This window comes from Oncorhynchus kisutch, linkage group LG13 (genome assembly GCF_002021735.2).
Source record: "Oncorhynchus kisutch isolate 150728-3 linkage group LG13, Okis_V2, whole genome shotgun sequence".
In the NCBI taxonomy this organism is placed as follows: Eukaryota; Metazoa; Chordata; class Actinopteri; order Salmoniformes; family Salmonidae; genus Oncorhynchus; species Oncorhynchus kisutch.
In genome coordinates this window covers 40,056,345-40,309,691 of record NC_034186.2, presented here as the reverse complement: position 1 = coordinate 40,309,691, position 253,347 = coordinate 40,056,345, and the positions used below count along the sequence as shown (strand labels likewise).

General features: G+C 42.9%; 6 protein-coding genes, 1 long non-coding RNA gene, 1 other non-coding gene and 1 pseudogene across 12 annotated transcripts; 5 read left to right on the top strand and 4 right to left on the bottom strand.

Moving 5' to 3' along the window:
* Positions 1-18,636: 18,636 nt before the first annotated feature.
* LOC109902400 (N-acetyllactosaminide beta-1,3-N-acetylglucosaminyltransferase 3 pseudogene) lies at positions 18,637-24,257 on the top strand (annotated as a pseudogene).
* Positions 24,258-42,644: 18,387 nt separating this feature from the next.
* LOC109902401 (coiled-coil domain-containing protein 124) lies at positions 42,645-53,316 on the top strand. Its single transcript, XM_020498715.2, has 5 exons — positions 42,645-42,776; positions 49,020-49,203; positions 49,396-49,603; positions 49,708-49,813; positions 51,338-53,316. Exons 2-5 carry the CDS (start codon positions 49,045-49,047, stop codon positions 51,537-51,539), a joined length of 675 nt encoding a protein of 224 aa, XP_020354304.1. The 5' UTR covers positions 42,645-42,776; positions 49,020-49,044; the 3' UTR covers positions 51,540-53,316.
* On the bottom strand, positions 43,167-43,239 carry trnaa-ugc (transfer RNA alanine (anticodon UGC)). Its single transcript has one exon. It is a non-coding gene; the product is annotated as a tRNA-Ala (tRNA).
* Positions 53,317-57,232: 3,916 nt separating the features above from the next.
* Positions 57,233-63,494, top strand: LOC109902954 (small conductance calcium-activated potassium channel protein 1-like). The gene is made up of 9 exons (XM_020499636.2): positions 57,233-57,369; positions 58,300-58,876; positions 59,018-59,113; positions 59,223-59,641; positions 59,903-60,044; positions 60,762-60,872; positions 62,593-62,720; positions 62,853-62,922; positions 63,002-63,494. Exons 1-9 carry the CDS (start codon positions 57,233-57,235, stop codon positions 63,281-63,283), a joined length of 1,962 nt encoding a protein of 653 aa, XP_020355225.1. The 3' UTR covers positions 63,284-63,494.
* An 8,948-nt stretch (positions 63,495-72,442) lies between these two features.
* atp13a3 (ATPase 13A3) lies at positions 72,443-134,933 on the bottom strand. Of its 4 annotated transcripts, none has more exons than XM_020498716.2 (32): positions 134,739-134,933; positions 112,813-112,893; positions 95,304-95,388; positions 93,954-94,127; positions 89,111-89,290; positions 88,855-88,925; positions 87,176-87,259; positions 86,652-86,721; positions 85,230-85,364; positions 84,602-84,674; positions 84,139-84,273; positions 83,756-83,932; positions 83,437-83,594; positions 83,034-83,222; positions 82,686-82,898; positions 82,330-82,449; positions 82,142-82,159; positions 81,899-82,052; positions 81,381-81,626; positions 80,366-80,538; positions 77,896-78,024; positions 77,726-77,805; positions 77,548-77,590; positions 77,328-77,437; positions 77,052-77,148; positions 76,871-76,943; positions 76,259-76,436; positions 75,758-75,936; positions 75,487-75,575; positions 75,242-75,322; positions 74,127-74,219; positions 72,443-73,318 (listed from the first exon to the last, which is right to left on the bottom strand). In XM_020498716.2, exons 3-32 carry the CDS (start codon positions 95,352-95,354, stop codon positions 73,106-73,108), a joined length of 3,786 nt encoding a protein of 1,261 aa, XP_020354305.1. In that variant the 5' UTR covers positions 95,355-95,388; positions 112,813-112,893; positions 134,739-134,933; the 3' UTR covers positions 72,443-73,105. The 4 variants fall into 4 exon arrangements, with proteins under 4 accessions (XP_020354305.1, XP_020354307.1, XP_020354308.1 ...); XM_020498718.2 differs by having other exon boundaries at positions 84,139-84,270; XM_020498719.2 differs by lacking the exon at positions 74,127-74,219.
* LOC116353077 (uncharacterized) lies at positions 132,488-138,702 on the top strand. Its single transcript, XR_004202399.1, has 3 exons — positions 132,488-132,682; positions 138,465-138,530; positions 138,666-138,702. It is a non-coding gene; the product is annotated as an uncharacterized LOC116353077 (long non-coding RNA).
* Positions 138,703-144,223: 5,521 nt separating this feature from the next.
* tmem44 (transmembrane protein 44) lies at positions 144,224-149,021 on the bottom strand. Of its 2 annotated transcripts, none has more exons than XM_031786244.1 (10): positions 148,674-149,021; positions 148,451-148,580; positions 148,265-148,352; positions 147,791-147,954; positions 147,602-147,688; positions 147,249-147,416; positions 146,985-147,125; positions 146,642-146,743; positions 146,387-146,533; positions 144,224-144,513 (listed from the first exon to the last, which is right to left on the bottom strand). In XM_031786244.1, the coding sequence occupies exons 1-10, from the start codon at positions 148,853-148,855 to the stop codon at positions 144,385-144,387; spliced, it is 1,338 nt and encodes a 445-aa protein (XP_031642104.1). In that variant the 5' UTR covers positions 148,856-149,021; the 3' UTR covers positions 144,224-144,384. The 2 variants fall into 2 exon arrangements, with proteins under 2 accessions (XP_031642104.1, XP_020354310.1); XM_020498721.2 differs by having other exon boundaries at positions 146,642-146,746; positions 148,674-149,020.
* A 991-nt stretch (positions 149,022-150,012) lies between these two features.
* On the bottom strand, positions 150,013-158,661 carry LOC109902405 (large subunit GTPase 1 homolog). The gene is made up of 14 exons (XM_020498722.2): positions 158,459-158,661; positions 156,716-156,842; positions 156,486-156,606; positions 156,251-156,337; positions 154,662-154,748; positions 154,508-154,568; positions 154,176-154,352; positions 153,658-154,053; positions 153,434-153,535; positions 153,176-153,319; positions 152,809-152,932; positions 152,598-152,677; positions 152,257-152,427; positions 150,013-152,098 (listed from the first exon to the last, which is right to left on the bottom strand). Exons 1-14 carry the CDS (start codon positions 158,549-158,551, stop codon positions 151,907-151,909), a joined length of 1,962 nt encoding a protein of 653 aa, XP_020354311.1. The 5' UTR covers positions 158,552-158,661; the 3' UTR covers positions 150,013-151,906.
* Positions 158,662-159,809: 1,148 nt separating this feature from the next.
* LOC109902406 (protein FAM43A) lies at positions 159,810-161,825 on the top strand. Its single transcript, XM_020498724.2, has one exon. It carries the CDS (start codon positions 160,051-160,053, stop codon positions 161,083-161,085), a length of 1,035 nt encoding a protein of 344 aa, XP_020354313.1. The 5' UTR covers positions 159,810-160,050; the 3' UTR covers positions 161,086-161,825.
* The last annotated feature ends 91,522 nt before the right edge of the window (positions 161,826-253,347 follow it).

Genomic DNA, 253,347 nt, shown 5'->3' with positions numbered 1-253,347 from the left:
TTCATTCCGCCCGCAGCCGTTGTTGGATAGGCCTATACTTTCACTTGCCCACTGTAATGTACTATTAGCCTACAGGTTAGGGTACTCTATCTAGTGGTCCGCTATAGGTTTATAATGGCCTTCAAAATATCGGCGTTGCAGCGAATTTGGAGATCAGCTGGACATGGGACACATACTGTACACACTCATAGCCCCCGGTCTCCAGGATCCCAAGATCATTTGTTTCATTGGACGCTCAAGTAGGCTACTAGCCTATAGTCGTTAGAAGGATCGTTGCCATGAGGGGAAAATGCTACTCTTAATAAAGCACCATGGCTTCCTGAGTGGGGCAGCGGTCTAAGGCCGCATTCGGCCGTAACCGGGAGACCCATGAGGCGGCGCACAATTGGCCCAGCGTCGTTAGGGGAGGGTTTGGCCGGGATGTCCTTATCCCATCGCGCTCTAGCGCCTCCTTGTGGCGGGCCGGGTGCATACACTCTGAACGGAGGACATTGGTGCGGCTGGCTTCCGGGTGAAGTAGGCAGTGTATCAAGAAGCAGTTCCGGTTTGGTAGGGTCGTGCTTCGGAGGACGCATGGCTCTCACCTTCGCCTCTCCGAAGTCCGTACTGGAGTTGCAGCGATGGGACAAGACTGTAACTACCAATTGGGGAGAAAAAGGAGTAAATAAAGCACCATGGATAAACTCGTTAATAGTTGCCATTATGCACACATTCATTGTTCCCCCTATTCTGATCTTCCCTTATGTCACACTTTCACTTACATGTAGATTTTTCAGCATTGATATTTCTATTAAGACCTATTTTAAATATTGATGAATAGATTCAATTAATAGATTTTTAAAAATACACTTTTCCTTTTTGCTAAATTAATTTATTACTGATAGAATACACTGGGCAGTTATGACAGCTGGCCCAGTAGCAAGGTATGTTGTCACACAATATGGGGCAAGTTGTCACAATGTTATCTGTGCTGTTAGTGCAAACAGTTGAAGCATTATGCATCACTTGATACTATTTGAAGGAAGAATGTTCTCAATAAATGCTAACTACATGATTGCAAGTATATCTTATTTCACTTCTTATTGGAGATAATTGCACTTTATTGTGGTAAATCCTTATAAATGAACTGGACACAATAAATTACAATGTCAATGTGTCTTATGCTTAAGGTGCCACGCAGATGTGCAAGATCAGGAACAAACCGCCTACGAAGCTGGGCACAGTGTGCAGTTTGACTAGTGATATTGATATTCCCTAGGGCTGCTACTGTCGTGGACGACTCAGAGTTAAAGTAAATGAAGCAATTTTTATTAACGCGCGTAGAGGTTCAAACTCAATGCAAGCCTGATGATACTCAAAAAGGGAGGTTCCCTTTCAGTCCTTTTATACTGCTACACAAACAAGTCATAGAAACATGGTTGGTTCCCTGTATGTGACTGATTTATACCACACAAGGCTTATTACCTTAACTGAGATATTCTATCACTCCTAGTTCCCAGAGCAATGTTCTGGGCGTACTGCCAAATTACTTATAAGTCATAGTGTGGTTGAATTCTTTGTGCAGTCAACCGACAAGAAAATGTCCATCAAACTACTGATATTCCCTAGGATAGTTCAGCATTCAAAATGACTTGTAGATCAATGAAAAATATAAACGCAACATGCAACATTTTAGAGGATTTTACTGAGTTACAGTTCATATAAGGAAATCAGTCAATTGAAAGAAATTCGTTTGGCCCTAATCTATGGATTTCACATGACTGGGTATATTTTTGTATTTTAAATGTATCCATTATTTTACCTGGTAAGTTGACTGAGAACACATTCTCATTTACAGCAACGACCTGGGGAATAGTTACAGGGGAGAGGAGGGGGATGAATGAGCCAAATATAGATATGCAGTTTAGTAGGGCTAATATAAGCGGGCTAGTTGTCTAGAAACCTTGCATGCTGATGTGTAATAATACATTCTTAAAGTATTTGCTTGTAAATTGACAGAAAATGTCATTGAAACCAGTAGTTAAGAGTGCAAACGATTTGGTTTCATTTGAAGTTATACATTTAAAGTGATTTCTGTTGGCGTTTACATTATAGGGAATATGCTGGCTTGCCAGGTATGATATATGATATATGATGTCAAACAAAAAAAAAATGTTTTTCCAGGCATGAATTTTTACATTTTTCAAGGAACATAAATGGAACATGGAAGGAAACCGGTTAATATTGTTATTTTACGTTCCAGGCATTGTTTCTAGTCCCACAACAAAATGTAACAAAGTGCCTATACAAAGCCCTCACTCTGTCACTCAGAAACATATTCCAGTCTGACTGCAAGCTTAAAATATTTGCTTGTACGTGTCTAGGGCAAGCATTATTTAGAAGATGTCTGTCATAAGATGCCCAGGGCACAAAGTCTCCTCCTCAAACCTCTCTAGCTCTCTCCCCAGCCGTAAAAGTGCAGTCACATCTTGCGCCATAGGCTGCACTTGTCTGTCCAACACGCATGTAAACTACTAGCATGCCTGCTCTATCCTCACTGATTGGTGAAGTAATTTAATGAGCTAAATGTAAAACAAGTTTGATTTCACAGGTTAAAAAGGGAACAGAAAGGAATGATATTAACCCGTCGTTTTTGGGGGTTCGAACTTTATTTTTCTGATCGCAACAGTGGAACGACACAAACGAAAATAGTGGTTCTGTTCGGAACAAAACGGTTGGAAAATATTTTTGGTTGTAACCCCTGGTTTTAATAAAGAATGTAATAAAGTGAGGTGTAACTTTGTATCAGGACTTTTGATGTGTTCACCTATACTAATGCAAATCCATATGTTACACTTGGTAACGTTTATGTTACCTACCCATTAAGTAGGTTGTTGACGCAAAATCAGGTCCAGTAGAGTGGTTTAAGGTGGTAGGGATTACTGAATGATTCGGTTACTGAATGATTGTCAGTGGCACCAATGACTCTTAACTGTCTATGGCTGCATTCTGCCCCTCTCTTGCCACAAACTGAAACTCAACTACAGTGTTCCCAGTTAAAATTGAATTTGAAGAGGTTTATTATACGACTGTACCATTTCCATAATTCAAGTCTGAATAAAAAAAACTCTGCCATTGACTGAGGAAGATGAAAGTTAACTGGTTCAGGATGTGGAAAGTTGTCACGAGATGAGACAACAATGCAGTGAGTGAGAGATATGGGATCTGACTGTGGCCCTGCTCAGACACAACTCCTAGCCCCTACACAAGGCACTGGAATCTGACTGTGGCCCTGTTCAGACACAAACCCTTGTCCCTATACTAGGCACTGGCCGTGTCCGAAATCTGGCTTGCTTACTACTTACTTCAACGGCATACTGTGTACTAATTGTACTATGTACTATTTAGCACTTAACTGTTTAGTAAAACGTATGCAGTATGCCAAGTCCCGAAACGTACTACTTTTGGTGCATTGACAACTGCCAAAGTTTCTGACTTGTAATTCCGAGTTGGATGACCAAACCGATTTTTCTCAGTTGGAGTAAGTCCCCCCCCCCCAGAGTTCCCTGTTTTGAATGCACCACCAGTTACGGTTTCATATGAACCGATAAGGATCCTCTGTAGCCCCACCCAGTGACTTTTCATGTTGTTGTTTTGGCTAACGCTAGCTAAGTAGCTAGCATTTGGAATAACATATTTGGATTAAACTTAAGTGTACCTTTAGGCCTACGCATTTATCAATTGAAGAGTCACCTGAAGCTCAAGTGGAATGGGAGATGCAGTACAGGAATGCAGTGCTGAGGCAGACCGCTTGTAATGAGGACGACTGGTTACTACTCAACTGTGTGTAGTGATGTTGCTTGAGGAATCACCCAAGTGGGTGCCATACATTGTGAAGGAGAAGCCCAAGCCATGGCTCCACGACTCAGGCTGGTTCCCAGAGTAGCTCTCTACAAGATCATCACCAGACTCCATCTTAATCAACCATATCCCTGGCCACCTTCCTCTGATCAAGCCATGAACAGTCCCTCTCTATCTTTGGAGGATGAATGCCCTCAGACTTGGCCTCTATTGGTTGACCTAGCCAACTATAGCTATGATTTATTGCTTGTTTGAACCCTAACCCTATCCTTAATTTAGTTCAGTAGAGCAAAAACCTCTGACAGAGGCCGACACGTAGGCCAAAACCTCCATAAAAAAGTTATACTACGAAGAGCAGTGTGGAGGTTTATTTTTTCTTTCAACTCATGTTGTTACCATGCTACAAGATAGCTCAGATGTGCGATTACATTTTTTGAAATGTTGAAAGTAACACACATGTACCGGTATCAAATAAAAAATATTTATTACAAAAATGTAACACTTTTTAAATGAGAACACAAATCCACTTTGGATTTTAAAAAAGGACTTCACAAAAAACAGTAGAAAATTAATAACTATAAATAAAATACATACAAAATACTTTCTTAATCATGGCCTCTTGTCACGCTCTCCCTAGGAGAGGTGGGTGTGGAGTCAGGTGCAGGAGAGAGTGAATTGCAAGAAAGGGCGTTTTATTTACAAGTCCAAAGAACAGGAATAGTACCACAACAGTAGCCACAAAACAACAGGAACGTAGTCCCGATAAAACACCTGTTCAACAGAACAAACCAAAACGCAACCCAAACAAATGACAGCTACACAAACAATCCCGCACAAAACCAAGAGGGTAGGGCGATTAAATACCCCACTAATAACCTAAACTATACACAGGTGAACAACAAGACAGACAAAACCAAACAAAAAAGAAAAGGGATTGGTGGCAGCTAGTAGACCGACGACAACCGAGCGCCGCCCGAACAGGGAGAGGAGCCACCTTCGGTGGTAGTCGTGACAGTACCCCCCCCCCCTTGTCGCGCGGCTCCCGCAGTGCGCCGACGCCGGCCTCGAGGACGACCCGGAGGGCGAGGCGCAGGACGATCTGGGTGGAGGCGGTGGAACTCACCCAGCAGAGATGGGTCCAAGATGTCCCCCACCGGCTCCCAGCACCTCTCCTCCGGACCGTACCCCTCCCAATCCACGAGGTACTGCAGGCCGCTCACCCGACGCCTAGAGTCCAGGATGGAACGTACAGTGTACGCCGGGCCCCCCTCGATGTGCAGAGGGGGCGGAGGGACCTCCCGCACCTCAACGTCCTGCAGTGGACCAGCTACCACCGGCCTGAGGAGAGACACATGAAACGAGAGGTTAATAAGATAATAAGGGGGAGCTGTAACCTATAACACACCTCGTTTATTCTCCTCAGGACTTTAAATGAACCCACAAACCCGCGGGCCCAGCTTCCGGCAGGGCAGGCGGAGAGGCAGGTTTCGGGTCGAGAGCAAGACCTGGTCCCCGGGTGCGAACGCGGGGGCCTCATTGCGGTGGCGGTCAGTGCTCTCCTTCTGCCTCCCACCGGCCCGTTTCAGGGATTCCTGGACGGCTCTCCAGGTCTCTTGAGCGCTGCACCCATTCCTCCACCGCAGGAGCATCGGTCTGGCTCTGATGCCACGGTTCCAGGACCGGCTGATAGTCTTCCACTCATCTCCCTCCTGGATTCGCACCAATTTATACGCGCTCCTGAGATCCAGTTTTGCGAAGAAGCGTGCTCCGTGAAATGACTCCACCGCCGTGGCGATGATAGGTAGCGGGTAACTGAACCCCACTGTGATGGAATTTAGACCTCTATAGTAAATGCATGGATGCAGACCTCCCTTCTTCTTCACAAAAAAGAAACTCGAGGAGGCGGGTGACGTGGAGGGCCGAATGTACCCCTGTCCCAGAGATTCGGTGACATATGTCTCCATAGCCACTGTCTCCTCCTGCGACAGGGGATACATGTGACTCCTGGGAAGTGCGGCGTTCACCTGGAGGTTTATCGCACAATCCCCTCGTCGATGAGGTGGTAATTGGTTCGCCCTCTTTTTACAGAAAGTGACAGCCAAATCGCCATATTCGGGGGGAATGCGCACAGTGGAGACTTGGTCTGGATTCTCCACCATCGTAGCACCGATGGAAACTCCCACACACATACCTGAGCACTCCTCTGACCAGCACTTAAGAGCCCCCTGTTTCCTCAATTTTGGGATTGTGATAAGCCAACCAGGGAATCCCCAGCACCACTGAGAATCAATGAGGAAGAGACTAATCCGCTCCTCATGACCCCCCTGCGTCACCATGTCCAGTGGAACCGTGGCCTCCCTGACCAGCCCTGACCCTAACGGTCGACTATCTAGGGTGTGCACGGGGAAGGGTTGGTCCATCTGAACCAAGGGAATCCCTAACTTAAGCGCGAACCCACGTTCCATAAAACTCCCCGCTGCGCCTGAATCTACTAGCGCCTTATGCTGGGAATGAGGGGAAAACTCAGGAAAGGAATCAACACAAACATATGACCAACAGGGAGCTCTGTGTGAGCCTGGTGCGGACTCACCTGAGGTGTCCGTGCAGTGCTCTGCCCGCCCTCTCGACTCCCAGACGAGCTCCCCCAGCACCGGTCAGAAGTGTGCCCTCTCCGACCACAACTGGTGCAGGAGGAGGCTCCTCCTCCGGTCGCCCTAGCTGCATCCCCCCTTAACTCCATGGGTGTCAGAGCAGGGGGGCTGGGAGGTGGAACGAACAGAACCCTACCTGGACGACCGTGAGCAGCCAGAAAGTTGTCCAGCCTGATGGACATGTCGATCAGTTGGTCCAGAGTGAGGGTGGTGTCTCGACAAGCTAGCTCCCTGCGGACGTCCTCTCGCAGGCTACACCTACAGTGGTCCATCAGGGCCCTGTCATTCCACTCCGCGTCCTGTGCGCTCCTCGTCTCCTGCCTTAGATGAAACAGCCCTTCACCCGCTGCTCTGCCCTCCGGTGGGTGATCGAAAACACAGCCAGGAAGCGGCGGGTGAACTCTGGGTAATGGTCCCTCGCTGAATCTGGACCCTCCCAGACCGCGTTGGCCCACTCCAGGGCTTTGCTGAAAGGCAGGAGACGAGAATGTTGACACTCTCCTCTCCCTGAACCCAACCTGAACCCAATAGAAAATCTTTGGAGGGAGCTGAAAGTCCGTATTCCCCAGCGACAGCCCCGAAACCTGAAGGGGCTGTCGTAACTCTTTGTTGTATGCTCACACTGCTATGCTTTATCTTGGCCAGGTCGCAGTTGCAAATGAGAACTTGTTCTCAACTAGCCTACCTGGTTAAATAAAGGTGAAATAAAAAATAAAATAAAAATAAAAGGTCTGTATGGAGGAGTGGGCCAAAATCCCTGCTGCAGTGTGTGCAATCCTGGTCAACATCTACAGGAAACGTATGATCTCTGTAATTGCAAACAAAGGTTTCTGTACCAAATATTAAGTTCTGCTTTTCTGATGTATCAAATACTTATGTCATGCAATAAAATGCAAATTAATTACTTAAAAATCATACAATGTGATTTTCTGGATTTTTGTTTTAGATTCGGTCTCTCACAGTTGAAGTGTACCTATGATAGAAATTACAGACCTCTACATGCTTTGTAAGTAGGAAAACCTGCAAAATCGGCAGTGTATCAAATACTTGTTCTCCCCAGTGTATGTGTTTTGTCCTGTCTAGGGTTTTTGTGTGTTCATGGGGTTGTGTCTAGTCTAGGTGTTTTTATGTCTATGGTTGCCTAGATTGGTTCTCAATCAGATGCAGCTGTTTATCCGTTGTCTCTGATTGGGGACCATATTTAGGTAGCCATATTCCAGCCCAGTACCACCAGTGCCAACACCATGCACCAGGCTTCCGGTGCGCCTCCAGAGTCCAGTACACCCTGTTCCTCTTCCCCGCACTCGCCCTGAGGTGCGTGTCCCCAGCCCGGTACCAACAGTTCCTGGACCACGCACCAGGCCTCCTGTGCACCTCCAGAGCGTCCGGCGACAGTACCTTCTCCAGAGTGTCTGGTGACAGTACCCAGTCCAGAGCGTCCGGCGACAGTTCACAGACCGGAGCGTCCGGCGACAGTTCACAGACCGGAGCGTCCGGCGACAGTTCACAGACCGGAGCGTCCGGCGACAGTTCACAGATCGGAGCGTCCGGCGACAGTTCACAGACCGGAGCGTCCGGCGACAGTTCACAGATCGGAGCGTCCGGCGACAGTTCACAGACCGGAGCGTCCGGCGACAGTTCACAGACCGGAGCGTCCGGCGACAGTTCACAGATCGGAGCGTCCGGCGACAGTTCACAGACCGGAACGTCCGGCGACGGGCCCCAGACCGGTACCTCCAACGACGGGCCCCAGACCGGAACCTCCCACGACGGGCCACAGACCGGAACCTCCCACGACGGGCCACAGACCGGAACCTCCCACGACGGGCCACAGTCCGGCACCTCCCACGACGGGCCACAGTCCGGAACCTCCCACGACGGGCCACAGTCCGGAACCTCCCACGACGGGCCACAGTCCGGATTCTCCCACGACGGGCCACAGTCTGGTCTCCAGCTACGGTCCCCAGCCCGGGGTCTCCAGCGAAGGTCTCCACCAGCCCGGGGTCTCCAGCGAAGGTCTCCACCAGCCCGGGGTCCCCATCGAGGGTCCCCAGCCCTCAAAGTAAAGAAGGGGGACGGCGTCCAGAACCTAATATTTTGGTTAGGTCAGGGTGTGACGAGGGTGATATATGTGTTTTGTCCTGTCTAGGGTTTTTGTATGTTTATGGTGGTGTGTCTAGTCTAGGTGTTTTTATGTCTATGGTTGCCTAGATTGATTGAGAACCAGAGGCAGCTGTTCATCGTTGTCTCTGATTGGGGACCATATTTAGGTAGCCATATTCCTTGGCTATTTCGTGAGTTATTGTCTATGTGTAGTTGCATGTCAGCATTCGTGTTTATAGCTTCACGTTCGTTTTGTTATTTTGTTTAAGTGTTCTTCATTTGAATAAAAGAAGAATGTATTCATCTCACGCTGCGCCTTGGTCTCCTTGTTACAACGACCGTGACACCCATATACCACCCACCACTGCGACCCGTATGCTCTCGTCGGCTTGGCCTCTACATATTCATCACCAGACCAACTGGCTCCAGGTCATCTATAAGTCTTTGCTAGGTAAAACTCTGCTTTATCTCAGCTCACTGGTCACCATAACAACACCCACCCGTAGCAGGCGCTCCAACAGGTGTATTTCCCTGGTCATCCCCAAAGCCAACACTTTCTTTGGCCACCTTTCCTTCCAGTTCTCTGCTGCCAATGACTGGAATGAATTGCAAAAATCGCTCAAGTTGGAGACTAACTTTAAGCATCAGCTATCTGAGCAGCTTACTGATCGCTGCAGCTGTACATAGCCCATCTGTAAATAGCCCATCCAACTACCTACCTCATCCCCATATTGTTTTTATTTACTTTTTTGCTCTTTTGCACACCAGCATTTCTACTTGCACACCATCATCTGCACATCTATCACTTCAGTGTTCATTTGCAAAATTGTAATTACTTTGCTACTATTGGCCTATTTATTGCTTTACCTCCTTACTCCATTTGCACACACTGTATATAGATTTTTCTATTGTGTTATTGACTGTACTTTTGTTTATTCAATGTGTAACTCTGTTTTGTTGTTGCACTGCATTGCTTTATCTTGGCCAGGTCGCAATTGTACAAGAGAACTTGTTCTCAACTGGCCTACCTGGTTAAATAAAGGTCAAATTAAAAAAGAATTATTAGTTTAAGTGTTATCTGACAAAACTATGTGGAGATATGGGATCAGAGTACGGGATCTATTTCACATCGAGGCTTGGTGGTTATCGAGGGGGAGTGTTGGAAAAAAATGTGAATTGAGAGAGGAACTGTTGGCATTCACAATGGATGTAAAAAACAGACTGCTGACTTTCTGTGTAATGATTAATAAGGTTTCCTTTCATTATGTGTTGTCGAATTCATACAAGTATTTACTGCCATTCTAAAAGGTGTGGCAATACATCCATTGTGAATGCCAACAGTTCCTCTCTCAATTCAATTTGTTTTCCAACATGCCTTCAGACTTACCTTTTCTGTATTATTTTCCTTGAAATAACAACTAGTGTGTATCGTGTGCGCTTCCCCTATTTGTAAAGTTGGTCTGCCTGCTCTTCAGTCCGAGAGAGACATTCAGAGAGGTGCTCAGATAATTAGAATGGTGGAGCAGAGCTTGATCAGGACTGCTGTAGTAACGGCAGTAAAGGAGCAAGAGAATGCTATTGATCAAAACAACAGGTCAGAGTGATGGAGATGATAATCACTCCAATGATGATGAATACCACACTCAGCCGAGCGTCATGCTTGATTTAGTCAAACAGACGTGTCAAAAGACTGGAGACGGTATTGTTTCAAGTCTATCAGCAAATGTTAGTCCATCCAAGGTAGCCGCCAACACTGTCCCAGTGTGCATGCCTCCCACTTTCAGACGTGATAGCACAGATACATGTACTGTGTAGGAGTGGGGAATTAAAGGAGAGGAAAGGAGCAGGAAATTATGAAGACTTACTTGGTAAAGAAAGGTTTCAAAATGCCAAAGCAAGGTAATGAAATCATAGAAAGAATAATGGGGAGGGCCAAGGACATAGTCAAGGTAGGAATCCGCAGCAACCCTTGTAAACATCAGCAGAGAACCTGAGGTTATTTTCAGTATTTTGAAACAGCACTCTAGTGAGGCCATCTCCACTACGCCTCTTCAAGATTTTTAAGAGACAAGACCTTGTCGGGGGGGGGGCGAGTAGCTTAGACTACTGGGTGTGGGTTAACCGAGTAGCAGATCTAGCCAATGAATGTCTACAAAGCCAGGGCAGACAGATGGATGACGTGGGTTTTGCGGTCGCCCCAAACATGAACTGTACACAGCATTCGGATGCAAGCCTAGGAAGAAATGGACAGTGGATGAAGTCCAGGAATTGATAGACTGCCATCAAAGTGGCAGGTGGAAAAAAAACATATTGACATTACAGGAAACCAGAAGAGCGCTCAGTGCCCCGTTCCTATCTCAGTGGTTCAAGGAGTTCAGAGTGGCAATGATCAGGTGACAATGACAAAACTCGCAACACTGCTAGAACAGTTTCTCAAAAACCCAAACTCTGCTCCCCCTGCCACAACAGGGTCTCGCAGAACTGCACTCCTGTCTCCCTTCCCACATGCCATATGTAAAGATGTGGCTCACTCCATTGTATTAATGACCGCCTGTGCTTCAAATGTCACAATCTTGGCCGTCAAACTGTAGACTGCCCACAAAAGCAGGAAGTTTGAAGAGAGGCGCCAGTCGATCAGCGGCCACAAAATCAAGGTCCGGCTTTAAACGAATAGTTCTGCACCTCGAGGGGGAAGTTGCAGATAAAAACAAGAGTCCTGAAACAGAACCGTCTTCATACAAAGAGAAACACCAAGGCGACACAAATGTGAAATATCAACGTACTCAGAGACTAGTAAGGATTGTTTGTTCTATGCACCAGTGACCGTGCAGGGCTCAGTAGAACTAAAAGGACTCGTCGATAGTGGTTCAAATGCCCGTGCGCTAAGTGAATCTGCCGATCATACATTGCTTCAAAGACGTCTGAACTGAAAGCCAAAAAATGTCCACTCCTGTGGTACCTCATTGGATGTGGAGGACAACCGGTTGATCTCAAATGTCAATATGAGCTCCATATCGAATTAATGAACTGTATGAAAGCTGGTGCCAGTCTTAGTTGTGCCAGGACAAACTGACGACGTGATCATTGCAACAGATGTAATGAAACGTGTCCTCCATCAACTGAAAAGTACAGAGGGATATTGGGAACAATATCACAACCAGACAATGGCCTTTCTGATGAATCAGATACACTTCTAAGGATACTGGCAAATGTTGCCCGTTGGCAAGAAAAAGTTGTGAAAGTTGCCACTGTCGTTCTTAACCTGTGTCTGGTGTAGGTTGAACATGGGGTAGGCTGAAGAGAAAAGGGCCCTTTCCATTGGCAGTACTGTAATTGTAGAGCCCACAACGTCTTGAGCAGCACAGAGGAGTGTGTAAGTGGGTTGTACCGTATGCCTGCTTGTGGGGGTGACAAATGGATCCCCATGAAGGCGGTTCATCTCCAAGACCGCCCGGTTACACTGAAGCGCAATGCAAAACTGGCATAAGTATACCCCTGTATAAGATTGGAAGATCTGGAGTTAAACAGCTGTTGTGGTCAATGTGATGATTAACAAGATGTCACGGAAGGTCATTTGAACCACACCTGAACAGGAAGAAAAATGCATATATGCGGATGTGTTGAAAGAAATGGTTCTGTTTTCTTTTTTTTATTACGGTGTCTGATTTCATCATTTTTAAAAGCAACATACCAGTTGGTCTGTACAGGCGATGTGTTTACTGTTTTACGCTCTCAGACAGTTCCTCCATTTGGTGTTTCAATCATTTCATCTCACTGTCTTCCATTGGTTCTGATAAGGAAAGGACCAAATTGACAGCATTTGTCACATTCTGACCTTAGTTCCTTTGTTATGTCTTTGTTTTAGTATGGTCAGGGCGTGAGTTGGGATGGGTAGTCAGAAAAAAAGAACAATGTTGTGTTTGTGTTTGGCCTAGTATGGTTCTCAATCAGAGGCAGGTGTCGTTCGTTGTCTCTGATTGAGAATCATACTTAGGTAGCCTTTTCACACCTGTGTTTTGCGGGTGATTATTTTCTGTTTTAGTGTTTTACGCACCTTACAGGACTGTTTCGGTTTTCGTTTATTTTCAGTTGTTATTTTGTATTTTCAGTGTTCAGTATAATAAATCATCATGGACACACACCACGCTGCGTATTGGTCTGACATTTCATACTCCTCGTCAGAGAAGGACAAAGAATTACGTTACAGAATTAGAGGTGAAGTCCTCACATTTGGCAAATCTACAGAGATTCCACAGAACTAGGCTTAATCATCATGCACTTTCCATTTGATCCCATATAAGGTCTGTCAGTAATGCCGAGCGATGAAAGTAAATGGTCATACATCTGGAGAGCAACACCATTTAACATTTGTATGGAGTTGTAAAAAAACACTTACCCACTCCTGAACATCAGTGACTCACTGCTGTACCGGGCCATCAGTCACAGACATTAGGTTCTTCAGAACTTCAAGACTCTCCTTTTCATTCAGAAGTTTTTGCTTGGTCTATGAGGACAAACAAATTAAGAAAAATAATCTGAGAAAATGTGGCATGATGTGTCATCTTGTTAGCAGACAGTATCTTAAAAATGACCATTAAACTCATTGCAAAGCTAACAAAACATTAATGTCACTAATTAGAAAGCAGTAGTCCCCAGGACATTTACAGTATTAGGCAAGACTTCCTTCTCGTCTTGTGCACCAGTGACATGGAATAGTCTACAATCCATGCTTCATCTAGATATGTTAGTGCCACTGAATGAATTTAAAATATTGTTGGGAGACTCTGTTACAGAGGAGTGTAAATGCTTTTTTTTAGGCTGGATCATGTTGTATTGTATTGTTGTATGTTTTAATTATGTAATGTATTGATTGTTGTTGCCTTCTTGGCCAGGTCTCACTTGAAAAAGAGACTCGGGGTCTCAATGAGCTTTTCCTGGTTAAATAAAGGTTAAACATTTTGATGCAAATTCACAACTGTTTGCTTAAACTATCTTTCAAGGTTACCTCACGGAATCATTTGCTCAGGGTAGCACTCACATGGGTGAAACGCCAACTGCGCTGGTCCAGTGCTCTGTTGAAGAAGTCACATTTACAGAGACGAGTGCAGTTTTCATTTAAAGCAGAACGCAAACCAGTCATTAATTGGTCATGAAATCTAGACTACGTAGCTGACACAAGTGCTAGGACAGGTTTTTTTTCAACTTTAAAATGTACACCCAGGCAAACCAGTTCCATGTATTGCGACAGCTATTTGCACCAAATATATCTTCAAGATGAAGGCATTTGCCTGTTCAACTTACTCCCCAAGTGTACAGGCTGCACTCTCCTGGTTGGCCCCTCCCCATTTATATAGCAGACCCTGCTAGGTAAAGTCCCCCCTTATCTCAGCTCGCTGGTCACCATAGCATCTCCCACCTGTAGCACACGCTCCAGCAGGTATATCTCTAGTCACCCCCAAAACCAATTCTTTCTTTGGCCGCCTCTCCTTCCAGTTCTCTGCTGCCAATGACTGGAACGAACTACAAAAATCTCTGAAACTGGAAACACTTATCTCCCTCACTAGCTTTAAGCACCAACTGTCAGAGCAGCTCACAGATTACTGCACCTGTACATAGCCCACCTATAATTTAGCCCAAACAACTACCTCTTTCCCAACTGTATTTAATTTTTATTTATTTATTTATTTTGCTCCTTTGCACCCCATTATTTTTATTTCTACTTTGCGCATTCTTCCATTGCAAAACTACCATTCCAGTGTTTTACTTGCTATATTGTATTTACTTTGCCACCATGGCCTTTTTTGCCTTTACCTCCCTTCTCACCTCATTTGCTCACATTGTATATAGACTTGTTTATACTGTATTATTGACTGTATGTTTGTTTTACTCCATGTGTAACTCTGTGTCGTTGTATCTGTCGAACTGCTTTGCTTTATCTTGGCCAGGTCGCAATTGTAAATGAGAACTTGTTCTCAACTTGCCTACCTGGTTAAATAAAGGTAAAATAAAAATAAATAAATACATTTGATATATGTATTGGGTGTATTGGGTGAGAATGAACGTGATCTTCTTACGAAGAAACAATGTACTTATGACACTGATTACAATGTACTTATGACACAATAATTCACTACTAACTAGTGGGATTGAAAAGACTTGTATAATACCTCACACTCCACGAGCTTTGGCATGAACCACAGAGAGGAAGGGCTTTATCTCTAGCAAGTTCTCCAGCTCACGGCAGGCTCTGCAGTCCTTTTGTAAATATAGTTACACACCAAATTGTTGTAAAAGAAGGTGGCCGTGTTGCCCACTTCCCTCTACAGCTACAGGGTGTACACATGTATTTCCCTCTTGAACGTGTTGGGGGAGAAGTCCGCAAGTTTTGAGCTCGATTACCTGGAGGCCTCGTTTGCTTCCGCAAATTCGGCTACACCACAGACACCATTTCCAGGGACGTTGGAACACACACACACACACACACACCTAGACATGACTCTGCATGGTCCATGTCTTCAACACTGTTATAAGCCATCAGTGTTTTATCCCTTGCTAAGCTGGCTGTTGGAGCTGAGAAAACAATACGCAGAGATATTAAAGGTATGACATGCTAGAGCAGGGGTGTTCATTCTTTTGGCCTTGGTGGGCCAAATAAATACATTCGGGAGCAAGTGAAAGCAAGTCATGTTGTGGGCCACATCTGGCACATGGGGCCCACTGAGGCCAGTCCTTTGTATTGAATAATGTAATTCTTGAAAAATCTATTGCCAACATTACACCTATTAATCTCTTACCGGTAGAAGATGATGCATGGAACGTTTGTGTGACTACTGTGCCTCTGCTGTCCATCTCTCTCCAAGGGACCCTGGAAACAGTTGCTTTTTTTGTTTTCTGTTTCTTTCTTCTTTGAAAAAAGTTTAATTCATTCATTTGGATTGTCATTTGCTGTTGCTTATGCGGCAGCTACTCTTCAAAGGGTGACACACAAAAAAGGGCCCTTACATACTTTCTTTGTTAACTGATTAATTAAAGTATTTCACAATAAAGGAAAATAAAGGTTTCTCAAAAGGGGACAAAGTCTACACATCAAACTGCATTTTTTATTTTAATCACATTACCGGTTCTGGGCTTGCCCTTGTCTCAGAAGCTCTTCCAGTTGATCCTCGTAGTCTTCCTCTAAAGACGAAGCCATACTATGTGGCTGTTGTGATAGAGGTAGACAGGCAAGTAGACAGACATATTGACAGATAAGTATGGCAAACACAGACAAAACAGGCAGGCACACAAACTTGCAACTAAGGCAGACAGACAGGTGCATACAAAGACAGGCAGGCAGGCAGACAGACAGAGAGAGACAGAGAGAGAGAACATCTTGTAAAAGAGCCTTTGAGTTGGGTGTAGAAAACCAGTGAGATACGGAGAGAGAGTAAGAGAAGATAGAGAGAGTGGGGAAAAGGAGAGAGAGAGAGAGAGCGTGGGTAAGAGTATAGAGAGAGTAAGAGAAGAGAGAGAGTGGGTAAGAGGAGAGAGAGGGAGAGTGGGTAAGAGGAGAGAGAGAGTAAGATAAGCTAGAGAGAGAGAGTGGGTAAGAGGAGAGGGAGAGAGAGAGTGGGTAAGAGGAGAGGGAGAGTAAGATAAGCTAGAGAAAGAGTGGGTAAGAGGAGAGAGAGAGAGAGAGAGAGTGGGTAAGAGGAGAGAGAGAGTAAGAGAAGCTAGAGAGAGAGAGTGGGTAAGAGGAGAGAGAGTAAGAGAAGCGAGAGAGAGAGAGAGTGTGAGTAAGAGGAGAGAGAGTGAGAGAAAGAAGGAATAGTTCTTAAAAGATTGGTTCCACAATCGCTGTGTCTTTGTGAGATGCAGAGTTGTGGAACGGATGATCTTCATGTGGTTCCCACCGTGAAGCATGGAGGAGTTTTGGAGGTGCTTTGATGGTGACACTGTCTGTGATTTATTTAGAATTCAAGGCACACATAACCAGCATGGCTACCACAGCATTCTGCAGTGATTCCATCTGGTTTGCACTTAGTGGGACTATCATTTGTTTTTCAACAGGACAATGACCCAAAACACAACTCCAAGCTGTGTAGGGATATTTGACAAAGGAGAGTGCTGCATCAGATGACCTGGCCTCCACAATCACTCGACCTCAACCCAATTGAGATGGTTTGGGATGAGTTTGACCGCAGAGTGAAGGAAAAGCAGCCAACAAGTGCTCAGCATATGTTGGAACTCCTTCAAGACTTTTGGAAAAACATTCCAGGTAAAACTGGTTGAGAGAATGCCAAGAGTGTGCAAAGATGTCATCAAGGCAAAGGGTGGCTACTTTGAAGAATCTCAAATCTCAAATATATTTTGATTTGTTTAACACTTTTTTGGTTACTACTACATATATGTTATTTCATAGTTTTGATGTCTTCACTATTATTCTACAATGTAGAAAATAGTAAAAATAAAGAAAAACCCTTGAAGTAGTAGGTGTGTCCAAACATTTGACTGATACTGTATATGTAAAGCAAAACAAGAAACGTCCTCTCACTGTCATCTGCGTTTATTTTCAGTAAACTTAACATGTGTAAATATTTGTATGAACATAACAAGATTCAACAACTGAGACATAAACTGAACAAGTTCCACAGACATGTGACTAACAAAAATGGAATAATGTGTCCCTGAACAAAGGGGGGGTCAAAATCAAAAGTAACAGTCAGTATCTGGTGTGGCCATCATCTGCATTAAGTACTGCAGTGCATCTCTTCCTCATGGACTGCACCATATTTGCCAGTTCCTGCTGTGAGATGTTACCCCACTCTTCCACCAAGGCACCTGCAAGTTCCCGGACATTTCTGGGGGGAATGTCCCTAGCCCTCACCCTCCGATCCAACAGGTCGCAGACTTGATCAATGTGATTGAGATCCGGGCTCTTCGCTGTCCTGCAGTATATCATGTACAGAACAAGCAGTATGGCTGGTGGCATTGTCATGCTGGAGGGTCGTGTCAAGATGAGCCTGCAGGAAGGGTACCACATGAGGGAGGAGGATGTCTTCCCTGTAACGCGTTGAGATTGCCTGCAAAGACAACAAGCTGCATTACAACAGGCCTACAAGGCCTCAGTCCAGCCTCTCTCAGCCTATTGCGGACAGTCTGAGCATTGATGGAGGGATTGTGCATTCCTGGTGTAACTCGGGAAGTTGTTGTTGCCATCCTGTACCTGTCCCGCAGGTGTGAGGATCGGATGTACAGATCCTGTGCAGGTGTTGTTACACGTGGTCTGCCACTGCGAGGACGATCAGCTGCCCGTCCTGTCTCCCTGTAGCAGTGTCTTAGGCTTCTCACAGTACGGACATTGCAATTTATTTATTCAAAGCATACTGGTGCAAATGTGCAATCAAGACGTAGGATGCTACATGTCCCACAATTCGTACTATATTGTACGACCACTATTAAATTGGAAGCCTAATGTACTGTAGCCTAACATAACGTGACATATCATACTAAATGGTGTGTCTCGGATTTCCGAAAATAATAATACTAAATGCTCTGAGACCAGGTTGCAACCAATCAATGAGTCTATACAGTACAGTGGCGGCTGACGAGTGGAAGACGGCTCTTAATAATGGGTGGAACAGAGCAAATGGAATGGCATCAAACACTTGGAAACCATGTGTTTGTTTGATGTATTTGCTACCATTCCACTATTCCACTCCAGCCATTACCACGAGCCCAACCTCCCCAATTAAGGTGCCACCAACCTCTTGTGATACAGTATAATTAGTTTAAAAGTTTAAAAAAGAAAAAGATGTACCAATGCATATTGCCCCTTTAATGAATACATTACATTTATCTTAGCCTGTGATTCGTGGAAGGGTTGAGGTGACGCAAGGCGCATATTCAGGAACATTAAATGTAATAGGTAAGTGTTCAGAAGGATACAACGTTTTGGAACGCTATATAAAACAAGCATGCATCACTGACATGCAGAATAAGTAATCACATCGGCTCTGTTTGTGGTATTTCTATCTGCAACGTTCTAGAATGTGTTCGTACTGAACGGTGCCCCTGGTGAATAACGCCCAGCGCTAAGAGGTAAGTGTATTTATCATTTTCAGAGTGAGCCAAGTCAACACCAGACGTTCTGTCGGAGGGGGAAAAGGTAAGAAACAAGTGCATTGTAAATATGCAGATATGCTTTTCTATGGCAATGAATTAGTTGTATAAGTTCACCATACTACAAATACATATAGGCTACTATATTGGTTTGTTTGTTGGCATAATTTATACGAATATAATCACTAAAAAGTAATGACAGATCAATTTTATTGATACGAACAAACAAATAAATTGGTTTTGGACGTTCCAATACAATTAGAATAAAGTCGTGCAGATCCGTAGGCTAAGCTACCCAGAGAGAAGTTTAGGAACTATAGGCATGAGCCACTATCAATTGTAGGCTAAGCCTTACAGTGAAATATATACCTACTAGTATAGAGGATATTTGCTTAATTACTGTGACAGAGGCACATGTGGGTATTATAAGAAATTGTTAGCCTATAAATTCACAGTTGGATTTGAAAAACGTTTTAAAACGGGCAGACGGTTTCAGATTGCACACGATTGACTGGGGGACACCACTTTCCTCTTATTGTCAATGAATTAAAGAAATTCACCTACACTACAACACTGTCACAATCACATTGGTTAGTAGCTTAATATGTATTTCTAATTTGAATTATACAAGCACTTGAACAGTGTGTGTGTGGGCATAGGGCTGTCAACAGGGGTGGACTGGGACCAGAAATCAGCTCTGGCATTTCTAACACACCGGCCCATATCTTTCCTTGAGGCCCCCATTATTAACCAGAAAAAAGTCGTAGCTGTATTGAAGTGGCATGTTTTTAGGGAATCTCGGTTGTTTTGACAGTGCCTAAGGTTGAACTGCGTTAGAGCTGTCAAATCCACAAGCGGCTCCTGGCATTAGGTCTATACCTAAAGCGGACATTGCCATTGGCTGCATGCTGCCAAATGAAGAGAAATGCCATTCAACCTTGTTTACAAGTTTGAACACTTGAATGTGAGATATAATGTAATCTACACCTTGATTAGGCTGATAGAAATCCAAATGCTTTAGTTGAATGATTTTCAATTTGACCGTTATTATTTATAGCCTCCACTTTCTCTTTCTAAACTTCTAACGTGAGTGGTATGGGTGTGGCTTTTTGTGGCCATGATAAAGAGCAGCTGCTCATCGATTTGACAGCTCCAACGCAGTTAGGTTACACACACACCTCCGACACCACCAAAACATCAGCTGTGCGAGTGTCGGCTATTGCCGGTTAACAATAGGAAACGAAAATATTTCCTCACTTGGTAACGGCCCTGGGGACTTTATGTAGCAACCACCTAGTAGACCGCATCTAGTAACTGCTAGTGGTGAAGTAGAGCAGGCTACCAAGGTAGAGGGGGAGTTTAGGTTATCCAGAAGGGCTTTGTAGATGAACCATAGAGAATGAAAGGGGCCTCTAATGGCAAAAAGGCCATTTTAGCATGAGCTGCGCCATTGAGGGCTTCAAACCATGCTTCCACCATTTTAAAGTAGTCAATTTAGTCAACTGGGTTGGGATTCTTATAGGTTGTAGCCTCAATGGCGCTACCCATGCTGTCACAGACACTATAATAGCACAGACATAAAGATGAGTCCTCTATTGATCTATATTGGATGAACCACCATTTGATACAAAGCGCAAAGGTGGGTGAGAATTTATTTAAAAAACGCGGAGATGCATGATAAACAGTCTCTTTAACACAGAAGAGGCTGCATGCAGATCCAATAAGTCGCCACAATCAATTACAGAAAGAAAAGTGTCTTGAAAAAGCTGCTTTCTAGCCTCAAACGGGAAGAAAGCCTTGATACGCAAGTAAACACCCAACTATAAGCAAATTTCTGAAATTGTGGTATGGCATTAACCTTTACTTAACAATGCTATCTATTTTTCTTGTTGGTTTTTTCCCCCCAGTTGTTTGAGAAATTGCTCATCCACTTTGCAAAACATGTCTTGATGAACGTCCAGAACTGTCGGCTTGTTCCACTTATTTTCACCAGACATGACAACATTGGATCAGTTGCCACCCTATTGCTTTGCATTTCCATTACTGCAGTCCTATGATGCAATTGAGAAAATTGAATGCATATGCCAAGAACTACCTAATACTGATTTTACACTTGATCTCATTTGAGTTGGTATTTCATTATTGTCACACCCCTGCCTAACCCCTGAAGGATGTCATTGTCCAAAGGTTGAAAGGATTTGAATCAATAGTACTCTTCTACATCATAGAGATAGATAGTTGATTATTGATTTATAATCCCCCCCCCACCCCCCAAAAAATAAAACATTTGTAGATGTATATACCTGTCACTATGCCTCACTTTTATTTATTATACTTTAAAGGGGAAATGAATGTCCATTTTGTTTAGCTGTTGATTCTCTCTTTCTTTACACGGCCTGTCTGCTGTGTTTGACCTTTTTATCTGAACACACTAGTGTAAACCACAGTGCCTCAGCAACACCCCACCACCCGCTAAGCTCAGATAGGAAACTGTTGTGGTTCACTGCAAAATAACTGTTAGACAGGGCATTCTTTGTCTTTAGGCATTCTCTGTTTGTTCTTTGTAAATGTTTTCTTGAAAATGTTCTCTTTTTAAATTCATAATCAGAGGATGAACACCTGTGTCTTTCTGTGAATCTAAGGCTGACTGCATGTTTATAGAATATAATTTTTTATGCATTCGTGTGACAATTTCTTTATTTCAAATTGAATACTATTTTCCTCTGTAATGACTGTCTCAGTCATCTTATGTTTGTCATACTGTAGGAAGCATGTTGTTTAAAAATATTCTGCAGACGTATTTTGGGCATAGAACTGCAACAAAGTTTTTTCATTTTACTAGTGAAATAGTCATTGAAATTATTAAACGTCAATGAACAATGGAGATGAATTGGGTTTTCTGCCCATGATATCGTTTGTGGTACTCCAAAGCATTTTTCCAATGTCAATTAACTTGGTTTCATAATATAATTTCTTATTTTTGTTAAATTCAGTCACCAAATTTCTCAATTTATAGTATGTCAACCAATCAGAGCTTAAGACTGTGTCATCTAAAATAGTTGTTCTTTGTACAGGGACAAGAAACACAGATGTATTTGTGGCCCATTTTAAAAGCAAGTCTTGTTTTTTCTCATTACAGAGCAACAAGGATGAGAAGGTCTTCTCGTTTGCTTGAGGTGACAGCTTTACTTGTAATAGGCATTCTGTGCCTGGTCATAATTTTTTTTAAAGCGGACATTGTCCAGATAAACAGAATGGAATTAACCTACAAAAACAGACCTCAGAAACCAACCAGTGAGAGCGCAGGTGTTTTCACCTGGGGCCATTGTCAACGGAATGAGTCTGCTGCCAATGTGTCAGGATTTTCCTCTCTGCCTGGTCACATCCAAAACTTCCTCTTCTATCGTCATTGCCGCCACTTCCCAATGCTGCTGGACGTACCTGATAAATGTGGAGGCCCTCACAATTCTGCTGACGTCTTCCTTCTGCTGGTCATAAAAAGCTCACCTGTGAATTACGACCGCCGTGAGGTACTACGGAAAACCTGGGCCAAGGAGAGACTGCAAAACAAGGTGTGGATCCGCAGGATTTTTCTCTCTGGAACCACAGGCACAGGCTTTGAGAAGCGCACGCTAAACAAGCTTTTACGACTGGAGAATCGTGAGCATAATGATATCTTGCAGTGGGACTTCAACGACTCCTTCTTCAACCTCACCCTGAAGCAAATCGTGTTCCTAGAGTGGATGGGCAAGAACTGCCGCCAGGCCAGATTTCTCTTCAACGGTGACGATGATATCTTCGCCAACACAGATAACATGGTAGGCTTCCTTCAGAGCCAGAAAAACAAAGATGGTGACAAGCACCTTTTTGCGGGCTATCTAATCCACCATGTCGGACCCATTAGAGAGTCAGGGAGCAAATACTATGTCCCAGTCCAGGTTCAAGAGTCAGACTCGTATCCCCCTTATTGTGGTGGAGGGGGCTTCCTGCTCTCTGGATACACAGCTATGGTCATTTACAAAATGTCCCATACCATTCTCATTTTGCCAATTGACGACGTCTACATGGGAATGTGTCTGGAAAAGGCTGGTCTTAGGCCAGAGTCCCATTTTGGTGTCAGGACTGCTGGACTGCAAGTCCCCTCCCAAAAAGTGGACGCTTACGACCCTTGTTATTACAGGGAAATAATTCTAGTACACAGATTTCTACCCCATCAGATATATATTATGTGGCATGGAATACATGAACCTAACTTGAAATGTGGGAATTTGCAAGGTTCACTTTAACCCTTGAAATCAGTCGCCTGCTCAGGTTTATTTTTCTAATCTTTTTTTACCAAGCAATTACTGAGGTGTGCTCTCTCAAAGCAGGTGTTATTCCTGCAGATGTTTGAACAATGCCGGATCTATTGGCATATGGCAGGTTACTGTGAAATTTGACAGCTGGCACTGTTATTCATATAAATGATTGACAACACATTGATTTATAATTCCCCCCCCCCAAAAAATGAATAGACGTGTATACCTGCCACTATGCATCACTTTTATTTATTATACTTTAAAAGGGCAATGAATGTCCATTTTGTTTAGCCGTTGATTCTCTCTTTCTTTACACGGCCTGTCTGCTGTGTTTGACCTTTTTATCTGAACACACTAGTGTAAACCACAGTGCCTCAGGAACACCCCACCACCCGCTAAGCTCAGATAGGAAACTGTTGTGTTTCACTGCAAAATAACTGTTAGACAGGGCATTCTTTGTCTTTAGGCATTCTGTTTGTTCTTTGTAAATGTTTTCTTGAAAATGTTCTCTTTTTAAATTCATAATCAGAGGATGAACACCTGTGTGCCTTTCTGTGAATCTAATGCTGACTGCATGTTTATAGAATATACTTTTTTATGCATTTGTATAACAATTGAACATAAAGGAGACATAAAATGAACAGACCAGAGGCAGTGGTTGTGGGTTCCTTTTCTTTTGTATCATTTACTAAACAGGTCTTCTTTCGCCCGACAAAATAACTCCAGTACAGGGGACATCCAACGCTGAAACACCAGCGTAACAAAACATGAACTAAGCTGTTGACCTAAAGGCTGTGGCCAAAAAGGGAAAGCAAAACAATAAACAGCTACTCCTGTCTTAGACTATCGTCTATACGTAACAGTTACAGGAGGAACGCTTCTCTCTACCTAAAACCTGCCTAGGTTAACAGAGAGACAAGGTGCCCAGTCAAAGATACTTTCTCTGAGGTAGGAAAAACCGACGCCCTCACAGGTCCCCGTCTCTACTCTCAATCCTCCCCCAGCTCCTCTCCTGGCACACCGATATAGGAGGAAGACACAAAGCAATTAGTGAGCCCAGCTGTGTACTAATTGGCTTCACACTGAGTACCTGTCTCCTGAGGAGGGTGCTGTCATTTAGTCTTCATCTGGCTGGTCGCTGAACTCTCACACAGTGTTGTTGCAAATTGCGTGTGTGATTTATTTGTCTTTAATCACACACACAAACACACACTTTTAATTGTCATTTCGGTCATTTGTGTGGTATTAAAAAAGATTTGTCTAATGTCTCCAGTCATGTAAAACTATGTACAATTGTATGACATAATTTTATATAAAGGTCTATTCTTTCCCAGACCCGCATATAATAGATGCATGCAATGCTTTATTATAAAGGGGATTTTGGGGGGGGGGGGGGGGGGTTCCAGGTTTCCACTTCATTAGTATCGCAATCTGACCATGTCAGAATCAGATCAGTGATTAAAAGAAGGAAGGGATAGTAGCACAATCATTCCATCTCATCATTGATGCTGTTTTGAAAGGACTATAATTATTCAATGCCAGTGAGTTACAACTGAACATGTATCTAACTTTAATATTTAGCCTTTTTTCATTTTCTAATTGGTTTATTTTAACGGATTAGGGACATATAGAAATTAACATTAGAAACAGGTATTCAATTAATGCATCATAGTTTAAGCAATTTTTCCATGCTACTTGTGATACAATTATCTGATTTTTCCATGACCACACGCACTTCTTTTTTTTTTAGCAAAAGTGTCATTATTTGTCTAATAAAGGGGGCCTCGAAAGAAAATGGGCCGGTGTGGGGGCTTCCAGGAAAAAAATTATCCGTTGTGTTAGAAATTCCAGGGCAGTCCGCCCCTGGGTCGGGAAGATCAGATCCCAATGCTATTTTAATCATCTACACTTGTCAAAAAATTTGGGCACTGTCAGAACATGGACAAGATCAGGACAAAGGATGCATGTTAGCACCAGGTATACATTTTAGTATTTGTATTTATTATGGATCCCCATTAGCTGCTGCCTTGGCAGCAGGCCCATACTCCATTGCCACATATCTACAACGCAAAATCCATGTGTACGTGTGTGTATAGTGCGTATGTTATCATGTGTGTATGCATGTGTCTGTGCCTATTTTTGTTACTTCACAGTCCCCGCTGTTCCATAAGGTGTATTTTTACCTGCTTTTTAAATCTGATTCTACTGCTTGCATCAGTTAGCCGGTGTGGAATAGAGTTCCATGTAGTCATGGCTCTATGTAGTACTGTGTGCCTTCCATAGTCTGTTCTGGACTTGGGGACTGTGAAGAGACCTCTGGTGGCATGTCTTGTGGGGTATGCATGGGTGTCCGAGCTGTGTGCTAGTTTTTTAAACAGTCAGTTTGGTACCTTCCACTTGTCAACTCCTCTTACAAAAACATGTAATGAGGAAGTCAATCTCTCTTCCAATTTGACCCATGAGAGATGTACATGCATGTCATTAATGTTAGCTCTCTGATTACTTTTAAGGGCCAGCCGTGCTGCCCTGTTCTGAGCCAACTGCAATTTTCCAAGTCCCTCTTTGTGGCACCTGACCAGACGACTGAACAGTAGTCTATGTGCGACAAAACCAGGGCCTGTAGGACCTGCCTTGTTGATAGTACTGTTAAGAAGGTAGAGCAGTGCTTTATTATGGACAGACTTCTCCCCATCATAGCTACTGTTGTGTCAATATGTTTTGACCATGACAGCTTACAATCCAGGGTTACTCCAAACAGTTTAGTCACCTCAACTTGCTCAATGTCCACATTATTCATTATGATATGTAGTTGAGGTTTAGGGTTTAGTAGATGATGTCTCAAATACAATGCTTTTAGTTTTGGAAATATTAAGGACTAACTTATTCCTTGCTACCCATTCTGAAACTAACTGCAGCTCTTTGTTAAGTGTTTCAGTCATTTCAGTCGCTGTAGGAACTGACGTGTATAGTGTTGAGTCATCTGCATACATACATACACACCCTGGCCTTACTCAAAGCCAGTAGCATGTCGTTAAGTAAAGATTGAAAAAAGCAAGGGGCCTAAACAACTACCCTTGGGAATTCCTGCTTCTACCTGGATGATGTTTGAGAGGCTTCCATTAAAGAACACCCTCTGTGTTCTGGTAGACAATTAACTCTTTATCCACATTATAGCAGGGGGTGTAAAGCCACAACACATACATTTTTCCAGCAGCAGACTATGATCGATAATGTCAAAAGCTGCACTGAAGTCTAACAAGACAGCCCCCACAATAATGTTATCATCAGTTCCTCTCAGCCAATCATTAGTCATTTGTGTAAGTGCCGGGCTTGTTGAGTGTCCTTCCATATAAGCGTGCTGAAAGTCTGTTGTCAATTTGTTTACTGTGAAATAGGACTGTATCTGGTCAAACACAATTTTTTCTAGAAGTTTAGTAAGGGTTGGTAACAGGCTGATTGGTCAGGCTATTTCAGCCAGTAAGGGGGGCTTTACTATTCTTGGGTGGTGGAATGACTTTAGCTTCCCTACAGGCCTGAGGGCACACACTTTCTAGTTGGTTTAAATTTAAGATATGGCAAATAGGAGTGGCAATACCGTCCGCTATTATCCTCAGTAATTTTCCATCCAGATTGTCAGACCCTTCTTCCACATTTGACTTTACGTAATTCAAAAGCACAATTCTTGTCTTTCATAATTTGGTCAGATATACTTGGATGTGTAGTGTCAGCGTTTGTGGCTGGCATGTCATCCCTAAGTTTGTTTATCTTGCCAATGAAAAAGTAATTAAAGTAGTTGGTAATATCAGTGGGTTTTGTGATAAATGAGCCATCTGATTCAATGGATGATGGAGCCGAGGGCTTTTTTCCCCAAAATTTAATTTTTGGTGCTCCAAAGCTTTTTAGTATCATTCTTTTATATAATTGATCTTTGTTTCATAATATAGTTCATTTTTATTTAGCTTAGTCAAATGATCCCTTCATTTTCAGTACGTTAGCCAATCAGTTGGGCTGCCAGGCCTTTTGCTTCATCCCTCTCAACCATACCATTTTTGAATTCCTCATCCATCCAAGGGGATTTAACAGTTCTTACAGTCATTTTCTTAATGGGTGCTTGCTTATTAGTAACTGGAATAAGCAATTTCATAAAATGTGTCAAGTGCAGCGTCTGGTTGCTCCTAATTACACACCACAGACCAACAAACATTCTTTACATCATCAACATATGAATCACTACAAAACGTATTGTATTGACCTCTTATACACTATTTTAGGCCCAGCCTTTGGGACTTTGGTTTTCCTATATACAGGGGGTACTGGTACAGAGTCAATGTGCGGGGGCACTGGTGTCGAGGTAATTGAGGTATGGCCATTTTTGTAGGGGTTGTTACATTTTTCGAAAGGGAAGTCTTTTTAAACCTCCATTATTTTATTTTATTTTGTTATTTCCTGCATTGCAGGAAAGTTCTCCTGCAACAGGGTTATTAAATTAAGATCCTACATTTGTACTTTGTCTGTTATGCAGTTGGAATTGAATAACACGTTTTATTTAATTTACTTGATATACAGTGCATTCGGAAAGTATTCAGACCCCTTCTCTTTTTCAAGATTTTGTTACGTTACAGGCTTATTCTAAAATGGATTAAATAACATTTTCCTCATCAATCTACATAAAATACCCCATAATGACAAAGCGAAAACAGGTTTTTAGATAAAAATTTTTTTTTACAAATATATTAAAAATAAAAACAGAAATACCTTATTTACATAAGTATTCAGAGAAGGTCTACTGTCGACAATTAGCCTTTTAAAGGCAATGTTCACGTGTTTTAATAAAACCACAATCACACTGAGCCAGTTGCACAAAGTAAAACTAAGTAATTTCACAATAAGCTTTGATAATGTGTTGCTTTACTACTAGGATATCGATCCAAATAAAAAAATGTTTAATTCTATAGCCTATTCCCAGGATGTTTTATGAAGAAATTCTAGCATGTCCTTTTGAATATTGGTTAATATAACTTGTTTCTTGGTTTAATACCAGAGCATGTCATCATTGGCTAGATGAAATTGACGTTTTCTTTAAGGATGAATGAAGTCAGCATGCACTGTAGGTGACGTCAAGTGTCTGCTTCCATCCGAAGCTGCAATGTTGACATATTCAAGGAAGAAGCATTTTCCAGTATAAGGAGTACCCAGCCCTTCAAGTCATTCCTGATGAGTCATAGGTTTCTGCTGCTGCCAATGTTTTCCCTGGCACTCCCCTTACACAATTTACCACCCTGTAAAGAAGTGGGTATTTATTGTTTTTAATAACTTGCCCAGGGACTGCGGTTGAAAATTAGCCGGCTGGCTAAAACCCGGCACTTTTACAGAAACCCCCCCCCAAAACAACTAAACTCAAGTGAGATGTGTGGCTTATGCACACATCCTGGTTTGGTGACATTGAAAAGTTACTACACAAGGTAATAATGTGTTGTAATCGCCTCATAAGTACACTGTCAAGTATTACATAGCCCTGAAGATCTTTAACCCTAACCCTAACAGCTATTCAAAATGTACAGACAGTGTAACTGTGCACCTCTCTAATACCGAGATAAAACAAACAAAAAATAAGTAATGTAAAATATACTGTGTCCGTCAAATATATATAGTATGTATAAGCTGGAAGGAGAAGCCTAAGTGTTAATTTCCATTAGTTTACTCCAATTAGGGGAGGGGTTGCCAAGAGTGTGCACAGCTGTCATCAAGGCAAATGGTGGCTACTTCGAAGAATCTAAAATATATTTAGATTTATAAAAAATAAAAATAAAATGGTTACTACATGATTCCATATGTGTCATTTCATAGTTTTGATGTCTTCACTATTATTCTACAATGTAGAAATTAGTAAAAAATAAAGAAAAACCCTTGAATGAGTAGGTGTGTCCAAACTTTTAACTGCTACTGTACTAAAAAAAATCTATAAAAATCTGTCAATTTAAACAGGAGCTTTTTTTTGCAGTGGATCCCCGGCATCGGTGGATGTCGCACTTCCACAACTCCGGTGAAAGGTGACAGAGCTAGAGCGGTATTTGTCAGACCATGAGACATCCTGAAAATCGGTCTTTGCACAAAATTGTCTGTAGCGTCCGAACAGTTTGGTCTACAAACTATTATTACTATTACTATGGTGTTCTCCATTTTGCCCCCCCACAAGTTCTCCGTTTTTCCCCCACAAGAGTCTTGGTACCCATCTGAAGTTGGTAGAACCGATCTGCCAACTTCTGTCTGTAGTGTCTGAACAGTTTGGGCTACACACTAATATGAAACCCCTGTGGAAAGGTGAAACTCTCACGAAAACATTGGTTTTGCTCTAGGGCCTCAAGACTAGGCTGAGTTTAAAAAATGAATGGAAGTACAGTGCATTACAGCCTTATTCTAAAATTGATTAAATTGCTTTTTTCCTCATCAATCTACACACAATATCCCATAATGACAAAGCAAAAAGAGGTAAAAATACTGAAATATCACAATTACGTAAGTATTCAAATCAAATCAAAAAATCTAAATGTATTAGTCACATGCGCTGAATACAACAGGTATATAAACCTTACAGTGAAATGCATACTTACAAGCCCCTAACCAACAATGCAGTTTAAAAAATACAAATAAGAATAAGAAATATACCAGTGATGCAACCAGGCAGGATTGGTATATCTGGTATATTTCTTATTCTTATTTGTATTTTTTAAACTGCACGAGCATCAGAGCCGGTTCTAGTACAATTCGATCTTAGTCCTGTATTTACGCTTCACCTGTTTGTTGGTTCATTCGATGGCATAGCGGGATTTCTTGTAAGCTTCAGGGTTAGAGTCCAGCTCCTTGAAAGCGGCAGCTCTAGCCTTTAGCTCAGTGTGGATGTTGCCTGTAATCCATGGCTTCTGGTTGGAGTATGTACGTACGGTCACTGTGGGGGGGACGTCATCGATACACTTATTGATGAAGCCAATGGCAGATGTGGTGTACTCCTCAATGCCATTGGAAGAATCCCGGAACATATTCCAGTCTGTGCTAGCAAAACAGTCCTGTAGCTTAGCATCTGCTTCATCTGACCACTTTTTAATTGACCGAGTCACTGGTGCTTACTGCTTTAGTTTTTTCTTGTAAGCAGGAATCAGGAGGATATAATTATGGTCAGATTTGCCAAATGGAGGGCGAGGGAGAGCTTTGAATGCGTCTCTGTGTGTGGAATAAAGGAGGTCTAGAGTTTTTTTCCCCTCTGGTTGCACATTTAACATGAAGGGGGGAACGAAGTAGAACATACGTCAACGACCAATCCTCGTCACCGAAGTCGCACTCAACGACCCAGTGGATACTGAGCCCGCCCCCGGAATCCATTCCTTCCAGTTTATAATATGGGGGTTCACATCCATTTCCTCAATTCAGTTCTGCTCTTCAGCGAGCCTAAACCCAAAAGGAGTTACAGATGCCACATTTTCCCTAATACTTACATGAGAAGCCTGAACTGTCAGAGACCCATATACTGGACCAGAACATGCTGCAACTGAAACATATCCCCACAGAATAATGCTGCCACCACCATTCTTCATCGTAGGGATGGTGTCAGTTTCCTCCAGATGTGACGCTTGGCATTCAGGACAAAGAGTTCAATCTTGGTTTCACCAGATCAGAGAATCTTGTTTCTTATGGTCTGAGAGTCCTTTTAGGTGCCTTTTTGGCAATCTCCAAGTGCGCTGTCATTTGCCTTTTACTGAGGAGTGGCTTCCTGGCCACTCTACCATAAAGGCATGATTGGTGGAGTGTTACAGTGATGATTGTCCTTCTGGAAGATTCTCCCATCTCCACAGAGGAACTCTGGAGCTCTGTCAGAGTGACCATCGGGTTCATGGTCACCTTCCTGACCAAGGCCCTTCTCCCCCGAGGCCACTGTGTTCTTGGGGACATTCAATGCTTCAGAAATGTTTTGGTACCCTTCCTCAGATTTGTGCCTCGACACAATCCTGTCTCAGCGTTCTACGGACAATTCCTTTGACCTCACTGCTTGTTTTTTTCTCTGACATACACTGTCAACTGTGGGACCTTATATAGACAAGACTGTGCGTTTCCAAATCATGTTCAATCAATTGAAAATTATTTTAAAATGATTTTAGAATAAGGCTGCAACATAACAAAATGTGTAAAAAGTCAAGGGGTCTGAATACTTTCCGAATGTACTGAATAATAGTGCATAGACAATATGGACAGTATATGAATAGAAAGGGTGTGTACAGCAGTAGTTATATAGGATGAGCATAACTAGAATACAGTATATACATATAAAGTGGATAAAACAGTGTGTAAACATTACTAAAGTGTCCAGTGTTCAATGATTATGTACTGTACATAGGGCAGCAGTCTCTAAGATGCAGGGTCGCGTATCGCGTGGTAGCCAGCTAGTAACAGTGAATAAGGTTCAGGGCAGGGTACTGGGCAGAGGCCAGCTAGTGGTGACTGTTTAAAAGTATAATGGCCTAGAGATAGAAGCTGTTTATCAGTCTCTTGGTCCCAACTTTGAACCCGAGTGGCGCAGCGGTCTAAGGCACTGCATCTCAGTGCTAGAGGTGTCACTACAGACGATTCCAGGCTGTATCACAACTGGTCGTGATTGGGAGTCCTATAGGGCGGTGCACAATTGGCCCAGCGTCGTCCGGGTTAGGGTTTGGCCGGGGTAGGCTGTCATTGTAAATAATAATTTGTTCTTAACTTACTTGCCTAGTTAAATAAATGTTAAAAATAAAAAACCTGTACTGTCTCCGTGGTGAGCAGGCCGTGGCTCGAGTGACGAGGTCCAAGATGATCTTCTTGGCCTTCCTGTGACACCTGGTTCTGGAGATGTCAAGGACGGCAGGCAGTGTTCCCCATGTGATGCGTTGGGCTTTCCGCACCACCCTCTGGAAGAGCCCTGTGTTTGTGGACGTTGCAATTGCTGTACCAGGTGTTGATATAGCCCAACAGGATGCTCTCAATGGTGTATCTGTAAAAGTTTGAGGTTCTTATGGGCTAAGCCGAAACTCTTCAGCCTCCTAAGGTTGAAGAGGCGCTGTTGTGCCGTCTTCACTGCACTGTCTGTGTAAAGGGATCACTTCAGGTCGTCAGAGATGTGCAGGCCTGGAGAACTTCTAGCTGTGGCCTTTACTGAAACTGCCAGTGAGACAGGTGAAGCTAATAGTACAGAAAGAGAGAATGAGTGGGTTACAGTGGCGACGAAAAGGGGAACAAGAGAAGGAAAGCTGTGGTGGAAAATAGGAAACCACTAGACTTGTTTTTAGTCGGGGTGAGGGTTTTGAAATCAATGCTTCTTGGGAAATTCATTTAACGTCTCGAGAAAAATCTGGAGTGTTTTGAAGGAAAGTGTGAAGTCGGCGAGAGTCACAAGAAGTGATCTTATTTAGATTTTTTGTGTGTCTGCCCGAGCAGAAGAAGTGTGTTTTAAGACTCAATAATATATCGGAGAGGAAGGTTTCTTGTATAGATTTTCGTAGCCGGGCAACTATCAAGGGGATTATTTCTGGGGTGGCACAAGAAATAAAGGCAGAGGATATTACGGAAGACACCGATGGAGTGGTTGATGCACGTTGACTGACCTGTATGGTGGATGGAGAAAATATATTAACTTCATCCATGCTACTGTTCTTTGATGAAGAGTCTCTCCCTTCTCATATAAAGTTAGGATTCATGATTTTGTGCATAAGCTAGGATTCATGCTTTTTGTGCATAAGCCCCTTCAGTGTCATAAATGTAAAAGATTTGGTCATGTGTCAAGTGTGTGCAGAAGTGAAGAGTATCATATGCCAGATGAAGTGAAATTCTGCAACTGTGGAGGTGAACATGCACCTGAATTCCTGGAGTGCCCTGTTAGGGTGAAGGAGAATGAGGTGGCAAGGGTAGGGCATGTCCAGCGTGTCTCTTATCTGGAGGCGGTGAGACGATTAGAAGGAACGAGTGGCGGGGAAGAAACAATGGTTGTAGAGCTAACATGACCAGAGTTCTTATCAACTGAGGGATAGTGAAATGATACATTTTTAAAAGGTGGACTTTGTATTATGTATTGCAATGGGCATAAACTGTACAGCACACGTGGAGAAGAAGTCTAAGGAAACTGAAATCATTGTGAATGCCACTGAACGTTTTTTGGTCTCTGTGGTTTCACAGCCGAGTCCATGCAAGAATTCCTGCCGGCGAATGTACCACCGTCACAGGCCCCTGAGCCTGTGTAGGGATGTAATTTTGGAGTGGACTGTGAATGAAGAAGTGGGACGGGTTTTCTTAGTTGGTGTTTTATTTTGTATGATGACGTTTTCCCCCTTTCCCGCAATATTGTCACCAAGATGGCATAGCAGTCAGACGTCTTTTGTCCTCGTCTTGTCGTGTCTCGTATATATATTTACAACTTTCTTCGCATACGTTTTCATATATATTTTTTTCCTTTCCATAAACTCATCTTCAAAACACTCTCCTGCAACCCGCCTCACCAATTTATATATAAAAAAAGAAAGTATTATTTCCCTCAAATCTGTAACCCTCCATAGAAGCTAGCCAGAAGCTAACCAGAAGCTAGCCTGAAGCTAACCAGAAGCTAGCCAGAAGCTAGTTAGCTTCTTTACTGGCTAATCGTTAGTATTCAGCTAACCACGGTTTGTGGTCATCAGCTATCCTTTAGCTCGAAAATCTATCGCCAGATTTGTACGGCGCGACTCGGACCGGAACATACTGGACCTATTTTTCTCTCCATGTCCCCGGATTTCAACCGCAAGCTCTGGATCTCGCAGCTAGCTAGCTGCTATCCGCGTGACTATCGGCTTTCGTCGATTCCGGAGCGAACATCAATTATTCCGAAGCAAGCCAGCTGAAGAGTTCCATCAGCCACTCCTGGGCTACAATCACCTATCCGGACCCGTTTTACTGCCAACGCGGAGCCTCACCGGGCCTTCACAACTGGACTACCGACGTTATCTGCCCGAGGGAGTTATCCAGCTGGCTCCTCCGTCGCGACGTTACCTGAACGCCCATCTGCGGTCCGCTAATCGTTAGCTGTCTTATCGGCTGCTATCTGAATAGACCTATCGGACGATTTTTTTTCTTTTTTCTTTGGCCTCTATAACTATATCTATTTTTTGGCGAATTGGATTGATCCCCTCAACCACACGGAACCCCACTAATCCTACCGACAGAAACGCACGAGGTGGCTAAAAACAGACCTCCATCCTATGCTAGCTTGCTACTGATGGCCCAGCTAGCTGTCTGAATCGCCGTGACCCCAACCAACCTCACTACTCACTGGACCCTTTTGATCACTCTACTAAGCATGCCTCTCCTTAATGTCAATATGCCTTGTCCATTACTGTTCTGGTTAGTGTTTTTTGGCTTATTTCACTGTAGCGCCTCTAGTCCTGCTCACTATACCTTATCCAACCTATTAGTTCCAGCACCCACACATGCGATGACATCTCCTGGTTTCAATGTTTCTAGAGACAATATCTCTCTCATCATCACTCAATACCTAGGTTTACCTCCACTGTATTCACATCCTACCATACCTTTGTCTGTACATTATACCTTGAAGCTATTTTATCGCCCCCAGAAACCTCCTTTTACTCTCTGTTCTAGACGACCAATTCTCATTGCTTTTAGCCGTACCCTTATCCTACTCATCCTCTTTTCCTCTGGTGATGTAGAGGTGAATCCAGGCCCTGCAGTGCCTAGCTCCACTCCTATTCACCAGGTGCTCTCTTTTGATGACATATGTAACCATAATAGCCTTGGTTTCATGCATGTTAACATTAGAAGCCTCCTCCCTAAGTTTGTTTTATTCACTGCTTTAGCACACTCTGCCAACCCGGATGTTCCAGCTGTGTCTGAATCCTGGCTTAGGAAGACCACCAAAAATTCTGACATTTTCATCCCAAACTACAACATTTTCAGACAAGATAGAACTGCCAAAGGGGGCGGTGTTGCAATCTACTGCAAAGATAGCCTGCAGAATTCTGTCCTACTATCCAGATCTGTACCCAAACAATTTGAACTTTTACTTTTAAAAATCCACCTCTCTAAAAACAAGTCTCTCACCGTTGCCGCCTGCTATAGACCACCCTCTGCCCCCAGCTGTGCTCTGGACACCATATGTGAACTGATTGCCCCCCATCTATCTTCAGAGCTCGTGCTGCTAGGCGACCTAAACTGGAACATGCTTAACACCCCAGCCACACAAATTATCAATGAACCTACCAGGTACCTCCCCAAAGCCGTAAACACGGGCACCCTCATAGATATCATCCTAACCAACTTGCCCTCTAAATACACCTCTGCTGTCTTCAACCAAGATCTCAGCGATCACTGCCTCATTGCCTGCATCCGTAATGCATCCTGAAACACTTCAGCGAGCAGGCCTTTCTAATCGGCCTGGCCGGGGTATCCTGGAAGGATATTGATCTCATCCCGTCAATAGAGGATGCCTGGTTATTTAAAAAAAATAACTTCCTAACCATCTTAAATAAGCATGCCCCATTCAAGAAATTTAGAACCAGGAACAGATATAGCCCTTGGTTCTCCCCAGACCTGACTGCCCTTAACCAACACAAAACATCCTATGGCGTTCTGCATTAGCATCGAACAGCCCCCGTGATATGCAGCTTTTCAGGGAAGCTAGAAACCATTATACACAGGCAGTTAGAAAAGCCAAGGCTAGCTTTTTCAAGCAGAAATTTGCTTCCTGCAACACAAACTCAAAAAAGTTCTGGGACACTGTAAAGTCCATGGAGAATAAGAACACCTCCTCCCAGCTGCCCCCTGCACTGAAGATAGGAAACACTGTCACCACTGATAAATCCACTATAATTGAGAATTTCAAAAAGCATTGTTCTACGGCTGGCCATGCTTTCCACCTGGCTACCCCTACCCCAGTCAACAGCACTGCACCCCCCACAGCAACTCGCCCAAGCCTTCCCCATTTCTCCTTCTCCCAAATCCAGTCAGCTGATGTTCTGAAAGAGCTGCAAAATCTGGACCCCTACAAATCAGCCGGGCTAGACAATCTGGACCCTTTCTTTCTAAAATTATCTGCCGAAATTGATGCCACCCCTATTACTAGCCTGTTCAACCTCTCTTACGTGTCGTCTGAGATTCCCAAAGATTGGAAAGCAGCTGCGGTCATCCCCCTCTTCAAAGGGGGGGACACTCTAGACCCAAACTGCTACAGACCTATATCTATCCTACCCTGCCTTCGAAAGCCAAGTCAACAAACAGATTACCGACCATTTCGAATCTCACCATACCCTCTCTGCTATGCAATCTGATTTCAGAGCTGGTCATGGGTTCACCTCAGCCACGCTCAAGGTCCTAAACGATATCTTAACCGCCATCTTAACCGCCATCGAAGAAACATTACTGTGCAGCCGTATTCATTGATCTGGCCAAGGCTTTCGACTCTGTCAATCACCACATCCTCATTGGAAGACTCGACAGCCTTGGTTTCTCAAATTATTGCCTCGCCTGGTTCACCAACTACTTCTCTGATAGAGTGTGTCAAATCGGAGGGTCTGCTGTCCGGACCTCTGGCAGTCTCTATGGCGGTGCCACAGGGTTCAATTCTTGGACTGACTCTCTTCTCTGTATACATCAATGATGTCGCTCTTGCTGCTGGTGAGTCTCTGATCCACCTCTACGCAGATTCCACCATTCTGTATTTTTATTTTTTATTTTATTTTATTTTATTTCACCTTTATTTAACCAGGTAGGCTAGTTGAGAACAAGTTCTCATTTGCAACTGCGACCTGGCCAAGATAAAGCATAGCAGTGTGAGCATACAACAAAGAGTTACACATGGAGTAAACAATTAACAAGTCAATAACACAGTAGAAAACAAAGGGGGGGTCTATATACAATGTGTGCAAAAGGCATGAGGAGGTAGGCAAATAATTACAATTTTGCAGATTAACACTGGAGTGATAAAAGATCAGATGGTCATGTACAGGTAGAGATATTGGTGTGCAGAAGAGCAGAAAAGTAAATAAATAAAAACAGTATGGGGATGAGGTAGGTGAAAAGGGTGGGCTATTTACCAATAGACTATGTACAGCTGCAGCGATCGGTTAGCTGCTCAGATAGCTGATGTTTGAAGTTGGTGAGGGAGATAAAAGTCTCCAACTTCAGCGATTTTTGCAATTCGTTCCAGTCACAGGCAGCAGAGTACTGGAACGAAAGGCGGCCAAATGAGGTGTTGGCTTTAGGGATGATCAGTGAGATACACCTGCTGGAGCGCGTGCTACGGATGGGTGTTGCCATCGTGACCAGTGAGCTGAGATAAGGCGGAGCTTTACCTAGCATAGACTTGTAGATGACCTGGACCCAGTGGGTCTGCCGACGAATATGTAGCGAGGGCCAGCCGACTAGAGCATACAAGTCGCAGTGGTGGGTGGTATAAGGTGCTTTAGTGACAAAACGGATGGCACTGTGATAGACTTCATCCAGTTTGCTGAGTAGAGTGTTGGAAGCCATTTTGTAGATGACATCGCCGAAGTCGAGGATCGGTAGGATAGTCAGTTTTACTAGGGTAAGCTTGGCGGCTTGAGTGAAGGAGGCTTTGTTGCGGAATAGAAAGCCGACTCTTGATTTGATTTTCGATTGGAGATGTTTGATATGAGTCTGGAAGGAGAGTTTGCAGTCTAGCCAGACACCTAGGTACTTATAGACGTCCACATATTCTAGGTCGGAACCATCCAGGGTGGTGATGCTAGTCGGGCATGCAGGTGCAGGCAGCGACCGGTTGAAAAGCATGCATTTGGTTTTACTAGCGTTTAAGAGCAGTTGGAGGCCACGGAAGGAGTGTTGTATGGCATTGAAGCTTGTTTGGAGGTTAGATAGCACAGTGTCCAAAGACGGGCCGAAAGTATATAGAATGGTGTCGTCTGCGTAGAGGTGGATCAGGGAATCGCCCGCAGCAAGAGCAACATCATTGATATACACAGAGAAAAGAGTCGGCCCGAGAATTGAACCCTGTGGCACCCCCATAGAGACTGCCAGAGGACCGGACAGCATGCCCTCCGATTTGACACACTGAACTCTGTCTGCAAAGTAATTGGTGAACCAGGCAAGGCAGTCATCCGAAAAACCGAGGCTACTGAGTCTGCCGATAAGAATATGGTGATTGACAGAGTCGAAAGCCTTGGCAAGGTCGATGAAGACGGCTGCACAGTACTGTCTTTTATCGATGGCGGTTATGATGTCGTTTAGTACCTTGAGTGTGGCTGAGGTGCACCCGTGACCGGCTCGGAAACCAGATTGCACAGCGGAGAAGGTACGGTGGGATTCGAGATGGTCAGTGACCTGTTTGTTGACTTGGCTTTCGAAGACCTTAGATAGGCAGGGCAGGATGGATATAGGTCTGTAACAGTTTGGGTCCAGGGTGTCTCCCCCTTTGAAGAGGGGGATGACTGCGGCAGCTTTCCAATCCTTGGGGATCTCAGACGAGATGAAAGAGAGGTTGAACAGGCTGGTAATAGGGGTTGCGACAATGGTGGCAGATAGTTTCAGAAATAGAGGGTCCAGATTGTCAAGCCCAGCTGATTTGTACGGGTCCAGGTTTTGCAGCTCTTTCAGAACATCTGCTATCTGGATTTGGGTAAAGGAGAACCTGGAGAGGCTTGGGCGAGGAGCTGCGGGGGGGGCGGAGCTGTTGGCCGAGGTTGAAGTAGCCAGGCGGAAGGCATGGCCAGCCGTTGAGAAATGCTTATTGAAGTTTTCGATAATCATGGATTTATCAGTGGTGACCGTGTTACCTAGCCTCAGTGCAGTGGGCAGCTGGGAGGAGGTGCTCTTGTTCTCCATGGACTTCACAGTGTCCCAGAACTTTTTGGAGTTGGAGCTACAGGATGCAAACTTCTGCCTGAAGAAGCTGGCCTTAGCTTTCCTGACTGACTGCGTGTATTGGTTCCGGACTTCCCTGAACAGTTGCATATCACGGGGACTATTCGATGCTATTGCAGTCCGCCACAGGATGTTTTTGTGCTGGTCGAGGGCAGTCAGGTCTGGGGTGAACCAAGGGCTGTATCTGTTCTTAGTTCTGCATTTTTTGAACGGAGCATGCTTATCTAAAATGGTGAGGAAGTTACTTTTAAAGAATGACCAGGCATCCTCAACTGACGGGATGAGGTCAATGTCCTTCCAGGATACCCGGGCCAGGTCGATTAGAAAGGCCTGCTCACAGAAGTGTTTTAGGGAGCGTTTGACAGTGATGAGGGGTGGTCGTTTGACTGCGGCTCCGTAGCGGATACAGGCAATGAGGCAGTGATCGCTGAGATCCTGGTTGAAGACAGCGGAGGTGTATTTGGAGGGCCAGTTGGTCAGGATGACGTCTATGAGGGTGCCCTTGTTTACAGAGTTAGGGTTGTACCTGGTGGGTTCCTTGATGATTTGTGTGAGATTGAGGGCATCTAGCTTAGATTGTAGGACTGGCGGGGTGTTAAGCATATCCCAGTTTAGGTCACCTAACAGAACAAACTCTGAAGCTAGATGGGGGGCGATCAATTCACAAATGGTGTCCAGGGCACAGCTGGGAGCTGAGGGGGGTCGGTAGCAGGCGGCAACCGTGAGAGACTTATTTCTGGAGAGAGTAATTTTCAAAATTAGTAGTTCGAACTGTTTGGGTATGGACCTGGAAAGTATGACATTACTTTGCAGGCTATTTCTGCAGTAAACTGCAACTCCTCCCCCTTTGGCAGTTCTATCTTGACGGAAGATGTTATAGTTGGGTATGGAAATCTCTGAATTTTTGGTGGCCTTCCTGAGCCAGGATTCAGACACAGCAAGGACATCAGGGTTAGCAGAGTGTGCTAAAGCAGTGAGTAAGACAAACTTAGGGAGGAGGCTTCTGATGTTGACATGCATGAAACCAAGGCTTTTTCGAACACAGAAGTCAACAAATGAGGGTGCCTGGGGACATGCAGGGCCTGGGTTTACCTCCACATCACCCGCGGAACAGAGAAGGAGTAGTATGAGGGTGCGGCTAAAGGCTATCAAAACTGGTCGCCTAGAGCGTTGGGGACAGAGAATAAGAGGAGCAGGTTTCTGGGCATGGTAGAATATATTCAGGGCATAATGCGCAGACAGGGGTATGGTGGGGTGCGGGTACAGCGGAGGTAAGCCCAGGCACTGGGTGATGATGAGAGAGGTTTTATCTCTGGACATGCTGGTAGTAATGGGTGAGGTCACCGCATGTGTGGGAGGTGGGACAAAGGAGTTATCAGGGGTATGAAGAGTGGAACTAGGGGCTCCATTGTGAACTAAAACAATGATAACTAACCTGAACAACAGTATACAAGGCATATTGACATTTGAGAGAGACATACAGCGAGGCATACAGTAATCACAGGTGTTGAATTGGGAAAGCTAGCTAAAACAGTAGGTGAGACAACATCTAATCAGCTAGCACAACAACAGCAGGTAAAATGGCGTAGACTAGGCAACGGGGCCAACAGATAAAACAAACAAGCAGAATGGAGTACCGTGATTTATGGACAGTCCAGCGTGCATCAGCTATGTAGCCAAGAGATCAGTGTCCAGGGGGCAGCGGTGGATGGGGAAGGGAAGCTGGACTGGCGAGTGTTATCCAGGTTAAAAAAAACGAACAATGACTAAATAGCTTGTAGCTAGTTAGCTGGTTAGCTTCTGGAGGTTCTTGAGTGTGTTCTAAAAATAAATAAAAAATAATAGCGATTCCGTATCACATTGGGTGAGGCAGGTTTCCGGAAGGTATAAACAAATTAAAAGTCAAAAGAGATAGAAAGTAAATATAGGTCCGGTGGGCGTTTGGGACGCGGCGATTCAGGCGGTTAGCAGGCCTGTGCTAACAAGCTAACAGTTTGTAGGCCCGGGCTAGACAAGGTAGCAGTTAGCGGACCGAAGCTGGACAAGCTAGCAGTTAGCAGGCCGAATTAGCAAGCAGGGAGATAGCGAGGGCTAGAGAGTTAGCCTTTGGGGGACGTCGCGATGGGGTGAGTCTGTTTATTCCTCTTCATGCGGTGACATCGATAGACCGGTCGTGGGCCTGGGTATTGTAGCTCAGGAGTATGCTACGGTGGTAGCGCAGGCCGGGCTAGCTTCAAGCTAAGTGGGTGGAAACGCTAGCCAGGGGTAATCATCCGGGGTTGCGGTTTAGCTAGATAGCTAGTTGTGAAGATCCAGCGTATTTGGAAGCTTAGGTTTAGCAAAATGTTTTTAAAGGGATAGCTATGTAAAAAACGAAAAATATGTAAAAAACGAAAAATAAACAAAATATAAACAAAATATACAGGGACACGACACGACAGGACGACTTACTGCTACGCCATCTTAGATCAACCAAGTATTCTTCTGGCCCTTCTTTGGACACTGTGTTAACAACCCTCCAGGCAAGCTTCAATGCCATACAACTCTCCTCCCGTGGCCTCCAATTGCTCTTAAATACAAGTAAAACTAAATGCATGCTCTTCAACCGATCATTACCTGCACCTGCCCGCCTGTCCAACATCACTACTCTGGACAGCTCTGACTTAGAAAACGTGGACAACTACAAATACCTAGGTGTCTGGTTAGACTGTAAACGCTCCTTCCAGACCCACATCAAACATCTCCAATCCAAAGTTAAATCTAGAATTGGCTTCCTATTTCGCAACAAAGCATCCTTCACTCATGCTGCCAAACATACCCTTGTAAAACTGACCATCCTACCAATCCTCGACTTCGGCGATGTCATTTACAAAATAGCCTCCAATACCCTACTCAACTAATTGGATGCAGTCTATCACAGTGCCATCCGTTTTGTCACCAAAGCCCCATATACTACCCACCATTGTGACCTGTACGCTCTCGTTGGCTGGCCCTCGCTTCATACTCGTCGCAAACCCGCTATCTCCATGTCATCTACAAGACCCTGCTAGGTAAAGTCCCCCTTATCTCAGCTCGCTGGTCACCATAGCATCACCCACCTGTAGCACGCGCTCCAGCAGGTATATCTCTCTGGTCACCCCCAAAACCAATTATTTCTTTGGCCGCCTCTCCTTCCAGTTCTCTGCTGCCAATGACTGGAACAAACTACAAAAATCTCTGAAACTGGAAACACTTATCTCCCTCACTAGCTTTAAGCACCAGCTGTCAGAGCAGCTCACAGATTACTGCATCTGTACATAGCCCATCTATAATTTAGCCCAAACAACTACCTCTTTCCCTACTGTATTTATTTTAATTTATTGATTTATTTAGCTCCTTTGCACCCCATTTTTTTTTATTTCTACTTTGCACATTCTTCCACTGCAAATCTACCATTCCAGTGTTTTGCTTGCTATATTGTATTTACTTTGCCACCATGGCCTTTTTTTTTGCCTTTACCTCCCTTATCTCACCTCATTTGCTCACATCGTATATAGACTTGTTTCTACTGTATTATTGACTGTATGTTTGTTTTACTCCATGTGTAACTCTGTGTTGTTGTATGTGTCGAACTGCTTTGCTTTATCTTGGCCAGGTCGCAATTGTACATGAGAACTCGTTCTCAACTTGCCTACCTGGTTAAATAAAGGTGAAATAAAATTTAAAAAATAAAAATATTTTTGTAGTTTCTTATTCAACACCCCGTCCAGCTGGTGGCGGTAATGCCCCATTAACATTGGATTCCAACTGCCGTTAACCCCCATGGAAGAAGAAGTACGTCATCGTCACGAAAGGGTGGCTGGCAGATGCCTTTTCGAAACAACAATAACCTGTTGTCGCTCAGGTACGACCCTTTTCTTTTCACAAACATATATATTTTTTTACATTGGTTAATAGTCAATTGCCACGAATTCAGACTGTGAAATCTTTAATTTGTTCATCTTTGCTAGCTAACTTTAGCTTAGTAGCTAGCTAACTTCTATAGCTAACGTTAGCTAAACAGCGCGTTATGCAAGTTGGCCAGCCGTTGTATTTATATGTTGGGTAAATACAGAACTCGTGTGACTCAGGCATCTAACGTTTGGCTTAGCTTGTTAACGTTATCATGCTATAGTTGACATGGAGAGCTTCTAGCTATATCAACTAGCCATTGGTAGCCGATGACATGTTTACATTTTAGCAGATGCTCTTATCGAGACCGACTTACAGCAATGAGTGGATCTATTTTTGTACTGGTCCCCCGTGGGACTCGAACCCACAACCCTGGCATTGCAAGTTCCATGCTCTACCAACTGAGCCACAAAGACCGTGACGTTGCAGGTGCCTAACTATGGGCGCATTCGTAAATTCACTCTGGCTATCTTCTTCGATTTCAGAGCACTCTCGTCTGTGTGCGAGAGCGTAGAATAACTGATGAATTTACGAACGCTCAACACTCGTTGAATATGGCCGGTGTCAGTAAACGTCGGCAAAAAGGTGTAATTAAATGGTTGCCAACTGCAAAGTTAATCACCAACGCTCTGAATAACATGAAAACAGCCTAATCCGCTCTACTAGGACGAGTAAAATAGTCAGTGAGGTGTTCTCTCATTTGTGGCTGGAAGTAGCAAGCAAACCTCGCCAACGTTAGCCAGTTAGCTTGGGTGCTTGACTGCGGTTGAGGTCAGAACGATCGGATCAACCCTAATCCTAGCTTGCTAGCTACTTCCAGACAAATGAGAGAACACTTCACTCTGACCATTTTACTCGCCCTAGCAGTGCTGGTTGGGCTGGTTTCGTGTTATCCAGAGCGTTGGCGACTAACTGCGCAGCTGGCAACATTTCTATTATGCCTTTTTGCCGTTTACTGACACCAGCCATAATTAACTGGTGTTGAGCGTCCGTAAATGCATGACTTATTCTGCGCTCTGGCACACCCAAATCAGTGTTCTGAAATCGGAGAAGATAGCCATATTAGCCCTATTGTTCGTAAATTCACTCTGGAGTGCCAGAGAGCGCTTGTAAACTCTGAGAGTTTCGCACTCTGAACGCTCTGGCCGAGGAGTAGGGTTGATCAGAGTGTTCTGACCTCACAACGGCAGTCAAGCACCCAAGCTAACAGGCCAAAGTGGTTAGAGCGTTGGGCCAAAATCAAATCAAACTTTATTTGCCACAAGCGCCGAATACAACAAGTGTAGACTTTACCTTGAAATGCTTACTACAAGCCCTTAACCAACAGTGCAGTTCAAGAAGAAGAAAATATTTACTAAGTCGGCTAAAATAAAAACAAGAATAATAAAAAGTAACACAATAAGAATAACGATACTATATACAGGGGGCACCGGTACCGTGTCCAAACAGTGAGTAGCAGCAAGTGTACAAAAGGGGGAGGGTCATCAATGTAATTTGTCCTGTGGCGATTTTATGAATTGTTCAGCAGTCTTATGGCTTGGGGGTAGAAGCTGTTGAGAAGCCTTTTGGTTCTAGACTTGGCGCTCCGGTACCGCTTGCCGTGCGGTAGAAGAGAAAACTGTCTATAACTTGGGTGACTGGAGTCTCTGACAATTTTATGGGTTTTCCTTTGACAATTTTATTGTGAGACAGCGTAGCCTAGTGGTTAGAGTGTTGGACTAGTAACCGAAAGGTTGCAAGATTGAATCCCCGAGCTGACAAGGTACAAATTTGTCGTCAGGGGCAGTCATTGATTATAAGAATTTGTTCTTAACTGACTTGCCTGGTAAAATAAAAAAATATATAGGTCCTGAATGGCAGGAAACTTGGCCCCAGTGATGTACTGGGTGGTTCAGAGGAAAGCCCATAAAACTATTCGCCGAGCAGTTGCAATACCAGGCGGTGACATAACCGGTCAGGATGTTCTTGATGTAGAAATCTTTGAGGATCTGGGGACCCATGCCAAATCTTTTCAGTCTCCCGAGGGGGGAAAAGGTTTTGTCGTGCCCTCTTTATGACTGTCTTGGTATGTTTGGACTAGAGGTCGACCGATTAATCGGAATGGACGATTTAATTATGGGCCGATTTCAAGTTTTCATAACAATCTGTATTTTTGAGAGCCGATTTGCCAATTTTTTTATTTATATAGTTATTTATACCTTTATTTAACAAGGCAAGTCAGTTAAGAATACATTCTTATTTTCAATGACGGCCTAGGAACGGTGGGCTAACTGCCTAGTTCAGGGGCAGAACGACAGATTTTCACCTTGTCAGCTCGGGGGATCCAATCTTGCAACCTTACATTTAACTAGTCCAACGCAATAACGACCTGCCTCTCTCTCGTTGCACTCCACAAGGAGGCTGCCTGTTACGCGAATGCAGTAAGCCAAGGTAAGTTGCTAGCTAGCATTAAACTTATCTTATAAAAAACAATCAATCAGAATCATTAGTTAACTACACATGGTTGATGATCTTATCTAGCGTGTCCTGCATTGCATATAATCTGACTGAGCATACAAGTATCTAAGTATCTGACTGAGCGGTGGTATGCAGAAGCAGGCGCGTAAACATTAACTCAAACAGCACTTTGTGCGTTTTGCCAGCAGCTCTTCGTTGTGCGTCAAGCATTGCGCTGTTTATGACTTCAAGCCTATCAACTCCTGAGATGAGGCTGGTGTAACTGAAGTGAAATGGCTAGCTAGTTAGCACGCGCTAATAGCGTTTCAAACGTCACTCGCTCTGAGCCTTCTAGTAGTTGTTCCCCTTGCTCTACATGGGTAATGCTGCTTCGATGGTGGCTGTTGTCGTTGTGTTGCTGGTTTGAGCCCAGGGTGGAGCGAGGAGAGGGACGGAAGCTATACTGTTACACTGGCAATACTAAAGTGCCTATAAGAACATCCAATAGTCAAAGCTTAATGAAATACAAATGGTATAGAGGGAAATAGTCCTATAATTCCTATAATAACTACAACCTAAAACTTCTTACCTGGGAATATTGAAGACTCATGTTAAAAGGAACCACCAGTTTTCATATGTTCTCATGTTCTGAGCAAGAAACTGAAACGTTAGCTTTCTTACATAGCACATATTGCACTTTTACTTTCTTTTCCAACACTTTGTTTTTGCATTATTTAAACCAAATTGAACATGTTTTATTATTTACTTGAGGCTAAATTGATTTTTATTATATTAAGTTAAAATAAATGTTCATTCAGTATTGTTGTAATTGCCATTATTACAAATACATTTTTAAAAAATTGTCAGATTAAATCGGAATTGGCTTAGTTGGTCCTCCAATCATTTCAAGTCCTGCCACATCTGACGAGCGTCAGAGCCGGTGTAGTAGGATTCAATTTTAATCCTGTATTGACGCTTTTCTTGATTGATGGTATGTCTGAGGGCATAGTGGGATTAGTCTCCCACTCCGGATTAGTCTCCCACTCCTTGAAAGCGGCTGCTCTAGCATTTAGCTCGATGCGGATGCTGCATGTAATCCATGGCTTCTGGTTAGAATATGTACGTACAGTCACTGTGGGGACGACGTCATCGATGCACTTATTGATTCAGCCGATGACTGAGGTGGTGTGTTCCGCAATTCCATTGGATGAATCCCGCAACACATTCCAGTCTGTGCTAGCAAAACAGTCCTGTAGTGTAGCACCCACGTCATCTGACCACTTCCGTATTGAGCGGGTTACTGGTACTTCCTGCTTTAGTTTATGCTTGTAAGCAGGAATCATGAGGATAGAATTATGGTCAGATTTGCCAAATGGAGGTCGGGGAAGAGCTTTCTATGCATCTCTGTGTGTGGAGTAAAGGTTGTCTAGGATCCCCCCCGGTTACACAAAATTTGGTCAAACTGATTTAAGTTTGCCTGCATTTAAGTCCCCAGCCACTAGGAGCGCCGCTTCTTGGTGAGTATTTTCTTCTTTGCTTATGTCCTTATAGAGTTGGGTGAGAGCGGTCTTAGTGCCAGCTTCGTTTTGTGGTGGTAAATAGACAGCTACGAATAATACAGATGAGAACTCTCTTGGTAGATAATGTGGTCTGCAGCTTATCATAAGGTACTCTACCTCAGGTGAGCAATACCTCGAGACTCCTTTAATATTAGACATCGCGCACCAGCTGTTATTGACAAAAAGACACACACCCCCATCCCGCATCTTACCAGCGGTAGCGTCTCTGTTTTGCCGGTGCATGAAAAATCCCGCTAGCTCTATGTTGTCCGTATCTTCGTTCAGCCACGTCTCGGTGAAACATAAGATGTTACAGTTTTTAATGTCCCTTTGGTAGGATAATCTTAATAATAGGTCATCAATTTCATTTTCCAATGATTGTACGTTAACAAGAAGCATGGAAGGCATTGGGAGTTTACGCGCTCGCCTCCGGATTCTCAGAAGGATCCCCGATCTGCGTCCCCTTTTCCGGCGTCTTCATGCAAAAAGTGTAGATCTGGGCCTGTTCCAATGAAAGCAGGATATCCTTCTCATCGTACCCGTTAACCTCTAGTGACACCCCATCCCGTCTATTTACCACCACAAAACGAAGTTGTCATCATCTGACACTAATTAGCATAACGCAACGGACATAAATATTACTAGAAAATATTCCTATTCATGAAAATCCCAAGTTAAATATATTGAGACACAGCTTAGCCCTTTTGTTAATCACCCTGTCATCTCAGATTTTCAAAATATGCTTTACCGCCAAAGCTAGACAAGCATTTGTGTAAGTTTATCGATAGCCTAGCATAGCATTTTGTCCAGCTAGCAGCAGGTAACTTGGTCACGGAAATCAGAAAAGCAGTCAAATTAAATCGTTTACCTTTGATGAGCTTCGGATGTTTTCACTCACGAGACTCCCAGTTAGATAGCAAATGTTCTTTTTTCCAAAAATATAATTTTTGTAGGCAAGGTTTGTTCTTCACGTTTGGCTGAGAAATCGCCCGGAAATTGCAGTCACGAAAACGGTGAAAAATATTACAAATTAGTTCCATAATATCGACAGAAACATGGCAAACGTTGTTTATAATCAATCCTCAAGATGTTTTTTAAATCTCTATTCGATAATATATCCATCGGGACAATTCGTTTTTCAGTAGGACCGATTGGAGTAATGGCTACCTCTGTATTTTACGCGAGCATCAGGTGATCACTTGCGCAATGTAGCCGCCTACGGGTATTCTTCAACATAAATGCGTAAAACTACGTCACAATGCTGTAGAGAAAGAGTAATCTGGTTGATAGCCCATTCACTGCTCAATAGGGACACATTGGTACGCAGCGCTTTCAAAACATGAGGCACTTCCAGATTGATTTATTCTCAGGCTTTTGCCTGCAACATCAGTTCTGTTATACTCACAGACAACATTTTTACAGTTTTGGAAACTTTAGAGTGTTTTCTATCCTAAGCTGTCAATATATGCATATTCTAGCATCTTGTCCTGACAAAATAACCCGTTTACTACGGGAACGTTTTTTCCCAAAAATGAAAATACTGCCCCCTAGTCACAAAAGGTTAAAGGAAAAAGTTTCTTCCAGTCCGCGGTGAGTACTCGCTTTTCTGATGTCCAGAAGTTATTTTCGGTCATAAGAGACAGTAGCAGCAACATTATGTAGACAATACTTTAAAAAGAAGTTACACAAAACAAAAAAAAGAAATAACAAAATAGCACAATTGGTTGGGAGAATGTGAAACGTCAGCCATGTTCTTCGGCGTCATTTTTCCATTTTTGGGAAAGGTTGCTGGATCGAATCCCCTAGCTGACAAGGTAAAAATATGTTGTTCTGCCCCTGAGCAAGGCAGTTAACCCACTGTTCCCCGGGCACCGAAGACGTTGATATCCATTTAAGGCATCCCCCCAGCACCTCTCTGAGGTTAAATGCAAAAGACACATTTCAGGTGAATACATTGTTGGACAACTGACTAGGTATCCCCCTTTCCTTTTCCCAAAGTTGGCTAGCTTGCTAGCTAGCTACTGGGGGTGCATTCGTAAATTCACTCTGGCTATCTATTACGATTTCAGAGCATTTTTGTCTGTGTCAATTCGACGGTGAGTCAACTTGCCACCTAGTTTGGTTTATGATAGAATGGCTCTATGTATAGTTAGGTTGTTCATCCAAAACATAATGTCAAAATAATACATTGATTCTGTCAGCTGAAGAATAGGCCTAGTCTTAGGGATGCCGAAGAAGTTCCAGGGTGAGAACTCCAAGGCAGTCACTGCCAAGGCTCGCAAGGCAGAGGCCAAAGCAGTGGAAGACGCCCGCAAGAAGAAGGAGCTGGAGGATGCACTATGGCAGGAGAACGACAAACATGTCCTGAAGAAAGAACAGAGGAAGGTGAGGCCTTTCGCACTCCGTTTCCTATTCTCACACGGGGTCAAATAGTCTGCAGTAGTATTATATTGGGCTATATCACAATCCAGTATCTGGCTATGTATGTACAGACACCACACTCTAGAATCTACTGAATGTTGAAGTGGGCCTGATCATTTAGGCTTGACTTTAAATGTCCCCTCTCTGAACCTGCAGGATGACAAGGAGAAAAAGCGCCTTGAGGCCCTGGAGCGAAAGAAGGAGAACCAGCGGCTCTTAGATGAGGAGGCTGCAAAGATTAAGGGCAAGGCCAAGGAGGCTGCTGCTGCTGCTGTGGTGGCAGGCAAAGTGACTCGGGCCCAGATTGAGGAGATGCTGCATGTCGAGCAGCAGCTACAACAGCAGGAGCAACCCAAAGAGAAAGGCAATGACCTCACCAATATACCTTCAATCATTAACCAGGCTCTCTTTCCTCTCCGGGTTCTGTTGTATTCTTATGGTCTCCCTCTCCTATGTTCGTGTCCACAGAGAAGAGCCACCTGGAGACGCCCCTGGAGGAGAACGTGAATCGCATCATTCCTGAGGAAGGTGTTGTGGAGGCTAGAACCATAGAGGATGCCATTGCCATGCTCAGGTACAGAGTACTGTATACAGGCATAACCTCTCCATGTTGCTTTTGTAGGGGGTAACAATGTTAAGATTACAGGCGAGAACCAGGGGAGCATTTCCATTGGTTACCATACCGTTATCAACCAAGTGGGTTTGGTGTGCCTTCAGAAAGTATTAACAATCCTTGGCCTTTTCACATATTGTTGTTAGTCTAAATTTAAAATGTATTGGATTTAGATTTTTTGTCACTGATCTACACACAATACCCCATCAGGTCGAAGTGGAATTGTGTTTTTAGAAATGTTAAAAAATTTATTAAAAATGAAAATCTGAAATGTCTTGAGTCAATACGTATTCAACCCTTTTGTTATGGCAAGTCTAAGTTCAGGAGTAAAAATGTGTTTAATAAGTCACAATTTGCATGGACTCACTGTATGCAATAATAGTGTTTATAATTATTTTTAAATGACAACCCAATCTCTATACCCCATACACACAATTATCTGTAAGGTCCCTCAGCCGAGCAATGAATTTCAAGCACAGATTCAACCACAAAGAACATGGAGGTTTTCCAATGTTTCGCAAAGAAGGGCACCTATTGGTAGTTGACATTTAATATCTCTTTGAGAAAGGTGATGTTATTAATTACACTTTGGATGGTGTATCAATACACCCAGTCACTACAAAGATACAGGCACCATTCCTAACTCGGTTGCCGGAGAGGAAGGATACCGCTCAGGGATTTCACCATGAGGCCAATGGTGATTTTAAAACCATTAGTTTAATGGCTGTGATGGGAGGTAATTGACGATGAATTAACATTGTAGTTACTCCACAATACTAACCCACATGAAAGCGTGAAAATACGTAAGCCTGTACAGATGACCAAATATTCCGAAACATGCATCCTGTTTGCAATAAGGCACTAAAGAAATTCACTTTTTGTCCTGAATACAAAGTGTTTTGTTTGGGGAAAATCCATATTTTTGTGGTGGCTGCATCATGGGTATACTTGTTAGTGGCAAGGGAGTTTTTCAGGATAAAAACTACTTAAAACCCAAGGCCAAATATACACTGCAGTTGCTTACCAAGACGACATTGAATGTTCTTGAGTGGCCTAGTTACAGTTTTGACTTAAATTGGCTTGGAAGTCTATGGAAAGACTTAAATGTCTGTCTAGCAATGATCAACAACCAACTTGACAGAGCTTGAACAATTTTTTAAAAGAATAATGGGCAAATGTTTTGAAATCCAGCTGTGCAAAGCTCTTAGACTTTCTTCCACTTTGACAGAGTATTTGTAGATTGTTAACAAAAAATGTAAATGGAATCCATTTTAATCCTACTTTGTAACACAACAAAATGTGGAAAAAGTCAACGGGTGTGAATACTTTCTGAAGGCATTGTATAACATCATTTACTTCTCATATTCTAGGCTATATAAAAGAAGATGAAGCAGGTATCATAAGTATGAGGGTCCATAGAGTAGCTAACGTAAGAGAAGTCGAGAGCCTAATTTCAACCCGTCCTCTTGTTTGTTTCTTTCCCAGCACGGCTGAAGAGCTCGACCGCCACCCAGAGCGCAGGGTGAAGGCAGCGTTCGCCGCGTTCGAGGATCTGAACATGCCCCTTCTTAAAAAAGAGAACCCCAACATGCGGCTGTCGCAGCTCAAGCAACAGCTGAAAAAGGAGTGGATGAAGTCGCCAGAGAACCCCCTGAACCAGCGCTTTGCCAACTACAACACAAAGTGAACCAACTCCAGCAGCAGCTAAAAAAAAACTGTTTACCTATGCACATTGGACCTTACAATGGAAGATGCCCCCAACCTATAATTATTCCCCCATTTATGAATGTGTTGCTGGAAAAGCGGCATTCATTCCCTAGGAAGGACCTCCAATGCAAGGAATCACCTTGGGACTTCCGCTTGTTTCGTTCCCGATTTGACAAGGAAAAGCAAACTCCCAACCAATGTTCCTGATGATTTTATTTTACTGTGCATGTCCACTTGTGAAGCATCTCGGCAGTTTATGGATTTTATTCCCACTGTCAGTTTTTGGCACTTATGTTGAAAAGGGATTAAAGTAATTTATTTCATTTCACAATACACTAACATATCTAATTCTTTCTGAGAATGAGACTACAGGTATGTGATCTGCACTCTTGCCTATCGTAATCGCCTCCGATGATGATAATAATAACCCACGTAAGAAAATATCATGACCAGAGCCAGTTGTTGACTTGTTATGAACTGCCATTTTGGGCACCATTGGAAATGACCACCCCTTTCCCTATGATAAAGTGTATTGTGGCACCTGTTCCCCATCCTAACAAGGCCTTATTAGGTGCACCCACTCAATACATCAATACTGTTGTTGCTAATCCTGGTATCATGCAATATTAGGTCTGAATCCTGCATCTGCTTTCAGGTTACATTGAATTGTATGGAGATTGTTATTGCTTTTTTTGTAAGTGAAATTTGAAAAGACTACAAACAAATATTTCAAATCTCAAATTCATGTAAATCTAAATACACCCCCCCCCCCCCCCCCAAAAAAAAACTGTAATGCGGGTTTACGTACCATTTTCTCACCTTCATGTTTGAGCGTTTATGTAGAAAGGCCGTCTCATTTATTGAAAGCATACAGCTCACCACATCTCTTGTCAGTCGTGTTTTAGGAGCTGCAGCTCAGAAGTGTCTCCTAACGCCCACCACTTCTGTTTCAACAGCACAATCATTTAGGGTTTTTAAAATTCACTGCATTTTGATCTACATTCATTTCGCCACTTAAATAGACTTTCAGCCGTGTGCATATGCCTTACATTAGTGCTCGTTTTCAGCCAGGTTTCCGTCTGAAGAGGATACTGAAAGTGTTTAGCTGTGTTCTGGTTCTCTGTCCTTCTCCCAAAGTGCAGACAGGCATTTACTGCACTGCTGGAGCTAGAAACAAGTCATCTGTACGCGACTAAACTCTGATTTGAAGTGCACACATGTTCACTCCCTTTCATAGATTTAAAATGAATGTGTGTAATGAGTGTAAGGAATACTTGCACAAATCTAGTGCTTTTAAACACAATGGAGTCAACAAGTGCACACTTACAGTAAAAAGGAAGGGAATTGGAATTCATCCATGTGACTCATCTTTTGTTCCCAGTGGCTCCTGAATTTGACTCTCATGCTATGCCACTGGATGACACTCAGCAGACTACACTCACATCCTCATCCATTTAGTTAATTGCTGATCTATAAGATATCTTATAAATTTTATATTTATAAGGTGGAATCGGCTGTTGGCATTTATACAAGAATACAGTATTGTTGTAGCCATGCCTTTTACTCTGCTACAATACTGTTATAGATGCCAATACCAGACAGGTGTAAGAAGTTACTGTGGAATATATATATATATATATATACTCAAAACCCTCTTATCCAAGTAAATCTGCATAGGTAGTGTTTCTTTTTAGTTCAAATGAAAGTTGTAACTGAGAGGACGACCAATAAATCTCATTACCATATTTGCTGTTAAATCAACTGTCTTTTTGTTTTTTAATTTATGCCACATTTATATTTATAATTCACTTGAACACGATATACACTGACCTTTGAAGCACGGCAAATATTTATTTGGCTTATGACAGTGTCCTGTGCTGCCTTTCTTTACAATGTTTTTTTAAAGCACAGCAACATTCAAACAGTAGCCTGCTGACCAAGCACGCAGTGGTCTTTGTAACTGCCTGCCACCAGTTTGAAAGAGCGTAACAGGAAAGAGCGTATGCAGACCATGGAAGAACTGGGACATTTTCAGCTTCCAGTAATTGTGTACAGATCGTTGCGACATGGAGCTGTGCATTATCATGCTGAAACATGAGGCGATGGTGGCAGATGACTGGCACGAAGTCTGGCCCTGATGATCTTGTCACTTTATCTCTGTGCATTCAAATTGCCATCGATAAAATGCAACTGTGTTCGTTGTCCGTAGCTTATGCCGGCCCATACCATAACCCCACCTCCACTATGGGGTACTCGGTTCACGACGTTGACATCAAACCGCTCACCCACACGATACCATACATGTGGTCTGCGGTTGTGAGGCCGGTTAGACGTACTGCCAAATTCTCTAAAACGACATTGGAGGCAGCTTATGGTAGAGAAATGAACATTAAATTCTCTTGCTACAGCTCTGGTGGACATTCCTGCAGTCAGCATGCCAATTGCACTCTCCCCCAAAACTTGAGACATTTGTGGCATTGTGTTGTGTGACAAAAGTGCACATTTTAGAGTGGTCTTTTGTTGTCCCCAGCACAATGTCATATGCCACATCTTTTAGAGAAATAAGCTTTTTGTGCATATGGAACATTACATTTTTTTTATTTCAGCTCATGAAACATGGGATCAACACTTTACATGTTGCATTTATATTTTTGTTCAGTTTATATGATTGTTCATTTAAATGTCACAACTCCACATGTTTTTGAACCTTCAGAGTCGCTCTTGGTTGGTGAGAGACAATCCCTGGTATCCAATGTGATTAAACCCTCAACTATAGTAAATAAGTACATAAAGCGTAATATAAAACGTTTATTAAGCCGATAGGTTTAATTATGTATACATAAGTAAATGGCCCAATGACCACATTAAGCACTGTGTATGTTGTCAAATGCATTATTAAATCCAATGTTTTATGATTACTTGCTATGGCGAAAGCCAATGTCACTTTTGGACAATGGGCTGATGCAAGTGCTACAATTTATGACAACTGTATATACGATAGACACTTAATAGCTGTATATAATAGCTGTATATAGGCTATTGTTCTCTAGAACAATGCCAGGCAGCGAGTGCTGGGTATGGGAACCTTTCACCACAAAAATGTAGAAGTGTCCCAAGCACCCCTTAAATGGGGAAGTTGGTTTGGAGCAGAAAGCTTGGATTGCTATTACAAACCTAAAATCTTCCCCTGTTTATGATTCAAGAATGAATGACAAACCTGTGTCAGGAGGATATATAACATACTTTGAGAACAACAAGTCAGGTGTCTAGTGTGTGACAGATTTGATGTGATGTATTATGCTCAGGTGATCTCGCTCACGTGCAGATTAAAGAAACTTTGGCCCCTGCTCAGTTTGTCTTTATGATTCCACGCATATTATTTCCGTCAACTCTTTCTCAAGCGTATTGGAGAAGAAGACCCAAGGTCATACACGAGACCTTTTTCTCCAATGCGTTTTTTAAAGGAGAGAGGATGCAAGGAAAGATGAACGAGAAAGAGGCTTTGTATGTTCCTTGTGGCGGAGGAGATAAGAGGCTCTGTGTAGGCTTTTGAACGACGAAACATCAATGACAAGTTTCTCTGACCCCTAATTGACTATTCTGCTTTGAAAGCACCGACCGACTCCCCATACAACCAACTGTTCTTTTAGCTATCTATGGGCCTGCTTTGAGTACCTTTATGTATGTGTGAAGTGTGAATTGGTCCTTATTGCTTAGATCTGATGTCACATCATGTTCTGTATCCCGCACAGACCCAATGCTTTGTCCTCCATTGCATTTGCATGGCAGGCCTTTAATAAGCCCAGCAGCTGCCCTTTCTTCAGTTTGAATCCTAATGATCACTTTCAAAGGAAAGCGGCCCCATCTCAAGTGTTGAGCACTAGGAAGTCTGCTGTCTGGCTCCCACTTCAAAAGCCTTTCGAGCGGTGCCCTGCCCCGGCACTAGCCAAGATCACCTCCAAGTTGTGCGTGGCTTTCTACAAGGAGAGTGAGAGAAACGTATCTGAAGGAATAAGGTAAGAGTCTCTGGGCTACGGGGGTCTAGTCAGTTATTTCTCATGCTTTGGGTCAATAGAGCAGAGAAAAGTAATAAATGGGAGATTTTTTCTCCCTAAAGAGTCATACATTTGTTAAGCAAGCAAAGAGAGGGTCTGGTAGTTGTTCAGTTTAAATGCACAATATTGTGAACTGCATTTAACCAGTTCCTTGTGGAGTTTGACTATTATGTAGTCGTTTGATAAATTAGGCTAGGTTTCTTGTCCCGGGTGCAAGTATCTGCGGTGCATTAGGACACTGTTAGACGGAAATGTAAAATCAATTGAAGAATATGGGATTCTAATAAGTTTCTAAAATAAATAGTACTGTGGATGTTTTACCGTCACCACATTCTGCAAGCTCAGTTGGAAAATACACAAGGCTAAATAATGACAAAGGTTAGCGTACACACAAAGGTTTTTTTATATAGTGTATTCAACATTGATAACCCAGTTATGGTTGACAATATAGGTTTATATATGTCCATAGTCCCTAAATCCGTAGCAATGGTGATATCCCTGTTTGAGGATGATTCCTATCAGAGGGGCTCATCTGGTTTTGACAGGAGCTCTCCAGTCTCACTTTGGGAGACAGTTATACACAGGTCTCCTAAAAATGTTTTATCTGTTAGAAGTTCTATGTTTGACTTGGATCTTTGTTAGCTTTTGCCATAAAATGTAGAGCATGCTGTTCACTTAAAATGATGTCTTATTGATCAGATACTTTACAGCTTTTAAGAGGGAGTAGTGTCAATGTCTTTTGTATAGTATTCCTTCATGTTTCCTCTGCTTTCTTACAGATTATTTTTGTGTGAACCCAACGCTCTTTTAGCTGGATGACTGTAATACACCATGAATATGGATGCAGCAACCTGAATAACCTGAAGAAATAGGTTATTAATAATATTATGGACTGAATCTTATTTTTTTTTCTTCAAAAAATGATCAACAATGCATTGGCTATTGCACATGGTTATACCAACATAAGCAGTTGGGTTGAAACATTTTCATTTGAACCTGGATTCCTTCCTAGCAAAGTCTTTGCAGTTCATCAATGTAAACAGTGTTACAAGTGACAAGATTTTCCCATTAAGTTCATGTTCAACTAACTTGCCAGCATCACCGTTTTTTCTAAATTCATAAAATTATTAAACAATACTTAGTTAACAAAAACTAAATGTTGATTAAAAAGACAGTTAAAAACAACAAAATATGTATAAAATATACAACATGTACAGGAAACATTAAGTTAAGCTGCCATCGGATTCTGGGGCACCCCCCAAGTCGGTGCTACACATTGGTAGTACGGAGGAGTAGCTAGCCAGCTACTTACAGAGTCCATAAGGAGAGGCTGAGGACGCCGGGGACAGCGAGCTGTGGTAAAGGCTCCGGAAAAGTCTCGGACTGACTCTGATATGACCACCGACCTCCCTTGCTGTGACCAAAATGCTCCCTCCATCCCTTCACCGCTCAGACTGTTCAACCTCCATTCCTGCCTCAACTCCCTGACTTTTTGATCTTATTGTATCTTGTTTTGTTCATTGAAATTTGGTTCCTTGTATGTGTTACTGCAATTCAGCTTTTAGCTGCCATAGTACACAGGAAATTAAATAAATAATTGTCATCATCATCATACATTATGAGGCTGGTTCTGGTCAAACCCACCAATGCAACACGTCGGCTCGATTCAACAGGAGACGCTTGCAACGACCAAGATCCGGATCACTGCAACTCTCGAGGGCAGTCTCTACCAGACAAAGCCCCTGAGGTCATGCAGTATCGCTACTCTGGAACTGCCCTCCAGCCCCAAATGTCAATACCAGAGCAGAGCAATAACAGCATTTCCACTTCCACTTCTCCGCCACAGGCTACTCCAAATGGAGTCGCTCCACCACGGAAATCTCCACCATTAAAAACTACACTGTCAAAACTGAGCAATCAAGATCTCCTGCTCTTTTGTAGCCAGGTGGGTGGTACTCTTGAACTGCAGCGTGAAAGCCCACTGTTGGCTGAGTGGCATGGGACCACGGTGGGACGTCCTGATGCGGACTGTGGCTCTGTTTGCTATTCTCCTAGTACAAAACATGGATCAGAGGTGGCCGGTTTCCAGCCACAATCAAAGCAGGGCTTCTTGAAGGACTGCCTCTCCACATTCTCCAAGAAGGGAACTCCTCCTTCTCTACAGTATACCCACTCCTATCCTCAGAACTCCCTGGTGTCATCGTCATCCCGGTTTTTCAGGCAGAAACCAAGTCAAGAGGATCCCTCAACAGGGACTGTCAATCCCGAGAAGGATCATTTCACATCCCGATGCAGAGGAGAAGACGGGCTGAAGGAGTATAATCAATGGCAGCAGCAGACCCATAATCATTTCAAGATTAAAGAGCATAACCTACCACCAGTCTCGACTACTGAAAAAACAGAGCCTTCGCTCAATATACCTCTGAATGGCAATGAGTCAAGTAAAGTTAGGCAGCTCTTGGTTTTGTCTCAATCTCAGGACCAACAGAAACTTCCCTTAGATACACAACACCAATGGATGCTAGGAAACGGTTTACCTAGCTGCTGTGCCAATGAGTGTGGAGTGCATTGTAGAGGCCAACAACCTTACTTAAACCAGCAACTACAGCAACACCCTCAAAGGCAGCATTGTTGTGACCATCTTAGCATTCTAAAATGCCATCAGTGTTCTCTCTACCCATCCAGCAGCAGCCCACGAGTGAAGAATTCATTCCCGGCTACTAGCGACAAAAGCAGTGTTCACTCCTCTTCCAGTAGCCAGCGGTGGCCGGAGAACCATCAACTAGAGGGAGAAGGGCAACGACAAGGGGAGCAACAGGTACATCCTCATACCAAAAAGGTTGGCCATGTTGGTTCAACGCCTTACCTGTCCAAGAGCAGTAGCCCACTCCCTCCCGACACAGTTGTGACAAGCGCTAAATACAATGGGGATGTTGGGAGACCCCTGAGCAGCTTAGGAGCTTCGCCACCCAACCTTTCAGAGCTGGACTCAGCAAGACAAGAGCCCCTCCAGACTCTCCACAGGTCCGTCCTGGAGGAGGTGTTCTCCAAAGGCCTCAGTGAGGACAATAGTAAGGGCAACAGCGAGGGAGGAGGAGACGCGCCACAGAAGAGGACTAAGGACATTGGCTACAGATTGGGCCAGCGTAGAGCGCTATTTGGAAAGCGCAAACAGCTGAGCGACTATGCCTTGATTTTCGGGATGTTTGGGATTGTTGTCATGGTGACGGAGACGGAACTGTCCTGGGGGGTTTACACGAAGGTAAGAAATGTCTCTATTGCAGTGGATTGACCCGTCATAATATCATGCAGAATTAGAGGTCTACCATGAATACGAGGCCTAGCGTAATGGTAAGACAAGACATTTTAAAGAGGGGATCTTAATTGTCTATCTTCTCTGCAGGAATCATCATACTCATTTGCTCTGAAATGCCTCGTCAGCCTTTCAACTGCTGTATTGCTCGGCCTCATTGTGATGTACCATGCACGGGAAATACAGGTGATATGCCACCATCACCATTAATATTACAGTTGTTCCCCTTGCTCTCTTTTCCCCCCACATCTAAATCTCCTTGTTTGCCCTCCTATCCTTACACCTACACACACAGCTCTTCATGGTGGACAATGCAGCTGACGACTGGAGGATTGCTATGACATATGAGCGGATCTTCCTGGTTGTGCTGGAGCTGCTGGTCTGTGCCATCCACCCCATCCCGGGCCAGTACATCTTCACCTGGACAGCCCGGCTGGCCTTCACCTACCCACACTCATTGACCAATGCCGACGTGGACCTCGTCCTCTCCATCCCAATGTTCCTCAGGCTCTACCTAATCGGTCGTGTCATGCTGCTGCACAGCAAGCTTTTCACGGACGCCTCGTCGCGCAGCATCGGCGCCCTCAACAAGATCAACTTCAACACGCGGTTCGTCATGAAGACCCTCATGACCATCTGCCCCGGCACGGTGCTGCTGGTCTTCAGCGTCTCTTGTTGGATCATCGCAGCGTGGACGGTGCGTGTATGTGAGAGGTACAGGCCCCAGACACAGTAGGCATTCCATCAACACTGTATCACTACTATCCAGTACATTTCTCAGTGAAGAAGATCCTTATGTAAGATTAATGCCTCTTGATTGGGGTTAGCTCAAGATGTTATGGACTTCTACTATGCCTCTTTGCTCGATATATAATGAAACAAACACAAATGTATGGAATAGAGTATAAGATGTTGTACTGTAAAAAAAAGAAATACGTGTTTATTATAATACATATATATTTCTTGTTCCTCCAGGTATCATGACACACAGGAAGTGACTAATAACTTCCTTGGGGCCATGTGGCTCATCTCTATCACCTTTCTCTCCATTGGTTATGGAGACATGGTCCCTCACACTTACTGTGGAAAGGGTGTGTGTCTGCTGACTGGAATCATGGTATGTTTCCTATGCATCCGCAAGTGTCAAAAGAGATCTATGACATTCAGGATGAGGCAGCTCTAAGGTGTTAAGTTTGAGTTTCTCAGAGTAAAAACTCAACGGACACTATGAAAACTTAACCAAGTTTAACCAAGACAAACCAAGACAAAAACCTTTTCACACAAACACTGATATTTAACCCTTCCTCCTAGGCTGAGTCTCCTCTGACACGTCTGTACAAACATTGTATCTTTACTGCTAGGCAGGGCACTAAGTGATACGGGCCATAAACTTTTCTATCTCCCTTAATGTGACCTGACCTGACCTCGACCCTCTTCATCACTAATCCATGGCTCTCTCCCCTTATCAATGCCTGCCACTTTCCCTACATTCAGTACATTCCAAGCTTAATTGCACACACCATATACCTTCCTCCTACAGATAAGCATTAACTTCTGGTGTAGACCCTCTAAACCTAAACACTCAATATGATACCTGATAGTTAACCCTATCCCAAGTTTAGGAGTTAGTACCCAGAACCAGATCAGTGTAATCCGAGAAAGGGTTTGTAGTTGGATGAACTATGGTGATAATACACTGGCAACAGCAACAAAACAAACATATTATAATAATACGTACATGTGTTATTATATTGAATAAATAATATCTAATGAGATATAAAGACAACACTTTTCCCCATGAAAAAGTATTACTGCCTTTGTCTTTTCTCCCCAGGGGGCTGGCTGCACTGCCCTGGTGGTTGCTGTAGTTGCCAGGAAGTCCGAGTTGACCAGAGCTGAGAAGCATGTTCACAACTTTATGATGGACACTCAGCTCTATAAACGAGTAAGTGGACATTAGAGGTCTTCATGGCTCCAGAATGTTGGGCCTGACCCGAACTGAACCCATGGATTTATGACCCTAACCTGATACGTATCGGATAATCAAAATGTTTTATGAAGAGACATTATAAATAAAGACAATGCCCCCCAATCAGCAACCCAGTAAGCAAAATGTTGTCGGACATTGAAGCCACTTTAGTTTTCAGTTCTAAGTGAAAGTTTAAAATATGTATTTTAAGATGAGTCTTTTTACAGATGTTGAAAAGACGACTCTGCCGGACCTCCAATTGACATCTAGTTTTAGTTGAAAAGACAACTCTGCCGGACCTCCTATTGACATCTAGTTTTAGTTGAAAAGACGTCTATTTTGGTTGTTGCTTCTACGGCAAAATATCAAAGAAAACATTATGCCAAGTTATTATGTCCCAATAAAATAGCAAAATGGGGCAAAATGGAGAATAAAGTATCAATTACTCATGATTGTTTCTGTCACTTATGTCAGACTTTTCAAAAGCTTCAGAAATGGCAGTGATCATGTTTGAAGTTTACCGACACAACCAAAATAATATTTTAACTACAACAACATTCTCAGTAACAGTTATAGCAACTGAAGCCTTGCAAAGTACACCGAGTATAATTCTAATGAGCTCTGCCCCCAAACAAGGACAGTCTTTAAAATCTGGACCAGTCATAGACTAGTATTATTGGGCAAATCAAGGCTGGTCCAGACAAGACAAAATCTGTGATGGTCACTGACTTGACAAAAGTGATCCGCTCAAACACACCCAAAGCCAGGGTGGATGGACCAAATGTCAACCAATAATAAACGTCAATAGATGTCCTGCATCAATCGGTGCTCACTGGGTTTGGCTGTAATGTCATTAGCTGTAGGCCTGGATCATAATCATGACATTTGAATTGTACGGAATTTTGTGGAAGAACATTTTTATATTTATGAAAAATAGAACACAAATATATCCTGTGTTCAAATGGCACATTGTGTTAGCTAATCCAAGTTTATCATTTTAAAAGGCTAATTGATCCTTAGAAAAGCCTTTTGCAATTATGTTAGCACAGCTAAAAACTGTAGTGTTAATTAAAGAAGCAACAGAAAAACGGTCCTTCTTTAGACTAGTTGAGTATCTGGAGCATCAGCATTTGTGGGTTCGAGTACAGGCTCAAAATGGCCAGAAACAAATAACTTTCTTCGGAAACTCATTCGTCTATTCTTGTTCTGAGAAATGAAGGCTATTCCATGCCAAGAAACTGAAGATCTGGTACAACACGGGGTACTACTCCCTTCACAGAACAGCACAAACTGGCTCAAACCAGAATAGAAAAAGGAGTGGGAGGCCCCGGTGCACAACTGAGCAAGAGGACAAGTACATTGAGAAACAGACGCTTCACAAGTCCTCAATTGGCAGCTTCATTTAATAGTACTCGCAAAACACCAGTCTCAACATCAACAGTGAAGAGGCGACTCTGGGATGCTGGCCTTCTAGGCAGAGTTGCAAAGAAAAAGACATATCTCTGACTGGCCAGTAAAAAGAAAAAAAAGATGGGCAAATAACAGACACTGGACAGAGATATGGCCTTTTCTTTAAAAGGTTTATTGCCGACAAAGCGCGATCAGCTTGAATCCCGGCCCAAGTCCCATGCTACGGGCTAGATACCATCATAGGACTGTACCAAAACATTTATGTTTTCTGGAATGTTCCCTACAGGTGAAAAACACAGCTGCCAATGTACTCAGAGAGACATGGCTTATCTACAAACACACCAAGTTAGTCAAGAAGATCGATCACGCCAGGGTACGCAAACATCAGCGCAAATTTCTGCAAGCCATTCACCAGTAAGTAGTGTGCCTTTTCAAACCATTGTTAAATAAATAGTTGATGTGCATATATCTGTGAGTATGTTATGCAGCCCAACTTACCCCTTACCTTTGCCCTCCATAACTCACTTCCACTTCACTTTCCCCTAGACTGCGCAGAGTCAAACTGGAACAGATGAAACTCACCGACCAGGCTAACACACTTGTGGATCTAGCCAAGGTGCACCTTTCATCATATTTAATTTATATATTTCTTTCTAAACACCGATCACAAGTTTGACACTGTTTTTGCGCCACAGACTCAGAACATGATGTACGACCTGGTGTCTGACCTGCAGCTGCGCAGCGAGGAGCTGGATAGGAGGATTGGTAGTTTGGATGACAAACTGGACTCCATCCTAGTCAATCTGCAGGCCCTACCCAGCCTGCTCTCCCAAGCGGTCACACAGCAGCACAAGGACTTCCTGGATGGCTTGGCCCACCGTATACGGAAAGCCTCGTCAGAATCGGAGCTTCACTGGGTTCCCGCTAGGTGCCAACGGTCCCTTTCCACTGCACCACAGACCATACCTTACAGCTGACAGCCTAGCCACATTGCCACGATTGTGACCTTAAATTGATTTATTTAATTGTGTATTTCATACTACCCCAGGGACAGGGGCATTCTATCCTCTGACAATGCATTTGAGCATGGTTATATCTCTCCAGCCCCATCCCTCAGCTGTTTACTAAAAGAAGTAGCGGGCGGCCGGTTTGTTGTTTTCAAAATCCTGGATTGCCAGTCTGTGTACCTGGGCCATTCTTGAATAACGGTGGAATTTAGGCATGGCATTTTAGAAAAAAGTTACTTTTTTGTGCAGTCCCCCCCAAAAGGGAAAAATGCTAATCTTAATAAAATCCCATTACACCATCGTGCTAGGGTGGCTAATGCTGCTCCCGTATTAGCCACCCTAACTATTTCCCGCTACGTTACCTGCGTTGGGACACCAAAGACCAGACGACAAAATTTGGCAAAACTTGGGGCTGTCTCATTAAGTTCTAAACGATGCTTCAGATTTATACCCCCTGTGACGTGTCTGGGTTTCCCCTTTTGTCTGTGGTGTAACCGCCTGCATTATAGCTGTCGAATCAGTGAGCTGCTTTTGTAGTAGTCATGAAACCACACCCGCTTTAGAAGTTTAGAACGAGAAACTGCAGGCTATATAGAAATAATGACAATTACATTTCAAATGATTTATCAGACTAAATCGGTGTACATTACATCACACATTCCAGTGTTTGAACTTATAACAGTTGCATGGAATTTCTACTCAGTTCATTCCATGGCAATGTCCGCGATAGATAACGTCAAGAGCCGCTTGTAGATTTGACATGTCTAACATTACACATCTGACACCGCCTAAACAAAAGCAATGAAAAGCCACATATGCATTTGTCAGGTAAATGTGGGTTACTGCTGACTTGATTGCATCTTGGCCTAAGAGAGTACCAAGAGTCATAATACCTAGTGGTCAAACAGGGAAATGGTTCCAATTGTTTTTTTCCACCATTACATTGTCCCCATAGTTGATTTGAGAAACACTTCAAATTAGGGTTGTGTTCCATGCAGGCTTACCCTGGCGTAACATTTTGATAACCATGTAAATCTCTCTAGGACAAGGTGACAATATATTCACCTGTATTTACCTCCCCAAAATTAAAAGCTAATTAGCTGCTAATGTGGCTATTATAAAGAACTACAAATGCCATAATGATCTGGATGAGACTGCCGAATTGAGGCAAAGGTAAGAATCTCTGGATTAACTATGTAATGTTTGCTAAATGTAGTAATGAATAAATAGGCTACATTTCTTAAAATTGACAATCTGTAAACTCTCTTGTGCAAGTTTTAAATTGGACAATACCTGCTTGCAGGGATTTGTAGTTTGCATGGGAAAAATTAATGTTGGTAAAACAATTGGAACCATTTTCCTGTTAGACCACTAGGTTTTGTGGGTATTCTGACACACTGTGGGGCTCTATTATGGCCAGGAGTCAATGCGATTGCATGTCAGAAACATACCTTTTAAAGGCGCATGTGTTCCTGCATTCACGGAACCGCATCAGAGGTATAATAAGAACATTCTGCGTTCATGGTAGATGCTGCATATGTCCGCTCAATCGCAAACTACCTGTAAATGGCACATTGTCGACAAAGCGCGATTGGATTAAATCCCGGCCTAAATTTTCCATATATTTTTTTTTTTTTACTATAAAGTAGTCACATGTTTTTTTGAAGACCACATTTATTGAAAAGACAATCAAAAGAAATTAAAGAAATTAGAAACAATCCTTAGTAAAGAAAAAATATATATAAATTACAAGCAACCTACATCTCTGCAACAAAAAACAAAAACATTTCCAGAGAAGAATCTTACTGAGGGTTGGGAGATTAGATTTTGTGGCAACAATCTACACACAAACAAAGACATAGAAAATTGTAATAAAATTTTAACCAACAGGCTTGGTTTTGCATTCAGTTAGGTATTAACTTTATTATAATTCTCTATACGTAACAAATACACACATTTCCCTGAGGAAACAATTCCACTGGAAGTTCTACAGACTCAGTGGCTGATATGTTCTAAATGCCTCAATGGTTCGTTTCAAACACTTAATAAAAAAACAGGTGATTACAGATGTCAACAACCGGTATAATGTACCTTTTAAGAGCATAGAGTTTCAGCATACGGCTATATCATAGCAATGAAGTGTATCTGGGTAAAATATCATTTATCAGAATAACAATTTGTAAGTTTTAGGGTTATCATTATTGATTCAAAGTTGAAGCATTAAGGTGCATGGTTATGACAGTTGAGAGAATCATTCCCCTAGCAGCAAAACAATCCTCTCTAGAGGAGAGGGGTTGTGATATCCACAGCAATGCACACTCTTCAGCCTGTACATTGTGATTTTACATACAGACTGTGTATAAAAACTCAAAGCATAATTTACATATTTTAGGTGCCAGGTGCTTGTGAAAACAAACATTCAACTAAAGATTGTCAGAATATTTCTGCCCAGAAACAATATGTCAAACTGAGGTGCCAATACAATGCCTTCAGAAAGTATTCACACCCATTTACTTTTTACACATTTTTGTTGGAGTGGGAGTTTTTAGTCAACGATCCACACACAATACTCTGTCAAAGTGGAAGAAAAATTATATATTTATGACAAATAGAACACAAATATTTATTGATTAGATAAGTATTCAATACATGTTAGAATCACCTTCGGCAGCAATTACAGCTGTGAGTGTTTTGGGGTAAGTCTAAGAGCTTTGCATACCTGGCTTGTACAATATTAGCCTATTATGCCATTTAAAATTCTTCAAGCTCTGTCAAATTGGTTGTTGATGACTGCTGGACAGCCATTTTCAAGTCCTGTCATAGATTTTCAAGCAGATTTAAGTCAAAACTGTAACTAGTCCAATCAGGAACATTCAATGTTGTCTTGGTAAGCAACTGCAGTGTATATTTGGCTTGGTTTTTTAGGTTATTGTTGACAGGTGAATTTGTCTCCCAGGAAAGCAAATCAGGTTTTCCTCTAGGATTTTGCCTGTGCTTAGCTCTAGTCCATTTATCTTGATCCTAATTAACTCCCCGGTCTTCACCAATGACAAGCATACCCTAACACGATGCAGCCACCACCATGCTTGAAAATATGAAGTGTGGTACTCAGTGATGTGCTGGATTTGCAAACAAAAAAAACACTTTGTATATAGGTCAAAAAGTTCTTTACCAAGTGTTTTGCAGTATTGCTTCAGTGCCTTGTTGCTCTAACAATTTTAAAAATCAGTATTGGTCTCATTGCGAAATCCCTGAGCGGTTTCCTTTCTCTCCGGCTACAGAGATAGAACACCTGCATCTTTGTAGTGACTGGGTGTATTTATACACCATCCAAAGTGTAATTAATAACTACACCACCCTCAAATATTGTCTGCTTTTTGGTTTTCTACCAATAGGTGCCCTTCTTTGCGAGGCATTGGAAAACCTCCCTGGTCTTTGTGGTTGAATCTGTGCTTGAAAATTACTTTGAGGGGACCTTCCAGATAATTGTATGTGTGGGATAGTCATTCAACAATAATGTTAACCACTATTATTGCATGCAACTTAAGCACATTTGTACTCCTGTACGTATTTAGGCTTGCCATATGAAATGGGTTGAATAGTTGACTCAAGACATTTCAGATTTTCATTTTTAATTAATTTTCTCAAATAAATTCTAAAAAACAACATTTGACATTATGGGGTATTGTGTGTAGAAGTAAAGGGGTGGGACTTTCTGAAGGCACTGGATATTATATGGAATCCCTTATTTCAATCATTAGATTAATAGTAACTGTTTTCAGAGTACTGACAAGATATATTCCTCACATGACTAGATATTGGTCGTAGGGCAAGGAGTTTCACACCTCACCAAGCAACATTCCAGGCTTTAAAAGTTTTTCCTGGTTAGGTCACAAGGTCAGAAATAACTTCTGGCCCTAGACAATCGCACCTCATCATTGGCTTAAATAATAATTATAGAAATGCCCAATAGAATCATGTCTAATTCAGAAAGATGAACACAGCGTTGCTGTTCCGGTAAAAAAGAAAATAAAGTGTACAGACAACTGATCGTGACAAAACAGTACCACAAATAGAGAGTCGAAAGCAACACTACAGCCCTTAGATGAATGAAAAATACAGACTTCAGACTTCAAGCACATCTCTAAACAATATTTAAGCAAAATTTTAACACAAATACTGTAAATGTACACATAATATTCCAGTCTAATTTGGATTTCGGCTTTTTGGACCGATCTGGAAACAGATATTACTGGTTTATAACCATTTGAACATTGATTAAAATGTTCTTTACTCTTTGGGAAAGACAAAATATGGTTTGTTTTATATAATCATTCAACAAAACTAACATTTGATTTTGAATTGAACTAAATGCCACATTTAAATAAAATAATTGGAGTCTTCTACAGATATTTAGGAAAGATCCCCTGAACAGAAGAAAATAACAATAACCAACATGAATAATTCTTCAGAAACATTTAGTAAAAATACCCTTACTAAAAGCAAAACTGGATTCAATCATAGAGTTGGTTTAGACATGTGAATTGGCACATAAGGATGTACTATTGCCCCTGGTCATATCGTCAATCAATGACCGGTATTTCTGGAAAATGCTCTTTAGTGTGCATTGTATACACCTTTATCATATTTTGTATTTATTATGGATCCCCATTAGCTGCTGCCAGCTACTCTTCCTGGGGTCCAGCAAAATTAAGGCAGTTTATACAATTTTAAAAACATTACAATACATTCAGACTGTGTGCCCTCAGCCCCCTACTCCACCCCTACCACATATATACAGTACAAAATCCATGTGTACGTGTGTATGCCCCTATGTTTGTGTTGCTTCATAGTCCCCGCTGTTCCATAAGGTGTTTTTTTAATCTGTTTTTTAAATCTAATTTGACTTCATGCATGAGTTGCTTGACGTGGAATAGAGTTCCATGTAGTCATGGCTCTATTTAGTACTGTGCGCCTTCCATAGCCTGTTCTGGACTTGGGGACTGTGACGAGACCTCGTGTCATGTCTTGTGGGGTATGCATGGGTGTCTGAGCTGTGCACCAGTAGTTCAAACAGACAGCTTGGTGCATTCAAATACAAGCATGCTCTCCTCTACTTTGAGCCAGGAGAGATTGACATGCATATTATTAATATTAGCTCTCTGTGTATATCCAAGGGCCAGCCGTGCTGCCCTGTTCTGAACCAGTTGCAATTTTCCTAAGTCCTTTTTTGTGGCACCTGACCACGACTGAGCAGTAGTCCTGGTGCGACAAAACTAGGGCCCGTAGGACCTGCCATACTACCAACACACAGGAAATCATTAACATTACAATAGAGATCTGTAAGGGTTGATCTGGTAATTATGTATAACTAGGACATTGTAAGTAACAACCGTTTGTTATTCTTGAAATTTAAATATGAATCTTAAAAAACAAACAAAAGTGATTGATGCAGAAAAAAACTGAATAAATTAACACTGCCTTAACATGTCATTCTGTCTAAAATTATTTTTGACTTGAACTAGCATTCTAGCGGTATCTCTCAGTACCGTGTTTCTGACAATTCTGAAACACATTTTGGATGAACACAAACTAGGATCTCTGACGATACCTGATCTGCTACTATGAGGAGAAAGACTGACTTATAGTACACAACTGACCGGCAGAAAATATGACATCTACAATATGGTGAACACATGAGGGTGGACAGCAATGCACACAGAACATTTTATGTTATGAAATAATGTGAACCAATTTAGCTGTTGAGAATATATGAATCGCGACAGTGTGTGTGTGTGTGTGTGTGCATGCGTGCGTGCATGTTTGTGTACTGTATCTTCGAGTATATGGACAACAATGGTGGCAGAGGTATAGGATTGGCTCATTGTAATGGAATTAGAATGAAATGGTATCAAGCACGTTCAGACTTTTTTCTCACATGTTTTAGACTGTTCTCTCTGCTACCTCACAGCAAGCAGTGCCAGTGTGCACCAAGTCTGGAACCAACAGGACCCTGTACAGCTTCTACCCCCAAGCCATAAGACTGCTAAATATTGCTGAGCAATTAAGTAAATTTTTTGTTGTTTTAAGCACCTAATTGGCTCAAGTTGGTTCAATTATTTGAATTCCATTCTGTAAAGTTTTTTTCTGTATGCTCAATGAGCACATTCTACAGTTTCTCTCGAGATAAATCAGATCCGGCCTGAACTGTGCGATGTAGTTTCCAACAGGCCAGTATTCTACATAGTTTAGTGCATATAACATGTTAATTAACTACAATGACCATAATCCATTGAGCATCTACTTGTCCGGTCTGTTTCTTTTACGCCTGCTACAGGAAGAGACAAGAATGCACGATCGTGAGGTGACAGAGCAGCTGTTGCTTCGCGAGGTATCCCTACTAGAAAATACATGCTCAAAGTGATTGATCGTTGTTATTCAGCAGTCATAAGTATTATTTACTTTGACGAGCTACAGAATAGTGATTTTGTCAGACAGCAGCTCTATAGACATGAGATGATGACATGTAATGAAATAAAGTCATCAAATAAAACAAATGTAATACATGGAAATATATTGTATATTAAAGTAATGTGAATAAATGGTTAATAAGTGATCAGCAGTAAATGGGCAGCATTTAACCCAAATAATCGCAACCTAAAACCGTGATTATTTTTTAATAATCGAACCGAAACAACCTCCAAAAAAAACACTAATCGCTTAGCACTACTGCTAAACAAGACTGGTAAATAGATAAGGAAATGGCTACCTGGACTTCCGGCATTGACCCTTTTCTGCACTAACTCTATGCATGAACTCTATGCACACACACTGGAATCTACCTACACTCACACACCCACAAACTCGGGAATACATGCATACTGATGCCACACACACTTTCACACTCACCACATACTCTGCTGCTACGGTCTTATCTATCCAGTTGCCTAGTCACTTTACACCGACTTGATGTGCATATCGACCTCAATTACCTTGTACTCCTGCACGGTACTTCCTGAACATAGCAATGTTTTGTTACCTGTTATTCGTATTTATTCCTTGTTAGTATTTCTATTGTAATTATTTTATATCTTTAACTCTGCATTGTTGGAAAAGGACCCGGAAGTAATAATTTCACTCAGTCTACACCGGTTGTTTACGAAGCATGTGACAAATGAAATGAGATTGTATTTGATTTGAGCCCGTCATCCTAGATCTCCACCCAGCAGCTTCCTCTCATGGACAATGAGTATTAGCCCTTTGATTTCTCTTTTGACTGTGCAGTGGTTATACATGCATGCTATTATGGCTATTGCGCAGTGTGTATCGGTAGTAGTGTGTGTTGCCAGTTGCACAGCTGTATGGAGAGAGCATACAGCTAGCTAATGAATTTCACAATGCCATTATCATACCTTGTTTCTTCTTCCATGGGAAGAAATGCAATACAGGATCAAAAAAAAATTCCTTCCAAAGACAGTTTTTATGAGGAGCAATGCTAGCCCATGTGTGACCAGTTTGACACGATTTTGCAAGTCTATTCGCCTGTGGATGGTTTCTACATGCGGGGGGGGGGTTGCTGCTACACATGATTCCAAGCCGTTTGCATGCTGCCTCTTCTGCGCACATTCTGTTTCATAATACAAAAAGGTTCTGGTTCAGCAATAATAAGATGACAGTACTGTTGGGTAAGCAGTAGTGTTCCAACCACCATGTAACTATGGCTATATGGAGCTGGGTTCATGCACATCCATGCTTCGAGTCTCCTGTATGATGATAACCACCTTAGTGGAGATGTCTGGTGGCTGCTTACAAACAAAAGCAATGGGAGAAGATCTTGAGCCTCTTTAGGAATCACGGCAGCAGCAACTACAACTGTAGAAATAAGAACTAAGATTGGAGTGTGTTCGGTTGCTGCATATTTCAGCACGGGGTCTGACTCTGCCACAGGACCCAGCCTGTCGACACCAAGGACTATTGGACTGCAGGTAGACCGGGTAAGGAGAAGGGGAGTGGATATAGAGTAGACCAGTGGTTCTCAACTGGTTTTGCCCCGGACACAAATTAAACCAGGTTGGCTCAGTCGCGATTTGATACACTATATATATACACAAAAGTATGTGGACACCCCTTCAGATTAGTGGATTCGGCTATTTCAGCCACACTCGTTGCTGACAGGTGTATAAAATCGAGCACACAGCCATGCAATCTCCATAGACAAACATTGGCAGTAGATTGGCCTTACTGAAGAGCTCAGTGACCTTCAACATGGCCCTGTCACAGGATGCCACCTTTCCAACTAGTCAGTTCGTCAAATTTATGCCCTGCTAGAGCTGCCCCGGTCAACTGTAAGTGCTGTTATTTTGAAGTGGAAACGTCTAGGCTCACCCGCGAAGTGGTAGGCCACACAAGCTCACAGAACGGGATCGCCGAGTACGGAAGCGCGTAAAAATCATCTGTCCTCGGTTGCAACACTCACTACCGAGATCCAAACTGCCATTGGAAGTAACGTCAGCACAAGCCGCACTCAAGCCTAAGATTGCCATGCGTCGGCTAAAGTGGTGTAAAGCTCACCGCCAATGGACTCTGAAGCAGTGGAAATGCGTTCTCTGGAGTGATTAATCACGCTTCACCATCTGGCAATCCGAAGGACAAATCTGGGTTTGGCGGATTCCAGGAGAACTCTACCTGTCCCAATGCATAGTGCCAACTGTAAAGATTGGTGGAAGAGGAATAATGGTCTGGCACTGTTTTTCATGGTTCGAGCTAGGCCCCTTAGTTCCAGTGAAGGGAAATCTTAACATTATAGCATACAATGACATTCTAGACGATTCTGTGCTTCCAACTTTGTGGCAACAGTTTGGGGAAGGTCCTTCACTGTTATAGCATGACAATGCCCCTGTGCACAAATCAAGGTCCATACAGAAATTGTTTGTCGAGATTGGTGTGGAAGAACTTGACTGGCCCGCATAGAGCCCTGACCTCAACACCATTGAGCACCTTTGTGATCCAGACTTAATTGCCCAACATCAGTGCCTGACCTCACTAATGCTTGTGTATGAATGGAGCAAATCCTCGCAGCAATGTTCCAACATCTAGTGGAAAGACTTCCCAGAAGAGTGGAGGCTGTTGTAGCAGCAAAGGGGGCACCGACTCAATATTAATGCCCATGATTTTGGAATGAGATGTTTGACAAGCAGGTGTCCACATACCTTTGGTCATATAGTGTATTTGCATGACAAAGAAAATTAGCAATGCAATCTGGAAAAATGTATGTTAATAAACTGGTTTGAGACCACAAAATCAACTAACATAGAGCTGCTAATTAGCTCTAAATTGAAAATAGTGATCGAAGAAAAATAGGTCAGATTACATAGTTAATCACTTTCTAACTGGTTTTAGTAGTTTAAGTCCAGACAACTGCGACCCATTCAAAACCACCCGTGACCCAAATTTGGGTTGAGACCCACCAGTTGAGAATCGCTGGAGTAAACTATCCTTGGGATGTATGTGTAGTAGACAAACCTTTGTAGACCAGGGGGTGGTGGCAGGTTGAGGGGTTTGGTTGGTGGGGCTTATGTAGACTAGCCAGGTTCTGAACACTGTGATGGATCTGAGCAGCAAAGAGCATGGAGAGACCAGATACCTGGACACTCCCATTTGTCCATCCCACAAACCATTTTTACCATCACCCCATCTTTCATAGTCTTTCGCCTCGTCCTTTTCATAGACAACAGTTTGTCCTTTTGGTCGTGTATGTATATCTGCTTTAGCAAGATCGGGGGCGGGGGGGTGCTAGGAATCGGCCATGATCTGGCAGGAGGAGCAGTTTTCTGGGGTGTTGCCGGGCGGCGGGGGATTGGCTTCGGTGGTGGTGGTGGGTTTGGGGGGCCAGTCGGGGTCCACGCTCAGCTCCTGGGCCAGGTGCATGTAGAGTGCCTTGGGTACCTTCCTCTGCCGGCAGCACAGCCACGACAGACACTTGGGTCCCCAGAGGTCTATGCCACCCTGGAAACCGTACGATAACAACAACAAGAGGAGGGAAAGGGCAAAGAAAACTTATTGAATATTTTTTTCCTCTGTGGATATGTTTCCTCATTCATTGTCTTCAATTGTCTTTTGTATTTTTGTGCCTTTAGAAGGTAGAATGATCTCACATGCGCTATATAACCTAAAAAGGTAGTGATGGTATTCAGATTGGTTCACTATTGCAGCATGCATACACTGTTTTATTATGGTTTTTAACTGTTGTGAAACATTCTATAATTTCAACAGAATAAGTTATTAGGTAATTCAAATCAAGTCAAGCATGGCTGGCAATACGTTTGGGGGATTGTCGTTTTTCTGCCGAGAATTACCTCAAAATAAGCAGTGCAACAGAGAAGTTACTTAGGATAATTTGTGACACCATGGGTGGGATCAAGAGTGACACCATGGGTGGGAGACATACCCTTCTCAGCTAGCCTGCAGTGGATACTGTACCTGACCTAGACCATGTGGTTTCTACTCACACTGTTAGGAGCTAACAGGGGACGCTTTGATGGCGCATGCAGCGGGAGGAGCTTACTGGAGCCAATACTGTACTACTGCTGGGGGTATTAAATACAGGAAAGAATCGTGCTCCCAGAGTAATAACACAGACAACCCACCATGGGGCGAAAGAGGGTCAGAGAACAATAAGGTCCACACATGCAAGGTTTGGGTATGTTATATAATAAGAGTGCTGGGTGATAGAGAAAGAGAAAGGAGAGAAAGAAGGGGGGTCACCAGGGGAGATTAAAAGCGACGGTGGAAGAGGAGTGTCAGATTTCCCAACCTGTGTTGTCGGGGTGGCGGGGGTGGTGCCATAGCTGCCCTGCTTGTCTCGGCTGAACACAAGCTTCCATAAGACGACGTCAAGGACGAGGGTCTATGGAATAATAGGCGCAGTGGGCGGGAAAAAAATTACAAAGAGCAGAGTGGCTACTTGATCACACAGCTTTTCTCAAGCAGATTTTGTCCATCCTCATTTGTGTTTTGTATAGTCAAACTACTGAAAGGACATTTGAGGTGATTTCAGCTCTGTGCGTTAGTCGTGAGTAGAGGCAAAAGGAGTTATTCTCAACATAAACGAAGACAATAAATACAATGAGAAAGAGGGTGTCATCATCTACAACAGGACGGTGCTTTTTAAAAGTGGATTTTGTTGTGAGACAGGGATCTGTTCCTGGTGATTATCCATTGAGCGTCATTGGTTGGTGTGTGGGAGGTTGGCAGCCTTGGAGAGACCGCCATCTTGTCTCACTGCTAAGCTGTGTGTGGCAGGCTCAAGAGCGGGGAGAGAGAACTGCTCTACTGCGCAGGGCAAGCCAGGGGCATTTTCTAATAGTAAATCACCGGTGGACCATCTCTATCATTGGGCCACACAGCTCTAGGTCATCATTTTCTGCCACTTGTCTACGCTTGGAGATTGAGAAAGAGCAGAGCCTGGGTGTGTAACCAACCACCCATTAGATTTAATGCGCTGAGTGGTTTACAGCGTGGCCGTCACTGTGGTGATGACCGGTTGTATTTAAAGAAAGGGAGGGATTGTGTGTGTCCCCCGCTCAAGTTACAAGAGGGCATTTTCAGTTAGTTACGATGCAGTTTCTGTCTTTTTCATACTGAAAAGATGGTCAAATGGTACATCACAGCTCAGCCCTCCACTTTATCCTTTAACACTCTCCGACAGTAGGTCAGAGTCAACGCACAATCGAACACCACGTGACAACCTATGCACAATCGAACACCACGTGACAACCTATGCACCTTCATCAAAACACTGATGACGACAACATTGATGACGTCAACACTGACAAAACAAAAACTGTACATGCGAAAAATACCTATGTAACATGGTGTAAAGAGAGCCCAGAATACTGCAAAATGGACAGTTTAATGTGTGTGTCTTACCTCCGCCAAGACAGACACGGCTGCATTGACTACGATGATGAAGAACAGAGCGATTCTCCATTCAAATGGAACACACACAATCTAGACGGGAGGGAGAGGAACAGATTCTCAAGAGCACATTTAAACAAGAAAAGTGAAGCAACGCCATGTTAATGCACAAAGTCATTACTGTAGGACCCAATTCAACCGAAGCTTGAGGCTAATATCTGTATGAAGCTCGTCTCTCCTGGTTGATGCCCACTCACCTCTAGGAATTCATCGATAGCAGACACAGGGTAGAACATGATGAAGAACAGAAATATGTACAAGCCAATACATGACACCACGAAGGGCCCTGCAGAGTAAGAGACGGACAGAACAACTAATCAAACATAAGTCAGTCACACAGGAAAAAAAATTGCATTTCCAACCAATCTCAACCCCTAACTTGATTTTGGATCCAACACTTAAAAAAAAAAAAAACTTTTATACTGTTAGCCGATTTTCAGGCGAATACGTGGGAACGTTGGTCCTCACAGTTTTTGTAGCTGGGCTGTCTGAAGGGCTTCCCCTTGGAGAAGACGATGGCCACGATGAGGTACTGGAAGGAGGAGACGTAGAACAGGGAGGTGTTCTCGTAGTTCTTGATGTTGTGGTCGTCCTCAGAGGAGTTGTGCTTCGGGGAGAAGTTGGCATGGGGGGACGAGTTGCAGGCACTGGGAGAGGAGAGAACAGAGATGCACACAGTCATATGTATATCGGGAAGCAGTTTTACAAGTCAAAGGTTGACTGGCGACGTCCCTACTGTTTGCAGTAATGGTATACAATAAGACATTCACGGTATATGGCTTATTGGTTTGTTTTGAGTCTGGTAGTGTCTTCTCGTTGGTCCATTGGTGTATTGTTACAGGTTATTGGTGTGTTTGCACTGGAACTGTTTTGGTGTGAATTGGTGATTTTACATTCTTACTGCTGTCCCCCCAATGGTGTGTTTTGAATAGGTCCAGTAGTTAGCTTGGGGGTTGAAATTGGACTCACTCGGACTCTGGCGTCCAGATGTCGTACCAGGCCTGGTGTCGGACCCAGAGGAAAGCGATGGTCTGGAAGCCCAGACAGATGAGGATCTGAGTCAGTACGGAGAACAGCAGAGGGCCTGAGATCAGACCTGAGGGGGGACGCCTCGACACCAGCTCCTTCCACGCTGGGTTCAGAGACACTGGACAGAGAAGGTGGGATAGACAATGACAAAGACACAGGGAAAGAAGTAAGGAACCGGAAGGTAGGATGGGTAGAGAGAGTGAAGTACAAACCCAGCGAAGCTGGTAGTAGATCAAACATTTAATTTAAAAGGACAAGTTCACTTCTTATTTCTAACAAATCTAAATTTTCTAAAATGTCACCAGGTTTATAGAAACTTGCCAACATCTAAAAGACCTGAATCACTCTACTAAGAGCTTTGCCGTTTCTAAAATAAAGTATTTGGGTGTTTGAGACTTTGATCATATTGATCCGTGACTCCCATACTGCAGAACGAACAATGAGGAAGTCTATTGCTGGTGGGGTACGTTTCTAAAAACCTAATTAAATCGCAATAAAAGTGTCAGGACACTTGTGGACAAGTGTCAAACTGGCTAGTATTGATCTACTTACTGGTGAAGACGATGAGGAGGATGATAGCGATGTCGATAAAGAGGAACTGGAAGTCTCCCAGGTTACTGAGGATCTGACATGGTTACAGAGAGATAAGGTCAGAGGTCAGCTGCTGTATACACCAGAGACTAGTAATATCCTGACAGGAGTGCAGAGACTAAGGGAGGGGTACTGTACTCACAGAGTAGAGCAGGGTGACACTGATGTACTGGATGATGCTGTAGAGGGCCATGAACTTGAACACACAGAAGGAGGTGATGAGAGCCGCTCGCCCTTCTCTGTGGATAGATATTATTATAATTAATTTTTTAGGAACAAATCGAGTGAGTCAGTATGCAAGTGCTTTTATAAGGCTCACTGATTAGTCTCTAAGCTTGGCAGTAGGCTGGTGTTAATTTGTTAGCCATGTTGAGATGATGGGTAGTGTTCTGGTGCTTGAGCCCCAGAGCAGGCCTACCTGATGAGGCTGGGCACACAGGAGATGTTGGGGGTCCTGGAGGTGAAGGGAGAGGCTACAGAGGCCTCCAGCTCAGAGAGAGAGATCCCACCATGAGCCCTCTTCAAAGCCTAGAGAGCGAGGTTGGAGGGGGGGAGAAAGTTGAAGCAATAACATAGAAGACACTATCTGCATGATCATTTGACAACAAAAAACACTTTCAAAAGAGGTCTGTACTTACACCACAATCATTTGCGCCATCTCCACACATGCCCACAAAATAGCTGCAGATGGGGAAAGATAATTTACTGTTTTTAACTGTCATTTACAAAATGTGTAATGAATGCAATTTAAACAGATCTATGAAGAGTGTGTACTGTGCTATTTGTGCCCATGGGGTCAACAGCGTCTCTACTCACTCCACACTCTGCAGTGCTTCAATGAGCTGGGTCTTCTGGTCGGGGGCCATTCGGGCAAACACTGTCCCACGCAGCACCAACTACACCACATAGGCAGACAACAATGCATTAGACACAACCAAATCACAACAGCAATAGCTATGTGTTTATTGGGGAATGGACCCCATTACCTTCTGCAGCACATCCTGAAAGTGCTCAGAGATGACAGCAAAGGACTTGCCACTCATGGCGAAGTGGTACTGGTCCTGAGACGTGGGCTCGTCAGTGTGACACACATCCTCTAGACTGATCTCTATTTCCTGTTGGGACAGGAAGGGACGGGACGGGACGGGGGGGGGGGACGGGGGAGGCAAGCAGGTACAGGTGAACAAGGGAAGAATGACATCTTGCAGATGAGTGATACAACATCGCTTATGTAGAGTAACAGTTGTAAAAGCTAGTGACTGACAACTTCAGTTTCCACCAATGTTCACTTTGGCACTCTAAGATATCATTAAGACTTGGTGTAGTTATTGTCAAAATGACGAAAACGGTGGGCCATTTTAGTCAACTAAATGCCCTTTCATTTTTAGTCACGTCACATTTGTATTGCCTCATTAACCTGTAGTAAACATACGTCACTGACTTCTATGTGCACAAACATGCATAGCGTTGTCCTACCAACATATTTGTCTGAGTAACATCCTATTCTCTTCCCAGCAGCAGAAATATGACAAACATACAGAATAATTATCTGGTCATGTAAATTCCTCACTCAGCCTACATAGATAGTGTACATTACATACAGAACAAATAGACACAGACACACACACACACACACACACAAACACACACGTGGAGAGAGCGCGAGAGAAGCATAATCACCAGATGGTGCCGCAAAGCAGGAAGGGTTGCACATCCGTCACTCGGTCACGTCATTGGCATTGTGGTCAACGTTCCACAGATGCCACAGCCACATTGGGGTCCAAAAGTAGAATGGGAGCTAATGACTGTTTCGCCCAGTGATGTAGTGGTCACAAAAACGTAGAGTCCGAATCGGTGCTCGAGTACTGGTCCAAGTGTTCAAGTCTGAGTCCCCATTAACACAAAATAAAAGTTATTTACCCAGTCAGATACAGTGTAGTGGCAAGAGGAATTGAGTCAATAAATTGACCCCTATGACTGAACAAGTTGTCGCCTAAACAAATAGTTAACGGTCCGGTCTGCAAGTAGCCTAGTTTAAGAACGAGCCACTTTATGAATGCAAAATGTGTCCAGCCAATGCACGATAGAGAGAAAAACACATAGTGCCGGTATTATGGGTCATATCATTTGAACCGTAAGGGCTAGAATCAAGCTGTTTCTCTCATGAAAAGAGGGAGAGTTGGCTACAGAACCTGCTTATTAAATGCAGTGGGGAAAGTGGGGGGGTTGAGCGAGACCACAAATTCAAAGACAGCCTACTTCTCTATACTCAAGGGAGAGAAAAACATAGCTAGACTTGTTTTACTATTAAACTCAATGCAGCTACTGTTTTTCATTTCGTAAAGCAGCTTGTGTTTCTTAACCAGGCAAAGGATAGCCAACAAGGAAGTTGGTGGTGACTGGTTATCTACGGGAAGCAAGGGAGAGTCGCTAACGTGATGTGTATAATCAGAGGCGGAGCGCCTCACCTCTTGCTCTCCCGCAGCTCACATGATGTAGGCCGGGTTTGGTGCATCCTTCCCACTGCTGAACAGAACTGTGCTGAGCATCTGTGCTGCTAATAAAGCTCTCAATCTCGCCAAAAACCTTTGTCAAGTCCACTTAGCAGTCAGATTTTAGTCAGAGGTAATTTATTCGTGTCTCATTTTGGTCAACTGAAAAGAAAGCTTTTTCGTTGAGTTTTTTTTTTCGGGGTCTATTTAGTTAAAGTCTCGTCAATTGCCACTGAAAAATATTTTTGTCACTATTTTTGTTGACGAAATTACCACTGGTTTCCATATAAACTGATGTGGAGACCTTAAAGGGCTTCATTGCCAAATCCCTATATCTACTTCCTCAGAGTCAGATGAACAAGGGATACCATTTTTATGTCTCAACGTCCAGTATGAAGGAAGTTGGAGCAAGTTTCGTGAGCCAATGCTAACTAGCTTTAGCGCAACGACGAAGTCCACAAGGACAGTTAGCATGCTAGTTGTTAGACTTCCAGTAATTGCACTAACGCTAGGTAGCAACTTCCTTCAAACTGAACACATACAGATGGTACGACAAGTTCATCTGACTGAGGAAGTAGATAAAGGGCTTCATTGCCAAAATCCCAAACTATCCCTTTAAGGTATGCCAGTAAATATACATATTCCTGATAGCATCTAGACACATTCTGACACAATGACTGGCTGCCATTGTCTAGAACCCAGAACACACCCATTCATTCATCCATTCCTGCTGCATGTGATCACTGGGCTATTTCTGAGTTCTGATGTAACCAGCTTCTCATTGAAACTGAGGGGGATCCGAGCAACTAGCTTAATCATGACTCATGCTGGCCCACAGAGGGCACTCATGTGTGACGTTTCGGTTTTCCATCTCACTCACCCAGCATCTAGTGTGTGTGTGTGTGTGTGTCTGTCTGACAGAGCTGTAATTAGCCACACCCACCGCCAGGGGTCCATCTCTCACCTCCAGGCGTGGGGCTTTGCCCACATGTTTGCTGGGTTTGTCTGCGTAGCGCCAGTTGATCTTGGCCGACTGACCATCTTTGGAGGGCAGCGCGTCGGCGATGATGACCCGGTCCTGAGGGGGGATCATGCCACAGTCCCTGGCCACTGAGATGGCCGTCAACATGTTGTCACCTGGAGGAAAGATGTTAAATGTTGCCTTTAGGCTCAGACCTACTCACAACCATTATGGAAGGGGGTGGGGAGAGAGAGACACAAAACTGATTTTTAGATCATTGCCCAAGAGGCGACTGCCTCCTATTCCCTGAGGTACAGGGGGGTATTGTCCTGGCGCTATGCTCTTTGTGAAACTCTAAACCTGGGTAGGGGTTGGGATGGGGCGGCCTGGGCATACTGGCTCTGGACCAGTGGTCCGCATGACAGGCCACGGGTTAGTGAGAGGGGTTGGCGGGCGGTGAAACCATATAATTGTGTGATTGTCACTTTCAGCACTGTAAATGTAGAGGGAGAAAAGGAGAGAGAGCGACACCGGGCAGGACTTTGGCTCTTTCTGCCAGTTAAGCTGCATGGCCCAGAACTTTAGTCTGGATTCCAGGAATACCTCCGTAAAGCGTTGAGAACCACAAGAAAAACCCAAAGATCATCACAGCCAACATCACATTCTACGTGTGTGAGGCATGGCTACAGTATGAATGGGTACTGGTGGTTGTCATTAGAGAGTGACAACTCATGTCTGATAGTGATCCTGTGTGGCTCGGTTGGTAGAGCATGGCGCTTGTAACACCAGTATTGTGGCCACCCATATGTGGAATGTATGCATGCATGATTATGTGTCGCTTTGGGGAAAAAAGCTTCTGCTAAATGGCATATACCTTGAGGTCACTCATCACTGATTCAAGACCATTGGCATCCAAGTCTACTGAATGGCTTTCACAGATCCAGTCAAGTCAGATCAGTGATGATGTTTTACTGTGTATGTTGATATGATAAACATGTTGGTGTGCCCACTTTCTCACCAGTGACCATGACGGTGCGGATGTGTGCCCTGCGGAGGTCCTCCAGTACCCCGGCGGTCTCAGCCTTCAGCTTGTTCTGCATGATGATCAGCCCCAGGAACTCCATGTTGGCCTCCATCTGGTCCCTGTTGATGTTCTGGACTTTGTGCCAGGTGAGTTTGGACTCGAGTCGGCGGTGGGCCAGGGCGATGACCCGGAAGCCCTGCTTGGTGTAGTCCTCCAGAACATCCGCAAAGTCCTCTGGAACTACACGGACAGACGGTTTCGAAAACATCTTCAAAATGAACAATTCCAGGGAGCAAAACATTTCACTGAAAATGCTCGTCTTTATCATGGCATTGGCATCATGTCAATACACCAGTCGTATTACGTGACCATGATTATCACACTTAGTTAGTCCAAGGCTATGACTGAATAGCCGAGCGTTCGTTCCTTACTATACTGGCCATAACGTCTTCTCAATAGGAGCGTCTGCAAAATGTACTGTCAAATTCAGAGTAAACAGTTAAGAGACCAACCAGTGTCTTTCTTGCAGAGGCTGGCCACCACCTCGGGCGCCCCCTTGAGGTAGGCATCCATGCGCTTCTCCCCCAGTAGACGGGCTACCACACACATCCTCTGCAGCGCTGAGGAGAAGGGGAACTGACGCACAATACCAATCTCATAGGCCAACTGTATGGGGACACAACACACATATTTACCTTTCACCTCCAAGTCAAACTAGGAGAAATATTAAAAACAAGAGCAATAGCACTACTTACCGACAAGTCATACAGCTCCTACAGTGTGACAGTGAAGTAAACAGAGTGAATGTACAATCAAACAGTGCCTTTCAAATAATATGTGACAGGTTGTGACAGGTGAATATGTGACAGAGCTTAATCTTAATCATTTACACATCAGTGGCTTGCACTCGGGTGGGGGGTGGGGGGGGGTAAACTATTCGTACCATGTCCTGTTCGGGTGACATGACGGGCTCGGGGGGCATCAGCTGCTTGGGGGGCCGCACCACGGTGGGCATGATGCGGTCGTGGAGGGAGGTCTCCTCCTCAGTGGCCTCCTCCAGGATCTGACAAGGAGAAGAGGGAGGATTAAACATGAAAGAAACACTAAGCTGCATCGAAAGTGGATATTTCAACTGTCCAACATCTCACAATGGACCCATAAGTGTGATCGGCACATCATTGAAAGTCAGGGGAAAGCGACATCGACATATACTTTCGACATATAATCGGCATGAAACACATTGGACGGATTAAGAAATAGTGAAGGACAGAGGTTAAAGGTCCAGTTTCGGTCACTCACCCAACCTGTGGCCTCAAACATCTTCAGGTCCAGAGGGTCTCCGGACAGCTGGCCATCAATCTTGGTAAGAGAGTGGCAGGTGGCCATGCAGGCTACAAACTGGGACTTGACCAGACTCTCCTTGTAAGCATTCTCCTCTGACAGGTGGAAAGAGCCATTATCCACTCTCTGGACTCCCCATAAGTCTAGTCCATCCTCTGTGAGTGTACCCGTCTGAGGAGAGAGTAACAGATGGTGAATAGGGGGAGAATAACCCTTTCGTCAAAGTAAATATAGAGGTCAGGCCATAATACAACTAGTTTCCCAAGCACAGCCTCTACTAGTGTGTGTGTCTGTGTGTGTGTCCACCTTGTCGAAGCAGACCAGGTTGAGCTGGCCACAGATGTTGATCCTCTGGGGGCTGATGCAGAAGATGCCGATGCGTTTGAGGCGGCGCTGGGCGTACACGATGCCCGCCGTCATGGCAGCGGGCAGCGCGGGGGGCACGGTGATGGTGATAATGTCCAGGGACTCGATGATGATGGTCTTGGCTGGTACCTGGGCCACAGTAGAGGAGAGGGCAAAGAAAACAAGTCCAATACAATAGGAGTTCATGTAGGAATTGAACGTGATGCTAAATAGCCAGTCTTTTTCAGTTCAACTCCATTTTCCAATGAAATGCCCTGACCACATTACCACTGACCATTACCACTGTACACCATCTAAAAAGGACTAGTCACTCTCCCTCTTCCCTGAATGTTCAGTCCAGTACCTTGTTCATGATGCTGAGGACAATGGAGTAGACAAAGCCGATACCGGCTATAGCCACCAGGCACAGCAGGAAGAGGTAGGCGTCGCGGTACAGCTTGAAGTCCGTGGGCTTGGGGTAGAGGATGGAGCGCACCAGCTGGCCCTTAGCTGTGCTGAAGCCTGGTGGGGGAGGGGGACACGGACGAGCATATTTAGATGATAGCAGAATTCAGAATGTGCCAACTGATCCTAAAAATAAATCTGAGGGTAGATCATGATCGAACAAAAATAAAATAGGTAGTGTGTGCGCGTGTTGTGACTGAGGACACACACACACTAACCTGTGCGGACCACCACTGCCTTGACCAGTTCCCCTGAGTAGAAACGGGTCTGGATGATGTGCGTGCCACAGAAGAGGGTGTGTCTCTTGTGCTCCTCCATGCTGTAGGCCCCGTCACCCTCCTTGTCCCCCTCACCTGGGTTGGGGAGGTTGGTCTTGGTGACCGGCACACTCTCACCTTGGGGGAAGAGGAGGTGGGAGAGACAGGGACAGGAGGGGGGGCGAGAAGGAGGTTGAGTCTGGGAGCTTTGATGCATAAGTATACAGCATTTACAGAGTGTAATGTTGTGTGCTGCTTTGCACAAATGTAAAATATACATTTTGTATTTGGGTAGTAAGACAGACGTTGGTCTGTCTGTCTGTGGCAGAATTTCCAGGTCACACCTGTCAGCATGCTCTCGTTGACAATGCAGGTGCCGCTGACCAGCACCGCATCGCACGGCATGATGGTCCCGTTGCTAGGGATGACCATGACATCGCCGGGCACCAGGTCAGTGGACAGGGCCTCCTCGATGTCTGCTATGATCCAACACAAAGGAGAGGAGAGAGGCAGTAGGTGTGGAGACAGGGGGGAGAGGAGGAGAGCAGAGGAAAGAGAGAAAGGAAGGGAAAGTAGAGGGAGGTAAGAGAGAGAGAGAAAAACGAGGTATTCCGTGCATCTCTCTTGTTCAGCATATCTCTCATTACTCTTGCCACTCTGGGCAGCAGGGGAAAAACGCTGAGGCATCATCATATGTGGGCCTGAGCCCACTGCCGCAGACACGCACAAAAAAAAGTGTGACCTTCTAGCGGCTAATTGAACACTCGCCAAAGTGCATAAAATCGAAATGAGGTATGTTAGACAAACCGTTGTTGGCTCTGCAGACTGAAACACGGACAATACTGTGTGCTGCCACCATGTCGTGAAGCATGACGTATTGCTGAAAAGTAGAGAATAGTTTCAGAAAACAGAAAATAATCAGAACCACACATCAGGTGCTAGAAAAACAGGCCTCTAGCTAACAGCTTCTAATTTCCCTCAGGGTTAGAGAGAAGCCTTCACCCCCCCCTCTTCTTCCACCCTTTCTCCATCCATGCCCTTCCTCTACATATCCTTCTCTTCACAAATGCAGTGTGATTCTAAAGGGGGCTTTGGGTAAACCCAGGGCACCGGCAGAAGTCGGCCACCCCTCCTCTTCCATCTCCCTACCTATGCGGTGTGATTGTAAGGGGGTGAACCCAGGGCCTCGGGGGCAGCAGACCATACAGAGATGGGCCCTTTCATGCAGGCCTGAATGGTTCTGGGATTAGAGTGGGGAGGGGGCTATTGCAGTTAACTCTGGCTTAGTCCAGCTTTGTTGAGCTCAGGCTGGATCAGCAAGGCCCCAGATTCACCTTTAACTTTGGATTATTTCATAAATGTTGTAAAAATGGAGGAAGGAAGTAAGAGGAGTTGAGAAAGACAAAGAAGGGAATGTGAGGGGGGGCAGACGTACCTTTTTAATGGTGTACAGAGAGGTAGCTATGGATATGACCGACATGAAGACGATGGCTACGGCGTAGTAGTAGTACTCGTCGGCACTCCACAGGATCACACTGAAGAGCTGGAAGATGTAGAAAGGGTTGAGGACCTGCAGGGGGAGAGACCGGGGGACAGGTAGTTCAGCCAACTTCTTCAAAACAACAAGCTGTAACAAAAGACATCAATTTGGACATACTACTAGAATAATGACTGATTAAGCCAGACTTAACCAGTCATGGTTTGGCATAAGTGTGAAGATGGTATAAATGAACGCCAAATATCCCTTTGACACATATGGTTCAATGTGTTTCTTTATACAGAGCGCACAACAGAGACAGAGAGCGAGATGGAGACTGTCGCAGAGAGAGTGAGGTCAGAAAGAGCGAGAGAGACATCAGAGAGATAGAAAGACAATAAGGAGCTGAGAGGAACTGCGGAGGTGGAAAATGCTGTTTGTACTGCCATTGTTGGCCCTGTTCACGCATTAGACTAAAGACAACCTCCCTGCAACAACTGAGAATCATTATGTCCGGTCATTTTTTTTAAACATTTTTTTTATTTTTTAAAGCCGTTGGCTTCCATTCAACAGAATGTAATCATTAGAATGCCACGCACAGCTCTTGGATATGATTCTCATTATTTGGATCACACTGTTGCAGGAGAGCTGTAAATGTAAAACTTGCAGTGTATTTGAGGTTTAAAAGTGCTTCTGACGTTTGTAATTTCCACTTTGAAATTTCAGACTTGATTTTCCCTTATGAAAAATGTAACAACCCCTACAAAAATGTCCATTAATTAAAATTCACATAATAATTCACATTTCCTGTTGCTGAAGGATTATTTTCCAGCTGTGGCAAACACGCTAAAATTAAGATCCTACATCTATATCAGGATCACAGATAAAATAGCTATTGATTTTCATATGCACCTTTGGATGTAAATTATTAGTAAGTTGTCTGTATGTCCTTTGGGTGGTGGACCATTCTTGATACACACTGAAAACTGTTGAGCGGGAAAAACCCAGCAGCGTTGCAGTTCTTAAAACACTCAGGCACTTAATTTTTTGTCTTGCCCATTCACCCTCTGAATTGCACACATACACAATCCATGTCTCAATTGTCTCAAGGCTTAAAAACCCTTCATGTTTTCTCCCCTTCATCTACACTGATTGAAGTGAATTTAACAGGTGATATCAATAAGGGAGAGTAGCTTTCACCTGGTTAGTATGTCATGGAAAGAGCAGATGTTCCTAATGTTTTGTACACTCACTGTAGGCTAATGATATCAATTACTTCTCAGAGACAATGAAAAAGGAACCATGGCAAGAACATCAAGCATTCTTTAAGTAAAGGACATGAATACCGTATTCCCATTTAAACCCCAAAACCTCTCCTACCTCTTTGATTAGCAGCTTGAAAACTGAAGGCACTTTCACTGCAATTTCATTCACTCCGAAAAACAGTCTCCTGTGGGAAAGAATGAGAGGACGGGTTCAACATTTACAGTTCAAACATTAACAGCTCATTCCACTTTATAACAAACCGTTGTAAAGGGTTGTAATAAAACCCTTGATAAGGTGCCGACACTGACAGTGCTGCATTAAGTAGGTCAGAGTCACACTCAACACACACACTAGACGCTGGGTATGTGATACACAGGGAGCATTAGGCCAGTCCTGAGCAGACTGACAGCAGGGCTATTATCAGGTGTTTTCAGGGCTTTGTTAGGTGACTGGGCTATTAGATGTCCGGTCGTCTAAGGCGACAAGAGATGCTGCTGTGGCCGGCAGTTGTGAAGTCTGGGGGATGGGGGTGGTGAATCTACCATAGGAAAGGGCAAACCTCTGGGTTATTCAATAAGCTGCAGTAGTAGCTGTAGTCCGGAGTCCAGTCGAGGGTAAAGTGCAATGAAATAGTCTACCTGTACTCCTGCTGGTTGCTGGTGAGCCCCGTGCTGTGCTCTGAGTGGATGTTGGAACAGGTCACCTCCAGGTCTTCCAAGCCCCTGTGGTGTGTGTGCAGGCATGCGTGAATGAGGGGAAACGAGAAACCTCCACTGGAACACATTTGCTTGGATACACACACATAAAAATTGAAATATCACATTTACATAAGTATTTAGACCCTTTACTCAGTCCTTTGTTGAAGCACCTTTGGCAGCGATTACAGCCTCAAGTCTTCTTGGGTATGATGCTACAAGCTTGGCACACCTGTATTTGGGGAATTTCTCCCATTATTTTCTGCGGATCCTCTCAAGCGCTGTCAGGTTGGATGGGGAGCATTGCTGCACAGTTATGTTCAGGTCTCTCCAGAGATGTTTGATTGGGTTCAATTCCGGGCTCTGGCTGGGCCACTCAAGGACATTGAGACTTTTCCCAAATCCACTCCTGTGTTGTCTTGGATGTGTGCTTAGGGTCGTTGGAAGGTGAACCTTAGGACCTCAACTTGCTCCAGAGCCCTCTGCCCCAGTCTTTCATCAAGGATCTCTCTGTACTTTGCTCCATTCATCTTTCCTTCGATCCTGACACGTCTCCCAGTCCCTGCCGCTGAAAAACATCCCCACAGCATGATGCTGCCCCCACCATGCTTCACCATAGGGATCGTGCCAGGTTTCCTCCAGACATGATGCTTTGCTTTCAGGCCAGAGTTCAATCTTGGTTTTATCAAACCAGAGAATCTTGTTTCTCATGGTCTGAGAGTTCTTTAGGGGCCTTTTGGCAAACTCCAAGTAGGCTGTCATGTGCCTTTTACTGAGGAGTGGCTTCCGTCTGGCCACTACCATAAAGGCCTGTTTGGTGGAGTGCTGCAGAGATGGGAGAACCTTCCAGAAGGGCAACCATCTCCACAGAGGAGTTCTGGAGTTCTGTCAGAGTGACCATCAGGTTCTTGGTCACCACCCTGACCAAGGTCCTTCTTCCCCGATTGTTCAGTTTGGCCGGGCGGCCAGCTCTAGGAAGAGTCTTGGTGGTTCCAAACTTCTTCCATTTAAGAATGATGAGGCCACTGTGTTCTTGGGGACCTTCAATGCTGCAGAAATGTTTTGGTTCCCTTCCCCAGATCTGTGCCTCGATACAATCCTGTCTCGGAGCTCTACGGACAATTCCTTCAAATTCATGGCTTGGTTTTTGCTCTGACATGCAGAGTCAACTGTGGGACCTTATATAGACAGGTGTGTGCCTTCCCAGATCATGTCCAATTAATCAAATTTACCACAGGTGGACTCCAATCAAGTTGTAGGAACATCTCAAGGATGATCAATGGAAACCGGATGCACCTGAGCTCAATTTCAAGTCTCATAGCAAAGGGTCTGAATACTTATGTAAATAAGGTATTTCTGTTTTGTTTTAATCTATCTTTCTATATATCTATCTTTCTATATAGTTATACATTTGTAAACATTTTCTAAAAACCTGTTTTCGCTTTGTCATCGGGTATTGTGTGTAGATTGATGAGATGTACGCATTTAATCTATTTTAGAATAAGGCTGTAACGTAACAAAATGTGGAAAAATTGGAGGCGTCTGAATCCTTTTGAATGCACTGTAACTTCAGAAAAGTTTCCAGGTCACTGAATATAATTATGGTTCGTTAAATTGCTTACGTTAACACCTCAAAATTCTGGACCTCGTCGTTCCAGTAGTACTTTGTGCTATGGAGTGTAAAATAGCGAATCTGAAATGAGAAGGGAAAAAAAAAAGAACACAATGTTATCAACAGAAGTCAGAAACTTTCTTTGGTGCACCCCCCCAATTGACCATGAAAGTTAATATTTTTGTGACTGTGTGAGAGAAAGACAGGTAAAATAAGTAAAAAGACCATCCATGTATGTTACTGTGTGTGCCATCACGTGTTATTACCTGAGTGGGCTGGTACTCTGCGTACTTCCTGTTGAACTCCTGGGTGGGGCTGTTCGAGGAGTGGGGGGAGTGTCCGTTGGCCATGGGGGGAGTGGTCTGGGTCTCCAGGCTGTCAAAGGGGTTCCTCCCGGGGGCCAGCATCACACGCACCTTGGCTAGGAACCAGCGCTTAAACTCATCCTGAGAAACACACACACACACACACCATCAGCGGTGACAGGTTGTCTTGTATTCCCGTTACTTAGTGAAGCAAAAATAAAGCCTTTGTATGTGAACAGCTTCAGATTCATTGATGGAGTCTGCTCTTGTAGAGTTTGATGCATTATCCTGGTTTTGTATTTTTCTATCCACTATGCTCATTGACGGAACATTCCAATTTACCATGATAATTATTCATCACAATAGAAATATAATCCCCGGTACAATATCAACTGCACTGCTGCACTTATAGTCTATGTCGGGCCCCTGAGTAAAATCTCATGATGACCCGCTGTCCTGTAATCCCAAACTCTTAAACTAACCCCCAAATCCTTTCAAATAAAAAGGTATATAATGAGTCAAATAAGCACTAGGTTAAAACATAGGCAACAAACGTAAGCTGGTAGACACATCAGAGAGGTGTAAACTACACCTCCACGCTTGGATGTGGTCACATCATTGCGAGCTACAAATTCTACCTCAAAATGTTATATTTTTGGGGTTTTGGTTTCAAGTTGCCCAAAGTCAATTAGCCTGTGCTATTTGTAAAAAAAAAAAAAAAAGATAAGCAAATTAATCTCTACTGACCAAAATAAATCTGCAATTCCGGAGCCCTATCTTGACACCAAAATTGTAGCAACAATAGCCTAATTGGCAACCCAAATACATGCCAATCACTGGTTTGCACGTCAAAATATATTTATCATGCATTCCTGCCTGGACATAACTACGTATTTCTTGAATCATACCATCGCAATAGCACTGAAAATGACCCTAAAACATTATTCCAAATGTTTTCTATTGCGTGACGCCGTAACAAAATCATGGGCTGGTGCCACCAACTGAAAATGTTAGTGGCCAATGTCAAAAGGGGAAAAAGTTAGTCTGAAACCATACTGTTTAAAAAAAAATACAGTACAGGTAACTGCCAAAGAAAAGGAAATACCAACATAAAAAAGTGTCTTAATAGGGCTCATTGGGGCACCACGAGCCAGAACAACTTCAATGCACCATGGCATAGATTCTACAAGTGTCTGGAACTCTATTCGAGGGATGCAACACCATTCTTCCACGAGAAATTCCATCATTTGGTGTTTTGTTGGTGGTGGTTGGAAATATCTGTCTCAGGCGCCTCTCCAGATTCTCCCATATAAGTGTTCAATTGGGTTGAGATCTGGTGATGGCCATGGCATATGGTTAACATCGTTTTCATGCTCATCAAACCATTCAGTAATCAAACCTGCCTTGTGGATGGGGACATTGTCATCCTATGAGGGAATAGCCAAGATAGCCAAAATAATGGCCTGCTCCAAATTGTTATACATGTTCCTAAGCATGACGGGATATAATTGCTTATTGAACTCAGGAACCACACCTGTGTGGAAGCACCTGATTTCAATATACTGTACATCCCTCATTTACTCAAGTGTCTCAATTGTGTTGGCAGTTGCCTATATATGGATAACATGGGTTCATTGTAGGCTAGCATTGCATGTTAAAGTGAAAGCAAGTGCCATGATCCCACAGGAAATAGGACTATGGGAGTTTGTTTTGCTCCGGTGTTGAGAATATGGGCATTATAGTCTATCCAGAGACCAAAAAGCTGAACAGATGAGTCATTCCACAAAATGAGTGCCTTTTAATATTTTAAGTACAAATTGTGCACCAATATTGAATTTTAAAAGCCTGTTACATTCAATATAGACCACACGGACAATTCAATATCTCAGATTTTTATATGAATAAAGTCTTGCTAGAGCCAAAATTCAGCATGTCCCTCATTTTAAGGTGAACCCTGTTACATGAACTGAACTCTCGTTTTAACATATTGAAACTATTGCATTTTATTTAAAAAATTGCTATAAAAAAAAAAACTTCACATCTAATAGTCAAATCATAGTGTAAAAGCAGGTGAGCTGATTCTACTACACTGCTCAAAAAAATAAAGGGAACACTAAAATAACACATCTTAGATTTGAATGAATTAAATATTCTTATTAAATACTTTTTTCTTTACATAGTTCAATGTGCTGACAACAAAATCACACAAAAATCATCAATGGAAATCAAATTTATCAACCTATGGAGGTCAGGATTTGTAGTCACACTCAAAATTTAAGTGGAAAACCACACTACAGGCTGATCCAACTTTGATGTAATGTCCTTAAAACAAGTCAAAATGAGGCTCAGTAGTGTGTGTGGCCTCCACGTGCCTGTATGACCTCCCTACAACGCCTGGGCATGCTCCTGATGAGGTGGCGGATGGTCTCCTGAGCGATCTCCTCCCAGACCTGGACTAAAGCATCCGCCAACTCTTGGACAGTCTGTGGTGCAACGTGGCGTTGGTGGATGGAGCGAGACATGATGTCCCAGATGTGCTCAATTGGATTCAGGTCTGGGGAACGGGTGGGCCAGTCCATAGCATCAATGCCTTCCTCTTGCAGGAACTGCTGACACACTCCAGCCACATGAGGTCTAGCATGGTCTTGCATTAGGAGGAAACCAGGGCCAACCACACCAGCATATGGTCTCACAAGGGGTCTGAGGATCTCATCTCGGTACCTAATGGCAGTCAGGCTACCTCTGGCGAGCACATGGAGGGCTGTGCTGCCCCCCAAAGAAATGCCAACCCACACCATGACTGACCCACCGCCATACCGGTCATGCTGGAGGATGTTGCAGGCAGCAGAACGTTCTCCACGACGTCTCCAGACTCTGTCACATGCTCGGTGTGAACCTGCTTTCATCTGTGAAGAGCACAGGGCACCAGTGGCGAATTTGCCAATCTTGGTGCCAAACGTCCTGCACGGTGTTGGGATGTAAGCACAACCCCCACCTGTGGACGTCGGGCCCTCATACCACCCTCATGGAGTCTGTTTCTGACCATTTGAGCAGACACATGCACATTTGTGGCCTGCTGGACGTCATTTTGCAGGGCTCTGGCAGTGCTCCTCCTTGCACAAAGGCGGAGGTAGCGGTCCTGCTGCTGGGTTGTTGCCCTCCTACGGCCTCCTCCACGTCTCCTGATGTACTGGCCTGTCTCCTGGTAGCGCCTCCATGCTCTGGACACTACGCTGACAGACACAGCAAACCTTCTTGCCACAGCTCGCATTGATGTGCCATCCTGGATGAGCTGCACTACCTGAGCCACTTGTGTGGGTTGTAAACTCCGTCTCATGCTACCACTAGAGTGAAAGCACCGCCAGCATTCAAAAGTGACCAAAACATCAGCCAGGATGCATAGGAACTGAGAAGTGGTCCCCACCTGCAGAACCACTCCTTTATTGGGGGTGTCTTGCTAATTGCCTATAATTTCCACCTGTTGTCTATTCCATTTGCACAACAGCATGTGAAATTTATTGTCAATCAGTGTTGCTTCCTAAGTGGACTGTTTGATTTCACAGAAGTGTGATTGACTTGTTCCCTTTATTTTTATGAGCAGTGTATTTTTGGCCATTTTCTGGTGTTTTGTAACAGAAAACTGAGTGGGTCAAGTATAACAGGTCAACCTTGTTACCCATAGATAGATTACATTTAATTGCCCCTCCCTGTTGTACACAAGTTTCCACTTGCCCTGTCACAAGGGGATTGATGCTTGTTACGGTTCAACCCTGTTACGGTCAACCCTGTTACGGTCAACCCTGTTACTTTATTTGGCACTTAAGAGGCATTCCAGAGGATGAAAACATTGTTATTTTTTTAACCTGCCCGTTTTGGAACCAATGTGTCAATGTATGTCTCGTACATGCATAATAAACCATCTATCTATTAGACCTTGTTTAATTTCGCTATCAATAGGCTCCATTTCTCTGGAAACCAAGCAGAAAATTACGTTCGCTAAACATGCCATTTTAGCAAGACAAATACATTAGAAGACAATTCTCAAACCGATCAGAAACACTATGCTCACAACCTGTATCTCAATGGTGTCACTGGTGTATTTAGTTAGTTTATTGTTCAATATATTCAACATTTCTAAGGTTTTTACCAGGCGCGATACACGACACCACACATATAGCATGCAACATACTAGTTCATACAACAAGGAATTAGCCAGCAATGTTGACTGGCAGGTGGAATGATGTCCAATGATGTTGCAAGTTTAAAAGAGTTTGTGGGGTGAGCCCAAGCACGTGCATGTCTTTGTGCACAGTTGCAGGGGCTTGACAGCAATTACGTGATAACATAGTTCACAACTTTCAGGGACCCCATTTGGCTCTTGGTTGCTGCTTTCAGAACTACTAAAACTACACAAAAATAATTAGAGCCATTATTTAACCTCGAGTTGGGGGAAAAAAACATGTTTTTTATTAAGTTGAACATGTGCTCTTTATGACAGAATCTTAAAATTACCCCCCCCAAATAAACACCATGTTACACATCTCAAAGGGCACTGAATTGGTGAAACGACTCAGATACACATTTTTTATTTGCAGGAGGGGGGAATTGCATTATCTAGAACAATTCATTTCCAATGATTTACCACATGTAAGGGTGGGGTACTGCTAGTGACTTAATGTTTGAATAAGTAAACACTTAAGGCTTAATATATTTATTTTTTAACTACAAATTGGTGGCTGAAAATAAAATAGTTACTGAAATATCCAGAATGGTTTCTGCCATAGTAACGAGGACAATGACTTACAGTGGATTGGAGCAGCACCACTTCGGCCTCTCTGACAGTGGTCCGGCTACAGGTGGCCTTCACACACCATTCTGGCATCCAGTAGAGCAGCAGCAGAAGGAAGCCCCCCGTACAGAGAACCCAAAGACCCACCACCGCCACACGCCACCGACACACACGGTACCCCTGGAGCTCCTAGAGGGGGCCATTGATGGAGAGAGGACGGTTAAAAATTGTACTTCATATTAGTGTTGCACGGTATACCTAAACTGTACTTTTTTGGTACTTCTATCAAATGTGTGCCACGTCATATACGGATTGAGAGGATCAAGTCTGTTTTGTAATTTGTCTGAATCTTCAAGGGGGCAGTAAGCTAGCCAGGCTGTGTTTTAGCCAGGCTGTGTTTGCGCGAGAGTGCGCGAGCGAGAGAGCGATGGAGAGACAGCGAGCGAGAGAGCGATGGAGAAAGCAAGAATGAGAGAGAAAGAGTAAGAGACAGAGAGGAAGCGTGTGAGTGATGGGGGAGAGGTAGCGTGTGAGCAAGAGCAACAGAGCGAGAGAGAGCAACCAAATGAGAGGGACAGAGCGAGCGAGATCGAGACGCACAGTTGGACAACTGAATTAATGATAAACTAAAATAGACTGGACCGGACAGAGTTGGAATACTCTTCAACATGCTGTCCTACTCGAGTTGGCCAAATGTAGTCCGACTGTATGACATTGGGTTTGCTTCTGCCAGTCCCTACAGGCTCAGACAGCCGGTTGACCTGAGAGCGGAGCCTGAGTGGTGTAGCTGTGACAGTGTGAGAGAGCAAGAGACACTTCAGCTCCACTATACGAGTCAAGTTACTTTGCCATAAGCGTTGCGTCAATGTGACACTACCTGCTACACAGAGTGTGCTGTTTTGACAGCAGAGGGGAAGTGTGTATTCTATTTTCCTACTGTACCATATTCATCGATTACGCTGAAGTACAATAGCTTTGGTCCAGTTTATCGCAAGTACTCATTTAAAATTTTGTTTACATTGTGAAAATAGTCAATGTAGCTAGCTAGAGTTTCTGCTAGCTAGTAGCTTCTTGGAGGCCATATGCAACCAAAATCAACTATTTGTCATTACTTTAATTAAGCCATCGAGAATTGAACCTTGGAGATTCTTGAGTTGGACGCTGCCATTGGAGGTGACGCAATGTGAGCGCAACACCGGCAGTATAGTGGCTTTCAATGATTTCAAAGGAAGCATTCCCTCAATGGCTGAAGGCAATGCCGGACGCCCGATGGCTGTAGTGTAGCAGGGCCGTGCAAGTGAGTGAAGGAAAGGGGGGGGGGGGGGGAAACAAGGTAGAAAGAGGTAATAAAATGAGGGAACACACCATCTCATCCTCCTCATCCTTGTTCACGATCTTCAGGTCTTCTTTCTCCATTCTGCAGATGAGTCACCAAGCCCACTGAGCACCGCTTAATTGAAACAAGAGCACAATGACACCACTACATGAGAACGTGAGTCTACCCCAGTACGAGGGCATGAGTATATCTCAGAGTGGGTGTCCAACTCAGTGCATACCAGAACATGACTCAACCACACTGAACCTTCAAGTGAGACCAATGAGATCAACCACACCACCTGTGCAGTGACTGAAACCAGAGCCATAAACGCAGAGTTGGACAACTGAATGAATGATTAACTAGAAGAGACTGGACATTACATTCACACGTTCAACAGCACACTGTATGCCCTCAAGCCTATACTCCACTACTACCACATACAGTGGGGAGAACAAGTATTTGATAACCTGCAAAATCAGCAGTGTTTCCTACTTACAAAGCATGTAGAGGTCTGTCATTTTTATCATAGGTACACTTCAACTGTGAAAGACGGAATCTAAAACAAAAATCCAGAAAATCACATTGTATGATTAAGTAATTAATTAGCATTTTATTGCATGACATAAGTATTTGATACATCAGAAAAGCAGAACTTAATATTTGGTACAGAAACCTTTGTTTGCAATTACAGAGATCATACGTTTCCTGTAGTTCTTGACCAGGTTTGCACACACTGCAGCAGAGATTTTGGCCCACTCCTCCATACAGACCTTCTCCAGATCCTTCAGGTTTCGGGGCTGTCGCTGGGCAATACGGACTTTCAGCTCCCTTCAAAGATGTTCTATTGGGTTCAGGTCTGGAGACTGGCTAGGCCACTCCAGGACCTTGAGATGCTTCTTACGGAGCCACTCCTCAGTTGCCCTGGCTGTGTGTTTCGGGTCGTTGTCATGCTGGAAGACCCAGCCACGACCCATCTTCAATGCTCTTACTGAGGGAAGGAGGTTGTTGGCCAAGATCTCGCGATACATGGCCCCATCCATCCTCCCCTCAATAAGGTGCAGTCGTCCTGTCCCCTTTGCAGAAAAGCATCCCCAAAGAATGATGTTTCCACCTCCATGCATAATGGTTGGGATGGTGTTCTTGGGGTTGTACTCATCCTCCTTCCTCCAAACACGGTGAATGGAGTTTAGACCAAAAAGCTAAATTTGTGTCTCATCAGACCACATGACCTTCTCCCATTCCTCCTCTGGATCATCCAGATGGTCATTGGCAAACTTCAGACAGGCCTGGACATGCGCTGGCTTGAGTAGGGCACCTGAGCACCTTGCGTGCGCTGCAGGATTTTAATCCATGACGGCCTAATGTGTTACTAATGGTTTTCTTTGAGACTGTGGTCCCAGCTTTCTTCAGGTCATTGACCAGGTCCTGCCGTGTAGTTCTGAGCTGATCACTCACCTTCCTCATGATCATTGATGCCCCACGGGGTTAGATCTTACATGGAGCCCCAGACCGAGGGTGATTGACCGTCATCTTGAACTTCTTCCATTTTCTAATAATTGCGCCAACAGTTGTTGCCTTCTCACCAAGCTGCTTGCCTATTGTCCTGTGGCTCATCAGCCTTGCTGAGTGCAGGTCTACAATTTTATCCCTGATGTCCTTACACAGCTCTCTGGTCTTGGCCATTGTGGAGAGGTTGGAGTCTGTTTGATTGAGTGTGTGGACAGGTGTCTTTTATACAGGTAACGCGTTCAAACAGGTGCAGTTAATACAGGTAATGAGTGGAGAACAGGAGGGCTTCTTAAAGAAAAACTAACAGGTCTGAGAGAGCCAGAATTCTTACTGGTTGGTAGGTGATCAAATACTTATGTCATGCAATAAAATGCTAATTAATTACTTAAAAATCATAATGTGATTTTCTGGATTTTTTTAAAGATTCAGTCTCTCACAGTTGAAGTGTACCTATGATAAAAATTACAGACCTTTACATGCTTTGTAAGTAGGAAAACCTGCAAAATCGGCAGTGTACCAAATACTTGTTCTCCCCACTGTATCTACAGTACAAAATCCATGTGTACTTGTGTGTATAGTGCGTATGTTATCGTGGGTGTGTATGCATGTGTCTGTGCCTATCTTTGTATTGGTTCACAGTTCCCGCTGTTCCATAAGGTGTATTTTTCACTTTTTTTAAATCAAATTTTCCTGCTTCATGTGGAATTGAGTTTCATGTAGTCATGGCTCTATGTAGTACTGTGCGCCTCCCATAGTCTGTGGACTGTGAAGAAACCTCGTGGCATGTCTTGTGGGTTATGCATGGGTGTCTGATTCAACATGTGCATTCAACATGTCAACACCTCTCACAAATACAAGTAGTGATGAAGTCAATCTCTTCTCCACTTTGACGTGCATATTATTAATGTTAACGGTGTACATCCAAGGGCCGGCCGTGCTGCCCTGTTTGGAGCCATTTGCAATTTTCCTATGTCCCTTTTTGTGGCACCTGACCACACTAATGGAACACTAGTCCAGGTGCGACAAAACTAGGGCCTGTAGGACCTGCCTTGTTGATAGTGCTGTGAAGAAGGTAGAGTAGCACATTATTATGGACAGACTTCTTCCCATGTTTTGACCATGACAGTTTACAATCCAGGGTTACTCTAAGCAGTTTAGTCTCCTCAACTTGCTCAATTTCCACAATATTTATTACAGAATTAGTTGAGGATTAGGGTTTAGTGAATGATTTGTCCCAAATATAATGCTTTTAGTTTGAGAAATATTTAGGACTAACATTCCAAAACTTTGGTTTTCCTAGATATGGCTACTATATTGTGATAACTACATGCAATGGATATGGATACTGCTTTCAAGCACATTTCTGCAGCATTATTAAAGATGTGATCAATACATGCTATTTATAACTACCCTGACTGATAACCAGAACAGGGTTGGAGGCACTGGTTACATTTTGAAGCTTTTGAGTGGGCAGCTGGATGAAAGCCAGTCAATATTTAAAAATCACCTCTGTTGATATCACATACATTATCAAGCATTTCACACATTATCCAGATACTGATTGTTAGCACTTGGTGGTCTATAGCAGCTTCCCTCACGAATGGGCTTTAGGTGAGGCAGATGAACCTGAAGGCATATTACGACTACAGTTTTTAAAACATGAGATCGTCTAAGATTTACAGGAATGTGGTTCTGAATATAAAACAGCAACATGTCCAATGGCATTTCTGTCTTTTATGTAAATGTTGTAACATTTTATTGATACCGCTGTATAAAAAAGGTATTATTTAAGTGAGTTTCAGAGATAGTCAGAATATGAATGTCATCGGTTATTAGCAAATTATTGATTTCATGAACCTTGTTTCTTAAGCTACATATGTTAACATGGGCAAATTTGAGCACTTGTCTCGGATGCTTGTTTTCACTGTTTTACTGGGAAGCTTAGCAGAAGTAGATATGCTCATGTTATTTATCTTAGTGCAGGGTGCAGGCACACAGTGTCTTCCTACTAGGGCACAACGCCTCAGTGCTAACAGTATAAATCTGGTTCATAGGCACATGATTGCGGCATACAATAGCTGTAGGATCAACAGATACATTAAGTTACTTGCATTGTGTCTACCAACGCACGTGGTTTAATGTACATTTGAGGAAGCATTATGACAACTCAGCGTCACAATGGTAGGGATTAACTGAGCTGGGTTTGGGTCATTGATAAGTCACTGTCTCAACGCAGCCTCATTATGCTGTGAAAGGATCCAGGAACCCAAATGATTTGGGTGGACCCCATCCTTCTTATAAACCGTGTTTTATTTCCAAAAGGTAGCGAAATTGTCAAAACCCATTGTAAGTTACATGCATTAAAGTAAGTAGCCCTACAGCATGACATTGGGTTTGCCATATGACTCTAGGTTTGCCTCTGCAGGTCCCTACAGGATCAGACAGCCGGTTGACCGGAGAACACCTGAAACAAAGCATGAGTGGTGCAGCTGTGACAACCAGTATGGAACACTCCCACAGACAGTGACAAGCTCCTTTCCCAACAGCTGGCCATCCCTGGAGGACAGCTGAGAGGGAGAGAGAAGAGTCATGGGGGGTATTGAGTAACACCCATCTGATGACTCAGGACTCAGTGGGAGTGTGTGTCTGTGTGTGTGTTCTGCAATGACCTTTTTGAGTGGAACCTGACCTCTCTGTACAAAAGAGGAAAGGGTTTGAAGGGGAATGTCAGGGTCAAGAAGGCAGTTGGAATCAACCAGTACAGCCAAAGCTGAAAGAGAATCAAAGATGCAGCAAGAGACGCTACAGAACTTCAACATGCATCTGGCTAAAAAACAAGCATCCATTCAATCAACAAATGTGTAGCGTCTACAGCAACAGTCTGTTTCAAAACAATTAGCTAAACTCCTAAGGGCCAGATTACTCTCAATGTTATGGACATAAAGTGAGAAAAGACACACCGTAATAGAATGCAATCATAACTTCCAACATCAGCACCATATCAGCCCCAAACTGAAAAACCCCAAAATAAACCATGGAATGTTATTTACTGTGTCATCGCTGCAATTTCCCAACGGGCTCGGGAGAGGCGAAGGTGGAGTCATGCGTCCTCCGAAACATGGCTTGCCCAACCTCGCTCCTTAACACCCGCAAGCTTAACCAGGAAACCAGCCGCACCAATGTGTCGGAGGAAACACCGTTCTAATGGCGACCGGGGTCAGCCCGCAGGCCTGCTAAAAGGAGTCGCTAGAGCACGATGAGCTCAACCGGCCAAACCCTCCTCTAACCCGGACGACGCTGGGCCAATTGTGTGCTGTCCTATGGGGCTCCTGGCCATGGCCGGTTGTGGCACAGCCCGGGAAATGAACCCGGTCTTTAGTAACGCCTTAGACTGCTGCGCCACACGGGAGGCCCTAACCCATGGAATGTTTTCTCATATCCTGACAACATGATAGGGACGGTCCCCAGAGTCACACTACAGAAGGCTTGGAATTCCAACCAGATTCCATGATGCCCACCAGAGCATGATGGCAGCAGGTTGAATGCCTCCACATTGAAAGGCCATTGTGCCAGGGGCACAAGGCGTCAATGAAAATAACAAATACCTTTATTAAAACATTTAAAAAATTATAGCAGGCCTGGGTGACCCGGAGGGAGGTCCATCCTCTCTTTGTACATGTGCCGGTTGTGTGGTACTGGTTTTCCAGATTTAGCTGGGCTCACTGCTGAGCTCTGGGGCTATGGTAGGAAACAGGCTGGCCCATGCATGTCTGCGATTAGAAGCAGCAGGGGGATAACACACGCGTTTAAACACCCACCCCCAACAAAAACAACAGGTTGGCTTTAGCCATCGCTGGGCTGGTGTCAGATATCATGCTGGAGAGAATCGCGATAAATTAATGTACTGTGTATCTGTAGCGCGCGGGGGGGGGGGGGGGGGGGGGGGGGGGGGCTGTGCGCACAGACAGCACTCAAGGACAAAAAGCTCTAATGCGCAGTCGCTTTTACAGGATTAGACTTGTCACTGAAAACAGAGAAGCTTTATGGCCATCAATGTTGCCAGTGGTTATTATAATCATCAAAGCCTCTCAACTTTTATTAGGTGCGTCCTCTTTACACACACCAAATATTTGACTGCAGCAACATATTTTCCCCCTCATGTAGGTCGTGCCCCATTGAAGTGCACTACAAACAGCAGGTGTCTTCTGCTTCCACATATGGAGTGGGGTATATCGCCATGGTACAGACTACAGAAACCATTCCTACCCCAACAAGGCCTCTGAGCAGACACTTTGTCTGTTCTCTCAGGGGACTGCCTGTTCTCTAGGCCCAAAGGTAGAGAAAAAAAGGATGCATGAGGGAGGCAGGCCGGCCAGCAGCGATATAGAGGGGTTTTTGGCAGGACATTGTTGTAACAACAATGGAGCGACAAGGGAAAAGAGATTGAGAGAGAGACGCAGAGAAAGAGCAGTGTGAAAGGGGAGAGAGAGAGAAAAGGGGACTCAGCAGCAGGGCTAACCCTGGCTAGCTGTCAGGGCCGGCGCTGGGTTGGGCCGCCCCGCTGCCGCGCTCCCCTGCACTATGCCACTGGCCCCCGGCCCTGATCTTATCTGCCCACAGCACTCAGCCCTTTCTTTCCCTGGCACACAGCAGGATATTTAGCTTGGGACCAAGCCCTTCCTACTATTTTACAGCAGGTCAGGAGTCCAGGGAGGGCGACGGGCCGCTGTGCAGGCCACCCTATGGTGTGTGGAAATGACATGGGCAGTGTATTAAAGACAAACAGACAGTTCATAACAGTCCCAGACAGTGTATACAGAATACCAGTGTGGGACTTTTGAGGCCATTCATTATTAAAACATTGCTGGATGGTTGGCACTGAAGTCAATGCAAAAACTGAGGTAATTTAAGGCATCATCATCCATTGATATTGTCACCATAAAAAAATATTACCAGCCATATAATGTGGGGATTATTCATGTGGATACAGAACAGATACATCCATTTCATCTATATTTTAGCACTAATAAAACAGAGGCGTGACTACGGTCTAACCAACCCAACACATTTATGGGGCAGCAGGTAGGTGGTTAGAGCTTTGGGCCAGTAACCGAAAGGTATGATCGAATCCCTGAGCTGACAAGGTAAAAATATGTTGTTCTGCCCCTGAACAAGGCAGTTAACCCACTGTTCCTAGGCTGTCATTGTAAATAAGAATTTGTTCTTAACTGACTTGCCTAGTTAAATAAAATGTCAAATAAAATCTCTGTTGTGACTAAAACATCAACACCTCACCTTTTAAGTCCAGCTAAAGAGGAATAGAGCAGTTAATGTTTCTTTGGCATGTTTGGTAAACATAGTGCCTTCAGAATGTATTCATACACTAACTTATTCCACATTTTGGTGTGCTCTGCCACACATAAAATGGTTAAAATGTTAATCCACACATAAAATGGTCAACCGAATCGTTTCTAGTCATATCTCTTCCTTCCAGGCCTTTTCTTCTCTAGACTTTATATTGCGATTGGCAACTTTCATAAATTAGGTGCATTACTGCCACTGACCTCATTTGTCTTTCAGTCACCCACTTGGGTATAACCAATGAGCAGATGGCACGTGGGTACCTGCTTCTATAAACCAATGAGGAGATGGGAGAGGCAGGACTTGCAGCGCGATCTGCGTCAGAAATAGAACTGAACTATTTTAGCCCATGGCAACGCAGACGCTAGTTGGCACGCACGAGCAGTGTGGGTACAATAATTGAACAACAGATTCCTACATTTATTTTTCAACGCTTGCGAACATGAATCGAGCGGTGTAGTCAGCCTGTTACTCTCCTGAAGTTGCCGGTAATAGGCCGAACAAGGAGTTGGCACAATTTATCTTACCATTTCTACCGATCTGTGTGCCAGTTAAATTTTTCATATGCAAATTTTTGTGAAACCGTTTTATTTAATTCATAATAACTTCTTCATATCTCAAAATCATTGTCATGTGGTTAATCAAAATTCTATCAAAATCTAAATGAAAATGATAAACCTAAAAACTATGTAAAAGGCCAACAAATAAAAACATCGCAGCCTGCAGGTTGAAAATAACCTGATCAAAATAAATATCCTAGAAATCACATTGGCTACTCGTAACATTGCAAAAAAATCTGAAACTTTCTGTCCAAAAATGATGCAGAAAAATGTATCCATGCTTTTGTCACTTCTAGGTTAGACTACTGCAATGCTCTACTTTCCGGCTACCCGGATAAAGCACTAAATAGAAATATGGCTGCTAGAATCCTGACTAGAACCAAAAAAATTGATCATATTACTCCAGTGCTAGCCTCCCTACACTGGCTTCCTGTCAAGGCAAGGGGTGATTTCAAGGTTTTACTGCTAACCTACAAAGCATTACATGGGCTTGCTCCTACCTATCTCTCTGATTTGGTCCTGCCGTACATACCTACACGTACGCTACGGTCACAAGACGCAGGCCTCCTAATTGTCCCTAGAATTTCTAAGCAAACAGCTGGAGGCAGGGCTTTCTCCTATAGAGCTCCATTTTTATGGAGTGGTCTGCCTACCCATGTGAGAGACGCAAACTTGGTCTCAACCTTTAAGTCTTTACTGAAGACTCATCTCTTCAGTGGGTCATATGATTGAGTGTAGTCTGGCCCAGGAGTGTGAAGGTGAACGGAAAGGCTCTGGAGCAACGAACCGCCCTTGCAGTCTCTGCCTGGCCTGTTCCCCTCTTTCCACTGGGATTCTCTGCCTCTAACCCTATTACAGGGGCTGAGTCACTGGCTTACTAGGGCTCTTTCATACCGTCCCTAGGAGGGGTGCGTCACTTGAGTGGGTTGAGTCACTGATGTTATCTTCCTGTCTGGGTTGGCGCCCCCCCTTGGGTTGTGCTGTGGCGGAGATCTTTGTGGGCTATACTCGGCCTTGTCTCAGGATGGTAAGTTGGCGGTTGAAGATATCCCTCTAGTGGTGTGGGGGCTGTGCTTTGGTGGGGTTATATTCTTCCTGTTTGGCCCTGTCCGGGGGTGTCCTCAGATGGGGCCACAGTGTCTCCTGACCCCTCCTGTCTCAGCCTCCAGTATTTATGCTGCAGTAGTTTGTGTGTCGGGGGGCTAGGGTCAGTTTGTTATATCTGGAGTACTTCTCCTGTCCTATCCGGTGTCCTGTGTGAATTTAAGTATGTTCTCTCTAATTCTCTTTCACTCTTTCTTTCTCTCTCTGAGGATCTGAGCCCTAGGACCATGCCTCAGGACTACCTGACATGATGACTCCTTGCTGTCCCCAGTCCACCTGGCCGTGCTGCTGCTCCAGTTTCAACTGTTCTGCCTGGGATTATTATTATTTGACCATGCTGGTCATTTATGAACATTTGAACATCTTGGCCATGTTCTGTTATAATCTCCACCCGGCACAGCTAGAAGAGGACTGGCCACCCCACATAGCCTGGTTCCTCTCTAGCTTTCTTCCTAGGTGTTGGCCTTTCTAGGGAGTTTTTCCTAGCCACCGTGCTTCTACACCTGCATTGCTTGCTGTTTGGGGTTTTAGGCTGGGTTTCTGTACAGCACTTTGAGATATCAGCTGATGTACGAAGGGCTATATAAATAAATTTGATTTGATTTGATAGCCTGTCTGCAACGAACTTGAAACATTGCATCAACTATTAACTTGGGTCCGGCCTGAAGCTTGCGCTAGCTATACTTATTTTCCCGAGTCAGTGAGCTCGGGACAGACACAGCTGTAGACTATTTGCGTAAGCGATAATAAGCAGTGCTCGACTTGGGCAGGAGCTCACCTGAGCTAAGTACCGGCACCTAATTTTCTACTGCTTGAGCTTCTGTTCCTGCTATGTAGAATATTAGCTCAAAAGTATTGTGGAGCTCCTGCACCTAAATATAAAACAGTACTAGCACCCAAAATGAGTACCGGAACCTAATTCAGTCCAAGTCAAGCACTGATAAGAAGTAATCAGGTAGGCCTATTTTATGACGTTTCCACTGGATCAGAGCATGACATGTTTCCCTTTCATGCAGAGTGATTATCGAAACAGAAAGAGCTGGAAAGATTTTTCAAATACATAGAACTATTGTAATTCTCAATGGATGTAAAAAGAGACGTTGTTTGCTGATTGAGGTGAAGAAAACATTACTTTGAGAAGCTCCACAGGTCATTAGTGGTGGTGCGTTAAGGCAATCAGAAATACTATCAGATCCCCAAATGGGAACCATTGTATGTCTACATTGCGTGCAGGCCAGGTAGCCTATAAGCCTACTTCTATGTGTCCACGTCCTTACTCAACATTGACAGGAGCGCCCCAGACAAAAGACAATGAATAAATTGACAGAACTCATAAATGGAATTAAATAAGCCAAAACGTGTTTCTCACAAGTGTAGCATAGGTTGTGCACTCTGCAAACAATGTGTCCACTCCGATAATGACAACTGGAAGAATGGCATAATAATATTGAATGCATAAAAATAAAACAACCCTAACCAAAGTAACAAACATTGTAGATGAGAAATTATAGGAATTAATGGTAAATGTACTACTTGTGATACAGTGCCTTCGGAAAGTATTCAGACCCCTTGACATTCTCCACATTTTGTTACGCATGTGAATACAATAAAGTTGGATTTTCTACATTTTAAAATTATTTCTTTATATCTGGAACCATACAGAAAATGTGGCCATGCATAAGTTGGCTTCATTAATTAGTGAATAAATAGTGTGATAAAATCAAATTGGTTTCATCAGCAAAGAGAATGGGAAGTACGGTATAAGACACAGCAGCTAGGTCATTGATATAGATTAGGCATAACAAAGGTAACCCTGTGGCACGCCACAGGATATCTTGCTCTGGTAGATGCACAGCAATTTGCATAAAACACATTGTTCTCTACCATAAACATAACTATATAGCCAATTATATGTATAATCCTGAAAACCGTAATAATGCCATTTAAGAAAGTAATATTTAATGATCAACCGTGTCAAACGCTTTGGATAAATCTAAAAAGATGTCAAAGGCGTATTCATTGTTCAGGGCTCTAAAGATTTTATCCACACGTTGCAAAAGAGCCACATCTGTGGACTAGTTGACAAAAAACATATTGGTGCTCATATAAGATACAGAGTTCATTTAAATGTTTCAACATTCTCTTATACACCAATTTTTCCAGGATTTTAGAAAAACATGGCAATACAGATATTGGCCGATTATTTGTAAAAGAACTGGGATTCCCAGATTTATAGAGGTAGGATAACTATGGCATTTTTTTCATCTTCAGGAACAATACCAGTTTGCATTGATTTGGGGAAGATGTACAGTGGGGCAAAAAAGTATTTAGTCAGCCACCAATTGTGCAAGTTGTCCCTCTTAAAAAGATGAGAGGCCTGTAATTTTCATCATAGGTACACTTCAACTATGACAGACAAATTGAGAAAAAAAATGAGATTTTTTTTTTTTTATGAATTTGTAAATTATGGTGGAGAATAAGTATTTGGTCAATAACAAAAGTTTTACTCAATACTTTGTTATATACCCTTTGTTGGCAATGACAGAGGTCAAACGTTTTCTGTAAGTCTTCAAGGTTTTCACACACTGTTGCTGGTATTTTGGCCCATTCCTCCATGCAGATCTCCTCTAGAGCAGTGATGTTTTGGGGCTGTTGCTGGGCAACACAGACTTTCAACTCCCTCCAAAGATTTTCTATGGGGTTGAGATCTGGAGACTGGCTAGGCCACTCCAGGACCTTAATGCTTCTTACGAAGCCACTCCTTCGTTGCCCTGGGGGTGTGTTTGGGATCATTGTCATGCTGAAAGACCCAGCCACGTTTAATCTTCAATGCCCTTGCTGATGGAAGGAGGTTTTCACTCAAAATCTCACGATACATGGCCCCATTCATTCTTTCCTTTATACGGATCAGTCGTCCTGGTCCCTTTGCAGAAAAACAGCCCCAAAGCATGATGTTTCCACCCCCATGCTTCACAGTAGTAAAATATTTTGGGGGGAAATTATACTTTTTGTAAATTTGCAGAATTCAGGGGATAGGGATTTGTGACCAACTTTTTATACAACTTGAATGTTATTTTTTTAACTGACAATTTTTTAAGACCAGTTGTAAACCAAGGTTTTCAGAACCCATCTACTGCTCTCTTACGTGGGAAAGCACTGGTGAAATACAGAGTTTAAAAATGTTCCCATGAAATTAACTACATTACCAAAAGTCTGTGGATACCTACTCAATCGAACAATTAACTCCGAAATCATGGGCATTAATATGGAGTAGTTCCCCCCACTCTTCTGGGAAGGCTTTCCACTAGATGTTGAAACATTGCTGCAGGGACTTGCTTCCATTCAGCCACAAGCGCATTAGTGAGGACATTGTCATGCTGAAACAGGAAAGGGCCTAACCCCAAATTGTTGCCACAAAGCTGGAAGCACAGAATAGTCTAGAATGTCATTGTATGCTGTAGCGTTAATATTTCCCTTAACTGGAACTAAGGGGCCAAGCCAGAACCATGAAAAACAAACAGCCGTAGATCATTATTTCTCCTCCAAACTTTATAGTTGGCACCATGCATTAAGGCAGGTCGTTTCTCATGGTATCCACCAAACCCAGGTTCATCTGTCAGACTGCCAAGATGGTTAAGCGTTTCCACTGCTCCAGAGTGCAATGGCAGCGAGCTTTACACCACTCCAGTTGACTACGGTGGCATTGCGCTTGGTGATCTTCAGCTTGTGTGCAGCTGCTCGGCCACGGAAACCCATTTCATGAAGCTCCAGACGAACAGTTCTTGTGCTGAAGTTGCTTTCAGAGGCAGTTTGGAACTCTGCAGTGAGTGTTGCAACCGAGGACAGATGATTTTTACACGCTTCAGAGGTCCCGTTCTGTGAGCTTGTGTGGCCTAACACTTTACAGCTAAGCCATTGCTCCTAGATGTTTCCACTTCACAAGAACAGCACTTGCACTTGATCGGGGCAGCTCTAGCGAGGCAGAAATTGACAAACTGACTTATTGGAAAGGTGGCATCCTATGACGTTGCCATGTTGAAAGTCACTGAGCTCTTCAATAGGCTATTATGCTGCCAACGTTTGTCTATGGAAAGTGCATGGCTGTGTGCTCAATTTTATACACCTGTCAAGAAAGGGTGTGGCTGAAATAGCTGAAACCACTAATTTGAAGCAGTGTCCAGATACCTTGTACAGTTGAAGGTTCAAGTTTACATAGCCAAATACATTTAAACTCAGTTATCACAATTCCTGACATTTAATCCGAGTAGAAATTCCCCGTCTTAAGTCAGTTAGGATCGCCACTTTATTTTAAGAATGTGAAATGTCAGAATAATAGTTGAGAGAATGATTTCAGGTTGTATTTCTTTCATCACATTCCCAGTGGGTCAAAAGTTTACATACACTCAATTAGTATTTGGTAGCATTGCCGGCTGCGTGGTCCCATGGTGTTTATACTTGCGTACTATTGTTTGTACAGATGAACGTGGTACCTTCAGGCATTTGGAAATTGCTCCCAAGGATGAACCAGACTTGTGAAGGTCTACAATTTTAGGTCTTGGCTGATTTCTTTGGCTTTTCCCATGATGTCAAGCAAAGAGGCACTGAGTTTGAAGGTAGGCATTGAAATGCATCCACAGGTACACCTCCAATTGACTCAAATTATGTCAATTAGCCTATCAGAAGCTTCTGAAGCCATGACTTTTTCTGGAATTTTCCAAGCTGTTTAAAGGCACAGTCAACTTAGTGAAATCTGACCCACTGGAATTGTGATACAGTATAAGTGAAATAATCTCTGTAAACAATTGTTGGAAAAATTCTTGTGTCATGCACAAAGTTGAAAGGAGAAATATTTGCTTGTGTCTGACATACGCTGGTGGCTTTGATTGACGGGTGCTTTTACGGGGGTGTGCTTGTGTGAGTTCGCTGAAGTAGGCCTAGCCAGTCCGGACCATCTCTTCAATAAGAATCAAACGTTCATGTCATGATTTAATCTTATAAAAGACTTCACAATTTACATACATTTAAAAACATAGTGTGTGTGTGTGCACACACGCATCTCAGTTACACGTACATGTCAGTACATAAACACAACAAATAGGTCACAAGGGGGAGAGGTGTTGCTTTATTTGTTTTTTCTGTTCACTTGCGCTATATAAGATGGGTGTTCCATGCACTCACGGGCCTGTATAATACTGTACGTTTCCTTGAATTTGTTCTGAACCTGGAGACTGAAAAGACCCATGGTGGCATGTCTGGTGGGGTAAGTGTGTGTATAAGTGCCCACGTGTAAGTTGACTATGCAAACAATATGGAATCTCCAACACAATGTTTCTTATAAAAACAAGTGACTCAGTCTTTCCACAACACTTAGGCAAGAGAGACTGGCATGCATAGTATTAATATTAGCCCTGATTACAATCAAGAGCATGACATGCCACTCTGCTCTGGGCCAGCTGCAGTTTAACTAAGTCTTTCTTTGCAGCACTTGACCATATGACTGGACAATAATCAAAATATGATAAAATTAGAGCCTGCAGGACTTGCTTTGTGGAGTGTGGTGTCACAAAAGCAGAGCATATCTTATTACAGACAGACCTCTCACCATCTTTACAACCATTGAATCTATATGTTTTGACCATGACAGTTTACAATCTAAGGTAACACCAAGTAATTGACTCCTTGTTCAATAGCCACACCATTCATTACCAGATTCCACTGAAGTCTAGAACATAGGGAATGATTTATACCAAATACAATGCTCTTAGTTTTAGAGATGTTCAGAACCAGTTTATTACTGGCTACCCATTCCAAAGTAGACTGCAACTCTTTGTTAAGGGTTTCAGTGACTTCAAAAGCTGTCACCGAAATGGTCACTAAATCGTTGAATCGTCAGCATACATGGACACACATGCTTTGTTTAACGTCAGTGGCAGGTCATTGGTAAAAATTGAAAAGAGTAGAGGGCTTAAAGAGCTGCCCTGCAGTACAACACACTTTGCATGTTTGACATTAAATGAGCTTCCATGAAAGAAAACCCCCTGAGTTCTATTAGATAGCGCTGAATCCACGATATGGCAGATGTTGAAAAGCCATAACACATAAGTTAACATATGGTCAATAATAGTCAATAATATCAAAAGGCTGCACTGAAATCTAACAGTACAGCTCCCACAATCTTCGTATTATCAATTTCTTTCAACCAATTATCAGTCATTTGTGTCTCTATAAGCAGGCTGAAAGTGTTTATTTGTTTACAGAAAAGTAGCATTGTATTTGGTCAAACAATTTTTCCAACATATCGCTGAGAGCTGTAAGCACGCGGATAGGTCTTCTGTTAGAAACAGTAAATGGCGCTTTACCACTCGAGTAGCGGAATGACTTTGGCATCCCTCAAGGCCTGAGGACAAAGACTTTCCTCTAGGCTCAGTTTAAATAAATGACATAAAGGAGTGGCTAGAGAGTCAGCTACCATCCTCAGTTGTCAATGCCAGGAGGTTTATCGTTATTGGTCAATAACAATTTTTCCACCTCTCCCACACTAACTTTACAAAATTCAAACTTGCAATGCTTTTCTTTCATTATTATTATAATATATATATTTTTTAAATATACATGAGTACGATGGCTAACTGTTCGTTGTTGGCATTTACTGCCTAAGTTTGCCAATTAAGAAATGTAAATAATTGGCAACATCATGGTTGTGATGAATAAGCCATCTGATTCAACAAAGATGGAGTTGAATTCATTTTTCTGCCTATAATTTCATTTAAAGTACCCCCAAAAATATGCATTCTTTATATCATTGATCTTGGACGGTTTCTTCTTTCTGTTGAGTTTAATCACATAATTTCTCAATTTGCAGTAAGTCAGCCATGTAAACAAGTGTACAAACTGAACTGTGACCTCCCCTTGTCTCCCAGTGTGTTGGAAAGCTGACAACCAGGCTTTCCTCTAGGATTTAGCCTGTGCTTAGCTCTATTCTGTTTTTAAAAATTGCCGATGACAACCTAGTCTTTGCCAAGGACATACTGCAGCCACCACCATGCTTGAAAATATGAACAGTGGTACTCTGATGTGTTGTGTTGGATTTTCTCCAAACATAACGGTTTGTATTCAGGACAAAGTTAATTTCTTTACCACCTTTTTGGCAGTTTTACTTTAGTGCCTTATTGCTAACAGGATGCACATTATGGAATCTTTTTTATTCTGTACAGGCTTCCTTTTCACTCGAACATTTAGGTTAATATTGTGGAGTAACTACAATGTTGTTGATCCATTCTCAGTTTGCTCCTATCACAGCCATTAAACCGTTTTAAAGTCTCCATTGGCCTCATGGTGAAATCCCTGAGCGGTTCCCTTCCACTCCAGAAACTGAGTTAGGAAGGACGCCTATATCTTTGTTTTGACTGGCTGTATTGATACACCCATCAAAAGTGTAATTAATAACTTCACCATGCTCAAAGGGATATTCAATAACCATGTATTCATCCTCAGTTCTTATACAATTAAAGTCATATTGTATTCAAAAAAATGTATAATCATGACAGGGGTGATGGAAACAGGAAGTTTCGGTGTTTGTTTGACATGGTGGGATCTTTTTGTATCTGTAAAATGTATTATGTTGAAATGGCTGTGCAAATGCCTTTATGCGCAAATAATTGATATAATAACCATATCAAATTAAATGTCGAGTCACACAATTATATGGTGTGTGGTCCTCCCACTACAACTCAGTAAACCATGCAGTTTATTAGGCTACAGATGAAATAAGTGATGATGAACTTCAGAGGGTGGTGATAGTGCACGGTAAATGAACTTGACGGTCCTTTCCAATAAATATTGAGGGTCTTAATCTGGTGACATAATCAATGCTGGACTGTCACTTGACCCCCAAAAATATTCTCGCTCTTATCCATAATAATCTCGTGTAGATTAGACAAACCGCACAGCATCTGCCCACCGCACTGTATCTGCCCACCGCACTGTATCTGCGAGCTGTTCGGCACATTTGCTATTTAACGCAACCGTTTTTTTAGACCAAACTTCAGCAGAGTTGAAAAGGCAAATAGACACACATTGAACTTTAGTTTCGTATTTAGTACACAAAAACTTATGCGAAAAAGTACATTTTCTGTGCACATCATCACACACTGATTTTGTGGTGTAAAGTCCAGTTAGTGGAAACTGTGCATATTTTCTTTATGTGTATTCTAGAATATTTGCATGAAAATCTGGCTATTGTCTGCTAATTATCTATTTTTTACCCACTCATCTACCAATAGGTGCCTTTCTTTGTGAGGGGTTGGAAAACCTCCCTGGTCTTTGTGGTCGAATTGGTGTTTGAAATTCACGACTCGACTGAGGGGTCAGAGAGGAGGAAGTAATAAAAAATTATTAAAGTATGTTAAACAGCATTACTGCACAGAGTGAGTCCATGCAATTTATGTGAATCGTTAAGCAAATGTTTACTCCTGAACTTATTTAGGCTTGCCATAATAAAGGGGTTGAATACTTATTGACTCAAAACTTTTTTTTTTTTTTTATTCGTACACATTACTAAAAACAAATTCCACTTTGACATTATGGGGCATTGTGTGTTGGCCAGTGAGACAAAATCTCAATATGAATCAATTTTAGGATGCATGACGCATGGCTTTCGACCTTCGTCTCTCCCAAGCCAGTATGGGAGTTGTAGCGATGAGACAAGATAGCAACTACTAACAATTGGATGCCACAAAATTGGGGAGAAAATGGGGTAAAATTCAAAATAAATATGAATCCATTTGAATTCAGGCTTGTAAAATAACTTGTGTGTGGAAAAAGTCTAGGGTTATGAATACTTTCTGAAGGCACTGTATAACTTCAGAGTGGGTAGGTGAGAGTGTAGGGGGAGTTGTACAAACAGAGTGACATAACTAAAGTCTCAATGGTCAGACAGATTTACATAGAGCCTTAATAGCCAGACAGACTGGCACATATACTCTAGAGCCATGATAGATATCAGAAGAGATCCAGGTGTTACCTTGAGAACCCGGGCAGCGACGCCCCCAGACGTTCCTCCTCCCCTCTGTAGCTCTCCCTCTCACGACACGAACCTGGACCCCTGGGAGACAAACAGGAGAGAACCATCATTAGACACTTCGATCAAAGGCCCTGAACCCTTTCTCTAAAATCTTACCACGAATAAACACACCCAGGTTGGACTATAGGGCAACTGGCTGATGGCATGAGTAGTTGGGAACATTGAAAAGTTTGACCTGTTGAAGAAAATCAAGAAGTCTGTCAAACAAAGTGACTTTAGACTGAAAACAGAAGGAACAATGGTGAGCATTTTGACAGTCATTTTGTAAGTTTAGGTTTGAGACATCCCTGGATTCAGATTCTTGTCAATTGTCAAAATAAAAATAACACTTGTCATTGCACTCTTGAAAATGTACCATCGGTTTCTGAATGCTCAAAGAGTCGCAGCTGGAACCATCATGGTTGACAGAACTTGTATTTATTTGTGAGCTACGCTACTGTTCAGAACCCCCTGGTAGGCTCAGTCAGATAATATCTGCGGTCATATTAGACTTCTCCACATCCGGGTAAACCCTGCATTGTTGGTCTTCATTTGATTACCTAGCATAGTCTCTGGTTCGTGGTTATGCTATGTAGAGAACGAGAACAAGGCCATCATTTGACCACAGTTGGCCCGCCACATGTGGCTTGGAGAGAAGAATAAGAACTTGCCAGTGCCAAACTTTTTACTGTTAAAATGTGAGACTGGTAGGCAGGCAGGGTTAAGGTTAAGCGACTTCCGCACATCACGGCACCACTGTCAATGTTGTATAACAGGCCAATAAATCACAGTCCCACAGGCAGTTTGTAGCCGTACTTCAAGAAGCCCTTTCTACAAGGGGCTCAAAAAAAGCTTGGTTTTCTAACAACAATTTTCTTAGTGAAATCAGTTCACAAAGCTGTCTGGGGCAATGTTATAACACAAATATGTGTGACATTCTTCAGGCCTGTCCTGAAATACGGTTCACCAGTTTGGCCAGGTCTCACAAAGCACCTGATCAAACACATGGAAGGCCTTCAGAGAAGATGCCGCCCTATAATTGGAACACCCGATGACACATTTCCCAGCCTGGAGGCAAGAAGAGACCACAAGATGAGAGTTCACTTGGCTACTGAAGGAGGGGACCCACCCACTTCTCCAGGCGCTACCCACAAAACCAAACCACTCTAACCTGTGAAATTGGAGACAAGACACAGCCAATCAGTCACACAAAAAGACATCAACTGACCTTTCTGCCTAGAGCATACAGACGGACCCTGTAGTGTACCTGTGGGTCATTTCTTAACTGTCATTTTGTCCATGAGCCCAAAATTGACAGTAATATAAAAAGGAATTGGCCTAAACTCAGAGTTTGAAACCAGCTATCAAAAGACATGTTCTAGGGTCCACTGGAAAAAACTAAGCATTAGTGAGTAGCAGGTTTGTTTCATCTTTAACACTTTTCTCTTAAATGTCACAGAGCAAGTTTTCTCTCAGGATGAAAACAGTTGACAGTGGACAGTCAGGCTTTTATACACCGCTCTGAGGTTGAGCACTCTTTGGAATCAAGGAGGCCTTCGGCAGCAGCAGCAATTCAGCCACCCACATAGTTGACTGACTGCAAACATTTCACAACAACCTGAATGAAAGACTCGACTTCAGGATAAACACGCCTTCAAAAACCTATAACTAAGCAATTTGGATGAGACAGACTGTGGTCCTTCTCTTTTTTTGCCTCTCGCCTGTTCTTGGACAGTGGGATAGAAAAGCTAACAATAACCCATGACCTAATGACGGGCTGTCATAATTCATGGAAGAATTCGGAGGGAAAAGTGTTTGTTGTAGTCGTGCTCTCAGCTCAATATGCTTTCTTTATCACTTCCCCTCCTACTTACAGTGCATTGTTGCTGGGCTTTGTTCCCGGCAGTGCTGACATCCAGTTGTATATCACCCCCACCAGTGGCCTTAGTCCGTGGTCACCTGCCCCTCCTCTGCTCTCAGGTCAGGATCCTGGACCCCCTGCTTCTGCTTTTGTTTAGTGCGTGTGAAACCCCCCCCCCCCCTCCCCCCCTCCTTATAGAGCTTCTGCTGAGCCAAGTACCAGACATGGCACTGTAAACCATGGCTGAGATTCATGTGTCCCTCAACTGTACATTTTGTGGTATTAGATTCATTCAAATGAGCATTCATTTGTTAAACAGATGCAAATAAAGTTGAATTGAAGTGAATTGATTATACACAAGTGAAAAAAGACCCAAGTTTGCTAGAGGTGAAGTAAAAAGAGGTTTGTACAACCAATACAAATGGCACGAATGTGTTAATAAAACCAAGCTTTTTACAAACAGCAAATAAAGAAAGAGCTCCTTGCCATATCCATTTATTTTATGAGCAGCGTTCGGTTCAATCCCAACCTGTCAAAACAACATGATTCACCCAGTCAAACTCACCTTAAGCTGTGGTAGGAGTCCCTAACTCTAAGCGATAGTCCAAAGCAGTAGTCAGTCAAGACTCACTCAATCTCAGAGACCGCTATTACCAAAATTGCAGCGTCAAGATGAGGGACTCAAGTCCTCCTGAGTGGAGACCGCACAAACGTTATATCTCATAACAGACAAGACCACGGTGTTGACATTAGAGTTGGCATTCATCCACCGAAAAGAAGGTAGAGGGGAACTAGAGATGAAATCAGATTGGGAGGTAAAGGAAAGCCCTAGATAAAACGCATGTAGGCTAACTCGAGGCCGAGAGAGAGAGGGACTGATAGAGGAGAGAAAAACAAAATGTAGAGATCAAACAGCCGTGGAGCCCTAAGTCAGGCCACATGCTCCTGGATTAGCCGTGGCATGGCCCTACAGCCTGGGAAAAACGGCTGATAACACCCTTAGAGAGATTAAGCAATATGTTTTACATAAGAGACGCTTTTTGGCACTGAATAGACCTCAGCACGGCAAGCATAGGCTACTGCAGATGACCATTCTGATCGTTGGCACTAGCTCGAAACAAACCGAGGCCCTCTTTATGAATGTCGTAATACAAAGACGAAGAGGGAGGTCATGACTTCCGTCTGATCCTGAACAACTAGCAAGATCTCTAGCTAAGTGCCTTTCAAAGAGAAACATGCTGGATAAGGACTTCAAAGTGGAAGGAGGTCCACAAAGTCAATGTCCATATGCAACAGTTATAAAACCCACTGGCCTTAGTGAGTATACATTAGTGATGGGGGGGTGGTGGAAAAAAAATAAGGTTATCAAATCCAAATTGTATTTGTCACATTCGCCGAATACAACAGGTGTAGACCGTACAGTGAAATGCTTACTTAAAAGCCATCAACCAACAATGCTTTAAGAAAAAACGTGTTAAGTAAAATAAAAGTAACAAATAATTAAAGTAACAAATAATTAAACAGCAGCAGTAAAATAACAAGCAAGGCTATATACAGGGGGTAGAATCGATGTGCGGGGGGGGGGGGGGGGTGCACCGGTTAGTCGAGGTAATTGAGGGAATATGTACTTGTAGATAGAGTTAAAGTGACCATGCATAGATAAAACACTCCGGTACCGCTCCGGTACAGCTTGCCTTGCGATAGCAGAAAGAACAGTGCCTGGAGTATGACAATTTTTAGGGCCTTCCTGACACTGCCTGATATAGAGGTCCTGGATGGCGGGAACTTGACCCCAGTGATTATTTATACACACACATACGAGATATAATTTTTGACAATAGTTTGCTGTACCTGCACCAAAACTCCAGTATTTTCCCTTCATAGCTTGTTCTCCATCTTTTCAAATAGGGAGACAAATTTGTTTTCAGCACTTTTATTTCCGCAAATGATCAAAACTAGTTCTCATGGCTTGTCGCTCTGCAGCAGAAATATGGTGAGCAATATGTTTGGAACTTTGAATTGCAATAAAATCACAGTATCGAATCGCAATAGATATCGTATTGGTACCTAAGTGATAATATCGTATCGCAAGGTCCCTGGCAATTTCTAGCACTAGTATACCTGTGAGGACCAATAAATAATGTTATTTATTAGGATCCCCTATAGCCACTGAAAAAGCATCAGCTACTCTTCCTGGGGTCCACATGAAATAATGCATAGTACAGAACATTATTAGTCAAGGACAAACACATACATTTAAAACATCACACAGTCTAAATATCAATACATACACAATATCTAGGTCTAAAACATAGTACAATGCAACAAGATTAATAAAATGGCTGGGTCTTTCCACAGTAAATATTATTTTCAGTTTTTTAAAACTGGTTTTCTGCTAGCTTGAGGTACATGTAGTCATGGCTTTATTTAATACGGTTAGTTTCCCAGCCTCTGTTCTGGACCTGGGGACTGTGAGGAGAACTCTGGTTGCCCGTCTGTGTTGTACCAGATGAGTACCAATTGCTTGAACAGAGTTCGGTACCTTCAACAACACCTCGCACAAAGGCCAATAGTGATGCAGTCAATCTCTCCTCAACTTTGAGCCAGGAGAGACTGACATGCATGTTACTGACACATTCCATCCGCGTACATCTTAGTGCGATGCGTACATCTAAGTGCGATGCGTGCTGCTCTGTTCTGGACCAACTGCAAATTTACCAACGTCCTTCTTTGCTGCACATGACAACATAGCTGGGCAGTAGTCCAGGTGCGACAACACTACGGCCTGTGGGACCTGCCTTGTTGATAGTACTGTTAAGGTAGAGCAGCGCTTTATTATCGACCGACTTCTCCCCATTTTAGCAACCATTGAGTCTATATGTTTTGACCATGAAAGCTTGCTATCTAGGGTTGCACCCAGCAGTTGTCTCCTCAACTTGCTCAATAGCCACATTATTCAGTAATAGATCTAAACGAGGCTTAGTGTTGAGTGATTTGTCCCAAAAAGTATGCTTTTAGTTTGAGAGTCGTATTTATTGTGGATCCCCGGCAGCAGCTACTCTTCCTGGGATCCAGCTAAATTAACGCACATTTTCAAAACATTGCAATACATTCATAACAGATTTCACAACATATTAAGTGTGCCCCCTCAGGCCTCTGCTACCACATACTGCATATTGAATGCGCAACCAGGGCTGGGAAAATTCTGGATCATTGTTACTCTAACTTCCGCGACGCATACAAAGCCATCCCTCGCCCTCCTTTCAGCAAATCTGACCACGACTCCATTTTGTTGCTCCCAGCCTATAGACAAACTAAAACAGGAAATGCCCGTGCTCAGGTCAGTTCAACGCTGGTCCGAGCAGTCTGATTCCACACATCAAGATTGCTTCGATCACGTTGACTGGGATATGTTCCGGATAGCATCGAACAACAACATTAATGTATACGGTGAGCAAGTTTATTAGCAAGTGCATCGTTGATGTTGTACCAACAGCGACTATTAAAATCTTCCCCAACCAGAAACCGTGGATTGATGGCAGCATTTGCGCAAAATTGAAAGCATGAACCGCTACTTTTAATCAGGGCAAGGTGACCGGAAACATGACTGAATACAGTGTAGCTATTCCCTCCGCAAGGCAATCAAACTAGCTAAGTGTCAATATAGAGACAAAGTAGAGTCGCAATTCAACGGCGCAGACACGAGAGGAATGTGGAAAGGGTCTACAGTCAATCACGGACTACAAAAACAAATCCAGCCCCGTCGCAGACCCTGATGTGTTGCTCCCAGACAAACTAAACTTCTTCGCTCGCTTTGAGGACAATACAACGACACGGCCCGCTAACAAAACCTGCGGACTCTCCTTCACCGCAGCCAATGTGAGTAAAACATTTAAACGTGTTAAACATCGCAAGGCTGCCGGCCCAGACGGCATCCCTAGCCGCGTCCTCAGAGCATGCGCAGACCAGCTGGCTGGTGTGTTTACGGACATATTCAATCAATCCCTATCCCAGTCTGCTGTTCGCACATGCTTCAAGAGGGCCACCATTGTTCCTGTTCCCAAGAAAGCTAAGGTAACTGAGCTAAACGACTATCGCCCAGTAGCACTCACTTCAGTCATCATGAAGTGCTTTGAGAGACTAGTCAAGGATCATATCACCTCCACCCTACCTGACACCCTAGACCCACTCCAATTTGCTTACTGCCCCAATAGGTGCACAGACGACGCAATCACACTGCCCTAACCCACCTGGACAAGAGGAATACCTGGAATGCTGTTCATCAACTAGATTCCAAGAACACAGGATGAGATGTTACTATCCTTTGTGCAAGCACTTCCAAGAGTTAATGAACAGTGAGCCTGGTGAAATTTGGGGAGCGCATCGTCAGTAGTGTACCTTTGGTTCCTAGGGTGTTTCGGCCTTTCACACTATACACCCTCCACAAAGGCGGCCAGCGACAGGGTGATCAATCCTACGCTTGCGTCCCATTCCCAATTAGTCATAGGAGTTGCCTTGTTGATGATAGTCCCATGGGATGTTGGCTATGCATGGCAGGGGCGTCCTCCTCCCTGAGTCAAGCATTGTTGACCGCATACCTCCTGGCCCTCTCACTTCGGGGCCCAGCTGGGGTCTTTCCTCTTCATCCAGAGCCACTGACTGCTGCCTTCTGCCGCCTCCGATACAGCTTTGATTGCCGAACGCTGGCTCTGGCCCTTAATTCCAAGGTCTCTAAGCAGTCTGGTTGTAGATGTTGCCACAAAACCTCTGCAGCCCACCTCCACTGGTCGGACTTCTGTGTTCCAGCCATGATGCCGTGCTTCGGCAGCTAGATCGGCATAGCGCAGATGCTTTCGCTCATAAGCCTCATCTACTGAGTCCTCCCAGGGTACTGTGAGCTCAATGATGAAGACCTTCTTGAGCGAACGGGACCAGAGCACCATGTCAGGTCTTAGGGTGGTGGTTGCGATCTCCGGAGGAAACACAAGTTGCCGGCCAATGTCAGCTAGCATTTTCCAGTCGCGGGCCAAGCGCAGCTGGTCTCGCTCTAATGGTGTCGAGCTGCGCTTCTGTGGTTTAGCCCCTTCGCGGACAAAGTTTGTCCGTAAGGGGTGTGATGCTGCTGGGGGTGGTAGGGAGTTGGTGGCAGCTCGCTTGTCCTCCAGGGCGGACGCAAGGTTAAGGACTTGGTTGTGACGCCAAGTGTAGCGTCCTTGGGTGAGGCTTGTTTTACACCCCGTGAGAATGTGCCTGAGGTTGGTTGGCATGGAACAGAGGGCACAGTCCGGATCTTCACCATACCATTGGTGAAGATTAACTGGAGTTGGAAGGACGTCATATGTTGCTCTGATGGAAAAGCTCAACCGCCTCGCTTCCATGGCCCACAGATCCTTCCAGCTGATCTTCCTCTTCTCCACACTGTCCCATCGAGTCCACTGTCCCTGTTTGGAAAGAGAGACTGCCTTGGCCCACCTTGCAGCCTCCTCCTGATGGCGTACTTCCTGCACTACCATCTTCCGCCGCTCTGGTGCAGTGGCCTTACTCCAAGCAGCACGGCTAGTTAGCCCAAGGCCTCCTATCCCTTGCTGAACATGACCCACAATGTCAGCATGTCTGAGGGCTGCTGTTGCCTCCTGGACTGCTTTTCCTGGCCTCCATTTGCACCCAGTTGCCAAGGTCGACGCGTTGTTGCTCACCACTGGGTCTCGAGATTCATTCAGTGTCATCTGGAGCCTGGTTTTTGAACACTTGAATTCCTCTGTTAGACTGGTGAGGGGCAGCTTGAGGACACCATCTCCATAGAGGCCGATGGTGGTAAGGCATCGTGGAACTCCGAGCCACTTCTTTAAGTAGCCCGTGACTCCTCTTTCCATCTTCTCCACTGTTGAGATTGGAACCTCATACACTGCTAAGGGCCACAACACTCGGGGTAGGAGACCAAACTGCAGACACAAGGCCTTTAACTTTCCAGGTAGCTGGGTGTTGTCGATGGACTGTAGGCTACTACTGATGTCTTTGCGCAGCTGTTGCACCTGGTCTTTGTCCTTCAGGCTTGCATCATACCACCTTCCAAGGCTTTTTACCGGCTGCTCAGACACTGTTGGGATTTGGTCATCTCCGATGAAGAATTTCAGGTCAGAGAGTACTCCCTTCACAAATCGAGATGCTGCGTGACTTGGATGGTTTAATCTTCATACGGGCCCAGCTGATGTTCTCCTCGAGTTTTCTGAGCAGTCTCCTGGTGCATGGGACAGTGGAGAGGAATGACAACTAGAGAGGAATGTAAGAATGCTGTTCATCAACTACAGCTCAGCACCATATTACCCTCCAAACTCGTCATTAAGCTCGAGATCCAGGGTCTCGACACAGCCCTCTGCAACTTTGACGGGACGGCCCCAGGTGGCGAGGGTAGGAAACAACATCTCCACCCCGCTGATCCTCAACACTGGGGCCCCACAAGGGTGCGTTCTCAGCCCTCTCCAGTATTCCCTGTTCACCCATGACTGCGTGGCCATGCACGCCTCCAACTCAATCATCAAGTTTGCATATGACACTACAGTGGTAGGCTTTATTACCAACAACGACGAGACAGCCTAAAGGGAGGAGGTGAGGTCCCTCAGAGTGTGGTGTCAGGAAAACAACCTCACACTCAACAAAACAAAGATGATTGTGGACTTCAGGAAACAGCAGAGGGAGCACCCCCCTATCCACATCAACAGGACAGTAGAGGAGAAGGTGGAAAGTTAAGTTCCTCAGCGTACACATCACAGACAAACTGAAATGGTCCACCCACACAGACAGTGTGGTGAAGGCGCAACAGCGCCTCTTCAACCTCAGGAGGCTGAAGAAATTAGGCTTGTCACCAAAAACACAAACTTTCACAGATGCACAATCGAGAAAATCCTGTCGGGCTGTATCACTGCCTGGTACGGTAACTACTCCGCCCACAACCGCAAGACTCTCCAGAGGGTAGTGAGTAGAGGTCGACCGATTAATCTGAATGGCCGATTAATTAGGGCCGATTTCAAGTTCATAACAATCGGTAATCTGCATTTTTGGACACCAATCATGGCCGATTACATTGCACTCCATGAGGAGATGGCAGGCTGACTACCTGTTATGCAAGTGCAGCAAGGAGCCAAGGTAAGGTGCTAGCTAGCATTAAACGTATCTTAACAATCACTAGTTAACTACACATGGTTGATGATATTACTAGTTTATCTAGCTTGTCCTGTGTTGCATATAATCGATGCGGTGCCTGTTAAATGTATCATTGAATCACAGCCTACTTCGCCAAACGGGTGATTTATTAACAAGCGCATTTGCGAAAAAAAGCACTCATTGCACCAATGTGTACTGAACCATAAACATCAACACCTTACTTAAAATCAATACACATGTATATATTTTTAAAACCTGCATATTTAGTTAATATTGCATGCCAACATGAATTTCTTTTAACTAGGGAAATTGTGTCACTTCTTGCGTTCTGTGAAACAGAGTCAGGGAATATGCAGCAGTTTGAGCTTGCTGCTGCCTACCACCTCTCAGTCAGAATGCTCTATCAAATCATAGACTTAATTATAATATAATATCACACAGAAATACAAGCCTTAAGTCATTAATATGGTCAAATCCGGAAACGATCATTTAAAAAACAAAACGTTTATTCTTTCAGTGAAATATGGAACCGTTCTGTATTTTATCTAACGGGTGGCATCCGTAAGTCTAAATATTGCTGTTACATTGCACAACCTTCAATGTTATGTCATAATTACGTACAATTCTGGCAAATTAGTTCACAACGAGCCAGGCTCAAGCATTCATTCAAACATCCCTTTACAGCGTTAGACAGCAGCTCTTCGCAATGCTTCAAGCATTGCGCTGTTTATGACTTCAAGCCTATCAACTCCCGAGATTAGGCTGGCAATACTAAAGTACCTATTAGAACATCCAATAGTCAAAGGTATATGAAATTAAAATGGTAGAGAGAGAAATAGTCCTATAATAACTACATCCTAAAACTTCTTACCTGGGAATATTGAAAATTCATGTTAAAAGAAACCACCAGCTTTCATATGTTCTCATGTTCTGAGCAAGGAACTTAAACGTTAGCTACCCTCACCACCTGGGGGCGGCCTGTCAGGAAGTCCAGGATCCAGTTGCAGAGGGAGGTGTTTAGTCCCAGGATCCTTAGCTTGGTGACGAGCTTTGAGGGTACTATGGTGTTGAATGCTGAGCTGTAATTAATGAACAGCATTATCACATAGGTGTTCCTTTTGTCCAGGTGGGAAAGGGCAGTGTGGAGTGCAATAGAGATTGCATCATCTGTGGATCTGTTTGGGCGGTATGCAAATTTGAGTGGGTCTAGGGTTTCTGGGCTAATGGTGTTGATGTGAGCCATTACCAGCCTTTCAAAGCACTTCATGGCTACGGACGTGAGTGCTACTGGTCTGTAGTCATTTAGGCAGGTTGCCTTTGTGTTCTTGGGCACAGGGACTATGGTGGTCTGCTTGAAGCATGTTGGTATTACAGACTCAAATCAGGGACATGTTGAAAATGTCAGTGAAGACACCTGCCACTTTGTCAGCACATGCCCGTAGCACACGTCCTGGTAATCCGTCTGGCCCCGCAGCCTTGTGTATGTTGACCTGTTTAAAGGTCTTCCTCACATCGGCTACAGAGAGCGTGGTCACACAGTCGTCCAGAACAGCTGATGCTCTCATGCATGCCTCAGTGTTGCTTTCCTCGAAGCGAGCATAGAAGTGATTTAGCTCGTCTGGTAGGCTATTGTCACTGGGCAGCTCACGACTGTGCTTCCCTTTGTAGTCTGTAATAGTTTGCAAGCCCTGCCACATCCGACGAGCGTCGGAGCCGGTGTAGTATGATTCAATCTTAGCCCTGTATTGACGCTTTGCCTGTTTGATGGTTCGTCGCAGGGCAAAGCTTCCGGGTTAGAGTCCCACACCTTGAAAGCGGCAGCTCTACCCTTTAGCGCAGTGCGAATGTTGCCTGTAATCCATGGCTTCTGGTTGGGGTATGTACGTACAGTCACCGTGGGGACAACGTCCTCAATGCACGTATTGATAAAGCCAGTGTATTCCTCAATGTCATCGGAAGAATCCCGGAACATGTTCAGTCTGTGATAGCAAAGCAGTCCTGTAGTTTAGCATCTGCTTCATCTGACATTTTTTTTTAATAGACCGAGTCACTGGTGCTTCATGCTTTAATTTTTGCTCGTAGGCAGGAATCAGGAGGACAGTTGTGGTCGGATTTACCAAATGGAGGGCGAGGGAGAGCTTTGTATGCGTCTCTGTGTGTGGAGTACAGGTTATCTAGAATTGTTTTTCCTCTGATTGCACATTTAACATATTGAGAGATTTGGTAGAACTGATTTAAGTTTGCATTTTAAAAAAAGTCTCAGACCACTAGGAGCGAGTGGTTTGGGTGAGTGGTTTCCTGTTTGCTTATTTCCTTATACAGCTGGCTGAGTGCGGTCTTAGTGCCGGCATCTGTCTGTGGTGGTAAATAAACAGCCACGAAAAGTATAGCTGAGAACTCTAGGCAAGTAGTGTGGCCTGCAGTTTATCACAATATACTCAACTTCAGGCGAGCAAAATCGTGCACCAGCTGTTGTTTACAAATATGCACAGACCCCCCCCCCCCCCCCGTCTTACCGGAGTGTGCTGTTCTATCCTGCTGGTGCAGCATATATCCATGTCGTCGTTCGGCCACGATTCCGTGAAGCATAGGATATTACAGTTTTTGATGTCCGGTTGGTAGGATATTCGTGATCTTACCTCGTCTAGTTTATTGTCCATTGATTGCACGTTGGTGAGTAATATTGACGGTAACAGCAGCTTTCCTAGTTGTCTTCTGCGGGTCCGGACGAGACATCCGGCTCTTCATCCTCGGCGTCGCTACCTCTTGCGAATAATTGGGATGTCTGCCCTGTGGGTTGTTTGGAGAATATTGTGTGAGTCCTGCTTGCTGTTGTTGTTGAAGAAGAAATCTTTGTCTAATCCGAGGTGAGTGATCGCTGTCCTGATATCCAGAAGCTCTTTTCTGCCGTAAAATAAGGTTGCAGAAACATTATGTACAAAATAATTTACAAATATCGCGAGAAAGAAAAAACACATAATAGCACAATTGCTTAGGAGACCATAAAACGGCGGCCATCTCCTCCAGCGCCATCTTGTACACCATGCGTATATGTGTTTGTCTATGCTTGCATTGCTTCACAGTCCCACCTGTTCCATAAGCTGTATTTTTACCAGTTTTTTTTAAATACATTTTTTACTGCTGGCATGAATTACTTGATGTGGAATAGAGGTCCATGTAGTCATGGCTCTATTTAGTACTGTGTGCCTCCCATAGTCTGTTCTGGACTTGGGCACTGTGAAGAGACTGGTGGCATGCCTTGTGGGGTATGCATGGGTGTCCGAGCTGTGTGACAATAGTTCGAACAGACAGCTCGGTGCATTCAACATGTCAATGTCACAAATACAAGTAGTGATACAGTCAATCTCTCCTCCACTTTGAGCCATGAGAGATTGACATGCATATTATTAATGTTAGCTCTCTGTGTACATCCAAAAGCCAGATGTGCTGCCCTGTTGTGAGCCAAATGCAATTTTCCTCAGTCCCTCTTTATGGCACCTGACCAAGCGACTGAACAGCAGTCCAGGTGCGACAAACCTATGGACTTCTCTCCATCTTAGCTACTGTTGTATCAATATGTTTTGACCATGACAGTTTACAATCCAGGGTTACTCCAAGCAGTTTAGTTTCGTCAACTTCACTAGATATAATTTCAGCGTGCCATTTCACGTCAACAATGTTCAGTCTTCGGGGGTACCAGTTCGGGCTCCCCATTTCAGCAGAAAAGCGCAAAATTTCACATTTATTCTATTTTAATCTAAAGCACTTTACGCTTTCAATGATGGGGGTTGCTGGTTTGTCTTGGCCTTGGAAGGTAAACCGCAGGGCAGGGACTAGAAAGGCCACCCTCTATGTGCTGAGGCCCATGGGCTTGGAGTGCAAACAGTGCCAGGCTACTGAAGGGACTTGCACCATGTCAGGATATTTCTCGCCCCAACTCCGGATCAACATGGGCAGACCTGTTACAGACCACAGTCTTTGAGCTCACCTGTGAAAAGTACCCAGGCATCGGCTCAAAGGCCTGGGGGAGATTGGTGCCGCGCTTCTCAAGCCCTCCATAACCACCTCCAAATCTCCAGTTTGGCAAGAACACCCTGTACTAACTTGAGCTTTCCAGAAAGCAGAGTTTGGTGGTCAACAGGGCAAGGTCAGAAAGAGGGGCTCTAACTGTACTGTGATGGTGAACACTGCAGCCAGATGCAGAAAAAGTAACGAGGTACTTTTCTTCACATCTGAAATGTTTAATTATCCTAATCAATTCATCCCAAAAATGGAATGTACATCATCAATGGGAAACAAATCATGGCAAAACATGATGCCGAAGAGCCTCAATATTTCTTCTGCAGTTGGCACATTCATGAGGAAACCAAGAGGAGACTGTCAAGTCTTAAAATAAAATCTGACACCCAAACTAATCTATTAACAAAGACTTACCTCCAAGATGCTCCTGATCAAAGAAAATAAAAAGAAATATGGGCTAGTGGATAGCATTTTATTCCTCAAAGGCAGTTTAGTTATTTATTCATCACAGTGACCATCAACTAACAGTTTTAGAATACCTACTAATTCAATGGTTTCTTTATTTTTTACACTGTATAATAATATTGGAGACATGAAAACTATGAAATAATGCATGTTTATTTGTAATACATTTGATAGTGTGTAGATTGAGGAATTTAAAGAAATATACATTTTAAAATAAGGCTGTAACGTAACCAAACGTGGAAAAAGTCAAGGGGTCTGAACACTTTCCGAATGCACTGTACGTACATATCCCAACCAGAAGCCATGGATTACAGGCAACATCCTCACTGAGCAAAAAGTTACAGCTGCCGCTTTCAAGGAGTGGGATGCTTATAAGAAATTCCACTAAGACCTCCGACAAGTACATCATACAGACAAAGCGTGAATACAGAACTAAAATCGAATCCTACTACGCCGGCTCTGGTCGTGTAAACATTTGACACTTACATGCAACTTCTGCTATCAAAATACGAAGACCGCATTGAAAAGACGGGAGACACAAAAGTCGTTTTGTGGTCTGATTGTGTTCAGATCTGGCTGACCACGTCAACAGGTGGTCAGGGATGCATTGTGTGCAGATTTCTCCTCTGAACGCAATCAGGCTACCGAAAGCGCATACAATGAGCGACGCCATCAACACTGCTCCCACAAGTATCCAGAAAACGTATGTTTTGGGAGTAAGAGGAACATTTTCATTATAGCGTTGGAGGAAATACGTTCCTAGCATGAGGAACGCGTTTGTTGGCCTCAAATGTGAGGGGGTAGCAAATATTTTGAAAATATATTTTTGGTTTGGCTAGCGTTATGCTAATCCTTTTACAATCCCTTTAGTGTTGCTTGCTAGCTACAGAGGCTAGCTTGCTAGTTAGCTACTGCAATTAGGTGTGTTATTATATTTACCAGTGTGCGTTTGTAGAGCGCACTCTGGCATTTGAATATAGCGCGGGATAAGGGAATCCGGACACACTGTAGACATTTAAATGTAGACGCATGACGCTGTCAGAATTCCATCAGAGCACTAAAGCTGCACAAACTGTCAAGTCGAGACACTCGGTGGAGGTGGTAGGGCTTGGAAACTATCAGGGATTACAAAGGGAAACCCAGCCGCGAGCTGACCAGTGACGTGAGCCTACCAGACGAGTTAAATGCCTTCTGTGCTCGCGGCGAGGCACGCAACACTGAACCAAGCATGAGAAGACCAGCTGTTCCAGTCAACTGTGTGATCCCTCTCTACGTAGCTGATGAGAGTAAGACCTATAAACAGGTTAACATTCAGAAGGCCGCGAGGCTAGACTGATTACCAGGACGCATACTCAGACCATGCACTGACCAGCTCGCAAGTGTCTTTACTGACATTTTCAACCTCTCCCTGACCCAGTCTGGGAGAGACTGCGCACATGTTTCAAGCAGACCACCATAGTTAGGGCCCTATAAAATCTGCGATGCAGAGAACGCAGATGGAATCCAGACAAACAGAATGCAATACTCAAAAATGAATTTAACTTAAGGAATCAACTATATTGATTATTTATAAAATAGCCTAAGTTTATCGTAAGAAATTAACAGAATGCATCAGTGATTCGTATTTCCTGCAACTTTCTGAAGAGACAATAAGAATTCTCCATCTCTGTATGTGCGGTGCACGCATGTAGCACTTTCTGTTAGTGAAAAGTGTTCTGGTAGATAGAAAGGGTTCCCCAAAGACCTATTTTAAAGTGTGATTGAGAGCAGAAACTTGAGAAAAATAAATGATTTTACAGGGCCTGTGCCCAAGAATGCCAAGGTAACCTGTCTAAATGACTATTGCCAGCTAGCACTCACATCTGTAGCAATGAAAGGCTGGTCATGGCTCACATCAACACCATCATCCCAGACACCCTAGACCCACTCCAAATCGCATACCGCCCCAACAGATCCACAGATGACGCAATCTCTATTGCACTCCACACTGCCCTCCTCCACATGAACAAGAGGATCACCTGTGAGAATGCTGGTCATCGACTACAGCTCAGCATTCAAAACCATAGTTTCCTCCAAGCTCAGGACCCTGGGACTAAACACCCTCTGCAACTGGATCCTGGACATCCTGGATCCGGAGTTGAGGCGAGAAATTGTATGTTACCGTGAAATTCTTACGTACAAGCCCTTAACCTCTCTGGGATATTCGGGACGGTAGCGTCCCACCCCGCCAACAGCCAGTGAAAGTGCAGGGCGCCAAATTCAAAACAAAAATCTCAAAATTAAAATTCCTCAAGCATACAAGTATTTTACACAATTTAAGATAAAATTCTCATTAATCCAGCCAGTGTCTGATTTCAAAAAGGCTTTACAGCGAAAGCACCACAGACGATTGTTAGGTCACCACCAAGTCACAGAAAAACAGCCATTTTCCCAGCCAAATAGAGGAGTCACAAAAGCACAAATATAGATCAAATGAATCACTAACCTTTGATGATCTTCATCAGATGACACTCATAGGACATCATGTTACACAATACATGTTTTGTTCGATAAAGTGCATATTTATATCCAACAATCTCATTTTACATTGGCGTGTTATGTTCAGTAGTTCCAAAACATGGTGATTTTGCAGAGAGCCACATCAATTTACAGAAATACTCATAATAAAACATTGATAAAAGATACAACTATTATACATGGAACTTTAGATGAAATTCTCCTTAATGCAACCGCTGTGTCAGATAAAAAAATTAAAAGAGCAACCCATGCAATAATCTGAGAATGGCGCTCAGAGACCAAAACGTTGTGGAGTCAACATTAGTCAGAAATAGCATTATAAATATTCACTTACCTTTGATGATCTTCATCAGAAATCACTCCCAGGAATCCCAGTTCCACAATAAATGTTTGTTTTGTTCGATAATGTCCATAATTTATGTCCAAATAGATACTTTTGTTAGGGCGTTTGGTAAACAAATCCAAACGCACGCGCAAGTCCAGCCGAAAGGTTGGTCGAAAAGTCCAAAAAGTTATATTACAGGTCGTAGAAACATGTCAAACTAAGTATAGAATCAATCTTTAGGATGTTAACATAAATCTTCAATAATGTTCCAACCGGAGAATTCCTTTGTCTGTAGAAAAGCAATGGAACGCAAGCCAACTTTCACATGACCGCGCGTCACGAGCTCGTGGCAATCTGCCAGACACCTGGCTCATTCCCCTCTCATTTCGGCCCACTTCACAGTAGAAGCCTCAAAGTTCTAAAGACTGTTGACATCTTGTGGAAGCCAGGGGAAGTGCAACATGACCAATATCCCACTGTATCTTCAATAGGGCATGAGTTGAAAAGCAACCAACCTCAGATTTCCCACTTCCTGGTTGGAATTCTTTCTCAGGTTTTCACCTGCGGGGACAGAGTCCAAAACTTTTCAGTCTCCTGAGGGGGAAAGGTGCTGTCGTGCCCTCTTCACGACTGTCTTGTGTGTTTGGACCATGACAGTTCGCTGGTGATGTGGACACAAAGGAACATGAAACTCTCGACCCGCTCCACTTCAGTCCCGTTGATGTTAATGGGGGCCTGTTAGGCTCACCTTTTCCTGTAGTCCACGATCAGCTCCTTTGTCTTGCTCACATTGAGGGAGAGGTTGTCCTGGCACCACACTGCCAGGTCTATGACCCCATCCCTATAGGCTGTCTCATCATTGTCAGTGATCAGGCCTACCACTGTTCTCGTTATAGCAAACTTAGTGGTGTTGGAGTCATGCTTGGCCACGCAGTTGAGGGTGAACAGAGTGTACAGGAGGGGACTAAGCACGCACCCGAGGGGCCCGTGTTGAGGATCAGCGTGGCAGATGAGTTGTTGCCTGCACTTACCACCTGGGGGCAGCCCGTCAGGAAGTCCCGCATCCAGTTGCAGAGGGAGGTGTTTAGTCCCAGGGTCCTGAGCTTAGTGGTGAACTTGTTTAAAGGTCTTGCTCACATCGGCTACGGAGAGCGTGATCACACAATCGTCTGGATCGGCTGGTGCTCTCATGCATGCTTCAGTGTTGCCTGCCTCGAAGCAAGCATAAAAGGCATTTAGCGCGTCTGGTAGGCTTGCGTCACTGGGCTTCCCTTTGTAGTCCGTATATATTTCAAGCCCTGCCACATCGAACGAGTGTCAGAGCCGGTGTAGCAGAACTCAATCTTAGTCCTGTATTGACGCTTTGCCTTTTTGATGGTTCGTCTGAGGGCACTCCTTGAAAGCGGCAGCTCTAACTTTTAGCTCAGTGCAGATGTTGCCTGTAATCCATGGCTTCTGGTTGGGAAATGTACGTATGGTCACTGTGGACAACGTCATCAATGCACTTATTGATGAAGCCGGTGACTGAGCTGGTATACTCCTCAATGCCATTGGATGAATCCAGGAACATATATTTCAGACTGTGCTACGCTACAGTCCTGTAGAGTAGCATCCGCGTCATCTGACCACTTCCATATTGAGCGATGGCTCAAGACTACTTTAATATTATAGATCTCGCATCAACAGTGACTGACAAATAGACACTCCCAGCCCTCGTCTTACCAGACGTAGCTGCACTGTCCTGCCAATGCACAGAGAAGCCAGCCAGCTCTATATTATCCGTGTCGTCATTCAGCCACATCTTGTTGAAACAGAAGATATTACAGTTTATGTCCCGTTTGGTAGGATAGTCAATCGTCCAGTTTGTTTTCCAATGATTACACGTTGGCCAGTAATATGGAGGGAAGTGGTGGTTAACCTACTCATCCTGTGTTCGTATACTCATACTAAGTGCACAAATTGTGACGTAAATTGAGCATGTAGTATGCTTATTGGTCATAGTATGGATATAGTTAGTATATCAAAAGTTCCCGGACGTCATACTAAATTCACAAGCAGTAGACACTATTGCCGTGCTTTTAGGGCCCATAATACAATTCTTCAGAAAATGGATGTGGCTTCACAACAGTTTCAGATTTGAAGCAAATGGTGGAAAATATGCAGCCGAAGTCCGACAAGAGAGAATACAAATTCATTGCTTTAATTAATTATGGACAAATGTTAAGAAAATGTTGAGCAATGTAATAAAGTAATGACTTTTCAAATAAGTCACACGTTATGTTGGCTGACAATTTGTTAGCTATGCTATCCTTACACACCGCTTATCATTACAGTAGTATGTACTGGTACGTTAATGGTACGTTAACTAGCTACCTAGTGTAACTAATATATCGGACTTGCCAGTATATTTACTATATGCCATCTAACTAACTACCCAACGTTTATTGACTTGATAATTCATCATTCTTAGCTAAGTGGTATAGACATTGTGTTTCTCAATGGACATTGTTAATTCACTCAGAGCACTTTCTGTGCCAGAGCGCAGAATAACTGATGAATTTACGAACACTCAACACCCGTGGAATATAACCAGTGTCAGTAAACTTCGTAAAAAAAACATAATTAAATTGTTGCCAGCAGCACAGCACAGCACAGCACAGCACAGCACAGCACAGCACAGCACAGCACAGCACAGCACAGCACAGCACAGTTACACTCACCAACGCTCTGGATAACATGAACAGCCTAACCAGCTCTGCTATGGCGAGTAAAATGGCCAGAGTGAGATGTCCTCTCATTTGTGTCTGGAAGTAACTAGCCAACGTTAATTTGGGTGCTTGACTGCCGTTATGACATCAGAACTCTCAGATCAACCCTATTCCTCAGCCAGAGCGTCCAGTGTGCGCTCTGAACCCCCTGAGAGCGAAATGCTCTGAAAAGTTGGCAAAAAGTTGCATAGCAACAGCATCAACTTCCTGTAGACAGGCAAAGCTCCTAGTACGCTCAACTGAAAGGATAGCGTTCATTTACAAATGAACTAATAGTATGTAGTATATACTCATTAAGTATGTAGTATGTTAGTATGGGTAATTGAACACAGCTAGGGATTTCCAATAGGCCGATGGCACAACATGGAAACTGTAGCCTACTGTTCAGATGAGTTAAATGGAAACTGAAATCTTGACTGACTGTAGAACTATAACCTCATATAGCTTTAATATTAACTCCTGCAGAATTAATCATTTCTAGTTGTAAAATTATACACCAAATGTAGGCAAAATGTTAACTTGAGAACAGGTGTGAAGAAATATTATTTCTTTCATCATCTTGAGAGAATGCAAATGTCATTTGTAAACTTTCCAGTTCTCTTTTGTTATTACATTCTCCCCCCAGTCCCTAAACGCCTTTGCTCTACAAAAGAAGCAGGGATGACAGAAAACTTTCCCGACGTCAACTAGATTGAAACTATTTCCGACGTTCTGGTGAGCATGGGTTTATTTAGTCTTCTAGGGCAACATATAATGACAGAAGAGAAGCTGCATGCATCTAATTATAGAGATGACTTACAACAACAAAAAAACGTACCAATATGTCGGAAATTATAAGCAGAAAAGTATCTAAATCATGCAAAGCATAATCATGCACCCCGTCAACAACATACTTCCGCAGTCTGACTGTAGCCTCCAGCGCATTTTCTATATTAGCGAGTTATGGTCGGTCGGGTGCAAGCCTCAGATTTCCACATATAGTTGGGCGGTTGCGAATGGGTTATTAGCAATTGCGGGCGGGTGCGGGTGAACAAACAGCTGACTGGGCACCACTAATATGAATACATATACACACATACATATCTCTCTACCTCAATTACCTCGTACCCCTGCACATCGACTCACTGGTACCTTGTGCATATAGTCAAGTTAACATTACTCATTGTGTATTTATTCCTTGTGTTATTATTTTTATATTTTCTCAGCATTGTTGGGAAGGACCTGTAAGTAAGCATTTCACTGTTAGTCTACACCTGTTGTTTACGAAGCATGTGACAAATAAAATATGATTTGATCAGGCTGATCACTTGTATCCTAAGGTTTACTTAATTTATTTGATTTGAGCAAAGCCCTAATTTCCTGAAAGAGCAACTGCCACTAAAAAAAACTACTTCTCGTATAGGAAACAGACTGTGGCATCGATTTGAGTTAAACATTTATTGTCAAAATGTACTACTACCTGTAAATAGGATAATTTGGGTCATGATGTCAGTCACGTCTAAAACAGAGTTGTGAGACTTGTGGTTGTGACTGCATCACAACGTCAATGAAGTTTCGGCTTATTTCACACATGCTCACAGCACCCAAGTGATCATCAATTCAGAGTCCAGAAGCACACAACCCAAGCATAATTTGGGTTGACTTTGGATATCCCTATAGGGGTTAGTTAGGGTACATTTGTAAATTACACAATGTACATGGGACAATGTTAAAATTCCAATAGCTCCAAATTTCAATGACTTAAAAACCTTGAACATACTATACATTGTAGAAATGTATATACAAACATTGAAAGCATTTAACGAGAACTAAAAGGTGTGCAACATGAAAATATTGCCTAATTAACATTGTGAAATTTATTGACAGTCTTTCACTAGCCCTCTGGGATAGCCTGAGTGATGGGCCTGGAGAAATGTAACCACTCAAATCCATAGACAGCTATGGAGGAAAGGACTGACTATCCATGATATAACAATTATAGTTTTAACCATGTTTTGAGGCTATACAGTGTTTGTTTACAAACATTGGAGTAAAACAAGCTTATATTTTGGTTTCTGATGAGGTACAAAAGTTGAAGCTCATGAGGCATTTTTTTGTCATATTCAAGAATCAATGGGTATAGCTTTAATTTATACGTCCAAAGATGGATGTAGTAACTAAGGATTCCAGCTTTAAAACGAATTCCTCTAACCTGCTACGTTAATACTCCTAACCTGCTGCGTAAATTATCCTAACCTTGTCCGAAAAGTCAGTTCTGCTAGTCAAAACCGGCAGACCTGCCAGCCTGAGAGCGGTGCAGTAGCCACTAATTAGATACAGACAGCGATGATACACACTAGCTAGCTACCTAACGTTAGTTAGTAGCAAAAGCAAATAGTCGTGTTGTTGTCATCTTGGTTATTTTAGCCAGACAACTCTGTCATAAACGGCATACAATACCAGCTAGCAAAGCTTAGCTAAATTAGCTTATGTTTTCTTCAGATAATATCATGAGTGTATCTCGCTAGCCCTACTCTTTCAGCTGTCAATGTGAAACTACTTACTTGGGTCAGGAGAGACGGCAGACAACCGACATGAGGAATCCCCATTTGATTATACACATGGGAACGCAATTCGACCAGGTCTATCTAACGTTACACTCATGGCTGAGGATGACTGGCACTGTGTCTAGGTTGCTTTCTTATAGACAGCTAGCTAGCCTATATAGCACGCTCCAACATTACATGGGGGTGATGTGGAGGGTTCAAATGAAATTAATAAAGACACTTACCAGAACCACCTGGACTCTCTGAAGATCACCTGAGAGTCATAGTAAGACGAGAACAGCTATTGTTAAATGGGAAAACGTTGTTGAAGAGTCAAATAGTTCCTTAGCTAGCTGGCCATCTATATTTTAATATCTAACGTGTTTGACAGCTCAGTGGAAGAGCGAGCGAATGAGTCGTCGAATGAACTGCCTGAAACTGGCTCACTTACCAAGAGGATGTTTGTCACAGGATATGAGATCACGAGAGAACCTACGCAAGGTGAAATGGCACACATTCTTTCCTTATGATATCTTCTATTCATTCACCTCGTTGGGTCACATTTGTTGTCTTTAAACATTACAATCTAGCGTTACATTTCATTCATGGTTGTACTCTGCATGCATAGCCACAGCATGAATAGGCTAGTGGCCAATCCTCAAAAAGGGCTTTAGTTTTTGAGATACCCCTGAGATAGAACAAAAGACAACCATGTTTTTTCACATCTCTGTCTCCCAGTTATTAAATGGATGGTTGTTAAAAAATATTTTACCTCAAACGTGGTTAAATATATAGATATGACACACACTAAACTCAAAATGTGTGCGGCCTGTGGTCATCATAGAGGGGACAGAAGGCACGTCCATGTTCAATAGACTAAGCTTTTAGGAATGGGGTCATAATAGCTTATAGCCAAAACGGTTCAAACGCTAGAAACATTTATATAAAAAAAAATACATTTATTTTATTGGCTTCAGAAATTGCCAGAATCTTATGTTTACCACAGAGAGAGCGATATTTTATCTGTTCTCTACCATTCCTGGTTGGCAAAGTACCAGGATGTCTCTGGTTTTGGATCTGAATTTAGAGAACTGAATTTGAAAACTGAATCTGAATGCATCCAAGAACTTGAGTGCCTTCAGAAAGTATTCATAGCCCTTGACTTATTCAACATGTTGTATTACAACCTGAATTCAAAACGGATTAAATTGATATTATTTTCTCACCCATCTACACACAATACCCCATAATGACAAAAATAAAATACAGAAATATCTAATTTACATAAGTATTCACACCCGAGTCAATACTTTGTAGAAGCACTTTTGGCAGCGATTAGATTACAGCTATGATTCTTTCTGGAAAAGTCTCTAAATGATAATGCCCTCAAAACTGGTGTTTGGAGGATATATTGGAATGGGGGTTGTTAGGTCCGAGACTAAGTCGAGGGTCGGCAAACTGTGCCAATATATCCTCAGGCTTCGAGGGCATTATCACTTTTATACAACAGGTTACCAACATATTCAAATAATGATTGACATATTTTAATTAAAAACGTTATTTTGCTGAATTTATTCATACTATTTAATCCTTCCACAATAAATAGTCCTGACACAAATCTAGGGTTGCTACCGCCGGCTGGTCGTTCGTTCTATCGGTTCGGTTGCTCAGGGGCGCAACTTTGGTTTTAGAAGTGGAGGGACCTAAAAAAATATATATATATATATATTTTTATCCAGTCGTATAAACACTCCAAACAGCCTATCCGACCGCTTGGAGGCATCTGCATTGTCCTAAAGCAAACCGTTACCTCGTTCTGTATCACATTCCATTTATAAAACTGGGGGGGAATGTGGGGGAGACATTCTCCCCAGTGCATTTGTTTAAGTTGTTTTCTAGTGAAATTTATTTGGATACATCCATAACAATGAGCTAATGAAGCACAATTTAATCTGTCATAGAACATTTCTCATTCTCAGGACACTGTTGTTCAGAGGAGCTAGCCAACAACGCAGCTAACACAATCACTTCAAACTGAAGCTGGAAAGACTGCAACTAGCTGCACTTTGTTTCATTGTACTTTTTTTCAATTTATATTTCTTTGAAATATCCATAAAAATGATGCCCGCTGATTCATGATTTCGACTGATTGAGAAACGCTGCCTGCCTGTCTGTTTTGTTCATTACAATGGGACAGCTGGAGATCAAATTTGAATATTGAAACAATATTGCAAATGTCAGAGACAGACAGCAAGGTTTATACAAATCTCTACTGTTGAAAATATAATGTTAGTCTAAAAGTAATGTGAGATAATGTCTATATGCTTTTTATAGTGCAGATCAAGTATATTAATTGTTTGGCTGGGCTGATGAAACAGTGGATTGCGCAGTCAGATGAAACAGAGTAAATAGGCATTTTTACATCATAAACTTAGCCAGTAGTAACTTTTGGCCTTGTGTTTTAGGTTATTTTCCAGCTGAAAGGGTAATCTCCCAGTGTCTGGTGGACATTAGACTGAACCAGCTTTCCTCTACGATTTTGCCTGTGCTTAGCTCCATTTCGTTTCTATTTTATCCTGAAAAACTATCGTCCTTAACCATTACAAGCATACCCATAACATGATGCAGCCACCACTATGCTTGAAAATATGGAGAGTGGTACTCAGTAGTGTGTTGTATTGGATTCACCCCAAACATAACACTTTGTGTTCAGGACAAAAAGTGAATTGCTTTGCAGTATTACTTTAGTGCTTTGCATTATTACACACAGACTCCATACAACTTATGTGACTTAAGTCCCCCCCAAAATACTGAAATGATTTAGGCTTGCCATAACAAAGGGGTTAAATACTTGATTCAAGACATTTCAGTTTTTCATTTTTTATTATTTGTAAAATTAAAATAAAATAATAACACATAATTCCACATAATTAATTTGACATTATGGGATGTTGTGTGTAGGCCAGTAACACAAAATCTCAATTTAATCTATTTTAAATTCAGGTTGTAACACAGCAAAATGTGGAAAAAGTCAAGGGGTTTGAATGCTTTCTGACGGCCCTGTAGCATATGCATAGTATGCTACTATGATGTGCAAAAGCTCTAATAGCTTAGACCGGCTTGAATACATCCCATATCTATCTTTCCTCAAAGTGTGGGCTTCTATGACGTACTCACCAATCCTAAAGAAAAACAAGAAAGCCCATTCAGGACTGCTGTTTCAGATGTTTTAATCCTTGCTCCCAGTCAGTTGTGCAAACAGAATTCCACATATTTATATGGACAAGACAGTTTGTTGTCATTTGCCCCAGTCTCAGAAGGGAAAATAATAAATCTCAGGGTCTGGACCCTCACAGCCCACAGGCTGGGGAATGCCAGCTCAGCACTCAGACGACATCAGAATGAATACAAGGCACTGGCAGTGACTTGGTTTCAGGACCTGCATTTACAATATGCATGTGTGCTGTGCTGGTTTCTGCATGCCTGACACAATCTCTTTGGCTGCTATAATAGCCTCCACTCTTCTGGGAAGGCTTTTCACTAGATGTTGGAACATTGCTGAGGGGACTTGCTTCCATTCAGCCCCACGAGCATTAGTGAGGTCGGCACTGATGTTGGGCGATTAGACCTGGCTCGCAGTTGGTGTTGCGGCAAATCTGACCACGACTCCATTTTGCTCCTCCCTTCCTATAGGCAGAAATTCAAACAGGAAGCACCCATGCTACGGACAAGGCAAGGTGACGGGGAATATGGCAGAATATAAACAGAGTAGTCGTTCCCTCCGCAAGGCAATCAAACAAGCAAAATGTCAATATCGAGACAAGGTGGAGTTGCAATTCAACAGCTCAGACACAAGACGTATGTGGCAGGGTTTACAGACAATCACGAACGACAAAAGGAAAACCAGCCATGTCACAGACACCAACATCTTGCTGCCAGACAAGCTAAACACATTCTTTGCCCACTTTTAGGATAGCACAGTGCCACTGACGTGGCCAGCTACCAAGGACTGTGGGCTCTCCTTCTCTGTGGCCAACGTGAGTAAGACATTTAAACGTGTTAACCCTCGCAAGGCTGCCGGCCCAGGCGGCATCCCTATCCGCTTCCTCAGAGCATGCGCAGACCAGCTGGCTGGTGTGTTTACTGACATTTTCAATCTCTCCCTTTCTCAGTCTGCTGTCCCCAGATGCTTCAAGATGGCCACCTTGTTCCTGTACCCAAGAATGCAAAGGTAACTGAACTAAATTACTATTGCCCCGTAGCACTCACTTCTGTCATCATGAAGTGCTTTGAGAGACTAGTCAAGGAGCATATCACTTCCACCTTACCTTTCACCCTAGACCCACTTCAATTTTCTTACCGCCTCAATAGGTCCACAGATGATGCAATCACCATCACACTGCCCTATCCCATCTAGACGAGGAATACCTATGTAAGAATTCTGTTAATTGACTATAGCACAGCATTCAACACCATAGTACCCTCCAAGCTCATCATTAAGTTTAAGGCCCTGGGTCTAAAACCTTCCACTTCGCTGATCCTCAACACTAGGGCCCCACAAGGGTGCGGGCTCAGCCCCCTCCTGTACTCCCTGTTCACCCATGACTGCGTGGCCATGCACTCCTCCAACTCAGAGGGCTCTCGGAGTGTGGTGTCAGGAAAATAACCTCTCACTCAATGTCAACAAAACAAAGGATATGATCGTGGACTTCAGGAAACAGCAGAGGGAGCACCTCCCTATCCACATCGACGGGACAGCATTGGAGAAGGTACCTCGGCGTACATATCAGTGACAAACTGAAATGTTGCACCCACACAGACAGTGTGGTTAAGAAGGCGCAACAGCATCTCTTCAACCTCGGGAGGCTGAAGAAATTTGTCTTGTCACCTAAAACACTCACAAATTTCTACAGATGCACACTTGAGAGCATCCTGTTGGGATGTATCACCGCCTGGTACGGAAACTGCACCGCCCACAACCGCAGGGCTCTCCAAAGGGTGGTGCGGTCTGCACAACGCATCATCGGGGACAAACTACCTGCCCTCCAGGACACCTACAGCACCCAATGTCACAGGAAGGCCACTGCCTGTTCAACCCGCTATCATCCAGAAGGCAAGGTCAGTACAGGTGCATCAAAGCTGGGACCGAGAGACTGAAAAACAGATTCTATCTCAAGGCCATCAGACTGTTAAACAGCCATCACTAGCACAGAGAGGCTGCTGCCTATATACAGACTTGAAATCATTGGCCACTTTAAATGGAACACTAGCCACTGTAATAATGCCACTTTAACAATGTTTACATATCTTGCATTACTCATCTCATATGTACAGTCGTGGCCAAAAGTTTTGATAATGACACAAATATAAATTTTTGTATGATGGCAATTTGCATATACTCCAGAACGTTATGAAGAGTGATCAGATGAATTGCAATTAATTGCAAAGTCCCCCCAAAAAACATTTCAGCCCTGCCACAAAAGGGCCAGCTGACATCATGTCAGTGATTCTCTCGTTAACACAGGTGTGAGTGTTGACGAGGACAAGGCTGGAGATCACTCTGTCATGCTGATTGAGTTCGAATAACAGACTGGAAGCTTCAAAAGGAGGGTGAGGCTTGGAATCATTGTTCTTCCTCTGTAAACCATGGTTACCTGCAAGGAAACACGTGCCGTCATCATTGCTTTGCACAAAAAGGGCTACACAGGCAAGGATATTGCTGCCAGTAAGATTGAACCTAAATCAACCATTTATCAGATCATCAAGAACTTCAAGGAGAGGGGATCAATTGTTGTGAAGAAGGCTTCAGGGCGCCCAAGAAAGTCGAACAAGCACCAGGACCGTCTCCTAAAGTTGATTCAGCTGCAGGATCGGGGCACCACCAGTACAGAGCTTGCTCAGGAATGGCAGCAGGCAGGTGTGAGTGCATCGGCACGCACAGTGAGGCGAAGACTTTTGAAGGATGGCCGGGTGTCAAGAAAGGCAGCAAAGAAGCCACTTCTCTCCAGGAAAACATCAGGGACAGGTTGATATTCTGCAAAAGGTACAGGGACTGGACTGCTGAGGCCTGGGGTAAAGTAATTTTCTCAGATGAATCCCCTTTCCGATTGTTTGGGGCATTCGGAAAAAAGCTTGTCCAGAGAAGACAAGGTGACCGCTACCATCAGTCCTGTGTCATGCCAACAGTAAAGCATCCTGAGACCATTCATGTGTGGGGTTGCTTCTCAGCCAAGGGAGTGGGCTCACTCACAATTTTGCCTAAGAACACAGCCATGAATAAAGAATGGTACCAACACCTCCGAGAGCAAATTCTCCCAACCATCCAGGAACAGTTTGGTGACGAACAATGCCTTTGCCAGCATGATGGAGCACCTTGCCATAATGCAAAAGTGATAACTAAGTGGCTCGGGGAACAAAACATCGATATTGTGGTTCCATGGCCAGGAAACTCCCCAGACTTTAATCCCATTGAGAACTTGTGGTCAATCCTCAAGAGGCAGGTGGACAAACAAAAACCCACAAATTCTGACAAACTCCAAGCATTGATTATGCAAGAATGGGCTGCCATCAGTCAGAATGTGGCCCAGAAGTTAATTGACAGCATGCTAGGGCAGATTGCAGAGGTCTTGAAAAAGAAGGGTCAACACTGCAAATATTGACTCTGCATCAACTTCATGTAATTGTCAACAAAAGCCTTTGGCACTTATGAAATGCTTGTAATTATACTTCAGTATTCCATAGTAACATCTGACAAAAATATCTAAAGACACTGAAGCAGCAGACTTTGTGAAAATTAATATTTGTGTCATTCTCAAAACTTTTGGTCATGACTGTATATACTGTATTCTATACTATATATTGTATCTTAGCCTATGCCGCTCTGACATTGCTCATCCATATTCTTACTTAATTCCATTCCTTTACTTAGATGTGTGTGTGTTAGCTTTACAACATTCCAGCCGACGCCTGGCATTGGCATGGTGATCTTCGGCTTGTGTGCGGCTGCTCGGTCATGGAAACCCTTTTCATTAAGCTCTCAACGAACAGGTCTTGTGCTGACATTGCTTTCAGAGGCAGTTTGGAACTTGGTAGTAGGTGTTGCTACTGAGGACAGACCATTTCTACGCACTACGTGCTTCAGCGGTCCCGTTCTGTGAGCTTGTGTGGGCTACCACTTTGTGGCTGAGCCGTTGTTCCTCCTCGACATTTCCACTTCACAATAACAGCACTTGCAGTTGACCGGGGCAGATGAACTGACTTGCTGGAAAGGTGGCATCCTATGATGGTGCCACGTTGAAAGTCACTGAGCTCTTCAGTAAGTCCATTCTACTGCCAATGTTTGTCTGTGGAGATTGCATGGCTTTGTCCTCGATTTTATACACCTGTCAGCAACGGGTGTGGCTGAAATAACCGAATCCACTCATTTGAAGGGGTGTCCACATACCTACCTACACATTCAAGAGTTTTTCTTTAGTTTGACTATTTTCTACATTGTAGAATAATAGTGAAGACAAACTATGAAATAACACATTTGGAATCATGTAGTAACCAAGAAAGTGTTAAACAAATCAAAATATATTTTAGATTTTTCAAAATAGCCAAGCTTTACCTTGATGACAGCTTTGCACTCTTGGCATTCTTGTCCAACAGTCTTGAAGGTGTTCCCACATATGCTGAGCACTTATTGGCTGCATCCCAAACCATCTCAATTGGGATGATGTCGGGTGATTGCGGAGGCCAGGTCATCTTATGCAGCACTCCATCACTCTTCTTCTTGGTCAAATAGCCCTTACCCAGCCTGGAGGTGTGTTGGGTCATTGTCCTGTTGAAAAACAAATGTAGTCCCGCTAAGCACAAACCAGATGGGATGGCGTATCCCTGGTAGCCATGCTGGTTAAGTGTGCCTTGAATTCTAAATAAATCACCAGCAAGTATCACCAGCAAGTACCCCCACACCATCAGTCCTCCATGCTTCACGGTGGGAACCACACATGCAGAGATCATCCGTTCACTTACTCTGCGTCTCACAAAGACACGGTGGTTGGAACCAAAAATCTAAAATTTGGACCCATCAGACCAAAGGACAAATTTCCACCGGTCTAATGTCCATTGCTCATGTTTCTTGTCACAAGCAAGTCTCTTATTGTTACCCTTTAGTAGTGGTTTCTCTGCAGCAATTCAACCATGATGGCCTGATTCACACAGTCTCCTCTGAACAGTTTATGTTGAGATGTGTCTGTTACTTGAACTCTGAAGCATTTATTTAGCCTACCATTTACACTGAACAAATATATAAACTCAACATGTAAAGTGTTGGTCCCATGTTTCAAGAGCTGAAATAAAAGTTTTAAAAAAAACGTTATTTCTCTCAAATTTGGTTTGCCTTGATAATCTATCCACCGACAGGTGTGGCATATCAAGAAGATGATTAAACATGATTATTACATAGGTGCACTTTGTGCTGGGGACAATAAAAGGCCACAAAAATGTGTAGTTGTGTCACACAATATGCCACAGATGTCTCAAGTTGAGGAAATGTGCAATTAGCATGCTGACTGCAGGAATGTCCACCAGAACTGTTGCCAGAAAATGTCATGTTGATTTCTCTACCATAGGCCGCCTCCATGTCATTTTAGAGAATTTGGCAGTACGTCCAACCAGCCTCACAACCGCAGACCATATGTAACCACGCCAACCCAGGACCTCCACATCTGGCTTCTTTACCTGCTGGATTGTCTGAGACCAGCCACCCAGACAGCTGATGAAACTGGAGGAGTATTCCGGTCTGTAAAAGCCCTTTTGTGGGGTAAAACTAATTCTGATTGGCTGGGCCTGGCTCCCCAGTGTGTGGGGTCTATGCCCTTCCAGGCCCACCAATGGCTGCACCTCTGCCCAGTCATGTGAAATCCATAGGGCCTAATGATTTTATTTAAATTGCCTGATTTCCTTATGAACTGTAACTCAGTAAAATTATTGAAATTGTTGCATTTATATATTATCAATTTCTTGGGATACCCGTCATTCTTGTCACAGACCAATGTCTTCAGCAGACATGTCAAAGGATATGTAATGTGAAGAATGTGCTTCACAGTTTTGCTCTAATATATTTGTTCTTTTATCAGAACCCAGGAAAGTCACTTGAATGCCCATCAGTTAAAACAACTCTGGCACCATACTATCCGCTAGTTAGAGAAACGGGCCAGACAGGCAGAGGATTGGGAAGGACGGAGGAGCCCTTGTCCTCTAATCTGGCTCCAATCAGGTCGGCTGGGCCTTTCCCAGTTTAGCCCTGATAACCTGGCCTGACTAGGAAAATTCAGGAAGTGAACCCTTGACCTTGCGAGGCGGACATGGAGCGATATTGTTTTATTAAGGGTGGTCTACAGTGACACATCCAGAATGGGTCTCGTTATTTAGTGCAGTCCATGCAAATGCCAAACTGATGAGGAGTCTGGGTGTCATCTGTTTAATGAGTGGTGCAAACCCATTACAGGAAAGCTGTCTGAGGCGAGCTGAGCATCTGAGGAGCGATGACAGCATCTGTAGTTGACAAACTTACAAAGAGAATCAGATGCACTGCCATACAGTGCATCCATTAGTAATTTAACCCATTAATTAAATCTTCCATGAAACTAAAACCAGCTGGCTCAATGTCCACATTGTTATGTCAACAAACCAATAACTTATTACACCCAATGAGAGTATAAGACATGACAAAAACAAAGTTTGATGGAAGATCAATTTTTGCACTTTTATTATCTTTCATATTCACAATCCAAAACACAGATCTGACCATGTGAATTAATGAGGAAGTGTCACCAGGTCATTCACCAGTGTTTGAAATTATCACACCACTTCACCCACTCTGCTTTATACCCGCTTCCCAGCCTGTCAAATGATGCCACCACAGCTGCAGGTGGGTTTTGGGCTTGGGTTCGTCGGCCATTCTTGCAGGGGAAACCCATCCACGTTCTCTTTTAGCAGTTTGTTCCACTGTGCATTTGCGTCTTCAAAATCCCACTGGAGAAAATACAGTTGTGTTGTTACAGGGCAGAGATAGCATTTACCCATTATGCATATTCATTATGGTTGACACATTGTTTATGTCTACCTCTTAATTACATTGTGTTCTTGGTCTCTAAGGAAATATTCTACACTGCAATAAAAACACAAATGTTAATTTGTTCACTGCAACCGGCAAACTGTGATACTCAATGTGGTCACATGTTCAACCAAAAAAAACTCCTCAGTCCTTGGAGAGCAGTGTCCAAAATGTTGAGCCAAGCCCCTGACCAGCAGGCAACACACAGGAGACCGTAAACAGCTCCCAAAATAGCAGAGCTGAGTGACGAATCTCCTATAGACTAGGCAACCATTTTGTGCCTGCTTCCAAGGCAGAATGGCCCTGCTAGTCAACCCTTGATTTTTAAAAGCAGAATAATGGGACCACAACGCAAATCTTGAACAATTCAACCCCTCCGCCTCACCTCAACCCAACTCGAACAAGCACTCAGCAGAAATGAGCAAGAAAAACAATACTAATGGAAATTCCAAGCAGCTTTCTTGTTGTTTTCAGAGTAACAAGAAAACAGACCATTTATACAGAGCCCTGTGGTGAGTTTATGCAGCCGGCAAAATTGCAAAAGGCCTTTATTATTTCCTCATGAGAATTCAATACAAAAGCAAATAGTGATATGCAAAAATGACCTAAATCCTTTGTCAGCATCATGGTTTATGCAAATTATTTTTTATATCATTCAGTAGTAAATTAAATGCTTTAAATACTTGGCCTTTACAGCTGTATGGCCCTAGACAGTCTCGTATTATACAATAGAAATGAAGGTAGAGGGGCATTACATTTAAAGAATCCAGAACAGCCCTTCAGACCTAAAGGAACACGTGTGCCAGGTTGCCAGCCCATCCCCACTTATGGATGATTTGTCTGAGTGTTAGTGATCGAAGATTATGCAATACGTGTCGACGGAACTAAACGGACGAACTGAACCCCCATCATATATTACTAAGTAACTGGACATCTGGCCTTTATCAGACCATAGTTAATACTAACCAAAGGCAAATAACATTTGAGATGTTAAATGAACAGATGAAAAACCTCATACTGTACAAACTACAGCCCATAGCTGTAGAATGCCACTGCTGACAAAATGACAATGACTCAATTCAGCCATGTTAACTACAGAATGTTCTGAACCCTTGTTGGGCCCTACTGCTCTTTAATGCACTTTGCCAGGGGAGGTTCACATCATTTGCTTTTTCCTGTTTGGTGAATAGTATAAAGTTCCAATTGTTTTCCCTCACACCATTTGCAATTGTTTCAGATTAAATGACATCCTCTGTGACTTGGCTTTCTGCAAAACCACAGAGAGCACCATTATTCGAAAGATGTTAGGGTGGCATTAGAAATTTAATTTCCCACAAGGCATTAAAAACGTTGCACGCTCACCCTAACCATTCTAAACTTTTCCTAATTATGAGGATGACAGGTTGGTCATGAGTGGACTGTCACTGCACCAGAATAGCAAGTTCACATGGGAAGACCTGAGCATAATGAAGTAAATAAATAGTAAGTTGGCAAGCAAAGCACTTCAGAGGAGCTTGCAGGTAAAGGTCTTGATTTTACCTTCATTACTTGGTAATAGGCCTGCAATGTGTTCTGACAGAAAATGATCGGCTTCCTTGACGTGTAGATAAATCACAAGCAACTAGTGTGTGGAGGATGGTTGAACACCATCACCACCTTGTGGCAGAAAGTGGTTTTACAGTTCACATCTCTTGACTACCACATACTACACTTCACTAACTCAGAAGACCTGGACCATATCTCACTGTAGAAGATGATTTTACAGGATATAAAGATTTGTCTTCATCTGACCTCCAGATCCGAGTTGAGGGATGAGGAGTCTGAGAACGTTTCGGAGGTGCAGGGTTCATCCACTCTCACTACCCTCACTGTCCTCCTGAGGGGATGGCTCTCTGAAACCCCCTCCTCCCTAGAGAGAGTCACCTCCTTTAGACACACCTGAAATCATACATCGAAGGAGGTACAAATCTGAGTTGTATGTCAAGTTTAAAAATAAAAAAAATACTTTGCCCATGGCAGACGTTCTGAAGAAGTCTTGACCCTCACCTTTCGCACGGGTTGAATGTTGACATCCATGTAATGCCCCATGTCAGCAAACTTTAGATTCTTCTTACTGGAGAGAACCTGGGGAGGAGCTCCATCCAAGTCCAACTCACATGAGGAAATAAGAGTGGTGTTTATTTAAAAAGAGGATTATCAAATACTGTGTGAAGCAAAGCCTGGATATGAATGAAATAGTTCTCAAACTGCCATTTTGTCTTTCATTCTGTAGCTTAAAGATCTTTAGTTGTCTTTCATTCCAATACTTTCTATACAAGTAAGTATTTAATCAGACATTCAGAGTCCAGCTCCCCAACCCGGGCATATGAAGACAGGACTGTGGGCTTACTGGGTGTTTTTGTTTTGTCTTCCCACTGGGGTTGTGCTGACTGGGGGGAGAGGAGCCGCCCAGGAGACTCTCTGTATCTGGAGAACCCCCTCCAGGCTGCTGCTCAGGGTTACCCTTCCTACACCAGGACAGGACCACAATCTGACCACAAAGTCAAGACAAAACTGAAAGGGGGAGGTTGGGGTTCAATTAAATTAGAACTCTGTCAATTCAGGGAGATGACCCGATATTCTATTCACATATTCATAAGCTTGAGAAGGATACAGCAAGATCCAGGGCTGCACAGCACGTTGACGCCAGGAGCCATGGCATGGCCTTCAGTACAAACTCATACTGGGTGTCGTAAAGTAATATGGCCGAGGTGTAGAGGGCACCGGCCAAAGAGCACAGCAACCCAGAGGACACGTGTGCACTTGAACTCTCCCCTCTGTGCTAAAAGATCAACGTAGAGGTTAAAGTGCTACGCGCATTATGCAGTTTTGCGGTGAGTATTATGTTATGTATAACGCCGTGTTTTACCACATAACAGTTGGCTTTGAGGGACTGTTGTGACAATACAGCAAAGTATGGGCAACTCAGACATGAATGGACGTGAACTGTGACGGGGTGTCACTTACTGCTCTGGAGAGGTCCGGGAACTTAGAGGTCCAGGCAATCACAAAAGAGAGCAGACCAAGAATGTAACCGAGGACCTCCATATGGTCCTGCCCAAGAAGACAAGCATAGTCAGTGAGCCATTGAAAAGGTCACTCTGGAATTCATGAGAGGTAATAGAAGAGTGAATTCATAGGAGAATCTGCACTTACATGCAGGAGGTCAGTGAGAAGAAGTCTTCTCCCAGTGAGAGGTCTGTCTACAAGCCCATGGCTGGTCCTGGAGGTTAGGTAGCTCCCTCCACCCACCACCAACAGCAGAGACACAGCCATGAAGTTCTGCCTCCTCCTCCTCTTAATCATCCTCAGCCTCTTCTCTGAGGGGAAAAGGGGGCGAAGGTTAAGGATTGCAGCTCTGATGACTGAATGTTGCCCATTGAAACATTTAAAAAATATATTTCACAAGGCCCTCTCTTCAGCCTCATTTGTTTGGCATCTCTCGGCTTTATAGATAAAACATTTCTTTACTGTTTTGCCTATGCATATTGTGCAAGTGTAGTGTGTTGATAAGGGCTTGTAGGACAGGATACAAAGCACAAGCTGTGCCAAAAGGGCTATTGTGAGCAACTCTGGGGAAAAATGGCAAAAGTGATACATGTGTAAAAGGGACCCCACCCTCTCGCTTACCTGCTCTGGTGTTCCAACGCAAAAATATCGGGAAGATGGAGATTAAATGAATAACTTCTACAGCTGCCATAAAACCACCCATTATGACCTAAAACAATCACAATGGAAGATGGACGTAGCAGGTAATGATGATCTTATACAGTATAGGCCCATACAGGGTCTGGAAATAGAATGTCGTTTTGTCACCTGAAGAGCCAACTGATTGGAGAGAAATGCCCCGATGGTGCTGCACAAATTGCCAAAGAAACAGTAGAGGACACAGGCTGCCTCCTTGCCGGAATTCCTGTCCCGGTCTCTGCATCTCAGACATACCAGCCTTGAACAAGCATTTCGGACAAAAGTGAAGTAAAACAACTATAATAAGTAGCCTTTACTCCAGGTTTAAATGCATAATTACCCACATACTCACATAAAACAGGATATTATCAAAAGAAGCACGGACAAACAGACGAGTCCGGTCGAGATGCAAACGTTCTGTCTGTTTGAAAAACAGGTCGATATAATGTCGTGGCGCCACCAAGACGTAAAGTCAAACGAAAGGCTTTCTGCTCTGCTTTGTCCATTTGTGACACTCTGTGCTTTCACTCCCATATCTTCTAACTATGCCGTTGACCTAAAACAAATCTAGGGAATGGCAAATATGACCAGCTGCGTCAGTGGCGCGAGCGACAGGTGGTGCACAGTACAGGTATGTAAAAGATGTGCGCGATTGTGCCCTGATCACATGCACATTTACTTCACAAAAGCGCTGCCCAATAGAGACACTGGTTCAATATACGAATTTAAACGCATGATCTTGCCAGGGAATGTTGATGCATTTACTAAACAAATGGAGGTAGATGTAATGAGGAACTCGGTCAATTTAATTTATATTAATATGAAAATGTACTTCGCTTTGGACATAATTGCGTACAAAAGTCATGTGCAACAAAGCAAATCAATTGCAAACCAAGGAACACATTTCTAATGGTACAGTCAGACACATTTTTGCTGTACACTGAAAGATAAAGGGCAGTTCTCTTGAGTAAAAAAATGTGAGCTATCGCAAAGATTGTCTATTATATTGATATTCGAGTGACAGCTCAAACAATGGAAATGCCTGTCCTCAAAGATGGAAGGCAGGCGAGAGGTGAGATCAGGTGGGACCATTCTAGCCAATGAGAGGGCAGATACACGTGTGAACAGACCATAGAGATAAATAGAAGATTCATCTTTGTGTCTGTGCTATTATAGTCTGTAAATGGTTGTTCATTTGCTGAATGCTCCCAACTCATATAGGAATGCCCACCCAGTTAAGTACATTAAAATGGTGTCAATTACTCACGATGAGTCCTCTATCTAGCTCTATGACAGCAGGCGCAACTCCGATATACTGGTCGTTTACTGGGTAAGTTGCCAAATTGCCACGTGCGCCAACTTATCAGTGCATTTGTAACAACCTAACCATGATGAAACTTCTATTCGATCAAATAAGCCTCACGTAGCAAATTAGCAATTCATGTTTTTGTTGACCAATTTCGACAGACTCTCTGAACGCCATACAAAAATTCCTCATACCGTGGGTTTATTTTCGTGGACAGATTTTGGGCGGAGTAAAACCTCTCTTCGCCTCTTCCTCTCTGGCTATAGCTTCAAGCACCTCGTTTAGGCTTTTGTTGTGGCAGTTCGATGGTACATTGAGCACAGTCAGGGAAAATATTGCAAACACTCATAAGAGACCCCAAAACACCACAAATGAACGTTTGAAAACCAACATATATAATTATTTAATCAGGGATATTACACAATTGTTGTTGCTTCAAATAAATGTATAGCAAAGTAGCAATCGGGTTGTAGATCGTAGGGGATCCAACAAGTTAATTATCTCTGTAAAGCAGGGGTCTTTAATCTTTCCTTGCCCAGGGCAAACCGGCGAACCAGGGTCCCCCATCATACCATAAAAAGATGACGTCTAGTCTTATCAGGTGAATGATAATGGCAAGAAGTAATCTTCATTTTAAAATAAATAGATATGGTAGTGTTTCATTTTAATTTTTTTTACCTTCCCGCAATATAATTACCAGAAAGGTAACTCGAACCATTTTCGCTAAGAGCAGCTCTTTAGCTGGTTAAACAAAGGTTAGCAAAAATGTACGTTATGGCCAAATCAAAAAAGCTTACCAGCAGCCACATTATAGTTGGACGTGGAAGTGTAAACTCTAAAATAACCTATGAACTACAAAAGGTAACTCCAAAACACGTTTTCGCTGAAAGGTTAGCTATGTGTTGGCAAAAATGTATGTCTAAGTCAAGAAAGCTTACAAGCTGCACTGGTAGCCTATTCACGGGTGCTTTTTCAATTCCTATGTGAGTGTAATTTGCTCAATATTAGGAGTTGACAAATAAAGTTGACATTATCATAAATATATTCTTCTCTTTTCTACTGTAGGTATTGTTGGATCCTGTGTTTTACATTATAGCCATTAGTATATATATATATATATATATATATATGATTAAATATAATCTGATGTTGGTTGTGTGAGGTGTCTGCATTTGTGCACTGGAGCATCATTATGAGATTAAACTGCTTGCTACTTGCCTGTTTGTGTGTGACAAGAACTGAGTAACATGGTGTGACCTGCATGTTGCAAAACTGTAGATAACAGCCCAGCAGATGCTTTGTCCTTGTGTTTGTATGTAACAATATTGAGCACATGGTGTGACTTGCTGTATCTTACAAAGTTGTGATAGGGAGGGGTGGTCATTATGAGGTTTAACTGAGATGGAAAAATACTGAACACAACAGCAGGAACTGAGCAACTGTTCTAACTAGGCTGAGATACTAGAACAGTAAGGATCTATACATCAACGGAGGGAGAACTCCAAGAAGCGCCAAGAGGCGGGGACCCGCCTGAGCGCCTGCAATAGGCTGGGCAAGTTTAAACCACGCCCAGCCTCTACTGTGATAGTTCCAACCCGTCTGTTGGCCTATGTCCATCACAGTATAAAGAATACTGTTTACATACATCTTGTCAGTTCTCTGTTCTGCTCTGCGTGGCATTACAGTGAGCCCGTATATACGAAAGTTGCATTTGCCATTTATTACTTAGCTAATAAAAAATACATAGTATAAAATCGGTGACTCATTGTTATATTTATCTTGATACCAGATTCGAATTTACGCAACCCTAACAGAATGTAAGTAAAAAATTATATTCTGTTACTAGCGATATTCGTAAAAACATTGACATTTAAAAAAGCATTATTTTATTTTTTTAATATACTTTTGCAGACCCCCTGCTGAAAAGTACAATAGGCTGCACCTTGTAACAAACATTATTGAAAAATAACAATCTTCACTGATTGATCTCCAATGAATTTCCTCTGGTTCAGAGTAAGGCTCAATCTCAGTTGCAGAAATTCCTGGAATTGAGTTGACCCCAACTCTGCTCTGGTAATAGTGGAATGTACTGTCACTGTCCTGAATTATGTTTGATATCAAAAGGCAACCTTTCCCCGTTTCTCCATATTGCAAAGTGCAAGGAGGTTATTGTTGTTGACCAGTATCTACATAACAATTCCTGTGTAATTGCATTGGAAAGTCCTTTGGGGGTTAACAATCCAAACTACCAGCGATTTCTAACAGTTTATAGATGTTCTTCAGGCATCCAGGTGCTTGGTGAGTCGGCGTACTTTCTCTTTCTTGTTCCTGTTGCCATGCTTCTTCCAGGGTTTGCCCACAGGCTGTTCTAAGCCAGGTTTCCCTTGATTTACCAGTTCACGCTGGCCTACGCTGCCTTCCTTGTAACCCATGAAAGACTGGACCCCCTTTGTGAGCGCCCGAACATTCTCCTGGTATAAAAAAACACAATGGGGTTACTATCTGAATTATCCCATTTCACTACAACCCATGGTAATAAAGTCATCTGCCTAGACTCGCTTGAGTTTGGTGTCACTTCTGCAAATGCAGCATTTGAATGTAATTTCTATGGAGTTGCCTTCTACTGTACCTGATGGAAGAAGTTCTTGTCCACCAGATTCTCATGCCTCTTGACTTTGCTCGGTTTGTTGCCTATCTTGGAGTCTTCACCGTCTGCATCTCCGGCCTGGAACTTGCTGTGCTGGGGCTGGAAGTCTGCAGCACTGATGTGGGGAGGAGGGTGGCAGTAAAGCAGTTTTCCCTGGAGATGGTCAGACAGAAGCAGTTACTGGTGATGTTCTCCCATTACTACCTACTGAATTGTAGGTAAACAGACTAAACAATATTTAGACTATTCTGCCTAATAAACCAGAGTTGTACAACAAGAGCATGTATTTGGCGGCGGGAGGAGAAGGATGAGGGTTAACTTACAATGACGTAATCCTTGAGTATGTAACGGGCTGATCTCGACTGGTCAGGTTGTCCGTGTGTTGTCATGAAGCCCCTCATGTCTGAAAGAGAACCGATCAGAACAGTGCCAATGGCTTGTTCGGACTCCATCACTATCATATGGCTAACGTTGTGCTATGTCAGTTGTTCTACACTGTGCTGTACTGAATACGGACAGGGTTTATAGTCTCACATCCATAGGCCATCAGTAGCTCCTCATAGTTGGGGATGCGGTCGGGGTCCTCGTCCTCTCGCGGGCGGATGATGTTGATGCCATAGGTGCCCTCCAGCACATCCCGAGGAATTGTCTGACACACGTGAGAAGTCTGTTAAGGCCTTAACCACACCGAACACCCAATCAAACATCTGAAAACTCCTTTACCGGTGTAAAATGTGCAGCTCTATTTTCGTCCAACTTAAAACAGATCTAGCCGTGACTAAAATGTATTTCAGAAAGAGATTGTTCCAGTATTATCTATTGATTGGGACAATAAATATGACTCTTCTACACCCATAAGTTAACAGATGAGCGGTGTGTAGGGTTGGTAATTGAAGGATATGAGAGAGATGGCAGGCACATGGTCTCGTATCTGGTCGATGGGCAGGATCCCACAGCACATCATCTCAGCTTTAGTGGACACAAAGGAGGGCATGACCAGGCCAGGGCAGTCACACAGACACAGACCTGGCTCCACATACAGCGTCTGGAACACACACAAACACACTTGAATGCTTTGACCCCACAAGAAAATAATGTATCGTCACCAAAGGAACACATTTTAAGAGGTCCAGCAGGCTACATCAGAGCCGGTCTTTACCTGAAAGTGCTTGGTGTGCCCAGGCGTGACTGAGACGGACACCTTCTTATTTCTCAGAATGGTGTTGATGGTCGAACTTTTGCCCACATTGGGATACCCCACCTGTTCAGAGAGTATATAGGAGAATTGAGATCCCACAAACGTCACTCCAAACACAAGACCTGTTCTCCTACTGCAACATTTGAGCCTATCGATTTCCAGTGTGTGTATCTGTGTGTACTCACCAGCCCCACTGTGAGCTCGCCCTCTTTCAATGTTGGCCCATCGTGAGCCGCCTTAAATATGGCAAGCAGCTCATCTTTCGTCAGCAGGCGACTGGAGTTGTGGAAGGAGGAGCCGTGGGTGGAGCCATCTATACTCTCTTCGTCATCTGCCTCCTCATCCTCTGATGCCTCTTCACCCTCCGATGCCGTCTGCCAGTCTCCCTCTGCTACGCAGTCTTTAAACTGCTCCCCTTCCATATCGCTCTCCTCATCTTCTTCCTCCTCACTCTCTTCCTCATTCTTCTCCTTGTTATCCTCTACCTCCTGTCTTCGGCTCATATTGTCGTTGTCTGGCATTCCCTCGTCTTCATCCTCCGCTTCGCTCTTTTCATCCTCCTGCTCCTCCACTTCCATTCCCTGTGACGAGTGAACAAGGGCAGAAGAGGAGAACCCTAGCAACTTGTCTTTCATCAGTCAAATAAAGTAACCAGGTTTAAACAGGCTAAGACCTTCCAATTAAAATGTGACTGCCTCCTCACCTTCTCCTCTGCCTCCAGCCTCTCATTCTCCACCAGTGCGGACCAGAACACAGCGCGGAGGCCCTCTCTCTGGAAGTATCTGGCCCAGATCCTCCGCTGCTGCCGGGTCAGCAGGTCAGCCTTGTTCACCAGCAACAAGTTCACCTTGTACCGGGACACCTCTTTTACATAGCACTCCTACAGGAACCAGGAAGATCAATGGGTGAAATACCGCAATGTTTCCCCTACTATCAGTTTGGTGGGGTGGGTTCCCCCACCTGGCAATTTCATCCCACACTCAAGAAAAATTGGCCTCAATTGTTTGATGTGACAGCCTTAGGCCCTTTACTTACCAGGTCAGGGCAACGAAATAGCAATGGGTTTCTGGCATCAACAATCTGAACAACAATGTCACTGCGGAGGGAAATTCACAACATTTCCACCATCATACAAGGCATCGAACAGCTGACAATCAGTGTCACAAGACCGAGCAGCTCTGATTCCTACCTCCTCTCAATCACTCTCCAGAGCTGTCTCCAGAAATCCAAATTCCTCTCAAAAGGTGTGAGAATCATTTTCTGCTCCTCTTCAAGCCTATAAAACAAGATAAGATAAACTTCCAGGCACTGCTGACATAAAACAGTGTTAGGAATTTAAGGTGAATTAAAGGGTTATTACTAACTCATAAGACCTTCAGGTTTTTTTCTTCTTCTCCCCAACCCCCAACTTTTGGAAGTAACAGCGCTTTACCAGGTGGTTGAGAAGTCAAGAGGGTCATACTAGCAATGCCATATTAGAATGGCAATTTGCATTGCATTTTTACTCATCTCAACAATATTACAAAAACTACTTTAGGTCTGCTTCAATGGCTTTTATAGGTTGGTAAGCATAGCTAAATAAATGAAATAAGGACATTATTGTAATTTTGTATGTCCAAACGTGAATATGTAATTAAATGGAAATGAATGCATTTTTCAGGTGGTGTATAGTGCGATGTCCCTTACATTTCAAATGATCCCGGTTCTTCCATATTTCCACACGTTTAGACTACATTTTGAGATATGATAAAGTGGCATTTTTTTATTACTATTATAGAGCTCGCTAGTTTGTAGTCCTAAAAACCAGAAATGAGTTACCTCTGGTTCGTTCAGCCATTCCTATGGTGGAAATAATGGAGTTTTGGGATAAATACATGCTTTGGAGATCTTATACATTTTAGTCTAAGATAATAGAATCAACCTTTGTGCTTGTTTTGATTACATAAATGCTTCAAAATTCACAAAAAGTGACATTAGCTGATGAAGATTCTCATAGAACAAAACACAAGATCTCCTAAGCCTGTGTTTACCACAGACTTTATTTTCGGCATTTATCCAAAAGCACTACAAAAAGACATTGATTTCCCCATAGGCTTTGGCCAATGAGCCATGAGTTAGTGCCTACAAAAATACTTCATTACTATTGCTCTCTATAGGCATTATTTTATAGACGACCTTAAGTCTGAATATTGATTAATTGTCCACGTAATGTGGTTGATCCCATTTATGTTGCCTAATAGTGTGTTGTCAACCATTCAATAATATTTTCCACCAAAATAAGTATATTTAATAAAAAAATCAAATGCACCCTAATCTTAGTCCACCATACTTTTTACTGACCTATCAACCGTCTGGTTGAACACTTTTTTTTATATACAAAATTCTTACATTGTAACTATTTAATTTCATATTCTTACTCTTTAAGAACTACTAACAGGATGGTGCAGCATTAATCCCTCACCATGCCTTTTATCCCATATGTTTGGTTACCATTTTTTTGTTCTTACAGCCCTCTGAGTGGGCAAAGTTAGAGTGACAACACTGAACTGCAGGAAAACAAAATTATACAAATTGTGTTAATAGATGCAGGAAGGCTGTTGGAGTTGATCAATCAAGTTCAAGTGAAGATTTTTTTCACGTCAACTTTTAAATCCATTCCCAAAACATGCTATAGCAGACCATTAAGAATAGGGTTAAAGGTTTAATGCAGGCACACAATCTATAACATCAGAACAATTACATCCTATTCAATTAATGGGGGGGGGGGGGGGTTCATACTCTGCCAGTTCTCTTCTCCACTCCAGGAAGCTGTCTCTCTCTGTCTGCTGGAGGACCTCTGGACTGGTGCCTTCATCCCAGTGAGGCCTGAAATATTACAAGAAAAATAAGGCAGTAATGAAACATCAGAAGCAATGCAATATTAGCACAATTCCTACTTCTAAGACAACTAGAAAGAAGACATAAAATACATGTTGACAGTGTAATAACTTTGGAGTCTCTGGGCTTACTGCACCTTCGTGGAATTCTGAGGAGTTGTTTGTTCTCCTCGTGCAGCTTCTTCAGCTTTGCCGTCTCCTCGGCTGTCAGTAATCCTGCCCGAGCTTCAGCTGCCACAAACTTGATGTTGAGCTTTTCTGGGGAAACATTTTATCCATCAGTTGCATCCTGGGAATCCAGTCTAAAGTACTTGTAGATGACCGTTTTCAAGGATCACTTGTCACGTCAATGCAATAGAGTATTTACCTGCAACAAACTCTGTCCCGGCCATTTCAGCAGTTGCAAGGAAGTCATCCATAGAGCTCTGTTCAGTCACTGACTGCAGGTTTAGACGACCCCAGTCGTAGCCATCGTTCAGTTCACTGGTGTGGAGCTGGCAATGTGAGATCAAGTTTAGTCATCAGAAAGCTGTCTAGCTAGCTACAGCTAATAAGACAGACGGTCATTAAAACATGTACAGTGCCTTCGGAAAGTATTCTGACCACATTGTTACATTACTTCCTTATTCTAAAATGTATTTAATTAAAGGTTTTTAGACAGCATCATGTCTTCTTGGGTATGACGCTACAAGCTTGGCACACCTGTATTTTGGGAGTTTCTCCCATTCTTCTCTGCAGATCCTCTCAAGCTTTGTCAGGTTGGATGGGGAGCGTTGTTACACAGCTATTTTTAGGTTTCTCCAGAGATGTTCGATCGGGTTCAAGTCCGGGCACTGGCTGGGCCATTCAAGGACATTCAGAGACTTGTCCCAAAGCTACTCCTGCGTTGTCTTGGCTGAGTGCTTAGGGTCGTTGTCCTGTTGGAAGGTGAACCGTCGTCCCAGTCTGAGGTCCTGAAAACTCTGGAGGAGGTTTTCATCAAGGATCTCTCTCTACTTTGATCTGTTCATCCTTGCTTCGTTCCTGACAAGTCTCATAGTCCCTGCCGCATGATGCTGTCACCACCATGCTTCACCATAAGGATGGTACCAGATTTCCTCCAGACGTGATGCTTGCCATTCAGGCCAAAGAGTTCAATCTTGGTTTCATCAGACCAGAGAATCTTGTTTATCATGGTCTGAGAGTCCTTGAGGTGCCTTTTGGCAAACTACAAGTGGGCTGTCATGTGCTATTTACTGAGGAGTGGCTTCCATCTGGCTACTCTACCATAAAGGCCTGTTTGGTGGAGTGCTGCAGAGATGGTTGTCCTTCTGGAAGGTTCTCCCATCTTCACAGAGGAACTCTGGAGCTGTCAGAGTGACCATCAGGTTCTTGGTCACCTCCCTGACCAAGGCCCTTCTCCCCAGATTTCTCAGTTTGGCCAACTCTGGAAAGAGTCTTGGTGGATCCAAACTTCTTTGATTTAAGAATGATGGAGGCCACTGTGTTCTTGGGGACCTTCAATGCTCCAGAAATGTTTTGGTACCCTTCCCCAGATCTTTGCCTCGACACAATCTACAGACAATTCCTTAAACCTCATGGCTTGGTTTCTGCTCTGGCATGCACTGTCAACTGTGGGACTTGTGTGCCTTCCCGAATCATGTCCAATCAATTAAATTTTCCACAGGTGGACTCAAATCAAGTTGTAGAACCAACTAAAGGATGATCATAGGAAACAGGATGCAACCGAGTTTAATTTCGAGTCTCATAGCAAAGGGTCTGAATATTTATGTAAATATTAAAGTTGCTATCTAAAAACCTGTTTTAGCTTTGTCATTATGGGGTATTGTGTGTAGATTGCTGAGGATAATTTTTTATTTAATCCATTTTAGAATAAGGCTGTAACGTAACCAAATTTGGAAAAATTCAAGGGGTCTGAATCATTTCCAAAGGCAATGTAGTTAATTTTCAACAGGTCAGTATTCACCAAATTCTGCTTTCCTCCAATTAACGTTCCTCAGCGAAATAGTAAGGTAGAACTGGATAGAACCCTGTTATATGTTTAGCTCGCTAACTAGCTAGCTAGCTGTTGAAACATGTATCATCAACATATAGTAACAGTTAACGTTACCCAAGTATCGCCCCTCTTGTTGCCTCGGCCTGCGTTGAGTCTCTCCTTTATCAGTGATCTCCCGAGCCCCATGGCAGACTTTTTCTTACCCATTTTTTCGATTTTTGTTTAGCCTTGCTTGTTAACGTTACCACAAATCTGTTTTTGTAAAAATGTAGCCCATGTGAGAATTGTTATCCCATGAGGAAGTGAAACGGAACATCCCAACTTCACTGCAGAATGACGAATAACTATCGAGAATAATCGCGTTTTCTCTAATATATAATTAGACTTATTTCTGGAGATTATTGAACCTGGAGGTTATTGAATCAAACACGCTGTGTATTTGTATAGCTTTTATTAAGATTTAATTTAATGATTTCTGCATTGACTCTTGATTTGTGGTACATTCCAAAAGATGTGTCCAACACTCAAATATGCATTGAAGGAAACATCCTTTGGCAAATAATAGTTCCGCCAAGGACAAGGTCATGTGACAGATGCAACCACCTAAATGTCGATACTAAATTGTATTCATTTCTAAATATATAACCTACTCAATATTTATAATTAGATTTCTGCAATCCATGCGCAACACAAACTAGTTCAGATAGATTTGTAAACTATATTTTTTTCATAACTGTAGGCCTTTAAAATATATATATATATACATATACAGTTATTTTTTCCTTTTTGTGAGGAAAGTTTTCAGAAGATTCCACACTTTTGTTTGGGGGTGTTTCATGAAGAGACTATTATACTCTAGCCTAATTATACGTATAGCCTACTTATAACATTCTTGTTCTTAAATGTTATTTTATTTTAAACTTGTTACAGACGAATGAAAGAGGCTTGAACGCATTTTCTCAGTACAGGGGGGGGAACTCTGTATCATTGCCAACAGATGGCAGCATAAAACAAAGGATGAGGACCAAAATAATTATTTTGGTGCATTGCCATGCATTGAATAATTGACAGCAAACCAGCGTTAATTTGTATTATACGATTGATATAATGAAACTTTAGGTAGGCTATGTATAGGCTCGATTTGTATCCCTCTTGCATTTAGATTTATGTTTTTAAACGAACTAGATACAGAAGTTATCTATATCCGTTGTGTTCTGAGTGAATGTAGGCACAACGGAATTAGTGTTGCAATTTACAGGACGGATGTATATAAGCTGTTATCAGTTTTGTATATTAGCCTATATTTCCCAAATTCGTATGATTTCAGTTCATAAATAAACCTTTGTAAGTGCGCTCTGAGTGCCAATTTTATCCTCAAGGGAGAGCTGTTTGACTTTGGTCTCCTCCTCTATGTTCCCTGCAGAGACACTGAAATGGTTCAACCCAGTATATATCCACTGTAGACCATCCCACTCGCAGCAGAACCAACCTCACAGCAATCATTAACCGCAGAATGGGATAGCGCAGTTGTCTGGTTATGGAGAAGTCTTCAGAGGATGAACAAATGCATTACAGGATAACTTGACTGTTTGTTGTATTGGAGTTGCTATTATATGAAAAGGGTCAGTAAAAAAATAAGATTTCGTTGCAGTAAAACGTTCGCTGTAGTTGTAGATTTTTTGCTGTTTACGTGACACGACCATATAATGCTGCCTTGGAAGAAGAACAAGTTCGACCTGATAGATGAAGATAAACAGTCGAAGCAGAAGGGTTATGCCGTGAGTTTGAACTACTCTGCGCTGACCTCCTTTGCCAAGTCTTGTCCGGAGAGTGCTTTGAACAGGGTTGGAAGCATGTTCAAGTCAAAAAGGAAAAAGGTGAAAATTACCAGCGAAGACCCCACATACACGGTCCTCTACCTGGGCAATGCCACCACCATCCAGTCGAAAGGAGAAGGCTGTACGGACGTGGCTGTGAGCAAGATTTGGGGCAAGAGCGAAATGGGCAAAAATGGCACGAAGATGAAACTGACCATCAGCTCGCAGGGAATCCGGATGGTGCATGTGGACGACAAGGCGAGGAGACCGGGACATTTGTATTTATTGCACCGGATAACCTATTGCGTTGCCGACCCAAGATTACACAAAATTTTCGCTTGGATATACAGACATGAGATGAAGCACAAGGCAGTGATGCTGCGGTGCCATGCGGTGCTGGTGTCCAAACCGGAGAAGGCAAAGGCCATGGCACTGCTTTTGTACCAGACCTCGGCAACAGCGCTTGCTGAATTTAAAAGACTCAAAAGGAGGGACGATGCAAGGCACCAGCAACAGCAGCTGATAGGGGAACAAACCATACCCCTTGTGCCCCTCAGGAAGCTTCTAAACGGACAGTGTTATTACAAACCCCCGGTGGAGCGCAGCAGGAGCGCACCCAAATTGGGCTCTATCACAGAGGACTTGATCGGAGAGGAGGAGGAGGAGAAAGCGATGCTCTTTGAGTGTGAGGACATTCTAGACACGAATGACGATTGTGTGGGCAATGGTAAACAGGAGCTGTCTCAGATTATCAGTGACCTTGGAGAGATGTGCATTGGAAACGACGTACAAACACTAAAAGCGGACTTTAGGGTTACCCGACTCCTCTCCGGGGAGAGCACGGGCAGCGAATCGTCAATAGAAAGCAACCAGGAGCCAATTTCGGTCTCTAACGGATTCGAGGGGGGAAGATGCAGGAAATAACATGAATAAGTCTGCATTGTCCTGGAGCCAAAATTGCCTCCACAAATAATGTCATTTTCTGTTTATTTCATGCTGTCCATTAAATGAGTGTAGGTAATGCCTGTAGTATTGCGGCTCCTCGTGAAAGGATATAAGAGGGCTGTTACAATGATTGTGGACATAATCCGCACAAAAAACACCTATTATTGAATGATATTCTGGGAAACATGGATAGTCTACAGAAAAGGGGAGGACTGCATGCTGAGACTGAACCCCAAACTCGCAGTGCGCACCAGGACAGTGATTTCCACTCTTCAATAAGAGGGTTTGTATTAGAGCTTGTTTACCCAACCTATTTCCCTCATGGAAATGACATTCTTCTTGAACAACATTGTCCACGAATATGTAACTTTACGTTTTAAAAGCACGTTTACTTTTTGGCTCGATGGGTTAGAGTAGATGTCCCTCACTCTCCTTTCAGAACGCTTTTCTACAATTAAAAACTGTTGTTAAATTCAGTCGAGTATTACGTTTATTAGGCTATGTGTATAATATCGTTTTCTCGTAGGCCTATATGGTCTCATAAACATAATGTCATATCTTTGCTGTGCAAAAGAAAATTACCCTAATGTATTAATATGTACATCGTAAATGCATTATGTGTATACAGATATCCATTCTTTTTTTAAAGGAGAACATGTGGTTTGTTTATGTGAACCTTGAAAAAAGACCAATACAAAATAAAAATGAAAGAATATGCAGGCGTTTGTATAGTTCATGCACTCATTTGCTACATTATTTCTAAGAATCCAGTATCATTTCCATAGAGTATGTGCACCCTGTTATTTGATGCCTCAACTTTACCCTTCCAAATTTAGGTCCATGCATGCACCACTGGGTTTAGAATTGCAATGAGTTAATGGAACATATCAGCATTCACACTTTAAAAAAAATTGACGGCCTACTTTTTTGCATGTAGCTGATTGATAAAAGATTAATTTACCAACATTACACCCCCCCCCCTTCCTTGGGAATCACACCATTTTGGGAAAATAGTTTTAGTCAAGGTTGGCATGCATGGGAGAGACATCTCATGGCCAAGTTTATTCTGGGAAAAGGAAATTACACTCTTGTTGTAATGATTTCTAGTAAATTAGGCAACTGTCAGTTCTCTCACAGACATTTCTGCATTGCTCAGTTTATTTTGGTGGCAATGTTTCAAGAGGGTGTTACATGTAGTAGATCCATTACTTGTTGAGTCGACACCTGCAGTGCAAAACACAACACCTTCTCCAACACCTCTATTTTCTCTCCAGCTCTGTTTTTGAAAGGTGACATCAAAAAAATACTTCATGTAAGACCAAGGTGTCTATTTATAGTAGTTACTAAGCTAATTCTTATTAATCTATTATTACAATTTTGTTACTGCAGAATTTGGTACAGATTTAAGTTCCGTACGTACTGTACAAATAACGATGTGTATCAATACATCTGAGTCATGTCACCGTGTTTGATATTTAAAGTCTTGCCTACAGCCTAGGTTGTCTTGCCTAAACAGAATACGCTCTTATTAGGCTCCATACAGATCCTATTCAATTCGTGATTCTATGTCAGGCTCACACACACGTGTGACCTACAGTATCTCTTAGGGTGCTATCTGCGTTCACAGACTGCTGCCACACTGCTACTTTTATTGCTTTTCTATAAGTAGAAGGACTGTCACGGAAGCTCCCCGTCCATGCTCTACCAAACACGCATAGCAACAGGCCCACATGAATACCACCAACTGTATTCAGATCCTGCCTGTCACATTGAGTGGTATTAATAACACAGTAGTGCCACCATGGTCACAGCACTGCTCTGTCGGGGCTGTCACACTACTGGGCATGGTGTTCTTAAGATCATATTTCATGAGAAGGGAGCTGAGGGCAGTCTCCACTCTCTGTGGCTGTCTGTCTGCAAGGACTACTGTATTGATATGGACATTAGTATTCTAGTTGGGGATAGTTCAGTGCTGCTTCAGTCCAGCATTAGCCTCAGTCTGTCTGCCAGTGCTTTACTCCAGAGCACTCCACAGCATGCAGAGATGCTACTTCAGAGGCAGCCACTTCTACCTGTGCTGCGGCACAGTAATAAGAACTGAATTAGAGATGAGGCGAGAAAGGTGAGCTTCTTCCCTGTTTAGAATCCAGGTGATGTGTGAAGTTGTCTTGTTATATGAGCAGTGCCTATTGCACTAAACCAACAGACCGTCCCAAGACCTTTCCAACACTTCATATATAGCCTGGATGGCCCACCACGGCTCTAGAAATGGGAAGTCAGTGCTTTGGGCCAATGATTTCCCATGGGTCCTATAAAAAGCAACAGATTTCCTCATTTTGAATTGATGCAATGGTGGTCACACAGTAAGACAAAACTACACAACACCGAGGCTGTGTCACTCGCTGCACTTTCTTTCTTTCAGGGAGTGGATGGAAACTGTACTGGGGGAATCGAAATAGCAACAGTGTGTCAACCCACACAGTTCCCCTTGTCAACGTGGTGCTGCTTCCATCTGCACTAGCTGCAGTCTCACTGAAGCCTCCCATACAATAATTACACCACAGACAGTATGACATCATCAGCCCATGCTCACCACATAATAAACCAGCAGGATGTGCTATTAGTGGACAACTGCAAACTAGCGCTATAAACCTCTTATAAAGACAGCGAAACTGTCCATTAGTCTTCTATTTTTAAAGTACCCCTTGCAATCACTAGACAGTTTCGCCCTAGTGCAGCCGTGACCTACTGTATATTTTCCCTCAGTGCCAGCAAGCTACATTTGGATGCTTTGTTAAGCTTACCATATGCTTCCTAGTCAAAATGGCTAATGCATATATTATGACAAAATTTTGTTACGTTTCTGTTCGTTTTGGTGTTTGGCTGTTTGAGCGCACATTTTTCTTGAGGCAAGCCAAAGTTCGGTAGCGGAAGTCTACACTCCTTTGTCTATGATTGGTCAACAATAAGGATTCTTCAATTAAGTGATTGTTGTCTTTCAACGACAGATGACTCATTTTCATGCCAATGTTGTTAACTTGAGCAATACTGCATCAAACATCTTGGTTAGATGTAATATCAGGCAACTAAAAAATGTCAAAATGAATGGCAGAGTCATGATTTATCTTAGATTGATTCGTGACTATTTTTATGAAGTGTACTGGAGGTTGTTTTGTACAGCGTCTCAAGAGGGACAAACAGTAATATTTCTGCTTTTTTCAAGCAAATCTTTTTAAGGGATTATGCGTGGCACAGATGTTCGCTTCGCCAAGCTGCGTTCTGCTAGGAACAAACCGGACCAAGTATGCGGATGCCTTTACAAGGCCGCCAAACCTTGTTCCTGTCTCTTTTGTTTTTCAGCATAACCTGAATATCCTCTCCGTGTTTATTGAGTGTGTCTGATTTAACAGTTTAACACGATGTGTTGACATTAAGTGCATGTAAACATATGTTAATTCAAACCTCGTGGGGCGAGAGCAGATGTTATTGTCTCTCCCTTTTCACTGATAAAAGGAATAGAATATTCTTCTAAAATTCAAATGTCACTTACAACTTCACCCTAAAGGTTCAATGCAGCAGTTTGTATTTCAATATCAAATCATTCCTGGGTAACAATTAAGTACCTTACTGTGATTGTTTTCAAATAAAATGGTAAAAGAATAACCAAAATATGTATATATATATTTTTTTTTTAAATGAGGGGGTAATGTAAGGATCGACGCTGGTGACGAGAAGCAGGTACAGGAAGTGAACATTTTAATAACCATGGACAGGAACAGAATAAGGACCGCGTCTGGACAGGTGAAACGGAACAACCGCAATGCTGACACAGGGCTGAATCAGAGGAAACTGACAGATATAGGGAAGGCAATCAAAAGGTGAAGGAGTCCAGGTGAGTTAAATGAGCGCTGATTCTTGTAATGATGATGACAGGTGTGCGTAATGAAAGGCAGCCTGGCGCCCTTGAGTGTCAGAGAGGGAGAGCGGGAGCAGGCGTGACAGGTAGCTCAGCTTTAATATTGCAGATAGATTGTAGCTTCCAACAATTTAATTGTCTGCATTATTACCAATCACCCATACAGTATATATTTTCTTGTAAATATATACAGTGCCTTCGGAAAGAATTCAGACCCCTTGACTTTTTCCACATTTTGTTACGTTACAGCCTTATTCTAAAATGTATTACATAGTTTTTTCCCTTTTTTGTAAATACATTTTTTTGCTAATTTATTACAAATATAAACCTGAAATATTGCATTTACATAAGTATTCAGACTGTTTACTCAGTACTTTGTTGAAGCACCTTTGGCAGTGATTACAGCCTTGATCCTTCTTGGGTTTGATGCTACAAGCTTGGCATACGTGTATTTCAGGAGTTTCTCCCATTCTTCTCTGCAGATCCTCTCAAGCTCTGTCAGGTTGGATGGGGAGCGTTGCTGCACTGCTATTTTCAGGTCTCTCCAGAGATGTTCGATCAGGTTCAAGTCCGGGCTTTAGCTGGGCCATTCAAGGACATTCAGAGACTTTTCCCAAAGCCACTCCTGTGTTGTCTTGGCTGTGTGCTTAGTGTTGTTGTTCTGTTGGGAGGTGAACCTTCACCCTAGTCTGGGAATCTGCTCCAGAGCGCTCATGACTTTATCATGGATCTCCCTGTACTTTGCTCCATTCATCTTTGCCTCAATGCGTCTCCCAGTCCCTGCCACTGGAAAAACATCCCCACAGCATGATGCTGCCACCACCATGCTTCACCGTAGGGATGGTGCCAGGTTTCCTCCAGACGTGACACTTGGCATTCAGGCCAAAGAGTTCAACTTTGGTTTCATCAGACCAGAGAATCTTGTTTATCATGGTCAGAGTCTTTTTGGTGCCTTTTGACAAACTCCAAACGGGCTGTGATGTGCCTTTTACTGAGGAGTGGCTTCCGTCTGGCCACTCCACTATAAAGACCTGTTTGGTGGAGTGCTGCAGAGATGGTTGTCCTTCTGGAAGGTTCTCCCATCCCCACAGAAGAACTCTGGAGATCTGTCAGAGTAACCATCGGGTTCTTGCTCACCTCCCTGACCAAGGCCCTTCTCCCCCGTTGCTCAGTTTAGCCAGGTGGCCACCTCTAGGAAGAGTCTTGACGGTTCAAAACGTCTTCCATTTAAGAATGATGGGGGCCACTGTGTTCTTTGGGACCTTCAATGTTGCAGAAATGTTTTGGTACCCTTTCCCAGATCTGTGCCTCGAAACAATCCTGTATCGGAGCTCTACGGACAATTTTGTCGACCGCTTGGTTTTTGCTCTGATATGCACTGTGGGACCTTATATAGACAGGTGTATGCCTTTCCAAATCATGTCCAATCGATTTAATTTTCCAGTGGTGAACTCCAAGTTGCAGAAACATCTCGAGGATGATCAATGGGAACAAGATGCACCTGAGCTCAATTTTGAGTCTCATAGCAAAGGGTCTGAATAGTTATGTCAACAAGGTATGTTTATTTTTTGTTGTTGTATAAATTAGCATTTTATTTTCTCCGCTTTGTCATTATGGGGTATTGCGTGTAGTAGATTGATGAGGATTTGTAAAAAAATATATATATATATTTTGAATAAGGCTGTAACGTAATAAAATATGGAAAAGAGGAAGGGGTCTGAATACTTTCCAAATGCACTGTATATAAAACAGAACGTTTCTGACTGCACTGGGCCTTTTAAACAAACAGTTTTTGTTTAACCTACTGTAAGGTATATGACTCAACAGTTTGTTAATCATGTTTGAACAAGACAACATGCTAACCTGTCAAATTGTATATACTATAGTCCTACTCCAGTCTCGTTTAAAGCTAATTTATCACCTGATTTACTTAACAAAAGCCACATCTCAATAGGTGGTCAGGGTATCCTCATGATAGGGGGGGTGGGTATTTCCTCTGTCATTCTTTATTGCTCCTCTATTGTTTCTCAAGCAAAGGGGAAGCCGATGACATCACGAATCCCCGTCAGACCGACTCCTTGAATACCCTACCTCTTGAAGTTTGAAGTTACCTGAAAAAGAAATGGTACCCTTTAGTGTGTGTACTTTACTGTATTTACTGTATTTTCAACAGTAAAATTTCAAATAATGCATATTGAACATCTATTTCATAACACAGACCCATTTCCCCAAATAATTGAAGTGCACATTGTAATCATTTAGTCGGTGCCTTTAGTCATGCACAAAGTGAGGCCCATACAGAAATGGTTTGTCGAGATCTGTGTGGAAGAACTTGACTGGCATGCACAGAGCCCTGACCTCAAACCCATCGAACACCTTAGGGGTGAATTGGAACGCTGACTACAATCCAGGCCTAATCACCCACCATCTGTGCCCGACCTCACTAATGCTCTTGTAGCTGAATGGAAGCAAGTCCCTGCAGCAATGTTCCAACATCTAGTGGAAATCCTTCCCAAAAGAGTGGAGGCTGTTAGAGCAGAAAAGAGGGGATAATAATTTTGGAAAGAGATGTTCGACGAGCAGGTATCCACATACTTTTGGTAATGTATTGTGTATATAAGTGAATTTGTCCGAATACTTTTGGTCCCCTAAAATGGGGGTACTCATTCCAAATAGTGCTCTAATATCTAAATGGTTCTCCCGATTTATAGATGAAAATACCCTCAAATAAAAGCTGACAGCACTTTAACCTCATAGTTGTTGTATCATTTCAAATCCAAAGTGCTGGAGTACAGAGCCAAAACATCAAAAAATGTGTGACTGTCCCAATACTTTTGGAGCTCACTGTAGATCTGAATGCATCTCATGTTTGACTTACATTCATTTTTCCTCAAGTGGTTTTGACATGTTGTAATCGTCACTGCCGTCAGTAATTCAGAAACACATTTTTTGTGTGCTCCAAGATCTCAATAAATACTGCTCACTTGAATCGTAAGAGGTTTGCTAATCATCTGCTTGTGGAACATAACAGTATAGGTTGAACCAGAACAACTAGAGCTGGGACTTGTTTTGAGCCGTGCAAATCAATCTGTTGTTAAATAATGCAACATTAGCCTGGATCATTAGGAAGAGACCATTGACCCTTTGAATAATGGCAATACACAAACACATACATCGTCTGGATGGCAAAAGCAAAGGTGCTTTGGAATGCGCCTTTACACAGACACACACAGATGGTGAAATATGACAATAGAAGCCTAGACAGCTGGAACGAGCTTGCCTGGGGGCAGAGATAACTTTCTAGTTGTTTTGGAGTCTGATTTATAATCTGGAGATCTATAATCAAATGGAGCTTCAATTACAGTAATGAACTTGGACTGTGTTTTTTTAGATCCTTCCACAATTCATCCTAGGCTGCTATTATGGCACATTTTGAGGTATAGCATGTATAGGCTAGATTGATATCAAGGCGAACTTTGGCCGTATTGACTCAATGTAATCCAGCGGCTCATTGGCGGCCCTCCCTGGCAGTGGTACAATACATCTGGTCGTTCTGGTTTAGTGACATGGCAGGTGTCAAAGACAAGCCAATCTAATCTGACACTCCTGATGACATTCATAGGCTGTGTAAGGGAAGATAAGCTCTGAGAGACATTAGCCTGGAAATTGTGAGAGTGAGAGAGTGTGAGAGAGTGTGAGAGAGTGTGTGTGTGAGAGAGAGAGAGAGAGAGAGAGAGAGAGAGAGACTATGGCACCGAGTCGCTTTCATGTCAACACATTTGTAGATTTTCTTTTTCTGAGTTGTCTCTGGAAGTTCGGTGTCAAAGGAATAGGAGCTTGCTATGCTATTCTGGTGGAGAGAGTACAGAAACATCAATGTTGTGGCAGACATGTTTAATGTACAAGTATTCACATTCATTGAATAAAGCTTATCATATGAAACACACAGTAAAATAGGCCAAGATGATTTCCGCATCAGCTAGAATATACTCTATAAGCAAAAGTCAATTGCCTCTCTTGAGAATGGACCAGGCTTACACAACTTCTACATTATAGATATATCACTGACAAAATCTGTCATCACTTTGCTCTCAGATGTAATTTGGGCCATGTGAACCATCCACTTTTCAGTATGAGACATAGGGAGCTTCTTTTGGAAAGGCACATCTTGCCCTATCCCCATAATGGCCACCCGGTAATGAGCCATGTCTGTGGTGGTGGCCCTTTTCCCTGGGCGACTGTGAAACACTAGAGCCCCCAAAGCCCCACTTGGCTGCCAGTTGCTCTTGTTTTCCACTGCTTCTGACACAAATCTTTTCCCCCAGGAGAGTCATAGATTTCAGCATGGTTATTTCTGTCCTTCCGTTAGCAGAATTGAATAATAACAGGAGGAGAGCGGGGGAAATCACAGGACTGACTGACAGACTGCCTGTCTGTATGGTATGGGAGATCCCATCAAAACAGAATCCGTCCACGACCTCTTTCATTTTCAGAACAGGATACGGTGGCCATGTTAATATCCCGAAATGCTACCGGTTCATCCAGTGAAAATTGTACAATAAGTACAGCATCTCCTTATCGTATTGCAGTACTTACCCCGAAACTCGAGATGATATCTCGGAGATTCTCAGAAAATGTCCCCATGTACCCTCTCGATTTATTCCTTCAGTAGCTACATGTTTATGGGCAGAAGACTGAAGCAGCGGCTACAGCACTACAGTGCCTCCACTCTGCTCTCCCAGAGGGACTGAGTGCGAGTTCATCATTTGAGATGAGGACTAGTGGCGACTGGTGTGTCGAGCTGGCACAGGAGAATAGTGTTAATGTGTAAAGAATACACACCACTGTGGGAGATAGCCTTGGAGGTCTGCTACTGAGCCAAACAGATGTATTTGTTTCTATTTGGAGGTCTCTCTGTTGGCTGGCTGCATGATGTAACAAAACATTTCCCCTAACAGTATAGTGCCCTCTTATTTAACATAAGTGGAAGTTTAAAACTCATTGTTTGTTGTGAACGGATATGTTAATCTGGTTTGCCCCATCAATTACCGTGGGATGATGAAAACATGCCACCGTATCTTTATTGACTGTACAGTCTGGGTATATCTGCCACTACGGTCAGGTTTCCTGGACCCAGATTAAGAGAATTTCCATTGAAAGTGCATTTTAGACCAGGACTAAGCTTAATCAGGATCTGGGAAACCGTCCCCAAGTGTTTTTAGTTATGGGTTTATATTATGTAGCTATGGGATTGTAGGAACTCTCGTGATTGATTTAGATTATACATAGCCAGAGCTGAATATTCCATTGGAAATACCTTATAATAGGCAGGCCTCATTGTTGTATTGACACATGGTATGTACTACCGTGCTGGCCGACGAGCCAAGATGGTCTATACTGTAGGGCACTGGGGCTGATGTCATCGATCTGTGCTATTTCACCAATGTATGTACGTGTCAACAGTTGGCGCCCATGTGGAAACATATTGACTTTGGTTCTGACATGGTTCTCACAATGACTCAATGGAAATGATTGGATACCAGCCTTGAACTGAGAGGATGTAGTTTTCCACCCGCTTACCTTTATCAGTCCTTCAGAATCTCACTGTCACGGTGGACTAAATCTGTGATCAGAAAATGATCAGAAAAATTCTAACAAATTAAATTACAGTATTTAAATCATTTTTTTTGCAAAGCAAAAGCTATGTAAAGCTATGTAATTTCATGCAGTGCAGTTTCATTCAATTCCTTTCTATAGTCATAACGGATATGATATATATATATATGAGAAATAACACACGGCTGCATGTTGAATAATAGTGTAAGAGATCACAAGAGATCGTAGCTAAATACTGGACTGTGTGCTGCTGGCACACCAAAGGCACCATATCATGCAACGTTTGAGACCAGAATGTAAATAAAACAGAGCCTTTTGTCCATAGACATCCCAGTTATGTTGATCCAGCGGCATGCAGCGGACAATACTGAAAACAGACTGCTGCAAACCTGATATTTTTCTAGGCCTCTTCTATATGTCTGTTGTGTTTACAATGACATGTATCAATATCAAGGTTGGAGAAGTATAGGCTATTAGAAACTGGGCGGTTCGAGCTCTGAATGCTGATTGGCTGACAGCCGTGGTATATCAGACCGTATACCACAGGTATGACAAAACAGTTATTTTTACTGCTCTAATTACATTGGTAACCAGTTTATAATAGCAGTAAGACACCTCTGGGGTTTGTGGTATATGGCCAATATACCTCGCCTAAGGGCTGTTCTTAGGCACACCCCCTTGGGCCTCATTACTTAAGTACAGCATTATAGTGGCTTGCGAAAGTATTCACCCCCTTGGCATTTTCCCTATTTTGTTGCCTTACAACCTGGAATTAAAATGTATTCTTTGGGGGGGTTGTATCATTTAATTTACACAACATGTCTACCACTTTGAAGATGCTAAATATTTTTTCTTGTGAAACAAACAAGAAATAAGACACACAAAAAAATAACTTGAGCGTGCATAACTATTCACCCCCAAAAGTCAATACTTTGTAGAGCCACCTTTTGCAGCAATTACAGCTGAAAGTCTCTTGGGTATGTCTCTATAAGCTTTGCACATCTAGCCATTGGGATTTTTGCCCATTCTTCAAGGCAATACTGCTCCAGCTCCTTCAAGTTGGATGGGTTCCGATGGTGTACAGCAATCTTTAAGTCATCCCACAGATTCTCAATTGGAATGAGGTCTGGGCTTTGACTAGGCCATTCCAAGACATTTAAATGTTTCCCCTTAAACTACTCAAGTGTTGCTTCAGCAGTATGCTTAGGGTCATTGTCCTGCTGGAAGGTGAACCTCTGTCCCAGCCTCAAATCTTTGGAAGACAAACAGGTTTCCCTCAAGAATTTCCCTGTATTTAGCGCCATCCATCATTTCTTCAAATTTGACCAGTTTCAAAGTCCCTGCCGATGAAAAATCGGATGGTATTCTTGGGGTGATGAGAGTTGGTGGGTTTGCACCAGACATAGCATTTTCCTTGATGGTCAAAAAGTAAAATTGTTGTCTCATCTGACCAGATATATTTGGGGAGTCTCCCAAATGCCTTTTGGCCAACACCAAAAGCAATAGCTTTTTTCTGTCCACTCTCCTGTAAAGCCCAGCTCTGTGGAATGTACAGCTTAGTGGTCCTATGGACAGATACTCCAATCTCCGCTGTGGAGCTTTGCAGCTTCTTCAGTGTTATCTTTGGTCTCTTTGTTGCCTCTCTGATTAATGCCCTCCTTGCCTGGTCCGTGAGCTTTGGTGGGGCACCCACCCTCTCTTGGCAGGTTTATTGTGGTGCCATATTCTTTCAATTTTTTATAATGGATTTAATGGTGCTCTGTGGGATGTTCAGAGTTTATAACCCAACCCTGATCTGTACTTCTCCACAACTTTGTCCCTGACCTGTTTGGAGAGCTCCTTGGTCTTCATGGTGCCCCTTGCTTAGTGGTGTTGCAGACTCTGGGGCCTTTCAGAACAAGTGTGTGTATATATACTGATATCATGTGACACTTAGATTGTGCACACAGGTGGACTTTATTTAACTAATTATGTGACTTCTGAAGGTAATTGGTAGCACAAGATCGTATTTATGTGCTTCATAGCACCACTTTTCCATTTTAAATTTTTTTAAATTTTTTGACACAAGTTATTTTCTTCATTTCACTTCACGAATTTTGACTATTTTGTGTATGTCCATTACATGAAATCCAAATAAAAATCTGTTTAAATTACAGGCTGTAATGGAACAAAATAGGAAAATGCCAAGGGGGATGAATACTTTTGCAAGGCACTGTATAAGCTAAAGCAGTGTATATAGCTTGAATCCTTAGAAACCCCAGTTACACAGAAGGCTACATGCAGACTGGTAAATGGTTAGGCTAACTGGCTCATATGATCCCTTACTCCCCTGGGGCATTATGGGAGATGATGACACATCAGTTGATGGATGTGTGATATTGTGACCATTCTAAGCAGAACCATCACACTCTCCCTGAAACTTAGCCTGTGTGTAAACCCTGTGAATTCACACAAACAAAAATGTAATGGGTTCACACCGAAGAAGGCTGTAAAGCCAAAATGTCTGTGTATGGGAAAGGGGGATACCTCGTCAGTTGTCCAACTGAATGTATTCAACTGAAGTGTGTCTTCTTAATCAGAGAGGTGCGGGGGGCTGCCTTAAATCAACATCCACGTCTTTGGCGCCCGGGGAACAGTGCTATCCCCGATGCAGTGAAAATAATTTAAAACACTAAATGATGAGGTTTTATGCGTGCAAATCCATTGCACCTTTCTCCCAGGTTAGGGAGGGTTTGGCCGGTAGGGATATTATTGTCTCATCGCGCACTAGCGACTCCTGTGGTGGGCCGGGCGCAGTGCACGCTAACCAGGTCGCCAGGTGCAAGGTGTTTCCTTCGACACATTGGTGCGGCTGGCTTCCGGGTTGGATAAGAAGCAGTGCGGCTTGGTTGGGTTGTGTTTCGGAGGACGCGTGGCTTTCGACCTTCGTCTCTCCCGAGCCCGTATGGGAGTTGTAGCGATGAGACAAGATAGTAACTACTAACAATTGGATACCACGAAATTGGGGAGGAAATAGGGTAAAAAAAAATGTAAAGAATAAAGTAGTATGCAGTTCAACATGAATTAGCCCTATGGTTCAACGGAGGCTAATCTCCCTAGTGACACTACTAACCTAGATTCCCAGAAGGACCCTGTCCACAATGTGAGACTGGTGGAGACAGATGGTTGGTACTCAGTACCCACTCAAAGCCTCTTAAAGACTCAGGACTGAGGCCAAAATCCTCTGGACACATCAAGACCATATTAGACTACCAATACTATCTAATGATTTACTATTTACTGTAATCTCTTGCCCTTTCGTGCTGTCTGTACGGGTGTGAATGTTTAAACTAAATTGGGCATGTTAACGTTTAAAAGAAAAAAAACTTTAAAAATTAAATCACTGAGCAGTTATCACAAAACTACAACTAATAGGTCCCGATCATCATAAAGAAAAATATATAATTTAACAAATACCTAATGCAACAATGCTATAACGTTAGTCTTTCAAATTACATAAAGCTGTCCGAACAGCAGTCCCAGCACCTTACCACTGTTACACCTGGCTATCAGCGGAGCCTTGTCTGGCAGCGAAACTGTTCATTCAGCCTTATTTACGGCCTTTAAAAAAAACATAGCTGATATGGCTGACTTACTTAAACAGATGTGGTTTCTACTGACAATTGAGATGTACATACTATGGCATAAGAGGACGACAAGCGAATAAGAGACAATCCGTAATTTCGATTAGGACTGACGTAGTCATAACTATTTGTTCAGCACTTTTAAAATGTACAGCGACAGAATTCAGAACATGGGTCATTCTAACAGTAGTCTCCCTGTACACCAAGTCAGAACCGTAGGATAAATAAAGGGGGCATATAAGCAGACAATGAAAGCTCTTACATTATTTAATGATTACATTTGTCTAGAACTGGCTATAGGCCACATGTGCACCACCAAGTCAGAACAGTAGGCTAAATAAGGAGGGGGGAAAGGGACCAAGTTATTAGGGTGAGGAACATGGGCTACTAACTGCTTACTACACAACATATACTTAATATTACTTTCTTGGCTACAGTATACATATCTCCCTTGCATATGACATAATTTATGTAGCAGCATACAATACATTTTTGGACTCACCTTGTTGTGCTGTGCTCACTTGAACAGGAATGTGACGCGACGGTCCTTCTTGTTCCCGACTTGGAATTCTGAGTTGGATGACAGTTCAAAATTATTTTCTGTATTTTTCCAGTCTGACATAGTTTTATTTTTATTTTTTAGAGTTCCCAGTTGTCTTGAACTCACTGATGTCTGAGATTTCCCAGTTCCATTTTTCCAGTTGTTTTGAACGTGGCAGAAGTCATGCTGGATTGACACCATGGCCAATTTCAATATCACGAAATTGGTGAGGAAAGGGGGGTAAAAAGAATACAAAAGGATAAATATTCACATGCAATGCCATGGTCCAGAAGTTACAATCTTGTCTACTCACTGCAACTCCCCTACAGTGTCGGGGAAGGTTGAGAGCCAAGCCGCACTGCTTTTGACACATTGTCCGGAAGCCAGCCACACCAATGTGTCAAAGGAAACACTGTCGAACTGACGACAGAAGTCCGCTTGCAGGCACCCGGCCTACCACAAGGAGTCGCTAGAGCACGATGAGACAAGAAAATCACGGCTGGCCGAACCCTCCCCTAACTCGGATGACGCTGGGCCAATTGTGCACCATCCCATGGGTCTCCCGGTCACACCCGGGCTGTGACTCAGCCTGGGACTGAACACATGTCTGCAATTGTGCCTCAGCACTCATTGTTGAATTTGCGATTTCCAACTTGTTGTGTAATGTTTATGTCCAATGGCCGATGAGTTCCGATACGTTTTATCGATCATTTCTCTTCATATGACAAGGATTGAAAAGGATTTGCCAGTAGATTGTTGACGTGATTCATGATGATGACTGCTTGTCTAGCTTTTTAGCTAAGATTTTGAAAGTATGATGTTGGCATGATCAGTCCAATCAAAGCTATGGTAGATATAACGTGATTTGACGTCATTTTATCTGTGGCCAATGATCTTGAGCCTTTTTGGATGGGCACTTCGAATGTAAGTCTATGGCAGCACCCAACGGGCTTGAATTAGTCTGAAAGACCTGCATTTTGGAGCTGCCTTATTTAAAAAGAAAAGAAGAGACCATGTTCGTATGCGGCATTATGAACTCAATGTCATTTTATTTATTTTTTTACATTGTTTGCAAACTGATATGTAATACATATTAATGCAAAACAGGCACACTATTTATAATATATTTACTTACTGCTAGAGCCCCAGCTGCCCTGAATGACGCGTCGCTACTGTGTGGGGTACAGAGATGAGGTAGTCATTCAAAACTAATGTTTAACACTTTTATTCCAGTCCATGCAATTTATGTGTCTTGTTAAGAATTGTTTTTCTCCTGAACTTATTTAGGCTTGCCATAACAAAATGGTTGAATAGTTATTGACTCAAGACATTTCAGCTTTACATTTTTTATTAATTTGTAAAAAAATAAATAATAATAATACAAAAACATAATTCCGCTTTGACATTATGGGGTATTGTGTGTAGGTCAGTGACACAAAATCCCAATTGAATCCATTTTTAATTAAGGCGGTAACACAACAATATGTGTAAAAAGTCAAGGGGTGAGAATACTTTCTGAAGGCACTGTACATACCCATAGCCATACACACACACAACAAAAACTATCTTTGTTCTCAAGGAGAGTTATGGCAGGAACTATGGCAGATATGTGCCTGAGGGCAAACTTGGTTCCTTGTTTTGCATTTGCAGAGGTATGAGGAATAAGCTATTGAATTGGTTTGAATTGACATCACAATTTACATCGTAATCAAAGAGAAACAAAAACATGGAGGAAACATGATAGGCCGAGATCTACCAATTATGATAAGAATAGTTTGTTTTCTCCTCTCTTTCCTGGAATGCATAAATGGATAGATGAATGCAAGTCATGGGAGGGCTGACCCCGAACATATGGGTCAACAGAACTGTTATGACTTTTAACCTCTGTGTGGAATTCCGATTTTGTTTTTGTTTTAGCCAGTGGTGGTGGCGTCTTCTCTGTGTTTTCCTGCCCCGGCAGCTATCATCCTGTGATGTTTGGGTTCCTCTCTGCTCTCCCTTTCTCCCACACTGGTCCCTAAGGTACTCTGCATGAGGCTGAGGTCACTGTTTGGTTGTGTGACTACTCGGCTGTGTCCAATTTATTGGACAGCTCTTAATGCAGTGACCAAAACAGAAAAACAAGAGAGGGAGGTAGGAAGGGAGAAATAAAGAAAGAGACGGTGATGACAAAGGGAGAGTGGCAGTTGTAGAGAGCAACCCACATCACTTCCTTCCTGTTTCCTTTGTTTCAATTCACTGGTGAGCCTTGACCCCAAGCCATTACAATACACACAACTGATCTGTGCAAGCAAACACACACAGATGCATGCAGGCACGCACACACAAATGCATGCACACTATCAACCTGCACGCACGCATACATGCACGCACGCATGCATACATGAACACACACATGTATACTGGGTAATGGAATGCATTTCACATCGCATATAATTAACACTAAGACACTGTAATTTACATTGTATCGACAGGTTTGCCTCACTGTAACCAACATGTTCGTAACCAACATGTTCGGTCTGTTGTGTTCACGTGTCTCTATAGTGAACATGCCCAGCCTGTAGTTGTTTCATGACCTGCATCTGTAATCTGAGCATGCATCCCTATCCATCAGGTGGACACACACTGTTCCTCAACAATAGAGATGCTGGCTCTTGGATGCCTCCCAAGCAACTGGTTTCTCCCTTGTACACAGTGTGTGTGTTTGTTTGTGTGTGTGTCTGCATGCGCGTGTGTGTGCGCGCCCAGGTGCCCTCGTACAGAGATTAGTGAGGCGTGCCCATTCAAATCAGTATATGATATTATTGCCATGCTGAGTTACAGGTAGATGTTATCAAGACAGGAGTCAACATATCTCAACAGAATCATCTCACTAACGCACAGATACAATCACACAAAGTGGCACCTTATAGACGAGGGAAACCAGCTCAATTACACAGTATTACACTACACCACTGAGAAATGTAGAGATGGGTAGCAGCAAATTGTGAAGTTGAATCAGACCCATTTGAATAGTGTCAAACAATGTACTCAGTCTAGCTTTACTCACACTTCTGAATAAATGGGTCGAGAGAGAGAAAGAGAGAGAAAAAAGGGAAGTGGTATACTGTTGCTGACCACACCCTGTCTTGCCCTCTGGTCAGGTAAACATCTCTCGCTCTGGGAGGCTCAGCTCTCCCACGCTCTGCTATCAGCATAGCTCATCACTGGCAATGCCTCAGAGTACCTTCATGTGGATTTCTCGAATGCTAGGCTACAGTGAGATCACTCACCTGGATACTGTAGGTCCACTTGATAGTCAAACAGAAGTCAGTACACTGTTGTTCATTCAGATAGATACATAGGATGAGTAAAAGGGAGATATATCCACATAAAAAAATACTGCAGTTTACCATAGAATACCACAGTACTTACTATAGAATTCTGTAGTAAACTGTAGTATCCTTCGATCATGTGTAGTACTTACTATATCATTTTGTAGTATACTGTAGAGTACTATAGTAAATACTACAGTATACTACAGACCACAAAAACATCACATTAAATACTACAGTAATGACTGCAAAAACACTACATTCTGCAAAAACACTACATTAATTACTATAGTATATTATACTACAGTATCTACCACTTACAGGTTATGGAACATTTGCTCTCTGAGTATTTTGTCCAGTAGATTTCCTCAAGGAGAAAGCTACAGTATACTACAGTTATGTCCACAACACTACAGTGAATACTACCTGTCGGGCTGTATCACCGCCTGGGACAGCAACTGCACCACCCGCAACCGCAGGGCTCTCCAGGGGGTGGTGCGGTTTACCCAACGCATCACCGGGGGCAAACTACTTGCCCTCCAGGACACCTACAGCACCCGTCACAGGAAGGCCAAAAAGGCCATCAAGGACATCAACCACCTGAGCCATGGCCTGTTCACCCCGCTATCATCCATAAGGTGAGGTCAGTACAGGGGCATCAAAGCTGGGACCGAGAAACTGAAAAACAGCTTCTATCTCAAGGCCATCAAATAGTTAAATAACCATCATTAGCCGGGTTCCAACCGGTCCAACCTGTTATGTAACCCTCCACCTTAGAGGCTGCTGCCCTAAATACATAGACTTGGAATCACTGGCCATTAAATGCTGTTTACATGCTGCTTTGCTCATCTCAGATGTATATACTGTATTCTACTCTATTTTAGTCAATGCCACTCCGACATTGCTCAATCTAATATTTATGTATTTCTTAATGACATTTTTTTTGTGTATTGTTGTGAATTGTTAGATACTACTGCACTGTTGGAGCTAGGAATACAAGCATTTCACTACACCCGCAATAACATCTACTAAATATGTGTATGTGACCCATACAATTGGACTAGATTTGATATGATTTAGAGAATTTTTACCATAGTATACTATAGTATTTTTTATATGTGGGTAGATACAGGAGAGAGAGAGGAGAATAGAGAGTAGATGAGATGCATTGGCTCATAACTATTGACAGCAAGGGGTCTGAATGGTATGCTCTTAGTTTGAATACTAGTATGTACTGTATATGACACTATAGAGTTAATCTCATCAGGACAATCCCCTCTTTAAAATTGCCAGTGAGGTATTCAGAATAAGTGCAGCTATGTAATAAAATGGCATTTTATTATATCTAAGTAGTTCTGGTGCTATAAACAAAACACAATATATCTTTATGACTGCTATCAAAAGGACTTTGGCAGTACAGGTGTGCTCAGTGCAGCACAACAATGTATCTGTGAACACACTACTAACACCAGCTATTTGGGTGGGCTGTACATCATCATTCCAGATATAGAACATGTAGACAAACTCAAGCTGGCTCTGGCTAGGGCTTCCAGGCACTGACCTTAATCCATGCAATTTCTCAGCGTTTCAAAACCAGTATTTTGAAATACCTCAGAAGTACACTCCCAGGGCCTGTATACTTAACTCCTCCTTTTCCCATCTCTCAGTTTCCTGTATTTTTCTCTTCCCTATGGGGCCTTCATGTGGAGTGCTTGCGGGAGAGAAGGAGAAAGAGAGAGAAAGAGAGAGAGGGGGGAGGGTTAAAAAAAACGGGTCAGAGAAGCTGAGCTGGGATAAGTACTTATGCATTAACCTGATGAAAAACAACAATAATCTGGAATTAGATTCCGATCAGCAAGGAGCGCACTAAGGTCCACCGAGACTGTTGTTGTCTCACCAAGTGTTAACAAGGCTATCACAAGGTCAGGGTGGATGTGCCAGAGCAAAGGGGGGTCCATTACACTGTCTTTTGAGGCAAGAATGCCAAATAAAGATGTCCTGTCATTGAAAAGGTTCCAGGGGACTATCTTCAGCACTGACTGTGTCCCTCAATAAGTGGTGTAGTGGTGCTTGGAGAAGTTGGGTATACTCTAAGTCTGCCCGGCGAAGGGAAGGTGCCCTATGTGAAAAATGTGTTGAGAAACACTGACATGCACTCTGAATGACCTAAAATGATAAATCACATATTGGTTTTTGACAGTCAGGCCAACCCAGGCCTACTATTAAAACAGATAAACAGAATCAGAAATTCACAGGTTTCAGATTTTCCCCATTTTTTTCAGGTTTTAGTTCTCAAAGTCACACTTCTTCTTCTTTTTTTCTTCAGAAAAACAAAAAAACAAAATTGGATGCTCTAAGGCCATAACAATGCTTAAACCACACAACGGGAACACTTTTGTGGTCTGGGAAAAATATAATATATGTAGATTTTTTTAAATTCAAGTGTGCAGGCACTTAGCACTACTGTTAGACTAGCGGTGTTTCTGTAGCACATGAGATAGAGTTTGCAAACCAAATGGCCACTGGATTGATGCTAGTTGTAGCTGGTTAACCGTTAACAGGGAAGGTTTTTGGGAAAGCCTTTCCATCTACCAGAAGACAACTAGGTCTGTCATTATCATTGCTATATTTTTTCCTGTTCCTTAATTGTTTGAAACCTGGACATTTTACTTCATATTATGAGGCATGTCTTACCTTGCTTCAAAGTCGCCTGTAGCCAAAATCCCACCATGCAAACGTGGAGACAGTTATTATTATAAAGACTTACTCATATGCGCATCCTGTTCGATTGGTTTGCTTTCCACTTTCTTTCATTGCCTTGCAACCAAAGGCAATAAATATCCTAATCATATTAGCAAGCCATGATAGTCCTTGCATCTTTAATTTCCCCCCTCTTTTTAACTGATATTTCCACCTATGTCTGTCCATGAAACCGCTTGAATGTCTGGTGCACATTTTAGAACTGTGTTTTCCAGCAAATTGCATTTATGGAACATTCACGTGTAGGCCTACTGCCATGTGTACATTGCTGTGCCTTAAATATGAATAAATAATAGTTTGTCAACACTTTAAGCGTATACCTCCACTACACTACCTTGATACGTATCAGTGGGGATTAAGTGAGTATACAGCGTGTACCTGCATATACCCTCCACTACACCACTGCCCTCAATGTACTCTACTGTACTTTGCTGAATTTAGAGTCAGGGAGTATATCCTCTGGGTCACACATGCCTGAGCACGCTACCAAAACATTAAGCATATTCAGGAAAAACAGGAGAGGGTTGCTAAATATAGGCTTGCTGTGTTGTGTTTGACCTGTCCCTGTTGGCCTGTGGAGGGAGGGAGGGAGGCATAATGGGGCTGCTGTGATGGAGAGAGCAGCCATCGTTTGTGCGTGTGTGCGTGCGTGTGTGTGTGTGCTGCTGCCATAGACCCACAGGCAACCCAGCTGGTCTTGTTGTTCCTCCAGTTTGACCATGCTAATGCTATAGCCTCCTGGGTCTCTTCTGACAGGTCCACAATGCTATGATTTATCATCTGGAATGTTTCTGTGTGTGTGTGTGTGTGGGTGCGCACGTGTGTGTGTGTGCGGGTACGCATGTGTGTGTGTGTGTGGGTGCGCTGGTGTGTGTGTGTGTGTGTGTGTGTCTGTTTCAGGTCCAGCAGTGTCCATCTGCAGGAAGTGTGTAAGATAAACAGGCGTCATGGCGGATGGAAGCAGGGCCAGGACAGACAGGACAGACCCCTGTGAGTATGCGCTACTGATTTATGGGCAATACTTTCCATTCCTCCTTCTCTCCTGAACAAGGGCCGTTAAGAGGGAAGCAATGTTTATTTTTTTGTCAGCCATTGCACTACATGAAACATGACTACATCGATATGTACTTTTGATAATAGTTTGCCTGCATATGCTTGTTACCAGTTACTTCAATTGCCCGAAACTCAAAGTAGTCATAGATTGATTCAGCCTCTAGCTCCTCATCATTGAAACAGTGAGCCTGGTTTAAACTGAGCCTCTGGTGATATGCTGTAGTTGAACAAAAAGTCCACATTTGTTTTGGGCCAAGATTCTCTCTCTGTCTCTTCTTCTTGATCTCAGATTCTCCCTATTGTTAAATCCATGAGGTCTACTTTTGTACTCCAGTGGACCAAAAATAACAAGCAGTGTATGCTACTATGCGCACGCTTGTGTGCACTAGAACTTCCTGCAGGCCAAGAAGACACTGGGAGGAAGTGACATAAGAATCCAAAATAATATTCGCTGTTTCATTTGTGGCACCATGTAGAACAATACTTTCCAGTGAGATTGAACAATGGACCAGGGAAATAATTAACCAATTTACAAGGAGAGTTTCAGCTATTCTTTGAACAGAGCACAAATATAAAGTACGGGGTGTTGGATAAAAGCCAACGGAAATGTAAGGAACAACACCATTCAGGAGCGGTATAGGTTATCCTCTTATTTTAGCCATAATAAAAAAAGGAAGGCATCACTATCATCATCTTCGTTTCAGAGTGAGGCAAAAGACAACTGCTTATTGATATGCCAAACTGGAACTGGTTCAATCCAGTATGCCATCTAATGTTAAAGTTCTTTATGAGTTATACCACAGCAGCGTATTCAGTTGATACTTACCAATGCCTGAAAATGTGACATGACAATGTGGCAGCACCTGAGAATATTGTGTTTATATTATTGTACTTGAGTGTTCACATAACCTCTTTACAGAATGACACCGGTTTGAACTTTGACAACAGTTTGAAATTTGCTTTGTGGTATTGTGAAACTGTCTGCAAAAAAAAAAAAAATCTGTTACTTTCACAGTAGTTTGATGATGATTCAGTCTGAGTGTGTCAGCTACTCACAAGCCAATGACACAATAATGCAGTTCTACCAGTCAGCTTCTCTTTCTCTCTCTCAATTTCTCCCCATCTCTCTCAGACAGACACAATTAATGAGAAGGAGGAGTAGTGAGCACACTGACAATGTCAGCAAAGATAAATATCTGTCCCACACTGTAAAACCAAATGCTGGTCAACAGTCTCAGGGCCCTCCTCCTTTCTGATCCACCTCAGTTCTACTTACCACAGCACGGGAGAGAACAGCACTCCCCTGGAGAAACAGATTGGGGACAGAAATGTTGGGTATCCCTCTTTATTTTTACCTATGGTGTGGAGAGGGTATGAGAGGGTATGTAAGCTATGGCTAAATTCATACTATTCCGGGAATATTTTCTGAGCAGTGCACAAAACATTTTTCTAATAATCTACACTATACCCAATTATAAGGAAACGTTGCCGTAACATTCCTATTCTGACAACCAATTCCCACTCGACGCTACACATGAGACGGCACACTCCCCCATAGGGAAACATCATCCCACTTTCCTGCATCCATCTCAAGAAATTCAGAGAATAAGAAAGCACACAGGCTAATTGATCAATACCCTTAGCACAGTATTGACCTTTCAACCCTCCTGTGCTGCGTTTAGACAGGCAAGACAAATTCGGATATTTTTTTCACAAATAGGTTTTTTGAACAATCAGATCAGCTCTAAATCTAAATCTAGATCTGTTGTGATTGGTTAAAAGACAAATGAGTGGAAAAAAATTCAGAATTAGACATGCTGGCTACTACGGACACAGATACGGCTTGTTCTGCCCATGGAGAGTTACTGTACAGTGCTACTATGCCTGCCGGGCAAAAAGGAAGAGACAATTAAGCCAAGCTAAGACACAGTAACAATATCATATCTGGTAATAGTATGAGACAGTAGTGCTTTGTTTTGAGTATATTGGATTGCTATGCCTCTTGCACACAATTAAACAAATGGTGTCTAAACAATTATGGCATCCAAGGCATACGTTTCTACGTCTCTAATGACGTACGCAAACAATCTGCCATTTTCTGAGAAAAATGGACTTAATTGTTACTTTAAGAGAGCCCCAGTCGATTTAAAACGTACATAGAAAGATTCTGGACAGGCCAGTGGAGAGGAGCCAAGCCTGTGTTGTCAGACAGCCAAACCCCCTCACCCCTCCCCTCGCACCCTCCTACGCCTCGAGTCGTCTGCCTCTCCTCTGCCCACCCTGTCATGTCCTGACCTAGCTCTTGACTTCCTCCTCCTCTATCTCTTGGGTGATTACTGCGATGAGCTGAGGTGAGGAAGTGTGACGGGAGACAAATCTAGCAGTGCCTAAGCCAGGAGGCAGCGAAGGTTATTTCAGGGAGCAGACTGGGCTAAGGAGAGGGACAGGAGCCAGATATAGGACCTGGGGGTTGTGGGGCTGATGGAAGGTGGTCTTCCAATGGTCCTCTTAAGTGTTTATGTCAAATGCCAAGAGTGTGCAAAGCTGTCATAAAGGCAAAGGGTGGTTACTGAAGAATATCAAATATATTTTGATTTGTTTAACATTTTTTTTAGTTAGCACATATGGAATCATGTAGTATGTCATAGTTTTGATGTAGAAAATAGTAAAAATAAAAAAAAACTTTTGACTGGTACTCTGAACGGGGAATTCTCAGACAACTGGGAAAAAGAACTCCGACTGGGAACATACGTTTTGAATGATCATCCAACCCGGAATTCCAAGTTGGGAACTATGGCCTCTTTTTAGAGCTCCGACCTGAAGATTACTGACGTCATGATTCGACCTTGTTTTTTTTCCGAGTTCCCAGTTGTCTTGAAAATACCATAAATCCAGAGGATGCCAGACTTTGATGACAAATTTTGATAAGAAAATATGCCCACGAAGCACTGCCGCACCACCTTCCTGTTCAAGTGAGCACAGCACAACAAGGTGAGTCCAAAAATGTATTATGCTAATTTATGCTAATGTCTAAATAATGTACAGTGCCTTGCAAAAAGTATTCATCCCCCTTGGTATTTTCCTTTTGTTGCATAACAACCTATAATATAACTAAATTTATATTCAGATTTCATGCAATGGACATACACAAAATAGTCCAAATTGGTAAAGTGAAATGAAAAAAACTACTTTGAACATCCCACGGAGCACCATTAAATCCATTATAAAAAAAATTGAAAGAATATGGCACCACAACAATCCTGCCAAGAGAGGGCCGCCCACCAAAACTCACAGACCAGGCAAGGAGGGCATTAATCAGAGAGGCAACAAAGAGACCCAAGATAGCCCTGAAGAAGCTGCAAGCTCCACAGCGGAGAGTGGGGTATCTGTCCATAGGACCACTAAGCTGTACACTCTACAGAGCTGGGCTATACGGAAGAGTGGCTAGAAAAAAGCCATTGCTTAAAGAAAAAAATAATCAAATACGTTTGGTGTTCGCCAAAAGGCATTTGGGAGACTCCCCAAATATATGGAAGAAGGTACACTGGTCAGATGAGACAAAAATTGAGCTTTTTTGCCATCAAGGAAAATGCTATATCTGGCGCAAACCCAACACCTCCTATCACCCTGAGAACACCATCCCCATATTTTTCATTGGCAGGGACTTTGAAACTGGTCAGAATTGAAGGAATGATGGATGGCGCTAAATACAGGGAAATTCTTGAGGGAAACCTGTTTGCCTTCCAGAGATTTGAGACTGGGACAGAGGTTCACCTTCCAGCACGACACTGGCCCTAAGCATACTGCTGAAGCAACACTTGAGTAGTTTCAGGGGAAACATTTAAATGTCTTGGAATGGCCTAGTCAAAGCCCAGACCTCAATCCGATTGAGAATCTGTGGGATGACTTAAAGATTGCTGTACACCAGCAGAACCCATCCAACTTGAAGGAGCTGGAGCAATTTTGCCTTGAATAATGGGCAAAAATCCCAATGGCTAGATGTGCCAAGCTTATAGAGACATATCCAAGATACTTGCAGCTGTAATTGCTGCAAAAGGTGGCTCTACAAAGTATTGGATTTAATTTCAGGTTGTAAGGCAACAAAATAGGAAAAATGTGAAGGGGGTGAATACTTCCGCAAGCCACTGTAATATGCGGGGTGATGTATACAGTATACTATAGTTAACGAAGTAATACTAAGTGTTTGTTGTGTAGTGAGCTGTTTGTAGCCCATGTGCCTCACCCTAATTATTTGGTCCCTTTCACCCTGAGTGGTGCTGTGGTCTACTGCACTGCATCTCAGTACAAGAGGCATCACTGCAGTACCTGGTTCGAATCCAGGCTGCATCACATCCGGCAATGATTGAGAGTCCCATAGGGTGGCGCACAATTTGTCCAGCCTCATTCGGGGTTTGGCCGGGGTAGGCCGCCATTGTATTTTGTTCTTAACTGACTTGCCTAGGTAAATAAAGGTTAAATAAATAAACATAATTTTGCCTACTGTTCTGACTTGGTGGTGCACAAGTAGCCTATAGCCTGTTTTAGAGAAATGTCATCATTGTGTATTGTAAGAGCTTTCATGGTCTGCTTATATGCCACCTTTATTTATCCTATGGTTCTGACTTGGTGTACAGGGAGAATACTGTAAGAACGGCCCATATACTGAATTCTATCACTGTACATTTCAAAAGTGCTTATAGTTATATTGACTACGTCTGTCCTAGCTCGCACATTAATTGCTTAATAAAAATTGTGGATTGCCTCTTATCAGCTCGTCATCCCCTTATGCCATAGTTTGTACATCTCAATTGTCAGTGTAAACCACATTTGTTTATGCAAGTCAGCCATATCAGCTGTTTTTTTTAAGGCAGTAAATGAGGCTGAATTAACTGTTCTGCTGCCAGACAAGGCTCCGCTGATAGCCAGATGTAGCAGTGTTAAGGATTCACTCCATGCCACACCCTTTACTGCTCATCCTGTGTCTCCCTACCCTGCCTCCACTCCCCCAATGCTCTCTCCCTCTTTCTCTGTCTGTCTGTCTGTGTGTGTGTGTGTGTGTGTGTGTGTGTGTAGACAGGTGTGCTGGAGGCAGAGCAGACCACCAGCTGCAACATGTTCCATAATCAAGACCTCTACAAATACTCAGGCCTGCCACTTCCACGCTGCCAGATCGTAACCTCTGCTCAGTCAGTCTGCGTTTTTTAACCGTTTGTTCCTCCATAGATCCTGTTTTCGTGTTGTGCCTGTTTTCCCTTGCCTGATGCTGTTTTCCTCTCCGCTACAGTTTTGTCTGCTCTGACTCTGGTCCCTGTCTCCAGTCCCACATCTCGTCAGTCCTGCTACTCTGTCCTGGATCCCCCACTCTACCGCTTACTTGGATTTCTCTCCGGACATGCTTACCCAGCCCCAACTCCCCTAGCTCCAGCCTCAGGCTCAGAACCTGGCTCCCTGCAACCCACCCAAGCTTTCCCTGGCCTGCACCCCATCTTTTTCAGTAAATACCTTGGTTACCTTATCCCAGTCTCCTCATCTAAGTCTGCTTTTTGGATCACCTGCTCTGCTCTGCATAACAGCTGAAAAGAAAGCTCTGCTGTTGGGACAGCTTTATGTAGGCACTGTTTGTCACCATAATAGTGCAATTAATGTATTGTTTAGTGTTGTGCTGTGTTGTCTAGTGGCTTTACTGGCATGCCCCACCAATATTTACATAGCCTAGCTTTTAGGAGGACGATTTGCAGGCAGAGACAAATGGGTAATCAATACTTTTTGAAAATGAAGTGTGCAATGCTCGCTCACCATAGTAGCCTAACCTATGTGTGCGTGGTGCTTTTTCCATTATGATTTACATGTTTTGATTGCACTTCAACTCACGTTGGTTGAGACCCATTCACTTCTTTCCATGATCAATATTTATTTACAGACACTGTCATAAACTGCAGTGTAATAATATTTAAGTTAAATTCATATGCAAGTTAACTGTCACGTGATTCTCCTCCCATGTAGGCATCCATCTCTATTTCAATGAGCCCACAGGTACTAGGCACATTTTAACTCTCACGCCCAACTAGGAGAGGTAGGTTACTGAAGTTCAAGCAGCAAATTCTATGTGAATAATGCAAATAATATATGCTTTTAATACAATAAGTAGGCTAATTGCATACAAAGCAACAAAAAAAAAAGGATAGTTTCCAAATGATTTGTGGGACAATAAAAAATATTTTCATCCCAAATATGTCTGTCTGGGGTCCCAGCAGGGTAAAACAGCCATGGAATACCAGTCTATGGAGCTCATGTGAATTATGCAGTATATTAACAATCAATGAATTCTACAAAGTTCCATCTTGAATTGTTGGGTAGACCTATAGTAGTTACAAGACAGAAGTTTAAGCTTAAAGCTACAGTCTCAGACCTGGGAATAACAGTCATTTCAATTATTGAACCATTGATTCTATAATTGGATAATATAATGTATAAATGTACACCAAGGTCATTCTTTGTGATGCCTCGTTTTAGGAGGATCAGATGGTGACAGGGGTCTCAGCAGGGTCATGCTGCCAGGCAAGACCAGTCTGTGACAGGGTGAGGTGAATTTTTATTCTCTCTGTGCAGCAAACACTGGACAAGCCAGATGCTATAGTCTGACAAACCTTCAAAGTTGACTTCCAAACTGTTTCAAGGGTTGATAGAGGCTTTTCTAGACACAAATCAAAACATGTAAAACAAAGATGTGAGGAAGACCTGGTAGAAGCTATTGCTGATGATGAATAGATACAGATATGTTTGAATGCCCAGTCATGTTCATATCATGTCAGATATACATTACTGTACTTTAAGGCTATTCATATAACGTACTAAATGCTAGTGAAACTGAATTACATGCACTCAGAAATGTCATTCCTCTGCTTGAGGTTTAAAACACAAAGGGGACATATTTGCATATGTTATGGTCTTATGAAGGCTGGCTGAATTCTGGCAAAGAGTATGTTCCTTTTTATTTTTAGCATGTCTACAGATTCTCCCTTCTCCCTGTTTTTGTTTGCTTGGAAATGTTGCTACTGGAGACTGTTATCTGAAGAAACTGTGTAATCAAGCATTTATAGTGGTTAAGAAATGCATGCCCAATGAAAGCATGCCCATGTCAGGGGGGATACCTATTTAGGCAATCCCTAGCGGACAAAGGAACTGATCGTGGATGCCAGGAAAAGGCGGGCCGAACAGGCCCCCATTTAACATCGACGTGGCTGTAGTGGAGCGGGTCGAGAGTTTCAAGTTCCTTGCTGTACACATCAACAACAAACTGTCATGGTCGTAACACACCAAGACAGTCGTTTAGAGGGCACGGCAACACCTTTTCCCCCTCAGTAGACTGAAAAGATTTGGCATGGGTCCCCAGATCCTCAAAAAGTTCCTACAGCTGCACCATCGAGAGCATGACTGACTGGTTGCATCACTGCCTGGTATGGCAACTGCTCGGCATCTGACCGTAAGGCACGACAGAGGATAGTGCGTATGGCCCAGTACATCACTGGGGCCAAGCTTCCTTCCATCCAGGACCTATATACTAGGCGGTGTCAGAGGAAAGCTCAAAAAATTGTCAGAGACTCCAGTCACCCAAGTCATAGACTGTTTTCTCTGCTAGCACACGGCAAGCGGTACCAGAGCGCCAAGTCTAGGAAAAAAAGCCATAAGCTATAAGACTGCTGAACAAGTAATCAAATGGCCACAGACTACTTACATTGACCCCCCCCATTTGTTTTGTACACTGCTGCTACTCGCTGTTTATTATTTATGCATAGTCACCCCTACCTCCATGTACAAATGACCTCGACTAACCTGTACCCCAGCACATTGACAGGATGGGGCGACCCAGCTATATCGTATGCAAGTAACAAGAGCTCTACCGTACTATTAGTCCTATGATATTAATTATATGGAGGATTTGTGGTTTCTGTGTGTTAATGTATATTTGAGGTCTATGTGGTGTTGTTTTTTTCTCTTCATTTTTCAAACCTTTCCCTTGGGAATAAACTGGGAAGGAAATTGAATTGGGAAATTGTACTGGGAGACAGTTGAGTTATTGACTAGATTGTTGGGGGTTGGGTGTGCAGGCAGCTCGGGCTGGCTGCTCGGTCTGGCTGAAATTTGATGTAGAGGATGTATTAATAAAGACAATCAAAAGTCTTTGTATTTTTTAAAGAGTTTGTTCATTTGTTAGGCTATTGGTTAAAGGTGCTACACAATATTTATCATTGAATGACCTTTGATCTAATTCAGTCTTAATCACTTAAACATATTTCAAATTATATTTTACCTAGCTTGATGACTGGACATTTTTGCTAACTTTTGTTCTAAATCGAGATGGCATAAGTTTTTACATGATACAATGGTATGGGATGCATTTTCTCCATATTATTTGATGGTAGGCCACTCTGGTGGGCCTACATTATGATCAAATAGCCACAGTGGCCTACACTGTTAGACTGTAACCTAAAGTGGGTACAGCCTCAGTGTTCACAGTAAACCCCCCCGGAAGTTGCACACAATTTTCACAACATTCAAGTTTGCGCTCAGCAGACCTGAAATGTGCCCAGTGCATATATTTTTTTGGGGGGGCGGAACATTGGTCACAGGTTATGTATAACACAGTCCTGAGTCCTGATATGTGTTGTGGCTTTGCTTGGGACATTCGTGAATGTATGCACTAAACTGGAGCAAGCAGATACCTCATCTGTAGCTTGTAAAATGATGTACAGTGCATTCAGAAAGTATTCAGACCCCTTGACTTTTTCCACATTTTTTCATTACAGCCTTATTCTAAAATTGATTAAATAAAACGTTTTCCTCATTAATCTACAAATAATACCCCAAAATGACAAAGGCAAAACAGGTTTTGAGTAAATGTATCAATAATAAACGACATAAATACCTTTTTTACGTAAGTATTCAGACTCTTTGCAATGAGACTCGAAATTTAGCTCAGATGCATCCGGTTTTCATTGATCATCCTTGAGATGTTTCTACATCTTGATTGGAGTCCACCTGCGGTAAATTCAATTGATTCAATTGACGTAGACTTTGATCTGAAGCCATTCTTGTGATTATTGTGACTTTCCCATTGTAATTTTTTGTAAGCTTGTGTAGTCTAAAATGAATCTATGATCGTATGCTATCCATTTTGTTGTTTTTATGCTAATATTTGTATGCCATTTTAATATTTGAGAATTCACCAATGATATTAGGCCACTCTTGGCCATGATTACAGACACCTGTGTCTTTTGACACTATATAAACGAGTCATCCCGCAGTGTTTGTGATTATATCCTGATGGAGTTGGCTTGGCTGTCGAAACGTTGGTAATTCAATTTTTACATCTGAGCTCCTAGAGTTTTCAAGTTTTCTACTCCGTTAGCCAGCACCTCGCCTAAATAGGTCTGCGTTTCTTTTTCTTCTAAATTCAATTGATTGTACATGATTTGGAAAGGCACACACCTGTCTATATAAGGTCCCACAGTTGACAGTGCATGTAATCCATTTTAGAATAAGGCTGTAACATAACAAAATGTGGAAAAAGTCACGGGGTCTGAATACTTTCAGAATGCACTGTATGTGAAGTGGAGTGGGTGAACTGCACTGCACTTAAACAGAGTCTGCTCTTACCAGAATATAATATGTAGGAGTTGATTGTCTGTACCACATCCTGTCACAAAGCTCTAGAAACAGGGTTTTTGGCATTAATGATTCTATAATTCATTATAGGATCTGTATGGTTTTCAGCTACATACAGTTTAGTAGCCTATTGATAACTGCATTAGAGTGCCAGCTTTCTCACAGAGCTATTTGCTTCCTAAACTGTACAATATACCAGCAACACAGTCACAGCAGATGCTTAGCTTAAGCTACATTCCCAAGAACTCACACAGATGTCCTCGACATACACACACACAAACAAACAAACAAACAAACAAACCCATGTACTCCGCTGCTAGGTGCTCTGACTATCTCCCAGCAATTCCCAGTTTGGAATTCTCTGGAGTTTACAAGCTCGCTGTCCCATTCCTCCAGAGCAGCACTTCTAACCCCAATTCAGTCCAGTACTCAGTCTGGGAGATGGGAAATTCTACATGACTTTCCAGAAGAGAAAATGTCATTTTAAGTGTTATTGGCACAACCGTGCCTCAAAACATTGCTTTGAGTTCCTGAGTACCATTCACAGTGAGCTTGCATTCACAGTGGGGGAGGAGGAGTGGGTGGCAGGAAAGCAGCAGCCGTGGAGGCTGAACTACTTCACAGGGATTACAGACCAGCATGGTCCCTTCTCAGCAGAGCCCATCACCCCCTAGCACAGCATGGCTAAAGGTTCCCCCCATCCTCTCTCTGTGACTAAGAGCTAGATTATATCATAAGAGCCAGACGAGGCCTGCCACTGTTCTCATTAACCACTTACACACAGATGAGACTAAATGGCTACTTGGAGTTCATTTAAAATCAAGGAATTTGTCATTTTCTCTCTCCCGTTAGAATGGTACCATTTACTGTAATATGCAGAAATAAATCTCTTGAAAGACTAATGTTCTTTATGGTACATGCTACTCTTAAAGCTAACATCTGATTGCTTTCAGGCTGGAGAAAACATTTAGCTGGTTCTGCAAAAGGCTATATCGGTCCACTAATGCAAGACTATTAAAGGCCCAGTGCACTACTTTTGTGAAAAAATACATGTTAAAAAAATTAAAAAATTCTTCTGATTCTGTATTCAGATTTTTCAGGGGGTGATTCCCACGGATGAGTGAATATAGTATCTATTTCATTGGAGTGTGTCAGAACCGACACCTTTTCATTAAACACACACAGAGAGATTTATGGGTGTTACACTAATAGATGTCTCCCCAGGCTCACAAGCTGGGATAAGTTACAGCGGCGGGTAGCCTAGAGGTTAGAGCGTTGGACCGAAAGGTTGCAAGATCGAATCCCCGAGCCAACAAGGTAAAAATCTGTCGTTCTGCCCCTGATCAAGGCAGTTAACCCACTGTTCCTAGGCTGTCATTGAAAATAAGAATTTGTTCTTAACTGAATTGCCTAGTTAAATAAAATTAAAAACAGGACAAAATGCACATGACCACAACAACTGTGATATAACATGTCTGTTGCAGAGGGATGCATTTCCCCAAAGAAACGATAAATAGGAACATTTTCAAAGAATGTTTTGCATGGTTCTTTTTATGGTACCTACTGGTAATTCATTACAGGGTATAATGGATTGTGTAGTTACCTAATTCAGAGACTATTATGGATGCATGAATATCTGTGGGTCTCTATATAGTTTCAGGAAAAGCAACAAGCTGATTGCTTTTTTCTGGGACACCTACATGGACAACGACCATAATAAAAAACATCCCTTCTTAAAGGGAAACTTTTTCAAGTCTCCTTAGCTAATTATGAGTGATGAGACATAATTATGCACCAAGGCGGTATGATTGAGCCTGCTGTCTGATCTAAAAATTAATGGAGTCATGTTTTGCAGCAATTATTGTGGCCTTTGTGTTCCGCCGACTGCGTGATCACTCTAGCAGCCTATAGATATGGTTGTCCTTGTTCAATAGAGCGATTGGACAAATTTTCCCTGGATTTGTAAAGACTATAGCCTGACGGGAGCCCTACATCCTCATCCAATTGTGTTCCCACCCTCGCAGGCGGTGTCTTCTCAAAACAGAGGTGTACTATACTGAACAAAAATATAAACACAACACGGAAAGTGTTGGTCCCATGTTTCATGAGCTGAAATTAATGATCCCAGAAATTCTATAAAACGTATTTCATTTTGAGCATTTCTCCTTTGCCAAGATAATCCATCCCCCTGACAGGTGTGGCATATCAAGAAGCTGATTAAACAACGTGATTATTACATAGGTGCACCTTGTGCTTTGGACAATATAAGGCCACTATAAAATGTGCAGCTTTGTCACACAACACAATGCCACAGATCAAGTTTTTAGGGAGTGTGCAAATGGTATGCTGACTGCAGGATTGCCCACCAGAGCTGTTGCCAGAGAATTGAAAGTTAATTTCTCAACCATAAGCCACCTCCAACTTTGCTTTAAAAAATTTGGCCTCGCAACCACAGACCACGTGTAACGACGTCAGCCCAAGACTTCCACATCCGGCTTCTTCACCTGCGGGATCATCTGAGACCTGCCACCCGGACAGCTGATGAAACTGAGGAGTTTTTCTGTCTGCAATAAAGCCCTTTTGTGGGGAAAATTACATTCTGATTGGCTGGGCCTGTCTCCCAAGTGGGTGAGCCTATGCCCTCCCAGGCCCACCCATGGCTGTGCCCCTGCATAGTCATGTGAAATCCATAGATTTGCGTCTAATGAATTCATTTCAATTTACTGATTTCCTTATATGAACTATAAGTCAGTAAAAACATTGAAATTGTTGCGTTTATATTTTTCTTTAGGAATAATTTAGTTTGCGCTGATTCCAGGTCATGGAGTCGCTACTATGTCACATTGGCCTGTCTCCAAACTTTCCACTTTAGTTGAGTAGATATCCACTTCAGAAGTTAGTAGATTAAGATATTAATTTACTGGTTTTATTTGCAAGTCAAGGGAAGAGGTCATTTTCTCCACAAACAAACTCTTGGTTAGTAGCAGCCAGCTCTTTATTTTGTCTGGTGTTGAGAGCCGCCATGTTCCCTCAGGTGAATTGCGTACGGACAGTTTATGCTAGCTGCTGGAGCAAAATAGACCTGTGTCACGACTTCCACCGGAGTTCTTCCCACTCCTTGTTCGGGCGGTGTTCGGCGGTCGACGTCACCGACCTTCTAGCCATCGCTGATCCCTTTTTCATTTTCCATTGGTCTTGTCTTCCATCACACCTGGTTCCAATCCCATCAATTACATGTTGTGTATTTAACCCTCTGTTTCCCCTCATGTCCTTGTTGGTGATTGTTTGTTGTAAGTGTATGTGTACGTCTGTACTGGTGTGCGTCGTGTTATGTTACCCATTGACTTTTATTATGTTTTCCGGTGGGTTATTTGTAAAATAAACTGCGCCGTTGGAAACACAGTTATTTCTCTCCTGCGTCTGACTTCTCTGCCGCCAGTTAAACAACCTGTTTGTTGTTCCTTGTAATACAGTGACCTTTCCACACCTTAATATGTTATATGGTGACAATTATTTGAAAATAAATCTGGTAATTCATAGTTATTTTGCAAAAGAAAGCCACGAAAAAGCCACACGTTTCAATGCATGCCACCGGGACCGGACATATCCTACGTTTCCTCAACCAGATTGTGCCCAGTGGGAAGATTGTAGGTAGTTAATTTCAAATACATTTCATGAATATCACAATGAATTGATCCAGAAGTCAACACTTTATTGGTTTCTGATGCAGCTGGAATCATTTAGTCACTTGTCAGTACACTTGTAAAAAAGATGATATAAAACATTCTATAAAATATAATACACTGAATGTACAAAACATTAAGAACACCTCATACATTTTTTTTTTTTCGCCATCTACTCCTTCGACCTCTCGCAGAAGATTTGTTTGTCTCCTGGAAAGACATGAAGACTGATCATGATGCTGTGTAACCATATAAGAAACCATGTTAATCTTTCAACAAAAATGGGTACAATAGACTGCAAGGGTATGAACAGCTTGAGGGGGCTTGACTTGTAGAGGGTATAGATGTGTATTGCTGTCAATAAGTACCTACAGTTGTGCTGTTAAGTAGACAAGCACTGCCAACAATAATCTAGAGTATACTAACAGCCCATCTTCCCCATACCAACGAACTGAATGCGGGGGTGTGAAAAGTTTGAGGGGTCTCGACTTGCAGATAGTCTACTGTATTGTTGTGTATGAGCACCTACAGCCGTGCTGTTGAGTAGACAAGCACTGCCATCAATAGAGTAAATAGGCTAGAAGAGTGTACTAACAGCCCATCTCCCTCTATGCCAAAGAACTGATGCAAGGGTGTGAACATTTTGAGGAGCACTTGGCTTGTGTATTGGTGATTTTGTTTTCTCAAGAGGGGATTATACTTTCATAAATACCTTTGGCTGTCGGGGCTTGTTTGCGTCCCACATTCTCATTATAATCCGGGATAACAAGATGTGTCCTCTCCCTTCATGCCCAGGAGCCCAAAATGCTGCCAGTTTGAGTTGTACTTCAGGAGAGCACTGTGTAATGCCTCCAGGTGGCCTGTGTGTTTATAAAGACAAGACAGAGAAGATTAAGTCTTTTGGATTTTCTGATTGAAAATATAAAAACATTAGGCTTCTGTTGCTGGTCAGGACGTTGTGTCATGGTCACCTGCAGGTTTTGTCTAGTTCCTGGTTTGTCCCGGGGACTTCCCCGAGGACGTTTTTGGGATGTTGTGAAATAGTCCCTTGGAGGTTTTGTGTAGTTTCCGGTTTGTCCCAGGAACGTCCCCAATGAAATTTTTTGGATGTTCTTGGGACGTTGTGTCATGGTCTACTGGAGGTTTTTGTCATGAGATGGTCCCAGGTGTCCCAAACCATTATAAGTAAAGTAATGAAATGGTATTGGGATTTTAAGCTGTGGTACGCTGTTCAGCTAAAATTGTGTACAAATATTTAATAAATCACAATATTACTAAATTTGACCTGATCACTTGGTACTGACTTTCAATATGACCCCACCTGGGATTTGAATTCACAACCTCTGGATTTCAGGGAAACTGATCTCTCTGCTGCGCCACAAAGTCTCCAGAATTTCAGAAGTGTCCCACACATTCATTACCTATAATACATCTTTGCACTTAGCAAAAGACTACAATCTGCACCGCTATTTTAGTTTAAAAAATATATACACTACCGTTCAAAAGTTTGGGGACACTTAGAAATGACCTTGTTTTTATAGAAAAGCACATTTCTTGTCCATTACAATAACATCAAACTGATCAGAAATACAGTGTAGATATTGTTCATGTTGTAAATGACTATTGTAGCTGGAATATCTACATAGGCGTAAGAGAGGCCCATTATCAGCAACCATCACTCCTGAGTTCCAATGGCACGTTGTGTTAGCTAATCCAAGTTTATAATTTGGAAAGGCTAACTGTTCATTAGAAAACCCATTTGCAATTATGTTAGCACAGCTGAAAACTGTTGTTCTGATTAAAGAAGCAATGAAAGTGGCCTTCTTTAAACTAGTTGAGTATTTGGAGTGTGTTCGATTACAGACTCAAATGGCCAAAAACAAAGTACTTTCTTCTGAAACTCGTCAGTCTATTCTTATTCTGAGAAATGAAGGCTGTTCCATGTGAGAAATTGCCAAGAAACTGAAGATCTCGTACAACGCTGTGTACTACTCCCTTCACAGAACAGCACAAACTAGCCCTAACCAGAATAGAAAGAGGAGTGGGAGGCCCCGGTGCACAACTGAGCAAGAGGACAAGTACATTAGAGTGTTTAGTTTGAGAAACAGACACCAGACAAGTCCTCAACTGGCAGCTTCAATTAAATAGTACCCGCAAAACACTAGTCTCAATGTCAACAGTGAAGAGGCAACTCCGGGATGCTGGCCTTCTAGGTAGAGTTTCTCTGTCCAGTGTCTGTGTTCTTTTGCCCATCTTAATCTTTTATTGGCCAGTCTGAGATGGCTTTTTCTTTGCAACTCTGCCTAGGCGGCCAGCATCCCGGAGTTGCCTGTTCAGTAGTTGCCTAATGTTGGTGGGGCATATTATTCCGTTTTAATGTTACTCCTGAATCACTATGATAAATATAGTAGTTTTTCTTGAGTGTATTTTTAACATAGCAGAGCTTTACTGCAAATTGTAGGAATACCGGCAAAATAATTAATTGACACAGCAGGAAGAGCAGAATGCTGTGAACCAAAAAGGTTGTGAGTTAAAATCCGAGCTGGGGACATAATTAGGACATCATTATTGTATAAATGAACATGGACAATGCAATCATGTATGTCAAATCGTGTCCAAATATGCATGTTGATAACATTGTATGGTAAAAGCACTGTGTGGGGGTGTCACTAACATTGCCAAAAGCCAAAGAGCTGTGAATAGATCAGTGGTTCAATCAGTCACTTGCAATGACACAGAAATTGGTTATTAGAAAAACACAAACATAAACATTTCCATCACAAACGTCCCCGGAACAAACCGTGTTTTAGACAAAAACCTCCAGGGGACCATGACACAACATTCCAAGAACATCCTAAAAATGTCCTCAGGGATGTCCTCGGGACAAACCGGGAACTGCAGTAGCCCTGAGAAGCCCCGAAGTGGCCGCCTCTGCCATGATAACAACATACATTGCATGCAAATACAACATCATGCACTGATACTCACACCACGTGGGTATCAAATGAATCAAATGAAACAAACTCCCACTATATTCCACCTGAGGAACATACAGCATGGCAACAAGAAAGCAGAAGCCAGCACACACAGAGGAACCAGGCTGGTACTTTGGTTATGAAATATTCAACTCAGTGATAGGATAGGGAGACTAAGTGAAGGAAAGAAAATATAGGATTGCCTCTGCTCCACATGGAGGCTACTAACCTTTTTTATCAATTGAAGCCTGTATCCAGACATTTCCGGGCTATGGCAAACATTTCTCCATAATAGCTAGGTTTCCACCCAATTGGCGACAGATTTTCATGCAAATATTATAGGCTAAAACACTGAGAAATATTGATATTTCATCAATTACACATGACATGACCCTCCCCTGGACTAGATAAAAAATAAAAAATACTAAACCCTCCCCTTGACTGAAATTGAAAAAATATTACCTTCCCCCATTTTCCTTCAGGTAACCATTATGTACATTTCCATCCATCCCTACAGTAATGCATATCTAGGATAATGAATTAACTTTCCTTGCCACTCTCAAAGTGTGGTCACTTTAATTAGACTTTACTAACAACAAAAGGGCTTTGTGTTGGAGCCTATTGCTTCCTATTTAAGAAATAATAGGTAGGCCTACTTGTTTGACAGACTATAGCCTACTATATCCATAGATGTGTCTGTCACGGATCCCCGGCACTGCTGCTCATTCCATGCACCAGTTCTAGAAGTCTATGTCACCGGCCTCTAGGCTTCACTGAACTCATTACGGCACATCTGGTTCCCATTCCCCCGCTGATTAGTAATTGTATGTGTGCGCCCCCTGTTCACCATTGTCTTGGTCGGTTATTGTTCCAATGTCCATTGGTCTTGTGAGTACCTGTGCTTTGTTGTTGCGGCTTTCATGCTGCGTGTATTGTGCAATTGTTATTACAGGTTTCGTTCCGTGTATTTATTAGAGGTTTAACCTCGCTCTTTTGTTTGGGTTTACATCCCTGTGTTTTTGTATACCTGTTTGTTTTGGGATTTGTCCCCGTGCCTTTTCATGCCATGTTGTATTCTTTGAGTTTTAAACCCCCCTATTACTATTCCTGTGCCTGTCTCCAATCATTTATACAAAGTGACAGTGTCAGTCAATTCCTCCACCCTGCACTCTTTAAATAGCCTACCTTTGTGTCAGTGAAGGGCTGTTAAAGAAAACTGCAAAACGCACAGGCCTACCCCTTGTTAGCTTAAGATTTTGAAGAAAATAAAACTGATCTGAATATACAAAAGGATCTATACTGAACAAGAATATAAACGCAACATGCAACAACTTCAAAGGTTTTTGCTGAGTTACAGTTCATATAAGGAAATCAGTCAATTTAAATAAATTCATTAGGCCCTAATCTATAGATTTCACATGACTGGGCAGGGGCGCAGCCATGGGTGGGCCTGGGAGGGCATAGGCTTACCCACTTGGGAGCCAGGCCCAGCCAATCAGAACACGTTTTCCCCCACAAAATGACTATTACAGACAGAAATACTCCTCAGTTCCCCTCCCTCCTCCTCCCTCCGCCCTTGACGATACCACAGGTGAAGAAGCTGGATGTGTCACACCCTGATCTGTTTTACCGATCCTTGTGCTTATCTCCACCCCCCTCCAGGTGTCGCCCATCTTCCCCAATATCCCCTGGGTACTTATACCTGTGTTCTCTATTTGTGTGTTGCCAGTTTGTCTTGTTTGTCAAGTCAACCAGCGTTATGTCTCAACTCTTGCTTTTCCCCAGTCTCTCTTTTTCTCGCTCTCCTGGTTTTGACCTGCTCTTCTGTCCTGACTCTGAGCCTGCCTGCCTGACCAGTCTGCCAGCCCCTGAGCCTGCCTGCCGTCCTGTGCCTTTGCCCCTACTCTGGATTAACGACCTCCGCCTGACTCTGAGCCTGCCTGCCGTCCTGTGCCTTTGTCACTACTCTGGTTTATCGACCCCTGCCTTACTTGACCTGTCGTTTGCCTGCCTCTGTTGCTGTAACAAACATTTTTACTTCAACACAGTCTGCGTCTGGGTTTTACCTGAAATATGATAGGATGTGGAGGTCCTGGAATGGGTTGGTTACAGGTTGTCTGCGGTTGTGAGGCCGGTTAGACATACAGCCAAATTCTTTAAAATGACATTGGAGGGGGCTTATGGTAGAGAAATGAACATTCAATTATCTGGAAACAGCTCTGTTGGACATTCCTGCAGTCAGCATGCCATCTTGCACACTTCCCCAAAACTTGAGACATCTGTGGCATTGTGTTCTGTTACAAAACTGCACATTTTAAAGTGGCCTTTTATTGTCCCCAGCACAAGGTGCAACTGTGTAACGATTATGCTGTTTATTCAGCTTCTTGATATGCTACACCTGTCAGGTGGCTGGATTATCTTGGCAAATGAGAAATGCTCATGAACAGGGACATAAACAAATTTGTGCACAACATTTGAAAGACATTTCTGGAAACATGAAACATGGGACTGGCACTTTACATGTTGCGTTTATATTTTTGTTCAGTGTATAACAGCGCTTTGTTCAGTGATACTTTATGCTAGAAACAAGCTGTAAAATATCTGAGAAAGACATGACTCCGATGCATATGCAGATATCATTGTTTTGTTTTGTTGACGTTCAGAAGCTGAGCCACATCCATCTATAGCCAAGTAAACAAAAAATAGACTTTGCTTGGGAAGTAATCTAATTCTGTCGCTATCAATTGATTAAGCTATTTACTTTCTATACAATAGAAGATGGTTAAACTCAGACAGCTTTTAAGGAAACACTTTTGACTTTCTCTTGTTGGGTAAAGTCACAGAAGAAGAGCAGCCAGCAGTTAAAGCTTCCATTTTTCTGTGTCAGTAGGCCTACTCTGTTTGGGGTAGAAAAAGAGGCCTAACTTTTGAAAGTACCATGCTCAGATTCCTAATGATGTCTCAGATTAAATTATTAGCTAACAGGTACTGTTTCGTTGCATTTCTGTAATTTGTGTGGTATTAAAAAAGATTCTGCTAATATGTAAATTGATGTACAACTGCATGAAATGTTTATAAAGGTCAAATTTTTCTCGAACCTGCAAATATGATGATAGATTAATTCAATGCTTTTACTATAAAGGAGATCTTTCCACCCCTCCTCTTATCCACGGTGGTCTGTGAACCCACCACCTTCTGGCCCATAGCCATGTGCACTATCAAAATTACTGCATTGCCATGTAATGCTTAAATAACAAAGAACACTTTCTAAAACTGCATATCTAAGGCCCTGCTCTGTCCAAGAAGTGGACAGAAGTGTTCTCTGCTATCCATATTTTTTAAAATTATTATTTTGGGTATAGGGGAGGGTCACTTTTTTTTCTTAAGCGTTCAGGGAGGGGTTAGGTCAAAGGGATGGCCCTCCCTTGCTGAAGGGAGGGCCATCCATTTTAATTTCAGATGTCCGATTTTCCCCATGTAACCTTTATTATAAATAACGTTCACTCCCTTAGACAGCCTGATGGGCATCCACAGTCACCTATCAGAGCACTACAATTTCAGGTCCTGCTGGCTTCCGCTTTCATGTTGCCATGCTGTCTGTCTGTTCTACATGCATGCCACCAACCTATATACTGTTGCTCTCATGGTTTTAAGAACAAAGTATGGTCAGCCTCCCCAGCTGGTACAAAGTGAGATCAACAGCATCCTGAAAGCCCCACTTATCAGACCATGGGATAACGATGCCTTATAGGAGTTCTCCCTCCCTGTTCCCACTGATATGAAGGCTGCAGTCAGTGGAAGGTGAAAATGACAGTGAAAATGTGAAATGTGCCTCTCGTAGACAGACTTCTTAGCAAGCTGCCAGCTGCTTATCGTGATGGCTTTGTGGAGTACTGCATTACACTAAGAATCATCAAAGATGATACAGGGCAGACATATACCTTCCAAGACTTGTCGTCATGGTTACAGCTAAATGCAAGCGCTAAGAGCATCGCACATCAGTCCTTATGCTCGACTGATTCCTCTACCAGAGATGAAGGATGAAGGGGACAGTGCATGTTCGGAGCCTTTATTCTGCTCAACACAGTATAGCGGCATGTGCGCACTCCCTCAAATTGTTTGGGGAAAATATCCTTTCTTTTTTTTCATCTGTGTTCAATTGTAGGCTATTGTTCATACTATTAAAAAAATATAAAATAACGCCACATGAATTATAAGCAAATCCTGCCAGCTAAATCAACTAGTGTAGCCCACAGCCATATGGCATAGCCAGATCAGGGCCTAACATAAGGACAACTCTGAATGTGCTATTGTGTACTTTTGAAATAGGCTACATTTTCTTCATATCATGTTTCCTTAGACATGCCTAACATAAATAATGGATGCGTCCTCCAGACGTGAAGCTTGGCATTCAGGCCAATCATGGTTTCATCAGACCAGAGAATCTTGTTTCTCATGGTCTGAGAGTCGTTAGGTGCGATTTGGCAAACTCCAAGTGGGCTGTCATGTGCCTTTTACTGAGGAGTGGCGTCCGTCTGGCCACTCTACCATAAAGGCCTGATTGGTAGAGTGCTGCAGAGATGGTTGTCCTTCTGGAAGGTTCTCCCATCTCCACAGAGGTACTCTGGAGCTCTGTCAGAGTGACCATTGGGTTCTTGATCACCTCCCTGACCAAGGCCCTTCTCTCCCGATTGCTCACTTTGGCCGGGCAGCCAGCTCTAGGAAGAGTCTTGGTGGTTCTAAACTTCTTCCATTTAAGAATGATGGAGGCCACTGTGTTCTTGGGGACCTTCAATGCTGCAGACATGTTTTGGTACCCTTCCCCAGATCTGTGCCTCGACACAATCCTGTCTCTGAGCTCTACGGACAATTCCTTCAACCCCATGGCTTGGTTTTTGCTCTGGCATGCACTGTCAACTGTGGGACCTTACACAGTTGAAGTCGGAAGTTTACATACACCTAAAACTCAGTTTTTCACCATTTCTGACATTTAATCTTAGTAAAAATTCCCTCTTAGGTCAGTTAGGATCACCACTTTATTTTAAGAATGTGAAATGTCAGAATGCTAGTAGAGAGAATTATTTATTTCAGCTTTGACTTCTTTCATCACATTCCCAGTGGGTCAGAATTTCATATACACTCAATGTATTTCGTAGCATTGCCTTTTAAATGGTTTACCTTTGGTCAAATGTTTTGGGGAGCCTTCCACAAGCTTCCCACAATAGTTGGGTGAATTTGGGCCCATTCCTCCTGACAGAGATGGTGTAACTGAGTCAGGTTTATTGGCCTCCTTGTTCGCACATCCTTTTTCAGTTCTGCCCACACATTTTCTATAGGATTGAGGTCTTTATGCTAGCCACTCCAATACCTTGACTTTGTTGTCATTAAGCCATTTTGCCACAACTTTGGAAGAATGGTCATTGTCCATTTGGAAGACCCATTTGCGACCAAGCTTTAACTTCCTGACTGATGTTTTGAGATGTTGCGTCAATACATCCACATAAAATACCATCTTCATGATGCCATCTATTTTGTGAAGTGCACCAGTCCCTCCTGCAGCAAAGCACCCCCACCACATGATGCTGCAACCCCCGTGCTTCACGGATGGGATGGTGTTCTTCGGCTTGCAAACCTCCCCCTTTTTCCTCCAAACATAACAATGGTCATTATGGCCAAACAGTTCTATTTTTGTTTCATCAGACCAGAGGACATTTCTCCCAAAAGTACGATCTTAGTCCCCATATGCAGTGGCAAACCGTAGTCTGGCATTTTTATGGCGGTTTTTGGAGCAGTGGCTTCTTCCTTGCTGAGCGGCCTTTCAGGTTATGTCAATATAGGACTCGTTTTACTGTGGATATAGATACTTTTGTACCTGTTTCCTCCAGCATCTTCACAAGGTCCGTTGCTGTTGTTCTGGGATTGATTTGCACTTTTCGCACCAAAGTACGTTCATCTCTAGGAGACAGAACGCGTCTCCTTCCTGAGCGGTATGACGGCTGCGTGGTCCCATGGTGTTTATACTTGCATACTATTGTTTGTACAGATGAACGTGGTACCTTCAGGATTTTGGAAATTGCCCTCAAGGATGAACCAGACCTGTGGAGGTCTACAAAAAAAATTCTGAGGTGTTGGCTGATTTATTTTGTTTTTCCCATGTTGTCAAGCAAAGAAGCACTGAGTTTGAAGGTAGGCCTTGAAATACATCCACATGTAGACCTTCAATTGATTCAAATTATGTCAATTAGCCTATCAGAAGCTTCTAAAGCCATGACATCATTTTCTGGAATTTTCCAAGCTGTTTAAAGGCACAGTCAACTTAGTGTCGGTAATCTTCTGACCCACTGGAATTGTGATACATTGAATTATAGGTTAAATAATTTATCTTCAAACAATTGTTGGAAAAATTACTTGTGTCATGCACAAAGTAGATAACCGACTTACCTAACCGACTTACCAAAACTATAGTTTGTTAACAAGAAATTTGTGGAGTGGTTGAAGAACGAGTTTTAATGACTCCAACCTAAGTGTATGTAAACTTCCGACTTCAACTGTATATACAGGTGTATGCCTTTCCAGATCATGTCAAATCAATTGAATTTACCACAGGTGGCCTCCAATCAAGTTGTAGAAACATCTCAAGGATGATCAATGGAAACAGGATGCACTTGAGCTCAATTTCGAGTGTCACAGCAAAGGTTTTGAATACTTATGTAAATTAGGTATTTCAGTACTTTTTTTATTTAGAAATGTGTAAACCTTTCTAAAGCCTGTTTTCGCTTTGTCATTATGGGGTATTGTGTGTCGATGGATAAGGAAAAAAATGTATGCATTTTTTTTTTTTAATAAGGCTGTAACATAGCAAAACGTGGAAAAAGTCAAGGGGTCTGAACTGTAGCTGCAAAGGCCCTGTCAAAGGTGCTGTACTGTAGCTGCAGAAAGGGAAAGGAGAGGGGGAGGAGGAGGTGGGAGGTGGGGAAAATGGGTAAGGTAGAGGATAGGGAAAAGAGGTGAGAGCACATTCTTTGCAGTGATGTTTGCTCTAAAAAGGCTCTTTTTGTTCCTCTCCCAGTTCACATGGAGACCAAACAGACTGAGGTGAGGGATACACTTGTGGCTGAAGGGCCAATGGTGGGAAGCAACAGATCCATCGTTTAAAATGAGGGCAGCTGACTCTTTCATTCATTTTTATATACATACATTCACTATGGTTATTTTTTTTATTTTTTTAAATTTATTTTACCTTTATTGAGAACAAGTTCTCATTTACAATTGCGACCTGGCCAATTGGTACAACAACATTTCAAAAGCACTGAGAATAGAACAAAAAGAGTGTGACAGACTTTTGTCCATTGTGCTAAGGATAATTTGGCCGACATAACATCAGCCATGAGAGTGAGGGAGCCCCAGGGTGTTGAGAGAGAACAACAACAACAGACAGAGGAAACGTCTGTGGACAGAAGGTCAGCCGCACATACTGTAGTTTCCGCACACAGCTTGTTAGAAAGACGGACTCGTCTTTTTCCTCTAAATGTGAACATCTCTGATATGGAATGAGACTCATGGAAACAGACTCAATTCCTGATGTTTTTGAACATGGTTTAACAACCAAGTTACATAACATCCACCATTTTGGGTCATGCAAGGATCAATTGCCTTGGTCTATCTTTTCAGAGAGTCTTGCTGAAGGTAAACACCTTTGATCTGCCAAAGTGAGTAAATCCTACTAATATACCAGCTGTGGACAAATCAAATCACTTTTTTTGTGTCACGTGCGCTGATTACAATGGAGGTAGAATTCACTGTGAAATGGTTGCTTACCAGCCTTCCCAACGATGCAGAGTTCAAAAATATTAATGCGATTTAAAAATAGTAATACAAGAAGAATAAAATACACAAATGAAGCTACAGTATATACAGGGAGCAACAGTACCAGATCAATGTGCAGAGGTATGGGCTATTTCAGGTGTCTTATGTACAGTGCAAAAAGTATTTTGCCCCCTTCCAGATTTTCTCGATTTTTGCATATTGTTTTCCACTGAATGTTATCAGATCGTTAACCAAGCCACTTAGCTTGTACTGAATAGGACTGCAGATAGACCAAACATGTATGGCTTGTGTTCATCGATTGATCAACGCTGAATGTACAATTGTGTGTAATAAATACACTTATACCTCATTTCTGTTACGTCTAAGTGTTTGTATGTTTTATACGCATCTCTATTCCTGTAGGGAAGCAAGACATCAATAATCACAGGTCAACCCTCGGTCACGCTCTGCACCTGTTGAGTCACAGTAGTGTTGCTTCTATCCTAAACCGTAAATTTTCTCTACACCTTAGCCTTGGTGTGCCTATAGAAAAAGGCTTAAATGTTCCCCAGATGCCTACTGTTATCCAATCTACAGCACGCCAAGGGCCAATGAGATCACCGGGAGTGTTGCCTCTGACAAGCTTTTCTCTGTCTTGATACAATTGCCTCCCAAGGTCTGTTATAAATCACAATTACATTGAACACTGAATGCTCTGCTGAACTCAACATCATTCTATTCTACTGCATGACTCCAGGTAGTGTCACTGGTAACTTTTCCCTGCAAAAATATAGCGTTTTAATGTCATTTGTTTAACATTATGTTGAACTTTAGCCAACTAAGTTTTCTCCCCAAATACTTTCCTCCAAGACAGTGGGTCGTAAAAATGGCTCTTCTCACGTGTGATACAAAAGTGGTCTTCTCTTTCTCTCACTCTCTTATTTCCTGAACCTCTCTTATCCTGGTCCTCAAGGAAGGGAAAATAACCTTTTAGCAGGCCTAAAAAGGGGGCTTTGCCTTTAATGGCAAGAACTGGTAACTGATAAGTTAGGGAAAGTACCATTTAGGGAATATTAGAGTTAGATTTTATTAGGATCCCCATTAGCGACAGCTAGTCTTACTGGCGTCCGACACATAACGAAAAAGACATTTCAGACTAATTTCTTTACAATTGACTATATGTATGTGTCGTGTCTTTACTATCATTAAACTGAAGACTTATAGTTTTTATCAAAGATTCTCTGTAATTAGTATTATGCGATCAAACTGATTAATCATGTAACTGTAATTATCTAGGAAGTCGGGGCACCAAGGAAAATATTCAGATTACAAAGTTATAATTTCCTAATATAACCTTTCAGATATTTTCATATCTGATCAATAGTCTTCTGATTAATGAATGATTTACTTTACCTCACGTTAGTCTCAATCCAAACGTCGTAAATTGTTGGTTATCTGCACGAACCCAGTCAATACTATGAGTCATCCATACATCAATTGACTTAAATCATTAATTTATTAACTAACTAAACAATCATAGAAGTGCACACACAAACAAACAAAGTAAATATGGTTACAAGAAATGATAGGGCAATGTGCCCTAGTGGGCTAAACTGGCATGGCGGCTTGTTAGACAAAAGGGAAGTGGGGGTCGATTGAGAAGTCACTACAGAGTTAATAATTATAACAATTGAAATACTAATCCTTTGCACATGAACGCTCACTCATTGCAATCAATATATATATATATATATATATATATATATATATTCACGCTCAGTGTGTCATCTTGATCGCTGTAGAAAAGTTAGTTTCTGTTGGAGAGTTTCCACCCTCTCTCTCTCTCTCTCTCTCTGTCGTGGGTAGTTCATAGTGACATTCATTCATGTTGTTGTAGAATGGATGTCTCGGCGGTTGTCGTTATTCGCGTTCAATGATACCGAATTCCTAGCTGCAGACTAGTAATTAATATCAAAGACTTGTTCTTATTCTGTTGGTATCGATAGTCTAAGAGTTTAACCACGTGGTATGGTTAAAAGATTCAGCAATGGTCTGCAACCTTTGTCCCCTCGTAATGGAGGAAAATATGGTCTACTGAGAATTTCTCAAAGCTGGGGTTTTATTCGGAATTGCAGAAAAGGGGCTGTCCCGGGATGCCTGACCCTAACTGGGCTCATGGGTGGTCCTCTGATATAGTTCAAATCAAAAGGGAATTGGAGTTTCCTTCATTAAACAGTCCAAAATCACATTACACAATTTTACAAACAGTATTATCCTCACTCATTCATCTTATACAACAATTAGATGTAAACCTCATATCTGAGGCTATTTATATAAACAGCGTCATGGTAATGTGGCCGCACCATCTCCCATGAGCTTCACCAAAATTAACCAAATAGACCAGTTCGTAGCTGGATTCTTCACCGATCTTTTATACCTTCTCAGGAACGTAAATGTTGTTCGGACCTCAAGTTCTGTGAGGTGGAAGAAATTCCTTTGTTCTCTATGAAAATTCACTCTGTCGTTATACTGTGTGGCCATGAGGCAGGGTCTTCCCTAGGAATTTACGACCTCTCTGACCACAGCAGCCTAGTTGAAGGAGGCAAGGGGGAGGCGGGGAGAGGGGGATGGGGCTTGCTGTATCCAAAGAGGGCAACGGCATGACATATGTTAACATGTTGTGTGTGTGTATGCACATCTATCAGTTAAACACACATGTCAGTACATACACACAAAAAGTGGGACACAATGCGGGAGAAGCGTTGTGTGCCGTGAGCTGTTGCTTTATTTGTATTTTGAAAGGTTTGCTGTTCAGTTATGCCATATGAGTATGCAATCATGGGTCTATATAATACTGTAGTGACTTTATATCCAAATCGGAAAATCGTACCAACGGGACATTAAAAACTGTAATATCTTATGCTTCACTGAGTCATGGCTGAACGACGACATTAAGAACATACATCTGGCGGGTTATACACTCTATTGGCAAGACAGAACAGCAGCCTCTGGTAAGACACGGGGCAGGGGCCTATGCATTTTTGTAAACAACAGCTGGTGCACGATATCTAAGGAAGTTTCAAGGTTTTACTCGCCTGTGGTAGAGTATCTCATGATAAGCTGTAGACCACACTATCTACCGAGAGAGTTTTCACCTGTATTATTTGTAGCTGTCTACAGAACAAAGTTAGCACTAAAACCACACTCAATGAGCTGTATTTCGCCATAAACAAACAGGAAAACGCTCACCCAGAGGCGATGCTCCTGGTGGCCGGTGACTTTAATGCAGGGAAACTTAAATCCGTTTTATCGAATTTCTATCAGCATGTTAAATGTGCCACCAGAGGGGAAAAAATTCTAGACCACCTTTACTCCACACACAGACGCATACAAAGCTCTCCTTCGCCCTCGATTTGGCAAATCTGACCATAATTCTATCCTCTTGATTCCAGCTTACAAGCAAAAATTAAAGCAGGAAGCACCAGTGACCCAGTCTATACAAATGTGGTCAGGTGAAGCAGATGCTAAATTACAGGACTGTTTTGCTATCACAGAATGGAACATCTTCCAGGATTCTTCCGATGGCAATGAGGAGTACACCACATCAGTCACTGGCTTTATCAATAATTGCACCGAGGACGTTGTCCCCATAGTGACTGTACGTACATACCCCAACCAGAAGCCATGGATTACAGGCAACATTCGCACTAAGCTACGGGTAGAGCTGCCACTTTCAAGGTGCGGGACTCTAACTCAGAAGCTTATAAGAAATCACACTTTGCCCTCCGACGAACCATCAAACAGGCAAAGCGTCAATACAGGAGTAAGATCAAATCGTACTACACCGGCTCCGATGCTCGTCGGATGTGGCAGGGCTTGCAAACTATCACAGACTACAAAGGGAAGCACAGCCGTGAGCTGCCCAGTGACACGAGCCTACCAAACAAACTAAATAACTTCTATGCTCGCTTCGAGGCAAATAACACTGAAACATGCATAAGAGAATCAGCTGGTCCGGATGACTGTGGGATCACGCTCTCCGCAGCCGATGTGAGTAAGACCTTTAACAGGTCAACATTCACAAGGTCGCTGGGCCAGATGGATTACCAGGACCTGTACTGCGAGCATGTGCTGACCAACTGGCAAGTGTCTTCACTGAGTGAAGTGTTTTCAACCTCTCCCTGTCTGAGTCTGATATACCAACATGTTTCAAGCAGACCACTATCGTCCCTGTGCCCAAGAACACCGCCCCGAAGCACTCTGTTGCCATGAAATGCTTTGAAAGGCTGGTCATGGCTCACATCAACACAATTATCCCAGAAACCCTAGACCCACTCCAATTTGCATACCGCACCAACAGATCCACAGATGATGCAATCTCTATTGCACTCCACACTGCCCTTTCCCACCTGGACAAAATGAACACCTATTTGAGAATGCTATTCATTGACTACTTCTCAGCGTTCAACACCATGGTGCCCTCAAAGCTCATCATTAAGCTAAGGACCCTGGGCTAAACACCTTCCTCTGCAACTGGATCCTAGACTTCCTGACAGGCCATCCCCAGGTGGTAAGGGTAGGTAACAACACATCCGCCACGCTGATCCTCAACACAGGGGCCCCTCAAGGGCGCGTGCTCCCTATTCACTCATGACTGTACGGCCAGGCATAAATCTAACACCATCATTAAGTTTGCTGATGATAGGCCTGATCACCGATCAACGATGAGACAGCCTATAGGGAGGAGGTCAGAGACCTGACCATGTGGTGCAAGGACAACAACCATGTGGTGCAAGGACAACAACGTGATCAAGACAAAGGGGATGATTGTGGACTACAGGAAAAGGAGGACCAAGCATTCCCCCATTTTCATCAATGGGGCTGTAGTGGAGCAGGTTGAGACCTTCAAGTTCCTTGGTGTCCACATCACCAACAAACTAACATGGTCCAAGCACATCAAGACAGTCATGAAGAGGGCACAACAAAACCTATTCCCCCTCAGGAGACTGAAAGATTTGGCATTGGTCTTCAGATCCTCAAAACGTTTTACAGCTGCACCATCGAGAGCATCCTGACGGGTTGCATCACTGCCTGGAATGGTAACTGTTTGGCTTTCAACTGCAAGGCACTACAGAGGGTAGTGCGTATGGCCCAGTACATCACTAGGGCCAAGCTTCCTGCCATCCAGGACCTCTATGCCAGGCGGTGTCAGAGGAAGGCCCTAAAAATGGTCAAAGTCTCTAGCCACCCTAGTCATAGACTGTTCTCTCTGCCACCGCACGGCAAGCGGTACCAGAGCGCCAAGTCTAGGTCCAAGAGGCTTCTAAACAGCTACTACCCCAAGTCATAAGACTCCTGAACAGCTAATCAAATGGCTACCCAGACTATTTGCCCCCCCACCGCACTGCTGCTACTGTGTTATTATCTATGCATAGACACTTTAATAACCCTACCTGCATTTACATAATTACCTCAATTACCTCGACACCGGTGCCCCCGCACATTGGCACATTGACTCTGAACCGGTACCCCCTGTATATAGCCCCACTAATGTTATTTACTTATTTGTTTTTCTTATCTCTTACTTTTTTTTTGTACTTTCTTAAAACTGCATTGTTGGTTAAGGGCTTGTAAGTAAGCATTTCACTAAGGTCCGCACCTGGTGTGTTCGGCACATGTGACAAATAAACATTTATTTGAAGTTCTATAGCCACTTTAGACTGGGGACAGGGGTAAACACGTGTATTCCAAAGAAAAATTCTGTATTCTATAATTAATGAATTTCTATTCACCTTAGACTACTCACTATTTAGTGGTGATTGGGGTTGGTCCAACAGGTGGTTGATAGCGTATGTATAGTTCGTACAAACCAAAATCATATAAGTTCTAGTACATGACAATTCCAACAAAAATTAAGTAGGCCTTTACAACGCTTTAAATGAAACAAGAATCAACAGAGCCTGAAATGAAGAGCATGATTGGAAATCAAACTAAACGGCCATGCCGTGCATTCGTCAATCGCGGTAGAAAACTGTGTCGCTTCCCCGGTTTCGCTTCGCCAGTGTCGATCCCCCAGCGTTGACAGATAAGACAGTCATTTACTATTATTCTAGCAGCAGAGTTGGCTCGAATGATCCAGTACTTCTGTCTGAGTTTAGAGAGCATTTGGTTTCTTCCACAACATCCCAATTCCTTGTGGATGTGGCTCAGAAGTAGCTTGGATAAGTGGAAGTCTTCAGGCAGGATTGCTGAATGCTTTGACTCCACTGGCATTGCGATATTACTCAGCCTTCCTCCAACTCTCAAGACTCCATTGGTAAGAACAGGATCTAGTTTGTAGATGGGGCACCTTTTCTTCACCGCGCCATTCCCTGCTCTTAGTGTGGCTATCTCGTCCTGGAAGTACTGCTGCTGGACCTGGCATACAAGGTCCTTCACTGAGCTGAATTCTGGCCTTTGTCATTTGTTCATCCTGGTGTTTGTGCTTCTTTCCTCCTCCCACTTAGCTGCCAGAGTATTTCTTAGGATTTCATTAAACATGCTGTCGCTTTCTTCAGGCTATCCCAGGATGAGAAGTACTCTCTCAGCTTGGTGATAGGATTCTGTTCATGAGTCACTGTTGTACTGAAAGTGGTGACGTCCTTTCTAACCTCGGGGTCGTTATCAGAGATGTAGTGTGGCTCCTCTGGGGGTTTCAGCCAGCTCGACTCAGTTTTTGCCAAGAATTTCAGACCCTTTAGCCGTTGCTCGGATTTTAGGAATGTCATGCCAAGTACCATCTGCGGAATTGAGTGCAATATTCAAGTACTGCCACCGTGATTTCTGTGACAGATCTAGGATGTTAGAAACTCTGTTTGCCACATACATCTGGAATATCCTTAAGTCATTGGCAATGTACCTCAGGACAGCAGTGCTGTTTGTCCAGAAGAGTCATTCTTGGAGTGTCATTTCTAGTTCTTCGTTTCAGCATTCTTTTGATGCACACAGTGACAACAGCTGCAGTGGAATTGTAATCTGGGTATTGTCATTTGTTTTAACAGGGCTACTCTTGCTTTGCCCATTACAAAGGCAATACGGACATTACCTTTGATGCTTGTTAGCCTCAAGTAGCTAGCTGTACCGTACCCTACTTCGCTTGCCTCGCAGAAGTGGTGTAACTTTGCAGTGTACAGCTCTCCGTAGTCACAGGGTTTGAAACATCTGCTGATGTGGAAGCTTGATCGCTTGTCTACGTCACTAAACCATTCCTGCTATGACTGAGCAAGGACCTCTGGGATATTGATGTCCCATCCACAGTTCAATCTGCAAAGATCCTGAAAAAACTTATTTGCCGGCAGAACCAATAGGGCTAGAAATCCAAAAGGGTCATAGATGGAGTTTGCTACAGACTTGAAGGAAAAGGTGTCTCATCGGGTACAGTCATCCACATATGTTATTACTGACAGTGTTCTAGACATCCTTACATAAATTGCTCTCATTGTCGTCAGCAGTTTTCTTGAGGGCATAGTTCACACATCTGGGAGAGGAGACTTCACCAAAGAGATGGGCTAGCATCCTGAATTCTGCCAGTGGTTGGTTGATGTGACTTGGTGGAACATACCTTCGATACTCACCATCTATGCCACTGGTTCTTGGCGGAATCGAAGTATGACGCCCAGAAATGTGAGATTCTGTTAGAAGTAACACATGGTCAACCCTGTATATTGATGGGTGAGATGCTGCTCAGTGGACATTTTACCCCCCCATTCAAGATGGGTTTTGACCCTATAGGGTCCATTTCCTTCACTGTTAAAGATCATCCATGGCTCCATTGCTTTGGGGACGTTGAACCCGATCAACAGTCCGACATCTGCTTCAATAGTGGTCAGATATGACAACTTCTTTAAGTCCTCTTGGCTGGGTATATTCTCCTTGTCAACTGGTATTGAGCTCTGGGTCAACACTTCTGGCAAAGCTAGGAACTTGTTACTGCCAAGGCTGCTCACCTCCAGTCCATACAGCTTGTAAATGTTTTGCTGTTTCTCTTGACCCGTTGTTTTAAAAGTAGAAATCCAGTGTATCCAGCGGCTTCATTAACTTCTTCGTACAAAAGGTTGCAGTGCCTCCGAATGCATATGTTTGGATTATTCCGCTGCTCCTGGCTACCTTGATCTGAATAGGGTAAGCTGATCATTTGCAGTCCATGGTGCCAGCCCCAGTATATACACAAGTCTTGGAAATAACTGTGGTACTGGTAATATAAGTATCCTCACTCTTAGCTGCTTCTGTACTGCCTTCCTTCCTTCTGGTGAGCTCCCCAGGTTCTCAATGTGTAGGCGGGTTGGATGCTTTCTCTGGCAAGATTGATGGTAATAAGCTTTTTACACATTTTAGTCAAGTTAGACATGCATAAACATTTCATTTTCCGCTGAGGAATTCAATCTTCTTCTTATGGAGTTTCAGCGCCATCTTACGGCAGTATTTCATCGCATGGTCTCCAGCACAAAACAAGCACGGTTTGTGAAAGGTGACACTTGTGTTGATGCTTCTCTTCTGCTGGCTTTCCTGATTCCCTCTTTCATCTGTTGTGTTCATAGCTACTGATGTAACTGTGGTAGCAAAACTGCTGGTTTTGCCTCTGGACATAAACTGACGCTTGGGATCACTCACCCTAGTCTTGAGAACCTTCATATTGGGAGTAATGTCTTGAATATTCCCCGAAATAGGGTCCAGTGCCACTCTGGCTTGCTGCTCAAGGCAGTCAACCAGATCCTTGAACGTTTCCCTTTGACCTCTTTGCTCGAGATGGTCACATGCAGTGGACTTCCATTTGACGCGAAAGCTTAAATGACTGCTTGGATATGACCAATATCATAATTGAGGGGTTGTCTAACATTACAGCAGCTTCGCAGAAACAATGAGTAGGCCTGCAATGCTGCCCTGTCCTTAGGTTCGATTACAGCCCAGCAAAGGACCTTATCCATATAGGCACTTGTGATCCTGATTTCATCACTGAAACGTCACTTCAGCAGCCTCTTTGCTTCATTGTATCCACCTCTGGGGTCCATATACTGCCAGCTACACACCATGTATCTAGGTTGTTCGAGAGCAGTGATGAAAGACTGGTACTGCAATGGACTCTGGCAGGAAGTAAAGATAGAGCTTCTAGTGCACTAGCAAAAACGGTCATTTTATTTAGCCTTTTCATAATACCGATCAATGCATTCTAATTGTAGTTTCCATTTTCATCAATTTTGTATTCCAATGCTTCCCCCAGCTGAATGCTACCCCCTGCAGGAACCTTTCTGTGGTGAGATGTGGTAGGTGATCTTTGTTTCATCCGCACATCCGTCTGACATTCTGAAATGGTGTTATCAAGTGCCAGGTTAAAGGAACCAGGTTTAAATCGATCAAGGGTCACGAGAGGTCTCCTTTAATAATATTAATTAATGTGTTCTTTGGGAGTCATCAGCTCAGGATAAAGATAAACCCTCATGTTCTGCAAGGACTTTTATTTTGGCATTGGGCATTGCAATTCCAGTTTCAATTTCCAATCTTTCCTTTCTTGCCCTCAATTCTGCAATATTTTTTGTCCAAATTTAATTTATCTTCAAAGGCTGCAGATTCCACATTATGTTCTTCCTCAAGTTTACATTATGGGTCCCATAATGTTGTGCAATCAGAGCAGCTCGCTCAGTTTCGGCTTCAGCATCAGAGCAGAAGCAGTTTGATACTTTGCTTGTGACACTTGAACATTTTCCTAAATTGCTGGCACTGTCCTAAGGTCGGATTTCACAGTGTTCAGGGTTGCCACATTGGTCAATCCATGCTTGCATATTATCCATAAATAATTCTGCTTTGGGTTGATACCAGTCTAGTTCATCACCCTCCTTTTCGTCATCAAACAATAGATTTATGTAGTTCAGCAAATTAATTAATTAAAACAAAATGAATCCATTGCTGCTTTGTTTTGTTTCCTCTGTTTGGGAACATGTACAATTTGTTATCTTGTCATTTGGTCATGGATCTTGTGTTTGTCTGTTTACTTTAAATTAACCTATATGTAATGCAGCTTTCCCATGCTCCAAGGAGATTATCATTATCAACCAGTTCATTTAATTCATTCTCCTTGTCAGCACGCTCAATTTCCCTCTACGAGAGCCAATCAGTTCATGCACATTTTCGCCAGCCGAATATGATGTGGTCTGAATATGAAATTATTCAGACCACAATCCTTGCACATCAATGACTGTTTTCAAATTTCCTTAGTTTCAATCATAATAATATCCCAGCGGAATTAAGTTGTTTCATGTGGTTTTGTTTACTCATGGTACTGCTGGCTTCACTTTGTTGCTGCTTTCCGTCTATGAACTGAATTAATTAATGAAGGTTCATCCGTGTGAGAAAGTCGCATCCAAATGTTCCATATGAATACTTTTCCACTTATTCCGTGCAAATAGTTTTCACTTGATGTAATGACTTCAAGTTCTATAGCCACTTTAGACAGGGGACCGGGGTAAGCATGCGCATTCCAAAGAAAATAGTTCTGTATTCTATAATCAATGCCTTTCTATTCACCTTATGCTACTCACGATTTAGTGGTGATTGGGGTTGGTCCAACTGGTGGTTGATAGTGTAGGTATAGTGGGTACAAACCAAAATCATAAAGTTCTAGTACATGACAATTCCAGCAAGAATAAAGTAGGCCTTTACAAATGCTTTAACCCTTTCATGCAGGCGTAATGTTACATGTTTTTTACTGAACCATGACCTCAGTGTGCATAAATGAGAATAATCTGCTGCCGTCAAACCTTGTGAAAACATGATACATATTTTAAAAGCTGAGAAACAGCTCTTTCAAATGATATGACATACAATAGCACCACAATCAAATAGTCATCAGTGAAGAAAGAAAACGTGCGTATCTTAGAAAACGAGGATAATATAGAGTCTTCCTTATTTTGTAAGGATTTATCTGAAATCAGAATAGAAATACCTTTTACTGTGAATGGATTACAGACATTTTAGTGACCGATAGTATTTCTCTCAAATTCTATGGAATGTTCTGTGATCAGACACTATCTTATCTTGATAGTATATTAAACACATATGCACCAAATAGCATTTAGTCTTACATATAAGGAAAGACAAACAAATGATATAATATTAATAAAACAATAACTTTATTGTATGAATAATCTTAGGGGAATACATTGTCTCATTCAAACCTGAAAATAAAGACACATTTGAAATCTCTATCATAACCATAACATTAATTTCAAGGCCATTAGTCATGAATGAAATGAAGGGAAGCTGGCATACAGGATGTCTTGGATAAGAAAGAGAAAACAAGATCCAAGGGAGAGGGGGCATGCAGGAGACGGTGGTACATGCAGGAAAGGGAAACATACAAGATAAGCTAAATGACTAGTGAACGTCTGAGCTACGTCTGAGTCCCTTTTACTTGTGCCCGTTTCCGCACTGAGTCACACTCACTGGAGTGTCACTACCTGTAATGTAATCTGTCTGTAAACAGTTCCCCCATTTTCCTTGCCAGGCTTTGTTTAATGCCAGTGGCAGGTCATTGGTAATAATAGAAAATAATTAGAGGGAAAGTTGGCTGGGCTGAGTTACACCACACTTTATATGTTTAACAGAGAATCTTCAGTTGAATAAAATCCTCTGTGAGAAGACAGATAGATATAGCTCTGAATCCACAATGTGACAGATGTTGAAAAAACTAAGCTGACATATGGAATTGTTTTAAGATGGCCATACCATGGATCATTTAAATATCTGATTTTGAATTCAAAGCCCTTGATTTTTTCCACATTTTGTTATGGCACAGCCTTATTCAAAAATGGATTAAATAAAATATTTTCCTCAAGAATTTACACACAATACCACATAATGACAAAGTGAAAACAGGTTCTTAGAAATGTTTGCAAAATGTATTAACAAAAAACAGTATTCAGACTCTTTGCTATGAGACTCGAGATTGAGCTCAGGTTGCATCCTTTTTCCATTGATCATCCTTGAGACGTTTTTACAACTTGATAGGAGTCCACCTGTGGTAAATTCAATTGATTGGACATGATTTGGAAAGGCACACGCCGGTCTCACAGTTGACAGTACATTTCAGAGCAAAAACCAAGCCATGAGGTCGAAGGAATTGTCCGTAGAGCTCCAAGACAGGATTGTGTCGAGGGACAGATTTGGGGAAGGTTACCAAAACATTTCTGCAGCATTCAAGGTCCCCAAGAACACAGTGGCCTCCATCATTCTTAAATGGAAAAAGTTCAGAACCACCAAGACTCTTCCTAGAGCTGGCCGCCCGACCAAAGTGCGAAATCGGGGGAGAAGGACCTTGGTCAGGGAGGTGATTTAGAACCTGGTGGTCACTCTGACAGAGCTCTAGAGTTCGTCTGTGGAGATGGGAGAACCTTCCAGAAGGACAACCATCTCTGCAGCACTCCACCAATCAGGCCTTTATGGTAGAGTGGTCAGACGGAAGCCATTCCTCAGTAAAAGGCACATGAAAGCCCACTTGGAGTTAGCCAAAAGGCACCTAAAGACTCAGACCATGAGAAACAAGATTCTCTGGTCTGATGAAACCAAGATGGAACTCTTTGGCCTGAATGCCAAGCATCACGTCTGGAGGAAACCGGAAACATCTTAACAAACAAGGTTTTGAAGTGTCTGTCCTAAATCTAGGAGCTATAAGAAAACTCAACTCAGGAAATGTATGTTTCCAAACATATTGAACCCCTTTTTTGGGGTAGGCACAAAACTACCTAGATACTCCCGTCAGTTTTTTAAAACCAGTACTGGTTACCTTCAGATGAGTCCCGTGACACTTGTTGTGGGGGGAGGGGGGGGGGGGGGGGTCGTAGAGCAAAATGGAGAACACAATTTTGTTTGTGAGAATCACCCCTTTCCACAGTTTGTAGCCCAAATGGTTTGGACGATACCAAACAGAAGTTGGCACATAGAAGGTACTAACTTCAGATTTAGTACCCTGACACTTTGGGGTTGTAGAGGAAAACGGAGACCACCGTTGTCACGATCGTCGTACAGAGCGGACCAAGGCGCAGCTTGAGTTGAGTTCCACATAATTTTAATTCACAGAAAAACAACACATCCAACGACTGTGAAGTGCACATAAGCACTAGCTGAAACAATATCCCACAAAGCAGGTGGGCGAAAGGGCTTCCTAAATATGATCCCCAATTAGAGGCAACGATTACCAGCTGCCTCTAATTGGGAACCATACAACTCACCAACATAGAAATAGAATGACTAGAACACCCCCCTAGTCAATCACTAACCTAAACACCATAGAGAACCAAGGGCTCTCTATGGTCAGGGTGTGACAACCGTCATGTTCTTGAGAGTCTCCCCTTTCCATAGAGTGGCCAAACTCTTTGGACATTACAGATGCTTTCGCAAGAAGACCCGATTTTCGGGATGTTTCATGGACAAACACTACTCTAGCTCTGCCATCCTTCACCACAGAAGCAGATTGAGACACATCCAATTCAAAAAACAGTTATCTCTAGCTTAACTTGCAGATTTTTATAGGGATTTTGTTGTTAGTTAGATTGACACACCGGTACGTCAATCGAATCTAGGGGGTTAAAGTACTCAAGTTTTTTCTTTACATAATTGATCTTGGCGTCATAGTACAGCTTATTCAGCTTATTCTTATTCCGCCCTTGCTGTCTCTGCCTGGCCGGTTCCCCTCTTTCCACTGGGATTCTCTGCCTCTAACCCTATTACAGGGGCTGAGTCACTGGCTTGCTGGGGCTCTCTCATGCCGTCCCTGGAGGGGGTGCGTCACCTGAGTGGGTTGATTCACTGTTGTGGTCATCCTGTCTGGGTTGGCGCCCCCCCCTTGGGTTGTGCCGTGGCGGAGATCTTTGTGGGCTATACTCAGCCTTGTCTCAGGATGGTAAGTTGGTGGTTGAAGATATCCCTCTAGTGGTGTGGGGGCTGTGCTTTGGCAAAGTGGGTGGGGTTATATCCTTCCTGTTTGGCCCTGTCCGGGGGTGTCCTCGGATGGGGCCACAGTGTCTCCTGACCCCTCCTGTCTCAGCCTCCAGTATTTATGCTGCAGTAGTTTATGTGTCGGGGGGCTGGGGTCAGTTTGTTATATCTGGAGTACTTCTCCTGTCCTATTCGGTGTCCTGTGTGAATCTAAGTGTGCGTTCTCTAATTCTCTCCTTCTCTCTTTCTTTCTCTCTCTCGGAGGACCTGAGCCCTAGGACCATGCCCCAGGACTACCTGACATGATGACTCCTTGCTGTCCCCAGTCCACCTGGCCATGCTGCTGTTCCAGTTTCAACTGACCTGAGCCCTAGGACCATGCCCCAGGACTACCTGACATGATGACTCCTTGCTGTCCCCAGTCCACCTGGCCATGCTGCTGCTCCAGTTTCAACTTCTACCTGACTGTGCTGCTGCTCCAGTTTCAACTGTTCTGCCTTATTATTATTCGACCATGCTGGTCATTTATGAACATTTGAACATCTTGGCCATGTTCTGTTATAATCTCCACCCGGCACAGCCAGAAGAGGACTGGCCACCCCACATAGCCTGGTTCCTCTCTAGGTGTCTTCCTAGGTATTGGCCTTTCTAGGGAGTTTTTCCTAGCCACCGTGCTTCTACACCTGCATTGCTTGCTGTTTGGGGTTTTAGGCTGGGTTTCTGTACAGCACTTTGAGATATCAGCTGATGTACGAAGGGCTATATAAATAAATTTGATTTGATTTGATTTGATTTGGTTCTTCTTTTTTGATAAGTTTAGTCACGTAATTAAAACATGTGCAGTAAGTCAGCCAGTCAAATGTGCAGTAAGTCAGCCAGTCAAATGTGCAGTAAGTCAGCCAGTCAAATGTGCAGCCCGACTTATTAGCCACTCATTTTGCCCCATATCTTTCAACCATACAGTTTTTGAATTCCTCATTAATCCATGCAGCCTTGTCAGTTTCTTAACTGGTGCATGTTTATCAATAATTGGAACAAGTCATTTCATAAATTCATTAAGTTTAGCATCTGGATGCTACTTATTAATGACATTCGACCATAAAATATTTTTTAACATCATTCACATAATAGTCACAGCTAAATCTTTTGTATAATATCTTATGTAATGTTTTAGGGCCAGCTTTCGGAACCTTGGCTTTCCTGGATATAGGCACTATATTGTCATCACTATATTGTCATCACTGCATCCAATGGGTACGGATACAGTTTTACAGTATTAGTAAAAGTATGATCAATACATGTGGCAATCTCGTTCCTGTAGTTTTTGTAAACACCTTGGTAGGTTGACTAATAACCTGAACCAGATTACAGTGAGAAGCTTCCTCTTGAGCGAACAGCTTGATGAAAACCAGTCAATATTTTCAACCTGGTGTCAGAGCATTTCGTATTAATCAAATCAAATCACATTTATTTATATAGCCCTTCGTACATCAGCTGATATCTCAAAGTGCTGTACAGAAACCCAGCCTAAAACCCCAAACAGCAAGCAATGCAGGTGTAGAAGCACGGTGGCTAGGAAAAACTCCCTAGAAAGGCCAAAACCTAGGAAGAAACCTAGAGAGGAACCAGGCTATGTGGGGTGGCCAGTCCTCTTCTGGCTGTGCCAGGTGGAGATTATAACAGAACATGGCCAAGATGTTCAAATGTTCATAAATGACCAGCATGGTCGAATAATAATAAGGCAGAACAGTTGAAACTGGAGCAGCAGCACAGTCAGGTGGAAATTGAAACTGGAGCAGCAGCATGGCCAGGTGGACTGGGGACAGCAAGGAGTCATCATGTCAGGTAGTCCTGGGGCATGGTCCTAGGGCTCAGGTCCTCCGAGAGAGAGAAAGAAAGAGAGAAGGAGAGAATTAGAGAACGCACACTTAGATTCACACAGGACACCGAATAGGACAGGAGAAGTACTCCAGATATAACAAACTGACCCCAGCCCCCCGACACATAAACTACTGCAGCATAAATACTGGAGGCTGAGACATTCTGTACGTAAATCCGAACACTCCATTTATTATGATATGTTACGTTTCGTTTGGTATGTATTCATTTGTGGATGTCCATCACCCATTGCATATGATATGTTACGAATTACAATTCACATTATATGTTATGAATTTGCAAAACGTACTATCTTACGAATTTGAAAAATGTATGATATGTTACGATTTCTCAGTGGTGGAAAAAGTACACAATTGTCATACTTGAGTAAAAGTAAACATACCTTTAGTAGAAAATGACTCAAGTAAAAGTCATCCAGGAAAATACTACTTGAGTAAAAGTCTAAAAGTATTTGCTTTTAAATATACTTGAGTATCAAAGTAAATGTAATTGCTAAAATTATACTTAAGTATCAAAAGTAAAAGTATAAATAATTTAAAATTCCTTAGATTAAACAAGCCAGACAGCACCATTTTCTTTTTTAAATTTATTTATGGATAATCAGGGGAACACTCTAACACTCAGACATAATTTACAAATGAAGCATGTGTGTTTTGTGACCCCGCCAGATCAGAGGCAGTAGGGATGACCAGGGATGGTCTCTTGACAAGTGTGTGAATTGGACCATTTTCCTGTCGTGCTAAGCATTCAAAATGTAACGAGTACTTTTGGGTGTCAGGGAAAATGCATGGAGTAAAATGTACATCATTTTTTTTAGGAATATAGTGAAGTAAAGGTTGTCACAAATATAAAAAAATACAGATACCCCAAAAAACTATGTAAGTACTTTACACCACTGCGAATTCTAGCTAGGTGGTTTATGTTAGCCAGGGCAGCAGGTAGCCTAGCGGTTAAGAGCATTGGGTCAGTAACTACTGGTTCAAATCCCAGAGCCAACTAGGTGAAAAGTCTGTTGTTGTGCCCTAGAGCAAGCCACGTAACCCTAACTCCTTCTTTAAATCGCTCTGGATAAGAGTGTCTGCTAAATGACAAAAAATGTCAAATGTAATGTAAGCTAGGCTAGGGTTTAGGGTTAAATTTAGGAGTAAGGTTAAAGGGTTGAGGTTAAGGTTAAGGTTAGCTAAAAGGGTTAAGGTTAGTATTAGGGGAAGGGTTAGCTAACACGGTAAGTAGTAAGTTGTTGAAAAGTTGCTAATTAGGTAAAGTTGTCCAAGATGAGATTCGAACTAGAGCTTCGTGTTATACGCCCGACCAACTTCTGTCTTATGTAACCATACCAAACATAACACATCATACTAATTTGAGTGTCCCGGATTTACATTCTGTTGTCTTATTCTGGTAAAGTGAGCTTCAATTGAATCTCAACATAATTCAAAGCTTCAGATAAATCAATATCATCACTTTCATTAAAATGTTTGTCTTAAAGATTTATTGTTAAAATAACTCATAATTCCGGTCTTCATAAAACACACATTTTGTCCAATAACAGACTGGTGCCCCGATTTGAATAATTTATAGAAATAATTGTACACACTGCTTCAGAAAAGAAATAAAGACATTCAGTTTATATTAGACGTCAGAGTCAGAGATTCATTTATTTGAACAGTTATAGAGTACAAGGTCACCAGTTGTTTAAGGTTTGTGATCACTGCATCCTGAGTTCTGTATAAGAAAGACTTCACGTTCAGAGGGTGGGAGGAGAGTGGGGGGGGGGTGACGACAACAACATTACAATAGTCTCTTCATGTCAGTCTGGCAACTCCTCTTCATGACCTACATACGATAACTGTCGATTTCAAAACAACTTCATGTGTGTTCAATGGAATGTCACATTTTCACATCCACCAACACTGTGTAGGCAACGAAGATTTGCCTTTTCAACTCACCGGAAAACACACCGTCTGAGCCATGAAAAGACTGACCTTCAGTGTACCAATTACGGTGTTCATTGCCTTTTCCTTCTTATCAACCATCTCTTCATCTGTGGGAGAGCGAGTGAGGCTGGATGCACTAGTTAGGGGATACATTATGATTTTCTCACAGCCCCATGGAGCAATCAGTGGGTTGCTTTGATCACAGCGTGTGATAATTCCCAGTTCTGAAATTATAAATGTCAATGTGGATACTGAAGCTGGTATTTTCTTCCCTTCTTCCCTCCCTGGCATAGTAATCATTCTATTCCACAAGAGAGTTGCTCAAACTGCCTCTGTATTAACACTAGCTGGGGCGTACCCTGCATGAACCCCTTATTTACTTCCTTTAATATTGTGTGGTATGATGGTAATTCTAAAAAAAAATTATATAGCTCTCTCTCCCATTCTTTCTTAACACCCATTCTCAAATGTTCACACACATCCCAGTCCAGTGAATAGTGCTGTGGTATCCCACTGTGTGTCTGAGATGAATCTGATAGAGGTAACACAATTAGGTTATCTAGCTATCTCTGTCACCAAGAGCAACATACCATCAGAGATACAGTATGTACACCTATTTTTAGCGCTTCCTTTTAAGGGCCTTAATGCAAGTGTTGTTGCTGTAGATACCGTGGGAGCCAGTCAACCTATTATCTTTTCAGCACTTCCAGTTCCTCTGTAGCTGCCATCTGATATAGGAATATACTGTAGCTTAGGAGCAGACTATATTGTACACAGGAGGCTGTCAGATTACTAGTGTGGCTCATGATGACAGGGCAAATGGGTTCATGTACTCGATGCCAGTATCTGTGACTAATGTCTCTGTGACTCCACCAGTGGCCAAGGTCACCCAAAGAAATACTGCTGTTGTTAGGGCTGAGCAAGGCTTCCCGCAATGGAACATCTATCATCCCTGTGGTCTGGCAGATTTAGACCTTGTACTGCCCAGGACTCAAGGCCAGCAAATGGTTATGAAACACAGGGGTCCTCTGCATGCCCCACCCCACGTGTCTGGTTGTTTACACGGCGTATGATGATCGATATGCAGTGTTGTGTGACAGAAATGGAATGTGCACCGTTGAAAGGCAGTTTTGTCATCTTAATCAATGTGGCCAGATATTGTGTACTAATGATCACAGTACATGTCTCCGTTCACCAATGGCAACGCATGAAACATGACAAAGCCCCAATAAATACACAGTGGCCAATAATGAACTCACTGGACAGATCCTCCATCAGGAAAGATGTTTTTCATTCAATTGCAATGCCCCGTTCAGAGGGTTCAGAGTGTGGAACTTTAACTATAAATAAAGTCAGGATAAGACAGAGGCAGCACACAGGAGCTATGTAAAATGTGTCTTCTTTCTCTAGAAGCAACCACCGTGTCCATCAGTTCACGTGATAGACAGAAATTTATAGACACCATGATAAACATCCAATTCTCATCCTTACAGAATCATCACCATGGTGTTGCAAATAATATCTTGACAAAGTGTTGCTCAACATACACTTCGTATACAAAACACTAAGAACACCTGCTCTTTCCATGACAGACTGACCAGTTGAATCCAGGTGAAAGCTATGATCCCTTATTGATGTCACTTGATAAATCCACTTCAATCAGTGTAGATGAAGGTGAGGAGACAAGATTTTTTAAGCCTTGAGTCAATTGAGACATGGATTGTGAATGTGTGCCATTCAGAGGGTGAAAGGAGTATGGTAGTAGGTGCTGCTGGGTTCTTCATGCTCAACAGTTTTTCGTGTGTATCAAGAATGGTCCACCATTCAAAGGACATCCAGCTAACTTGACACAACATGGACCAGCATCCCTGTGGGAACACTTTAGAATAATCTGGTCCACCAGGCAGTGATGCAACCAGTCAGGATGCAATTAATGGTGGATCTGTAGAACCTTTTGAGGATCTGAGGACCCATGACAAATATTTGTCTCCTGAGGGGGAATAGGTTTTGTCGTGCTCTCTTCACGACTGTCTTGTTGTGCTTGTACCATTTTAGTTTGTTGGTGATGTGGACACCAAGGAACTTGAAGCTCTCAACCTGCTCCACTACAGCCCCATTGATGAGAATGGGGGAAGGCTCAGTCCTCCTTTTCCTGTAGTCCACAATCATCTCCTTTGTCTTGATCACGTTGAGGAAGAGGTTGTTGTCCTGGCACCACACTGGCACCACACACCACACCCCAATAGGCTGTCTTGTCAGTGATCAGGCCTACCCCTGTTGTGTCAAAGGCAAACTGAATGATGGTGTTGGAGTCATGCCTGTCCGTGCAGTCATGAGTGAACAGGGAGTACAGGAGGGAACTGAGCACGCACCCTTGAGGGGCCTCTATGTTGAGGATCAGCGTGGTGGATGTGTTGTTACCTACCCTTACCACCTGGGGGCGGCTAGTAAGGAAGTCCAGGATCCAGTTGCAGAGGGAGGTGTTTAGTCCCAGGGTCCTTAGCTTAGTGATGAGCTTTGAAGGCACCATGGTGTTGAACGCTGAGCTGTAGTCATTGAATAGCAATCTTACATATAATTGAAGTCGGAAGTTTACATACACCTTAGCCAAGTACATTTAAACACAGTTTTTAATAATTTCTGACATTTAAAATCCTAGTATAAATGTCCTGTTTTAGGTGAGTTAGAATCACCACTTTATTTCAAGAATGTGAAATGTCAGAATAATAGTAGAGAGAATGATTTTTTTTTCAGCTTTTATTTCTTTCAACACATTCCCAGTGGGTCAGAAGTTCACATACACTCAATTAGTATTTGGTATCATTGCCTTTAAATTGTTTAACTTGGGTCAAAGGTTTTGGGTAGCCTTCCAAAAGCTTTCCACAATAAGTTGGGTGAATTTTGGCCCATTCCTCCTGACAGAGCTGGTGTAACTGAGGCAGGTTAATAGGCCTCCTTGCTCGCACACGCCTTTTCAGTTCTGCCCACACATTTTCTATGAGATTGAGGTCAGGGCTTTGTGATGGCCACTCCAATACATTTGTTGTCCTTAAGCCACTTTGCCACAACTTTGGAAGTATGCTTGGGGACATTGTCCATTTGGAAGACCCATTTGCGACCAAGCTTTAACTTCCTGACTGATGTCTTGAGATGTTGCTTCAATATATCCACGTTTTTTTCCACCCTCATGATGCCATCTATTTTGTGAAGTGCACCAGTCCCTCCTGCAGCAAATCACCCCCACAACATGATGCTGCCACCCCCGTGCTTCACGGTTGGGATGGTGTTCTTCGACTTGCAAGCCTCCCCCTTTTTCCTCCAAACATAACGATGGTCATTATGGCCAAACAGTTCTATTTTTGTTTCATCAGACCAGAGCACATTTCTCCAAAAAGTACGATCTTTGTCCCCATGTGCAGTTGCAAACCGTAGTCTGGCTTTTTTATGGCGGTTTTGAAGCAGTGCCTTCTTCCTTGCTGAGCGGCCTTTCAGGTTATGTCGATATTGGACTCGTTTTACTGTGGATATAGATACTTTTGTACCTGTTTCCTCTGTTCTGGGATTCTGGGATTGATTTGCACTTTTCGCACCAAAGTACATTCATCTCTAGGAGACAGAACATGTCTCCTTCCTGAGCGGTATGATGGCTGTGTGGTCCCTTGGTGTTTATACTTGCGTACTATTGTTTGTACAGATGAACGTGGGACCTTCAGGCGTTTGGAAATTGTTCCCAAGGATGAACCAGACCTGTGGAGGTCTACAAAAAAAAATTCTGAGGTCTTGGCTGATTTCTTTTGATTCTCCCATGATGTCAAGCAAAAAGGTAGGCCTTGAAATACATCCACAGGTACACCTCCAATTGACTCAAATTATGTCAATTAGCCTATTAGAAGCTTCTAAAGCCATTACATCATTTTCAATAATTTGTAAAGCTGTTTAAAGGCACAGTCAACTTAGTGTATAAACATTGAATTATTATTATGTGAAATAATCTGTCTGTAAACAATTGTTGGAAAAATTACTTGTGTCATGCACAAAGTAGATGTCCTGACTTGCCAAAACTATAGTTTGTTAAAAAAAAATTTGATGACTCCAACCTAAGTGTATGTAAACTTCCGACTTTGGGTGTTCCTTTTGTCCAGATGGGAAAGGCAGTGTGGAGTACAATTGAGATTGCATCATCTGCGGATGGATCTGTTAGGGTGGTATGCAAATTGGAGTGGGTCTAGGGTTTCTGGGATAATGGTGTTGATGTGAGCCATTACCAGCCTTTCAAAGCACTTCATGGCTACAGACGTGAGTGCTACGGGTTGGTAGTCATCTAGGCAGGTTGCCTTCGTGTTCTTGGGCACAGTGACGATGGTGGTCTGCTTGAAACATGTTGGTATTACAGACACGGACAGGGAGAGGTTGAAAATGTCAGTGAAGACACTTGCCAGTTGGTTAGCACATGCTCGCAGTACAGGTCCTGGTAATTCTTCTGGCCCTGTGGCCTTGTGAATGTTGACCTGTTCAAAGGTCTTATACACATTGGCTGCGGAGAGCGTGATCACACAGTCGTCCGGAACAGCTGGTGCTCTCATGCATGTGTCAGTGTTATTTGCCTCGAAGTGAGCATAGAAGTAATTTAGCTCGTCTGGTAGGCTCGTGTCACTGGGCAGCTCTTGGCTGTGCTTCCCTTTGTAGTCTGTAATGGTTTGCAAGCCCTGCCACATCCGACAAGCGTCTGAGCCGGTGTCGATCGATTCGATCTTACTCCTGTATTGACACTTTGCCTGTTTGATGGTTCATCGGAGGGAATAGCGGGATTTCTTATAAGCTTCTGGGTTAGAGTCCCGCACCTTGAATGTGGCAGTTCTACTCTTTGGCTCAGTGCGGATGTTGCCTGTAATCCATGGCTTCTGTTTGGGGTATGTACGTACGGTCACTGTGGAGACGATATCATCGATGCACTTATTGTTGAAGCGAATGACTGATGTGGTGTACTCCTCAATGCCGTAGGAAGAATCCCAGAACATATTCCAGTCTGTGCTATCAAAACAGTCCTGTAGCTTAGCATCTGCTTCATCTGACCACTTTTTTTATTGACCGAGTCACTGGTGCTTAAGGCTTTAGTTTTTTCTTGTAAGCAGGAATCAGGAAGATAGCATTATGGTCAGATTTGCCAAATCGAGGGCGAGGGAGAGCTTTGTACGCGTCTCTGTGTGTGGAGTGAAGGTGGTCAGAGTTTTTTTCAATCTGGTTGCACATTTAACATGCTGATAGAAATGGGGTAAAACCGATTTAAGCTTCCCTGCATCAAAGTCCCCGGCCACTAGGAGCGCCTCCCCTGGATGAAAATGTTCCTGTTTGCATATGGCGGAATACAGCTCATTGAGTGTGGTCTTAGTGCCAGCATGGGTCTGTGGTGGTATGTAGACAGCTACAACAAATACAGATATAAACTCTCTAGGTAGATAGCGTGGTCAACAGCTTATCATGAGATACTCTACCTCAGGCGAGCAAAACCTTGAGACTTCCTTAGATATTGTGCACCAGCTGTTGTTTACATATATGCATAGTCCGCCACCCCTTGTCATACAAGACACTGCTGTTCTATCCTGCCGATACAGCGTATAACCAGCCAGCTGTATGTTGATAATGTCGCCGTTCAGCCACGACTCCATGAAGCATAAGATATTACAGTTTTTAGTGTCCCGTTGGTAGTTGAATCCTTCTCGTAGGTCATTGAGATAGTGGCAGCGGGACGGAGGGAGGCGGCATTCATATTTGATATGGCATTTGCATGTGTCAGCTTGTTATTAACTAATGGCATTCATTGCACTGTGTGCAACCCAGCGTGTAGTGGGGATTACCCTGCTTGAGCATCATACACATGACGTGACGTTAAAACAGCACATGGCAAAGACAAGTGTGAATTCTGTGAAAACAACGAAAAAACTATGGGTATGAACGTGAGTTATAACAGATCTTTCCATTCCCTTTATAAAGACCAGTACAGAACATATCCCATGCTGTCAAAAAACCTCACTCTAAAAGGATCCACGTGTCACTATCATCACATACACACACTTTGCTAAGGCACTTTAGAGGACCACTAAAACCATCTCATTCAGAGCAGTATATCTCTGCAGGACCCTACATCCTTCCCGAAAACTGCAGGAAATTCAGCGAGAGAACTGAACATGAAAGAGACCCTCCTCTATCTTTCTGAGGCAGTCATGGGCAGGTAAAGTGGTGTTCAGGGATATCAGTTCAACCCAGGCCGCCAGGCCCTCTGAGTGGGATACAGCAGGAACCCGATTATCTGGGAAATATAGCTCAGGTGGAGGGCTAGTGGATGATGCTAGGGGAACCTTGATACGGGTGATTTAGCTCTTCAATTTAGCTCACAGAGGAGTCTGCTTGATGTGTGTCTGATTGGAGAGGATTTCACACCCCTGTGGCTTATAATGTGAATCTCAGCAGAAAGGAGAAGGATGAGAAATTGAGTATCCTGGTTGATAACAGCAGATAATGATTTGGAAATGTTCCATTAATGTTCTGAGAACCTTTAGAAGAAGTTCAGCAGTTTTCTGATAACTGCTGTACAGTGTGTGGGTAGAATTTTAATTGGTGGTTTGTCCTATTGCAGCAACTGGGCCGACCTCAACATTCTGAGCACTGCTTGTCATGGGCAAACATGCTAATGACGCACATCTTCAAGGATTTTGTTGTGTGTTCTATGAATGAGCATGGTTTTACATTGTAGGTCAATGAGACCACTGTTTGAAGGTGAATAGGTAGGTCACACAGGGTAGAGGAGGGGCTGACAGTGGGTGACAACAAAAAAAACAGCTGACAAGAGAGAAGTAGGACACATTCTTCTTTGACCTCCCTGATACACTTAAGAGAATGAAAACATGACATCATTTAGTGCCTAATCTAAGGGCTTTTATTGAGTTCGGCTTACAAAACTCAGAAAGCACAATCATCCATTATAATATTTGCAAGTGGTCAATACATTAACACATAATAGGATATGGGACGCTCTAATCACAAGGGTCCATTAACTCAGCTTCATAATGGCATGGTGTTGAACTATGGGTACTGATCTGAGCTTTCTCTATGTACAGCTCTCATCCTCAGTCTAACACTGTGTATCTTGACAGCCAGACTCTGGCGCCACCACATCCCCAGGCTTCTTCTGACGTACAGTACACTGCTCTGACCCAGAACGTCTCTGCCGTGATGATGAATGGTGTCTTCATGAGTCCACTGATTGCCGACGCCATTACGGTGGCCTCATCTCCACCCCTTTGAGAACAGCTCTTGATTCATGAACAATTTGAGTCACATTAATAGCAGGATTAATGACTCTGGATCAGATATGGGACCGCCCACGGAATATAAAGCCAGGGTGACCTTTGAATTTTAAAAGGGATGGGTGATGATGGAGCATAATTTCCCGTTTTGACTCTAATTGAATTGCCGATCTTACTGATGTTTTTGGAGGAGATTTGTGACTCAAAAAAGACGGCTATAACACAAACTCAAAAACAACCAAAACAATAGCTCAGAGATGTCAATGACCACATATAGCCATATACTAGTCACTTCGGAGGCAGCTTAAGTTCAAGTTCATTAGAAAAACACCAATCAGGACATCAAAATCAAAACTGGGTCAAACAGATTTTGTATTGCCCAATATGTTGTGATATTGATTGAAATAATCTCAAGGTGGCTCTTTTAGAAAGCATGATTCAAGTGACCCATATTGCTATTTTTAGTTCAGTCTATCTATATTGAATTTGACCATGATGTCACTGGTTGTTTATTGCAATAATAGGCAGTAGCAAATGACATGGCCATGAAGCTTCAAGATAGCTTTCTTGAAAATACAGCAAATAGATAACACACAAAACAAGACACAAGGACACCAAACAAATGGAGTAAACAAATATAATTACTCAGAAAGAGTGAAAGAGATTAATGAGTAGAAAGAGTCTACCGAGGTCCACTGGTGCTGTGTGATATCCTCCCGAGTCCTGCTTACAAGCAAAAATGTACTTTTTAGCGCACGGTCTAGTTTCCTGAATTTCCGCCTGTCTGACATGCCCAAAGTAAACTGCCTGTTACTCAGGCCCAGAAGCTAGGATATGCATGTCGAATTGGGTAGAAAACACTCTGAAGTTTCTAAAACTGTTAAAATAATGTCTGTGAGTATAACAGAACTGATATGTCAGACAAAAACCCAAGGAAAATCCATCCAGAATGTGGTTTTTCTTTAGCTCCCAGCCACTTCAAATGTGAAGCTATTGAAACTATGACTTCCGCCTCCCAGATTGCAGTTCCTATGGCTTCCACTAGATGTCAAGTCTTTATACATGGTTTCAGGCATGGTTTCAGTTTTTTGAAAAACCAATGAGGAATAGTAATTAATCCAAGGGGAGCACTAAGGCAAAAGTAGTCTCGTTGCGTGCGTGAACGAGGGCGCACTCTTCATTATTTTCCTTTCCTATTGAACATACTAGTCTCCGTATGAAATATTATCATTTATTTAGATATTAGACTACCTGACGATTAATTACACATTTTGTTTGACTTGTTTGGACGAACTTTACCGGTAACTTTTGGGACTTCTTTGTCTGCATGTTGAACAGGTGGATTACTGAACTCAATGACGCCTACTAAACTGACTTTTTGGGATATAAAGAAGGACTTTATCTAATAAAACGACCATTCATTGTGTAGCTGGGACCCGTGAGATTGCAAACAGAGGAAGATCTTCAAAAGGTAAGTGATTTATTTTATCGCTATTTATGATTTTGTGACGCCTGTGCTGGTTTGAAAACATATGTTCTTGTGGGGCGCTGTCCTCAGATAATCAAATGCTATGCTTTCACCGTCAAGCCTATTGTAAATCAGAAAATGCAGTTTGATTCCCAAGATTCTAAGCTAAAAAGTCATGTATGACACTTGTATTTTCATGAATGTTTAATATTACGATTTTGTATTTTGAATTTAGCACACTCCGATTTCACAGGATGTTTTCTAATTTGATCCCGCTAGCGGGATCCGTGCGCTAAGAGGTTTAAAGCAGGAAGCACCAGTCACTCAGTCTATAAAAAAGTGGTCAGGTGAAGCAGATGCTAAACTACAGGACTGTTTTGCTATCACAGACTGGAACATCTTCCGGGATTCTTCCGATTTCATTGAGGAGTACACCACATCAGTCACTGGCTTTATCAATAAATGCATTGAGGACGTCGTCCCCACAGTGACTGTATGTGCATACCAGAAGCCATGGATTACAGGCAACATTTGCACTGAGATAAAGGGTAGAGCTGCCAATTTTTGTTTGCGGGACTCTAACCCAGAAGCTTATAAGAAATCCTGCTATGCCCTCCAACGAACCATCAAACAGGCAAAGCGTCAATACAGGGCTTGAATCATACTACACCGGCTCCGATGCTCGTCTTATGTGGCAGGGCTTGCAAACTATTACAGACTACAAAGGGAAGCACAGCCGCGAGTTGCCCAGTGACACGAGCCTACCAGACGAGCTAAATCACTTCTATGCTCGCTTCGAGGAAAGCAACACTGAGGCATGCATGAGAGCATCAGCTGTTCCGGACGACTGTGTGAACACGCTCTCCATAGCCGACATGAGTAAGACCTTTAAACAGGTCAACATTCACAAGGCTGCGGGGCCAGACGGATTACCAGGACGTGTGCTCCGGGCATGTGCTGACCAACTGGCAGGTGTCTTCACTGACATTTTCAACATGTCCCTGATTGAGTCTGTAATACAAACATGTTTCAAGCAGACCACCATCGTCCCTGTGCCCAAGAACATGAAGGCAACCTGCCTAAATGACTACAGACCCGTAGCACTCGCGTCCGTAGCCATGATGTGTTTTGAAAGGCTGGTAATGGCTCACATCAACACCATTATCCCAGAAACCATAGACCCACTCCAATTTGCATATAGCCCAAACAGATCCACAGATGATTAAATCTCTATTGCACTCCACACTGCCCTTTCCCACCTGGACAAAAGGAATACTTACGTGAGAATGCTATTCATTGACTACAGCTCAGCGTTCAAAACCAAAGTACCCTCAAAGCTCATCACTAAGCTAAGGATCCTGGGACTAAACACCTTCCTCTGCAACTGGATCCTGGACTTCCTGATGGGCCGCCCCCAGGTGTTGAAGGTAGGTAGCAACACATCTGACACGCTGATCCTCAACACTGGAGCCCCTCAGGGGTGCGTTCTCAGTCCCCTCCTGTACTCCCTGTTCACCCACGACTGCATGGCCAGGAACGACTCCAACACTATCATTAAGTTTGCAGACAACACAACAGGGGTAGGCCTGATCACCGACAACGACGAGACAGCCTATAGGGAAGAGACCTGACCGGGTGGTGCCAGAATAACAACCTATCCCTCAACGTAACCAAGACTAATGAGATGATTGTGGACTACAGAAGAAGGAGGACTGATCACACCCCCATTCTCATCGATGGGGCTGTAGTGGAGCAGGTTGAGAGCTTCAAGTTCCTTGGTGTTCACATCACCAACAAACTAGAATGGTCCAAACACACCAAGACAGTGGTGAAGAAGGCACGACAAAGCCTATTCCTCTTATCCTCAAAAGGTTCTACAGCTGTAACATCGAGAGCATGGTTGCATCACTGCCTGGTACAGCAATTGCTCGGCCTCCGACCGCAAGGCACTACAGAGGGTAGTCCGTACGGCCCGGTACATCACTGGGGCTAAGCTGACTTCCATCCAGGACCTCTACACCAGGCGGTGCCAGAGGAAGGCCCTAAAAATTGTCAAAGACCCCAGCCACCCCAGTCATAGACGGTTCTCTCTACTACTGCATGGCAAGCGGTACCGGAGTGCCAAGTCTAGGACAAAAAGGTTTCTCAACAGATTTTACCCCCAAGCCATAAGATTCCTGAACAGGTAATCAAATGGCTACCTGGACTATTTGCATTGTGTGCCTCCCCCCAACCCTTCTTTTACACTGCTGCTCCCCTCTCTTTATCATATATGCATAGTCACTTTAACCATACATTCATGTACATACTACCTCAATCAGCCTGACTAACTGTTATAGCCTTGCTACTGTAAATAGGCTCACTACTGTTATTTTTCACTGTCTTTTTTACTGTTGTTTTTATTTCTTTACTTACCTTTTGTTCACCTAATACCTTTTTTGCTCTGTTGGTTAGAGCCTGTAAGTAAGCGTTTCACTGTAAGGTAAGCCTGTTTTATCCGGCGCACATGACAAATAAACTTTGATTTGATATGGTGAGAAAATCTTGAGCTAATTCTCCTCCTCTTCTATGTGTAACAAGGACAGGCGGTGATATCTGATAACTGTACTCTAGTGATCTTGATTCATTGTGACTCGGAGACCAAGAAGGACCGTAGGTCATTATGAGGACAACCTCTCACAGCAGGCAACAAGCCCCCGTTTAAAATCAAATGTGACGTTTGTATCAACAGAAATTGTGCCTTGGGGCAAAAATACCATCCACTGGTGCTGTGTGATTTCCTCCTCAGCTCTCCTGGCAGGACAGGTAAGGACAAAAGGCCAGAAGGCTGCACTTGTTTGCATTAGCTGTCACGCCAATTTGCTGGTACACCACACACTCGCTTGCTAACATGCACACTTCCAGGCCCAAGGATTGTTTATTGTACAGCATCTCTGTGCCAAGAAACTTTATGATCTGGAAGTTGTAAAAAATAAAAACATAAAAGAAAGATGTGTCGAAAAGCACCATCAGGATTTTGTCTGATGGAAATGGGGCTACCTTGGAAACGAGGCTACCGTGGTCACACCTTCCTGTGTGGTGTCTCATATAGAACAGGACTTCCCTGATCCTGGTGCAGAATACACAGGGTTTCTCTCTCCCCATATTGATTTATATTGATTTACCATTCAACTCAATCATTTAAAAAAGACTAAACAAGTAAAAGATTTGTCTAGTAAAATGTTGATGCCAGGGCCAGGACTCTCTACATTCAGAGACATCATTACCAAGCCCGTCTGTCATCACATTATCTTGCAAGTCTCTGTGTGGTGGCTCCATACATGTTTCTGTAAACACATACACAGGCACTGTTCTATTACCAATGGCAGTTAGCGATAGGTGATATCTGACAAACAAACATGTACTATGTTGAAGGTTGAACATGTCAGACTAAACCTACCTAATTCTGTTCTCCCCATCGATGACCGTCGGAGAGCAGGCAAGAGGGAGGCTGGAGGTAAAGTCTTTGCCAGAGCCCCATTGATGGGCATGGCAGCGTAGATCAGCTCCTGGCCCCCCATCAAAGATACTGGTCAGTCTCTCTCTCTTACACACACACACGCACGCACGTGCGCACACACACACACACACACACACACACACACACACACACACACACACACACACACACACACACACACGCTGCATGTTCGGCTGCAAACTGGACATCTCTCGACCAAATGCAGAAGGCAATCTTATGAGGTGGTGTTGACTGGGTGGGCCTGTGATAGGGTTATATAATACAGTGGTTTCCAAACTGTGGGGCGCACCCCTAGAGGGATATACCGTTGAAGTCAGAAGTTTACATACACTTAGGTTGGAGTCATTAAAACTCGTTTTTCAACCGCTCCACAAATTTCTTTGGGATAGGGGGCAGCATTTTCACTTTTGGATAAATAGCGTGCCCAATTTCAACTTCCTGCTACTCATGCCAAGAATATAAGATATGCATGTTATTAGTAGATTTGGATAGAAAACACTCTATAACTGTTTGACTCTAAAACTGTTTCTAAAACTGTTTGAATCATGTCTGTGAGTATAATAGAACTTATGTAGCAGGGAAAACCCTGAGGACTAACCATTCAGAATTATTTATTTTTTAGGTCACTGTCTATTCAATGAGTTCTCATGTCACCAGTTTTCTGGATGTCACCAGTCTTTGGAATTTGGTTGAGGTTATTCCTTTGTGCAATGAAGAAGTACGGCCATCTTGGAACAGGGTAACGTTATGTGTACTGTTTGAGAGTTGCGCAAGACTTGAACATTTGCGTTAGTTTGTGATCCTCCTGTATTGAAAACAGATAGACCTGTCTACAAATTGATCGATTATTAACGTTTAAAAATACCTAAAGTAGTTTGAAATGTTTTGGCAAAGTTTACTGGTTACTTTTGAGAAATTGGAAGCTGTTTTTTTCTGGATCAAACGCGCCAAATAAATTGACATTTTGGATATATATCGACGGTATTAATCGAACAAAAGGACAATTTGTGATGTTTATGGGACGTATTGGAGAGCCAACAAAAGAAGCTCGTCAAAGGTAAGGCATGATTTATATTTTATTTCTGCGTTTTGTGTGGTGCCTGCAGGGTTGAAATATGCTATTCTCTCTTTGTTTACTGTTGTGCTATCATCAGATAATAGCTTCTTATGCTTTCGCCTTTTTGAAATCTGACATGATGGCTGGATTCACAACGAGTGTAGCTTTAATGTGGTATCATACATGTGTTATTTAATGAAATTTTGAATTTTATAGCATTTAAATTTTTTATTTGGTGCTCTGCATTTTCCCGGCAATTGGCCAGGTGGGACATTTGCGTCCCGCCTATCCCAGAGAGGTTTTAACAAACTATAGTTTTGGCAAGTCGGTTAAGACATCTACTTTGTGCATGACACAAGTAATTTTTCTAACAATAGTTTACAGACAGATTATTTCACTTATAATACACTGTATCACAATTCCAGTGGATCAGAAGTTTACATATACTAAGTTGACTGTGCCTTTAAACAGCTTGGAAAATTATTGAAAATTATTTCATGGCTTTAGAAGCTTCTGATAGACTAATTGACATACTTTGAGTCAATTGGAGGTGTACCTGTGGATGTATTTCAAGGCCTACCTTCAAACTCGGTGCCTCTTTGCTTGATGTCATTGGAAAATCAAAAGAAATCAGCCAAGACCTCAGAATGTTTTTTTGTAGACCTCCACAAGTCTGGTTCATTCTTGGGAGCAATTTCCAAACGCCTGAAGGTACCACGTTCATCTGTACAAACAATAGTACGCAAGTATAAACACCATGGGACCATGCAGCCGTCATACGCCTTCTGTCTCCTAGAGATGAACGTACTTTGGTGCGAAAAGTTCAAATCAATCCCAGAACAACAGCAAAGGACCTTGTGAAGATACTGGATGAAAATGGTCCAAAAGTATCTATATCCACAGTAAAATGAGTCCTATATCGACATAACCTGAAAGGCCATGGGGACTAAGATTGTTCTTTTTGGAGAAATGTGGTATATATATATATATATATATATATATATATATATATATATATATATATATATACTGTATATAGTCATACCAGTCATTGCCTGCCTTAGAGTGCTATTTATAATTTTTCAGAAATGTCCAGATCAATTAACCCTCAACGTGATCAAGACTAAGGAGAGGATTTTGGACTACAGAAAAAGGGGACCGAGCACGCCCCCATTCTTATCAACGGGGCTGTAGTGGAGCAGGTTGAGAGCTTTAAGTTCCTTGGTGTCCACATCACCAACAAACTATCATGGTCTAAACACACCAAGACAATCGTGAAGAGGGCACGACAACACCTCTTCCCCCCCAGGAGACAAAATATTTGTCATGGATCCTCAGATCATCAAAAAGTTCTACAGCTGCACCATCGAGAGCATCCTGACTGGTTGCATCATCGCCTGGTATGGCAACTGCTCTGCCTGCGACCACAAGGCACTACAAAGGGTAGTGCGTACGGCCCAGTACATCACTGGGGCCAAGCTTCCTGCCAGGCGGTGTCAGAGGAAGGCCCCAAAAATTGCTAAAGAGTCCAGCCACCCTAGTCATAGACTGTTCTCTCTGCTATCACATGGCAAGCGGTGCCAGATTGCCAAGTCTAGGTCCAAGAGGATTCTTAACAGCTTTTACCCCTAAGCCATAAGACTCCTGAACAGCTAATCAAATGGCTACCTGGACTATTTACATTTTCCCCACCCCACCCCCCATTTTTACACTGCTGGTACTCTGTTTATTATCCATGCATAGTTACTTTGCCTCTACCTACATCTACATATTATCTCAATTACCTCGACTAACTGGTGCCCAGGCACATTGACTCTGTACCGGTACCCCCTGTATATAGTTTTTCTACTGTTATTTTATTGTTGCTCCTTAATTATTTGTTATTTTTCTTATGTTTTATTCTATATTTTTTTTTACTTCAGCTTATTTTAGTAAATACTTAAAAAATAAATGTCTTCTTAAAACTGAATTTTTTGTTAAGGTCTTGTAAGTAAACATTTCACTGTATGTGACAAATAAAATTTGATTCGATTTTTGATTTGATCGAGTGATACTATACTCTACAGAATACTACAGTTATCTACAGAATTCTGTAGAATTCTATAGTAAGTGCTATAGTAAACTGTATTATTTTTAGAGAAAGTGAGAGAGTAACAGAGAGGAAAAAGTAGAGGGAGAAGAAAGTAGACGAGGGTTAAGTATTCAGCAGTGAGAGTTATCTACTTTGACTTACGGTACTGTAACTCCCCAAACATCATTTCAACATTGACACATAGAGAACGTGTGAAGGGTAACTGCCAGAGTGTTGAACTAGACAGGCAGGAACAATGAGGAAGCCTGGGTGTGTGAGGGGACACTGAGGAGAGAGAGACACAATTAGCAAGGAGAAGTAATTATATCAGAGCTCTCGGTGTCTCTCTCAAAGACACTTCCCACTGGGCACAGACGTCAGTTCAACTTCTAGTTTTGGTTTACATTTGGTTGCGTTGTCAACTACTGTGAATTCATCGTGAATCTATTAAAAAGTCACCATGTCATTGGATTTAGTTGAAAAAATATGAAATGCCCTTATGTTGATTACTTTTTGAAAATCTCATTAGTCTTCCACATTGATTAAACTTCATCACATAGACTTTTGGGGATGAAATTACGTTGATTCAACAAGTTTTTGCCCAGTGAGTTGTTACTGGAAGACAGGGTGAGTATGAACACGCTGAGACTCAGTGGGTTGAATACTTATCTAATCAAGATACACTGTATATACAACAGTATGTGGCCTTCCCTTAAAATGTGTGGATTCAGCTATTTCAGCCACACCCGTTGCTAATAGGTGTGTACAATTGAGCACACAGCCATGCAAACTCCATAGACAAACCTTGGCAGTAGACTGGCCTTACTAAAGAGCTCAGTGACTTTCAAGATGTCAGTTGGTCAAATTTCTGCCCTTCTAGAGCTTCCCCGGTCAACTGTAAGTACTGTTATTGTGAAGTGAAAATGTCTAGGAGCAACAACAGATTTAGCCGTGAAGTGGTAGGTTGCACAAGCTCACAGAACAGGACTGCTGAGTGCTGAAGCGCATAGCACGTAAAAATCTTCTGTCCTCGGTTGCAACACTCACTACCTAGTTCCAAACTGCCACTGGAAGAAATGTCAGCACAGAAACTGTTCATCGGGAGCTTAATGAAATGGGTTTCCATGGCTGAGCAGATGCAAACAAGCCTCAGATCACCATACGCAATGCCGAGTGGCGTAAATGTGTTCCCTGGAGTGATGAATCATGCTTTACCATCTGGCAATCTGACGGACTAATCTGGGTTTGGAGAACGCCATGAGAACGCTATCTGCCCCAATGTATAGTGCCAATTGTAAAGTTTGGTAGAGGAGGAATAATGGTCATGGTTCGGTCTAGGCCCCTTAGTTCCAGTGAAGGGAAATCAACGCTACAGCATACAATGACATTCTAGGACAATTCTGTGCTTCCAACTTTGTGGCAACAGTTTGGGGAAGGCCCTTTCCTGTTTCAGCATGACAATGCCCCGTTCACAAAGCAAGGTCCATACAGGAATGATTTGTCTAGATCGGTGGGGAAGAACTTGACTGATCTGCACAGAGCCCTGAACTCAATTCCATTGAATACCTTTGGGATTAATTGGAATGCAGACTGCGAGCCAGGCCTAATTGCCCACCATCAGTGCTCAACCTCACTAATGCTCTTGTGGCTAAATTTAAGCAAATACAAGCAATTTCCAACATGTAGTGCAAAGCCTTCCAAAAAGAGTGGAGGCTGTTATAGCAGCAATGGGGGCAACATGAGATGTTCGAAGAGCAGGTGTCCACATATACATATTTTACTTAATTGTATTAATATTTTGTATTTATTAGGATTTTTCACCCCTACTTCCCGTGGCTATGGTGGAGGCCAGTTTGTAACACGCTTTCACATTTGTTATGGCTAACCTGACGTCACAGAGGTTGAGGTAGGGGTCAAGCCTGTGGTTAAAGGTTACAGTCAGAGCATAATGTGTGATGTGTAGGCTACGCACCAGTGCTGTGTTCTAACATGACATCTTGAATGAATGCAATGCGTTATTCTTGGAAAAAGATGGACAGGACGTTGTTCTGACAGTTTTATTAGCTTTCTCATTACCCCGTTGGAAGTTTTTTTGTGGGGGCTGTTGTTGCTGTTGATGTTGTTGCTGCTGATTTGGACGGCCCTGCATTTTTCCATTATGGAGAACAGGAAGATGTCCATCCATTTCCCATCATACCCCTGACCTCAAACGATATTTACGTCCTCTAACCAATCTCCTTCAGACACAACATGTGCCTGACTAGAACAGTGTGTGTGTGTATGGTAAGTAGGGGTATTTGTACCAGCCACAGAACACTCAGTGCTCGCCATATAACCAATACTGATTCATTTTTAAGAGCTTTGTTTTGGTTGAGTTTGGCCTTGGGATCTTTTGGTGTTTTTTCGAGTGAAGGCTGACTCACTGCCACACTGTGTGCCGGCTGTGGACCGTCAGCGCCTCGAGTCAGAGATGGGCGTTTAATTTTAGCCCCTTACGATATTGTTAGCTCCTCCAGCCTCCTAAGCTGTTTCCTCTTATTGGGCCGCTGCGGGGCTAAGAAGAAAATGTTACTGGATCAGGAGGCAGACTGTGTGCAAACAATGCGGGATCATCCCCTTTGATGTCCATACTGTAGAGCTCTTCGACAGTGGGGTAAAGTAACTAAATAAAAATACATTGAAGTTTATTTTTGGGGGTTTCTACTTTTACTCCAATACATCCCTAAAGGAAATATGTACTTTTTACTCCATACATTTTCCCTGACACCAGTGGAGGCTGCTGAGGGGAGGATGGCTTATAATAATGGCTGGAATGGCATCAAACACATGTACCTTGTGGTTGATATATTTGATTCCATTCCACCCATTCCGCTTCAGCAATTACCACGAGCCCATCCTCCCTAATTAAGGTGCCACCAACCTCCTGTGCCTGACACCCAAGAGTAGTCATTAAATTTCGAATGCTCGTACAGGACAGCAATATGGTCCAATTCATACACCTATCAATATAACACGTTGTCATTCCTACTGCCTCTGATATGGCGAACTCACTAAACACAAATATTGCCTTGGTAAATTATGTCTGAGTGTTAGAGTGTGCCCTTGGCTGTCCATAAATTAATAAAATGTGCCTTCTGGTTTGCTTAAAGGGATAGGGGGCAGCATTTTCACTTTTGGATGAATAGCATGCCCAGAGTGAACTGCCTCCTACTCTGTCCCAGATGCTAATATATGCATATTATTATGAGTATTGGATAGAAAAAACTCTCTGAAGTTTCTAAAACGGTTTGAATAATGTCTGTGAGTATAACAGAACTCATATGGCAGGCGAAAACCTGAGAAAAATCCAACCAGGAAGTGGGACATCTGAGGTTTGTAGTTTTTCAAAGCTTGGCCTACCGAATACACAGTGGGATATGGATAAAGTTGCACTTCCTACGGCTTCCACTAGATGTCAACCGTCTTTAGAAACTTGATCTGTTTGAGTCAGTGGTCTGGCATAGTGCCTTGGTCTCATGACGTGCGCTCCCGACAGAGTTACCTCTCGTTCCTTTTCTTCAGTCAAATGAATTCTCCGGTTGGAACATTATTGATGTTTAATGTTAAAAACATCCTAAAGATTGATTCCATACATCGTTTGACATGTTTGTAAAGGACTGTAACGGAACTTTTTGAGTTTTTGTCTGGACGAAGTGCCTGCGCCTCATGAAGATTGATTACTGGGCTGAACACGCTAACAACAAGTGGCCATTTGGACATAAATGATGGACTTTATGGAACTTTATGAAACAAATCAGTCATTTATTGTTGAACTGGGATTCCTGGGAGTGCCTTCTGATGAAGATCATCAAAGGTATGTGAATATTTATGGTGTTGTTTCTAACTTCTGTTGACTCCAAAATGGCGGATATTTCTCTGGCTGGATTGGGCTCTGAGCGCCGTTCTCAGATTATGCTTTTTCCATAAAGTTTGTTGAAATCTGACACAGCGGTTGCATTAAGGAGAAGTCTATCTTTAATTCTGTGAATAACAGTTGTATCTTTTATCAATGTTTATTATGAGTATTTCTGCAAAATCACCGGATGTTTTGGAATCAAGACATTACTGCACGTAACGCGTCAATGTAAACTGAGATTTTTGGACATAAATATGCACATTATCGAACAAAGCATACATGTATTGTGTAACATGATGTCCTATGAGTGTCATCTGATGAAGATCATCAAAGGTTAGTGATTCATTTGATCTATATTTCTATTTTATTGATGTTGTTTCATAATTTTGATGTCTTCACTATTATTCTACAATGTAGAAAATAGTAAAAATAAAGAAACTCTTGAAGTAGTAGGTGTGTACTATGGTGATGAACTGCCCTTTCCCACCTGGACAAAAGGAACACTTATGTGAGAATGCTATTCATTGACTACAGCTCAGCATTCAACACCATAGTACCCTCAAAGCTCATCACTAAGCTAAGGATCCTGGGACTAAACAACTCCCTCTGCAACTGGATCCTGGACTACCTGACGGGCAGCCTCCAGGTGGTGAGGGTAGGTAGCAACACATCTGCCACGCTGATCCTCAATACCGGAGCTCCCCAGGGGTGCGTGCTCAGTCCCCTCCTGTACTCCCTGTTCACCCACGACTGCATGGCCAGGAACGACTCCAACACCATCCTTAAGTTTGCAGACAACACAACAGGGGTAGGCCTGATCACCGACAACGACGAGACCTCCTATAGGGAGGAAGTCAGAGACCTTGCCAGGTGATGCCAGAATAGCAACCTATCCCTCAATGTAACCAAGACTAATGAGATGATTGTGGACTATAGGAAAAGGAGGACCGAGCACACCCCCATTCTCATCGATGGGGCTGTAGTGGAGCAGGTTGAGAGCTTCAAGTCCCTTGGTGTCCACATCAACAACAAACTAGAATGGTCCAAAACCACCAAGACAGTCGTGAAGAGGGCACGAGAAAGCCTATTCCCCCTCAGCAAACTAAAAGGTTTTGGCATGGATCCTGAGATCCTCAAAAGGTTCTACAGCTGCAACATCGAGAGCATCCTGACTGGTTGCATCACTGCCTGGTACAGCAATTGCTTGGCCTCTGACCGCAAGCCACTACAGAGGGTAGTGCTTACGGCCCAGTACATCACTGGAGCTAAGCTGCCTTTTATCCAGGACCTCTACACCAGGTGTTGTCAGAGTAAGGCCCTAAAAATAGTCAAAGATCCCAGCCACGTCAGTCATAGACTGTTCTCTCTACTCCCGCATGGCAAGTGGTACCAGAGTGCCAAGTCGAGGACAAAAAGGCTTCTCAACCCCCCAAGCCGTAAGATTCCTGAACAGGTAATCAAAAAGCTACCCGGACCATTTGCATTGTGTGCCCCCCCAACCCCTCTTTTAAAACTTCTTAAGGATAAGGGTCAGCATTTCCACTTTTGGATAAATAGCGTACACAATTTCAACTTCCTGCTACTCATGCCAGGAATATATTATACACATATGATTAGTAGATGTGGATAGAAAACACTCTGAAGTTTCTAAAACTGGTTCAATCATGTCTGTGACTATAACAGAACTTATGTAGCAGGCAAAACCCAGAGGAAAAACTGTTCAGAATTATTATTATTTTTTGCCTCTGACCGTTCCCTCAGTTGTCTTTGCCAAGAGATATTTGATAGCGACCATTTTACAGTTCCTACGACTTCCACAAGATGTCACCAGTCTTTAGTATTGGGTTGAAGTTAATCATTGGTGCAACGAAGAAGAAGGACATCCTGGAACAACGTTACACTGTTGAAAGTTACGCAAGAGGAAAAATGTTTTGTTTACTTGCTCTATTGAATACAGATTGCCCCGTCTACAATTTGATCGATTATTAACGTTTAAAAATACCTAAAGTTTATAGGCATCTTTTGAAATGTTTTGTAGTGACGTTGTGTATTGGCAAGCTGTTTTTTTCCGGATCAAACCTGCTTTAGAAATGGACATTTTGGGTATACATGGACGGAATTAATCGAAAAAAAAGGACCAATTGTGATGTTTATGGGACATATTGGAGTGCCAACAAAGAAGCTCGTCAAAGGTAATGCATGTTTTATATTTTATTTCAGCGCTTTGTGTAGCGCCTGCTACGCTATTTCTTTTGTTTACAACTGGTTCAGGTGGGTGCATGCTATCAGATAATAGCTTCTCATGCTTTCGCCGAAAAGCATTTTTTAAATCTGCCATGTTGGCTGGATTCACAACGAGTGTAGCTTTAATTGAGTATCCTGCATGTGTGATTTAATGAAAGTTTGAGTTTTATAGCGTTTTATTTGAATTTGGCGCTCTGCATTTTCCCGAGGCTATTGACCACTTGAAACACTAGCGTCTCCCCTATCCATAAGCTGCTGCTACTCTGTGTTCATCATATATGCATAGTCACTTTAACTATACATTCATGTACATACTACCTTAATTGGGCCGACCAACCAGTGCTCCCGCACATTGGCTAACCGGGCTATCTGCATTGTGTCCCGCCACCCACCACCCGCCAACCCCTCTTTTACGCTACTGCTACTCTCTGTTCATCATATACAGTGCCTTGCGAAAGTATTCGGCCCCCTTGAACTTTGCGACCTTTTGCCACATTTCAGGCTTCAAACATAAAGATATAAAACTGTATTTTTTTTGTGAAGAATCAACAACAAGTGGGACACAATCATGAAGTGGAACGACATTTATTGGATATTTCAAACTTTTTTAACAAATCAAAAACTGAAAAATTGGTCGTGCAAAATTATTCAGCCCCCTTAAGTTAATAATTTGTAGCGCCACCTTTTGCTGCGATTACAGCTGTAAGTCGCTTGGGGTATGTCTCTATCAGTTTTGCACATCGAGAGACTGAAATTTTTTCCCATTCCTCCTTGCAAAACAGCTCAAGCTCAGTGAGGTTGGATGGAGAGCATTTGTGAACAGCAGTTTTCAGTTCTTTCCACAGATTCTCGATTGGATTCAGGTCTGGACTTTGACTTGGCCATTCTAACACCTGGATATGTTTATTTTTGAACCATTCCATTGTAGATTTTGCTTTATGTTTTGGATCATTGTCTTGTTGGAAGACAAATCTCCGTCCCAGTCTCAGGTCTTTTGCAGACTCCATCAGGTTTTCTTCCAGAATGGAATTTAAACCATCTTCCCTGTCCCTGCTGAAGAAAAGCAGGCCCAAACCATGATGCTGCCACCACCATGTTTGACAGTGGGGATGGTGTGTTCAGGGTGATGAGCTGTGTTGCTTTTACGCCAAACATAACGTTTTGCATTGTTGCCAAAAAGTTCAATTTTGGTTTCATCTGACCAGAGCACCTTCTTCCACATGTTTGGTGTGTCTCCCAGGTGGCTTGTGGCAAACTTTAAACAACACTTTTTATGGATATCTTTAAGAAATGGCTTTCTTCTTGCCACTCTTCCATAAAGGCCAGATTTGTGCAATATACGAATGATTGTTGTCTATGGACAGAGTCTCCCACCTCAGCTGTAGATCTCTGCAGTTCATCCAGAGTGATCATGGGCCTCTTGGCTGCATCTCTGAACAGTCTTCTCCTTGTATGAGCTGAAAGTTTAGAGGGACGGCCAGGTCTTGGTAGATTTGCAGTGGTCTGATACTCCTTCCATTTCAATATTATCGCTTGCACAGTGCTCCTTTGGATGTTTAAAGCTTGGGAAATCTTTTTGTATCCAAATCCGGCTTTAAACTTCTTCACAACAGTATCTCGGACCTGCCTGGTGTGTTCCTTGTTCTTCATGATGCTCTCTGCGCTTTTAACGGACCTCTGAGACTATCACAGTGCAGGTGCATTTATACGGAGACTTGATTACACACAGGTGGATTGTATTTATCATCATTAGTCATTTAGGTCAACATTGGATCATTCAGAGATCCTCACTGAACTTCTGGAGAGAGTTTGCTGCACTGAAAGTAAAGGGGCTGAATAATTTTGCACGCCCAATTTTTCAGTTTTTGATTTGTTAAAAAAGTTTGAAATATCCAATAAATGTCGTTCCACTTCATGATTGTGTCCCACTTGTTGTTGATTCTTCACAAAAAAATACAGTTTTATATCTTTATGTTTTGAAGCCTGAAATGTGGCAAAAGGTCGCAAAGTTCAAGGGGGCCGAATACTTTCGCAAGGCACTGTATGCATAGTCACTTTAACCATATCTAGATGTACATACTACCTCAATCAGCCTGACTAACCGGTGTCTGTATGTAGCCTTGCTACTTTTATAGCCTTGTTAGTGTATATAGCCTGTCTTTTGACTGTTGTTTTATTTCTTTACTTACCTATTGTTCACTTAATACCTTTTTTTGAACTATTGGTTAGAGCATGCATGTAAGTAAGCACTTCACTGTAAGGTCTGTTGTATTTGGTGCACGTGACAAATAAACTTTGATTTGATGGTGAAACGCCAGAGCGGTTTCCTTCCTCTACAGCAACTCAGTTAAGGACACCTGTATCTTTGTAGTGACTGGGTGTATTATTACACTATCCAAAGTCTAATTAATAACTTCACTATGCTCAAAGGGCTATTCAATGTCTGTTTTGTTTTTTTACCCATCTGTGCGAGTTATTGGAAAACCTCCCTGTTCTTTGTGGTTGAATCTGTGTTGCAGAGATGAGGTAGTCATTCAAAACTCATGTTAAACACTATTATTGCACAGAGAGTGAGTCCATGTCACTTATTATGTGACTTGTTAAGCAAATGTGTACCCCTGAACTTATTTAGGCTTGGCATAAAAAAGGGGTTGAATTCTAATTGACTCAAGACATTTCATTATGTCCTTTATAATATATTTTTTTAAATGTCCACTTTGACATTATGGGGTATTCGGTGTAGTCCAATGAAAAAAAGCTAAATTTAATCAATTTTAAATTCGAAGGCACTGTATGTCCTGTACAGTATCCAATTGTGTGATTGAGAACAGCTCTTTAATTATATAGGAGATTATAGTCTCTTTACCCACAGGTGTGTTCTGATGATGTGCCTGAAAATTTGTGTTTTATGTAATTGTAATTTAATCCGGATGTTCACTCCATTATGACCAAAATAAAACAAATCAGCTTTAGATTACATTCCCTCACCATGTGAGGAGACTGAATTCTGAAGAGGAGTGATTATTACCATGTCTCACATCCAAAAATGGAAAGTGTATTTATTATGCTTCAATTTATTACACTGTCTGTCAACAGAACCATAAGATGTTTCAACGTGACCTGGATGTACAGACAAATGAATAGGTAGATAGAGAGATTGTAATGAAATTCGTCTTCCCTCTGACGAGGAGTATGAAGGATCGGACCAATATGCAGCGTGGTACATGTCCATGTTGATCATTTATTAACATTGAACACCAAAAACAAAATAACAAGGAGAACGAACGAAAACGAAACAGTTCTGTCTGGTAAAGACACAGAGACAGAAACAATCACTCACAACTAAAATGGGGAAAACAGGCTACCTAAGTATGATTCTCAATCAGAGACAACGAACGACACCTGTCTCTGATTGAGAACCATACCAGGCCAAACATATAAATACTACTTAGAAAAAAGAACATAGACTACCCACCCCAACTCACGCCCTGACCAAACTAACATAACGACACAATAAAGGAACTAAGGTCAGAACGTGACAGAGATACTGACATGGCAAAATTTGTAAGGGGTGCGTAACTGGGGGCAGAGAAGTCAGATGCAGGAGAGCAGAACTGGGTAATAACCGGAGCAGTTTAATATACAAAACCACTGGCATCCAGAATAACAACGTATGGGTAAAAAACCCGTCGCGCACCAGACAACAATGTGCACAAGCACTTACAACAAACAATTCCGCACAAAGACATGGGGGGGAACAGAGGGTTATATATACAACACGTAACGAGGGAATGAAAACCAGGTGTGTGGGAAAACAAGACAAAACAAATGCAGAACTGGGTATGGATCGGAGATGGCTAGAAGACCGGTGACGTCGACTGCCAAACATCGCCGAACAAGGAGAGGAATCAACTTCGGCAGAAGTCGTGACAAAATGTCTCTAAATAAAGAACAAGTTAGAAGATTCAACAAGACTACCTTGGTCATATGAAGTGTATTTTACCCAGATATTATGGGTGTGACAGGAGTAAAATGGGATACCAGTCTGCCAGAAGGGAAAACTCTTGAAACGTCTCCATTGTTTATAATAAGACACGGGAGTGGTGACAATGCATTATCATGCTAAACTAAGATAAAAAGAGATGTTTTAAAAAACAATGTCAAACTACACTTACACACTAACCCAATTTGCATGACACCAATATCATTTGGGTGTCTTTAGCTTTGTCTTTTTACACAAATATCCCACTGGGCACAGACGGTGCCCGATGGTAACTCAAATCTGTTCCACGTTGCAGAGCCCCAATTGTATTTTTGAGCCCTACGTGTTTAGCTTTTTTTATGCCTGTTTTGCATGTTATTTTGGCATTAATACGAGTCACATATCAGTTTCCAAACAATGTAAACAAATAAATAATCATTGAGCTAATAAAGCCGCATACAAACATTGTCTCTTTTTGCTTTCTTGAGTAAGGCAGCTCCAAAATGCAGGTGTTTCAGCCTAGCTCAGTGCTTTCTGTGGTGGTGGGGCAGCCAGCGGAAAATACAGAGCATAGGGGTTGGTAATATTCTCTAGTTGGGCCATGATTGGCTCAGTGTTCTGTCACTCATGGGGACATTACGTCACCACAAAATCTTTTGGGGAGGGATCTCCTGAGGGATCTCCTCCCAGACCTGGACTAAAGCATCCGCCAACTCCTGGACAGTCTGTGGTGCAACGTGGCATTGGTGGATGGAGCGAGACATGATGTCCCAGATGTGCTCAATTGGATTCAGGTCTGGGGAACGGGCGGGCCAGTCCGTAGCATCAATGCCTTCCTCTTGCAGGAACTGCTGACACACTCCAGCCACATGAGGTCTAGCATTGTCTTGCATTAGGAGGAACCCCGGGCCAACCGCACCAGCATATGGTCTCACAAGGGGTCTGAGGATCTCATCTCGGTACCTAATGGCAGTCAGGCTACCTCTGGCGAGCACATGGAGGGCTGTGCGGCCCCCCAAAGAAATGCCACCCCACACCATGACTGACCCACCGCCAAACCGGTCATGCTGGAGGATGTTGCAGGCAGCAGAACGTTCTCCACGGCGTCTCCAGACTCTGTCACGTCTGTCACATGTGCTCAGTGTGAACCTGCTTTCATCTGTGAAGAGCACAGGGTGCCAGTGTCTAATTTGCCAATCTTGGTGTTCTCTGGCAAATGTCAAACGTCCTGCACGGTGTTGGGCTGTAAGCACAACACACACCTGTGGATGTCGGGCCCTCATACCACCCTCATGGAGTCTGTTTCTGACCGTTTGAGCAGACACATGCATATTTGTGGCCTGCTGGAGGTCATTTTGCAGGGCTCTGGCAGTGCTCCTCCTGCTCCTCCTTGCACAAAGGCGGAGGTAGCTGTCCTGCTGCTGGGTTGCTGCCCTCCTACGGCCTCCTCCACGTCTCCTGATGTACTGGCCTGTCTCCTGGTAGCGCCTCCGTGCTCTGGACACTACGCTGACAGACACAGCAAATCTTCTTGCCACAGCTCGCATTGATGTCCCATACTGGATGAGCTGCACTACCTGAGCCACTTGTGTGGGTTGTAGACTCCGTCTCATGCTACCACTAGAGTGAAAGCACCGCCAGCATTCAAAAGTGACCAAAACATCAGCCAGGAAGCATAGGAACTGAGAAGTGGTCTGTGGTCACCACCTGCAGAACCACTCCTTTATTGGGGGTGTCTTGCTAATTGCCTATAATTTCCACCTGTTGTCTATTCCATTTGCACAAAGCATGTGAAATGCATTGTCAATCAGTGTTGCTTCCTAAGTGGACAGTTTGATTTCACAGAAGTGTGATTGACTTGAAGTTACATTGTGTTGTTTAAGTGTTCCCTTTATTTTTATGAGCAGTGTATAATGTTTGCCTCACCAAGATTTATGTGGAAAATCACCACTGCTTTCAAACGTAATTTCAGTGAAATTATGCTAATACAAGACTAGTAAAGGCCCAGTGCACTACTTAAAGGATATTTCTATTTCATTTTTTTATGTATTATTATGTTTTATTATGTTTTATTATGTTTTGTCACCTGTTTTATTATGTTTTATTATGTTTATTATGTTTTATTATGTTTTGTCACCTGTTTTATTATGTTTTATTATGTTTTGTCACCTGTTTTATTATGTTTTATTATGTTTATTATGTTTTATTATGTTTTGTCACCTGTTTTATTATGTTTTATTATGTTTATTATGTTTTATTATGTTTTGTCACCTGTTTTATTATGTTTTATTATGTTTTGTCACCTGTTTTATTATGTTTTGTCACCTGTTTTATTATGTTTTATTATGTTTATTATGTTTTATTATGTTTTGTCACCTGTTTTATTATGTTTTATTATGTTTATTATGTTTTATTATGTTTTGTCACCTGTTTTATTATGTTTTATTATGTTTATTATGTTTTATTATGTTTTGTCGCCTGTTTTATTATGTTTTATTATGTTTTGTCACCTGTTTTATTATGTTTTATTATGTTTTGTCGCCTGTTTTATTATGTTTTATTATGTTTTGTCGCCTGTTTTATTATGTTTTATTATGTTTTGTCACCTGTTTTATTATGTTTTATTATGTTTATTATGTTTTATTATGTTTTGTCACCTGTTTTATTATGTTTTATTATGTTTTGTCACCTGTTTTATTATGTTTTATTATGTTTATTATGTTTTATTATGTCTTGTCACCTGTTTTATTATGTTTTATTATGTTTATTATGTTTTATTATGTTTATTATGTTTTATTATGTTTTATTATGTCTTGTCACCTGTTTTATTATGTTTTATTATGTTTATTATGTTTTATTATGTTTATTATGTTTTATTATGTTTATTATGTTTTATTATGTTTTGTCACCTGTTTTATTATGTTTTATTATGTTTTGGCACCTACGTCCCGTGGCTATGGTTGAGGCCAGTTTGTAAGACGCTTTCACATTTGTTATGGCTAACCTGACATAGAGGTTAGCCACAGAGGTTCAGGTAGGGGTCAAGCCTGGGGTTAAGGTTACAGTCAAAGCATAATGTGTGATGTGTTCTAACATGACATCTTGAATGAATGCAATGCTGCGAAGCCAACCTCGTAATTCTTGGAAAAAGATAGACAGGACCTTGTTCTGACAGTTATATCAGCTTTCTCATTACCATTTGAAGTGTTTTTTTGGGGGGGCTATTTTTGCTGTTGAGGATGTTGTTGTTGCTGATTTGGACGGCCCTGCATTCTTCCATTATGGAGAACAGGAAGATATCCATCCATTTCCCATCATACCCCTGACCTCAAATGGTATTTGCGTCCTTTATTTTGGTGTGTGTAATTACGCGGCATGTTTATGCAAATTCATCAGAGTTGGAAAAATAGGGGATGAAGAAGAGGCAATAATTAGACACAACATTCATCCTCTCTCCAAATGAGCTGCCTACTGGCGGTAGCAGCATGGCGGCGATGCGGCGGTCCAATTAAGCCCAGTAGAGCTCCCCTCTAAGGCCGACAGGAGGAAGAGAAAATAACACTGAAACAATAGAGGATGACATCATATCATGTTCATGGAGCAGCTTCTTGGTCCCATCTCTGCCTGACTTTCAGAGGACTTTGCCAAATCCTCACTGGAGGGGGCCATCTGGGGCCTCTCTGCTCCCTCTATTCATCAGGTACGTGTTGCTCTCCCTCCCCTCCATCCTCCACTCCCACTCAGAGAGCAGAACCATCTTCCCAGCAGGGGCCCTTAGCGAAGATGGATGGCAGCACCATGCTTGTTAGTGTTTACATTCCTCCCCGGTGGCAGATGCCGTTATTGAGAGAGATACTACCCTCATCTCACGTGGCCTGATGAAGCAAGGCCGTCATCATGGAGAGGAATCCAGAATCAACAGTACCATAACAGGGATGAATGGAAAGCA

Excerpts from the sequence above, each read along its gene's own strand:
- LOC109902954 (XM_020499636.2), top strand. The coding sequence starts at position 57,233 with ATGAGGCTGGTTCTGGTCAAACCCACCAATGCAACACGTCGGCTCGAT. Across the intron at positions 58,877-59,017 it reads CCTGGGGGGTTTACACGAAG|GAATCATCATACTCATTTGC; the intron begins GTAAGAAATGTC and ends TCTTCTCTGCAG. Across the intron at positions 59,642-59,902 it reads ACGGTGCGTGTATGTGAGAG|GTATCATGACACACAGGAAG; the intron begins GTACAGGCCCCA and ends TTGTTCCTCCAG.
- LOC109902405 (XM_020498722.2), bottom strand. The coding sequence starts at position 158,551 with ATGGGTAAGAAAAAGTCTGCCATGGGGCTCGGGAGATCACTGATAAAG. Across the intron at positions 154,569-154,661 it reads TGGAGAGTGATTGAGAGGAG|TGACATTGTTGTTCAGATTG; the intron begins GTAGGAATCAGA and ends TTCCCTCCGCAG. Across the intron at positions 152,678-152,808 it reads GCTACTGATGGCCTATGGAT|ACATGAGGGGCTTCATGACA; the intron begins GTGAGACTATAA and ends GTTCTCTTTCAG.
- LOC109902406 (XM_020498724.2), top strand. The coding sequence starts at position 160,051 with ATGCTGCCTTGGAAGAAGAACAAGTTCGACCTGATAGATGAAGATAAA.
- tmem44 (XM_020498721.2), bottom strand. The coding sequence starts at position 148,855 with ATGGGAGTGAAAGCACAGAGTGTCACAAATGGACAAAGCAGAGCAGAA. Across the intron at positions 148,581-148,673 it reads TTGATAATATCCTGTTTTAT|GCTGGTATGTCTGAGATGCA; the intron begins GTGAGTATGTGG and ends TGCTTGTTCAAG. Across the intron at positions 144,514-146,386 it reads CCCTCAACTCGGATCTGGAG|TGGGATTTTGAAGACGCAAA; the intron begins GTCAGATGAAGA and ends TATTTTCTCCAG.
- atp13a3 (XM_020498716.2), bottom strand. The coding sequence starts at position 95,354 with ATGGAGAAAGAAGACCTGAAGATCGTGAACAAGGATGAGGAGGATGAG. Across the intron at positions 77,149-77,327 it reads TGTGTGCCCAGCCTCATCAG|AGAAGGGCGAGCGGCTCTCA; the intron begins GTAGGCCTGCTC and ends ATCTATCCACAG. Across the intron at positions 75,937-76,258 it reads ATCTGGACGCCAGAGTCCGA|TGCCTGCAACTCGTCCCCCC; the intron begins GTGAGTCCAATT and ends CTCCTCTCCCAG.
- LOC109902401 (XM_020498715.2), top strand. The coding sequence starts at position 49,045 with ATGCCGAAGAAGTTCCAGGGTGAGAACTCCAAGGCAGTCACTGCCAAG. Across the intron at positions 49,204-49,395 it reads TGAAGAAAGAACAGAGGAAG|GATGACAAGGAGAAAAAGCG; the intron begins GTGAGGCCTTTC and ends CTGAACCTGCAG. Across the intron at positions 49,604-49,707 it reads GGAGCAACCCAAAGAGAAAG|AGAAGAGCCACCTGGAGACG; the intron begins GCAATGACCTCA and ends TCGTGTCCACAG.